The sequence below is a fragment of the Dendrobates tinctorius genome, unplaced genomic scaffold (assembly GCF_039654945.1).
Source record: "Dendrobates tinctorius isolate UK_male_01 unplaced genomic scaffold, ASM3965494v1 ptg000071l, whole genome shotgun sequence".
NCBI classification, from domain to species: Eukaryota; Metazoa; Chordata; class Amphibia; order Anura; family Dendrobatidae; genus Dendrobates; species Dendrobates tinctorius.
This window is the reverse complement of record NW_027361739.1, coordinates 43,313-331,670: the sequence shown is the minus strand read 5'-3', so window position 1 is coordinate 331,670 and position 288,358 is coordinate 43,313. Positions and strand designations below refer to the sequence as shown.

At 46.4% G+C, this 288,358-nt stretch overlaps 2 protein-coding genes across 3 annotated transcripts; both read left to right on the top strand.

The window, feature by feature from the left end:
- The first annotated feature begins 6,674 nt into the window (after nt 1-6,674).
- MAP3K14 (mitogen-activated protein kinase kinase kinase 14) lies at nt 6,675-51,025 on the top strand. 2 transcript variants are annotated; one of them, XM_073582308.1, is made up of 16 exons: nt 6,675-6,878; nt 20,857-21,095; nt 29,375-29,447; nt 29,965-30,157; nt 30,495-30,974; nt 32,582-32,719; nt 33,189-33,318; nt 37,545-37,676; nt 38,559-38,663; nt 39,798-39,961; nt 40,449-40,599; nt 41,211-41,450; nt 41,836-41,933; nt 42,051-42,180; nt 43,221-43,321; nt 49,935-51,025. In XM_073582308.1, exons 2-16 carry the CDS (start codon nt 20,873-20,875, stop codon nt 50,151-50,153), a joined length of 2,577 nt encoding a protein of 858 aa, XP_073438409.1. In that variant the 5' UTR covers nt 6,675-6,878; nt 20,857-20,872; the 3' UTR covers nt 50,154-51,025. The 2 variants fall into 2 exon arrangements, with proteins under 2 accessions (XP_073438409.1, XP_073438408.1); XM_073582307.1 differs by lacking the exon at nt 6,675-6,878 and adding an exon at nt 6,892-7,106.
- A 16,084-nt stretch (nt 51,026-67,109) lies between these two features.
- Nucleotides 67,110-244,936, top strand: EFCAB3 (EF-hand calcium binding domain 3). The gene is made up of 12 exons (XM_073582516.1): nt 67,110-67,208; nt 81,110-81,170; nt 109,122-109,701; nt 133,137-133,237; nt 133,542-133,846; nt 142,306-142,449; nt 160,866-160,937; nt 169,928-170,048; nt 242,972-243,126; nt 243,218-243,405; nt 244,175-244,294; nt 244,514-244,936. Exons 3-12 carry the CDS (start codon nt 109,216-109,218, stop codon nt 244,934-244,936), a joined length of 2,115 nt encoding a protein of 704 aa, XP_073438617.1. The 5' UTR covers nt 67,110-67,208; nt 81,110-81,170; nt 109,122-109,215.
- The last annotated feature ends 43,422 nt before the right edge of the window (nt 244,937-288,358 follow it).

Sequence of the window (288,358 nt, the reverse complement as noted above, 5' to 3'; positions counted from 1 at the left end):
GGTCGGTGGGGGAGGGGGAGCGCTGGTGTCAGAGATCATACTCACCCTCTCCCGACTCGTCTCTGCACCCCCTGCTCCTTCCATGTTCTTGCCGCCCCAGCTCTTTCCTGCGTTCAGCGGTCATGTGGTACCGCTCATTAAAGTTATGAATATGCGCATATTCATGACTTTACATTTCACCGCGCCCACTGGCATTGTTCCTTCAGGGCCTGTTGCGCCCCATCGTCACCGTTTCTTCAGTGCCTGTTGCGTCCCACCGTCACCGTTTCTTCAGGGCCTGTTGCGCCCCACCGGCATCGTTTCTTCAGGGCCTGTTGTGCCCCACCGGCATCGTTTCTTCAGGGCCTGTTGCGCCCCACCAGCATCGTTTCTTCAGGGCCTGTTGCGCCCCACTGGCATCGTTTCTTCAGGGCCTGTTGCGCCCAGCTTCATCCTGGAGTATCGAGGCGTCAAGGCAGCCGCATCAGCGACCTCTATGCGGCCACGCCTGTGAACCTGACAGACCCCTGGAAGGATAAGTTTATTATAGTAGATAAGGACCTCCAGTTTAGTCATATGTGGCCTATAGCACCCCGGGCAAACCGGGTTAGTCGCATCCATAATAAGAAAGTGTTGTTAGGTTTGTTGAGTCCCTGCGTGGACTGGTTATTGTTAACCCCTTTTGTTTGCTCAATATAGCCCCAGCGGCTACAGTATAAAAGTTGTTTCCACAAACCACACTCAGTCTCATGCCTCGTCACTGCATCCTGCGAACCTGCTGAACCCTACACAGGTCAGAGGCCGCGATGACGTAGTCAGTGCGTGCCCTCTGCTGAATGTCACTGCAGAGACCCGGGAGACAGAGCGGTGCGCGGCGATGGAATGGGGACCAGTAAATATCGCCAGTGCCGGGGGCCTGAGCAAGCGGCGACACCGGCACCTGGCCCACATAGCGCACCGGTGTCCCTGCCTGCTCAGGACACCAGCACCTGGCCCCCAGAGACGGAGAGGTGAGTGTGTCATTTATTTTTTTTATTACAGCAGCAATATATGGGGGGTATTTATCTATGGAGCATCTTCTTGGGCCACCATTAACCCTTGTGCAGCATTTTATGGGGGGTATTTATCTATGGAGCATCTTTTTGGACCACCATTAACCCTTGTGCAGCACCACCCTCGGCTTATACTCGAGTCAATACATTTTCCCAGTTTTTTGCGGCAAATTTAAGGGGTCTCGGCTTATACTCGAGTATATATGGTATTAAAATATGGAAGAAACTCAAGATGACTGTCAGTCTTCATCGGTCTGGGGCTCCAAGTATGGTCTTGCCTCGTGGGGTAAGGATGATTCTAAGAAAGGTCAGGAATCAGTCCTGAACTGCATGGGAGGAGGCGAAGCTTAACGGAGGAAGTACGCAGCCCTCCGCAAAGCCCCTGAACGATAATGTGGAACCAGCCTAAGAAGCATTTCAAGGTCCTTGTTGGCCTAGTCAGTCTTCAGACCTGAACCCAATAGAAAATCTTTGAAGGCAGCTGAAACTCAATGTTGCTCAGCGACAGCCCTAAAACCTGAAAGATTTGGATAAGATCTGTATGGAGGAGTGGGCCAAAATCCCTGCTGCAGTGTGGGCAAATTTGGTCAAGAACTACAGAAAACATCTGAGCTCTGTAATTGCAAACAAAGGTTTCTGTACCAAATATTAAGTTCTGTTTTTCTATTGTATCAGATACTTATTTCATACAATAAAATGCAAATTAATTATATAAAAATCATGCAGTCATTTTCTGGATTTTTAATATTTTATCTCTCACAGTTGATGTGTACCTGCGATAAAAATTACAGACCCTTCATTCTTTATGGGTGGGAAAACTTGCAAAATTGGCAGTGTATCAAATACTTTTTCCCCCACTGTATATATACTGCCTAAGGCAGCAACAACAAGATATCTGGAAGGAAGAGCAGGAACATGAAGTGCCATGGCAAGACAAGCCGCTGCATGGGATGTACCATCGACAGATAATGGAGGTGACTGACATGGAGAAATCCTACCAATGGCTGGAGAAAGCTGGACTTCGAGACAGCACAGAGGCACTAATCATAGCGGCACAAGAGCAAGCACTAAGTACCAGATCCATAGAAGCAGGAATCTACCACACAAGACAAGACCCAAGGTGCAGACTATGCAAAGAAACCTCAGAAACAGTCCGACATATAGTGGCAAGAAGCAAAATTATTATTATACATTTTTATAGCGCCAGTTATTCCATGACGCTTTACAGGAACAGCTTATACCAAACGCCACAACCAAGTAGCGGGAATTTTATGCAGAAACATCTGCACAACATATGGGCTAAGTCCCCCTAAATCCATGTGAGAGACCCCAGAAAAAGTGGTGGCGAATGAAAGGGCCAAAATTCTGTGGGACTTCAAGATCCAGACAGATAAGCAGGTGTTGGCTAACCCACCACACATTGTGATGGTAGACAAGGATCCGAAGACAGCAATGATAGTAGATGTGGCAGTGCCAAGTGACAGTGTAAAGCAGGTAAACGTATGCAGTAACGCAAAGGCGCAGAGCAAGGGTTAACAGGAGTGCGGTTTAATTAACAATAATGAACTCCTCACAGGGAGATAACAGGAAGGGGAAAGACAAGTTAAACAGTATAAATGTGGTTCAAAGCAACAGTCTCTCTATAAACTTTAACTTATCTTGACTCCTCTGTCTTTTAGTCAATGGTAGTCCAATAGATGATGTAATGCCAGCAGGGGCTGACTCTGTGTCTTCAAGCTTTCTTGCCCAACACACGGTCACGCCTCTAGCGGCAGCGGGCGGTATCTGGTTTTGCCCACTGAGCCCCTAGTCCATTGAACGGCAGAGCCTAATTGTGAAGCTCTGCACAAGTCTCTCCTCGGCGTGTGCTCCCTTGCGCACCCGCCAACAACTGGATGCACGCACCACAATGTCTCACTTGGCGCTCGTCCCTCGCTATACCCGTGCTGCTTTACCTGCCGCTTGTCTCGCTGTGCACCCAACGGTTCCTGGGCGTTCTCACTTAACTCGTCCTGGGTCTGCTCTGTGCTTCAACCCGCTCCGCAGTGCGCAGCCTATCCCTGCTCCTTCTCTTTTGGCTGGAACTTTCTGCCTTTTCCCGCGCTAAACCCTGCCGTCTCCCCCCGCTTACCACGCCCCCTCCTTTCAGGTCAAGGTTTCTGCCTCTTCTTTCCTTCCCCCATGCAGCACTGGACGCGACCTCGAAAGTTCTGGACCCAACGTCTCAGAGGTACCCACAGCCCGGTCCTCTTCCTTACAACAGCAACATCAGAAAGAAGGAATATGAGAAGCTGGAGAAATACCAGGACCTCAAAAGGAGAACTGAAGAAGGTGTGGAAGGTGAAGGAACAGTGATTCTAGTGGTGGTAGGAGCACTTAGAGCAGTGACCCCTAAGTTGGAAGAATGGTTACAACAGATCCCAGGAGCAACATCTGAGCACTCTGTCCAGAAAAGTGCATTGCTGGGAACAACTAAGATCCTGCGCAGAACCCTCTAACTACCACGCCTCTTGTAGAGGACCCGAGAATGAGAAAAGGAAAAAATAGACCACCCCCATTGGGGGGGAGAAGGAAGGTTTTTTATTCACTGTTCAGAGAAGTCTAGTCATAAGAGGTCTTCATGTAAGAATTTCTGCCAAAAAGGCATTCATTTGACATGGAAACAAAGACAAACGACTCAACTATGCAAAGTTGCTTCTGCTTGCAGCACAGTAGAGTGCACATTCCATGGTACCGATGCAGTCGTGCTGCTGAAGTGAACTGTCAATCATTAAGAACATACTGCCCCCTGGCACGCAGGAAGTTTGGAGACTGGTAGTCCTGAAGATAAGATTATGTGATAATTCCTTTAAGCCAGACATAACATTAACGTATTCATCTAGCATGCATGTCCACTAACCACTAACCATGTGCCAGACATCACTGTAATGACAACAGTCAATTAGTTGTCCCAGTCCCAATGGGAGAAGCACCAAGTATTATGGTGAATGGACTGATTGACCACATTTCCCTCTTTTTGTTATTCCCCATGTGTGGCAACATCTCCATACTTGTTCCCACTGCTCAGAGACTTTCTCCTTTTTAGGCTAAGTTCATGTTATCGAATAGGTAATGAACGATTTTTTGTCATCCGTGTGCAATCTGTATATCCTTTTTTATACGTGTTATACTTTACCAGCAAAATAAATGAGATTTCTGAAATCTTATGCACGCAATGTTTATTTTTCCTTGCAGATTTGAAGCTGCTTCAGATCTGCACAAAGCTATTAATTTCAGTGTCTTTACAGCGTTTTTCACCCTTACAATTAAATAGGTAAAAAATTAATTAAAAAAAAAAGTATTAATTAACGCATGCAAAAAAGTGGCAAGAAATGGGGGCTGTATTTTAGCAGTATTTTTCTTGTCCACATTCCAGTATTTGTAGCAGCTCTTTCGACCTCGGGATGTATGTGCTAAATCTGACGTTGGAGAGAGCAATGTGGCCACTGATAGCTAGGAGAGACAGTGCCGACAACGCAGGAACAGCGTTGGCACCAGAGGTGAGTATAAGTGCTGTTATTTTAAAAGGGGGGGGAACATACGGATTGAGAAGTGGTTATTCGAGTAGTGGACAACCCCTTTAACCCCTTAACGTCTGCCGATACTACTATGTTACTATGATACGCCTTTTAACGGTGTCAGTAAAGGGCACTTATTCCTCAGCGCTGCTCTTTACCGGCTCTGAGAAATAAAGGTATAGTGCCCCCCAGTGTCGGACAATCTCCGGGGTCTCAACTACCGGGGGGGTAGCTGAGACCCCGGAGAACATGATTTGAGTCGGTTTTTACCAGTCTCGTGATCGCCGTTAATCACTGAATAACGGCAATCACAAAAAAAGTCTGATTTTCCATCCATTTCTTTCTCCACTGATATGATCTAGCATACCAGAGGAGAGAGAAATGGGGTCCCCCAAGCTCCCCAGGGACCTACGCCATCGCAACACCCTCCTGCCCCATCCACCAGACCTCCCCGTCATCTTCCTGGAAGAAAATGGTGGGCGCATATGCAGTTCATGACCCTATCATAGTGATCAAAATAAAAAAAATAGTAAATCAAACCCTGCATTGTCAGAGTTGGAGCTAGATGGAGCTAGAACTAGGGTTGGAGTTGGGGTTAGGGTTGTGGCTAGGGTTAGGGTTGAGGCTAGGGTTAGGGTGGTGTTGGGGTTAGGATTATGTTGTGGTTACAGCACAGTTGTGGTGTTGGGGTAAGGGTTTCGTTGTTGGGGTTATGGTTGTGTTGGGGTTAGGGAAGTGTCGAGGTTAGGGTTGTGTTGGGGTTTGGGTTAGGGTTGGGATTAGGGGTGTGTTGGGGTTAGGGCTGGAGTTAGAATTGGGGAGTTTCCACTTTTTAGGCACATCAGGGGGTCTCCAAACGAAACATGGTGCCCGCCATCGATTCCAGCCAATTTTGCTTTCAAAAAGTCAGATGGTGCTCCCTCCCTTCTGATCTCTGCCATGCGCCCAAACAGTGGATTTCCCCACATACGGGGTATCGGCATACTCAGGAGAAATTGCACTACAAATTTTGTGGTCCAATTTCTCCTGATACCCTTGTGAAAATAAAGAAGTTTGGGTCTAAAATAATATTTTTTGTGAAAAAAGTTAAATGTTAATTTTTTCTTTCAACATTGCGTTAGTTCTCGTGAAGCACCTGAAGGATTAATAAACTTCTTGAATGTGGTTTTGCGCATATTGACCCCTTCAAAAATCACTTCAAATGTGATGTGGTCCCTATAAAATAGATTTTGTTGTAAAAATGAGAAATCGCTGGTCAACTTTTAACCCTTATAACGTCCTGACTAAAAAAAAAAAAATTATGTTTCCAAAATTGTGCTGATGTAAAGTAGACATGAGGGGGAAATGTTATTTATTAACTATTTTGCGTGACACCACTCTCTGATTTAAGTGCACAAAAATTAAACGTTTGAAAATTGCAAAATGTTCAAAATTTCATATCGAAGACATTTTACCACTAACATGAAGTACAATATGTCAAGAAAAAATAGTTTTAGAGTCAGTGGGATCCGTCGAAGCGTTCCAGAGCTATAAAATCATAAAGTGACAGTGGTCAGAATTGTAAAAATTGGCTCGGTCACTAAGGGGTTAATAAAGCCTGACTAAAATAACATAAATATTGATAGATACAAAAGAAAAACTAAGTTTTCCGCAGAGAAATTCTGTTTGTGGTTCCCCCAGAAAAAAATAAATCAAGTGTTCTAATAAATAAAAAGAATAAATTGATTTCTATAGCGCCAACATATTCTGCAGCACTTTACAATTAAGCAGGGAAGTGTACAGACAATAAATACAATACAAAGTAACACATGGTTCACCAGTTCCTGGAGGAGTGAGGGCCCTGCTCACAAGCTTACAGGCTATAAACACTTATTGCATCATGGAAAGCTGCACGCTTATCTTTCTGATTCTGTAGAAAAAGTTGTTGCCTCCTATTATAAACTTTTCGAACAAGAATTAAAGTGTTAAATTAACCACCAAAGTGCCGAGAGCCTATAGATTCATTGGCTACTGTCTTCTTCTCAGAAGCTTAGCCTTTGCCGGGAAATTCCATGAGTCTGTGGGCCAATCAGTGAGCAGGATAAGGCCTTGAGGGCAGGGGAGAGTGAGATCATCACACATGAGAAGAGGAGGAGGAGGAGGAGGAGGACTGAGCTGTGACTGAGGAAGGAGAAGAAGAAAAAACCTCAAACTGTGGTAGGGGGTGGGAAGTGGAGAGTATAGACTGGATGCATGCATACAGTGTGAAGAAGAGTCAAGTGTCAATCTCAAGGACATAAAAGACAAGCTGGTAAGAGCGGGTACAGGTCATGTATTGCCTAGGGGTGTGGAACCTGGGCAGAAGGTCTGGGTTTACGAGGAGACTTTGTACGGAGTAGGTGTGCGTGATTGAAAGCTCGGAAGAAAGTTTGTTCTAGTATGCGCCAACAAGCGAGAATGAAAGGAGTCCATTACAACGCTACGTACAGGATTGTCCGGAGTCTGTTACCGGAATAATGAGGCCGTTCTTACAGACTAGGTAATGCGCGACCTACGTGATCCGTGTGTTCACCCCGTAAAGATCACTTCTGCCTGTGCACGTCTAGGACTGGCGTGTGTATACCTGATCTCTACATACCAGTCACGTCTTTCCTACCCACATACAAGATCGATGGTTTTCTTGGCCACTTCTTGTTTTTCATGACTATGTTTTGTTTTCTTTTCCGATTTGTGCATGATACCCTTAGGCTATGTTCACACGTTGCGTTTTTGCTGTGTTTTTCTGCAGGCAATACCTGCCCTCTTGGCAGTAAAGAAACTGCTTACAAAAATCAGGTTTTGCTGCGTTTTTGTTGTCTCTTGTGCATGCTGATAAAAGTTTAGTGCCCCCCCCCCAAAAAAAATCATGAAGCAACTTCCTTAAGGTTTTTGCACCAAAAATGCTGCACAACCCGATACCTCTGTTTTTTTGCAGCAATATTGCACCTACTCCCTGTTTTCTATGGGTGAGAAAATGTTGCAAAAACGCTGAAAGAAGTGACATGCTGCGGTTTGCAAAAACGCAGCAGTTTTCCAAATCACTCAATAATAAAAAAAAAAATAATGTGCGTGCATGAGATTTCTGAAATCTCATCGTTTTTGCTAGTGCTGTAAAATGCAGCTCAAAATTTGCGTATAAAAAACACAGAGAAAAAAAACGCAACATGTGATCACAGCCTTATATGTGCAATTATACATGTAACAAAAAAACTGCATTTTTATATGGGCAAACTTACAACATTGGAACCTGCAGCAGAAGTAATATCTGAGGCTAGTAATGACAATGACGGATACATACGGCCATCAACATCAGCAGCTTCGTTTAGGGCAGAATGTATTATGACAGGAGGATACTGTAGCATCTTTGTTGTTCCTTTATGGCTTTAATGTATTTGATTAATGGATTGTATATTATAGGCTTACATGACGTACCCAATCCTTAAAGGGCTTCCTCGGGAAAAGAAAAAAATGGAAAATGTCATTATGGCTAAATTCCTAAATATCTTTAATTAGCATATCATATTTGTTTTGTGTCCGGAGGTAATCACTACAGTATATAAAAATGGCATACATTTACCTGCAACAGAAACCTGTTCTATAATGTTACTGGGCCTGGTGCCTGTGAGCATGTGCAGCCAGAATCACTGCTGCTGTGACCTGTACCAGGTACTTCCAGGTCACAGCAGTGAGGCCTAACGTGCACACGCTGTGGATTGGTCTGCGGATTGATCCGCGCGGATTTTGCAAAATCCGCAGGTAAATCCCAGGTCAAAAGACCTGCGGTTTATCTGCGGATTAGGATGCGGTTTTGCCCTGCGGTTTATCATCTCTACAATGGAGGAGATGGTAAACCGCAGCAGAATCCGCAGAAAGAATTGACATGTCATTTCTTTCTGCGGATTGAAAACCGCAGCAAAACCGCGTGGAAAAATCTGCACCGTCTGCACTGCGGTTTCCATTTCCTATAGGATATTATGGTACTGTACACCGCAGCAGAAAATGCTGCGGATCCGCAGGGCCAAAACCGCTGCGGATCTGCAGCAGAATCCGCAGCGTGTGCACACACCCTAATACTGCACATGCTTACAGATAACAGTCCTAACAGGTTGCCGTCTGTATACTGGTGACCAGAGACAGAAGAGGGCCCCTGTGCAAGAACATTATAAGGGCCCTTTGCTTCTCAATAGCTCACGTTAATGCATACTTCCACCTGCTTTAGAAGTGAAAGAGGGCCCCCTTACCTCTTGGGCCCCTGGTTGTACCAATGATATCTCCACTCCTGAGTCTGTGTAACAAGACATTGGCCACTTTAATATAATCCAGCGATTACCTCCCTAGACAAAACAAATGTGATTAGCTAATTAAGGATTTTTAGCAATTTCGTTATACTGACATTTTCTTTCTAACTTTTCCATAGAGAACCCTTAAAGTGATATCTGCTTCTGGCTTTTATATTCAGTAAATACCCCACAGTGGTTATCACCTTTCTCCTGTAGGGGTTATCACACTATAACCACATTAATAGGATAGGTGATAAGTTGCTGATTGCTGGCTGGGACCCTGAGAACATGGCTCTGAGTTCCCCATTTGAATGGAGGGTTGGTCCCCCATACACGCCACAGCTCCATTCATTGTATATGGTAGTAAAGCACCCAGCTGTCTTGTCAGTCTCATTGGCTGAAGCATTAAGGTGCATGCAGAACTGCTAAGGTACCGTCACATTTAGCGATGCACCAGCGATTCCGACATCGATACGACCCGGTCAGGATCGCTGGTGCATCGCTAAATGGTCGCTAGTGAGCTGCCAAACAAGCAGATCTCACCAGCGACATAGCAGCGGTCGGCAGTCGTTACTTACCTGTCAGACGCGGCGATGAAGACGTCTTCCCGCCCGCATCCACGCGTCGCTCGTCTGCGCCAGCAGGAAGGGGCCAGCGAGAAACGGCCAAGGACGTTCTCGTGCGATCAGCGATAATCAGCGGGGGAGCCGGTCAGAGGTAAGTATCACACACAGCGATATCCCTAGCAATATCGCTGCTGCGTCACAAAATCGGTGACGCTTTAGCAATATTGCTAGCTATCTCTCTTAGGCTAGTTTCACACTAGCTCTTTTGAGCGCAGCAACGGCCTGCGCACGGCCGCCGCTAAGCCCCGCCCCTGCCACGCCTCCGCCGGTAGCTCCGCCTACCGGCGCATGACGCTGCATGCGTCCTGCGTCCCCTATCTTTATCACTGGGGGCGCAGGCCGTGCGCAGTATGCGTTTGGCGGCGCATGCGCCTTTTTGACGGTGCGCCGACCTGTGCCAAACGCAACCTGCTGCAGTTTGGTTGCGCTCGGCGCACCATCAAAAAGGCGCATGCGCCGCCAAACGCATACTGCGCACGGCCTGCACCCCCAGTGATAAAGATAGGGGACGCAGGACGCATGCAGCGTCATGCGCCGGTAGGCGGAGCTACTGGCAGAGGCGTGGCAGGGGCGGGGCTTAGCGGCAGCCAAAAGCGCTAGTGTGAAACTAGCCTAAGTGTGACGGGGCCTTAAGTCCACTGAAACAAAGGACTTCAGAGCTCCCTTCTTGGAATCAGTGGCGATCCCAGAGGTCAGATCGGCAGCAATCGCCTGCCCTAATGAAGGCCCCGTCACACTAAGCAATATCACTAGCAATATCGCTAAAGCGTCACCGATTTTGTGACGCAGCAGCGATATTGCTAGCGATATCGCTATGTGTGATACTTACCTCCGACCGGCTCCCCCGCTGGTTATCGCTGATCGCGCGAGAACGTCCTGGGCCGTTTCTCGTCGGCCACTTCCTGCTGGCGCCGACGAGCGACGCATGGAAGCGGGCGGGAGGACGTCATCATCGCCGCGTCTGACAGGTAAGTAACGACCGCTGCTGCGTCACTACATCGCTGTGAGATCTGCCTGTGTGGCAGCTCACTAGCGACCACTTAGCGATGCGCCAGCGATCCTGACCGGGTCATATAGTTGTCGGGATCGCTGGTGCATCGCTTAGTGTGACGGGGCCTTAAAAAGTAGCAAGTTATGGTTTTCCAACTCATTAAAAAAATATAGATATATCCTGATCGGGATGGTAACTGTATTTCTGCATATTGAGGCAGATTTGTCCACAGAGACCAGTTGACATCTTACATTGGGCTGTAATGTTGGTCGTTTTGGTGGCCACCCAGTGTCCCTAGACATAGATGTAACTGAGACTGAATTCACATGATGTAGCCTTGTGGTAGGTAGCGATTCACAAGTCTCCCATCCGGCTGTTATGACCCGCTGTCGAGCCGTTCTGCCAATAGAATTGCTCATCTCTCCTCACATTCACCACTGAGCTGACCACATATCACCGATCCCATGGGCTCTTATAAATACTAACATTTGCTTCTTTGAGCAGACTACTTCCTTATTCTACTGTTTGTCTGTTTCTAAGGGTGTGTTCACATAAGGCAGGCTTATTGCTGACATTTTTGCGATTGATCCTTATATCTGAATGGGGAGTACATAAAGCCATACATCTGCTGCTGTAGTATCCCCGTTCACATGTATGAGACTAATAGCCATTATGTAACAAATCTGCTAAATGTGAACATACTCTTATATGGTGGAGCGTTTCCTTTTATTAGTAAGTGTGGATGGATCAGTTGTTTAATCCTGTAAAGTCACTGAACTTGTTTATTGACCGTTGTAAAAAAAGTTGCAATGGCACCTGCTTCCGTGTACATACCGCCAAACCAGACAAGCTATCAGCGATCATGATTACAGCAAACTGTAATTGTTCTTATCAAACAATGTTTCCAGAGAAGTCTGCAAAGTCTAAAGCTCTGTTCAAAATATCCTATATGCTATGTTAGTGGTACCTGTAGACGAGCCGTCATGAAAGCTACTAGGGTACACTTACAAAAAACAGGAGGCATAGAACTAGTACTATTACACATAGTGACCGATCAGAGTGCAGGTTTGAGTTTTCTTAAACTGGCTGATAAAGGAAAGTGGCAGAATGAGTGGCCGCAATAGATAAGAAATATGGGAAAATGTAAGAATCTAAGCGAGTTTGACAAGGACAAAAAAATTTGATAACTAGACAAATGGGTCATCGCCAAAACAACCGGCCTTGTGGGGTGTTTCCAGAACACAGTGGTTATATTAAAATAGTCCAAGGAAGGTTGTGTTCCCATTACCCAGTGGTCATTACCAGTGGGCTGGGAACAGGATCATGACTATCCAAGAATCATTCAGGCTCGTGGGAGCTAAGGCTGGTCCGATCCCAAAAAAGAAATACTACAGCACACATTTTTGTCAGTTGCTGTAAATGTTGGCATGGACGTCAAGGTGTTGATGCATTGCAGCTTACCTGCATACCTACAAAATGGTCAGAGTACTTATGTTGACCCCTGCCCACCACCGAAAACACAATATTCATGTGAGTCATCAGTACTGGATCATGGAGCAATGAAAGAGGGCAGTCTTTTTCACATATTGTGTATAGTCAGGAGCAAGTGCATCACAGATGGCACCAATATGAACTATAGAAAAAAGGAGGCTGAGACAGTGTGATGCTCAAGGGGATGCTCTGCTGAGAAATCTTGGGTCCTTCACGTGGATGGAATTTTGTACCACCTGCCTAAATGTTGCGGCATACCACTGCCCTACAGGAGTTTCCTAATGTCAGTGGCCTGTTTTAGCAGGATATTGACCTCTAACGCACTGCAAAAACTGTACAATAACGGTTTCTCGAAATATGACACAGATCTCAAGACGATGACTTGGCCTCCAAATTCATGAGATTTTAATTAAATTTAGTGTCTATGGTACGTGCTGGAAATTATAAGTCCCTGTAGGCCACAAATCAACACTTACAGGACTGAAAGGCTCTGCTTTGTGCCAGGTAACACATTTTCAGAGGTCTTGAGTGCATGGCGATTTTTTGGTAGCATGATAGGGACCTAGGCAATTTTAGGCAAGTGGTGCAAATGGTATGTCAGGTCAGTGTACATGTACAACATACAATAATAAGTTTCAGTGTATATACTAACCTGAAAAGCCTAGGAACCCAACATCACTGAGATTTATATTCTGGAGTCCTGTTACAGGGACATTACATTATTATTATGGCTTGCTTATATAGGGCCATCATATTCCTCAGCGTTTTACAGGCATTATTGGCACTGTCCCCAATGTGGCTCACAATCTAAATTCCCTATCAGTATGACTATGGAGTGTGTGAGGAAACCGGAGAACCTGGAGGAAATCCACACAACCACAGGGAGGACATACAAACTCTTTGTAGATGTTGTCCTTGGTAGGACTTGAATTCAGGACCCCAGCTCTGCAAAGCACCAGTGCTAACCACTGACCCACCATCCCATGGTTGCCATGCGGGTTTGGAGCGGTTTTCCTTGCGCTGCTATTGGACACACACGGACAAACTCAAGAGATGAAGGAGTTCAGGATACAATTATATTGAATGATTACAAGGTCAATGCATGTTGAAGTTATCCAACTTGTTCCTCAAGACATAACCATACCAAATGAAGAAGTTGTACAACTTCGACACACATTGACTCCTTCATCTCTTGAGTTCGTCCGCGTGTGTCCACCAACAGCGCAAGGAAATCTGCTCCAAATCTGGGCAGCATTCCTCTGGTCTGATGACCCGTGGTCTGCAGCAGCTGGTATGCGTAATGTTTCTTGAACTTGCATACTTTTTCATGCTTTTTGTGCAATCAGTTAAAACCCTATTTCTGCTCTCCTTCCTTCCCAGTCCTTTTCACCATCCCATGGTTATAAGACCATGCCTATAAGGACATCCAGTACCACATTTAATGGTCTATATTTTAGGTGAAAGAACTGTCAGTGGATTGCTTTGTAAAATATCAGAATACTGAGTGAAAGTTTGCAATTAACAGCCAGTATAATTTGCTTGTACAATCTTTCATATTATCAATGGTGTCCATAGCGGTGGTGACCTCAGTGATCAGACATTTAGCACCTAACTGGTGTCTTTCATGGAAAAATCCCTTTAATACCTACAGAATTTAATTAATACCTAACCTAAAGCAAATAGTATTTCTGTGGGAGGCAATGACCAGTCCACTCGTGATTACGTGAGGTCAAGGTGGCATTGGCCAATGTATCAAAGGACAACTTCATATGCATATTAGTCACCCCCCTCATCTTACATGGCACTGAGCATGACCCACAACCAACTCCTCTTGGCAACAACTAGTTGGATGGCAATGACTAATGTTCCAGAGGTGGTATATGATCTGTATGTGACAGGGTCACAATTCAAATTCAATTCAATCATCCATAATCATATTTCCTATACACCTACACATCCATCATCCATTTGTATTGCTTCAAAGGTATGGACATAATTAGTTAGAGGTAATTAATGTATGCAATCTAATTTGCATAAGAAACTCCTGGAGTTATCACTGCCCTCCTTGCAACTAGAGAAATCGTAAATGGAAGAAAATTCATACATGTAAAAAGGCGGTCGAGGACCATTAGGGCCGGCCCGAACGTATAGGCGAACTAGGCGGCCGCCTAGGGCGCCGACCCAAAGGAGGCGCCAGAGAAAAAATAGAAAAAATTATAAAAAATCTTTTCAAAAGGCAAAACGTTTTAGGGATGGAAAGAAAAGTGTACATAAATTTTTTTTACCATAAATTTAAAAGTTGTTGTGGTTTATTTTGCTCCTAAATTTATATCCCAAGTTTTCATCTACTGCCAGGAATAGTAGGGGCGCAACAAAATAGTTTCGCCTAGGGCGCCGTAATCTCTCGGGCCGGCCCTGAGGACCATGCAGAGGTCAGTCCCTGGCAGCTTCTCCTCTCCCTGCTCACATACAAAGCGAGAGACCTGTCAGTCAAGGGGAACAGGATGGGAGGAGTCACCTCAGGGACTAGTCACCCGGCCGGCTAAAATCTACTTGACTGAAATGGCGACGCCAGATTCTGATTCACGTGGATCAAACAGCATAAATTTGCTTTCAGGTTTACTTTGCTGTGGCTCACAGTAGAGACCCCTATCTATGATGTCCAGATACCCTACTATGGCCATGTGCCGATTTTGTCAAGATTTAACAACTAAGACATTTTTAGGTCTCTAAGGGCCCTAGTTCATCATTTAGGGGGACAAGGGGTGACTTTTCTTTTTTCTCTTGTCTGAAGTATTCGTTGCTGTTTTCTTGGGCCCAATTTTGTCAAGCTGGTTAGTGAATTTTACGCAGAGTCAAACATGCCTGTGTTTACGTTTTTAGTTCATTTTTAGAAGCAAATGCAGCCCTTAGAATGCATTAAAATGTCGCATGTTAGTCTTTAACCGAGCAGAAAGAAAATCAGACAGCTTTGGTACGGTAGTAGGGCACCGGAATTCAATTGCGCAAAAATTTTCAACATTTTCAAAAGCTGCAAATGATGAGACTAAAACACCTGGATATGAAAAAACACAACCATAATGTTGAACATGGAAAGAAACAGATGAAATCAAGTAACGTTACTTTAAAAAAGGCACAAATGAAGGCGCAAACATAAAAGTCACCACTAGAAGTGCGCAACTATAAGGATGAATTGGGGCATAAGGCCATGGTCACACTTTCAGTATTTGGTCAGTATTTTACCTCAGTATGTGTAAGCCAAAACCAGGAGAGGAACGTTCAGAGGAAAAGTACAATAGAAACACGTCACCTCTCCAGGTTTGGCCTTACAAATTCTGAGGTAAAACATTTACCAAATACTGATAGTGTGAACGGGGCCTAAGTCTCTAAAATGCTCCTATGACCCTTTTACTCAGTTTGTAAAGACGTACGAAATATTACACAATATCATGCTGTTACTTTTTCGATTTAATTTAACACTTCAAATGGCCATTAGAATAAAGGGTAGGGAATATGGGATCTGTTTTTCATTAAAAAGCCTCAATGAAAAAAAGACGGGTCAGTAAGGGGCCCAGGCATTCTGAGTTACTTACTCATATGAAACATATCCTGCTGTCTCGCTGACTAATCTCCGTACAACTTGGCAATGAGAAGAGATGGAGGAGGAGGGCTCCTGAATACAGTTACACCAGTACATGTACAGGGATACAAAACTAAATATCCAGCATTTTTTACCTGACACACAGCATTGGTTTAATATAGTTAGCTTGTGTCCATAGTTCCTCTACTGCAAAATCTGTCACCAAGTTTTTGCTACATAATCTGAGAGCAGCATGATGTAGGAGCAGAGATCACAATTCCGGCGATGTGTCACTTACTGGGCTGTTTAGTGTAGATTTGATCAAATCTGTTTTATCAGCAGGAGATTATTACTAGAGGATTGGAAAACCTGCTGCCATGAAGTACAAACAGACCCCCCCCTCCACTGATTGGCAACTTTCTGCCTATGCACATTGTACAAAGATATCTGCCAATCAGCATTGTTGGAGGGGTTATAGAGAGCTCTGCATTCAGAGAACTGCTAGATCTGAAGCAGAGAAAACAGTTATTAATCAAAACTGCAGCAACCAGTAAAGTGATGTGATGCTGGAATCAGGGTCTTTGCCCCTACAGATCTCAGATGAGGTATCACAAATTTGGTATAGAGTCCCTTTAAATGTAGCCCTTTGGGCGGTCCACTGTTAAGGGGAAATAGTTAGCATATGCAAATGTTGCCTAATTATGAGAATGCATGACTGTAATACTTGTAAGAGCAGGGTCCATCAGAGCATGAGTCACACTATGCTGAAGCTCTCCATCCTAACTGATGGGGCATATTTGCAGCTTATAGATCCAATCATCAGTGGTACAGTACCAACATCAAATTTACTGAGTTAGGCCGGTGTCACACTACGTTAAGGCAGTCCGTTTAACTGATTGCGTTACACCGTGGCATAACGCGATGTAACACAATCCGTTAACGCTGCCATTCACTCCCATTAGGAGCGCATCGCAAGCGTATGCCATAAATCGGCATGCGCTAGCGAGGTGCCATCGTTCTGCGACGGGCCCTCGGACGCGGGACGCAGCGTCCGGGGGTCCGTCACTGCTAGCGCAGATGAAGCATCTGAGCTAGCGGGCTCACATAATGTGAGTAGCGTTAATGCAGTCCGTCAATGCTATTCGTTGAATGGACTGCATTAACGCTATGTGAACCTAGCCTAAGAAAAATGGCGCCCTGATTCATCAAAGCAATTTTGCACAATTATGGGGTAATTTGCTTTGAAAAGTCACAAAATGTTGTCACAACTCTGAATTGCTCAAAAATGTGGCGACTTTTGGCATTTTCACTCTAGTTTCTCCCGGCTCCTCATACAAGGGGCGGAGCGGGGCACGGCATGGGCATGATGCTACAGCTTGTCTATTTCATGCTGAACTGTGGCGTGCCTTACGATAGAAATCTTACTCCAGTCGGGGACTTGAGAAAGATTTTTGGCGTAGAACATGGAGGCTCACGCCACTCGTCAGATGCCCCAGGTTCATGACTCCACCACGCCCCCTGATCCAGACCACTGAGAAAATCGCCGGCCTGAATGAATCGAGTCCAATAACTTCTCAATCTGGCTAAAAGTAGATACAGTTTCATGACGGTGTCTCCTGGGGTGAGAAAATCCGATTCAGGTGATGCCAGTGTACGCAGCGCTTCTCTGCCTCCTGCTTCCTGTTTATTACAGATACACTTTCCAGAATAGCTGAAAAACATTTTTTGTTCAAGAACTGCAGCTCTTAGCCTAGGAGGCAGAGAGAGGGGGCGGAAGGTAGTGAAAGGCGTAGTATATGCACGCACTTAACTTTTTCATGTCAACATTCCGGATGCTAAACCAAAACTGCATCTAGCTATATCTATCGCACTGTTCCGTTATTTAATCTGGACTTTTTGAAGCTTCAGATCTGATACCACTTTAAAAAATTAGGTTACAAAAACGGCAAAACAATGGATACTCCGTATAAAGAGGACACAATAGATACAAATATGGATTTTTGACTCTTTAGTCACGTCTTTAGCTTTTCCCGACACCAAGCAACCCTTCAATCCCACCTTGGACATACGAGCAAAACCCATCAATCATGCCGTGCAGGACCCCAACAATTCTGCCACAGACGGGTTCATGGCAATGCAGTGGTCTCCCTCAATGGCAGCATGCCATTAGTAATTTCATAATTTTCAGTCATCTTTCAGAGTTGCCCCTGTAGCCAAAGAAATGATTTCATAACCCAACGACACTTGTGGGATCTTTTACGTTCTTCACTTTAGCCTTTTCACTTTTTGTATGTAAATGGAGAAAATGTCAGACTTGCATTATAATATGCAAAAATACAGTATAATCTAAAAACAATTATGATAAGAAAAAAGCAGCAGAAGCAACTCAGCTAAATATAGGAGAACAGGATTGAGGGGTGGGAGCAAAAGGAGAGCCAGAAGAGTAAGGTGGGCTGAGGAGTAACAGGAAAAGAAGAGAGGTGCAGAAAAGGGGGGCTGGAGAGGAGGAGACAGGCCAGCATGGAAGAGGGAGGCCCTGTTACTGGCAGGCTTCAGTGACCCTCCTACAGAAACTGAAAGTACAGTAGTTGCTGTATAGTTCTTCAACTCTAGTTTCCAGCACATGGAATAAGCAGACAGCTGGGTGAGGAAGTGCATCTGTTCACATGTACTGTTAGTGGGCTTGGGACAGGTGTGGGTTTTTTTTTGTCGATAGGTGTTGATCCTAAACACTTATGAGAATCAGACGATAATATAGTTTCATGTTATATTGATACAATCAGAAAATGAAGTTATATAGCGAATAGGTTTGACCTCTGCAGCAGAGGGAAAAGGAGCACATAATATAATAATGTACATCCAACTTATTATGGGGTCTTCAGGAGATGGCATTATTATTTAAGCAGCCTGGTGTTGGAACAACCTTGGGGCACCTGCGACTGTAAGCACCTGAAGGTTCACGTTGTGCCAGGTACGTTGTAGGCAACAAAAACCTTCCCTGAAGTCCATGTCATGTGGACGGTCATCTATACGATAGACTCAATGGTAATAAAGAAAAATAATAAACCTTATGTGGCTGCTACCCACACACTAAATTGTTTAAATTGTTTAATCGTGATTCGTGAGCATTATCTACCTTTTTAAGATGCATGAGCGAAATGTATGTTGGGGTATAGAGAGCCTGTAGAGTTGGTTTTGTACATTTACTGATATATGCGCTTGTCTCTTTGTTGTTTTGTGGTTATATTCTCTATGCTTCGTGCATTTAGACAATGAGCAATTCATTATATTTATCCAATGCACTACGTTAACATTTCTGTCTCGTATGTTATTCCACCTTGATATGAGTTTGTTTTGTACAATTTTTTTATGAAGTTTCTTATCAAATTACTATTTTGTAGTGATCTAGTGTTCACAACTAGTGATGAGCGAACAGGTTTGGATAAGATGTTATCTGAGCATGCTCGTGTGCTAACCCAGTGACTTCGATGTGCTCGAAAAATATGTTTGAGTCCCCCTGGCTGCATGTCTCGCAGTTGTTAGACAGCCACAACACACGCAGGGGTTTCCTAACAAACAGGCAATCCCATACATGTGTTGTGGCTGTCGAACAGCCGCAAGACATGCAGACAGGGGGACTCTGACATATTTTTCGAGCACTCCGAAGATACTCGGTTAGCACCCGAGCATGCTCAGATAACACCTTATCCAAACATATTTGCTCATCACAATTCACAACGTCCAAACACAGACAGAAGGGGGCCCCCTTACTTTCTGGGCCCCTGTGCATCTGTACAGGCTGCACTAATGATATGTCCACGCCTAATGTATAGTATCTGTTCTTTCAGTGTAAAATATGAGACATTTTTGGGTTCTGTATCATTTACTACGAGACGCCAAGTTTTTCTTTGAAGGTTTTCCTATAACCTAACAAGCAGAACATTCTGTACATCGATGTATAAAATCTAAGCAGATCTACATCTGTGGGAAATTTTCTTCTGGACTGGAAAAAAATATATTTAAAGTATATGGCATCCTTTGAGATCTATGAGCTCATTTTGCACAGGGTTTGGCTTTTTCATCTGGAAAATGGTATACAAAATGTCCAAAGTGAAATGAGGGTTCCGACCAATGAATTTTGGCAAACCAGCAATGCAATTGTGGATACAAATGTGAGAATTTCCTATCAGGGTGGAATTGACTTTTAATCACAGGATACTTATGAATCATTCGTGAAAGAGGTGTAACGTAAGACGTGTAGAATCCATGATAAAATGAAATGCAGACCATCAGGGTGTTGCATTCAATTGAATGGTCATGTCAAGGCTTCCTGGGCAGAATCAAAGACCCCAAAAAATAAGAGATGCAACCAACTTGGTCTTTGCCCTCTCCTGGAGCGCCATAGCAGCCGCACTACTTGTCAAGCGACAAAATTATTTTTTAATATGAACTGAAGATTTAAAGAGGTAGAAAGGGCGTTCTTGACCCCAAAAGACATAATTCACTGTCATCCATGTCATGCAAGGAATAAGTCATACATTTATAGAAGCAGGGCCGGACTGGCCATCTGGCAAATGCCAGAAGGGCCTGTCTGATCGCGGGCCACCTTGTCTGCTACGTTAACAGAATCGGTGTTCTCAAGACACCCATACTGTTAAGAGTTGTGATGGAGGTATCATTAGAAATATTGATCTTCCTTTCCTCCATCCAGGGTAATATTAGTAATATATCCCATCTGGTGCTTGGGGATGGGAATAACATGGGCCTGTGTGATTTCTAATGCCAGGGCAGTCCATACATGATAGAATGGATCCTTGGTGACCTTGAAAGAAAGCTTTCCCATCCAAGTGAAGCAATATATGAGTTCTCTCCAGATTATGGGAATATTAGGATTAGTAAAAAGTATTTAAACTCTAAATGAGAAGAACTACACATTGAATCCTCCTTATGAATATGGAGAAGTGTGTCCTGCGCCACATGCTCCTTAATATCATGTTACAACAATAACATAAGGAAATGAAAATTAATTTTTGCAAAACCAGTCCATCCAGTTGTACCAGCTCCGGCCTGCCTTATTACTGGAAATATTTCCATTGCACCACAAGGGAGGAGCGTAAATCAGTTACCCATATGTGGAGCTGCTTTTAGCTTTTGGTACAGGTTTGCTTCAGGTTTATATGGCAACATAGTGAAAGAAAACAATGGATTCTAAACTGGAGACCAAAAATAAAGACATTTGTCCATATGAACACTGCATGTCTCATACTATCTTTTATCTTTAGTTTAAAGACAACAAACATGGCCATAGGTCAGCAACAGACGTCCACCAGGATCCCTGTGCACTCCCTCCAGGTTATGAAGCCTCTTGTGAGAGAAGTAAAAACAGAAGTAGAAGTAGGAATACCAAAATCTCATCTCCAGAATAATGATGGACACTGGGCCAAACTACTGCTGAAGGGAACCGCCACCGAGACGAAAGAGAGCTCTGCATTGGGAATCTCCATCATAGCACAACCTGAATGTGAGATATAGTCATATTATATGACAGATATTGCATCTACATTCACTTCATATCTTACATAACTTGTTCTTTTTTAATTCAAAGTCACAGCTTTATTTTTCAACTACTGTATCCATAACTATAGTATCCTAATTATTACTCCATATATCCTCCCTATATCTCCTCCTGTTACTGCATATAACCTCCCTATATCTCCCCCTATTACTCCATATAACCTCCCTATATCTCCCCCTATTACTCCATAGAACCTCCCTATATCTCCTCCTATTACTCCATATAACCTCCCTATATCTCCCCCTATTACTCCATATAACCTCCCTATATCTCCTCCTATTACTCTATATAACCTCCCTATATCTCCTCCTATTACTCCATATAATCTCCCTATATTTCCTCCTATTACTCCATATAACTTCCCCTGTATCTCCTCCTATTACTCCATATATCCTCCCTATATCTCCTATTACTCCATATAACCTCTCTATATCTCCTCCTATTACTCCATATAACCTACCTATACCTCCTCCTATTACTCCATATAGCCTCCCCTATATCTCCTTCTATTACTCCATATATCCTCCCTATATCTCCTATTACTCCATATAACCTCTCTATATCGCCTCCTATTACTCCATATAACCTCCCTATATCTCCTCCTATTACTCCATATATCCTCCCTATATCTCCTATTACTCCATATAACCTCTCTATATCGCCTCCTATTACTCCATATAACCTCCCTATATCTCCTCCTATTACTCCATATAACCTCCCTATATCTCCTCCTATTACTCCCTATATCCTCCCCTATATCTCCTCCTATTACTCCATATAACCTCCCCTATATCTCCTCCTATTACTCCATATAACCTCCCCTATGTCTCCTCCTATTACTCCATATAACCTCCCCTGTATCTCCTCCTATTACTCCATATATCCTCCCTATATCTCCCCCTATTACTCCATATAACCTCCCTATATCTCCTCCTATTACTCCATATATCCTCCCTATATCTCCTCCTATTAGTCCATATAACCTCCCTATATCTCCTCCTATTACTCCATATAACCTCCCTATATCTCCTCCTATTACTCCAAATAACCTCCCTATATCTCCTCCTATTACTCCATATAACCCCCTATATCTCCTCCTATTACTCCATATAACCTCCCCTATATCTCCTCCTATTACTCCATATAACCTCCCTATATCTCCTCCTATTACCCCATATAACCTCCCCTATATCTCCTCCTATTACTCCATATATCCTCCCTATATCTCCTATTACTCCATATAACCTCTCTATTTCTCCTCCTATTACTCCATATAACCTCCCTATATCTCCTCCTATTACTCCATATAATCTCCCCTATATCTCCTCCTATTACTCCATATAACCTCCCCTGTATCTCCTCCTATTACTCCATATATCCTCCCTATATCTCCCCCTATTACTCCATATAACCTCCCTATATCTCCTTCTATTACTCCATATAACCTCGCCTATATCTCCTCCTATTACTCCATATAACCTCCCTATATCTCCTCCTATTACTCCATATAACCTCCCTATATCTCCCCCTATTACTCCATATAACCTCCCTATATCTCCTATTACTCCCTATAACCTCCCTATATCTCCTCCTATTACTCCATATAACCTCCCTATATCTCCTCCTATTACTCCATATAACCTCCCTATATCTCCTCCTATTACTCCATATAACCTCCCTATATCTCCTCCTATTACTCCATATAACCTCCCCTGTATCTCCTCCTATTACTCCATATATCCTCCCTATATCTCCTCCTATTACTCCATATAACCCCCTATATCTCCTATTATTACTCCATATAACTTCCCTATATCTCCCCCTATTACTCTATATAACCTCCCTATATCTCCTCCTATTACTCCAAATAACCTCCCTATATCTCCTGCTATTACTCCATATAACCTCCCTATATCTTCTCCTATTGCTCCATATAACCTCCCTATATCTCCTCCTATTACTCCATATAACCTCCCTATATCTCCTCCTATTACTCCATATAACCTCCCTATATCTCCTCCTATTACTCCATATAACCTCCCCTGTATCTCCTCCTATTACTCCATATATCCTCCCTATATCTCCTCCTATTACTCCATATAACCCCCTATATCTCCTATTATTACTTCATATAACTTCCCTATATCTCCCCCTATTACTCTATATAACCTCCCTATATCTCCTCCTATTACTACAAATAACCTCCCTATATCTCCTGCTATTACTCCATATAACCTCCCTATATCTTCTCCTATTACTCCATATAACCTCCCTATATCTCCTGCTATTACTCCATATAACCTCCCCTATATCTCCTCCTATTACTCCATATAACCTCCCTATATCTCCTATTACTCCATATATCCTCCCTATATCTCCTCCTATTACTCCATATATTCTCCTCTATATCTCCTCCTATTGCTCCATATATCCTCCCTATATCTCCTCCTATTACTCCATATAACCTCCCTATATCTCCTCCTATTACTCCATATAACCTCCCTATATCGCCTCCTATTACTCCATATAACCTCCCCTATATCTCCTCCTATTACTCCATATATCCTCCCTATATCTCCTCCTATTACTCCATATAACCTCCCTATATCTCCTCCTATTACTCCATATAACCTCCCCTATATCTCCTCCTATTACTCCATATAACCTCCCTATATCTCCTCCTATTACTTCATGTAACCTCCCTATATCTCCTCCTATTACTCTATATAACCTCCCTATATCTCCTCCTATTACTCCATATAATCTCCCTATATTTCCTCCTATTACTCCATATAACTTCCCCTGTATCTCCTCCTATTACTCCATATATCCTCCCTATATCTCCTATTACTCCATATAACCTCTCTATATCTCCTCCTATTACTCCATATAACCTACCTATACCTCCTCCTATTACTCCATATAGCCTCCCCTATATCTCCTTCTATTACTCCATATATCCTCCCTATATCTCCTATTACTCCATATAACCTCTCTATATCGCCTCCTATTACTCCATATAACCTCCCTATATCTCCTCCTATTACTCCATATATCCTCCCTATATCTCCTATTACTCCATATAACCTCTCTATATCGCCTCCTATTACTCCATATAACCTCCCTATATCTCCTATTACTCCATATAACCTCCCTATATCTCCTCCTATTACTCCCTATATCCTCCCCTATATCTCCTCCTATTACTCCATATAACCTCCCCTATATCTCCTCCTATTACTCCATATAACCTCCCCTATGTCTCCTCCTATTACTCCATATAACCTCCCCTGTATCTCCTCCTATTACTCCATATATCCTCCCTATATCTCCCCCTATTACTCCATATAACCTCCCTATATCTCCTCCTATTACTCCATATATCCTCCCTATATCTCCTCCTATTAGTCCATATAACCTCCCTATATCTCCTCCTATTACTCCATATAACCTCCCTATATCTCCTCCTATTACTCCAAATAACCTCCCTATATCTCCTCCTATTACTCCATATAACCCCCTATATCTCCTCCTATTACTCCATATAACCTCCCCTATATCTCCTCCTATTACTCCATATAACCTCCCTATATCTCCTCCTATTACCCCATATAACCTCCCCTATATCTCCTCCTATTACTCCATATATCCTCCCTATATCTCCTATTACTCCATATAACCTCTCTATTTCTCCTCCTATTACTCCATATAACCTCCCTATATCTCCTCCTATTACTCCATATAATCTCCCCTATATCTCCTCCTATTACTCCATATAACCTCCCCTGTATCTCCTCCTATTACTCCATATATCCTCCCTATATCTCCCCCTATTACTCCATATAACCTCCCTATATCTCCTTCTATTACTCCATATAACCTCGCCTATATCTCCTCCTATTACTCCATATAACCTCCCTATATCTCCTCCTATTACTCCATATAACCTCCCTATATCTCCCCCTATTACTCCATATAACCTCCCTATATCTCCTATTACTCCCTATAACCTCCCTATATCTCCTCCTATTACTCCATATAACCTCCCTATATCTCCTCCTATTACTCCATATAACCTCCCTATATCTCCTCCTATTACTCCATATAACCTCCCTATATCTCCTCCTATTACTCCATATAACCTCCCCTGTATCTCCTCCTATTACTCCATATATCCTCCCTATATCTCCTCCTATTACTCCATATAACCCCCTATATCTCCTATTATTACTCCATATAACTTCCCTATATCTCCCCCTATTACTCTATATAACCTCCCTATATCTCCTCCTATTACTCCAAATAACCTCCCTATATCTTCTGCTATTACTCCATATAACCTCCCTATATCTTCTCCTATTGCTCCATATAACCTCCCTATATCTCCTCCTATTACTCCATATAACCTCCCTATATCTCCTCCTATTACTCCATATAACCTCCCTATATCTCCTCCTATTACTCCATATAACCTCCCCTGTATCTCCTCCTATTACTCCATATATCCTCCCTATATCTCCTCCTATTACTCCATATAACCCCCTATATCTCCTATTATTACTTCATATAACTTCCCTATATCTCCCCCTATTACTCTATATAACCTCCCTATATCTCCTCCTATTACTACAAATAACCTCCCTATATCTCCTGCTATTACTCCATATAACCTCCCTATATCTTCTCCTATTACTCCATATAACCTCCCTATATCTCCTGCTATTACTCGATATAACCTCCCCTATATCTCCTCCTATTACTCCATATAACCTCCCTATATCTCCTATTACTCCATATATCCTCCCTATATCTCCTCCTATTACTCCATATAACCTCCCTATATCTCCTCCTATTACTCCATATATTCTCCTCTATATCTCCTCCTATTACTCCATATATCCTCCCTATATCTCCTCCTATTACTCCATATAACCTCCCTATATCTCCTCCTATTACTCCATATAACCTCCCTATATCGCCTCCTATTACTCCATATAACCTCCCCTATATCTCCTCCTATTACTCCATATATCCTCCCTATATCTCCTCCTATTACTCCATATAACCTCCCTATATCTCCTCCTATTACTCCATATAACCTCCCCTATATCTCCTCCTATTACTCCATATAACCTCCCTATATCTCCTCCTATTACTTCATGTAACCTCCCTATATCTCCTCCTATTACTCCATATAACCTCCCTATATCTCCTCCTATTACTCCATATATCCTCCCCTATACCTCCTCCTATTACTCCATATAGCCTCCCTATATCTCCTCCTATTACTCCATATAACCTCCCTATATCTCCTCCTATTACTCCATATATCCTCCCTATATCTCCTCCTATTACTCCATATAACCCCCTATATCTCCTATTATTACTCCATATAACTTCCCTATATCTCCCCCTATTACTCTATATAACCTCCCTATATCTCCTCCTATTACTCCAAATAACCTCCCTATATCTCCTGCTATTACTCCATATAACCTCCCTATATCTTCTCCTATTACTCCATATAACCTCCCTATATCTCCTCCTATTACTCCATATAACCTCCCTATATCTCCTCCTATTACTCCATATAACCTCCCTATATCTCCTCCTATTACTCCATATAACCTCCCCTGTATCTCCTCCTATTACTCCATATATCCTCCCTATATCTCCTCCTATTACTCCATATAACCCCCTATATCTCCTATTATTACTCCATATAACTTCCCTATATCTCCCCCTATTACTCTATATAACCTCCCTATATCTCCTCCTATTACTACAAATAACCTCCCTATATCTCCTGCTATTACTCCATATAACCTCCCTATATCTTCTCCTATTACTCCATATAACCTCCCTATATCTCCTGCTATTACTCCATATAACCTCCCCTATATCTCCTCCTATTACTCCATATAACCTCCCTATATCTCCTATTACTCCATATATCCTCCCTATATCTCCTCCTATTACTCCATATAACCTCCCTATATCTCCTCCTATTACTCCATATATTCTCCTCTATATCTCCTCCTATTACTCCATATATCCTCCCTATATCTCCTCCTATTACTCCATATAACCTCCCTATATCTCCTCCTATTACTCCATATAACCTCCCTATATCGCCTCCTATTACTCCATATAACCTCCCCTATATCTCCTCCTATTACTCCATATATCCTCCCTATATCTCCTCCTATTACTCCATATAACCTCCCTATATCTCCTCCTATTACTCCATATAACCTCCCCTATATCTCCTCCTATTACTCCATATAACCTCCCTATATCTCCTCCTATTACTTCATGTAACCTCCCTATATCTCCTCCTATTACTCCATATAACCTCCCTATATCTCCTCCTATTACTCCATATATCCTCCCCTATACCTCCTCCTATTACTCCATATAGCCTCCCTATATCTCCTCCTATTACTCCATATAACCTCCCTATATCTCCTCCTATTACTCCATATAACCTCCCTATATCTCCTCCTATTACTCCATATATCCTCCCTATATCTCCTCCTATTACTCCATATAACCTCCCCTATATCTCCTCCTATTACTCCATATAACCTCCCTATATCTCCTCCTATTACTCCATATAACCTCCCTATATCTCCTCCTATTACTCCATATAACCTCCCCTATATCTCCTCCTATTACTCCATATAACCTCCCCTATATCTCCTCCTATTACTCCATATAACCTCCCTATATCTCCTCCTATTATTCCATATAACCTCCCTATATCTCCTATTACTCCATATAACCTCCCTATATCTCCTCCTATTACTCCATATATCCTCCCTATATCTCCTCCTATTACTCCATATAACCTCCCCTATATCTCCTCCTATTACTCCATATAACCTCCCCTATATCTCCTCCTATTACTCCATATAACCTCCCTATATCTCCTATTACTCCATATATCCTCCCTATATCTCCTCCTATTACTCCATATATCCTCCCTATATCTCCTCCTATTACTCCATATAACCTCCCTATATCTCCTCCTATTACTCCATATAACCTCCCTATATCTCCTCCTATTACTCCATATAACCTCCCCTATATCTCCTCCTATTACTCCATATAACCTCCCTATATCTCCTCCTATTACTCCATATAACCTCCCTATATCTCCTCCTATTACTCCATATATCCTCCCTATATCTCCTCCTATTATTCCATATAACCTCCCTATATCTCCTCCTATTACTCCATATAACCTCCCCTATATCTCCTCCTATTACTCCATATAATCTCCCTATATCTCCTCCTATTACTCCATATAACCTCCCTATATCTCCTCCTATTACTCCATATAACCTCCCTATATCTCCTCCTATTACTCCATATAACCTCCCTATATCTCCTCCTATTACTCCATATAACCTCCCCTATATCTCCTCCTATTACTCCATATAACCTCCCTATATCTCCTCCTATTACTCCATATAACCTCCCTATATCTCCTCCTATTACTCCATATAACCTCCCTATATCTCCTCCTATTACTCTATATAACCTCCCTATATCTCCTCCTATTACTCCATATAACCTCCCCATATCTCCTCCTATTACTCCATATAACCTCCCTGTATCTCCTCCTATTACTCCATATAACCTCCCTATATCTCCTCCTATTACTCCATATAACCTCCCTATATCTCTTCCTATTACTCCATATAACCTCCCTATATCTCTTCCTATTACTCCATATAACCTCCCCTATATCTCCTCCTATTACTCCATATAACCTCCCTATATCTCCTCCTATTACTCCATATAACCTCCCCTATATCTCCTCCTATTACTCCATATAACCTCCCTATATTTCCTCCTATTACTCCATATAACCTCCCTATATCTCCTCCTATTACTCCATATAACCTCCCTATATCTCCTCCTATTACTCCATATAACCTCCCCTATATCTCCTCCTATTACTCCATATAACCTCCTCTATATCTCCTCCTATTACTCCATATAACCTCCCTATATCTCCTCCTATTACTCCATATAACCTCCCTATATCTCCTCCTATTACTCCATATAACTTCCAAATACATTTCCTGGTGTTACTCCATTAAACCTCTTCCTAATAACTCTTCAATTACCCCATGTACGTTATCCCTGTGAGACCCTCCAGTCGTCCCCTCACTATATACAGCTTGTAAACAGAACTTTTCCGCATCACATTCCAGGTGAGAATAATCAGGAGATTTGCCCGACTTCACAGGAAGGTCCCTTGTACATCACCGAGTCCAAGCGCTACAGGTAATAAATGTGCATGTCCTCCTATTAATCAGAGAATGTTATAGTCTGATATTGTGTTTGACATTTTTTTTTTATTTCATCCTGATAATGGGAATAACGGATTTTTATTGCCTGAATGCTTTTTATTTCAAAGCACATCTTTTGTCCTTCTCCTGGATTCATCGGGCGTGTTCGGAAAGTGTGAATGACTATAAGGCCGGGATCACACTACCGTGTGTGATGCGAGAAACTCGCACGAGTCTCTTGCATCAGCACCTGGCGCTACCGCCGGCAGTCAGGTAAGACGAGAGAGACTTGTGTGAGTTTCTCGCATCACACACGGTAGTGTGATCCTGGCCTAAGGTCCAATATGGGCTAAAATCTGCGTGGCTTAGCCAGGCTACCAATCACTAAAGGGATGCCCAAACAGCAACCTACTTTTATCTAATCATATATATGGCTTGGTCACCTTTACTTTGTCCCTAAGATGATTACCGCTCGCGCTGACATTTTCACACTGCTCTTTATCATTTTGCAGCTTAGCAGAATGCAATGAGCATATTCCAAATAATGTGGTAAATGCAACGGAAGGCAAATTGGCAAAGCTACCTCCATTTCCAAAAATCAAGAAAAAGAAGCGGAAAAGAAGTGCTAAGAATAACAATGCCAAATCAGCCAGAAGAAGCCAGACCACTCCAGAACAGGAGACCCGAACACCCATACCCGTACAGGTAATGTCAGATGTTTAAGTCAGGTTTTAATTTATATTTATGATTTTTATTGTGAACTTAATTTTTTCAATAACAATTTGATATAAAAAAGACACACTAAGCAAATATTCCCATTGGCCACTAGGGCTATTCTTGAGTCATACTTCCTGTTCTTTCAGGAAATCCACAAATACAGTACATTAACAGCTATAGACTGACTTAGTCCCTATCTTTTGTATTGAAGCATCTAATGAGCGTGTGCAAAGGCCAACGTGACATAAAATGTCAAAAGTTTTGAAATTGAGAATGTTGAATTATTTTGCTAAATTTTAAATATTGTTTCTCTGGATTTCTGTAGGATGAAGATTCTCTGCATTCAAGTGATGTCCAGAATTACAACTCCATCCCTCAACCAGATAAAAACATTCAGTATCCCCCTGTGAACTCACAGCCCTTTGCTGATGACAATTATAAAGTGCGCCACAAGCTTATCAGTCCATCCCAGTGCATTTGCCACGTGGGTGCTGGAAAGCTTCAGCCACAAACCAATAATCTATTGGATGTGTCAGAGCAGCGAGATCGAGCATTAGACATCATTAGTGCATTGGGACATGACGATTATGAAGAAAAACATTTCTCGCAATATGGTTCCTCCAAGTTTACCAACTCCTGTATGGACTCAAAAACCCAATCTGTGGAAGAGGGGGTATTAATGGCTCTTAAGGATAGTGTGAGCTGTGGAGACGCCTACAACTTGTGCACATTAGCCAAATCCTGGAATAAACACGATGATCAGGATGAACTGGATGTGGACAATGAAGGGATCCTATTGAAAGAGGTATAACACACTGTTTATAAACACTGTCTTAAAGGGGTTGTCCAAATTTTGTTTTATAGTTAAAAGAGTCTCAACATTTTGAAAAAATGAATAAAGCGTTCTCAACTACCAATGCCCGCCATTCCTCTAATAATGGTACAAATGTCATTGACCGATAGCTTTGCTTCCTCAAGGATGTGCATGTTACCACTACAGTCAATCAATAGTTACAGAAGCAACCAATTGGTACCTACGTTGTGATCACATGCCTGTACAACCAAACATGGATGTACAAAGCTGGTCTCTGTAAATTCGATTCCCTAGATATCACTAAAAGCTTAAAGGGGTTGTCCACTACTTGGACAACCCTTCTCAATTACTATATTCCTCATGTAAAATAAAAACACCTTGTGCTATCATCTTTGGAACATCATTGAGTCTTCCAGGGCTCCCATAACATTATGTCACTTGAGCCCTGCAGCCAATCAGTGTGAGAGTGAAGAGTCCTATTAGCGGCTGCTGATTGGCTGCAAGGCTCTTGTGACATAACAATGTCCCAAAGTCAGCACCGTAGGTGAGTACAGTCTGTTTTTATTTTACATAGGGGAATATAGCCATTGAGAAGGGGTTGTCCAAGTATTGGACAACCTCTCTAAAGAGGTATTTTCATTTCCGTATACAATGGCATATCTCTAGAATATGCCATGATTTAATCATCACTGGAGGTCTGACATCTGGGATCTCCAAAGATCCCACTAATGAAGGGGGCATTGTTAAAGGGAATCTGTCACCCATATTTAGTGATATCATGTAAAGATATCACTAAATTGTGCATCCCATAAGGATTCTATTAGGGCTTTTGACTCCCCCTGACCCCGCACCTTTGAGTTATAAATACCTTTTTTAGCTTGTTGTGGATGCATGCAAATCGCCGCGGTCCGGTTTGATGGGCGTGGCTTAGGAGTCTTCTCCCCCCCACCTCCTCGGCTTGCTTCATGTAATCTTCGTCTGTAAATACCACAGACGCCGTTGGTTTCCGCGCTTGTGCAATGTGAAGGCCCCCGGCGCCTGCGCAGTATGCTTTGCCCAACTGTGGGCGAAGCATATAATCGCTACTGCGCAAGCGCCGGTATTTTCCAGCGCGGTCTATGCCCCGGAAGTCTTCACATGCAGGACACACTTCCGGGGCATAGACCGCGCTGGAAAATACCGGCGCTTGCGCAGTAGCGATTATATGTTTGCCCACAGTTGGGCAAAGCATACTCCACAGGCGCCGAGGCATTTACATTGCGCAAGCGCAGAAAACTACGGCGTCTGTGGTATTCACAGACGAAGATTACGTGAAGTAAGCCGAAGAGGTGGGGGGGGAGAAGACTCCTAAGCCACGCCCATCGGACCGGACCGCGGCGATTTGCATGCATCCACAACAAGCTAAAAAAGGTTTTTATGCCTCAAAGGTGCGGTATCGGGGGGGAGTCAAAAGCCCGAATAGAATCCTAATGGGACGCACAATTTAGTGATATCTTTACATGATATCACTAAATATGGGTGACAGATTCCCTTTAAGTATCCCATTCACACTACAGAAAGTCCTTCACTACATAACTTACATGATTTATTCTCTGTAGGAACTCAGAATGGAAGATTATGAGTACAGAACAAACATCCACTGGACAAAGAGCAAGGAAGTGCTGGCCAGTGGAAGTTTTGGAGATGTTTTCTTAGGAAAGGACAAGAAAACTGGATATCAATTTGCTGCTAAAATAGTAAGTATGATCTGCATATTAATTCTAAATGTTATATGCTTATAGAGCAGCGGCTGCAAAGAGCACTTTGGTGGACTCACAGCATCTCTTTATTAGGATAAGTTTCCATGATCAGTTTTTGGTGATGTATATTTTCATTGAGTAAAAAATGCAGAATTTTACAATTCCAGCAAAGTGGGTGGGATTTATAGAAATATCCTGCCCACTGTGCTTTTTCTTTTTTAAAGCTACCTAAACTGACTTGCGGTGCGTGTTTGAAATCTGCAGTATATCACTTTGTCTCGCCAAGTTTTGTGTGCTGATTCTCCATTTTTGCAATTCAAGATAAGCATGATTAGTCCATAGAGTACAATGTCCCACAGGCATATCACAAATCATAGACATAGTCATGTGGTCTGAACACTTGTCTTTGTGCTAATATGGAATAACAGGTTTCCATTTGTTTCACTTTCCATCTTCCTTTTTCCAGATTAATGTTAACAGTTTTCGACATGAGGAGCTGACATGCTGCCTGACTGTCAATTCTGAAAAAATAATCCCAGTGTATGGGGCAGTCCGAGAAGGACCCTGGATCACTGTGTTTCTGAAGCTTATGGATGGTAAGTTTCATTAAAGACAAACATCAATCTTCTTTATAAGCTAGACAAATGCCAAAATGCATAAGTCATTGCAGCAAATGTTGTCTGTTCTGGATGTTCCATAGCATGGAATAATGAAAAAAAAATACTTGTTTCAAGGGTTTTCTTCATCCATAGGCATGGCATATTGTATCTAGTAGAAAATGTGACCTTTACTAATAAGTAAGATGTAAAGCATACTGCCAGTAACAACTTCACAGTAGTCCTAAGGCCAGAACGTTTGAGAAGCCTTTTCGTGCAAAGTGATTTGTGCTGCTGACATCTCTTCCCCAGATTTACTAAAGATGTATCATTGTCTATCATGTTACAGATACAGAGGAGCTGCCACCCAGTCACAGCCAATATCTTGTTAACTTACATAACACTTAAACCTCCTGTTATATCCATGTCTGAAGATAGTATTGCAGATCCTGCCTTGATCACTAGGCGGCACTACACTAATATCACGGTTACAGCTGGATGTCCACAGTATGTGGCAGTTTAGGTTTTAGATTGCTTCGACTAGTTGTCGCTAGTGATGAGCGAGTGTACTCGTTGCTCAGGTGGTCTCCGAGCATTTTGGCGTGCTCGGAGATTTAGTTTTCGTCGTCTCAGCTGCACGATTTGCAGCTGCTGGCCAGGCTGAATACATGTGAGGAATGCCTGTTTGTTTGGCGTCTACGAACATTGAACCCTTAACAACTCCCCCCCCATTATTACACTCATACATCTTAATAGGAAGCTACCAAACAGTGCAGAACATTCAGCTTCTTTAAAGACAGACTAGAGACTTGAGATTGTAAACTGGATCACTGGATGTACACTCTAGTTCTTGGTTTAGACATATTGACCACAGCCGTTAAATGACCACTGATCGACCCCATGCAAGTAAATCAGTGGTCATTTACTGGTCTGCTTAGACAAGCTGACTGCACTCCCAAGCACTCTAAACAATGCTTAATATTTGATTATGGCCGCAAATCATCTGTTTACACAGGACTGAGTGCAACCGAAAATGATGATTCTTAAGCCAGCTTGAAGACATCGCCCCTGATGAATGAGCGTTTTGCTCATTTGTCAAGTGACTGCCGGTTTGTTTCAACAGGCCGATTATTCTCAGGAATGATCATTCACAATTATCGGTTTGTCTAAATGGGTCTCAAGCTTTAACGTTTGGCTCAGGAGTTTATGTACAGTAGAAGTAGATTACAAGACAGTACACAGGACTGTGAGTCAGGTTATTACTTCATACATGCATAGCTAAAATACTTGAGGATAGAATAAATATATACAGCATTTTAGTGACTGATCGCTCCCTATGATACAAAATACAATAAAAATTCATTAGGTACAGATAGAGCAATTTTGACATCCATGATTAAATATCAACAGTTTGTGACTAATAAATGGAGACAGCCCGATACACAATAATTTTTTTACTTTGGTAAAAAGAAGATGTGTGTGTGTGTGTGTATATATATATATATATATATATATATATATATATATATATATATATAAAATCTTTGTTCTGCCTGAATTGTAAAAAAAACCTGACTTCTTGTAGTGTCAGTTTCTCCTATGATCCAGACACAGATAAACACTTAGTAACTGGTTTATTATGTATTAACTGCTAGATAACAAAATGAGTCACTGGTGAAACCTACTGAGTCAGAAACCTTTATCAACTTTTATTAAAGGGACATTATCACAAAGAATCAGGTATATTTTCATGCAATAAGTGTTTCTTTTCATATTTATTAACTCTGTATCCTTGCAAAAAGAAATTATAAAATGGTGTTTTCACAAATGCTACCAGCATCTAGTGATTACAGGAATAGTATGACCACCACTCCATTGAATATTTCCATGCCTAAGGCGGTTTTAATTAAAGGGAATCTGTCAGTAGGATCAACTGTTGTAGGTCATAGGAAGCTGAATAACATGATACCTTGATATGTGCAATCTGATGTCTTATTCCAGAGAAATCAGTTTTTTTCTTATATTTGTAAATGAGCTCATCTATAGGCCGGACACTGACTTACATGAGAATCTGCCTCCAGAGATTATTATAAATGAAAGGAGGCGTTACCAGTATGAGACATGTAGATCATGAGAGCAGACTGACAGTCATTACATGTTTCACGCTGGTAACGCCATCTTTCATTTATTTAACTTCAAGATAATATCTAGCTGCAGTTTTTCTTTTTTTTCTTTGAAATTTTTTTTTTTTCAACACTGTAAAAAGGTTTGATGTTTGTATAGCAGGTGTATAGTACTGCCTAACCAAGACAGGTAGAAGGAGAAATGATCTGGCTCCCGGCATGCCGGATGTCAATAACACAAGTAAATTCTTTATTCTAATCGATTTAAAAGTAGGTAGGTATCCAGGAGATGTTCATAAGTGTAAACGCCATAATCCATAGTAGAGAAAAATGTGGCGCCCCTGAGGCTCAGTCGCCACAGAGGTACTGCACCTTCTCCTAAGGTGTAGTGCCCCACCACCTAGGTAAGTTGGGAACTCCTTTCCACACTCCAACACTCGCACCCCACACACAGGATAGTTCAGCACTGATCACATTGCGGCTCCATGCTTAAAGGATAGCAGAACACCTCTGGTGATTCCTTGCTTCGTAACACGAGATGTGCTGGGAGGTGGGTGGAGTTAGATATAAAAGAGTGGGAAAGCTTAGAATTAGAGGTCAGTCTGACAGAAGCTCAGAGGAGTAGGAAGTCACTCAGACAGGAGTGAGGATCCCTGGAAGAGGGATGGAGGAAGGAGTGCTGCAGCTGCCTCAGTGACCTGAGCCAGCTGGCAAGGGAAAGGAACAGAAGGAGAAAGACGTAGAACTGCAACCTAAGCTTCCATAAGAGAGAGAAGGAACAGCGCGGAATGAAGGAGTTGGAGAACAGAGAGGAGTTGTGGATTGGAAGAGGAATCCTGCCTATAGGTTCTCAGCGCAAGGCCGGGGCCCGGTCCCCGAGGTTGTATGGACACTTATGGTTCTGCAGCAGACACCGGTGGAGTAGTTGGCTGTAAATGCACTACTCCCATCTAAGACTTGGGACACAACAGCAACACGGATAGAGAGCCGGGATCCAGGAGGTCCCTGATCAGGCTACAGCTCTCTGTCATACAAGTAGTGTTGTTAGGAACATCTGACAGGAGGAACTTCAGAGTAACAACGGTACTGGAGCCCTTCACACTAAAAGGCGCAATAGAGGAGTCGTTCAGGAAAGGTACATGTTGGCGGAGTGTTGGAGAGGAGAAGCCTAACTTGCCCGGGAGGTTGATTGAGTCTCTGCCCCGGAGGACACGGCAAGGAAGCGGGCACCAGTGGTTGCCAAGAACTGTGAGTAAAGCGTTGAGACTACAAGCCCTGGTGTCTTCCAGTCATTGTGCGCCAACACCGTCAGCACCGCTACATCTGGGTATCATCCTTTACACTACCTGCGCCTACACACTGCCCTGGGGCTACAGCTTCACCTGTGGGGAGCTATACCATCTATGCTGCAACACACCATCAGCCCCAGAGGATCTGCACGCAGCGTTGGCTTAACATCTTGCTTGACAAACACCACAGGTGGCGTCACGAACTATTCTATTTCATTGACTACAAACCACCATTGACATTGGGCGCCCAGGGCCACGGACCGGGTCACTGCTGCTGTGACACATTCCTCTGACACCAGCCCGGTACCGAGTACCCCACAGCCCTGGGTGTGAGGGCGACCCAAAAAAGGTGTAACATGTGGAAATAATATAATCACCAGACGCGTTTTGATTAGCACATATTCTTAAAACTTGGTATGTTCGAAATGCGTCTGCTGATTATATTCTTTCCCCATCTTCCCCCTTTTTCTTCTACTATTGGTTATGGTGTATATACCTATAAACAGCTCCTGGATACCTACATACTTTAAAATTGATTGGAATAAGGAATTTACTTGTTTCATTGATATTCGGCTTGCCGGGAGCTGGATCATTTCTCCTTCTACCTTGTGTCGAGCGCCTACAGGAGCACTGGTCACGGACTCTCGGATTCTTCACAGCAGGTGGAAGGTGATCTGGTTTTCCTTCTATTTTCTAACCAAGGCAGGCAGTCTTCACTGTTGTCTAAGTTGTGGATTAGGTTAGTTTTGTATCGTGTGCTACAGTAAGATACTGAAAAACCTTGGAACAAATTTGTGTCAATGATGTTTTGTAGGTGGATCTTTGGGCCAGCTGATCAAAAGAAGTGGTTTCTTGGCAGAAGATTGGGCTCTATATTATGCGGGACAAGTACTGCAAGGCCTGAAACATCTTCATGCTTCCAATATACTCCATGGAGACATAAAAGGTCAGTACCTCATTTTAGTCTTGGTCCTTTGAAGTTTTTACGCTAATCTTTACTTTCCTCTGAGAGGTTAGAAGGCATTATTGTTGAGCTGAAATGTGTTGCTCCTTCAGCTAAAGGCCCCTTTACATTTAGCGATGCACCAGCGATCCGACCAGCGATCCACCCCGGTCAGGATCGCCGGTACATCGCTAAATGATCGCTAGTGAGCTGTCACACAGGCAGACCTCACAGCGATGCAGCAGCGACGCAGCGCACGATACTCACCTTTCACACTCAGCGATCCTAACGTCCTCCCACCAGCCTCCACGTGTCGCTCGTCGTCACAGCAGGAAGCCCAGCAGGAAGCTGACGACGAGAAATGGAGCCGGACATTCTCGCGCGATCAGCGATGGACAGCGGGGGAGCCGGTCGGAGGTAAGTATCACACATAGCGATATCGCTAGCAATATCGCTATAACGTCACAAAATCGGTGACGTTATAGCGATATCACTAGCGATATCGCTATGTGTAACGGGCCCTTTAAAAGGTGTCCAAACACAAGACATATTCAAGGAACTGTCTTCCGACTGCCTCTTAATCATACACAGCTTTCGAGGTTCATGTCTATACAATGGGGAGAGGGAAGAAAGCCACAGGCCACATTTCTCCCCCAATATCATCTGTCCCTGTACACATCAGAGAGATGACCGGTGTTATGGAAAACAGTGGTCACTTTGACCGACTTTACTCCAACTGTATTGGGGGCCCTTATACGATCTCCTGATGACAGTTCTCCGATGAAATGAATAGTGCTGTAGAGCACAGGTGAACTTGCAATTTTGCTCTGTCTTATATTCTCCTATTTCTGCCTAATTTCTTCTATCAAAACTTTCTATTTTCAGCGGACAATGTACTCCTGACTGATAATGGAAAAACAGCATATTTGTGTGACTTCGGGCACGCAGCACAATTGCCTCCTGGAGGTTGCAAGACACAGTTATTGACCGGTAGGTGACAGTGATAAAAGAAAATGGAAAATCACCAAATATAAAAAAAAATACTGAAACATGACGAGAAAACAAACCAGAAGAACCTCGCCAGTAAAAGAAAATGACGTAACTATTGAAATACGAGTTGACTACCATCCTTCCGACCTGCTAATAAACATGCATGCTTAGCCTGTACTATTACTTGAACAATTAAATGGAACCTGTCACTAGGTTTTAGCTACCCCATCAGAGAGCTGTGTGATATAGAGGCAGAGACCCTGATTTTAGTGGTGTCATTTAATGGACTGCTTGCCAGAGTTTTGATAAAACCACTGTTTTATCATCTACAGAGTTACCATTTCTCTGTATGCTGAGTTGTGTATAACCACGCCCACACCACTGATTCACAGCTCTGTGTATACTGTGCATAGGCAGAAAGCTGCCAATTGAAGGTGGTTGTTTTGGGTGAATATAGAGGACAACATGGCAGCGGGTTTACTGCTGATACAACAGTGATTTTACCAAAACTAGAGCAAACAATGGTCATGCTTGAGTGGCATAGAGCAGCTGTGGTCATGCTCGAGTGGCCTAGGGCGGCCGTGGTCATGCTTGAGTGGCATAGAGCGGCCGTGGTCATGCTTGAGTGGCATAGAGCGGCCGTGGTCATGCTTGAGTGGCATAGAGCGGCCGTGGTCATGCTCGGGTGGCATAGAGTGGCTATGGTCATGCTTGAGTGGCATAGAGCGGCCGTGGTCATGCTTGAGTGGCATAGAGTGGCCGTGGTCATGCTCGGGTGGCATAGAGTGGCTATGGTCATGCTTGATTGGCATAGAGCGGCCATGGTCATGTTTGAGTGCCAAAGAGGGTATGAGCACTGCTGTTCCATTCTAATCAAAATAAAGCTACTCGTGTCTGTTGATCGGTGGGGATCTCAGTAGGCGGACCCCCACCAATATACAAGTTATCACCTGTCTGGTAAATAGGCGTTAAGTTCTTTTCTGCTGCCAGATAAAATCTGATATCACATCACACAAGTATATGAAAATGGGCAGATTATTAGAAAGTACGGTATATTTTAATAGAGTAAAGAAACAATTATTACATGTTTGGCTAAATTAATTACATAATAATTGTACCTATTGTGTCCCATAGGTGACTATGTCCCAGGTACTGAAACACACATGGCCCCTGAACTTGTGCGTGGGGAACCTTGTGACACAAAAATGGATGTGTGGAGTACATGTTGCATGCTTCTTCACGTGTTGAATGGCTGGCATCCGTGGAGCCGTACCCACAAAGCACCCTTATGTCTGAAGGTAAGTACACGATATAAATATTGGACAATAAGTCATACTGAGCAATAAAGGCATTTTAACCATTTCATATTACAAAAAATCAAGTCTGAAAATAGACTGAATTACTTGCCTTGTGCAGATCCAGAATTACAGATTCTATTATACTCCAGAGCTACAATCACAATTCTGCGGGTTGTAATGGAATCCAGCTAACAAACTGACCCAACTCTAGCAGCTTAGCTGAACTTCTACATTGCAAAGGGACATTTTTGTAAATGATTTTATTTATAACTTATCCACATAATTGGTGAATGTGATAAATGTATAACTGATGGGCCTCTGCGACTTCCTGTGATCCCACAAGTGAGGGTCGGACCACCAGAGAACTTACACTTACCTTCTGTCCTGTGTATAGCTCATACATGTATTTAGGGGCACAAACCCTTTAAGGTAGATATATGTTTACACTGTTGTGTAAAGTAGCTCTCTATTCTTTCTCTGTCTTTAGATTGCTACGGAACCACCACCTTTACAAGAAATACCCCCAAGCTGTAACTATCTAACCCGCAGTCTCATAGTGGATGGACTACAGAAGGATCCTACTAACAGACCAGATGCGGTCGAACTCATCCAAAAAGTGGAAACTGCACTTCAAAAAAGTAAGCGCTGTACTAATGTTTCGTTGATATGAAAACAGGTAAACCATAGCATGAGACTACATGCTGTTAAATGGAATATGTCAGCAGATTTTAGCATGTAATCTGAGAGCAGCATGATGTAGGAGCAGAGACCCTGATTCCAGCGATGTGACACTTACTAGGCTGCGTGTTGCTGTTTCAATAAAATCAGTGTTGAAGATTATCACTACAGGACTAGGTGTCTTGTGCCTACTAGTCAACTGCTTTGTTTAACTCTACCCTAGCACTGATTAGCAGCTTTCTGCCTATACACAGTGTACACCTGCCAATCAGTGGTGTGGGTGGGATTATACAGAGCTCAGCATTCAGAGAACCGGTCGATCTACAATAGAGAAAATAGTGATTGTGTCAATGAAGCCCATTAAGTGATACATTCCTGGAATAAGAGTTTCAGCCCCAACATCACGCTGCTCTCAGATTACATCACAAAAACCTAGTGACAGATTCACTTTAATACGGATAAGTAACATTAATTATGCGAAATGAGTCTGTGTATTAAACATGCCACTGTCGTAAAGAATAAGACCTGCTTGCATAGACAACATACCAGACATAAGGCTTTTTTCTTCTAGTTGGAGGTCTGAAATCGTCATATAAAACAGAATACAAAGAACCTCGAATGTTCCCTCCTCACACCGTGACAGAGGTCCTGGAGGTCCCCACTTGTCAGCTCAAGACTTTTCATGAAGAAGCCATGACTGCTGAGAGCTACAGAACGCAGCAGATAACAGAAGATGCCTCCTTCACAAGTCACAAAAATCTGGAACAAGCCAGGATATCATGTGAATTGGAGATTGAGCGGCTAGAACTAGGTAACGCTCTGGACATGATGCTTTGCCCAAACTATGTCCCCTTCATTATTACTATTACACATGCTGTACTTGTAGTAGCATCCGTGCTTGGCATTGCTGTTTTGTCCCAAGTACCTCAATCGGATGAAGGCGAAATACCAAGATCTCCCACTACTCAAAGCTTAGCGTTTAGAGATCAGTATAAGCAATGTGGGGACGTAGCTGGTAAAGAGGGGGTGCAGAGAGTCAGACACCTATGATCTAATATTGATGGTCTGTTATGGGTATAGCTAGGGCACAACTTTTCTAAACTAAAAAAGGATATAAACACCAATATATACCTGTGTAACCATCAAAATGTTGCTGCTTGATGATGAACCCTATCACTTTATTCCTCTTTTCATAGATCTGTACATGGAGAACCTTTCTCAGCCTTACTCCCTTGAGGAACAAGAACACATGTTTCTGAGCGAGCCCAGCCTGGAGCCACTGCCCAGTCGCAAGGTACTTATTGAAAACTACTCTCTCGTAAATGTACAATTGACTACTGAGACACAGGCTTGAGATACAATCAAAAACGCTCATTAACCACCGATCATTATTTTTTCCTGATTATTGCAGGACTCACTGACAACTTTGGACACTAAAAGTTCTGGGATTCATTCATGGGACAGTCAGATCGAACCCTTGAGCTTACAAAGTGATTCACTCTTCAGCGGAGGAATCACAACTACTCCCAGCTGGTTCAATGGTAAGTTGAGAGATTTCTATTTCTGAGGGTAAAATGCATAAGGCCAGGGTCACACTGGCGAGGAATACGGCCGAGTGAGAGGTGCTAAAAGCACGCATTAGACACAGACCAATGATTCTCTATGGGGTCCCTCGCACCAGCCGTATATTTCTCATCCGTATTCTACGCTCCGTGCCAATCGCAGCATGCTGCGATTGTCAGCGTACTACGGCTGTAGTACGCCAATGCAAGTCTATGGGTGCGCAAAAAATACGGATTACACACGGACCACACATGTGACTTGCGAGAAATACGCACCAGGTGTCTTTTAGCAAAGCCGGCAATTCAGTGCGCTATACAGTAAACTCACACTGACAGTTTTAATAAAGAAACGAAAGAATAGATATAGACACATAGAATATATATATATCTATATATATATGCATTCTATGTGTCTATATCTATTCTTTGGTTTCTGTTAGAAACCCTGTCATAGGGCTCCATTATATGTCCATTTTGCAAGCCTGCGAGAAAATCTCGACATACGGATGCCATACGGATTACATACGGATGCTGACATGCTCAAAATACGCGACCACACCTTGATTACGGATGACATACGGAGCACTGTTTAGGGGCCATTCATCCGTATTACGCCTGTAAAATACTGACCGTATTTTGCGTCGGTTAGTGTGACCCCGGTCTTACACGAGGAGTTCAATGGACCCTAAAGAAGAGAATTTGTGGGCCATGCGCAGCCCCTGCATACAGTTGATGTATATTCTCATCTCAGATACTTGGCGATTTGTGGGACTTCATCTTTCACACATCCTCTGGATATGCTATAAATGTTCGAGAATATAGACATAAAATGATAATTTCTTGAGAAGGCAAAATGGCACTTACTGTACCACATTTATCCAAATGGCAATTTTGAGTTTTGGGCTCTAATAAATGCATGACAAAAAAACAATGGTGCTTTGACACTTGCACAAAACAAATGTTGCACTATTTTATTAATTTGGTACAGCCAAACTTAATAGTCCCATTTTATGTTTTAGGGACAAAAGTCCATCTGACAGTCTTCAATGGAGAGACACTTCATATCTGGGAGTCTGGGAGGACCAAATTGCGAGACCTGGCAGTTGGGATCAGCAGTCAGGTAAGCCATACAGTAGCATATGCCACCCACTGACCACCATGTTAAAAAAATCCACCCAGTATGCTGTTTTTGCCATAGTCCACTCTTTTGCCCTCGGTTGGGTAATTGGTGGAGTATGGATATGCTCTGTGCATGTTCTGGGAACATTCCTTGCGCAAGCACTGATGGTGTACACATAACCTGAACGGAGCTTAGTCTTGAAAGGGATAGATTGCTATGGAATAGTATTTTGTTTGGAAGGGTATGTTAACACATAGCAGAACTGCAGAGCAAAATTTCTGCAGCAATTTCGCAATAATCCACAGGGAAACTGCAGCTGAAAATTCCCACAAAAATATATGGATTTTGAGATGGAATTTGTTGCTGATTTCTTTGGAAAATTCCATAGAACTTGTAAGATAATAAAAAAAAATCTCTATACCTACCGTCCCTGGTGATTACATGACTTCCATGCATGGTCCCGTATTGGTCTTTATAATCCTATTATGAGACCTTATCCTAAATGACTGCTGCTGCTGATTATTGGTCACATGGGATGATACGTCATCTCAGGAGGCTGACCAGTACAGAGACCAGTGAGGGACCATAAAAGGGAGCCACGTAAGTGCCAGGTAGGGTAAGTATAGTGACTTGTTTTTAGACTTTGTGAAAACTGCACGTTTTTCAGGACTTGCAGATTTTGCTTCTGAGTGATGGGTAATCCACAGCATAATCTGCTATGTTGAATGGAAGGGGAAAAATCCCAACAAATCCACAGCGTTAATTCAATTGTCAAAAAGTTGGTTACCTTACATGCAAATCGTATGTATATGCTGCATGTGGATTAGACAGTGCCAAATCTCATAGCCTTTACAGCTGTTGTATTCCTCTACAAATTTTCTGCCCACAAATTTTGGTGAAAAATTCAAAGCATTTCCACTACAAGGGAAAATATAATGCACTATATACATATTCTGCAATTCCACTGAACTGGAGTACATTTTTTAACAAGTTCTTAAATTAATGAGGGGTTGTTCAGTTACAATATAATGAAGACCTATACTTAGGACAACAATATCAGAAAACTGGCACCTTCAATAATTAGCTGTTAGAGGCGCTGGTGGTGTGCAGGTCTTTGAATGTATAGTGGGTACGGAGAGTATTCAGACCCCTTTAAATTTTTCACTTTGTTTCATTGCAGCCATTTGGTAAATTCAAAAAGTTCATTTTTTTTCTCATTAATGTACACTCCGCACCCCATCTTGACTGAAAAAAATAGAAATGTAGAAATTTTGGCAAATGTATTAAAAATAAAAAACCGAAATATCACATGGTCATAAGTATTCAGACCCTTTGCTCAGTATTGAGTAGAAGCACCCTTTTGAGCTATAGTAAAGCCATGAGTCATCTTGAAGTCCACTCTGTCCGCATCTACTCTCCCTCCAACCTCCAAGTGGCCGTCATATACCGACCTCCAGGCCTGACCACTGCCTTCATTGACCAATTCTCTACCTGGCTTCTTCACTTTCTTTCAACTGACATCTCCACTGTCATCATGGGTGACTTCAACATCCCCACTGATACCCTTCAGTTAGCTGCCTCCAAACTCCTGTCCCTTACTTCATCCTTTGGACTTACTCAGTGGTCCTCCTTAGCCACCCACACAGACGGACACACATTAGACCTGGTCTTCACCCGCCTCTGCTCTCTTTCTAACTTCACCACCTCCCCTCTCCCTCTCTCTGACCACCATCTACTCACTTTCTCATCCCTTTCCTCCTCTCCTGGCACCCATGTCCAGCAACATGCGCACCCCCGCAGAAACCTTGCACACCTAGACACCCACGCGCTCTCTGACTCTATTCTACCACTGGCATCCATATCCTCACTCCAATACACAGACGGGGCCACTGCTTTCTACAATGGCAGTCTCGCATCAGCTATTGACACGGTCGCCCCTCTCGTTCATGGCAGAATGCGACGTACCAACAGACAACCCTGGCACAATAACACCACTAAAAAGCTCCGGCAAGTGTCCAGGGCTGCAGAGCGGCGTTGGAAGAAAACAAATTCACAAGATGACTTCACTGCATTCAAACAGGCAACACTCGCTTTCAAATCTGCCCTCACCTCTGCTAAACAGGCCTACTTCACAACCCTCATATCTTCCCTATCCTACAATCCCAAACAGTTATTCAAAACTTTCAACTCCCTCCTCCGCCCACCACTGCCCCCTCCAACCTCCCTCATCTCTGCTGAGGACTTTGCCACATACTTCAAATATAAGATCGACCAAACAAGGCAAATCTTCATTGTTCAACCACCACAACCCCTTTGTATACCAGACCAATGCCCAAACCCCATAACCTCCCTCTCCAACATCACTGAAGAGGAGCTTAATTGCCTCTTCTCCAAATCGTACCTCACAACCTGTGCACTTGACCACATCCCATCCCACCTCCTCCCCAACCTCACCACCACACTTATCCCATCCCTAACCCACCTCTTCAACCTATAGCTAATGTCCGGTACCTTCCCTTCTGCTTTTAAACATGCCACAATCACGCCTATCCTTAAAAAGCCAACCCTCGACCCAACGGCTATGTCCAGCTATCGCCCAATATCACTGCTCCCATTCACTTCCAAACTCCTGGAGCTGCACGTCCACGCTGAACTTTCCTCCCACCTCTCATCTAACTTGCTCTTTGACAATCTACAATCTGGTTTCCGCCCCCATCACTCCACTGAGACAGCCCTGACTAAAATTACTAACGACCTACTTACAGCCAAAGCAAACGGACAATACTCTATACTCTTGCTTCTAGACCTTTCCTCTGCATTCGACACAGTTGACCACTGCCTCCTACTACAGATCCTCTCTTCCTTTGGCATCACCCTCGCCCTATCCTGGATCTCCTCATACCTTTCAAACCGCACATTCAGCATCTCCCATTCCCACACCACCTCCTCATCCCACCCTCTCTGTTGGAGTCCCCCAAGGCTCTGTTCTAGGACCCCTACTCTTCTCATTTTATACCCTTGGCCTGGGTCAACTCATAAAGTTCCATGGATTCCAGTACCACGTTTATGCTGATGACACTCAGATCTACCTCTCTGGCCCAGACGTCACCTCTCTGCTGTCCAGAATTCCGGAGTGTCTATCAGCCATATCCTCCTTCTTCTCCTCCTCTTGCTTCCTCAAGCTCAATGTGGACAAATCTGAACTCATCATCTTTCCTCCATCTCACAGATCTTCCTTACCTGACCTATCTATCACAATTAATGACATCACGCTTTCCCCAGTACTGGAAGTCCACTGCCTCGGAGTAACCCTTGATTCTGCCCTGTCCTTCAAACCGCACATCCAAGCTCTTTCTACCTCCTGTCGCCTCCAGCTCAAAAATATTTCCAGAATCCGTCCTTTCCTCAACCCTCAATCTACTAAAATGCTTGTGCACGCCCTCATCATCTCCCACCTCGACTACTGCAACATCCTTTTCTGTGGTCTCCCTGCTAACACCCTCGCACCTCTCCAGTCCATCCTTAACTCTACTGCCAGACTAATTCATCTCTCTCCTCGCTACTCCTCCGCTTCTCCTCTCTGCAAATCTCTTCACTGGCTTCCATTCTCTCAGCGTATCCAGTTCAAATTACTAATACTGACCTACAAGGCCATCTATAACCTGTCTCCTCCATATGTCTCTGAACTAATCTCCCGATACCTTCCCTCACGTAATCTACCATCATCCCAAGACCTCCTTCTCTCCTCCACACTTATTCGCTCCTCACCCTACCGCCTCCAAGACTTCTCCCGAATAGCCCCCATCCTCTGGAATTCTTTGCCCCAACATGTCCGACTATCTACCACATTCGGATCCTTCAGACGGAACCTCAAAACCCACCTCTTCAAGAAAGCCTACAACCTGCAATAACCCCGCTACCTCCTCACCACTACTGGAGATATCACCTCAACCAATACCGTAACTGCTGCAACTTACCAGCCTACCGTCTCCTTCCCCACCATCCTGTAGCATGTAAGCCCAAAAGGGCAGGGTCCCCTCCCCTCTGTATCAGTCTGTCATTGTAAGTTTGGTAACTGTAAGTGATATCTGTAATTTGTATGTAACCCCTTCTTATGTACAGCACCATGGAATCAATGGTGCTATATAAATAACATAATAATAATAATAATAATAATAATAATAATAATCTTGGGAATGATGCAACAAGTTTTTCACACCTGGATTTGGAGATCTGCCATTCTTCCTTGCAGATCCTCCCCAGTGCCATCAGGATGGATGGTGAACGTTGAACGTTGGTGGACAGCCATTTTCAGGCCTCTCCACAGATGCTTAGTTGGGTTTAAGTCAGGGCTCTGGCTGGGCCTGTCAAGAATGGTCACAGAGTTGAAGCCACTCCTTTGTTATATTAGCTGTGTGCTTAGGGTCATTGTCTTGTTGGAAGGTGAACCTTCGGCCAAGTCTGAGGTCCAGAGCACTCGGGAAGAGGTTTTCATCCAGGATATCTCTGTACTTGGCCACATTCATGTTTCCAGTTGTCCTGTCCCTGCAGCTACACCCCCATAGCATGATGCTGCCACCACCATGTTTCACTGTTGGGATTGTATTAGGCAGGTGATGAGCAGTGCCTGGTTTTCTCCACACATAGCGCTTAGAATTATCACCAAAAAGTTCTATCTTCATCTCATCAGACCAGAGAATCTTATTTCTCATAGTCTAGGAGTCCTTCATGTGTTTTTTTAGCAAACTCTATGCAGGCTTTCATATGTCTTGCACTGAGGAGAGGTTTCCGTCGGGCCACTCTGCCATAAAGGTCCGACTGGTGGAGGGCTGCAGTGATAGTTGACTTTGTGGAACTTTGTCACATCTGTGGAGCTCAGCCACAGTGATCTTGGGATTCTTCTTTACCTCTCTCACCAAGGCTTTTCTCCCACGATTGCTCAGTTTGGCTGGACGGCCAGGTCTAGGAAGACTTCTGGTGGTCCCAAACTTCTTCCATTTAAGGATTATGAAGGCTACTGTGCTCTTAAGGCCCCATCACACACAGCGATCTCGCCAGCGAGATCGCTGTGTGTGACATGTATCAGCGACCGGCGCCCCCGCCGAGTGTTTCGCTGATCGCGCGCGAACGTCCTGGGCCATTTTTTGATTGTTGTTGGTCTCCCGCTGGCCAGCGCGCATCGCTGCGTGTGAGAGCGAGAGACCAACGATCAGCGACCCTGGGAGCTGGTTTCCAATGTAAACAGCGGGTATCTAAGAGCCGCGTGGCTCTTAGATACCCGCTGTTTACCTTGGATACCAGCTCGTTCGCTGGTCCTGATCACTGGTGGGTCTGTCTATGTGACAGCTCACCAGCGATCAGCTAACTATGTCCCAGCGATCCCATCCACGTCGGATTATTGGTGGGATCGCTGGGACATTGATGCGTGTAACGGGGCCTTTAGGAAGCTTGAGTACTGCAGAAATTCTTAAGTAATCTTGGCCAGATCTGTGCCACAATTCTGTCTCTGAGCTCCTTGGCCAGTTCCTTTCACCTCATGATTCTCATTTGGTCAGACATGCACTGTGAGGTCTTATATAGACAGGTGTGAGCCTTTACAAATCAAGTCCTATTAGTTTTATTAAACACAGCTGGACTCCAATGAAGGGGTAGAACCTTCTCAAGGAGGATCACAAGGAAATGGACAACATGTGACTTAAATATGAGTGTCTGAGCAAAGGGCTTGAATATTTATATACTGACCATGTGATATTTCAGTTTTTCTTTTTTAATAAATTTTCAAAAATTTCTACAGTTCTGATTTTTTTCAATCAAGATGGGGTGCAGAGTGTGCATTAATGAGAAAAAATGAACTTTTTTGAATTTACCAAATGGCTGCAATGAAACAGCGCTCATCCACAGCGACGGAGGTCGCACTCCACATATGCTGTTCTGCACACAGATCCCAGGACAACATCCAAGCATCTTGTCTCATTGAGGTGTCATTAAAGAAGGCGGAATATAGAACCGTTCTCTAAACCAGTTCTCATGAAGGTCCAATCTGGGACCGAAAATGTTTATCATAATTGTCACCTGGATGTTAATAAATGGAATCTTTTACTGCCAAAAAATTTTTTGAGTGCCAAGTTTTCTCTCTGCAGATAAGACGGGCTGGAAACCCTACTTGAGCACCAATACTTCATACTGTATGAGTGCCGTGTTTATCTATAGTGATCTGCAATGAAACAAAGAGTGAAAAATGTAAAGGGGTCTGAATAATTTCCGTACCCACTGTAGATGCACGGGACAGCTGCATAAAATGTGTACCGAGTACTGAAGAACTGCTCCAGCTGTCGGGTATTGCAAAACAGCACCTATCCCTTTGCATAAGAGCTGTTCTGCAGTACCTAGCAGCGGATACTACACATTGATCACAGCAGCACAATGCGATTTCATGCAATATTTACATCCAGCCACCAGTGGAGCCTTTAACAGATGATTCGAGATCTGACACTGCATAAGAATAGGTCATCAATATCTTGTGACTGGACAACCCCTTTAATATTACTTTCATTGAGAAGTCCTTGTTTAATACCTGTTACTAACACATCTATAACTTCTATCTATTCTACAGATTCTTATGAAATCCTTCACAATAGTGGACGCAAAGGGGACGCCAATCCCTTGGGACACAGATATCGCAGACTGTGGAACTGAACTACAGTGTTCTCTAACTCATGATCGGGGAAGCTGGTTGTGGCGAGTGAACAAAGGAAAGATAGAAGAAGGGCATACGCGGGAGGTATATACAGGCGGAGGGACGGATATCCTAACTTCTCCAACCCCAGAGTGAATCCATTGACTGAGGCGAAACCAAACTCCTTTCTGTCACCAACACATGTGCCTTATTAATTGTCCGGGGTCCTAGATCATGTACAGAATACACAAGATGATGTCACAAAATGTAGTAACTGAATTATCAAGAAGAAAGTGTATTTTCTTGTACAGTCATCCAGTGAAGCAACCAAGCAATCAACACATCAACTGGTTCTTCATGATGTTGGGAGGTCTGGTTATCATGTGGTAGCCCATGGATAGCACTTTTGTGGGGTTTGTACAGGCATTAATAGCACAATGCAGAACCCTCCCATTCAGAGTGCATTAATTCAAGTTTAATATTCATTCATTCTTCTCAGGGTGAGACCTTATCCCTGCACAAGACACTTTCTCTATGTGGCGAAGAGGGAAAGTGACATAGTGAGGTTACATTCAAAATAATGTTTTCCAGGTAGCCTAGTGTTATTGCCAGGTACTTTAAGAGAAGATACTTAGCTGTGGTCTTCTGGACGCCTTCATATTATGTACAAATGATTTGTGCCTTGTAAGATGTTGGTTATTTTCTTCATTGACACCATAGTGGTGTAAATAAAGTAGAGGGGCCCATATCAAAGATCAAACAGGCCTAACAAGACAAACATTGTATCTAGAGCACCAACTTTACGGTACTCAAACTCCACATCGGGAACTTCTACAAAGATAGACCTGGCTCTCATCTGGTTGAGTTTGCAGGATTGTTCCGTCAAAATCAGGACGGTTGGCAATTTTGAGAAAGGCTAGAAAATATCTGTAAGGTATATAAAGTGGATGAAATGGCAATGACTGGATGAATTATTGTAACTATATCTCTGTAAACCCTATGCTAAATAAAAATCACTCTGACCACTACTTTGCGTCTGACTTTTATGCATGCTAAAACATATTTGTTGTGTATTATTTAATATAAAGTATTTCATAGAAGGGGCAGAGAAGAGAAATAAAATGCAAGGAAACTCCTGCATTTTGGGTTTTGTTCACATGGTGCTGCTTTGATAAACCTTAGAGCTTGTGCAGATTTATATACCAACACCAATAAGAACCAGTGTAACAAGTCCAATGTAAAAATAAAATCACAATCTTTATTATAAACAGATGAGGCACAATACAGCTAAAAAGTGACACTACAGAAATGGCAATGTATAGTGAGCCACAAATGTATAAATAGTATATATATAGATAAAGTAACACGTTGGTATTGTGAACACCAGTGTTGCAAAGGCAAAGATAATATATGAAAATGCCATCAGAATGAAGGGAAAAAATCCCTGGCTAAACAATCAGGAGTGGAAATACTGCCTAAACATAAGTGGTAGAATCACATACCTAATGAGGAATGCAGCACAGTATACACAGCTTGTGCAGATTGTAGTGCAAAACTGCGTTCTGCTCAAGCCCTAAAGGTTATTGCCCCCAAATAATCAAATTATCCCCTATCCAATTGAATTCAGGGCTCCCGAACCCCAAAAACGGGTGCTGTGTGAGTACGCTTTAGAAGATGAAGAGGAAAGTACTTTACCATCTCCTCTGAACTGGAACTGGAGTATAAGTTGTGTAAGGCAATACTTACTGCATGTGTTGGGGGTCGCTCGCTTGGCAACGGGATGAAGGCACACAGGTACGTTTTTTTCTCACAAAACAGTCCATGTGGTTTATTATGCACTCATAAACCACTTGAGGCCATGTTATATATCACAGGCTTAACCCATAGTCCACAGCACTTCATAATTCACGACTTTAAGTCGAAGTCACTAAACACGCCGGACTTCTCCTTGTACAGTTGCCGTGGGCAACCGCATGCCGTACCAATGTCTCTCACAACTTTACTCCATGCCACATGACATTCGATTGCAGTCTCTAAACATGCTGGACCTCACCTCGTCCAGTTACCGTGGGTGACCACACAGTTCATAAACATTCATGGAACACAACAAGCACCAACAGTCTGTTCCAATGGTAGATACTCGTCTGCCCATAACCCCCTTGTCTGGAGTTACGTTACAGGAGCTCCTGCTCCACATGCTGACTCCTCATCAGTCCTCTTTCCCGGGGAAACTGCCTTACTGGGATCACTGTCTCATCAGATGCCTTGGGACAAGGGCACTCCTGACAGTTCAGACCTTCAGAAGGTCTGTAGCTTCCCCAACGCAGAGCCATCACAGACTGCACACACATGATTTCACCATGTGCTCTTCAGGAATCCCAGTCCCCTCGTGGGACCTTCCACACAGCGACCATCCCAGTCCACGGTCTCTCCATGTGCTATTCAGGAAGTCCGTCCACTCATAGGACCTTCCAACACACAGGCCTTCTGGTCCATGGCCTCACTATGTGCTCTTCAGGAATCCAGTCCACTCATAGGACCTTCCAACACAGGCCATCCAGGACCTTACACACTGACCATGTGACCCAAACCATGGTCACATTATGTAGCTGTAAGCACCCCCATAGGTGGGAGGTGTGTGTGGTTAGCCAGTCTCACCCAGCTCTCTGGGTAACCCTGTAAGCCCCACTTTATAAACAAAGCTCATAGAACTACAAGTCTCAGAGCAACATTACTGGCTTACAGAGCAGAGGACCTCCCCTCTGCGACACATACCAGCCATTTACCACAATGCCGGTCACTGTCTCACAGTTGGTATGCATGCAAAATGCAAAAAAGCCATCCCACCTGCTCGACCAGGGGCGGGACTACCGCGGTCGCAGCTGCGACGGGGTTCGGCGTCCTCAGGGCCCCGATCGCGGAGCTGCAGCCGCTCATTGGCTGTGCAGCTCTGTTCTTTGATTGGCTGCAACTGGCTGCTCTGTGCGCACAGGACCTGCAATGAGGTCACAGGAGGGGAGGAGTCGGGTCACATGATCAGGGGCCTCTGTTTGAGGCCCCTGATCATGTAACCACCTGACTCCTCCCCTCCTGTGACCTCATCACAGGTCCTGTGCACACAGCCCTCAGTATATGCAGGACTCGGCTGTGCTGGTTGTCATGGTGCACTGCTGGATGAGAGCAAGTGTATGTGTGGGGTGAGGGGTTTACAGGGTGGATGTAGCAGAGCCGTGTGTGCATGAGGTGTGGGGAGCCGTATGTGAACGAAGTGTATGGAGAGGAGCCATGTGTATGAAGTGTATGGAGCACAGCGGTGTGTGTACGAGGTGTACGGAGTGGAGCCGTGTGTACGAGGTGAGCAGAGCCGTGTGTGTACGAGGCATACAGAGCGGAGTCGTGTGTGTACAGAGAGCAGCCGTGTGTGTACGAAGTGTACGGAGCGGAGCCGTGTGTGTATGAGGTGTACGGAGCGCAGCCGTGTGTGTACGAGGTGAGCGGAGCGTGTACAAGGTGTACAGAGCGGAGATGTGCGTGTATTTTGGCATTGGGGGGGCCATTTGAAAGTTCGCACCGGGGCCCATAACTTTGTAGTTATGCCACTGTGCTCGACCCTTATTTACATTGATGTCACTTTCACACATGGTAAAGTTTTAATACTAGGAGGTTAGGACCATCCCGATTTGGATACACCTTGATGCTGGTGGGATGGATTTTACGCTTTTTTTTAAATCAAAAACTGTGTTTACTAATTACCCTGTTTTATTTATATGCACTATTGCTTTTACTTATTTCAATAAGCAAATATTGGTGGGATTGTCCAACTTTACTTAAACAAATGGTGTTGGGGGATATAAGGATTGGGCAGTTTGATTTTAAATTCCAAACCATTTTGCTATCGGGATGATAAGATGATGTCATAGGTGTTTGGAAGCAACTTTCTCTGCACTCTTCAATGAAAACACATGAACGTTTGGCTGAACTGAACACTCATGTTTATGTAGGAGTTGGAATGATAGCTGCCTGCAGAACACATGAATGTGATCGGTTTAAAGCCATCTACTTCATAAGTACCATGGGTGGACCATAATAACTACACAACAGGGTATGAGATGGAAGATGCATGAAAATCAGAGGGTGTATACCGTATATTCATGTGCATCAGGCATTATAGTCTTTTCTTTATACTTTATTATGCCATCAAACTTTTGTACACCACTAATGTCAAATTTACCGGACAGTACAGTAGTTACACGCACCCAATTTTTTATTCTGGCTACGTGCAGTCGCTGAGTTTTTCCAGGCAAAGCCACTTCAGTAAAACACCATCGGCTTATTCGGGGGTGTTGCTGTTATTCTTGCTGTGTGTGACGCTGCTTCACTTCTTATGGCCAAGCTGTGTGACGAGATAGCCAAGGAGTCTGAGGTCGAAAGCCAGGAGGGTACATCATAAACAGAAGTAAGAGAAAAAGGTGTGGTCAGGTAATGTTCCGAGGTCAGAATACCATGAGGATTGTGGATCAGAGCAGTAGGGATTAAACAGATGGATGTTCAGAATGAGGTCCAAGGTCAGGCAACGAAAGATCTACAATCAGAACACAAGGCACAGAGAGACAAACCACACATTAGCTGAGTGTACATCTGGCAGAGGTCTGGTAGTAACAGTTCAGCTAAGTAGCCTGGGGATCACCTGGGACAATGAACACTTGGTGACAGCCAGTGCCTCCCAGTCTCAGATTGGACACCCCTACACCACACTGGATGACTGAGCTGTCAGTCAAAGTACTGACAGCTTCAGCACACCTCTGTACCAGATTGGACAGCTGAACTGTCAGTAACTACATCCCAGTCAAACTGAGGGGTAAAACCGTGACAGTAACCCCTGTTCTATGGGGGCACCGAATCCCTAGGCTTCCCAGGAAATTTTACATGTAAAGCCCTGACTAACCAATCAGCTTTCACATCTCGAGCTGGGGTGGAACCGTGACACTGTGGCTCTGTCGCCAGTATTTTTTACTCTACACTATGAGCATGTCACTTTTCTAACCGCCTCTGGCTTTCCAAAGCGATGAAAAGAAGCGACATAGGACAGAAAATGTGCACAGTAATGTCGGGGCAGAATCCACCTGAAAAAGATGCAGTGTACACATAGCCTCAGCCATTCTCCAATCTTATCCCACAGTTCTTGTTACAAAAGTCTAAGGCTATGTTTACATTGATACTTGTGTACTTGTGAGGGGTTTTTTTAAGGCTATGTGCACACGCTGCGGATTCACCAGGAGATTTTTCCTGCAGATTGGCCAGCGGTTTTCCCCTGCAGTTTGACACCTGGACAATGGAATAGGTGGCAAACCGCAGCAGAATCCGCAGAAAGAATTGTCATGTCAATTCTTTCTGCGGATTTAAAATCGCAGCTTTTCCGCAGTGAAAAAAATGCAGCATGTGCACTGCGGATTGTAAATCCCATAGACTTACATGGTACTGTACACTGATGCGGAACTGCGGCGGATCCGCTGCAATGAACGCTTCAGGAAAAACTGTTCCAAAATCACTTCATTAAAAGTAAACCCTCACAAAAAAAGTATCCTTTCTTGAAGCAGTTTATGTTTGAAAAACTTGTGTTTTTTGACCACCTAGAAACAGGCAGTTACCCTAAGAAGATGAGATACAAGTGGTCTGAAAATTACTAAGCTGATCTTCCTCAATGCAAGTGGATGAATACCATCTGGCCCATGGGCTTTGTCAGTACTGACACCTACCCTAACCCCTCAAAACTGCCACCATGTATGTATAGCAATGTTTCACTGCATTCTAACAAGGCTTTTTGTGTAGTTTAGTGACTCCTGAATTAATATTACATGTGCTTGCGCTATGCAAATAAATGGTTGAGTAGTTGAGGAGGTGGTGATTATCCGGACTCATTACCCGGACTGACTACCAGGCTTATAATGAAGTATAATATGGGCTACGCCTTACAGCTACACTTTCCCCATGCCACCATTCACAGTGCTCAGTGAGAGTGATGACAGGAGGTGCAGGGATACGGCGAAAGCTGAGCAGAGGTACGGGATGAGATGAGGTTTGGTGGTGGTGATCAGCAGCTTAATACCATGATACAATTCCATGCTGCTGATTACCACTCAAAGCCGCAGTCACCGCAGTGACCAGAGAACGGCAGTGTAACAATCACACTGACTCAGCCATATACAGTGGAGAAAAAAGTATTTAGTCAGCCACCAATTGTGCACGTTCTACTTAAAAAGATGAAAGAGGCCTGTAACCGACATCATAGGTAGAGCACAACTGTGAGAGTCAAAAGGAGAAAACAAATGAAGAAAAATCACCTTGTCTGATTTGGCAAGATTTATTGAAACATAAAGTAGACTTAGCAGAAAGTCAGAAAATAGTTTTCAATAGACTGTATGCTCTTCTACGCCCAGAATCATTCACAATCTATCAGGTCACATTGAAGTTGGGTTAAAGGAGTTTTCCTGTAATTTTAATGATTTCATTCCTCTGGACCTTGTGTGATTGATCCCTTATCTGCTTGTGTTTTCTTTCCAGCTTATCCCAGCACAAAGGAGGAGCGAGAACAGCAACTTCTGATCTACTGCACCAGATTTCTGCTGTCACCCATCTTCAAGATGGTGGTCACTGATCATACCACATATTATGTCGTCCATGTTCTGTCCATACATGTAAAGGAACATCTCATTAGACAACTGACTGAATCTCTTCTTACCTTAGCGTCTCATGCCGACCAACCGAGAAGCTCAGAAGAAATATCTGCCATTTCCTTTGGATGAAGAAAAACTGAAGCCGAAATCAATGACGCCAGAGGAGCCAAAAGAAGAGGAGATGGAGATGCCCAGGTCAGGAGACAATGAAATATCGGGAGGTAAAAGAGATTGAAGACGATGAGGCAGAAGACACTGAGGAGGAAGAAGATGAGAAGGCATCAGAAGAGAAAAAAAGTTGTGCAGAAGAACAGCAAGTTGACAAAAATAGTTCAGAAGCAGCCGACACGAAGACAGAAGATCCGCCAGCAGTCCATCCTCCATTATGTGAACACCAGCCTCAGAGGAAGGAGGAATATCATCTGGACCATCCTCAAAGCAATGAGACGCTGATGGACGTCTGAAGCATCTACAGCTTCAAACATAATACTAATAAAAAGCATAGCCATAAAATAGTAATAATTCTATTAAAAAATATTAAACATGTAGTAAAAACATGATAAAACATTCTTGATATTACTAGGAGTAATAATATAGTGTATGTAATTTTAATAAGAGCAGTAACTATAGTATTAATCTAATATATAAAGCTCAATAAGATAAGATAATCCTTTAATCGTCCCACCATGGGGAAATTCAGAGCATTACAGCAGCAAGGCAGGAACAAGTACAGATACAGATGCATAAAGGCATTACATTGACAGTAGGTAGGTACATATACGGAAAAAAAAAATACATACACACAATGTGTGTGTGCATGTATGTGTGTATGTCTGGGATTGGCATCTGCACCGTCGTAGCTACAGCCACAAAATTTTGCACAGTCACACGTCTGGACCCCGAGAGCGTCATAGGCTATGTTGTGAGGCGAAATTTTAACCCCGCGCGTTCCAATTCACCAAACAATTTTGCCCCTATCTACATAATGGGGAAAAAGTGAAAGGTAAAGTGTTGGAGGCAAATTGACAGCTGCCAGATGTGAACAAGGGGGACTTAAAGAATGAGACCGATGGCGCCAAAGAGTATATACCCTACAGTTGCTAAGGTGGGGCACTGACATGGAATACTCACCACACACGGGGATATGAACACACACACAAAATGCGCCACACACTACCACGTGCTTCAACACATATACCACCCTCAGCACACATTTCACCACACATACACCAACCTCACCACATAAAAGTCAAAACACAAAAGTCGCCACGCTGTCCCAGAGCTGTTTAAAAGATGAAAAATGAGCTGTGATTGGTTGCTCTCAGCAACAGTTTTCTTTGTAGACAGTTGTGGTAACTGAGGCCTATTATTCTTATCATTTCTATGGTGTTATCGTCCTTCTGTAAAGCTGGAAATAACACAATTTATTACCGTGCCAACACAGACCACCCTCTGACACAGACTGCAGGGGGAGCCCAGTATCACACAGGATAGGATTAGATACACGGCTCAGCAGTCAGTATCACACAGGATAGGAATAGATACACTGCTCAGCAGTCAGTATCACACAGGATAGGATTAGATACACAGCTCAGCAGTCAGTATCACACAGGAGAGGATTAGACACATGGCTCAGCAGTCAGTATCACACAGGATAGGATTAGATTCATGGGTCAGCAGTCAGTATCACACAGAATAGGATTAGATTCATGGGTCAGCAGTCAGTATCACACAGAATAGGATTAGATACATAGCTCAGCAGTCAGTATCACACAGGAGAGGATTAGACACATGGCTCAGCAGTCAGTATCACACGGGAGGATTAGGTACACGGCTCAGCAGTCAGTATCACACGGGAGGAATAGGTACACGGCTCAGCAGTCAGTATCACACAGGATAGTATTAGATACACGGCTCAGCAGTCAGTATCACACAGAATAGGATTAGATACATATAGCTCAGCAGTCAGTATCACACAGGAGAGGATTAGACACATGGCTCAGCAGTCAGTATAACACAGGATAGGAATAGATACATGGCTCAGCAGACAGTATCACACAGGATAGGATTAGATACACAGCTCAGCACACAGTATCACACAGAATAGTATTAGCTACACGGCTCAGCAGACAGTATCACACAGAATAGGATTAGATACACGGCTCAGCAGTCAGTATCACACAGGATAGGATTAGATACACGGCTGAGCAGTCAGTAACACACATGATAGGATTAGGTACACGGCTCAGCAGTCAGTATCACACAGGAGAGGATTAGATACACGGCTCAGCAGTCAGTATCACACAGGATAGGGTTAGATACACGGCTCAGCAGACGGTATCACACAGGATAGGATTAGATACACGGCTGAGCAGTCAGTAACACACGATAGGATTAGATACACAGCTCAGCAGAAAGTATCACAGGAGAGGATTAGGTACACAGCTCAGCAGACATCACACAGGATAGGGTTAGATACACAGCTCAGAAACAGGATGTGCCAAAGGAGAGGACATTTTCATTCCAAGAACTCCACTCATTCCATCTGATTTGTGATTTGATTTTAAACGCCTCCAGTTTCCAGTGCAACTGCTATTTATTAACAATGTCCATTAACAATGCTCAGGGACAGTCCTTGAAAGTAGTAGGGATCGATTTGCAATCTCCATGCTTTTCTCATGGTCAACTTTACGTGATCTGTTCAAGAGTTGGAACTGCCAAAAATCTGTTCATCTTTGCACCAAAAGGAAAAACCAAACATGTTGTTTATCAAAAGGCTCTTGAATGAGTTGAAAATAAAATACTATCAATACTTGGGTAATCGTTTAGTTAATTTGTATTGCAAATCTGTAGTGTTGAATATATGAAGGGAAATGTTTTTATGTGCCATATAATCATTATAATTTGTTATAACTAACCACAGTTGGTTACTATGCCCGGGCAACGCCGGGCTCTTCAGCTAGTTGTATAATAATGATAGGAACATACAAATTACAGGTTTGATCCAGGGTTCTAGGAATGATCGCCTTTTCCCGGGGTCAAGAAGGAATTTTTCCCCTGAGTCACCAATTGGCTGAATGTGTCCAGGGGTTTTTGCCTTCTTCTGGATCAACACCTTTAGGAATAAGGACCTAGGTATTAGTAAGATTATAGTAGAATTAACACTAATGGAACAGTAATATAATATACACTGCTCCAAAAAATAAAGGGAACACTTAAACAACAGAATATAACTCTAAGTAAATCAAACTTCTGTGAAATCAAACTGTCCACTTAGGAAGCCACACTGATAGACAATCAATTTCACATGCTGTTGTGCAAATGGAATAGACAACAGATGGAAATGATTGGCAATTATCAAGACACCCTCAATAAAGGAGTGATCCTGCAGGTGGGGACCACAGACCACATCTCAGTACCAATGCTTTCTGGCTGATGTTTTGGTCACTTTTGAATGTTGGTTGTGCTTTCACACTTGTGGTAGCATGAGACAGACTGTTAGGCGTCAGGTTCCTGCAGCTGCACAGCAGGAAAACAGAGCCTTGCATTCAGCAGTCTCCCATTTTCCACCAACCACTCAGGAGCCTGCACAGCAATCCCGGCGTCTCAGACGCTCTGCTCAGACCAGCTCTGTGGGTCTCGCTGTTGCTGCCACCTCTGGGCCAGCAATAGCAGCGCAGGCTGCTCAGCAACGAGCCACTCCAGAGGCTAAGTCCTCCAGTCCCTGTACTGGGCATACTCACGAGACGATCTCCCATTGGAGATCGGGAGTCACATGCCCAGGTCCTTCTCATGATCTGATTGATCCATCTCAGGGATCTGGAAGCTTCCGGAAGGTCCTGGCTATAAAAGGTTTGCATGGCCGCTCGGCCATGCGCTAGTATAGTCTCTAGTTGCCTACTGTGTGAATGATGATGATGCATGAACCTGTGAATGACTCATTAAGATCCCCTCCCTCTGATATTACGAGCGTGTACAGGGACTTAGGCTTAGAGTCAGTGGCAAGCCACAGCAGCATCAACAGTGCTAGCGTCCGTCATTGCACCTGCTACCGGGCATTGTCGATTAGCGGTAGTCTGCAGCTCCCCTTGGCGTCCGCAGTAGGGACGCCGCACGCACGGTAGGTCTAGACAGACGCTGACCCTCTGCCTAGGGTTCAGCTCCTGTGACCAGATACCAGATACAGTGCACTTCTCTGAGACCTGTGGCATTAACAGACTCAGCCTTTTGTGTTTAACACATAGGCGTCTCTGTGAATTAACAGAGATCACTCAGCGCACCCGGGAGACGTTCAACCCGCGTGTGTCATACCGCAATATTGTATGTCCACCATTATCTAGCATCAGTGGTAACACCTTCTACACGGTGGACCCCAGGCGGCAAACGCACTTTACGTTATTTTCTATTTTGTGTATTCCGCCGTCCCTAACACGGACTCTACAACATACACAAGTGGCTCAGGTAGTGCAGCTCATCCAGGATGGCACATCAATGCGAGCTGTGGCAAGAAGGCTTGCTGTGTTTCTGTCAGCGTAGTGTCCAGAGGCTGGAGGCGCTATCAGGAGACAGGCCATTACACCAGGAGACATGGAGGGGGCCCTAGGAGGGCAACAACCCAGCAGCAGGACCGCTACCACAGCCTTTGTGCAAGGAGAAACAGGAGCAGGAGGAGCACTGCCAGAGCCCTGCAAAATTACCTCCAGCAGGCCACAAATGTGCATGTGTCTGCACAGACGGTTAGAAACCGTCTCCATGAGGATTGTCTGAGTGCCTGACATCCACAGAGCCTGCTCTGCTAATACATTAAGCCCCAGCTGGGACTTCTATTCCCTTTGTTCTGGTCTACTTCTTGCTCATCTCAGCTACTCCTCTTTTTACCTAAGTGAGGTTTGATAAAGACCTGTGTTCGGGTCGAAATGTTACCTTATTATATCGTCATGCCTTTCTGTGGTGAATTTAATAAATGTGTTCACTTACATTCAAGAAAATCCGTTTGAGTGCGGCTGTTTTTCTCTTATGACTATTTTCTGGACTAGTTCCAGGTTCAGCCAGAACCTTCCCTAATAGGCAGAGTGCGCGTCATTTCTTAAAATTTACCTGACACATGCCGTCATGTAACCATTGAATAAAATATATTACTGGTGGCCAATCAATCAGTAATTTTGAGCTATGGAAATGAATAATGAAATTGCACTCAATTGCATAAATTCTTATGGGCAGAGGGAAGCAGAGTACATTTATTACGGCTAATAGTGTCTGACCGTGTATCAGCTGTATGCAAACCAATTGGCGGATATTTAATAGCCTCTTTATACCAGCTGACCATCACACTTCCATGCGCACAGTATAGAGGTGATGGGACTAGTTTAGCAGGACCCGGTCCATCAGTCTTGTCAGCAGTCTCTGGCTAGAAGTACAGAAGTCCTGAGAACTGCCTTATAACTCTCGGAATATGCTGCTCTACTTCTGTTCCGCTAGCCAAGTACAACGTCATTGTTGCGGCGTGATGTACATATGACTTTGTGCCAAAATGGCAAATCAAAAGAAGAGCTGCAGATGGCGGGATGTAGATAGTGGTTTCTAGGGCTCCTGTCTGATGGCTGCAGAGTGCTGATTGGACTGTGTCCTGTAAAATCGATTTGCACTAATTTTCTCACTGAACAATCAATAGAGATGGGTGAAACTGAACAGTAAAATATGGGATCTGTACCGAACACCTACTGTTCGGGCACGGACACTGAACACGGACTTCACCAGTGAAGCCCGCAGCTGTGATCGGAGGTATAAAGTTTACCTCTGGTCACTGGTGTCGGGCTGATGGGACTACAGCTCCCATCAGTCGACACCTGCTGCAGCTAATAACAGCAATCGCAGGCTCAGCTGATGTGAGTATTCATTAAAAGGTGCCTGCGCTGTAACTAATTAAAAATAAACCCATTGTAGGTTCCCCTGTATTTTTGGTAACCAGCCAGGCAAAACTCACAGTTGGGAGCTGCAACTCTCAGCTGCCAGCTTCAGCAAGGCTGGTTATCCAGAATAAAGGGGTCCCCACTCTGATTTTTTTATTTATTTCAATAATTTAAAAAAAAACCATGTCTGACAACCAGCCAAGCTAAAACAGACAGCTAGGAGCTGGTATTCTCAGGCTAGTAAGGGACCATGGATATTGGCCAGTCCCAGCCTAAAAACAGCAGCCCGCAGCTGCCCAGAAAAGGTGCATCTATTAGATGCGCCGATTCTGGCGCTTTGCCCAGCATGTTCCACTTGCTGTCTAGCCGTGGAAAGCGGAGTTCATATTTTTGGGGTTGATGTCACCTTTGTATTGTTCAGTGACATCAAGTTCACAGATTAATAATGGAGAGGTATCTATAAGTCCTTTGTTCGAAATAAAACAAAACACACGTTTACTTTACTTAGAAATAAAAATCACAGTTATACTCACCTAACACCCGTTCCATTGAATCCCTCGTCTCCTGGAATAAAACAAAATTAAACAAAAAATATCCCTCACCTGTCTGTCGTTCTGTCCCACGCAATAATCCACGTCTGGGGGACAAACAGTTTTCAACCTGGATGGTGCCAAGATGCAACCGTCCAGGCTGAGAACCACTGGTCATGAGACTGCGTTCCCAGCCGGGTCAATTAACCGCGGTGAGTTAAAAGTATCTCACACAATCCTTATTGAAAAAATGACTAAGTATGGAATGGACAAGGCAACTGTTAGGTGGATTCATAACTGGCTTAGTGATTGGACCCAAAGAGTGGTCGCAAATGGCTGCACATCCAGTTGGAAGAATGTCTCAAGTGGGGTACCACAGGGATCTGTCCTGGGCCCTGTATTGCTCAACTTCTTTATGAATGATTTAGATGAAGGAATTGAGGGTAAACTGATTAAATTTGCTGATGACACAAAGCTAGGAGGGATAGCTAATACTAGAGAAGAGAGAGAGAGGATTCAAAAAGATATAAATAAATTGGAGCAGTGGGCAGCAACTAACAGAATTGTTTTTAACAGGGAAAAATGCAAAGTACTACATCTGGGCAATAAAAGCGAAAAAAGCATATACAGAATGGGAGGAATAGGGCTAAGCAACAGCACCTGTGAAAAAGACTTGGGTATACTAATAGATCACAGACTGAATATGAGTCAACAGTGTGATGCAGCAGCAAAAAAGGCAAATGCAATTCTAGGATGTACTAACAGAAGCATACAGTCTAGATCACGTGAAGTCATTATTGCCCTCTACTCCTCTTTGGTCAGACCTCATCTGGAATACTGTGTCCAGTTTTGGGTGCCACATTTTAAAAAAGACATCAACAAACTGGAGCAAATTCAGAAAAGAGCGACCAGAATGGTGACCGGTCTGCAAATCCTGTCTTATGAGGAAAGGTTGCAGGATTTGGGAATGTTTAGCTTGCAAAAGAGAAGACTGAGAGGAGACTTAATAGCTGTCTACAAATATCTCAAGGGCTGTCACATTGTAGAGGGATCATCTTTATTCACATTTGCACAAGGAAAGACTAGAAGCAATGGGATGAAACTGAATGGGAGGAGACACAGATTAGATATTAGAAAAAACTTTTTGACAGTTAGAGTGATCAATGAGTGGAACAGGCTGCCACGAGAGGTGGTGAGTTCTCCTTCAATAGAAGTCTTCAAACAGAGGCTGGACAGACATCTGTCTGGGATGATTTACCGAATCCTGCTTTGAGCAGGGGGTTGGACTAGATGGCCCAGGAGGTCCCTTCCAACGCTACGATTCTATGGTTCTATGACCTTGGTGAGATTACCGCTAGCACAGTGAGAAAAAGTCTCACAGTGCAGAGGTGAGTTCACAGCAGTTCAAATTCACGGCAGTGAAATTCTCCCGGTGAACTCGCTTCTTCACTGTGAGACTTTCTCATTGTGCTAGTGGTAATTTCACCGAGATCACCGCATTTCAGTGGCCTGGCTGGGAATGCAGTCTCAGTGACCAGCGGTAGCCTTGATGTCGTCACCGCTAGTCAATGATGCTGCAATTGCTCATTCATCAGTGGTTCTCAGCTTGGACAGTCGAATCTTGTCACAATCCAGGTTGAAAACTGTTTGCGCCGGACATGGATTACGGCGTGAGACAGAGCGACGGACAGGTGAGGGATATTGTTGGGGTTTTTTTGTTTTATTAAAGAAGACGAGGGATTCAATGGAATGGGCGTTGACGTGCGTATGGTTTAATTTACAATCATTAAAGAAGTCTGTGTCATTCTTTCAATTAAAAGACTTTATTCTGGCTGTGTTTATTTACAATATAACTATAGGATTAGTATATATACACTTCTCCAATAATAATCCATGAGCTGTTCATTTCCCAGGCTGGGAACGCAGCTTCAGTGACCTGCAGGAACCTCGATGATGTCACAGCTCATGCCCCAGTGATTCTCAGCCTGGGCAGTTGCATCTTGGAACAGTCGAGGTTGAAAATGGTTTATCCCCAGACATGGATTACGGCATGGGACAGAACGACTGACAGGTGAGTGATATTGCTATATTTTATTTTCCTTTCATTACAGGAGACGAGGGATTCAATGAAATGGGTGCTAGGTGAGTATAACGGGGTTTGTTATTTTTAAATAAAAAAAAGTGTATTTTGTTTTATTTCAAATAAAATACTTTATACTGGCTGTGTATTTACTATAGGATTAGTAATGGATAGGTGATTTATAGATGCCTCGCCATTACTAATCTGTGGGCTTGATGTCACCATACAATATAAAGGTGACATCAACCCCACAAATTTGAACCCCACTTGCCACCACTACAGGGCAAGTGGGAAGAGCTGGGCAAAGTGCCGGAACTGTCACATCCAAAAAATGCGCCTTTTCTGGTTGGCTGCAAGCTGCTATTCTTAGGGTGGGTGGGGGGCAATATCCCTGGCCCCTTACTAACCTGAGAATACCAGCCTCCAACTGTATGCTTTAGCCAGGCTGGTTGTCAAAAATGGGGGGGAGCCCAAATCGTTTTTTAACCCCTTTCTGACATTGGACGTAATGATCTGTCCATGTGCCCTGAGCCTATTTGACCAGGGACGGATCATTACGTGACGCAGGGTCTAGATCGTTGCCATGTGACACGGGGTCTCGATCATTGCCATAGTGACCGGATGTCGTCATGATGATATTCGGGTCACCAGACCTAGGAAACTTGCATGATCAACTCTCCCTGTCATTGCAGAGCTGACAGTTTCTATAGCATGGGGATGCTGCTTCATCTCCATGCTACGCAAGCGATCAGCCTGCAAAAAATGGTAGTCCCATAGTGGGACAAAGTAAACAAGTTAGAAAAAAGAAAAAAAAATGTTTTAAATTACTGTAAAAATATTTTAAAAATAATAAAAAAATCTAAATATATTCTAGCTCTAAATAAACATTTGAAAAAAAATCTAAAAAAAATAAAAGTACACATATTTGGTATTGCTGCGTCCGCAACGACCCGACCTATAAAAATGTCCCACTAGATAAACCCTTTAGTGAACACCATAACAAAAAAATAACAAGGCAAAAAACAATGCTTTATCATTATACCGCCGAACAAAAAGTGGAATAAAACGCGATCAAAAAGACAGATATAAATCAACATGGTACCGCTGAAAACGTCATCTTGTCCCGCAAAAAATGAGCCGCCATACAGCTCCAGCGGAAAAATAAAGTTATAGCTCTCAAAATAAAGCGATGCAAAAATAATTATTTTTGTCTACAAAATAGTTTTTATTGTACAAACGCAAAACATATGAACTTAAATTTACCATTACCATAAATTACGATGTATCACGAAAAAACATTTTCAAAATCACTGGGACATAATCATTCCAGAGTTATACCTACATAAAATGACAAGATTTTTTTTTTTTTTTAAAATGTCCCGGTCACTAAGGGGTTAAAAGCACAAAAAACCCTGTGGAACAAGCCCTGTGCTACATTCATGCTGGGAATTAACCTAGATGACATCCAGAAGGTATCCACCGCCTCTATTCGTCTGTACATTTACAAAAGAGCCCTTTGGGCATATGCTGGGCTAGCATGCCTTGGGGAGACATTTTTCTCTTGTCCTTGATAGTCACACTCCCCAATACAAAGGGGCACTGTACTGTGTATGTGTTCATATGGCAGCCACCTAATGCATGGCAGCACAGGCCAGGCTATGGCTGGTACTTATAAGGTAACTAGTCAGCTTGGTGGCAGTGGCTGGCATGCCGGGTCACTGAGCGCTGGACGCTGCTGTGTTATCAGTATTGTACCCAGAGTAGCGGCGCTGCCTGATGACGTCACACGGCTCGCTGTAGCCGCGGCGGGGACAATGTCACGTGATCAGGAAGTACGCCGTCTCCTGCCGTACGCCATCTCCTGCCAGCAGGGGCGCTGTGAGCTGCTGAAATTATAAGGCAGCGCGATACAGTGAGTCGTTCTGTCATCCGTTGCTGGGCAACAAGCGTGTCAGGCCGCAGAACTCCCCGGACTCCACCACACAACAGCGGGGATAAAACTGGCAGCAGCGGCTCAGGTGTGACACATGCGGCCCATAGTTCCCTCTAATTTGTGCATGTTTCATTAGGTAGAATTTTTCATCTCTGTCCCAAAATTGTTTATGTTCACAGGACACAATTTTCAGTCAGATTTTGGGGCTGAAATCCTCGTATAAAACTGATTCCAATTATTTTTAACAAAATTCTGTAGCTTTCAATTTTTTTATAAAATCAAATTGCATAAAAAAAAGTGACGTTGCTCGAAGGTGCAGTTTGCTCTCACATTCCTTGTAGGCGGCCCGAAGTGAATCAGCTCCATGGCCAAACTGTAGGTCTGATGCAGACAAGGGTCATCTTCATGTGTCTGCTGCCATGGAGAACGCACTTTCACCACTGTTACTGTCACGCCCTCCCAGTAAGGCCCCCGTTCCTCCAGAAGCCCCTGCTCTCCCAGTAACACCTCCGTCCGCCCTCGCTCTCCCAGTAACACCTCCGTCCGCCCTCGCTCTCCCAGTAACACCTCCGTCCGCCCTCGCTCTCCCAGTAACACCTCCGTCCGCCCTCGCTCTCCCAGTAACACCTCCGTCCGCCCTCGCTCTCCCAGTAACACCTCCGTCCGCCCTCGCTCTCCCAGTAACACCTCCGTCCGCCGTCGCTCTCCCAGTAACACCTCCGTCCGCCCTCGCTCTCCCAGTAACACCTCCGTCCGCCCTCGCTCTCCCAGTAACACCTCCGTCCGCCCTCGCTCTCCCAGTAACGCCTCCATCCGCCCTCGCTCTCCCAGTAACACCTCCGTCCGCTCTCGCTCTCCCAGTAACACCTCCTTCTGCCCTCGCTCTCCCAGTAACACTTCCGTCCGCCCTCGCTCTCCCAGTAACACTTCCGTCCGCCCTCGCTCTCCCAGTAACACCTCCGTCCGCCCTCACTCTCCCAGTAAAACCTCCGTCCACACTCACTCTCCCAGTAACACCTCCATCCGCCCTCGTTCTCCCAGTAACGCCTCCATCCGCCCTCGTTCTCCCAGTAACGCCTCCATCCGCCCTCGCTCTCCCAGTAACACCTCCGTCTGCTCTCACTCTACCAGTAACACCTCCTTCTGCCCTCGCTCTACCAGTAGCACCTCCGTCCGCCCTCGCTCTCCCAGTAACACCTCTGTCTACCCTCGCTCTTCCAGTAACACCTCCATCCGCCCTCGCTCTCCCAGTAACACCTCCGTCCGCCCTCGCTCTCCCAGTAACACCTCCGTCCGCCCTCGCTCTCCCAGTAACACCTCCGTCCGCCCTCGCTCTCCCAGTAACACCTCCGTCCGCCCTCGCTCTCCCAGTAACACCTCCGTTCGCCCTCGCTCTCTCAGTAACATCTTCGTCCTCGCTCTCTCAGTAAGGCCTCCATCCACACTCCCCGTTCTTCCAGAAGCCCCTGCTCTCCCAGTAACACCTCCGTCCGCCCTCGCTCTCCCAGTAACACCTCCGTCCGCCCTCGCTCTCCCAGTAACACCTCCGTCCGCCCTCGCTCTCCCAGTAACACCTCCGTCCGCCCTCGCTCTCCCAGTAACACCTCCGTCCGCCCTCGCTCTCCCAGTAACACCTCCGTCCGCCGTCGCTCTCCCAGTAACACCTCCGTCCGCCCGCGCTCTCCCAGTAACACCTCCGTCCGCCCTCGCTCTCCCAGTAACGCCTCCGTCCGCCCTCGCTCTCCCAGTAACGCCTCCGTCCGCCCTCGCTCTCCCAGTAACGCCTCCATCCGCCCTCGCTCTCCCAGTAACACTTCCGTCCGCCCTCGCTCTCCCAGTAACACCTCCGTCCGCCCTCGCTCTCCCAGTAAAACCTCCTTCCACCCTCACTCTCCCAGTAACACCTCCATCCGCCCTCACTCTCCCAGTAACATCTCCGTCCTCGCTCTCTCAGTAAGGCCTCCATCCACAATCCCCGTTCTTCCAGAAGCCCCTGCTCTTCCAGTACACCTCTGTCCGCCCTCTCTCTTCCAGTAACACCTCCGTCCGCCCTCGCTCTCCCAGTAACACCTCCATCCGCCCTTGCTCTCCCAGTAACGTGTCCGTCCGCCCTCGCTCTCCCAGTAACACCTCCGTCCGCTCTCACTCTACCAGTAAAACCTCCTTCTGCCCTCGCTCTCCCAGTAACACCTCCGTCCGCCCTCGCTCTTCCAATAACACCTCCATCCGCCCTCGCACTCCCAGTAACACCTCCGTCCGCCCTCGCTCTCCCAGTAACACCTCCATCCACCCTCGCTCTCTCAGTAACACCTTCATCGGCCCTCGCTCTCCCAGTAACACCTCCGTCCACCCTCACTCTCCCAGTAACACCTTCATCGGCCCTCGCTCTCCCAGTAACACCTCCGTCCACCCTCACTCTCCCAGTAACACCTTCATCGGCCCTCGCTCTCCCAGTAACACCTCCGTCCACCCTCACTCTCCCAGTAACACCTTCATCGGCCCTCACTCTCCCAGTAACACCTACATCCGCCCTCGCTCTCCCAGTAACACCTCCGTCCGCCCTCGCTCTCTCAGTAACACCTCCGTCCACCCTCGCTTTCCCAGTAACACCTCCGTCCGCCCTCGCTCTTCCAGTAACACCTCCATCCGCCCTCGCACTCCCAGTAACACCTCCATCCGCCCTCGCTCTCCCAGTAAAACCTCCATCCGCCCTCGCTCTCCCAGTAACACCTTCATCGGCCCTCGCTCTCCCAGTAACACCTCCATCCGCCCTCGCTCTCCCAGTAACACCTCCGTCCACCCTCACTTTCCCAGTAACACCTCCGTCCACCCTCACTTTCCCAGTAACACTTCTGTCTGCCCTCGTTCTTCCAGTAACACCTCCATCCGCCCTCGCTCTCCCAGTAACGCCTCCGTCCGTCCTCGCTCTCCCAGTAACACCTCCGTCCGCTCTCGCTCTACCAGTAACACCTCCTTCTGCCCTCGCTTTTCCAGTAGCGCCTCCGTCCTCACTCGCTCTCCCGGTAAGGCCTCCATCCACAATCCCCGTTCTTCCAGAAGCCCCTGCTCTCCCAGTAACACCTCCGTCCGGCCTCGCTATCCCAGTAACACCTCCGTCCGCCCTCGCTCTCCCAGTAACGCCTCCGTCCGCCTTCACTCTCCCAGTAACACTTCCGTCCGCCTTCGCTCTTCCAGTAACACCTCCGTCCGCCCTCGCTCTCCCAGTAACACCTCCATCAACCCTCGCTCTCCCAGTAAACCTCCGTCCGCCCTCGCTCTCCCAGTAACACCTCCGTCCACCCTCGCTCTCCCAGTAACACCTTCATCGTCCCTCGTTCTCCCAGTAACACCTCCATCCGCCCTCGCTCTCCCAGTAGCACCTCCATCAGTCCTCACTTTCCCAGTAACATTTCCATCCACCCTCGCCCTTCCAGTAACAATTTCGTCCACCCTCGCTGTCTCAGTAACACCTTCGTCCACCCTCGCTCTCCCAGTAACACATCCATCCACCTTCACTCTCCCAGTAACACCTCCGTCCACCCTCGCTCTCCCAGTAATGTTAGGAACGGTGGAACGCACTAAATAAAAATATAAATAAAGTGCGATCGCCGCTCGGGGTCCACCGTGCAGTAGGTGAAATAACCGCTGCTAAGTGGTGGCAGGAGCAATATGGCGGAATTGCACACGGGGTTAAACTCCACCCAGGTGTGCAGAGCAATCTCAGTTAAACTCACGGAGATGCCAAAACTACAAACACAAATAACTGAACCTGTTGTAGTCACAGAACTCAGTAAAAAACGCACACAAGGTATACGGGCACAGGAGTAGCCCAAGACGGCAGCACTACGTCCGTCTAGACCTACCGTGTGCGCGGCGTTGCAACTGCAAACGCAAAGGAGGCTGCTACTGCAGAGCGGCATGAACACTGCCGCCAAACGACAAAGGCAAGGCGCAAGCGCAATGTCAGATGCTAGCAGCTGTGCGAGTTGAAGCAGAGGAGCGCTGGCGCTGAAATTAACTCAGTCCCTATTCACATGTGTAATAGAGGGAAGGGGTTTCAAATGAGTCAGTCACCAGAATCATGCATCCGTCCTCATACACACAGCAGCAAGTATGACTATACTAAAGCATGGCCGAACGGTCATGCGCGCTTTTTATAGCCGTGCAGGACCTTCCAGATCTCAGAGATGGACCAATGAGATCTGGAACAGGACCTGGGCACATGACTCCCGATTATTATTATTATTATTATTATTATTAATAGCTATTTATATAGCGCCATTGATTCCATGGTGCTGTACATGAGAAGGGGTTACATACAAATTACAGATATCACTTACAGTAAACAAACTAACAATCACAGACTGATATAGAGGGGAGAGAGGACCCTGCCCTTTCGGGCTTACATTCTACAGGATGGTGGAGAAGGAGACAGTAGGTTGGGGGGTTGCAGCAGCTCCAGTAGTGGTGAGGAGGTAGCGGGGTCATTGCAGGCTGTAGGCTTTCTTGAAGAGATGGGTTTTCAGGTTCCGTCTGAAGGGTCCGAGTGGGATCTCCAATGGGAGATCGTCTCATGAGCATGCCCAGTAGAAGCACAGAGGGACTTAGTCTCTGGAGTGGTCTGCTGCAAAGTAATCTCCTCTGCAGTAGAAAGTCAGCAGGAGACCGCAGAATGTGAGGCTCTGGATTCCTGCAGAGCAGAAGCAAAAACCTGACGCCTAACAAGTAACACCTTCATCGGCCCTCACTCTCCCAGTAACACCTCCATCCGCCCTCGCTCTCCCAGTAACACCTCCGTCCACCCTCACTTTCCCAGTAACACTTCCGTCCGCCGTCGCTCTTCCAGTAACACCTCCGTCTGCCCTCGCTCTCCCAGTAACACCTCCGTCCACCCTCACTTTCCCAGTAACACTTCTGTCCGCCCTCGTTCTCCCAGTAACACCTCCGTCCGCCCTCGCTCTCCCAGTAACAGCTCCGTCTTCGCTCGCTCTCCCAGTAAGGCCTCCATCCACAATCCCTGTTCCTCCAGAAGCCCCTGCTCTTCCAGTAACACCTCCGTCCGCCCTTGCTCTCCCAGTAACACCTCCATCCACCCTTACTCTCCCAGTAACAACTTCATCGGCCCTCGCTCTCCCGGTAACACCTCCATCCTCCCTCGCTCTCCCAGTAACACCTCTATCCGCCCTCACTTTCTGTTAAAGATGGCGGAACGCACCAAATTATAAAATAATAGTAGGTGCATTCGCAGCCCGGGGTCCACCGTGCAGAGGTGGTACACTGCTGCTAAGTAAAGGCGGAAGTATTAATCAGTGTGGGAAGGTCACACATGGGTTAACGTCACCCAGTGTGAACAGCAGCGACTCTGTTAACTCACAGAGCCGCACGACCACTGAACATAAACAGCGGAACCTGTTTAACTCACAGAGCCCGGCCAAGGAGCGCACAGAAAGCGGTCACAGAACCCTGCCCCAAGGACACGGGGTCAGAGTCCCTCTAGACCTTTTGAGCGCGCGGCGTCGCAACTGCGGATGCCGGTATAGACGCTGACTTCAGTGTGTAGAGCACGTGCACTGTGGCGTGCTGAGCCACTGGTGGAGACCAATGCCTGTCACTGACTCTGACCTACCTACACCTAAGCCTGGGTGCTTAACAGGCTAGGCTGCACAACACATGCATACCAAGGGTTAGGGGTTCTTAATGAGTCATTCACCAGAGACATTCATACATGCATACGACACACACTCTTGATAGTCAGCTAATGCAGTCTATACTAGCGCATGGCCAAGCGGCCATGTGAACCTTTTATAGCCGCATGCTTCCGGTACCTTCCTGGCCTTTTGGATGGACCAATCCTAGCTGGAGAAGGACCTGAGCACGTGACATGCTCAGTGGACTACAAGGAGGACTTAGTCCCTGGAGATACTCACTGCTGGCCAGCCTGCGTTGCTAAAGGTGGACCAGAGGTGGCAGCAGCAAGCAAGCCCACAGTGCTGGTCTGAGCAGAGCGCTGGGAACGACGAGTCTGCTGAGCAGGCTCCTCTGCGGCTGAAGGAGAATGGGAGACCACTGAGTGCAAGGCTCGGGACTCCTGCTGTGCAGCTGCAGAAACCCGATGCCTAACATTACCCCCCCTCCTAGGGCCCCCTCCCCTCTGAGCCTTGCTACGCTCAAATGTCGCAATAAGGAGTGGAGTGTTATGATTGAGTCACCGAGGAGGAAAAAACAAAAATTCAAGCTCAGCCCAGAAAATCAGAGAGGTTGGAAACTAGCGGATTGCAGACCCCTAATCCTATCACACAATTAGCAGTAGCCGTGGAGTGTTCCTACAGTGATCCTAGACACCTCGTCACAGCGGGAGATCTAAAAAAGCCTAAAGAGAGAAAAGGGAAAAACTGACTGCCCCAGAGCAGACCCCAAAGCAATAGGCAGCCCCCAACATATAATGACGGTGAAGCAAGATGAAAACACTAACACAGATAGAAAGATAGGATGAGCAAACGATGGGGCCCAAGCTAACTAAAAAGGACAGGACAGAAAAGCTGCTGTCTGCAATCCGAGAAAACCCTGCTAAAAATATTACCAACACAACTGATAAGCAAAAAGGACCCTGATGTCACTAGACTTCAAACCCTATATCAGCACTCAGAATATTCTGAAAGCAGAGCAAAAGAGAACACTGATCAAGGAATAAGAATCCAGCACACCCCCAGCCGGGGATGGCTGAACTCCAAAACAAGGTAAACAAAACCAAAACTAATAAGTTCAATAGCAGAGCAAAAACTTATCTTTGGGAAGCAGGAATCAGACTGGTCTCCAAGAATCCAGCAGAGAAATCACCAGCCACTCAGAAGGGCGTCGGCTGCCTTATGTCCAGTCTGAAGTTCCTGTTACCCAGTCACAATCCACCTGATCAGGTGTTTGGTTTCTTTCATCCAAAACAGCCTCACTACCTTCCTTCACCAGATGAGGGAGCTCCTCGGACACAAAAGGTGAATGAACAGCTGAGCTCACAACAGTACCTCCCCCTTGAGGAGGGGTCACCGAACCCTCATCCAAGCCACCAGGCCGATCAGGATGAGCCCGATGAAAAGCACGAACCAATCTTTCGGCATGAATATCAGAGGCAGAGACCCAGGAATTATCCTCCTGACCATAACCCTTCCACTTAACCAAATACTGGAGTCTCCGTCTAGCCAGACGGGAATCCAGTATCTTCTCTACCTCATATTCCATGTTACCTTCAACCAACACAGGGTCAGGAGGTGCCGCCATAGGAACCACTGGTTCAACAAACCTCTTCAACAAGGAGTTATGAAACACATTATGAATCTTAAATGTGACAGGAAGAGCCAACCGAAAAGTGACCGGATTAATAATCTCCAAAATCTTGTAAGGTCCAATAAATCTAGGTTTAAACTTTGGAGAAGCCACCTTCATAGAGATATTCTTTGATGACAACCAGACCATATCACCCACCTTAAACCGGGGACCAATGGTCCTATGCCGGTTAGAATACCGCTGGGCCTTTTCCTGGGAAAGAGACAACTTATCCACCACTTGGTCCCAAATCTGCTGCATTCTTTCCACCACAGTGTCAACCCCTGGACAGGCAGAAGACTCCACCTGCCCTGAAGAAAATCGAGGATGAAACCCAAAGGTACAGAAAAAGGGTGACATCAAAGTGGCAGAACTAGCTCTATTATTTAAAGCAAATTCGGCCAAGGGTAAAAATGAGACCCAATCATCCTGATCAGCAGATATAAAACATCTCAAATAAGCCTCCAAAGTCTTTTTTGTTCTCTCCGTCTGCCCATTGGTCTGAGGGTGAAATGCAAAGGAGAAGGACAACTGAATTCCCCACTTGGAACAAAAGGTCCTCCAGAATCTAGAGACAAACTGAACTCCTCTGTCTGATACAGTGTTCTCAGGAATCCCGTGCAAGCGAACCACCTGTTGCAAAAACAAGGGCACCAACTCTGAGGAAGATGGCAACTTAGGGAGTGGTACAAGATGGCCCATCTTAGAGAATCTATCACAAATCACCCAGGTAACAGTCATCCTCTGAGAGACAGGCAGATCAGAAATAAAATCCAGCACACCCCCAGCTGGGGATGGCTGAACTCCAAAACAAGGTAAACAAAACCAAAACTAATAAGTTCAATAGCAGAGCAAAAACTTATCTTTGGGAAGCAGGAATCAGACTGGTCTCCAAGAATCCAGCAGAGAAATCACCAGCCACTCAGAAGGGCGTCGGCTGCCTTATATCCAGTCTGAAGTTCCTGTTACCCAGTCACAATCCACCTGATCAGGTGTTTGGTTTCTTTCATCCAAATCAGCCTCACTACCTTCCTTCACCAGAAGAGGGAGATCCTCGGACACAAAAGGTGAATGAACAGATGAGCTCACAACAGTGGAGGGTGGATGTTCTCCACTGGCTCCCAGGTCCGAGCCTCTGGACCATGACCCTTCCAGTCCACCAAATAAAACTTTTTACCACGCACCACCCTGCGTCCTGTTGTGAGTTCATTCTCTGGTTCACCAGTTGTGAGTTCTCCTTCCAGACTCCCTCTGGTGGTGACAGGAGGTAGTGAGGCTGATTTGATCGGTGGAGATCTGCCACCTGAGAATGAGGATGATGATTGGACCTCAGGAGTCTCAGATTGGATTTAAGACAGCCGACGCCCTATTCAGTTGCTGGTGATTCCTTCTGGCTTGTCAGCTCTTGGTTTTCAGCTCTGGTCCAGTCATCTAAAGCTAAGTTTTTCTGCTAATGTTCACACTTGATTTTGTTGGTCTATTCAGTTTTTTGTGTGGTCAGCCAGCCCCGGCTGGGGACTGTGCTGAATTTCCACTCTTATTTATCACTATTTTGCCAATTTGCTTTTTGTCCCTTACTAGTTTGGTCTCTTTTTGCTCTGTCTCAGAATATTTCAGAGTGCTGATATTGTGGGAGAAGTCTAGTGATTTCCGGGTTAATTTTGCTATCAGAAGTGTTGGACATTATTTTTGTAGGGTTTTTTGCAAGTTGCAGACAGTGTCTTTCCTTTCCTTTCTAGTTAGTTTGGGCCCCATCGTTTGCTCAGCCTATTTTCCTGCCTGTGTTTGTGCCTTCATCATGTTTCACCGTCAATACATGTGTGGGGGCTATCTATTCCTTTGGGGTCTGCTCTGGGGCAGTTACTTTTCCCCTTTTCATGCTTCAGGCTTATTTAGTCCTCCGGCTGTGACGAAGCGTCTAGGAACATCGTAGGTACGCTCCACGGCTGCTGCTAGTTGTGTGGTAGGATCAGGGATCTGCAATCTGCATAGTTACCAACCTCTCTGGTTTTCTGTGACTTAGCTTGTTTTGCTTTTTTCTCCTCGGTGACCCATTCATAACAGCGTCCCACAATGGCATTGACCTCAAACTCGTCGGAAGACAGGTCTGATGTCCCGGCAGATGACTCGGAGAACCGGGACATGTGAACAGGTTTAAGGAGGGACACGTGGAAGGCGTCAGAGATAGCCAAGTGCAGTGGAAGGGCCAGACGATAGACCACAGAGCTGATCCGCTCGAGGACTTTAAAGGGCCCAATGTAGCGAGGAGCAAACTTAGTGGACTCTACTCTACTGATGTTACGGGCGGAGAGCCACACTAAGTCGCCAGGAGAGAAGGTTGGAGCAGGACGCCGATGTGCATCCGCGGAGGACCTCATTCTCTCCTTAGAGGCCCGAATGGCATCCTGGATGCGGTCCCAAATATCACGCGCCTCCACCGCCCAGTCTGCCACCCTAGAGTCGGACGACACGGGCATGGGCACAGGGACACGAGGATGTTGGCCGTAGTTAAGGAGGAATGGAGTCTGGCCGGTGGAATCGGCCACAGTGTTATTCAAGGCGAACTGCCCACGGCAACAAAGATGCCCAGTCATCTTGCCTGGCCGAGACAGTAACACCTCCGTCCGCCCTCGCTCTCTCAGTAACACCTCCGTCCACCCTCGCTCTCCCAGTAACACCTCCGTCCACCCTCGCTCTCCCAGTAACACCTCCGTCCACCCTCGCTCTCCCAGTAACACCTCCGTCCACCCTCGCTCTCCCAGTAACACCTCCGTCCACCCTCGCTCTCCCAGTAACACCTCCGTCCACCCTCGCTCTCCCAGTAACACCTCCGTCCACCCTTACTCTCCCAGTAACACCTTCATCGTCCCTCACTCTCCCAGTAACACCTACATCCGCCCTCGCTGTCCCAGTAACACCTTCATCCACCTTCACTTTCCCAGTAACACTTCCGTCCGCCCTTGCTCTTCCAGTAACACCGCCGTCTGCCCTCGCTCTCCCAGTAACACCTCCGTCCACCCTCACTTTCCCAGTAACACTTCTGTCCGCCCTTGCTCTTCCAGTAGCACCTTCGTCCGCCCTTGCTCTCCCAGTAACACCTCCTTCCGCCCTCGCTCTCCCAGTAACGACTCCGTCTGCCCTCGCTCTCCCAGTAACACCTCCGTCCGCTCTCACTCTACCAGTAACACCTCCTTCTGCCCTCGCTCTACCAGTAGCACCTCCATTCTCCCTCGCTCTCCCAGTAACTCCTCCATCCGCCCTCGCTCTTCCAGTAACACTTCCGTCTGCCCTCGCACTCCCAGTAACACCTCCGTCTGCTCTCGCTCTACCAGTAACACCTCCTTCTGCCCTCGCTCTACCAGTAGCACCTCCATCCACCCTCGCTCTCCCAGTAAAACCTCAATCCACCCTCGCTTTCATAGTAACACCTCCGTCCGCCCTCGCTTTCCCAGTAAAATCTCCGTCCTCGCTCACTCTCCCAGTAAGGCCTCCATCCACAATCCCCGTTCCTCCAGAAGCCCCTGCTCTCGCAGTAACACCTTCGTCCACCCTCGCTCTCCCAGTAACACCTCCATCTGCCCTCGCTCTCCCAGTAACACCTCCATCTGCCCTCGCTCTCTCAGTAACACCTCCGTCCACCCTCGCTCTCCCAGTAACACCTCCGTCCACCCTCGCTCTCCCAGTAACACCTACATCCGCCCTCGCTCTCCCAGTAACACCTCCATCCACCCTCACTTTCCCAGTAACACTTCCGTCTGCCCTCGCTCTTCCAGTAACACCTCCATCCGGGATCAGGGATCTGCAATCTGCAAAGTTACCAACCTCCGTCCGCCCTCGCTTTCCCAGTAAAATCTCCGTCCTCGCTCACTCTCCCAGTAAGGCCTCCATCCACAATCCCCGTTCCTCCAGAAGCCCCTGCTCTCCCAGTAACACCTTCATCCACCCTTGCTCTCCCAGTAACACCTCCATCTGCCCTCGCTCTCTCAGTAACACCTCCGTCCACCCTCGCTCTCCCAGTAACACCTCCGTCCACCCTCGCTCTCCCAGTAACACCTCCATCCACCCTCGCTCTCGCAGTAACACCTTCATCTGCCCTCACTCTCCCAGTAACACCTACATCCGCCCTCGCTCTCCCAGTAACACCTCCATCCACCCTCACTTTCCCAGTAACACTTCCGTCTGCCCTCGCTCTTCCAGTAACACCTACATCCGCCCTCGCTCTCCTAGTAACACCTCCGTCCACCCTCGCTTTCCCAGTAACACCTCCGTCCGCTCTTGCTGTACCAGTAACACCTCCGTCCGCCCTCGCTCTAACAGTAGCACCGCCGTCTGCCCTTGCTCTTCCAGTAACACCTCCGTCCGCCCTCGCTCTTCCAGGAACACCTCCGTCCACCCTTGCACTCCCAGTAACACCTCCGTCTGCCCTCGCTCTCCCAATAAAACCCATCCGCCCTCGCTCTCCCAGTAACACCTCCGTCCGCCCTCACTCTCCCAGTAACACCTCCGTCCACCGTCGCTCTCCCAGTAACACCTTCATCAGCCCTCGCTCTCCCAGTAACACATTCATTGGCCCTCGCTCTCCCAGTAACACCTCCATCCGCCCTCGCTCTCCCAGTAACACCTCCATCTGCCCTCGCTCTCCCAGTAACACCTCCATCCACCCTCGCTCTCCCAGTAGCACCTCCATCCGCCCTCGCTCTCCCAGTAACACCTCCATCCGCCCTCACTTTCCCAGTAACACTTCCATCCGCCCTCGCTCTCCCAGTAACACCTCCGTCCGCCCTCACTCTCCCAGTAACACCTCCGTCCACCCTCGCTGTCCCAGTAACACCTTCATCAGCCCTCGCTCTCCCAGTAACACATTCATTGGCCCTCGCTCTCCCAGTAACACCTCCATCCGCCCTCGCTCTCCCAGTAACACCTCCATCTGCCCTCGCTCTCCCAGTAACACCTCCATCCACCCTCGCTCTCCCAGTAGCACCTCCATCCGCCCTCGCTCTCCCAGTAACACCTCCATCCGCCCTCACTTTCCCAGTAACACTTCCGTCCGCCCTCGCTCTCTCAGTAACACCTCTGTCCACCCTCGCTCTCCCAGTAACACCTCCGTCCACCCTCACTCTCCCAGTAACACCTTCATCGGCCCTCACACTCCCAGTAACACCTACATCCGCCCTCGCTCTTCCAGTAACACCTCCGTCCGCCCTCGCTCTCTCAGTAACACCTCCGTCCACCCTTGCACTCCCAGTAACACCTCCATCCGCCCTCTCTTTCCCAGTAACACTTCCATCCGCCCTCGCTCTTCCAGTAACACATCCGTCCGCCCTCGCTCTCTCAGTAACACCTGTGTCCACGCTTGCTCTCCCAGTAACACCTCTGTCCACCCTTGCTCTCCCAGTAACACCTCCGTCCACCCTCACTCTCCCAGTAACACCTTCATCGGCCCTCACTCTCCCAGTAACACCTACATCCGCCCTCGCTCTCCCATTAACACCTCCATCCGCCCTCACTTTCCCAGTAACACTTCCATCCGCCCTCGCTCTTCCAGTAACACCTCCGTCCGCCCTCGCTCTCCCAGTAACACCTCCGTCCACCCTCGCTCTCCCAGTAACACCTCCGTCCACCCTCGCTCTCCCAGTAACACCTCTGTCCACCCTCACTCTCCCAGTAACACCTTCATCGTCCCTCACTCTCCCGGTAACACCTCCATCCGCTCTCGCTCTCCCAGTAACACCTCCATTCACCCTCACTTTCCCAGTAACACTTCCGTCCGCCCTCACTCTCCCAGTAACACCTCCTTCCACCCTCACTTTCCCAGTAACACTTGCATTCGCCCTCGCTCTTCCAGTAACACCTCCGTCCGCACTTGCTCTCCTAGCAACACCTCCATCCGCCCTCGCTCTCCCAGTAGCACCTCCGTCCACCCTCGCTCTCCCAGTAACACCTTAATCGGCCCTCGCTCTCCCAGTAACACCTCCATCCGCCCTCACTCTCCCAGTAATGCCGCCGTCCGCCCTTGCTCTACCAGTAACAGCTCCGTCTGCCCTCGCTCTACCAGTAACACCTCCATCCGCTCTCGCTCTCCCAGTAACACCTCCGTCCGCCCTCACTCTCCCAGTAACACCTCCGTCCGCCCTCACTCTCCCAGTAACACCTCCATCTGCCCTTGCTCTACCAGTAACACCTCCGTCTGCCCTCGCTCTACCAGTAACACCTCTGTCCGCCCTCGCTCTCCCAGTAACACCTCCCTTGTAAAGGAATTACAGAAACCATTCAGTAATCGAAGTCTTCAGCCAAGTCCTACTAAGCAAAACCCCTTTCATTGAACCAGGGGTCAATATGAATTACCGTCATCGTATCCTAAAAAGTTGTGTAAAGATTCTCATCACTTACATCATTTCTTGTTAACCCAGCCTATTCAGAAAGTATAAATACACACTTGTGCCGTTATCAGAAGTCACATAACCTATGAATATGCAAAGAAACCAGGGTACCCATAGAAAAACCTTGTTATAGCAGGGAAACCCTACAGCTCAATCAATGTAGATTGTATTTTGTTAGCTTTGAATCTGGGACCCTGGCTCTTCAAGGCAACAATCAATTGTGATTGAAGGATAGAGGGTCCAAGAAATGAACTGGGTTTTCCTGTGTAACCTGTATGTTTCCTTTCAGGTATCTGAAAACATCTAAATTCCTGTAACTTTATCTTGGATAAAAAGAACTTTCCAGAAGAGTAAGTAGTAGTATGTTTAGAGTTATAGTCACATGCAATATTTAGTAAAACAGTATGATTTGCATATCACTCATAGAGCACAGTATGTTGGAGTATATCATTTCTCCACAAAACACAGCAGTATTATCGCTCTCATGGTAGACATTAGAAAAAATCAACTGTACTTATCTTATATGCCATACTCCTTTACAGCATTTTCTTGTGATACGCTCATAGCGGAAGGAATACAAGGTTTAGCATAGTTGTATGCCCAGAAGAGTAGCCCTGTTCCCCACATCTGTCACCCAACGCGTTTCATCTAATATAGAATCATCAGGGGTGTCCTGACATTTTGTCCTGAGGCGTAGTAGTCAATACAGTATGAGTATTTATTGGTACATACTGTATAAGGAGAATTAAGTGTTTTCAGTGGTTATTATTAGAGTTGAGCGACTTTTGGTTTTTTATGGTCGAGTTTCGTTTCGTGAAACCCGACTTTTCCAAAAGTCGGGTCGAGCAAGATCTGCCGATTATAGGGAAAAGTCGGGGTCGTCCCGAAACACGAAACCCAATGTAAGTCAATGGGGAATAAAAGTCGGCAGTGAGAGGAGGACAGGAAACACACCTACAGTGCTCATTTGAATGCCAAAAGCATCAATTCTTCTTACTTAAGCTGGTCAACCTTAATTAACTTCATAATACAAGTTACGCCCTGAAAAATGGGGGTTATTTGGCTAAAGTTGTGGGGGGTAGGGCTGGCTCCAGGTTTTCATGTGCCCTGGGCGAAAGAGCGCCCCTTTAACACATACCACAACTCATCATTCTCCGATACGGCAGAGAAATAGCAGTATAGTACAATGAAAAATACTTCACTTTTTACATCTCATGACGAGGCCCATCTATTTCTCCATACAGAATCATTGGTCCCATATAATGTTTGAAACAGTATATGATGCGCTCCACATAATGCTACAGTATATGTTGGTCCCCATGGATGAAGCTCCACTGTCTTATGGGCCCAAATAATGCTCCAAACATAATGGGCCCCATTTCTAATGCTCTAGTGTATAATGGGCCCTGTAAATGCTGCTCCAGTGTCTGATGTCCACCTTTGGAATGTTCCAGTGTATGGTGGGCCCCATCTATCATTCTCCAGAGTATAGTGCTCCCCAAAAATTGCTGTCCCAACATTGAAAACAATCAAATAAGTCTCCTCGCTAGGGAATCCCTGTACTAGTCTGGACTCCTCGTCGTCCCCATCTTCCATCTCACTGCACAGTATTTCAACCTTGCAAGTGCTGTGATCCTGAGCAAGCAGGGGGGCCCACTCGTTGGCGACGGCACTGGCACAGGGCCCCTGATAGTACGGTGGTGTGTCTGATGGGGGGTGGGCCGAACCTGCACTTTCATCTGCAGCTTCCTCTTTGTCACCGTGTAAGATGGAACTGTATATGGGAAGGGTAACCTGAGTTTCATCAGGGTCAGATTCAGGCCGGGTAGCGTGAGAGGGGAATGTAGTGGTCTGGGTCAATGTACCAGCAGATTCATCGAGCAGTGGCTGGGCATCAGTGCACTTGTGTCGCCCCCAGGAGTACGGTCGCCACAGTGGCATTACCTTCCTCCTAGGGAGTGTGATGTCATGCTTGGAAGCAACGAAGGATCTCTCTAGCAGGTTAACTGATTGGGCGGCGTTATTCCCACGAGTCATGACCCTCCAAACAGCGTTCATGAAGGCAAAGTGTTTGTTTTACGTGGGCAGTATGGTTGCAAAGCTGAACCTTAAAGGAATGTCCAGAAGGGCACCACCAGGAGTGGAGCCTACGGCGTAATTTGACTCAACACGGGCAACCTCAACCATGCCAGCTACAGAACAGATGCACACATTGCAAGCTTAATTCCGTTAACGAACGAGACTCCGTCATGCCCCGCGGTCCGAGTCCGGCTTACTAGAGGGACACGTGAGGCTCTGGCACATGAGATTGGCCAATAACTGGTGTGTCATGCCCTTACATGTCCGTGGCTGCATGTGCGCTACACTGAAAAGGCCAGCGTTTGTCGCTTACAGGTGCAGATAACCCGCTGAACAACGTTAGTGATGGGGATCACTGATTACAATTATTACTCGCGAACGATGATTTCCCAGTAAGTGCAGGTCAACCGCAGTTCCGGAATTAGGCCTAACCGTCATTCCTGAAAAAATGAAAAACTTAGGCCTCTTTCACACATCAGGTTTTCGCCGTCAGGCGCGATCCGGCGCTTTTGACAGAAACCGGATCCGGCGAAATGCAATGCCGGATCCGGTTTCCCCCCCATTGACTTGCATTTGCGCCGGATCGCGCCGGATGGCCATGCTTTTCATCCGGATCCGGTTTTTTTGGTCTGAGCATGCTCAGTAGCTCTGCCCACAAGACATATATAAAAGCAAGACAGTGGGACCCACAGCCACACCCAACATGCCACCCAAGAAAGCAACCAAGCGCAGCAGGAGAAGGCAGGAGACCACTGCAGCACCATCAGCACCACCACCACCCCAAATGGAGCAGCAAATGGAACATGCTGAGGAGGGGAGGCCAGCAGCAGATGAGAGACGGTAATTATCAAATCCCCCATTCCTCCAAACTAGGGCTATTGAATATCAAGATATTCATTGGCCCTTTGTTTCTCTTTATTCAACAGCCGCCCAATAGATGCAGCAGCAGCAGCAATGGCAGCAGGTGGAACACCACCCACAGGCATGGAGTGTGGCCACCAGGAAGACAGCACATCATCTTCTGGGAGCCCTCCCTCGCATCGTCAGCGTTTGACGGTAAGTTTTTATTTCCAAAATCCATCATCTCTGTAATATATGTCTATTCATTGCCTTTTATTTCAAAACAGGATTCACAAGATGAAGAGGAGCTCCCAGAAGAAGAAGGAAGGGGTGGACAGACACTTGGAGTGGGCTCACAATTGGTAAGTTTTTTGCATCAAACGCAGAAACACAACATCACACTACACACAACACATAGAAAACAATGTTCTGCAGACCACACACAGCAAACAAATGCCTACATCCAAAGACATAACATTTTTTGTTTTCTTCTCTAGTCTTCCCAATCTGGTGCTCGGCCAAGAGGTCCTCGCAGTGCCTCCCAGGGTCGTCGGCGACAGCAACGCGTCGGTCACCAGCGTGTAAGTATAAATATTTTTGCTTTGTTTTTTTGCACTTTTTTTTTCATTTCTTTTGTGGAGGCTAATTATGTTATTTTTGTCTTTTTCTTTAACAGCCTTCACAGCGTGCTCCCGACTCTGACGGTGAGGATGGAGGACTCGATGGGGACCACCTCATCGATCTCGTCAGAGAAAGGGAGCCGCTCTGGAATATGGCTGACCGCCGCCACGCTGACCTTATCGTTACCCGACGACTCTGGGAGGAAATCTGTTCGCTCCTTGTGGGCCGCTGGGAGGACCTCGATGTTCGGGCCCAGATTAAAGAGCGCAAGTATATACAGTACCGGTTGCTTGATGTAAACCAGTGTTTCCCGAACTCCAGTCCTCGTGGTCCCCACGGATCATGTGTTCAGGATTTCTATTTACTATGGAAATCCTGAAAACATGACCCCTGGGGACCATGAGGACTGGAGTTTGGGAAACACTGATGTTGTATACTAACCACTTTGTACTTTCTCGTTTCAGTGAACAGAATTGTGAATCGGTGGCGGTCTGTGAGGGATCGTTTCAAGAAGGAGTTCAATAAAGAGATGCGGGCCCCGAGTGGATCTGGAGGACGCAGGAGCAAGTACAAGTACGCAGAAGCCCTGTCGTTCCTCCGGGAAACAATGGTCACTAGAAGGTAAATATTACACACCACATGTGAAAAAAAATGTTAGATGTAAATTTTTTTTTTCAGCCAGGGCCATACCATGTCAGTATTTTAATTGTTTTTTTTTCTCTTTATTCCACAGCACGGTGAGCAGCACTCGGGAGCCTGCACGATTGGACCCTTCTGAGGCGATCCCTGAGGAGACCGGCACCGAGGGACACTTCGACCGCCCCGGTACATCTGCACCTTCCCAGCCTTCCCACACATTCGACCCATCTGTCCCATCCACCAGCACAGGAGCATCGTGGCCGCCTACATTACATGAAGCTGCTGGTGAGGAGATCGCTTTCCCTTTACCCCACCCTTCTGCTCCTGCCACCTCTAGTACACCTGCGGGTACTGGGCGGCAGCGGCAGAGGGGTCAGGAAAAGACTTATGCGCCAGAGTTCTTGCATCTGAATGCATCTTTCCAGAACTGTCTAAAAGTCTTGTCAGAGCAAATCTCTGCAGGCTATCAGCAGATCAACTCCAGCATTCTGGAGGTGAAGACACTTCTGCAAACCATGCATTCAGAAGCAAGAGCTTCGCCAAACCACACCTTTTTCAGGTCTGTTGTGGAGCGCATGGAAACGCTCTCTCCTGCCCAGCAGATGCATGTAATGCATTCATGCCACGCTGCTCTCCAGCAAGTTACCTCCCAACCTCCTCCTCCCACCACAGTAGTTCCTCCACCTGCACCCCCTCCAGCCACTTTCCATCCTCCCCCTCCTATTACATCTACACCCCCTCCAGCCACTTTCCATCCTCCCCCTCCTATTACATACCATCCACCTCCCCAGCACCATCCACCTCCCCAGCACCATCAACCTCCCCAGCACCATCAACCTCCCCAGCACCATCAACCTCCACAGCACCATCAACCTCCACAGCACCATCAACCTCCACAGCACCAGCAACCTCCACAGCACCAGCAACCTCCCCAGTACCAGCAACCTCCCCAGTACCAGCAACCTCCCAGTACCTGCAAACTCCCCAGTACCAGCAACCTCCCCAGTACCAGACATCTCCCCACTTCCAGCAACCTGCCCCGTACCAGACATCTCCCCACTTCCAGCAACCTGCCCCGTACCAGACATCTCCCCACTTCCAGCAACCTGCCCCGTACCAGACATCTCCCCACTTCCAGCAACCTGCCCCGTACCAAACTCCTTCCCCATACAACTTGCCATCAACATCATCTGCTCCTACAGTCCCTGCCCAACCCTCCACTCCACCACCCACCACCTCTTCTGCTTCCCACATGTCCACCCATTCTGTAGTTTTTTCCACACCTTCACCTCTAACTGTTCCTTCCCCACCACGATCCCAGTCCTCTCTCCACACTCCCAGTGTCGAAGTGTCCCGCAGCCCCTCCAGCAGTATTTCCACCACACACTACACTGATTTATAATGTGTGTATTTAAATAAAAATGACCAGTTTCATGGTTTCAAAGCTTTATTAAACAAGTTTATTAAAATTTTAAAAAAGTTTACTAAAAAAAACATTTTTCAATAAAAGTTAAATTATTTTACACTGGTTGTCTGTCATTTCTTTCTGCGGCGAAAAAGGTTAAATACAGGGTATTTAAAAGGTGAAATGGTATTCAAAACTAGGTATATAACTGTGGGTAAATTTTAGCTTTTTGCCACAGTTGTGTTCCTGGTTGTGTTTGAAGCAAAGTATTTCACCTAAAAAGTTGTGTTTATTGTTGGTGATTTCCTAACAATGTACATAACTTTTGTTAAAAGGTGAAATACTTTGCATAAAACACAACCAGGTACACACCTGTGGCCTAAAGCTAAAAATAGTAAGACCATGACAAGATAGCCAACTTTGGTTGGCAAAGGTATATACTGTTGGTCCAGAAGGTACACAAGTTTGGTTAGGGCACAAATCTTTCACACTCTGTCATCCTGCCAGTGTACTCTGCCTTGAGGTGACATAAAGTATATTGCAAAATTGTCCCTCATTACTGAAACCGTCACAGAACTTCTAGTGGTAATGTCATGGTAATCTTGCAAGGTGGTTTCTTCAGAGGTGTCCTCAATGGAAATGGGTTCCTTGCAGATAACAAAATTGTGGAGTACCACGCACGCTTTGATCACCTCGTCCACAGTTTCTGTCTTGAGGTTGATCGCAGTCAATAGGACCCGCCATTTGGCTGTCAGAATACCAAAGGTACATTCAACCATTCTTCTTGCTCTTGTGAGGCGGTAATTAAAAATGCGTTTTGGTCTTGTCAATCCTCTGCTAGAGTACGGTTTCAAAAGGTGTTCTGACAGCTGGAAGGCTTCATCCCCTACACAGACAAATGGCATAGGTGGACCAGATGTTTGCGGCAGCGGTTTAGGTGATGGGAACTGGAAGGTGTTTCCATACAGTTTACGCCCCATGGCAGACAGTTTGAAAACTTGAGAGTCATTGGAGCGGCCATAGGTCCCAATATCAACCGCAATAAATTTGTATTCCGCGTCAGCGATGGCCATGAGGACAATTGAAAAATATTTCTTGTAATTGAAATATTCCGATCCCGATCCAGCTGGCTTTACAATGCGGATATGTTTCCCGTCCACAGCGCCCAAGCAGTTTGGAAACTGACATATCTGTTGAAACTTGTCAGCAATTTCAATCCACCTCTCTGTTGTGGGCTCTGGTAAAAACTCTTCAGCTAAGGAGTCCCACAGTGCACGGCATGTGTACTTCACAATTCCAGATATGGTGGAAATCCCGAGTCTGTACTGGAAATGCAGTGACGAAAGGGATTCTCCAGTTGCAAGAAATCTGTGGGGAATTAAAAAACAATAAATTAGTTTTAAATCACAGCATTACATACCAAAACTGACCTATAACACTTGGAGATACAAACTACCACCAACAAGATTGCAGTGAAAGTGTGCTCTGATACGAGCATATCCAATAAATGTGGCTTACCTTAAAGTCACCATCAGACGCTCTGCGGGTGAAACAGAGAAGCGGCAATAGGTGTCCGCTTTTCTTATGAGGTGTGCAATGCGCTCCACCAAGTAATCAAAATTCTCCATTTTCATCCTAACATATCCAAAAAATGTATCCGGGTTTCGTCGAAGGTCCATGCAGAGTGTAGAATAGACCCCATGCGTCATTCTCTTGGCTGTGATGGGGTGGATCCACAAACGTCGTCTACGATGCCTGATGCGCTGCTGTCTCGCTCTCTCCTTCTCCAGAACAATCACCCTCAAACGATTCGCCTCCGCTATAAAATCCGCCAAATTCTTCAAAATATTTCCAATGACAACATCCATCTTCGCCAGTAACTTGCTCTTCTCTCCAACCTGCACTTTCTCCTCTACAACCTGTCAAAGAAGGGCTGTAGGAACATGCTATATATAGTTTTCCAGTAGCCAATCCCGTTCGGAAGGCCACAAGGGTCAATTTTAAAAACCGGATCCGGCGTAATCCGTCGAAAAACGGATAGAAAAACGGATGAACCGGATGAGACGGATCCGGTTTTGTCTGTCAAGAAAAAGACGGATCCGGCAGAAAACCGGATCCGTCACATCCGGTTTTACGAAACATTTGCCGGATCCGGCGTTCCGGCACGACGCCGGATCGCGCCTGACGCCGAAAACCTGATGTGTGAAAGTAGCCTTACGTGTGCAAACCACAGGTGCTGTAGCTTGCTTAACAGCTCGCCAGCCGTTCTCACGCCCAGTATGGATTACACGTGATTGCACAAAGGTGAGAAAGGGTACCGTATCCCCAGATAACATGTATGGATAGCGTACACATTCAAAAGATATGTCTATACATCAGGAGGCAGGCTCAGACGGTGTTAGGCCCAGTATGGCTTGCAAGTGATTGCACAAAGGTGAGAAAGGGTACCGTATCCCCGGATAACATGTATGGATAGCGTACACATTCAAAAGATATGTCTATACATCAGGAGGCAGGCTCAGACAGTGTAAGGCCCAGTATGGCTTGCAAGTGATTGCACAAAGGTGAGAAAGGGTACTGTATCCCCGGATAACATGTATGGATAGCGTACACATTCAAAAGATATGTCTATACATCAGGAGGCAGGCTCAGACGGTGTTAGGCCCAGTATGGCTTGCAAGTGATTGCACAAAGGTGAGAAAGGGTACCGTATCCCCGGATAACATGTATGGATAGCGTACACATTCAAAAGATATGTCTATACATCAGGAGGCAGGCTCAGACGGTGTCAGGCACAGTATGGATTTGACGGCCCAGACTACACAGCGGAGGAGCAGGGAGAGGTAAAGATTGCAAATGCTGGGGCCCTGCCCAAGCAAGGGGGGCCCACTCGTGGGCGTCAGTACTGGCACTGGGCCCCTCATAGTACGGCGGTGTGTCTGACGGCGGGTGTGCACCACCACCGTCAGAGACACTTGATTGCACTATGAGGGACCCTGTGCCAGTGCCCGCGCCCAAGAGTCAGCCTACCTACTTGTCCAGGGCAACGGCACTCGCACGGTGTCGTGCGCTAGGTGGTGACCCCGGCCATGGGGGGGGGGGGGGGGAGGCAGCACAGTTGGGAGTTTTAGAAAGTGGCATATGTTGATGTTGGACATTCAGCTGATGCAAAAGGCGAAATAGGTCAAGTCCCAGGAAGAGGTGGACCAAAGCAAGCCATTTTTCTGTCACCCTATGTGTCATCAGGGGAAGGTGGGACAAAATCCTTGGAAACCCATGCATGGTTCATTTTAATGAAGGTTAGATCATCCACATTTTGGGTTGACAGACGGGTCCTTTTTTCTGTCAGGATTGATCCAGCTGCACTGAAGACTCTTTCCGATAGCACACTTGCAGCTGGGCAAGCGAGCTCCTGTAAGGCATATTGTGCCAATTCAGGCCAGGTGTCCAGTTTAGCGGCCCAATAGTCAAAGGGGAATGACCTGTGTGGGAGAACATCGATATGGGAGGAAAAGTAGTTTGTAACCATAGTTGACAACTGCTGTCTCCTGTCACTTTCCATCGATGCTGTATTACCAGTTGTGTGAGCGGTACTTGAAAAATCAGTCCACAACATTGTCATAAAACCCCTGTCTCCAACGCCACTTCTGCTGTGTGCACCATGAACACCTCTGCCAAGCTGCCCCCGGCCCGTACGGCTCGTGTGAGAACCATCACCGCTGCTGTGTGCTGGGAATGCCTAAAGCAACCGATTTACCAGAGTTGCTTGTTTATTAGCCAATATTAGGTCAAGGTTCTCCTGAGGCATGATGTTTTGTAATTTGCCTTTATAGCGTGGATCCAGGATGCTGGCCAACCAGTAGTCGTCATAGTTCATCATTTTGGCAATGCGGGGGTCCCTTTTTAGGATCCGCAAGGCATAATCTGACATGTGGGCCAATGTTCCCGGTGTCAATGATGCACTGCGAGTGCTGGTTGGAGGAGCACTTTCTGGCAAATCCACATCCCTCCAGTCACGCACAAACCCTGTACCAGACCTTGCCACGCCAACATTTTCACTTGCCCCACGAGATGCATCCTCCTCCCCTAAGTAATCATCCCCATCATCATCCTCCTCCTCCTCTTCTTCCTCCAACTCGTCCAGGAGAGGTCCCTGAGCAGACAAAGGCTGAATGTCATCAAGGATTCCCTCCACCTCTTCCTCCTCGTCAACATTGGCTGCAGACGCCTGCTCCTTAAGGTGCGTCAAAGTTTGCATGAGCAGACGCATAAGTGGGATGCTCATGCTTAGGATGGCGTCGTCTGCGCTTACCAGCCGTGTGCATTCCTCAAAACACTGAAGGACTTTACAGAGGTCTTTCGGCTTCGACCACTGCACACCTGTCAACTCCATGTCTGCTCTCAAAGTGCCTGGCCGTGTATCCTCCCACAAATGCATTATGGCCTGCCTCTGCTCGCACAGCCGCTCCACCATGTGCAGGGTGGAGTTCCACCTTGTTGCAATGTCGATAATGAGGCGGTGGTTGGGAAGGTGGAGCAATCGCTGCAGCTTCTGCATACGAACGGAGTGTACAGGCGACCGGCGGATGTGCGCGCACAGTCTTCGCACCTTATGGAGCAGGGCTGTTAACGCCGGATAATTTTTGAGGAAGCACTGCACCACCAGGTTCAAGGTGTGAGCCAAGCAAGGTATGTGGCTGAGTTTTGAAAGGGCTATGGCTGCCACAAAATTACGGCCGTTATCACTAACTACCTTGCCTGCCTCAAGATGTACACTGCCCAGCCATGACTCAGTTTGTCGCTTCAAGTACTCGGCCAGCACCTCGGCGGTGTGTCTGTCGCCCAAACACATCATCTGCAACACAGCCTGCTGATGCTTTCCACTAGCTGCTCGATAGGGGGACACCTCATGTGCAACAGTGGCAGCTGCAGATGGAGTGCTCGTACGACTGCGCTCTGTGGACGAGCTTTCGCTTCTGGAGGAGGAGGAGGGTGGAACGCCTACAGCCAACTGTTTCCTATACCGTGGGCTAGGCAGCACTGTCCCACCACCGCTGTCCCCTGTGGACCCTGCATCCACCACATTAAACCAGTGCGCAGTGATGGACACGTAACGGCCCTGGCCATGCCGACTGGACCATGCATCAGTTGTGAGGTGCACCTTTCCACTCACTGACTGCTTGAGTGCATGGACAATGCGGTCTTTCACATGATGGTGGAGGGCTGGGATGGCTTTGCGAGAGAAGAAGTGGCGACTGGGTAGGTCATAGCATGGTACTGCATAGGCCATGAGTTCGCGGAAAGCTGCGCTTTCCACCAACCGATAGGGCATCATCTCAAACGAGATTAGTTTGGCAATGTGGGCGTTCAGACCCAGTGTACGCGGATGAGAGACTGAGTACTTTCTTGACCTACTCATAGTGTCTGGGAGGGTGAGCTGGACTTGAGAGCTGCATATGGTGGAAGTAGCGGTGGACAGGGCGGACTGAGAGAGGGTTGATGATGGTGATGGAGTTGGTGTTCTTTCTGATGGCCTAGATTCAGTATTTCATTGATATAACAGTGGGATTCCCTGACTGCTGTGGCCTTGCAACGACACCTCAACATTTGCTGCTGTGCTAACCGGTGGGCTTACAGTGGGGGAAACAATGTAGCGTTGCTGACTACCTTCTTTGTGATCAGTTGCACATGTGGCACTTGAGGTTTGGTGTTGTGTCCACGCTTGCAAGTGCATGCTGGTTAAATGTCTAAGCATGCAACTGGTGTTCAAATTTTTCAGATTTTTCCCTCGGCTAAAGGTCTTTGTGCACTTCTTACAGATAACCTTGGCCTGATCATGAGGATTTTGTTCAAAAAAGTGCCACACTGCACTCTTCCTACTTTGGCAGACATTTTGCGGCCTAGCACGCTGTGATGTTTTGACCCTCTGGACAAGCTGTCCAGCAACTCTTTTGATTTTTGGAACCTGTCTTTGGAGTGCTCCGGGCCTGCCAGATAACAGCTGTTGCGATGTTGATGTCTGCTGTGGATGATCCTCATCTGAGCTATTGAAAGCAGCACCCTCTTCCCCCAATGGATGCCAATCTGGGTCAACAACTGGGTCATCCATCACCTCCTCTTCAATGTCATGTGCACCTTCCTCTGTGTCACCGTGTATGGTGGTATAGTGTGCGGGAAGGGGCACCTGAGTCTCATCAGGGTCAGAATCTGGCTCTGTACACTGCGAGGACAATGTAGTGCTCTGAGTGAATGTACCAGCAGAATCATCTATCAGCGGCTGTGCATCAGTGCACTCCATGTCAGATTCATCTTGGCCTGGGTAATTCACCATTTCACTTGATAATCCAGGCATGGTATGTGAAAACAGCTCCATGGAGTAATCAGTAGTATGGCCTGCGTCATCCTTCAATCTTGGTTGGGGTGAAGGACACAAGGAAAGGTGTGGTTCATGAACATGAGCCTCCAATGACGACTCAGTGCTTTTACTTTTTACAACTTCAGAAGAGGAGGCGATAGAGCTGGAGGCTGAGTCAGCAATGTAAGACAAAACTTTTTCCTGATGCTCTGGCGTTAAAAGCGGTTTGCCAACTCCTAGAAAACTAAGCCTTCGAAGCCTTATGGAGCCAGACGATGACGCAGGCTCAACACCTCCTGCATTCGGTCCTATTTTGCTTTTGCCACTACCATCAGATCCACCACCAACACCATCATTACCAGCTGCCAACCCCCGCCCAATTCCACGGCCTCTTCCACTAGCGTTCCTCATTTTTGGTAGAAATGTAGACAAAATCCTACAAACTATATAGTAATGTAAAACAAGGTACAAGGTGTCTATAGGACAGGGGAGATTTAGATTTTCTGCAGACACTTGTGGACACTGGACACTTGGATTGTGTGAGGCCCACTGAATATCACAGCGCTATGTCACAGGCTCGATGGCACAGGTGTGAAAAAAGTGACTACAGGATAAGGGAGATTTTGAAGTTCTGCAGACACTTGTGGACACTGGACACTTGGATTGTGTGATGCCCACTGAATATCAGAGCGCTATGTCACAGGCTCAATGCAGCAGGTGTGAAAAAAGTGACTACAGGATAAGGGAGATTTTGAATTTCTGCAGACACTTGTGGACACTGGACACTTGGATTGTGTGAGGCCCACTGTATATCACAGCGCTATGTCACAGGCTCGATGGCACAGGTGTGAAAAAAGTGACTACAGGATAAGGGAGATTTTGAATTTCTGCAGACACTTGTGGACACTGGACACTTGGATTGTGTGAAGCCCACTGAATATCAGAGCGCTATGTCACAGGCTCGATGGCACAGGTGTGAAAAAAGTGACTACAGGATAAGGGAGATTTTGAATTTCTGCAGACACTTGTGGACACTGGACACTTTTGGATTGTGTGAGGCCCACTGAATATCAGAGCGCTATGTCACAGGCTCGATGGCACAGGTGTGAAAAAAGTGACTACAGGATAATGGAGATTTTGAATTTCTGTAGACACTTGTGAACACTGGACACTTTTGGATTGTGTGAGGCCCACTGAATATCAGAGCGCTATGTCACAGGCTCGAGGGCACAGGTGTGAAAAAAGTGACTACAGGATAAGGGAGATTTTGAATTTCTGCAGACACTTGTGGACACTGGACACTTTTGGATTGTGTGAGGCCCACTGAATATCACAGCGCTATGTCACAGGCTCGATGGCACAGGTGTGAAAAAAGTGACTACAGGATAAGGGAGATTTTGAATTTCTGCAGACACTTGTGAACACTGGACACTTTTGGATTGTGTGAGGCCCACTGAATATCAGAGCGCTATGTCACAGGCTCAATGGCACAGGTGTGAAAAAAGTGAATTGTAGAATTGGGCAGAATAGGAATCTCCCTAGAGTGTAGGTCTGTAAGAACGGAACAAGTCCTCCACTTATCCTTCCACAGTGACACACAGATAGCAGTGAAGCTGTGATAACAGCCGTTACACGGTACTGTGTGAGGAGCGTACACCGCTGTATGGTGTGAATAAATGCACGCTCAGTACCTTAGCAGGACAAAAAAAAAAAAATTGGGATTGCTTTTAAAAAAGCAGTTTGCAGAGCAGTGGGTAAACAGCAATGCAGCTGTCAGGAAGCCTTAGAAGGCAGCCTAACAACCAACACCGCTGATCCACCACAATATAGCCTCCCCTTGCACTGCACACACAGTGACTGGTGTGTTGCACAGGCAAAATCGCTAGCAGCAGAAGCAGTTTTTTTGTCTTCTTCCCTGCCTAACGCTCTCCCTACAGAATCAGCAACCTCTCCCTATGCTAAGATCGGCAGAAGTAAGATGGCGGTCGGCGTGCACGCCCTTTTATGACCCCTGTGACGCCCACCAAAGCAAGCCAATCACTTGCATGCCCTTCTGAAAGATGGTGGTGACCCCTGCCTATGTCATCACGTTGCCCACAGTGTCCGTGGATCCTGATTGGCTGAAAAAGAGCGCTAAACAAACTTTTGAAACGCGACTTTGGCGCGTAAGTCGCCGACCTCGTGGCCGACCTCATCCTAGGGTCGGGTTTCATGAAACCTGACTTTGCCAAAAGTCGTCGACTTTTGAAATTGTTCGACCCGTTTCGCTCAACTCTAGTTATTATATTTACTGTACGATATATTACAGCCTGTTCTTACCCTTCATCATAAACAAGAGTTATTGTGCAAAGAAATAAAGCGGTTGACTTCTATTTTCATTCCTACGACTGGACGGGCACGGCATGGCCATGTTTATGTTGTATATATGTGACCAACACTTTTGGACATGACTGTGTGTGTTTATATGACTATATTGTAGAGGTTTGCACTCACTCAGCTGTGGTTGAAGTAGGCACAGGAAACAGTTTTGTTAAAATGTCCAGGCAGGTTTATTAAGACTGCATAAACCGCTAAGGAAACCAAACAAAAGAACAGCCTTTTCTGACACAAAGTGAAAACACAAATTGAAAAGTCCATACAATATTGCAGGTTCGCCCGCTCAGGATAGTGTCCAGGGCCGGACCGAGAGATTACGGCGCCCTAGGCGAAACTATTTTGTTGCGCCCCTACTATTCTTGGCAGTAGATGAAAACTTGGGATATAAATTTAGGAGCAAAATAAACCACAACAACAATGATTAATTAACTCTCTCCTAACTCTTTAATCTTCTGAGAAGTTGTATAGGACAAATATATACAAAGTAATCAATAACACAAAACAAAAACGACCATAGGTAATTAAAATTTTTGTTTCCTTGCCTTCTTTTTTGAAAAGTCTGACACTAAGTCACCGAGATTAATTTGTTTAGCAACTACAGATTCTATCGAAATTGTTGCCAACCCAACCAACCTCTCTTGCGTCATATTTGCCCTTAAATATGTACACTTTTCTTTCCATCCCTAAAACTTTTTGCCTTTTGAAAAGATTTTTTATAATTTTTTCTATTTTTTCTCTGGCGCCCCCTTTGGGTCGGTGCCCTAGGCGGCCGCCTAGTTCGCCTATACGTTCGGGCCGGCCCTGATAGTGTCCAGTTCTTAAGGTCTTAACACAGACCAAGACACATGAGATCCACACATCTCCAGACACTGAATGAGACACTTGGCCTCAATTTTATCTGCCAAGTCATGCAACCAGGGTGGGGATATGTGAGCAGTCATTCCTGCCCATCTCTTTTGACTGCTCATAAAACCTGGCCCTAAAATGCTGTATTAACTCTCTCAGCACTATGCAAACTGGAGCATGCTTTTCCGAGCTTACATCACCGAAGCTACCAACCTCGATGCAATCAAGAAAGGAATATCCCACTAACAAAGGACTAAAGAAAATCTCGGAGTAACATAGCTTCTGATTAAAAATTGCCTTTATTTATGTGGCTGGCAAATAGTAGTACAAGATTTAAAAACAAGTGCCTGTGCTCGGGAAAAAAAAAAAATATATAAATATAAATGAATTAAATACTATAGTTAATATATGAATATATATATATATATATATATATATATATATATATATATATATGTGACGGACCAATAGAGATAAATGATAATCAATTCATGATATTATATAATCTAGGTAAAATATCCAAGTAAAAAATCAAAGTAAAAAAATCCCAATTGAATCAAGGGTGAATTAAAAAATATAAGCACAATAATTTATAACAGTGAAAAAAATTATATTGATTGCATATATAAGTGCAGTTATTGAAAAAAATCCCATCAACATGGAGAAAACAGTTTAAAGTGTCTTAGTGCAAATAGAAAACATAAAGTGACACTGTGCAAAAAGGGACGAAGGAAGTAATTCCTAAACGTGCGTCGGGCAGTGCGCTGTGCCGGCCATTAGACGGACTTTAAAGATATACCACTGTAATTTACCGCACCATTGAATCCCTTTTTGCACAGTGTCACTTTGCAAAGTCCAGATAAACCACATTAGCCGCATTACCAATATTCAGATATGCACATACCTATTCATAGAAGCCCAATATGTTAGTTAGACATGACTTATTCTTCACGAATCCACGCTGGTTGGCAGTTATATTATTATCTACAATATATAGTCATTGCCCCCTAAACCTAATAACTGGTTGAGTCACGCATAGCAGCAACAACTTCCATTAAGCGTTTGCGTTAACTGGCAATAAGTCTTTTACAGTGCTCTGTAGGAATTTTGTCCCACTCATCTGTGCAGAATTGTTGTAATTCAGCCACAGTGGAGGGTTTCCGAGCATGAACCGCCTTTATAAGTTCATGCCACAGCATGTTAGTTATAATAATAACTTTTATTTCTATAGCGCCGACATAGTCCGCAGCACTTTACATTTCAGAGGGGACTTGTACAGACGATAGACATTACAGCATAACAATAATCACATAGATCATAACAGATACCAAGAGGAATAAGGGCCCTGCTCGCAAGCTTACAATCTATGAGGAAAAAGGTAGACACGAAAGGTGGGTGGTAACAATTGCCCTGATTGTTTGGACCAGCCATAATGTTAAGTGTGTAACAGTACGGACACAGAGGGCTAATAGATGCATAAAGCATGTGGGAACATGATGCGGGGAGCCTGGTTATGGTAAAACTTTTGACTGTGCCACACAGGGATAGATTAGGTTAATGTGTTGAGGCGGTAGGCCAGTCTGAATAAATGCGTTTTCAGGGCACGCTTAAAATTGTAGGGATTGAGGACTAATCGTATTGACCTGGGAAGTGCATTCCAAAGAATTGGCGCAGCACATGTATATTCTTGGAGACGGGAGTGGGAGGTTCTGATTATTGAGGATGCTAACCTCAGGTCATCAGCAGAACGGAGGGCGCGGGTAGGGTGGATCAGTTGGATCAAGGTCAGGAATTTGACTAGGCCACTCCAAAGTCTTAATTTTGTTTTTTTTGAACCATTCAGAGGTGGACTTTCTGGTGTGTTTTGAATCATTGACCTGCTGCATAACCAAAGTGCTCTTCAGCTTGAGGTTATGACCAGATGGATGGACATTTTCCTTCAGGATTTTTTGGTTGACAGGAGAATTCATGGTTTCATTTTCCACAGCAAGTCTTGCAATTCCTGAAGCAGAAAAACAGCTTTAGACAATCACACTACCACCACCATATTTTACTGTTGGTATGATGTTCCTTTTCTGAAATGCAATCTTAATTCTATGCCAGATGTAATGGCACATACACCTTCCAAAAAGTTCAACTTTTGTCTTGTCAGTCCACAGAGTATTCTCCCAAAAGTCTTGCTGATCACCAAGATGTTTTCTGGCAAAACTGAAACGAGCCTTTATGTTCTTATTGCTCAGGAGTGGTTTTTGTTTTGGAACTCTGCCATGCAGGCCATTTTTGCCTAGTCTCTTTCTTATAGTGAAGTCACTGATCTTAACTGAAGCAAGTGAAGCCTATGGTTCTTTAGATGTTGTTGTGGGGTCTTTTGTGACCTCTTGGATGAGTCGTCGCAGTGCTCTTGGGGTAAATTTAGTCGACTTGCAACTCCTTGGAAGGTTCACTACTGTTCCATGTTTTCTCCATTTGTTTATAATGGCTCTCACTGTGGTTCGCTGGAGTCCCAAAGCTTTAGAAATGGCTTTATTATATTTTCCAGACTGATAGATCTTAATTAGTTTGTTTCTCATTTATTCGAGAATTTCTTTGAATCGTAGCATGATGTCTAGCTTTTCAGGAAATTTTGGTCTACTTCTCCTTGTCAAGCAGGTCCTAGTTAAGTGATTTCTTGATTGAGAACAGGTGTGGCAGTAATCAGGCCTGGGTGTGTCTAGGGAATTTGAACGCAGCTTCCCAAAGATGTGATCAACCACAGTTAATTTATCAGGAAGAGGGGCAAATACTTTTTAATAAGCTATTATCCTAAATGTTTAATTATCTGTTTGAACACAATTTAAATGTATGTCTCAGCTGATGAGGTGGATTCTCAAGAAGTCTGGCTTCTTGAAGATCGGTGGCTGTAGAGGTGGGACAACGACGATAGGAATATTGAGGACAAGATAATGGGCTCCACACAACTCATCAATAAAAGAAGTAAAGACCTTAGTGTATAATAAGGGACATTAAATTCGAGCAGAACAACTCAAATTCAAATTTTCCAGGAAAAATGAACAAACAATCGATTTCAAATTTTGCCTGATGCACTCACCATTATTGGTAATCAATGCATGGTCTAAGGTGTCCATATTTTTTATATTAAAAAAGAATATTGCCCCTGCCCATGAATTAGATTTTTGGATGAAGCTCCTCTCCATATTTTCCTTGATATAAGGTGACAAGGCTTCAATTTCTGGAAAAGACAAAGGATACACTCTTCCATAGGAAGTTTTAGATCCTGGTAAAAGAGGAATACTTCAATCGAATGGCTGATGAGGAGAAAAGGTCTTTTCATTTCTAAAACAAATTTGTAACGTTATGGTATAGAAGTGGTATATTATATTCCAAAGAAGCAAAGCAGAAATGCATTGCAGATTAGATATATTTTTTGATGAAATGCAGAAAATTAGGACTCCATTGGGTAATCTAGTTTGTGGATCATACAAAAATAATAAAATGCTAAATGTCCTCCAAATGAAAAATTCCAACTTGGAGTATCATCTTCTCAGTGTAGAAACAAACTTAGCCAAAAGCAAGATTTACAGTGATGATCCTCAGTGGTGATTTAAGAAGATGTAAAAGAATAATCGGCTGTCTAGCCAAGGAATAATGAAGAAAATTTTCTGCAGCTGAATAATTAGAAGGGAAGACCAAAACATTTATCAATGATGTAGGGACAAAGAAGTGAGCCCCAGATGCACAGGTTCAGTGACTTGCTACATAAGTGAAGGCTTGATAGACGCTCTTGGTAGCCCGTGATTCTGGTCCTTCTCTTTCCATCCCTCTTAGAAGCAAAGATCCACACAAGAAACAGAAGTCACCAGATTCTCAAAGGAAGTAGACAGATTACTACTGGCCAGTTCATCAATAATCTAGCTTGAGAGTCTGGCATAGAAGACTTCTGATAAAGCTTCATCATTCGAAACAAGTTCAGAGGCAGGAATCTTAAATTTAATGGCATATTGTCCTACCGAATAATTCCATGTCTAAAGCAAAGAAGTGCATCAGCCACTGATAAACCTGATTAGGTTCATTGAACACTTTACAAAAAACTGAAAGGAAGGATACAAGTAAGAACATCATATGATAGCCCCGTACGTATGTTGCCTATCGCCAGAAAGCAAAGCGAATATAAAGGCTTCTTTTGTTTTATCAGTGACACATATGGACAAAGTTCAAAGTGCACATTTTAGATTGCTAAATCCCTGGCAGGCCTTCGAATTCCCATTGACTCCTGCTGGTATTGATAAATGTAGGAAAGGTTGTATACTGTAGGTGAAGATACTATTGGCTGTACTCTGGCATCCATCAAAATGGAGAGAACAGGCACTACTTGGACTAAGTCCTATTGACATATATTGGCCCAAATTACTTGTCAAGCAAATTTCTCAAATCTGACAAAGATGTTGTTTCCACTTCACCTTTGGGATCCTTTGGCTTGTAGGGTTTTAACAGAGCTATGTTTTTCAGGAGACTTAGCTTAGTGAGTGTAACAGAGTCCAGCAGTTGTAGCATAGCTGGATTTCTCAGGAGACTCACAGGATGAATATAGCAGAGTCCAATGAAGCAGTGTTGGGTCTATCGGGACACTCATTTAAAAGACCTTAGTAAGACCTTAGACCGTAACATCGGAGGTGTGTGCCAGATTAACAAAGAAACCTAAAGCACACAGGAGCAGAGGGTACACAGCAAGACGATGATGAAGAGCACAACGCTGGAGGTAGGATTTTTTAGTTAAATTTCAGTTATAATAGTTGACTTTAAGAATAAAAGCTCCTGTTGTGAGTTCATTTTCTGGTCCACCAGTTGTGAGTTCTCCTGCCAGGCTCCCTCTGGTGGTAACAGGAGGTAGTGAGGCTGATTTAATCAGTAGAGATCTGCCACCTGATAATGAGGATGATGATTGGACCTCAGGAATCTCAGACTGGATTTAAGACAGCCGACTCCCTATTCTGGTGCTGGTGATTCCTTCTGGCTTGTCAGGTCTTGGTTTTCAGCTCTGTTCCAGTCATCTAAAGCTAAGTTTTTCTGCTAATGTTCACACTTGATTTTGTTGGTCTATTCAGTTTTTTGTGTGGTCAGCCAGCCCCGGCTGGGGCTGTGCTGAATTTCCACTCTTATTTACCTGTATTTGCCAATTTGCTTTTTGTCCCTTATTAGATTGGCCTCTTTTTGCGTCTAGGATTATCGTAGGTACGCTCCACGGCTGCTGCTAGTTGTGTGGTTAGGATCAGGGATCTGCAATCTGCATAGTTAACAACCTCTCTGGTTTTCTGTGACTTAGCTTGTTTTGTTTTTTTCTCCTCGGTGACCCATTCATAACAGAATCACCAGCCATACCGCAGATTCTAGGGTACTCAAAAGCAGGAAAAAGTTGTTAAAAAAAAAAAAAGTGTCAGAATTTTTTTAATATATTTTTTCCTCTTTTTCTCTGGGGCCGTAGGAGGATTTTTTTTTTCCTAATGGAGATTAAGCAATTGTCTGATCGTGTGGAGCAACTTGCTACTGAAGTACAGGGAATTTCCACCTACCTCATTCAGTCACATGCTGTTCAACCTAAGATCCCTACTCCTGATGTGTTTTCTGGGGATCGGTCTAAATTTCTGAATTTTAAGAATAATTGTAAATTATTTCTTGCCTTGAAACCTAACTCATCGGGGAGCTCTGTGCAGCAGGTTAAAATTGTCATCTCCTTGCTCCGCGGCGATCCCCAGGATTGGGCTTTTTCTCTGACACCTGAAAATCCTATTCTGACTAATGTGAAAGCATTTTTTCAAGCCTTGGGGTTGTTGTATGATGAACCTAATGCTGTTGATCAAGCTGAGAGAACCCTGTTGGCATTAAACCAGGGTCAGGATTCTGCAGTTATACTGTCAAAAATTCCAAAAGTGGGCGGTCCTTACTACTTGGAATGATAGTTCATTGGCAGCTCTCTTTCGGAAGGGTTTATCAGAGACTGTAAAAGATGTTATGGTGGGATTTCCTGTTCCCTCTGGTCTGGATGATTCTATGTCATTAGCCATTCAAATTGATCGGCGTTTACGTGAACGTGAAACTACACGGGAGGCGCTGCCACCTTTTGAACAAACGTCTGAACCTATGCAATGTGATGGGGTTTTGTCTAGGGCGCAACGTCAGGAGTTTAGAAGGCATAATAAGCTGTGTTTTTTCTGTGGAGACGCCTCTCATACTATTTCTGTCTGCCCTAAACGAGAGAAACGTTTTGCACACACATTTGCTGTGGGCAGTATACAGCCTATGTTTCTTTTGGCAATTACACTGATCTGCTCCTTATCCTCGTTTTCCACGAAGGCTTTTGTGGATTCAGGAGCAGCGTTGAATCTGACGGATATGGACTTTGCTAAAACGTTGTGGTTTTTCCATGACGCCTCTGCGGACGCCTATTCCTTTGAGGGGTATTGATGCTACTCCTTTGGCGGAGAATAAACCTCAGTTTTGGACCCAGGTGACAATGCGAGTTGCCCCAGACCACCAAGAAAATTGTAAATTTTTGGTGCTGCATAATTTGCATGATACTATTGTTCTGGGTTTTCCTTGGTTGCAAACTCATAATCCAGTTTTGGATTGGAAATCTGGGTCTGTGGTGAGTTGGGGTTGTCAGTGTGTTCTTAGGGACGCTCCTGTTTTCTCCACCTCTCCTCAGTCTCATGATATTCCTGATTATCTAGCCGATTTTTCTAATGTATTTAGTGAGAGCAAGTCTGCGTCTTTGCCTCCTCATAGGAGTTATGACTGTGTAATTGAGTTGATGCCTGAGTGTAAATTTCCCAAGGGTCGGCTTTTCAACTTATCAGTACCCGAACATGATGCTATGCGATCCTAGATTAAGGAGTCATTGGAGAAGGGTCATATTAGACCATCCTCGTCACCTTTAGGTGCTGGGTTTTTTTGTGGCCAAGAAAGATGGTTAATTAAGACCGTGTATTGATTATCGTTCCCTTAACAAGATGACGGTTAAATATCAGTACCCGTTACCTCTGATGTCTTATTTATTCTCCAGAGTTAAGAGTGCCTGCTGGTTTACTAAACTTGACCTCAGGGGGGCGTATAATCTTATTCGCATCAATCACGGGGATGAATGGAAGACGGCGTTTAATACTCTGGAGGGACATTTTGAGTACCTGGTGATGCCTTTTGGGCTCACTAATGCTCCTTCTGTCTTCCAGTCCTTTATGAATGATATTTTCCGTGACTTTGTGGATAAGTTTTTGATCATCTATCTGGATGATATTTTGATCTTTTCTAGTGATTGGGATTCTCATGTGGAACACGTCCGGACTGTGTTCCGGATTTTGAGGGAGAATTCCCTGTTTGTTAAGGGATCGAAATGCCTCTTTGGTGTACAGAGGATTTCATTTTTGGGATTTAACTTGTCTCCATCGACTATTGAAATGGATCCGGCCAAGGTACAGGCCTTTTATGATTGGGTTCAGCCTACCTCTATGAAGGCCCTCCAGAAGTTTTTGGTTTTGCTAATTTCTATCGTAAATTTATAGGTAATTTTTCTGGTATTGTCAAACCACTGACTGATCTGACCAAGAAGGGCGCTGATGTGCTGAATTGGTCTCCTGAGGCTGTCTCAGCATTTCAGGAGCTTAAGCAGAGATTTACTTCAGCTCCAGTTTTACGGCAACCTGATGTCTCACTTCCATTTCAGGTGGAGGTAGATGCTTCTGAGATTGGTGCAGGAGCTGTTTTGTCCCAAAAAGACCCTGTGACTTCTAAGATGAATCCCTGTGCCTTCTTTTCTCGAAAGTTCTCCCCATCTGAACGCAACTATGACGTGGGGAATCGGGAATTGTTGGCCATGAAATGGGCATTTGAGGAGTGGAGACATTGTTTGGAGGGAGCTACACATCAAGTTGTGGTCCTCACCGATCACAAGAATTTGATTTATCTGGAATCGGCCAAACGCTTGAATCCTAGACAGGCTAGATGGGACTTGTTTTACACGCGTTTTAATTTTGTGGTCTCTTTTCTTCCAGGCACTAAGAATGTTAAGGCAGACGCCCTTTCTAGGAGTTTCTTTGCCGATTCCCTTAGTGTGACCGAACCTACTACCATCCTAGGTGAGGGGGTAGTTCTTTCTGCCATTTCGCCCGATTTGAGACGCGCCCTGGAGGAATTTCAGGAGGATAAACCTGAGCGTTGCCCTATGGGAAAATTGTATGTTCCTGACCAGTGGAGAAAGAGAGTGATGTCTGAAATTCATTGCTCCGCATTGGCTGGTTATCCAGGTATTTTTGGTACCAGAGATTTGGTGAGTCGGTCTTTTTGGTGGCCTGCCTTATCTCGTGACGTCAGGAATTTTGTACAGTCCTGTGGGACTTGTTCTCGGTCTAAACCCTGTTCTCGTTCTAGTGGGTTGCTGATGCCCCTGCCGGTGCCCAAGAGGCCATGGACCCATATCTCAATGGATTTTATTTCTGATCTTCCTGTCTCTCAGAGGATGACTGTTATCTGGGTGATTTGTGATAGATTTTCAAAGATGGTCCATCTTGTACCACTCCCAAAGTTGCCATCTTCCGCTGAGTTGATGCCCTTGTTTTTACAACAGGTGGTTCGGTTACATGGGATTCTTGACAACATTGTGTCCGACAGAGGAGTCCAGTTTGTTTCCAGATTCTGGAAAGCCTTTTGTTCCAATCTAGGAATTCAGTTATCCTTCTCCCCTGCGTTTCATCCCCAGACCAATGGACAGACTGAGAGAACAAACCAGACCTTGGAGTGTCATTTGAGATGTTTTATATCTGCTGATCAGGGTGATTGAGTCTCATTTTTGCCCTTGGCCGAATTCGCACTGAACAATAGAGCTAGTTCTGCCACTTTGATGTCACCCTTTTTCAATAATTTTGGGTTTCATTCTCGATTCTCTTCAGGGCAAGTGGAATCTTCATCCTGCCCAGGTGTGGACACTGTGGTTGAGAGAATGCAGCAGATATGGGACCAAGTGGTGGATGAGTTGTCACTCTCTCAGTAAAAGGCCCAGCGATTTTCCAACCGGCATAGGACCATTGGTCCCCGATTTAAAGTGGGTGATATGGTTTGGTTGTCGACTAAGAATATTCCTATGAAGGTTGCATCTCCAAAACTTAAGCCAAGATTTATTGGATCATATAAGATTTTGGAGATTCTTAATCCTGTTTCTTTTCGATTGGCTTTTCCAGTTACGTTCAAGATCCATAACGTATTTCACAAATCTCTGTTGAAGAGGTTTGTTGAGCCAGTGGTGCCTATGGCAGCACCTCCTGACCCTGTGTTGGTTGAAGGCAATGTGGAATATGAGGTGGAGAAAATATTAGATTCTCGTTTGGTTAGACAGAGACTCCAGTATTTGGTCAAATGGAAGGGTTATAGCCAGGAGGATAATTCTTGGGTCTCTGCCTCTGATATTCATGCCAATAGATTGGTTCGTGCTTTTCACCGGGCCCATCCTGATCGGCCTGGTGGCGTGGATGAGGGTTCGGTAACCCCTCCTCAAGGGGGGGTACTGTTGTGAGTTCATTTTCTGGTCCACCAGTTGTGAGTTCTCCTGCCAGGCTCCCTGTGGTGGTAACAGGAGGTAGTGAGGCTGATTTAATCAGTAGAGATCTGCCACCTGATAATGAGGATGACGATTGGACCTCAGGAATCTCAGACTGGATTTAAGACAGCCGACTCCCTATTCTGGTGCTGGTGATTCCTTCTGGCTTGTCAGGTCTTGGTTTTCAGCTCTGTTCCAGTCATCTAAAGCTAAGTTTTTCTGCTAATGTTCACACTTGATTTTGCTGGTCTATTCAGTTTTTTGTGTGGTCAGCCAGCCCCGGCTGGGGATGTGCTGAATTTCCACTCTTATTTACCTGTGTTTGCCAATTTGCTTTTTGTCCCTTATTAGATTGGCCTCTTTTTGCTCTGTCTCAGAATATTTCAGAGTGCTGATATAGTGGGAGAAGTCTAGTGACTTCAGGGTTAATTTTGCTATCAGAAGTGTTGGACATTATTTTTGTAGGGTTTTTTGCAGATTGCAGACAGTGTCTTTCCTTTCCTATCCTTTCTAGTTAGTTTGGGCCCCATCGTTTGCTCAGCCTATTTTCTTGCCTGTGTTTGTGCTTTCATCTTGTTTCACCGTCAATACATGTGTGGGGGCTGTCTTTCCATTTGGGTCTGCTCTGGGGCAGTTAGTTTTCCCCTTTTCTTGCTTCAGGCTTATGTAGTTCTCCGGCTGTGACGAAGCATCTAGGTTCATCGTAGGTATGCTCCACGGCTGCTGCTAGTTGTGTGGTTAGGATCAGGGATCTGCAATCTGCATAGTTACCAACCTCTCTGGTTTTCTGTGACTTAGCTTGTTTTGTTTTTTTCTCATCGGTGACCCATTCATAACAAGCTCCACTGTTAGGTAACAAAACATGATTTTTAGGTTTGTAATTCTGTGCCGATTATTTTTTTAATATCGAACAAATTCAGTAAAATAAATTGCATTTATGAAATACAGTAGAGCCAATTTAGATTTAAGAATAGAACCCTGGGTAGTCCTTTAGTGAAATCAAATAGCTATCACTTCACCACTAAAATCTATTAATGCATCTGACCAAATCAGTTTCAGGCCTTCTTAAAGGGAATCTGTCACCCCTTTTTTGAGATATCATATAATGATATCATTCAATTGTGTGTCACATAAGGATTCTCTTAGTACTTTTGCTTCCCCCTGACCCCGCATCTTTCATGCATAAATACCTTTTATATATCGGTCCAGATGTATGTAAACTGCCGCTGTCTGGTCCGCTGGGCGGGGCTTATTCAACTGCTCCCCCCCCGTCTTGCTCTACGCATTTCTTCTTGTGTAGAGCAAGACAGGGAGGGGGGAGCAGTTGAATAAGCCCCGCCCATTGGACCGGACCGTGGCAGGTTACATACATCTGAACCGCTATAAAAAAGGTATGTAAACTGCCACGGTCCGGTCCAATGGGTGGGGCTTATTCAACTGCTCCCCCCCTCCCTGTCTTGCTCTACACAAGAAGAAATGCGTAGAGCAAGACGGGGGGGGAGCAGTTGAATAAGCCCCGCCCAGCGGACCAGATAGCGGCAGTTTACATACATCTGGACCGATATATAAAAGGTATTTATGCATGAAAGATGCGGGGTCAGGGGGAAGCAAAAGTACTAAGAGAATCCTTATGTGACACACAATTGAATGATATCATTATATGATATCTCAAAAAAGGGGTGACAGATTCCCTTTATCACATCTGTATCAAGTAAGTACGTGAAAAACCGGTACTGGTGTCTTCATTGTTTTCCATCAGTGTGTCATCTGAGTGTCCGTGTTTATTATCAGTGTGTCATCATTGTTTTTCTGGTATGGCTAAAGGAAGAAGTAAATTGCAAAACTTTTCCTATATTTTGCAATGTTAAACAAGGATGGCACATGGATGCCATCCATGTGCAGTATGTGTTTTACATGAACCCATAGCCTGGTATTGGCCCCTGTTATACATGCTGCTGGAAAAATATGGACATGTCTGCGTGTGTTTTAGGCTAGTTTCACATTAGCGTTTACGGCCGCAGCGTCAGGCTGCGCACGGCCGCTGCTAAGCCCCGCCCCCTGTCGCGCCTCCGCCGGTAGCTCCGCCTATGGACGCATGACGCTGCATGCGTCCCCTATCTTTAGCACTGGGGACGCAAGCCGTTCGCAGTATGCGTTTGGCAGCGCATGCGTCCTTTTGACGCTGCGCCGACCAGCGCCAAACGCAACAGGTTGCAATTTGGTGCGCTCGGCGCAGCGTCAAAAGGACGCATGCACCGCCAAACGCATACTGCGCACGGCCTGCGTCCCCAGTGCTAAAGATAGGGGACGCAGGACGCATGCAGACATGTGCATAGCACGATAGGTTATAATAGTTACGTGTGGTATCCATGAAAAAAAACGGAAAGCACACGTACTGGAAACACGAAGGTGTGAAGGAGGCCTCAGTTTGAGAAGTTACAATCCCAATCTCACAATTTAGATGCAAATAAATTAAAACCAAAAGTTCTCCTCAAAGTTGTTTTCCAAGACTTTTCAAAAGATGCAATAGAGTAGGGAATGTGATAAATAGCCATTACTAACCCCTTGACTCCCCTACTGCTCCAGAGCTGCTGTCCTAGCAATACCTTGCAGTTCTAGAAGTAAGGACTTACCATGCTTCAGTCACATGATCATTGAACATAAAATCTGACCATACTGCCGAGGCAAGTGATTGGTTGCAGCAGTCACTTTCGGTCTACTAAGATCTCCAGAGCATCTTGCCATAGATCTCACGGTTGCTATTGCCCAGAGTATGTAAGGCCTCTTTCACACTTCAGTTTTTTGTGTCAGTTAAAATCCGCCAAAAAGGCGGATCCGTACCTAACAGATGTGAACGGATGCCACAGGATACGATATTTGACGGATCCGCCGAATGAAGAATTTTAAAGGAACCGCTGGCCGGGAAAAAAGAGAGAGAGATTTCAGGGTTAAATTTCTGCCTGACTTCCTTTCTTCGGGCATGCGCACTGTAAAATGCGGATCCTACAGCAAAAAAAGTTTCAGGGTCCGTCCAGGCATGCCGGCGGACGCAAAAAATTTGGCGGATCCGCAAAAAAACAGATCCAACAGATAGCCATCCGTCAAGAGTCTCCAGTAATGCAACTCAATAGGTTAAAAAACGGATCCGCCAAAAAAAATGGCGGATCCGTTTTTTCACAAACTGGCGGATTTTGACTGATGGTCAAAAACGGAAGTGTGAAAGAGGCCTAAGCAGTTTAGATTGGAGACCAACTTTTTGAAAAAACTGATCTGTGTCTGATGCCCAAAGCTGTTTGTTAACCACAGCCTAAACATTGGGTGTCTACAGCGCAAGGAACTACAATCTTCTTTTGGATCAAAGCCATCAAAAGACAGTTCATGAAAAGATGTCCCTTAAATGAGAAGCTTTAAAAGCATGAAAATTGTTAAGAAGTAAAAAAGTATTTAAAAATGAGTATATTGGCTTTCTCTTTATCTGTTTTGTAGTATATTAAAGTATATTAACTCTTATCCTTATTTCGTAGTCAATGCAGATTGATTGATTGCTTTTGGTTACACAGGTATTCATCATTTATACATCTCAAGCAGCTAGGACCACGTGTGGAAAACAAGAACAAATAAGATTGAAAAAAAAGTAATTCAGCAAAGCAAAAAATGAGCAAAATAATACAGTGCTGCTATAGAATTTGTAACAGAAAGAAAGCTAAATCATCAAAAGAGGCTCTACATATTGAGAGCAAAAAAGACAACTCAGTGCAGCTACATCACGATGAGAAGACCAGAAAAGCTTTGTCAGGAGGAGCACTAGAGGAATATAAGGAGGCTGTAGAGGACACCACAGCTGAGATCATAGATACACCTATATTGAAACATGAAACAGTGAAAACTATAATCGTGGACAAGAAACAAGTCGTATATTTCCACGATAGAAAAAGTGAGCTGGAAGCTACGGAAGATAAGTTAATAGGAATCTTAAAATGCAAAGTCCAACCTGCAGATGTAAAGCCACCATTATTGATTGCCCAAGAACAAGCTGTGGAAATAAAGCACAAGCCAACAGAATCACAGAATGAACAGATTTCACGTGATAACTTACTACTAAAGACTGTAGGCCAAGACGCAGAGACACAACTTCACCAGGTATTATCTCAAATAGATTTTTGACTAATACACAATTTAGAGTAAAAGCATAACACTTAAAGCGAATCTGTCATCTGTTTTGGCTCTATAAGATGCGGCCACTGCCTTTCGGGGGCTATCTACAACATTCTATAATGCTGTAGGTAAGCCCCCGATCCGACCTGCAAGAGAAGAAAAATAAGTTTTATTATACTCACCCGGGGGGCGGTCCGGTGCGGTCCGGTTGGATGGGTGTCGCTGGTCCGGGTCCGGCGCCTTGCATCTTCTTGTGATCATGCCCTCCTGTTGCTTCATCGCTCCCCGGCATTGCGTTCCTGCGCAGGCGTACTTATCTGCCATGTTGAGGACAGAGTAAAGTACTGCAGTGCGCAGGTGCAGGGCCTCTCTGACCTTTCCCAATCTATGCAAGTCAGAAGAACTTAACATACTTTATAACATTCTGTATTACAAAGAGATTGCATCAAAGAGAGATTTTGAAATCTCACAAAGTGAATGCAACGTATCATACAGAATCATCAGGTCTATGCAAAAGCCAGTGCAGTACTGAGCAATATTGAAAAATATAAACTACAAGCCATAACATGAATGTTCTGAAAAAGTATTTAATGGGTTATTCCAGTGATCCAGTCAGCAGGTTTTTGCTATGTAATCCGAAGACAGCATGAGTTAGGGGTTAAAACACAGAATTCAACTATGTGTCACATGTCAAGCTGCGTGCTGTTATTTACTTACACTGAAGGTTTTACCACCTGGTGAGTATCATTGCTGTCACCAGTTGATGCGCAGGCGCTCGTCTGACTCTTCTCCCCCTTGTGATAAGCACCTCACTGTCAAAAGACAATATACATACAGAGCCCGGTATAGGTTGGGTTAGCTTTCTGTGCTCTACTGCATTGCTAAATCTAAAAAATCTGATTATGTCAGCACAGCTGCATCCAGTAAACTAGGTGATACATTGTTGGATTCAAGGTTTCTTTGACTACATAACACTGCCGTCAGATTAGGTATCACAAACCTTTGGGCTGTGTGCCCACGATGCGATTTTTCAGCGCGAAAACGCTGCGAAAAAGTTTTAAAAACTCGTACAGAACGCCCCCCATGCATTCCTATGGCATTCCGCACATGCTGTGCTAATGCTGCGCTTTTTTCCGTGGCGGAATCGCATCGCGGAAAAAAACGCAGCATGCTAATTCTTTTTGCGGAATCGCAAAGAATTGCCTCGATTCCGCACCCATAGGAATGCATGAGAACCGCTTACTTCCCGCACGTGGCTATGAGGAGAGGTGTGGAGGAGAGGAGACTGTCCTCCAGGCCCTGGGTACCATACCCCTGTAAAAAAAAAATAAATAAATAAAAAATCGGGGTATATTTACCTTCCAGCGTCACGTGCAGCCTTCCCGGGCCTCAGCGTTCCCAGTAATGCCTTGCGGCAAGGACCTGTGATGACGTAGTCTCGCGTTACTCTAGCGATCTCGTGAGATCGCTATAGCAACGTGAGACCAACGTCATCACAGGTCTCGCAAGGCATCGCTGGGAACGGGAGCGTCGCTGAAGCTGCGCGGGACGTCGGAAGGTAAATATACCCCGATTTTTTATTTTTTTATCATTTTTACCATTCTATCTTTTACTATTGATGCCGCATAGGCAGCCTCAATAGTAAAAAGCTGGTCACACTTGTCAAACACTATGTTTGATGAGTGTGACCAACCTGTCAATCACTTTCCAAGCGATGCTTCAAATCGCTTGGAAAGTGCTTGAATTCCGCACGCGAAAATCGCTGCAAAAACGCGAACATAATCGCGGTAAAATCGCGCAGAATAAAAACGCGCGTTTTCTGGGAAGGAGTCCGGTTTAAAATGCTACGTGGGCACATAGCCCTAACCTCATCGTGACCACCCACATTAGATATACGTCGGCACTAGCTGGGCTTTGTGCAGCGCCGACGTTTGTCTACGGTCATTGGTCTCGCAGCGCTCAGGACCCCCAGGGTCCTTCCTGCACACGTTGCGAGTCATGTGTAGAGCTGTTGCTCTGACAGGTGACATTAGATCAGGTCACAATGATGTTAACCCTTTGCTATCTTCTAGATACCACAATCGCGGCATTTAGAAGACAGCAGGAGGAGACCCCTGCTATACTCACCTCTCCGACGCCCCCCGTGATGAGATCAGCATTGTCCCGGCAGTCGGAGGTCATGTGATGTCCTCCGAATCTGTCAGCTACGGTGGCTTGTTAGGCTTGCAGCTGAGTCTAACAAGCGATCTGCCTGTGCAACACTGACAGGTCTCTTGCAATGCAATACATATGTATTTCATTGTAAGAGATCAGTGATCCGACAAATAAAAATTGAAGTCCTATACAGGGACTAAGTAAAAAAAAATAAAAAAAAAAATGTTTTAAAACTAAAAAAAAAAAAAAAAATTACAAAATAAATAAAAAGAAAAAATATTAAACCAATAAAAACATATATATGTTTTTAAAAACAAAAAAAGTGCACATATTTGGTATTGCCGTGTCCGGAACAAGCCAGCCTATGAAACGGTCACACTTGTTCACTCATTCGGTGCACATCGTAAAAAGAAAAAAAAAAAGGAGGAAAAACCTTTGCTTTTCCATCATGTCGCCACACAAAAAGTAGAATACAACACGATCAAAAAGTGATATCAAAATAAAAATGGTAACAATGAAAACATCATCTTGTCCCGCAAAAACCAAGCTGCCATACAGCTCCAATTGTGGAAAAGTAAAAAAGTTATAGCTTTCAGAATAAAGCGCTGCAAAAACAATTATTTTTTCTATAAAATAGTTTTTATTGTGAAAAAGTGGCAAAACATAAAAAAAAAATAATAGAAATGTAGTATCACGCTAATCATACTGACCTGAAGAATAGAGCTGCTTGCTGCTTATTAATTTTACTACACACAGAATGTCATTAAAAAAAAAAAAAAAAAAAATTAAAAACAATTCCTGGTGTTTGATCATTCTGTCTCCCAAAAATTGGAATAGAAAGCGATCAAAAATTTTCATGTGCCCAAAAATTGTACCAATAAAAACGTCAGCTCGTCCCGCAAAAAACAAGCTGTAACATGACTCTGTCGGCCGAAATATGGAAAAATTATAGCTCTCAAAATATAGTGATGCAAAATCTTGTTTTTGCAATAAAAAGCATCATTTAGTGTGTGACAGCTGCCAAACATAAAAACCCGATATAAATCTGGTATTGCTGTAATCGCAACGACTTGAAGAATAAAGTCACCTAATTACTTATACCGCAAGAGAAATGGCGTAAAAAATAAATAAACCAATTCTACACATGCTGTTGGTTTTTCCATTCTGCCTCCCAAAGATCACAGTAAGGATTGGCGCACATTTATCCTGCGCTCTGTGCTGAGCGCTTACACCAGGGTTTCTTTGTAAATCTCTGAAATAGGTGATTGAGACGGAACCCCTGGCGGAAGATTCCCTATAATGAGGCAGATGGAGACACTGTGGACGCCATAAGACCTGTGATCCAGTGGTGTCAGTCTTTTTAGTCATACAAAAAGGCGCAGTCAGACAGTTTTGTGCACCTCTGATAAGAAGGACACCGCTGAACAGAGGCCAGATGGAGTCTAGAGTAACTTTGCTGCCTCATTATAGTGAATGGATCGGGGGTTTCATTTGTCACGTCACTCAGAGATTTAGATAGAAACCCCAAAGTAAGTGCTCAGCGTAGAGCGCCGGATAAATGTGATCCCAAACGTTATGTAAAATGTTCCCAATAAAAGCTTCAACTCATTCCACAAAAAAAGCAAGTCCTCACTCAGGTCCATCAACTGAAATATAGGGGGCTTCCACACTAATGGTAGCACAAAGGCTCTGGAAAAGCTAAATGGCTTCTCCCCTGCCAAAAGAAATTCTGCCCTGACAAATTCAAATGCCCCCTTCCCTTCTGAGCCCCACAGTGTACCTAAACCACATTTATCATCCACGTTATGGGTGCATATATCCAGAAGCACGGGCTGGGCATAACATACTGGTGACTGCAACGTATTGGTCACTACAACAGCAGTTTGCATTTTTACTCCGCAACATCCACTGCTGCTGGTTTCTGGAAAACATTTATGGAGTCAAAATCATCACTACACTTGTAGATAAATTCCTAAAGGGGTGTAATTTCCAAACTGGGGTCACTTGAGGGGGAATTCTGCTTTTCTGGCATTTAGGGGCGCTTTATATAGTCTGAAAACTAATTTGTTCTCCAAGAGTCAAATAGTGCTCCGCCCCTCCAGAGTCTTGCTGTATGGCTAAGCAGTACTGTACAGCCACATATGGGGTATTGCCAAGATCAGAAGAATTGTGTAACACATTTTGGCACCATTTTAACCCATTTCCCAATGCAAAAATGTAAAATCTGGGGCTAAAACAATTTTTTTGTGGTAAAAATGTAATTATTTTTTTCTTCACTGCCCAATGGTATCAAATTCTGTGACACACTTGTGGTTTCAATATGATCACTGCACCCCTTTGATCACTTACAGGGGTTTCTGCTGTTCTGGCAACTCAGGGGCTCTGCCAATGTGACATGGCACCTTCAAACCAATGCAGCAAAACCTGCAGTGTAATATGGAGCTCTATCCCTTTCATGGCCTGCCATGCTCCCAGACAGTAGTTTTCCACCACATACTGGTTATTGGCATACTCAGGAGAAATTCCACAACAAATTTTGGGGTCCATTTTTCTTGCTACCTTTATGAAAATAAAATAGTGGGGGCTAAAATAGCATTTTTGTGGTAAAAATGTTTTTTTTTTATTTTGACAGCTCAATATTATAAAATTCTTTGAAGTCCCTGGAGGTTCAAGGTGCTCACCAGACATCTAGATAAATTCCTTGAGGGGTCTAGTTTCCAAAATGGGGTCATTTGTTGGGGGTTTCCACTGTTTAGGCACGTTAGGGGCTCTCCAAACGCAACATGGCGTCCACTATTGATTCCAGCCAATTTTGCATTCAAAAAGTCAAATGACGCTCCTTCCCTTGCGAGCCTTGCCATGCGCCCAAACAGTAGTACTCCCCCACATATGGGGTATCGGCGTGCTCAGGAGAAATTGCACATCAAATTGTATGGAGCAATTTCACCTTTTACGCTTATGAAAATGCAAAATATGGAGCTAAAAAGATTTATTTGGGAAAAACGTTATTTTTTTTTATTTCTATGGCTCTACGCTATAAACTTCTGTGAAGCACCTGTGGATTCAAGTTGTTCAATACACATCTAGTTAAGTTCCCAAAGGGGTCTAGTTTCCAAAATGGTGTCACTTGTTGGGGGTTTCCACTGTTTAGGCACATCAGGGGCTCTCCAAGCGCAACATGGCGTCCGCTAATTATTCCAGCATATTTTACATTCAAAAAGTCAAATGGCGCTGCTTCCCTTCCGAGCCCTGCTGTGTGCCCAAACAGTAGTATTCCCCCACATATGGGGTATCGGCGTGCTCAGGAGAAATTGCACAACAAATTGTATGGAGCAATTTCACCTTTTACCCTTATGAAAATGCAAAATATAGAGCTAAAAAGATTTATTTGGGAAAAACGTTTTTTTTTTTTTATTTCGACGGCTCTACGCTATAAACTTCTGTGAAGCACCTGTGGATTCAAGGTGCTCAATACACATCCAGATAAGTTCCCTAAGGGGCCTACTTTCCAAAATGGTGTCACTTGTGGGGGATTTCCAGTATTTAGGCACATCAGGGGCTCTCCAAACGCAACATGGCGTCCGCTAATTATTCCAGCATATTTTACATTCAGAAAGTCAAATGGCGCTCCTTTCCTTCCGAGCCCTGCCGTGTGCCCAAACAGTAGATTTCCCCCACATATGGGGTATTGGCATGTTCGAGAGTAATTGCAAAACAAAATGTATTGTCCATTTTCTCCTGTTACCTTTGCAAAAGTAAAAAAAATAGGTCTAAAGGAAATGTTTTGTGAAAGTAAAGTAAATGTTTATTTTTTCCTTCCACATTCCATTAATTCCTGTGAAGCATCTGAAGGGTTAATAAACTTCTTGAATGTGGTTTTGAGCACCTTGAGGGGTGCAGTTTTTTTTTTTAGAATGGTGTCACTTTTGGATATTTTCTGTCATATTGACCCCTCAAAGTGACTTCAAATGTGATGTAGTCCCTAAAAAAATGGTTTTGTAAATTTTGTTGGAAAAATGAGAAATCACTGGTCAGCTTTAAACCCTTATAACTTCCTAACAAAAAAAAGTTTCCAAAATTGTGCAGATGTAATATAGACATGTGGGAAATGTTACTTATTAACTATTTTGTGCGATATGACTCTCTGATTTTAAAAATTATAAGTATGAAAATTGCGAAATTTTCAAAATTTTCGCCAAATTTCCATTTTTTTAACAAATAAACGCAAGTCATACGGAAGAAATTTCACAACTATCATGAAGTACAATATGTCACGATAAAACTGTCTCAGAATCACCAAGATCCGTTGAAGCGTTCTAGAGTTATGACCTCAAAGTGACACTGGTGAGAATTGAAAAAATTGGCCTGGTCACGAAGGCAAAATCAGGCTCTGGCCCGAAAGGGTTAAGGTGCATCTGTCAGCGAATTTTGCTCAGTAATCTAAAAGCAGCGTAATGTAGTGACAGAAATCCTGATTCCAGCTATGCGTCACCTAATGGGGTCTGCAAGCTGTCAGTTTGATCTGTTTTCTCTGCTGCAGATTGAGCTCTGAATGCTGAGCGATGTATAACCCCACCCACACCACTGATTGGCAGTTTTCTGTGTACACTGGATACTGACAGAACTGATAATCAGTGTTGGGGATGGGATTACACAGAGCATTCAACTAGAAGGCCTGTAGTGATAATCTTTTAATACACTGATTTATTTTTATTATTTTATTGAAACAGCAAAACAAAGCCTAGTAAGTAACACATCACTGGAATCAGGATGTTTCAGCCCCTACATCATCATGCTACACTCAATTACATAAAAAATTTGCTGAGATATTCCCTTTGATGAGTTAACACCTAGCCAAAGGATAGGTGATAACTAGCAGTTTAGTGGGAGATTGACCGTTGGTACCCCAATAATCCTGAGAATTAGGCTCTGAAATGCAAGCATTCATGCTATTGTTCCATTCATTCTTTATGAGACTGCCAGAGATATCTAAGTGCTATGCTCAACTATCTCGAAAGTATCATAGAAAATGAATGCGAGGATGGCGCATTAGCAGCCACCACTTTTTTTCATCAGGGCACTTCAGAGCCCACTCACTGAATTGGTGGGGGCCCAAGTAGTTACATTGCCACTAATCTGCAAGTTATCACCTATCATTGGTGATAAAGTGATAACTTTTTATGATGGGGTTAACTTTGCAAGCCTGAGATTGCCCATCTTTAACCCCTTCATGACATCCACTGTACATGCAGTGGGAGATGCGTTTTCACAAACTGCTATATATACCGTATACAGCGCGATGAGTGTGTGTCAGCGCTATATGAAAGCTGACACCCTGTGGCAACGTCCAAAATCAGTCCTAGTGCCTCTGTTTAACCAATTCACAACGATGAAAAAAATCGGTCCGTTTTTGACGGACCTCAATCGCACAAATGTTTCATGAACAGTGATCCGTATGTCATCCGATCTTCATGCGAGGATGCGATTTTGTGGCATCTAAGCATCCGTTTGACATCTGTCTGCCGAGATTTTGTCGTCGGCTTGCAAAATGGACATATAATGGAGCTCAATGTAAGGTTAAAACACAAACGAAAGAGGAGATATATACACTTAGAATACATATATTATATATATATATATATATATATATATATATATACACATGTGATTGAGACATATATATATATATATATATTGTGAGAATCATGTGGGATTAGTGGATGAGGGCAGGTATATCCAGTGGCGGATCTTAATAGGGGCGGATGGGGCGGTCGCCCTGGGCCCAAGGTTTTTTGGGGGCCCAGGGCAGGGGCCAATCCGGTCGGCATCTGTGTGAGCCGCCGCCGCCCAGTGGCGTAGGAAGGGGGTTGCGGGGGGGGGCGGGCCGCCCCAGGCGGCACGTGTGTGGGGGCGGCGCAGCAAGGCAGGAGCAGAAATTCCTCCTCTCTGTGCTGTGGGACTCGGGAGAGAAGCGTGGAGACGGCCGGCCGAGGCACAGTGAGGAGAGAAGAGGACTGAGTATTAGCAGGAGATTTTGGCAGCGGCTAGCGCAGGTGGGTCACAGGTCACTCACCATTTGGGAGGAGGATGCTCTGCCTCTCCCCAGCCTCCCTCCATGCTCAGTCAGCTGCTGAGCTCTCCCTGCGGGCGGCTTCCTTCCTCAGTGTCACACAGAGTCACTCACACTCACACACACAGCAGCCAGGCAGTCGCAGGCAGCCTGTGTAAGGCTGTGTGCACACACTGCGGATTTTGCTGCGGTTCCGCAGCGGTTTTTGACATGTCAATTCTTTCTGCGGATTCTCCTGCGGTTTGCCATCTCCTCTATTGAGGAGATGAAAAACCGCAGGGCAAAACCGCAGAGCAATCCGCAGGTAAAACCGCAGGTATTTTGACCTGCGGTTTCACCTGCGGATTTTACAAAATCCACGCGGATGAATCCGCACCTAATCCGTAGCGTGTGCACACAGCCTAAGTGTAACTTATATGTTAACACAAAAAAATGGAGTGAAAGTCCAAAATATTTTAGAAACGTAAGAAATTTATTTGAGGAACAACCCCGTTATCCCGTGCTAAAGTGCTTACCCATCATGTGCTCCAGGACAAGTGCAGCGCCGCCACCAGCGCAAGTGCAGCGTGGCGGTGCTGCACTTGTCCTGGAGGCTGGAGCACATGATGGGTAAGCACTTTAGCATGGGATAACGGGGTTGTTCCTCAGGGTGCGCACCTGGGTTCTTCCCTACACTTTGTGTCCCGGTTTTATGGCCCATCATTACAAGAAGCACTTGGCTCCTTTTCACTTAATATTATATGGACAGGACAATTAGCAGCTGATATTACCCGATTCCTTCATTGTAGATGTTGTTTATAATTGTCAGTACGATTTTTATGTATAATAAATTTCTTACGTTTCTAAAATATTTTGGACTTTCACTCCATTTTTTTGTGTTAACATGTTATGTGGGAGTGTCCATTATCGATCCCCTTTGAGTCATAATTTTACAAATGGTGACTCGCCTGGGGTACATTGCGAATTGTTCCATTTGGTATTGTTTTATATATATATACACTCACTGGCCACTTTATTAGGTACACCTGTCCAACTGTGTGTTAAGACTTAATTTCTAATCAGCCAATCACATGGCGGCAACTCAGTGCATTTAGGCATGTAGACATGGTCAAGACAATCTCCTGCAGTTCAAACTGAGCATCAGTATGGGGAAGAAAGGTGATTTGAGTGCCTTTGAACGTGGCATGATTGTTGGTGCCAGAAGGGCTGGTCTGAGTATTTCAGAAACTGCTGATCTACTGGGATTTTCACGCACAACCATCTCTAGGGTTTACAGAGAATGGTCCGAAAAAGAAAAAAAATCCAGTGAGCGGCAGTTCTGTGGCCGGAAATGCCTTGTTGATGCCAGAGGTCAGAGGAGAATGGGCATACTGGTTCGAGCTGATAGAAAGGCAACAGTGACTCAAATTGCCACCCGTTACAACCAAGGTAGGCAGAAGAGCATCTCTGAACGCACAGTGCGTCGAACTTTGAGGCAGATGGGCTACAGCAGCAGAAGACCACACTGGGTACCACTCCTCTCAGCTAAGAACAGGCATCTGATGGCTACTTTCAGCAGGATAATGCGCCATGTCATAAAGCTCGAATCATCTCAGATTGGTTTCTTGAACATGACAATGAGTTCACTGTACTCAAATGGCCTCCTCAGTCACCAGATCTCAATCCAATAGAGCATCTTTGGGATGTGGTGGAACGGGAGATTCGCATCAGGGATGTGCAGCCGACAAATCTGCGCCAACTGTGTGATGCCATCATGTCAATATGGTCCAAAATCTCTGAGGAATGCTTCCAGCACCTTGTTGAATCTCTGCCACGAAGAATTGAGGCAGTTCTGAAGGCAAAAGGGGGTCCAACCCGTTACTAGCATGGTGTACCTAATAAAGTGGCCAGTGAGTGTATATATAAGTGTAACTTATACTGTGGCCAGGGGCAGAGGAGGCGGAGCTGAGCCTGCACATTACTGTCTGTGCTGCCTGGGAGCACTGTCGCAGGCAGTGTGTCAGAAATGAATGTCTGTATGTGACTGTGTGATTAATCATTAACATCCCTAACCAGTAGCCGGCCAGGCCGGTACCCCCTCCAGCGCGGCCATTTTATTCCTTTCCAGACCCCGCATCCGAGCAGGCCATTCACCGCCCGGGGGGGGCGCCAAATTCGGGAACAGCCGATTTAATATTATTTATATTGTTTGACCATACAATACAATTTCTTGTGAGAAAAAAGTAATTTTTCTTTGTTTTTATGGTCTAATAAATGTTACAATTTGTATACCTAAAAATCAGCATATGCAGTGTTTTTGTGAGAAGAGCCACAAAATTTTGACAGAAAATGTTTTCCTGGGAAGTGGGGTACAGGGGCCCAGGTTTTATGAACAGCCCCGGGCCCATAGTCCACTTAATCCGCCACTGGGTATATCTCGCCCAGATTCCTTTCCTATGTGGCCTAGTCTGGTCAGTATATCACCTGGTTACTAATGAATAATGGGAGGCGGATATAAAAGGATGCCAGGTGGTTGTGTGAGTGTCTCAGCCTGGGGACACAGAGAGCCTGTCTGTGTGAGAGGCACACGTGAGTGAAAGCAGTGCCCACTGTAACTGTGGTTTGGCTGGATGGGAGAAGCCCACCAGTTGGTAGTTAGGTCGGATCTTGTTTAGTTAGTGCCGGACAGGCAAGGATTTGTTTTATGTTTTATTTCCTTTATGCATTGCTCTCATCTTTAATAAACCTGACCCAGTGTCAGTTATACCCGGACCCTGGCTTGTGCGCCTGAGTTTCATGCTAAACGCATTTGACCTTTGACCCCAGCAAAGGCGATCCCGGAGTGTTTTATCACAATATATATATATTTCATATAGTTCTACGTAGCAGAATAGCTGCTAATTGAATTGCCGGCTTCTGTCAAATCATTCCAAAACCCGACATGAAATGACACATGGTTTACATACAGTAAACCATTTCATTTCATGTATTTTTTATATGTCCCTGACTAATAATTAGATGAGGGTTTGTGTGCAAAATTTGGGACATGTAGGTGTTAAATTAAGGGGTTAATTCGTTGAAAAAAATTGCGTGGGATCCCGCTGCAATTTCTCACCAAGAGAGGTAAAGCCAATGAGTGAAGGCAGATTTTAATAGCCTTGAGAAGGACCATTGTTTTTGCCCCCCGGCTACAAAAATCTGCCCCCAGACACCCCAGAAAAGGCGCATCTATAAGATGTGCCTTTTCTGGCACTTATCCTCTCTCACCCCACTCCCGTGTAGTGGTGGGATATGGGGTAATAAAGGGTTAATGTCACCTTGCAATTGGAAGGTGACATTAAGCTGGATTAATAATGGAGAGGTGTCAATAAGACACCGATCCATTATTAACCTTAGACTAATAAAGGGTTAAAAAACACACACAGACATTAATTAAAAAATCTTTTAATGAAATACACTCACTGGCCACTTTATTAGGTACACCTGTCCAACTGTGTGTTAAGACTTAATTTCTAATCAGCCAATCACATGGCGGCAACTCAGTGCATTTAGGCATGTAGACATGGTCAAGACAATCTCCTGCAGTTCAAACCGAGCATCAGTATGGGGAAGAAAGGTGATTTGAGTGCCTTTGAACGTGGCATGATTGTTGGTGCCAGAAGGGCTGGTCTGAGTATTTCAGAAACTGCTGATCTACTGGGATTTCCACGCACAACCATCTCTAGGGTTTACAGAGAATGGTCCGAAAAAGAAAAAAAATCCAGTGAGCGGCAGTTCTGTGGCCGGAAATGCCTTGTTGATGCCAGAGGTCAGAGGAGAATGGGCAGACTGGTTCGAGCTGATAGAAAGGCAACAGTGACTCAAATTGCCACCCGTTACAACCAAGGTAGGCAGAAGAGCATCTCTGAACGCACAGTGCGTCGAACTTTGAGGCAGATGGGCTACAGCAGCAGAAGACCACACTGGGTACCACTCCTCTCAGCTAAGAACAGGAAACTGAGGCTACAATTTGCACAAGCTCATCGAAATTGGACAGTAGAAGATTGGAAAAACATTGCCTGGTCTGATGAGTCTCGATTTCTGCTGCGACATTCGGATGGTAGGGTCAGAATTTGGCGTAAACAACATGAAAGCATGGATCCATCCTGCCTTGTATCAACGGTTCAGGCTGGTGGTGGTGGTGTCATGGTGTGGGGAATTTTTTCTTGGCACTCTTTGGGCCCCTTGGTACCAATTGAGCATCGTTGCAACGCCACAGCCTACCTGAGTATTGTTGCTGACCATGTCCATCCCTTTATGACCACAATGTACCCAACATCTGATGGCTACTTTCAGCAGGATAATGCGGCATGTCATAAAGCTCGAATCATCTCAGATTGGTTTCTTGAACATGACAATGAGTTCACTGTACTCAAATGGCCTCCTCAGTCACCAGATCTCAATCCAATAGAGCATCTTTGGGATGTGGTGGAACGGGAGATTCGCATCAGGGATGTGCAGCCGACAAATCTGCGCCAACTGTGTGATGCCATCATGTCAATATGGTCCAAAATCTCTGAGGAATGCTTCCAGCACCTTGTTGAATCTCTGCCACGAAGAATTGAGGCAGTTCTGAAGGCAAAAGGGGGTCCAACCCCTTACTAGCATGGTGTACCTAATAAAGTGGCCAGTGACTGTAAAGACACCAAGTTTTTAACAAGATTTATTCCTCTGCTAATCCAAAAAAAAACCCTGCTGGCATCACTGCATGGCCTCCCATCCCCCGCACACCAACTTACTTTCTGCTTCAAGCCATGCTGTGAAATCTGTCTGTTGCCAGTCCTGTGCTCCGTGCTTCTGCTCTCCATGTTTCCGGACTGTGTGTATAGGGGGGCGGTGCCAGAACACTCTGGTTCTTATGCAGTCAGGGTGCACCTGCCTAATCTGTCCCTGACCAATCACCTAGAGCCCTTGACTATTTAGTTCCGCCATACCCACTGAAACATTGCCTGTGCAATGTCTAAACTCAGCTCCTTGCTGCTGAGCTAGCCAGGCCCTGTCCTATGTCTTGCCTTCTCTGAAGGCTCTTATTGCGTATTCCTGTGTCTTGGTACCTTGCCTAGTACTTCTCTGTCCGCCTGCCAGGAGGCAGAATATCCTGGTCCTTGTGTCTTTGTCTCTGTGTCTCTGTCTGAATTCAGTCTTACCTCTGGCTGTCAGTCTCCTTGTCTGTCGTTCCTTCTCTGCTGTGTCTTTCCTTGTGTCCTCCCTATCTGAGGCTCTGCTCCCTTGCCGCTCTGCCTGCTCGGCTCCCTAGCCTCTTTGCCTGCTCGGCTCCCTAGCCGCTCTGCCTGCTCCGCACTCCTGCGGCTCCGCCTACTCCGCACTCCTGCGGCTCTATTCCTAACCTGTTCCAACATATTCAACTCCTTCCTGCCTGTATCCATATCTGCACCTCCTGTGTGAACAGGTCCAAACCTGTTCCTTCATATTTCACTCCTTCCTGCCTGTATCCATATCTGCACCTCCTATGTGAACAGGTCCAAACCTGTTCCTTCATACACCACACCTGCTTGCCCTGTGTCTCCAAGCCGTGCCTGCTTGCCCTGTGTCTCCAAGCCGTGCCTGCTTGCCCTGTGTCTCCAAGCCGTGCCTGCTTGCTCTGTGTCTCAGCCGTGCCTGCTTGCCCTGTGTCTCAGCCTGCCTGTTAGTCACACCTGTCCAAGTGACTTGTCCCCGAGTGGGATCAGCAGCCACAGCCAGACACCACCCTGGAGTGGCACCCGACAGCTACCTGCTGCACAAGCCTGACCTCACCATCAGAGGCTCCAGTGAAGACCGAGGTAGCTGTCGTAGTCACGCACCTTCCAGGGTAGTCTGGTTTGTGGCACAGTGGGGCCACAACCCCCCGGCTCGCGCCATTCAGCCATGAGCGTGACAGTTTGCACAGGCCATGGTCCCTGCTGAGTCCCATGTCCTTCCGCTCACAGAGCATGATGAACTTTCTCCCTGCAAGTGTGAGCCACCGGAAGAGTTTGTTCCGCCTTGCGTGGTTTCAATTGTTGAGACTTCTGAACCACTCATAGTCTCCAAGGCCATCTATGAGCAGCTCCTGGCCTATGAAGAGCACGACCCATCAGACCCGCCTAGGTTCTATGGGGACCCCAAAGAGTGCCAAGGGTTCCTGAAAAAGTGCCTGCACTACATCCTGCAGAATGCAGCTTGTTTCCCCTCTGACCAGGTCAAGGTGGGATACATCATGTCCTACCTAGCTGGTGATGCCTTGATGTGGATCTGTCCCCTTTGGGAAGCAGGGGACCCTGTCGTCTTGAGCCTGGGGGCCTTCCTGGTGGCCTTTCGTAAAGTGTTCGACATGCCTCGTCCCGCTGCTCCTGAAAAGTCTTCCCCTCCAAGCTTCCAGAGACAGACTAGACAAGAGGAACCTGTGGGTGAAACATCTCAACCACCTATGACCGTCCAGCCATCACCTGTTCCACAGTCTGCCGATGCTGCCTCCCGTGCAAGATCCAAGAGGTCAAAAAAGAAGAAGCGGGCCAAGTTGCAGCCGGAATCTGGCCTCTGCCCTGTGAAGTCTGTACTCCAGAACCCTGGGCCAGTAGGAGAGGCTGCCCCTGGCAAGAGTACTCCCTCTCCATTAAACTCTTTGACTGTTTCTCTGCCTTCAGGGAGCTTTGGTGTGTTTAAGTCGCCAGTCATACAGAGTCAGTGTGTGGTCTCTGTCATACAGCTCCCGAAGCCGGCGTGGGCGTTGTCTCGAGGTGGCCGAGCACTACTTGAGAACAGTCTAGTCCTGCATGGACAACTACAGCTCCAGGTCGGAGCCTTTTACATGAGGAAGTTCATCTTCCACTTGCTGACTGGTATGCCCATGGGTCACTCTGTTCCAGAGATTCTAGTACCCGTTTATGTCTGGAAACCTAGCAGGGCACCACGCTTGAAACAATCTAGTGACAAGAGGTGTCGGTTCCCTTGCGTCAGAGTCGGTCAGCAAGGTCGCCTTCTTCATCTGGTCTGCTAGTCGAGTCAAGGGGTGATGACATCTCCGAAGAAGGGGAAGCGGTGTCAGTCTCCTCACATGTCTCCAGCGACTATACCAGTGATCTGCTCCCATGAGCATCCCTGTCTCTTGATTGTCCTCTCCTGGATTACGGGCTGAAGATGGGTCCTAAGTATTTGCCCTCAACCCCCGTGTGGCCAGTGAGTGAAGATACTGAGACAGAGATTTTCTGACCCTCTAACCTGGAAGAGGAGGACCAGTTTTTTCAGGGTAACAGGCTGAAGTGGCTCCCTGTATGTATGCCTCCAGCTTCCATTTGGCAGGTGGGTGAAGAGGTTGGAACAGTGACCTACGTTTCTCCGTTTCTCACCAACCGGGAGGAGGAGGTCCAATTTTTCTGGCATGTCGGGCTGAAGTCGGACTCAGTGAAGGTGTCTTCTGTTTCTAGCTGGCCGGCTGATGTAGGGGTCAAGTCTGAAGCTTCCAGGTCCCTGCCTTCTGCCAATCAGGAGGAAGAAGTCCTTGTACCTTCTGTGTTGGAAGCTGTTGGGCACCAAGAAACTTGGCACTCGGTGATTCCGGATGGCACACCTACTTCGTCTCATCAGAAGGATGCCCTGTCAGCCTGGATTGTATGTGGTCCCGTACTCCTTCTTTTGGTCATTCTGGCAGGCTTGAGGAAGAGGCCATGCTGTGAAATCTGTCTGTTGCCAGTCCTGTGCTCCGTGCTTCTGCTCTCCATGTTTCCTGTGTGTATAGGGGGGCGGCGCCAGAACTCTCTGGTTCTTATGCAGTCAGGGTGCACCTGCCTAATCTGTCCCTGACCAATCACCTAGAGCCCTTGACTATTTAGTTCCGCCACACCCACTGAAATATTGCCTGTGCAATGTCTAAACTCAGCTCCTTGCTGCTGAGCTAGCCAGGCCCTGTCCTATGTCTTGCCTTCTCTGAAGGCTCTTATTGCGTATTCCTGTGTCTTGGTACCTTGCCTAGTACTTCTCTGTCCGCCTGCCAGGAGGCACAATATCCTGGTCCTTGTGTCTTTGTCCCTGTGTCTCTGTCTGAACTCAGTCTTACCTCTGTCTGTCAGTCTCCTTGTCTGTGGTTCCTTCTCTGCTGTGTCTTTCCTTGTGTCCTCCCTATCTGAGGCTCTGCACCCTTGCCACTCTGCCTGCTCGGCTCCCTAGCCGCTCTGCTTGCTCGGCTCCCTAGCCGCCCAGCCTACGCTGCACTCCTGCGGCTCCGCCTACTCCGCACTCCTGCGGCTCAGTTCCTAACCTGTTCCAACATATTCCACTTCTTCCTGCCTGTATCCATATCTGCACCTCCTGTGTGAACAGGTCCAAACCTGTTCCTTCATATTTCACTCCTTCCTGCCTGTATCCATACCTGCACCTCCTGTGTGAACAGGTCCAAACCTGTTCCTTCATACACCACACCTGCTTGCCCTGTGTCTCCAAGCCGTGCCTGCTTGCCTTGTGTCTCCAAGCCGTGCCTGCTTGCCCTGTGTCTCCAAGCCGTGCCTGCTTGCCCTGTGTCTCCAAGCCGTGCCTGCTTTCCCTGTGTCTCCAAGCCGTGCCTGCTTGCCCTGTGTCTCTAAGCCGTGCCTGCTTGCCCTGTGTCTCAGCCATGCCTGCTTGCCCAGTGTCTCAGCCTGCCTGTTAGTCACACCTGTCCAAGTGACTTGTCCCCGAGTGGGATCAGCAGCCACAGCCAGACACCACACTGGAGTGGCACCCGACAGCTACCTGCTGCATAAGCCTGACCTCACCATCAGAGGCTCCAGTGAAGACCGAGGTAGCTGTCGTAGTCACGCCCCTTCCAGGGTAGTCTGGTTTGTGGCACAGAGGGGCCACAACCCCCCGGCTCGCGCCATTCAGCCAAGGCGCGAGCGTGACACATATCTTTACCTCTCCGCTGCTCAGTCATGTCCCCTGCTGCAATCCATCAGAAGGGGTTAAGTGGTTTAGATCGGGACGGGTGCTAATGCGACCAGCCCACTCTAAAGCACTGCCAGACTGAATTAGTTTCTCTCTGCGCAGCCTCCCTGGCTGCCCGAAGATGAACTAATGAGCGTGGGAAAGTTTCTGCATTTTTTCCCATGCTGTCAGTTCACCTCCGGTTAGCCAGGGGACTCCACGCAGCCTCACTGACGTCACTGGCTGACCTGAGGTGAACTTATGAGCGTGGGAAAGTTTGTGCATTTTTTCCCACGCATTTTTTTCACAAATAAACCCAAGTCATGTTTAACAAATTTTGCCACTATCATGAACTACAATATGTCACAAAAAATAATCTCAGAATAAGTGAGATCCATTGAAGAGTTTCAGAGTTACTCCTATAAATTAACCATGGTCAGAATTGTAAAATTTGGCCTGGTCAGAGAGGTGAAAACAGGCTTGGGAGGTAAAGGGATTAACCTCTCTGAAGCCACTGTCAATGGTAATAGTGACATCAATTGTGTTGCAGAGGGAGGAATCGCCCTCTCTGCCTCAATCAGCAGAACATGATTACGATTGTGTTGTGCCGATGGTCTCCACGGTGACCCTGTGCCAAAAGATGGAGTCACCCAGTTATTGTGGCCTGTAAGTTCCTGCTCAGAGCAGGAGCTGACACACCTCCTCCATGTGTGCCATGCGCTGTGCTAATCCCCTGCAATGCAAAAGATTAGGAAAAGTTGAAGTCCCATACTTGGGACAAGGTAAAAAGTAAAAAAAAAAAATAGTAAAAATATTAAGAAATAAAATTACAAAATAAAGACAAAAAAGCAAAATATTAATCCAATAAATTCATTTATTTATGTAAAACATAAATAAAGTACACATATTTGGTATCGCTGCATCCAAAACAACCAGACCTACAAAAATTTTCAAATTAGTTAATCCCTTCAGTAAGCACCGTAAAAAAATGAAAATAAAAATTGAGGCAAATAATTATGCTTTTTTAATCATGCTGCCTAACAAAAAGTGGAATAAATCACAATCAAAAATTCAAATGTAAATAAAAATGGTATAGTTGAAAATGTCATCTTGTCCTGCAAAAAACAAGTCACCATACACTCCATCAGCAGAAAAATAAAAAAAGCTATAGTTCTAAGTATAGCGATGCAAAAACAATTCATTTTTTCTAAAATTGTTTTTATTGTGCAAAAGCGGCAAAACATAAAAAAAGATGTAATTGTGGTATCAGTGTAATCATACTGACCCAAAGACTAAAGTTGAGTAATCGCTTTTCCCACATGGTGAATGGCATATAAAGGCCTTCCCCCCCAAAGAATAACTCCTGAATTGCTGATTTTTGTTAATTTTGCCAAAAATCGCAATAGAAAGCTATCAAAAAAATTTATTTGATCAAACTGGTACCAATTTGCCATATGACTCTGTTGGCAGAAGTCTAGTAAATGTATAGTTCTCAAAATATGGTAATGCAAATAGTTTGATTTGCAAATACAAGCATTTTTTTTTAGTGTGTGATGCTAGTCAAACGTAAAAAAAGCAATATAAATCTGGTATTGCTGTAATTGCCAGGGCTGTGGAGTCAGTAAGCCAAATAGACTCCTCAATTTCCGACTCCATGACTCTGACTCCACGACCTCGACTCCACAGCACTGACTCACTACTGAGCATGTACACAAATGTTCAGCACAGATTAATTCCAACTAAAAGCCTAGATCCTTGGATCAAAAATAAAACAGACATTTACCGTATTTTTAGCTTTATAAGACGCACCTGATTATAAGACGCACCCCCAAATTTGGTGAAGAAAAAGAGAAAAAAATGTTTTTTTTTATGTTAAATGGAGGTGTGTCTTATAATGCCAGTGTCCATCTTACAAATCATATATATGTCCCTCATCCTGGTATCTATATAACCCCCATCCTGGCACATGGCCCCATTGTGCTGGCATATAGCCCCCCCATCCTATCTTGGATATGGCCCCCCCGGTCACTATATGCTAAAATAATAAACAGTTAACTCACCTACTGATGATCGCTCCTGTTCCCAGCTCCCCCGTGGCTTACCTGTGTCTGTGCTGAGTCTGCTGTCATCCTCCTCCTGCAGGGCGCACACAGCTGCTGCTCATTCAGGCAGCTCACTGTAGCTACAGGACCATCCATGATGTGACCAATAGGAGCTGCTCAGCTGCAGTCATGTGACTCGCAGTGCACACTGGGAGTCATGTGACCGCAGGTCCTATTGGTCACATCATGCAAAGTCCTGAAGCGATGAGCTGCCTGAATGAGCTGCTGCTGCCGCTCGCCCTGCAGGAAGAGGATGATAGCAGACTCGACACAGGAAAGCCACGGGGGAGCTGGGAGCAGGAGTGATCATCAGTAGGTGTCTATAGTGACTGGGGGTGTGTGCAGGCACATGTAATATGCACCGCTCCCCTGTCTACCAACTCGGCGCTGTTTCAGCACCAAGGTGATGGACAGCGGGTGCAGTGAATATTACATGAGCCTAATGAGCGGGAGCACAGGACCTCCCACTGTCTCTGCAGCCCCCATCCAGCCCCCTGACTCCATGCCAGAGCCGCCCCCCACTCTATAGCAGAGCAGCACACAGATTTGCTTTATAAGACACACCCCCCACTTTCCCCCAAAATTTGGGGGAACAAAAGTGCGTCTTATAAGGCAAAAAATACGGTATATGACATTTCATAACTTTCCCAAATTCTTATGAAAAATTTTACAGCACATACTGCATTAAACTACTGTTCCCTACGTATTATATGTTTTAAGTGTATGATAAAGTCATCTATTCACTGCACGAGGAACTTTGTAAAAAATAAATAAAAACAATTCTTGACCGCTGTTGATTTGTTCATTCTACCTCACAGAGAGCGCAGCTCATATTTATTCTGTGCTCTACGTTGAGCGCTTACAAGCGGGTTTCAGAGTAAATCTCTGAAATACATGATCCAGATGGAACCCCTGCCAGAAGATTTCCTATAATGAGGCAGATGAACACACTTTGAACTTTATGTTAGGGCCTGCGGAACACACCAAATAATATAAAAGGAGATATGAGGTGCATTCGCAGCCCGGGGTCCACCGTGCAGAGATGGAGCCTGCTGCTGAGTAATGGCGGAACTAGATGGTGGGTGAATGCTTGCTCACACGTGGGTTAACTTCACCAAGTGTGAATGGAAGCGAACTCTGTTGCTCCACAGAGCCGTTAAAACAAACGTCGGAGCCTGTTGAACTCACAGAGCTCGGCTGAGTGAGCGCTAATTAGAGGTCACAGAGCCAGTCCCAGTGGCACAGGACTAGAGCTCCTCTAGACCGTCAGCACTCGGCGCCGCGGCTGTGGTGCCAACCAAAGGAGAAGATATATATAATCGCGCCAAGTGCACACAGTACCGCTTCGGCGGACGCCACTAACCACCCGGGGTGGGGAGGAAAGCGCTAGAGGTGCGCACGACGTTGCACTGGCGGTTACTGCTACCTGGCACGGTACGACAATGCCCTGAGCAGGGAGGCACAGTCGGACGCTAGATAGTGCAGAGGACTAGGATGCACTGTGGCGTATAGCTTAGCCACTGACAGGCGCTGACTCTAACCACTAAGCCCTAACAACAGTCACAACCAAGGGTAGGGGTTTCATAATGAGTCATTCACATTCACAAACATCCGCCACCATACACACAATAAACCACAAGAGTCTATACTAGCGCATGGCCTAGCGGCCATGTGACTCTTTATAGCGGCGTCCTTCCGGGACCTTCCCAGTAGTGGACCAATCAGAGTAGTAACGGGACTTGTGCATGTGACCTCCGACCTCCAATGAGAAGTCATCCCACGGGTATGCTCAGTAGGCAAAATACAGGACTTAGTCCCTGGAGCATCTGCTTGCTGCAGATTTAAGTATGGTGTTACAGCAGAGCCTGAAGGAGCAACCAGACGCCTAGCATTAGCCTGGGCAAGATGCCTGGACCGACATCTCTGCTGAGCAGGAATCTCTGCGGCCGCAGAGGACATGGCTTGAGATTCCCCCTGTGCAGTGGGGGAAACTCGATGCCTAACACTCTGTCTGGCTTATAATCTGGTGGTGTCCTTTTTTTAAACATGCATAAAAGCGCGGTCAGCAACAGTTTTGTGCACCTCTAAAAAGTACACAGCTGAACAGAGGTCAAAAGGAGTCCAGGGTGACTCTGCAGCCTCATAATGAATTGATCCCTTGGGGGTTTCATCTGAATCGTGTCATGTCATGAGCTTTAGATAGAAACCTCGATGAAAGTGCTCAGAGAAGAGCACAGGATAAATGTGATCCACAATTTTTTGTAAAATGTTCCCAATAAAATCTTCAACAGAATCCACACAAAAAGCAAGTCCCAACTCTGGTCCATCATCCGTCAATGGAAATATAGGGGGCTTCCATGTTACTGGTAACACAAAGGCTCTGGAAACACAAGGACTCTGGAAAAGCGCTATGGTTCCTCATCCCCCAAAACAAAAACAGCAAATTCTGTGCTTACAAATATCCCCTTCCCTTCTGAACCCCACGGTGTGCCTAAATCACAGTTAGGCATCTCTGTAGTGATGAAAGCCTGCTTAGCTTATTGGGTACATGTCTCCAGAAACACAAGCTGGGCACAATGGGTACTACAGTGGCAGATTTGTAATTTTCACTCCGCAACATTCACTGCTGCTTGTTTCTGGCAAAATGTCCCTGAAGTCAAAATCGTCACCACACATGTAGGAGAGGGGGATTTTGCTCTTGTGGCACTTGGGGATCTATATATGGATTCCGCAGCTATTCAAGTATTATTTTTTTCTCCAAGAGTCAAATAGCACTCCTTCCGTTCTGAGTCTCACTAAGTGACTTAGCAGTAAATGTTTAGTTTCCAAAATGGGGTCACTTGTGGGGATTTCTACTGTTTTAGCATGTGGGGCTCTTTATTTGTGGCATGGCATTCACAATCTCTTCCAGCCAAAATTCAAATGCCGCTCCTTCCCTTCTGAGACCTGCCGTAAAACAGTAGTTTTCCACAACATATGGGGCATTGATGGACTCAGGACAGATTACACAACAAATTGTATGGTCCGTTTTCTCCTGTTACTCTTGTGAAAATGAAACTTTTGAGCAGAAGAACAATTTTTGCAGGAAAAATCTGTGAGTTCAAGGTGCTCACTACACATTGAGTAAAGTTATTTGAGGAATGTAGTTTCCAAAATGGGGTCACTTGTGGGGGTTTTCCACTGTTTAGGTACATCCGGAGCTCTCACATTGGACCCCTCAAAACCACTTCAAACGTGATGTGGTCCCTAAAAGGAATGGTGTTATTAATTTTGTTGGAAAAATGATAAACCGCTGATCTACTTTTAAATTTTCTAACTTCCTAACTAAAAAAATTATGTTTAAAAAATTACGCTGATGTAAAGCAGAAATATGGGAAATGTTATATATAAATTATTTGCTCAGTATGACTAACTGGTTTAAGGATATAAAAATTGAAAAGTTTAAAATTGCGAAATTTTCAAAATGTTCACTAAAAGTCTGATATTTTCACAAACAAAAAATTTTTCAACCTAAATTTACTACTAACATAAGGTACATTGAGTCACAAAAAAACTGTCTCAAAATCATTGGGATTCGATGAAGCATTCCAGAGTGACAACCTCATAAAGTGACACTGATCAGAATCGTAAAATAGGCTTGGGTGAAGGGGTTAAACCAGAGTCCTTACAGTTTCAGGTGGACGGCTGCAATTTAGTATGAAGTATTAGTGGCCTAAACGGGTTTTCCCAATAAGTATATTTATAGTCTGTACACAGATTAGGTTATAAATGTATAATCGATTCCCCGTGGGTTTTAATTTTGGAAGCCCCTATGTGAATGAATCAACAGTGCAATTCACTTCTATTGGACTGATGTAGATAGCCATTCTAGCAGTTTTTTAGTAGCGATTGTGCATGCTCACTTTAGCTACATTCACACAGGGGACTGATAAACCCCTACTCGTGAATTCCTGTGATCATTTTCTTTGTATATTCTTATTGTCTCCAAATCTCCTTTCACTGTTCTGAAGCTTGTTCTTTCAAAACTCAACATTGAATATGACACATAAGACATTTAATTGTATAAAAACTTGGTTATTTTTTTATACATTTCTGCATTTGTTATTAGTAGTATTTTCTATTTTGGTGAAGAGAACATGTATTATAAATGTAATTTTGTACACTTTTATTATGACATGGTTAATGACATCATTATGAAGACTGGAAAAATTGCTTCAGTGATATCAACAAACAGCACACAAGACCCTGACAACCTTTTAGGAGAAAAAGAAAGGACACCAGTGGAGCAAATAAAAGCAATGTAAGTTATAAGAAAAAAAGTATTTTCAAGCTGATTATAAAAAGCATAACTTAAAAATCTAAGAATTAATGCACCCGATCATACTACGGATCTGTGCTGTGTAGATTCTGGTATACTGTGCCCATGCATTGTGGATTCACACTATAGCTCTCCAATGCAAAATTGGCAATATGGACCTCTACCTACTAAGGAGCATTAATAGTATTGGCATCTTAGGCAGCAGGGCTTTAGCTGTGATACAGCAGCAGATTATCTATAGCACTTAAAATCTTGCTCCAATTTTCAATACCATTATTTTTTCCAGGAAAACCACATCATCCAAGTCTCCTGATAACACCCTTTCAGAACAAAGAATTTGTTACAGAAAGGCTTCAGCCAAACGTGGCTTTTTGAATAATTCAACTAGAGAGGGGAAGTGGTGGGGAGAGTCAGAGGCGAAAAACTACAGGTTTACAGGCCACAAAGTGCCAGGAGAACAAATCATTCTTGTACAGTCACCCCCTGAATTGTTACAGATAACGAAAAACATACAGCATGATGTGTCACCGGAGATGCTGAATTTCAGCGAGATAGTTCCAGACGTATACCTTAATTCTCACTTACTAGAAGGTAAACATTTTGCTTTCATAGTGGTAGGACTACCAATTAAGAATTATGTTATGCTCTTTGTTTATATGAAGCCATTGCTAGAGTAAGCTAACTACAAATGCATACATTAAAGGAGTTGTCCACTACTAGGCCAACCCCTGCTTTAACTGAATGTTCAACCCTGATAAAATAATAAAGCCTGTACTCACCTCCTGCTGTATTGGCACTCGCTTTTCCGGGGATGTGATGCAGTGTTGTGACACGTGACGCCGGTGCCCAATCAGCGCTGTCATCACTGTCCCCGCCTTCGGACAAACTGAACATGAAGAGGAAGTCCGGGCTACAGCTAATCCTTGGCTTCCTCTGAATGTTCTGTTCATACAACGGCAGAGACAGTGATGCCAGCACTGATTGGGTGGCGCCGGCACTGGAGGCGAGTATAGGCTTTATTTTTTTATTGGGGCCAAACATTAGTTTAAGAAGTGGTTGTTCTAGTAGTGGACAACCCCTTTAACTTTACAACTGAATTAAACTGGGAACCTTAAAAAATTGTAAGCTGGGGTCGATACCTAGTGGCAGTTGCATTTTACCACTATGACCATGTCAACAGAATCACGGTTTTTGAAAGCTATTAAAAAGGGTTTTGTGATGCTCAAAAGAGGTCCAGAGTCAGATATCAAGAGAACTCATTTTAAAATAAGGAGAAAGACAGAAGTGTAGTCAGGTTATATTCTGAGATCAGAATTCCAGGAAGGTAGCATATCAAAACATAGGGTCTAGGAAAATGGATGGTCAAAGGCAAATCCAAGGGTAACAAAGATCAGAATACAATAACTAAGAGCACAGAGCAAACACACACCACTTGAGCTCAGATACAACTGGACATAATTGGAGGTAGAGAGCCAGCTAAATAGCCAGGTAATCACTTTGAACAGGAGACACATCTAGGAAACCCCACACGCCCCAGCACTGATCAGGCAGCTGGACTGGCACTCAAAACTAGGGCCGGACTGGACATTTGGCAATTCTGGCAAATGCCAAAAGGGCCTGTTTGGTCTTGGGCTGCTTTGGCTGCTACCTTGTTAACAGAATTGGTGTTCTCAAGAGATCCATACTGTTAAGAGTTGTGATGGAGCACAAAGTCACAAAAAATCCATCATTTATCCCAGCAGATCACGGGAATCATTAATAATATTGGTAATGCAGTAAATCTTGCTTTACTTCATCCAAGGTAATATTAATAATATATTTAATCTGGTGCCTGGGTATGGAAATAACATTGGCCTGTGTAATTTCAAATGCCAGGGCTGAATTTCAGTCCCAGTCTGTACCTGCTCAAAACACTGACAACTCAGCACGTCCAGCCTTCGATTAGATGCCTATGCTGTCCATTACCATATTGACACCTCCGCATGCTCCGTCCCTAGATTGGATGGCAGATCTGTCACTCTTTGTGGTTCATTTTTCATTATGTTGACCAGCTTTGTAACATAGTAACATAGGTATTAAGGTTGAAGGAAGACTTTAAGTCCATCTAGTTCAACCCATATCCTATCCTAACCTGCCCTAACATGTTGATCCAGAGGAAGACAAAAAAAACTATGTTTCAAACAGTAAGCTTCACATTGGGGAAAAAAATTCCTTCCTGACTCCACATACGGCAATCACACTAGCTCCTTGGATCAACGCAATATCAAGGAAACTAGTGTATATACCCTGTAATATTATACTTTTCAAGAAAGTTATCCAGGCTTAAACCTTCTTTCCTCCAGATGTAGAGGATGCCCTCTTGTCCCCATCACAGGTCTAAGAGTAAAAAGATCATTAGAAAGGTCTTTGTACTGTCCCATTGTGCTCTACTTGATGCTGACAGTGCCTGTAGTCGGTTGGATTACCATTTATTACAAGGAGTAACGTACAGTAGTGCAGGGTTCCCCAACTCCAGTTTCAAGGCCCATCAACAGATCATGTTTTCAGGATTTCCTTAGTATTGCTCAAGTGATAATTGCTTCACCTGTGCAATACAAAGGAAATCCTGGAAACATGATCTGTAGGTGGGCCTTGAGGACTGGAGTTAGGGAACCCTGGTGTAGTGCTATAATTACTGTCTTCACTCAACAGAAATCATCTAGAAATCCTGCACTAGATCCCACTGGAGACAGGGAGGAGTGACATCAGGGAGCATGTGATGCACAGAGAGGGAGACAGGGGAGAAACCCACATGTTCAGATTGTCTGACCTCACATAAATAGGCCATAAACCTCAGGGATACGATCATGCACCTTTTCCTGACGCTGGTTTACAGATGCATTTTTTCTATGGACATTACATAGGCTGAAATCTTACAGATTGTAAACGGATTGCACATCATTTTTAAGAATTCTTTTAGTGTTGCAACCTCCACCATAGGTTCTTTAGCAGTTGTATGCCCTACATTTATTGTACATCCCCAATTCCAAAAAAGTTGGAGTGCTGTGTAAAATGTAAAGAAAACAAGAATGCAAAGATTTAAAAATCTCTTATAACCATATTTTTCTCATCTCCAAAAAAATTGGAAGAGGTTTAGTGAAAGGCTGGCAAAGTAAGTGGTACTAAGGAAGAACAGCTGGTGGCTTAATTTTCAAGTCATCAGACTGTATATAAAAAGCATGTTAAAGAGACAGAGTCTTAGGCTGGAGTCACACACAACGTTTTAAAAATCGGTCCGATTTTAACGGTACGAAATGGCACAAAGGTTTCTTGTCCAGGGATCCGTCTGTCATCCCATTTTCCGGTGATGAACCGATTTTATTCGCATCTAAGCATCAAATTGACATCCAATGCCAATGCCTGATGCTCTTTCCTGTTGACCTGGAGAAGTCTTGCAATTTAATGTGGTGCGTTTTCAATGCGATTTTTAATCGCATCCATAGACTTGCATTGGCGAATCCGATCCGAAAATCGGTGACAATCGCAGCATCCTGCGATTGTCTCGGTCCGAGGAACGGATCCGATAAAAAAACGCATGATGGGAGCAGCACCATTGAATAACATTGGGACGAATTCAATGCGATTTTTCATCGCATTGCATTCGTCCGATTTAATCGCTAGTGTGACCCCGGCCTTAGAAGAAAAGTTGGTTGGACATTCACCACTGTGAACAACTACATTACCTGAAACGCAGTGTCGTACATCACGATGAACGCTGACAATTGTGCGTCTGACGTCGCCGGCATATGACGTCACTGTCATTCGCCGCCTGAGATGACCGTAGTCATGTTAGCTGCCGGCCTATGCTAGGTTTGCGGCCATTTTAACACGAGCACGCCAGATCTATAGGAGGATGCCGCACGGTGTCGGGAGCACAGGCATCTAAGTGTAATCTTTTTTTTTCCTTTCTCTTCTGTGGATGCAGCATGGTATGGAAGCCAGGATGGATATATTAGGAGGGGACCAGGATGAAAATATGGGGAGGGCCAGAATGCACATATGGGAGCCAGAATGGATGGATATATGGGGAGGCAGTATAAACATATGGCGGACAGGATGGATATATGGAGAGGGGGCAGGATGGAAGTATGGGGGCCATGAAAAGAGACATATGGGGGCCAGGATGGAAATATGGAGACCAGTACAAGGGACATATGAAGGCCAGGTCAAAAGATATATACGGTTTGTGGTTTGGTCACGGTGTGGCAGTATTTACCCCTTGTATGTGGTATTATTTGATCACTATGTGGTCCGGTCATTGTGATTGTATTCCTCCTTTGTACAGTATGTGGTATTATTTTGTCACTATGTGTTGGAATATGTAGTCTAGTAATGGTGTGGAGGTATTTCTCCCTTGCATATGGTATTATTTTGTTGCTCTAGGCTGGTAATATGGCCTGGCCATGGTGTGGTGGTATTTGTTCCTTGTATGTGGTATTATTCAGTCAGTATGTGATGGTAATATGTGATCTGGTCATGGTGTGATGGTATTTATCCCATGTATGTGGTATTATTTGGTCACTATGTGGTGGTAATATGTGGTATGAGGAAGGTGTTGCAGTACTTGTTCCTTTATGAGGTATTATTCGGTCACTTTGTGGTGGTAATGTGGTCTGGTCATGGTGTTGTGCTATTTGTTCCTTGTATGTTGTATTATTTGGTCACTATGAGATGGTAATATGCGATCTGGTCAGGGTGTGATGGTATTTATCCCCTGTATGTGGTATTATTTGGTCACTTTGTGGTGGTAATATGTGGTTGCTAGTTGCTTTAAATATGTGGTTTGATCATGGTGTGGTGTTTGTCCCTTGTATGTGGTATTATTGGTCTTGGTATAGTGGATTGTGTTGTGTATGCCAGTTATTTGTTCTCTCTGATATAAATTAGGAGAAGATTCTTTGTTTCCATGAGAGATTATATACTTGGAACACAGCAGCAGAGATGCACTTATAGGGGTTCTCAGGTGGAAAAAAGTAATCACCTCTCTACAGGACAAGTGATAACTAGTTATGTGTAAAACCCTGAATTTTCGGGTCCGACGAGAGTTCAGCCGAACAGTTAAAAAAAGTTCAGTTCGGGTACGAGAACAGTACCCGGACCCCAATCACATGAACATCCAGTGTTTGCCACCCACTGGCATAACTGCCTCTGATCGGTGGTAAGATTAATACAGCCGATAAGAGATCCGCGGCTGTCACACTGTCAGATGACAGCATGAGCCCCCAGCAGTGACCGGAGATAAATAGTTTACCACCGATCACAGGCGTCGACTGATGGGACTAATACTCCCATGAGGCTACTAATAACAGTGAGAGCAGGAGATGGCTGATGGGAGTATTCATCAGCTGGTGCCTGCAAAATAAATAAATAAATAACATGGGTTCCCCTGTATTTTTGATAAACAGCGAGGCAAAATTGACAGCTGCGGGCTGCAACACTCAGCTGTCAGCTTTAGCATGGCGGGTTATCAAGAATAGAGGGGTCCCCATGCATTTTTTTAAAAAGTATTTAAATAAATAATTTAAAAAGACGGTGTAGGGTCCACCCCATTTTTGACAACCGGCTAAAGCAAACAACTGGTGGCTGGTATTCTCAGGCTGGTAAGGGCCATGAATATTGGTCCCCCCAGCTTAAAAATAGCAGCCCAACCGCCCCAGAAAATGTGCATCTATTAGATGCGCCAATTCTGGCATTTTTCCCGGCTCTTCCCACTTGCCCTTTAGTGGTGGCAAGTGTGGTTCATATTTGTGTGGTTTATATCACCTTTGTATTGTCCGTTGACATCAAGTCCACGGCTTAGTAATGGAGAAGTGGCAATAAGACGCCCATCCATTAGTAATCCTATAGCTACCAGTGTGGCAGCCGCAGCGCTCTGACTGGTGGTAATGATCTTAATGCTGATCAGAGCTGCCTGTGTTTCTTGTGCTGTCATGCAGATGACTGCGTGGTAAACACCTGGTGTTCGGGGGGCCGAACCCGAATAGTAACACGGACTTCCTGGTGAAGTCCGTGTTCAGGGTTCCTGCTCGAACAGCAGGTGTTCAGTACAGACCCCAAACTTTACTGTTCAGGCTATCCCATCTCTAGTGATCACATATTGATTGGTGGGGGTCTGACTGCTATGACTGCTAGCAGCTCAATCACCAGTGGTTCTCATCCTGGACTTTTGCATCTTGGCACTTGAAAACTGTTTATTCCCCAGACATGGATTACGGCATGGGACAGAACGACGAAGAGGTGAGGGATATTGTTGTTTTTTATTTTAGTTTTATTACAGGAGAACAAGAGCTTCGGTGGAATTAGGTAAGTATAAATGTGTTTGTTATTTTTAAATAAAAATGGAAAGTGTGTTTTGTTTAATTTCTAATAAAAGACTTTATTCTGGCTGTGTCTTTATTTACCATACAACTATAGGATTAGCAATGGATAGGTGTCTTATAGATGCTTCTGCATTACTAAGCCATGGGCTTCATGTCACGTGACAATACAAAGGTGACATCTACCCAACAAATATGAACCCCACTTGCCACCGCTACAAGGCAAGTGGGAAGAGCTGGACAAGGTGTCAGAATTGGCGCATCTAATAGATGCGCCATTTCTGGGCAGCTGCAGGCTGCTATTTTTAGGCTGGGGGGGCAATATCCATGGCCCCTTACCAGCCTGAGAATATCAGCCCCCAGCTGTCTGCTTTAGCAAGCCTGATTGTCAAAAATGGGTGGACACCACGCTGTTTTGTTAAATTATTTATTTGCAGCCTCCAGCTGTGAGTTTTGCCTGGCTGGTTATCAAAAATACAAGAGAAAATACAGTGCAAAGAGGCCTTTGCAAGTGCTCTGGTGCTGCATTACCCCAATCCCCACAAGCAGTTTCTCTTTGAGGTAGATGCCTCATCTATCGGTGCTGGTGCAGTGCTCCTACATAGAAATTATTCTGAATTCTTCTGAGAAGTTTGTCTCATGCTTTTTTTTCCAAACTGTTTTTGCCAGCTGAATGAAATTATACTTTTCGGGATCGTGAACTTCTGGCTTTCAAGATGGCACTTGACGAATGGCGACATTGACTGGATGGTGCCAGCTGTCTGGTAATAATATACACGGACCATAAAAATGTGACCTTCCTGCAGTCCACCCAGCGGTTGAATCTTCTTCAAGCCAGGTGGGCACTCTTCTTTGCTCGTTTTAATTTCAAATTACACTTATGTCCTGCAGATACTATTTCTCAATCCTTTGAGGTGACCGATTTCCTGGAGGAGCCTCAGCACATCATTGACCCGGCCAGGCTTATTGAAGTAGCCCCAGTCCTTTTAAGAGACATTCCTCCTGGCAAGCTTTTGTCCCTATTGCTTTGAGGAGGAGAATTATGTCTTGGGATTACAATTCCAAGTTGGCTGGCTGTATAGACATACGCAAGTCTACTGAGCTGATTGCTCACTGATCCTGGAGGCCCTCACTGGTAAATGATACCCTGAACTTTGTAACCGCCTGCACACAGCGGACCAGGAACAAGTCCTCAAGCGACAAGCATGTTGGTCGTCTTCTGCCATTGCCGGTTCCTTCCACTTCCTGGCAACACATAGCCATGGATTTCTTCACAGACCTGCATCTCTCTGAGGGTTGCAACACCATTGGGTCATGATGGTTTTGCAAAATGGCTAATTTTATTCCTCTAGCGGTCTTCCTTCGCTCCTAAGTTTGCCACACAGGTCTTCCAGCATGTTTTTTTTATCTCCATGGCCTTCCTCTCCACATAGTCTCAAATCGTGGCGTTCAGTTCACTTCTAAATACGGGAGAGCTCTTTGCAAGTTGCTGAATATACAGCTGGATTTTTCCTCTTTATACCATCTGTTGACCAGTGTTAAACTGGAACGGGTAAATCAGATTCTCCAGAATCACCTTTGCCACTTCATCGCTGCCTGTCATGATGACTGGGTGCAACTACTCCTCTAGGCTGAGTTTTCCTACAACAGTAACGTTGGGGAGTCTTCCGGAGCAGACTTTTGTAAAATGAAGAAGGGATGCTTTATAATGGTAAACATGGCCCTGTCCCAAATTTGTTCACGTGTTGCTGCCATCGATTTCTAAATAAGCTACTTTTCATCTCGTGATCTGTGTTCTGTTCTCTGTTCTGAATATAATACAACTATAAGAGATTTACACAGTGTCCATACTATTTTGTAATTGGGGTTATAATACATCAATTGGGCTGTGGCCACCTCTAATTCTCCACTTATTATTTTTTATAAAAACACCCTCATCAAAACAACCAATCAAGTAACATTAATGGATTAATGGAAAGTAGAATAAAAAGTACTGGAAATAGCAACTTGTATATATTTGGTGAAACAATGGGAAGGAATTGTTATCTCATGTTACATCAGTTTTTTGCATATTTACTCTAGAATGAATAGTTTTCAAACTGAGCCCCTAATTCATAAAGGTATGTAACACAACGGTTCAAGTAGGACCAGTTGCTGCCATATTCAACCTGTATGTGCTATGTAGAGGCACATAATGTATACCCCACATTACGAGTCTACGCTACAATTTTTGTATGGAGTTCTACCAACTGGCCCAGATGATGTTGGGGTATACAAGGATGTGGCATGTTGAGCATTCCTATGCATTGGGGAGTCAGGAGGCATAGCTGTCAGCCGAACAATCGCTCAGCCGAAATTTACATAATGTTTATGGCCTGCTTTAATAATGTTGATCTGCCCTAGTGACCAACTTGCTAAGAAACATTACATTACATAAATCAAAGGACCTGATGTCATTCAGGTCTTCAAGAAAATGTAAGAAAAAGCCAACATAGCCATGACACGAGTAGACAGTTGATCCAATATCACAACTTGTAGGTCTCTTGACAGTTTGGGTTATGTGACTTTCCTATTGTTTGGCACACTGAATACGATACGTCATCTCTGTTTTTTCATTTGTAAATTGTTGCGCCATGCAAGAAAGATCACCAGTCCCTGTTGTAGTTTTTTTATTTCTTATCTTGCCATTTATAGCTTTCCAAGATGCCTTTCAGTTTTTTCGTAAGGATAAAACTAACCGTGCGGATTTGAATGACCTGCAATTCTCATTAAGCACTATGGGGCTTTATTTAACTCATCAAGATGCTTTTGAGGCCTTGAAAAGTGCTGATATTGATGGTAAGTACGTACTCACACTGGTATTCTATATGCCATCTCATTTGTAGAAAACTTAGTAATACAGTAACAGCAGAATAGAGCTGGATAAATGAATTTTACACATTGATTAAATGATTGAAACTAATAATAAATGAACCTGTTAGTGCATTTTTACATATAGAAATAGCATTATGGCTGTGTAGGAGCTTGCCCCCAATAAAAACTACGGTATACCTTTTTTTGTAGATATGCATTGTGCCAGTCATGAGAAATATAGTTTAGAATTGTGTCAATGCTCCCAGAGCACTTACAGCCTGATTTGCACATATAATTTTTACTCTAGATATCTCATGACTGGCACATCAGATGTCTACAAAAAAGCATATCTTTTATTGCAGGACAAGCATCTATGCAGCCATATAACTTTTTTTGTTTGTTTCCCACAAATGGACATACCGGTATGTCATAGGGATCGTGCGAGTATAGGAGCTGTGCCCGCATGATCCCTGCCTGGAGTTCGGGTTAAGTGATAGCAGCCCCCCATATTCCATAATCCCCGTGCACTGTATTTGGCAGAATAAAAAGATTTTTTTACTTCACTCAAGTTTTGATGCTGTCCTTATATTCTACTGATGAATAATTTATCCAAGTGAGCTCCTTGTAGATTGGGATGCTGCATCTGTATGGGTATGATTACCTGGTTCCTAGACGTCGTTATAGAGTGTTGCGGTTAACTTTCTACGTTCAGCTGATCCTTGGCTGTCACAGCTAGGCCATTTAACCACCTAAATGTCGCAATCAATAGCAATTGCAGCATTTAGAAGGCTGGGAGAGGGAGGGGCTCCCTCTCCCTTCAGATCGGCACCCCCACGACGTACTGTAAACGCAAACCTCCGGGTCTGCCAGCTATGGTATCATTTTTAGACCATGCCAAGTGCACGTGTAAGAAGCTTCTGTCAGTCTAACAATGTCGGGTATAATGCAGTGCTGATGCATTTCACTGCATCATACCAGTGATCAGAGTAATAAAAGATAAAGTCTCATAGAAGGACTACGGTAAAATAAAAAAAAGTGTTTAAAAATTGTAAAAATATAAAATAACAAAATAAAGAACAAAAAAAAATGAAAAAATAATATACTAAAAAAACAAATATGTGTAAAAAAAAACAAACAAACAAAAGTACACATATTTGCTATCACCATGTCTGGAACGACCCAATCTATAAAACTGGTCACACTGTTTAACCCCTTCAGTGCATACTGTAAAAAAAAGAAGTGTGAAAAAATAAGCTTTTTCATCATACTACAAAAAAGTGTAATAAAATGTGGTCAAAAAGGTAAATGTAAATAAAAATGGTATAGCTGAATATATTATTTTGTCTCACTGTAATCTTACTGACCCGAAGAATAAAGCTGAGTTATCACTTTTACCAGACTGTGAAAGTCATAAAAAAAACAATTTCTGAATTTTTGCTCATTCTGCCTCCCGAAAATCAGAATTGAAAGCTATCAAAAAATGTTATGTGCCAGAAAATGGTACCAATAAAAACATCAACTTGTCCCACAAAATACAAGCTCTCATTTGACTCTCTCCGCAGAAACATGGAAAAATGACAGCTCTCAAAATGTGTCAAAGAAAAAACTTTTTTTTGCAACAAAAAAGTTTTTTTAATGTGTGATAGTAGCCAAACATAAAAACCGTATATGAACCTGGTATTGCTGTAATTGCACAGACCCAAAGTACTGCACTAGGAACGGCGTAAAGAATAAATAAAACTAATTTACAACTTGCTGTTGATTTGTTTATTCTGGCGAGTAAGGCTTGGCTCACATATGTCCTGTGATCTACGATGAGCACCCACACCCAGGTTGCCTTTTAAATATCTGAAATACGAGATTCAAACGGAACTCCTGGAGGATGATTGCCTATAATGAGGCAGATGGAGACACTGTGAAAGCTGTATGGACTATGATCCTTCAGTGTGCCACGGAGTGACTGACCAGTGCGACACGACCTAACGATTGGTCGGTCACCAAACAGCAAAACAAACAAAGGAACACCAGGGACACAATTACAACGGTGTGCCCTGCGATAGGGAATGGGGAATGGACACCTCCTGCACTCTCCTAAGGATCTGCCCTGATCTCCCTGACATCCCTATACAGGTCTTTTCAACCTGTCGCCGAGCAGGATACCTTGGCCCTCGCTTGCCCTGCATCTATCCCTAAGTAGGGAATTGGCAAGTGAGGACACTGGTCCCATCGCTGCATTAATACAACACAAGGTAAGGATAGACAGACAGCAAAAGGAAAAGGGTTACAACACTTAGCTTTCTGCTGTAAAGCACAGCAGGATCACAACAGCAGATACACCATCAACAGCTGAGGCACTACTGCTCCCAGCAAGCTCCTTCCTCCAGTAAGGTCACTGTAGCATGTACTCTAACACCGCCGGTCAGCTGATGCCTCATGTGACCTTTTAAAGGACGGTGGAAGTGGTCACCACCTGCATCAGCAAACTCAGCATGTAATTACACCAGCGGTCACCGGGGGGGGGGGGGAAACAGACATTAACCTCCGATGGCCTGAAAAGAAAAAAGTTTATATGTGAGAATCCAGATCTGCCACATATCCAAAAATGGATCGTGACAGTACATCTCCCTCAATGAGGGGCCTCTGAACCCTCAACACCGGACCTCACCTGAAAGCAACCTACGGTGAGGACACCTTGATCCACCAGAGTTGTTCACCTTGGCAATCACCTGACTCTCAGGTTTATGGCAAACACGGACTGATGGTAGTGACAGTAACGTATGCTCCGGAGGTGCCACAAATCTCCAGAGCGCCGACCTGGGGAATGAGTTGTGTACGGGCATTACTGGGGGTAACTCCAGCTGGTAAGTCCCCGGGCCTGGTCGACACCCTATACGGCCCGATCACCTGAGAACTCCAGGCCCCAGCAGCACACTTCCACTGGATGTTTTTGGTGGACACCCATACATACTCGTTCACACACAGGTCCGGACCTGAACGTTTATTGCCACGCACACGTTTGCGACAAGATTGTGAACTCTTTACAGAACCGACAACAAAGGCGTCCCCCTGTGTCGTCACACTCACACCCCCACAATGCTCAGAAGGAACCACCACCCTCCTCCGACCCCTCCTCCTAAGAGACTTGCCCACCGTGACGGACTCATCTCCTGCTGAGCCGATTTTTTGAGTGGACCCTCTGGGTCGAGGCACCCACCCACCGAGGGCGAGTGTCATGGAATGCCTAGGTTACTTTAGGCAAAAACCCCGGGACCCCTGTGATGTCCCTCAGACTAGGGGAACCCTGTCTGTCCCTCTACCCAGGGTTTACACTGAAGGTGTGCCTGCCTGAGCCTCCACCCTGTCCCTGTCTCCTGTCCAGCCCTAAGCTGAACCCACCTCCCTCCACCCAGTGAGGGGACCAGACACCAGACCCCACAAATACGTATGGACAGGGGTAAAAGAAAACACCACACAGTAAATACACAAGGGAATACAATAATGTGCAAGGGCAACCAAATATATATATAACAGATTGGAGAAAGAACCACTGAGGGATATACTGCACCAGATATCAGACGCTCCAACACCACCACTGCTGACCGGTATTGCTAGCACTAGGCTAAAGCTATAGTCGGCGACGCCCATAGTCAGGACGAACTATTTAAAGACCTAGGGCGTGGCCCAGCCCTCAGCCAGCATGACAACCTGGTTAACCCTATCCCGACTGGAACAGAATACCCAACAGGGTATTACCGCTGTCTGCCGGACACCCTGGTGTGAACAGTGTCCGACATGACAGTACCCCGCCTTCTACGAGGGACCTCCGGAACCTCACCATGTCGAGGACCTGGCTTGTCCGGATGGCGACGATGGAACATAGTAACCAGTCGATCAGCATGAATGTCAGAGGCCGGCACCCATGTCCTCTCCTCAGGACCATAGCCACGCCAGTGGACCAGGTACTGTAGAGTGCGACGCACAACCCTAGAGTCCACCACTTTGGACACCTCAAATTCCAACGCGCCATCCACCAAGACGGGAGGTGGTGGCCCGGGGGAACCATCCACCAAACCCACGACCTTCTTTAGCAATGCTTTGTGAAATACATTATGAATCTTATACACAGCCGGCAACTCCAAACGAAATGCCACGGGGTTGATCACTGCGGAGATTCTAAATGGGCCAATGAACCTGGGACCCAACTTAAGTGACGGTATCTTGAGCTTAATGTTCCTAGTAGATAACCACACCCAATCACCCACACACAGGTCCGGACCTGGCACACGTCTGCAGTCAGCCACCCGTTTGTACCTGGAACCCACCTTCAACAAGCGCTGCTTGACTCTCCTCCAAACAGACGACAATTGAGCTCCCAACTGGTCCTCCTCAGGGACGCCAACTGAGCACCCCTGACGCAAGGTGCAAAATTGAGGATGTTGACCATACACACAAAAAAAAGGAGATTCCCCAGGCGATTCCTGGCAATGGTTGTTTATTGCGAATTCTGCCAGAGGAAGAAACGCTGACCACTCTTCCTGATTGTCGGAAATAAAGCAGCGCAAGTATTGCTCCAGGTTTTGGTTCATCCGCTCAGTCTGTCCATTCGACTGAGGGTGGAAAGCCGATGAATGAGATAATTTGATTCCAAGGCGAGAACAAAAAGCTCTCCAAAACTTTGCCACAAACTGCGTACCTCGATCAGACACAATGTCAGACGGGACACCATGAAGTCTGACCACCTCGCGATTAAATATCTGAGCAAGAGTCTTAGCATTGGGCAAAGACGGTAAAGCAACGAAATGTGACATTTTGGAGAACCTATCAACAATTACCAAAATGACCGAGTTCCCTGCAGAGGCGGGCAAGTCAGTAATAAAATCCATGGAAATCTCAGTCCATGGCTTACTGGGCACCCCGAGAGGCTGCAAGCTACCAGCGGGACGGGAACGAGGAGTCTTGGCCCGTGCGCACGTGTTACAGGCAGCCACATATGAGGCCACATCCTGCCGGATTTTAGGCCACCAAAAACGACGCGATACCAGTTCCAGAGTGCTCTTAACCCCTGGATGACCTGCCAGTACCGTGTCGTGATGTTCGCCCAACACTCTAGAGCGTAGATGTAGCGGCACAAAAGATTTATTAGCAGGCAACCCCGGCGGTACCACCTCCTGAGCCTCCGCAATCTCTGCCTCAATCTCTGTCGTGATGGCAGATACCACCACACCCTTTTGGAGAATAGGCACCGGCTCTTCACATAACTCTCCACCAGGAAAACACCTGGATAAAGCGTCTGCCTTAACAATTCTTCGACCCAGGGCGATAGGTAACAATGAAGTTGAACCGGGTGAAGAATAATGCCCAGCGAGCCTGTCTGGAGGACAGGCGCTTAGCAGATTCTAAATAAAGCAAATTCTTATGGTCGGTTATCACAGTAATCTGATGAACAGCCCCCTCCAAGAAGTGTCGCCACTCCTCAAATGCCAATTTGATGGCCAATAGTTCCCTGTTGCCAATATCATAATTACGCTCCGCAGGCGACAGCTTCTTGGAGAAGAAGGCACACGGATGCAACTTGGCCCAAGAAGGGCCCTGAGACAGTACAGCCCCCACTCCAACCTCCGACGCATCCACCTCCACGACAAACGGTAAGGAGACATCGGGCTGCACCAGAATGGGCGCTGAGGCAAAACTATTCTTGAGGAATTCAAACGCCTGTACCGCAGGCTCAGACCAGTCAGAAAAGTCGGTACCCTTCTTAGTCATGTCAGTCAGTGGTTTGGCAATCATAGAGAAGTTCTTAATAAATTTCCTATAGTAATTGGAGAAGCCAAGAAATCGCTGAAGCGCCTTAAGATTATCAGGCCGATCCCAATGTAGTACCGCCTGCACCTTTGCGGTGTCCATCTTAAAACCTGAGGCGGAGATTATATAACCCAAGAACGGTAGCTCCTGTACGAAAAACACACATTTTTCAAGCTTGACATAGAGCCTGTTCTCTCTGAGCAACTGCAGAACCTGTCTAACATGCTCTATATGTGTATCATGGTCGCGTGAGAAAATGAGGATGTCGTCAAGATAAATTATAACGAACCTCCCCAACAACTGAGAGAAGACATCAATAATGAAGTGTTGAAAGACCGCCGGTGCCATAGTCAACCCAAACGGCATTACCAAACTCTCAAAGTGACCCTCAGGGGTATTGAACGCTGTCTTCCACTCATCCCCCTGACGGACTCTTATAAGATTGTACGCCCCCCTGAGGTCCAGTTTGGAGAACCACCTGGCACCAACCACTTGGTTGAATAAATCGGGTATAAGTGGCATAGGGTAAGGATGACGGACCGTAATCTGGTTGAATTCTCTGAAATCCAGACACGGGCGTAAACCGCCATCCTTCTTTTTAACAAAGAAGAAGCCAGCAGCCAGAGGAGAAGAGGAAGGTCTAATATGACCCTTGCTCAGGCTATCCGCAATGTATTCCTTGAGAGCTAGCCTCTCGGGACCTGAGATATTAAACATTCTAGCTTTAGGTAACTTGGCCCCTGGTTTCAACCTAATAGCACAGTCATAGGGGCGATGCGGTGGTAGTTCCGAACAACCCTTCTCAGAAAATACATCCGCATAATCCAGCAACGGCTCCGGGATACTGGGGGTCAAAGTGGAAATACATGTAGCCAGGCACCTCTCCTGACACTCCCTGCTCCACTGAATTATGTCCTGGGTCTTCCAATCAATAACAGGATTATGCATTGACAACCATGGAAAGCCCAGAACCATCTGAGCCGGTAAGTTACTAAGCACCTTACAAGTTACCCGCTCTGAGTGTAATACTCCGATGTGGAGTTGTATATCCAACACACACTCTGTGATCTCCCCTTGAGACAACGGGGAAGCATTGATGGTAACCACCCGGATGGGGTTCGGCAATTTCTCCACCGGAAATCCCGCTGTATGCGCGAACCTCTCGTCAATGAGATTGGCAGCTGAGCCACTATCAATAAATACTGTAATAGAGAGCATTTTCCCCCCAAGTACCACCCTAGCAGGGAGCATACACTGGGAAACCATGACGGAGGATACACAAAAGCTCAGACTAGACTCCTCCAAACCCTCTGAGCCTATCAGTTTTCCGCCGGCGCGCGGAAAAGGGGGCAAGCGTTAATAAAATGTCCTCCTTTGCCACAAAAAAAAACAGAGCCCCTGCCTTCTGTGCCAAGGACGTTTAGGCTTGTTACTCGGTGACTGTGCTATACCAGCGATCTGCATGGGTTCCACGGATTCACCCGCGGCAACCTCACCGACCACTCCCCCACCTCCCGGAGGCAACGAAACCAGCGCCCCCTGACGGAGACGTCGGTCTATGCGTACTACAAGTGCCATCGCAGCCTCCAGAGAGGCGGGAGTCTCGTACATTAGGAGAGTCTGTTTAACCCTTCCAGAAACCCCATGCAAAAATTGACTTCTAAGCGCAGGGTCATTCCACTGCGTGTCCACCGCCCAGCGCCGGAATTCCGTGCAGTAATCCTCAGCTGGTCGATCACCCTGTAGCAGTGAGCGTATCTTAGACTCTGCTAAGTTTAATCTATCTGGATCGTCATAGATCAAACCCAGAGCAGAGAAAAAAAAATCTACAGATTCAAATGCCGGTGAGTCTGAAGGGAGTGAAAAGGCCCAGGCCTGTGGGTCACCACTCAGCAAAGAAATCACCAAGCCCACGCGTTGAGCCTCATTACCTGAGGAATGTGGACGCATACGGAAATACAATTTGCATGATTCACAAAACACCGTGAACTTACCACGATCACCAGCAAATCGTTCAGGAAGGGGAAACTTGGGCTCAGCTGCCCTGGCTGCAGCCTCAGCAGGTACTGCAGGAGCTGACAGGCCTTGTTGCTGGACCGCCCCCCTGAGTTCAGTGACCTGTATGGATAGAGCCTCCAGCTGCTTGGTTAGGGAAAGTATAGGATCCATAGTAAGTAACCCCTATATTCCCCTTTTTTTTTTTTTTTTCACTTTATTATTTGGGCCGACTATAATGTCATGGAATGCCTAGGTTACTTTAGGCAAAAACCCCGGGACCCCTGTGATGTCCCTCAGACTAGGGGAACCCTGTCTGTCCCTCTACCCAGCGTTTACACTGAAGGTGTGCCTGCCTGAGCCTCCACCCTGTCCCTGTCTCCTGTCCAGCCCTAAGCTGAACCCACCTCCCTCCACCCAGTGAGGGGACCAGACACCAGACCCCACAAATACGTATGGACAGGGGTAAAAGAAAACACCACACAGTAAATACACAAGGGAATACAATAATGTGCAAGGGCAACCAAATATATATATATAACAGATTGGAGAAAGAACCACTGAGGGATATACTGCACCAGATATCAGACGCTCCAACACCACCACTGCTGACCGGTATTGCTAGCACTAGGCTAAAGCTATAGTCGGCGACGCCCATAGTCAGGACGAACTATTTAAAGACCTAGGGCGTGGCCCAGCCCTCAGCCAGCATGACAACCTGGTTAACCCTATCCCGACTGGAACAGAATACCCAACAGGGTATTACCGCTGTCTGCCGGACACCCTGGTGTGAACAGTGTCCGACATGACAGCGAGCTTACCTTGTGAGAAACCACCCCCTATACAGGGAGCGTCAGGGGCAAGACCAAGGGGGTGAGCCACCACGACTGCTGGGACCAGACGGCCAGCTCAGGGGAACACTATGTGCAAGTGTCTGACGACAAGGACGAGCAGGAAGCAAGACAAGAGGTAAGTTCAAGGTATCTTCATTAAGAACTTCAGGATAACATTCAGTGCGAACGTGAAAACAAGCAGCACAGCAGGGTGCATGCGTGGGCACGCCAAGGTCCATAGCATGGTACGGGCCAGGAGGCACGCCTGGGTACAGGTAAAGGCACAATGGCAACGGACTCTGGACAGCTGGCAATGATCGACACGATCAGGGCATCTGGCTGCGGACATCAGCTCCGGACATCAGGCCGCAGTCATCAGGCCTACGATCTCTGGCAGCAATTGGCAGATTCCGGGCATCCGGCAGGCAAACCAGGATTCAGGCAAGGAGGCATGACAGATCTCCAAGCATGGTGCGTGTTAGGGAACACGCCGAGGTCCAAGGCAGGATTCCAGGCAGGATGCGTGCTAGGGGCACACCAGGGTTCAGGGTAAGGTGCAAGGCTAGGTGCGTGTAGGGGACACGCCAGGGTACAAAGCAAGGTGCAAGTCAAAGTGCGTGTGTAGGGGACACGCTAGGGTTCAAGGCTTAACAAAAGAGACAGGGCGCATGTGTAGAGACACGCCAAGGCACAAGGTACAAGACAGAAGGGTTCAAACAAACAAGACAGGGTGCATGTGTAGAGACACGCCAAAGTACAAGAAACAAAGTAGGATCCTGCGTGTGCAAAGAGACACGCCAGGGTCAGGGTTTAAGGGAGAGTCCTGTGCGTGCAGAGGGCATGCCAGGGTTAGGGTTCAAGGCAGAGTGCGTGCTAGGAGCCACGCCAGGGTTCAAGGCAGGGTGCGTGCTAGGAGCCACACCAGGGTTCAAGGCAGGGTGCGTGCTAGGAGCCACGCCAGGGTTCAAGGCAGGGTGCGTGCTAGGAGCCACGCCAAGGTTCAAGGCAGGGTGCGTGCTAGGAGCCACGCCAGGGTTCAAGGCAGGGTGCATGCTAGGAGCCACACCAAGGTTCAAGGCAGGGTGCGTGCTAGGAGCCACGCCAGGGTTCAAGGCAGGGTGCGTGCTAGGAGCCACGCCAGGGTTCAAGGCAGGGTGCGTGCTAGGAGCCACGCCAAGGGTCAAGGCAGGGTGCATGCTAGGAGCCACGCCAGGGTTCAAGGCAGGGTCCATACTAGGAACCATGCCAAGGTTCAAGGCAGGGTGCGTGCTAGGAGCCACACCAGGGTTCAAGGCAGGGTGCGTGCTAGGAGCCACGCCAGGGTTCAAGGCAGGGTGCGTGCTATTAGCCACGCAGGAGGCACACCTCACTGGCCAGTGCACATGGCTGTACATAAACACGAGGCACGACCAAGGCACAGGAGGTGGAGGGGGAACCCACGCCGGGGTTCAGGGAAGGCAAGACAGGGAGCAAGGCAAGGCAAGGCAGGGAGCAGAACACGGAGAGGAACATAGACAGAAACACAGATTCAGATCAGAGAGAGAACAGAGCTAGCAGCGGAGCGTAGGCCGAAGCCCAGAGCCGGGCCAAGGCAGAGCCTTGGGACTAGCGTGGAAATGTGCAAGAGAGCACGATAGGACAGAGCCTAGCAGTGGAGCGTAGGCCGAAGCCCAGAGCCGGGGCAAGGCAGAGCATTGGGACTAGCGTGGAAATGTGCAAGAGAGCACGATAGGACAGAGTCTAGCAGCGGAGCGTAGGCCGAAGCACAGAGCCGGGCCAAGGCAGAGCAGAGGACAAAGAAGCGAAACGCGCGTTGGGGCGACAGGGAAGCCAGTGCCACACACTTTAACTATGTAAGTGCCTTTTTGGAAACATCCTTTTATTTACTAAACTTTATTTGGGTTCATACTGTAATGCTATATGGTCGAGGTACTTAGTAATAGCTGAGTAGTACAAGATGTATACCTAGAATCCATTTGAACTTGTTGATTGGTTATGCCTGTTTCCACTGTGGAAAGTTCTTTTCAGTTCAGATGCATTTTTATGGATGTAACCTTTGTTTAGCATATGTATGATGTCTTCATGCACTTATTCAACTAGTACATACTGTTTTGGGCAATTGTGCAATATAGGCTCCCTATTTGGATAGCAGTGTCCTTATTTTATCTATGTTCTTTATTGAGTAATGTATATTATGCTATTGCATTTAATAAAATTTGTACAGTTGGCAATTTAGACTCATGTCTTGTGGTGTATGAATTGAATTTTGAGTTTTTGCCTTAATTATATTTATTGGGTTTTGTTGGTTATCATGCAGAGATGTTTGCAGAACCAGACAGTACTGGAACCTAGGAAAGTTCACATGATCAGGGGTTCCAGACATGCAGAGATGATTGCAGAACCAGACAGCGCTGGAGCCTAGGAAAGATCACATGATCAGGGGTTCCAGACATGCAGAGATGATTGCAGAATCAGACAGCGCTGGAGCCTAGGAAGGACACATGATCAGGGGTTCTTGGAACACAGAGATGATCACAGAAGGCAGAGCAGAAACGCAGGCATCTTGCAGCACAACAGTCATGAGGTGAGTGTGCACACTGCTCTAGGGAACATGCAGGATAGCAGACATGAGCTGCGCGTGCACACCGCTCCAGGGGTCATGAAGCAAAACAGACATGGAGGACGTGGCGGACTTGACAGTATCCCCCTCCTTAGGCCCCCTCTTACCGGGGCTGGAAAGAAGAAAAAAAAATTAATTATTCGGCAGAAACCAGAGTTTAGCACAAACACTCCAAACAACGTTGATCCGGCATCTGAAACGAGCACCTGCACCGGTCAAGATACAGGAGCCGCAGACGAGACATGGAGATCCAGTGGAGGAGGACTGTGGGTAGACAGGAAAGTCTTCTTACTCTGGCTGCCATCATTTCCAAACGAGTTCAGAGGACAAGGGCCGGGTCTGATTCACATCAGAAGAGTGGCCAGGGTACCGCCATTTTCTAAGCGAGTTCAGAGGACATGGGCCGGGTCTGATTCACATCAGAAGAGTGGCCGGGGTACCGCCATTTTCCAAGCGAGTTCAGAGGACATAGACCAGGTCAGATTCTTCATCAGAAGAATAGCCGAGGTACCAGCGGAGTCCATGGCCTGATTAACTGTGACGGACTCAGCTTCTGCTGAGCCGATTTTTTGAGTGGACCCTTTGGGTCGAGGCACCCACCCACCGAGGGCTAGCTTACCTTGTGAGAAACCACCCCCTATACAGGGAGCGTCAGTTGCAAGACCAAGAGAGTGAGCCATCACGACTGCTGGGACCAGACGGCCAGCTCAGGGGAACACTATGTGCAAGTGTCTGATGACAAGGACGAGCAGGAAGCAAGACAAGACAAGAGGTAAGTTCAAGGTATCTTCATTAAGAACTTCAGGATAACATTCAGTGCGAATGTGAAAAGAAGCAGCACGGCAGGGTGCATGCGTGGGCACACCAAGGTCCACAGCGTAGTACGGGCCAGGAGGCATGCCTGGGTACAGGTAAAGGCACAATGACATCAGACTCAGGACAGCTGGCAACTATCGACACGATCAGGGCATCAGGCTGTGGACATCAGCTTCGGACATCAGGCCGCAGTCATCAGGCCTACGATCTCTGGCAGCAATCGGCAGGTTCCGGGCATCCGGCAGGCAAACCAGGGTTCAGGCAAGGAGGCATGACAGATCTCCAGGCATGGTGCGTGTTAGGGAACACGCCGAGGTCCAAGGCAGGATTCCAGGCAGGATGCGTGCTAGGGGCACACCAGGGTCCAGGGTAAGGTGCAAGGCTAGGTGCGTGTGTAGGGGACACGCCAGGGTACAAAACAAGGTGCAAGGCAAGGCGCGTGTGTAGGGGACACGCCAGGGTTCAATGCTTAACAAACGAGACAGGGCGCATGTGTGGAGACATGCCAAGGCACAAGGTAGAAGACAGAAGGGTTCAAAGTACAACAAACAAGACAGGGTGCATGTGTAGAGACACGCCAAAGTACAAGAAACAAAGTAGGATCCTACGTGTGCAAAGAGACACGCCAGGGTCAGGGTTCAAGGGAGAGTCCTGTGCGTGCAGAGGGCACGCCAGGGTTAGGGTTCAAGGCAGGGTGCGTGCTAGGAGCCACGCCAGGGTTCAAGGCAGGGTGCGTGCTAGGAGCCACACCAGGGTTCAAGGCAGGGTGCGTGCTAGGAGCCACGCCAAGGTTCAAGGCAGGGTGCGTGCTAGGAGCCACGCCAGGGTTCAAGGCAGGGTGCATGCTAGGAGCCACGCCAGGGTTCAAGGCAGGGTGTGTGCTAGGAGCCACGCAGGAGGCACGCCTCACTGGCCAGTGCACATGGCTGTACACAAACACGAGGCATGACCAAGGCACAGGAGGCGGCGGGGGAACCCACGCCGGGGTTCAGGGAAGGCAAGACAGGGAGCAAGGCAAGGCAGGGAGCAGAACACGGAGAGGAACAGAGACAGAAACACAGAGTGAGATCAGAGAGAGAACAGAGCTAGCAGCGGAGCGTAGGCCGAAGCCCAGAGCCGGGCCAAGGCAGAGCCTTGGGACTAGCGTGGAAATGTGCAAGAGAGCACAATAGGACAGAGTCTAGCAGCGGAGGGTAGGCTGAAGCCCAGAGCCGGGCCAAGGCAGAGCCTTGGGACTAGACAGGAAATGAGACATAGAACTAGCAGCGGAGCGTAGGCTGAAGCCCAGAGCCGGGCCGAGGCAGAGCCTTGGGACTAGCGTGGAAATGTGCAAGAGAGCACGATAGGACAGACAGAGTCTAGCAGCGGAGCGTAGGCCGAAGCCCAGAGCCGCTCCAAGGCAGAGCCTTGGGACTAGACATAGAAATGTGCAAGAGAGCACCAATGGGCAGAGTGCGGAAAACCAGGCAGAGACAAAGAACGTGGAAGTACTACAAGACTCAGAATAGCAAAGACCAGACATGGCGAACCAGGCAAGGCAGAGAACAGAGGAAGGACTACAAGTTAAAGAATAGCTAAGGCGAGACATAGCAAAACAGGCTAAGGCAGAGAACAGCGGAAGTACTACAAGGCAAAGAAAGGCAAGGACAAACACGGCACGAGAGACAACACAAGACATGGCACGAGTCAAGAAGCAGAGTACAAGCACAGAGCGTGTGCAGAGACGCACGACAGGGCAGAGTGCAGGGGCACAGAATACAGGGAGCGACCGACCAGACCAAGCAGCCATGCAGGGAAGCAAAACAATAATCAGGCCCTGACCATAGGGAGGGGCGGCCTGATATAGCACCATAGCACCAGTACTTCTGGGTCAAGACCAGGGGAGAACTTCCAGTTCAAATCCTCCAGGATCACAGAGCAGTCACATGACCAGGGATTCCAGACATGCAGAGATGATTGCTGAACCAGACAGTACTGGAACCTAGGAAAGTTCACATGATCAGGGGTTCCAGACATGCAGAGATGATTGCAGAACCAGACAGCGCTGGAGCCTAGGAAGGACACATGATCAGGGGTTCTTGGAACACAGAGATGATCACAGAAGGCAGAGCAGAAACACAGGCATCTTGCAGCCCAACAGTCATGAGGTGAGTGTGCACACTGCTCTAGGGAACATGCAGGATAGCAAACATGAGCTGCGCGTGCACATCGCTCCAGGGGTCATGAGGCAAAACAGACATGGAGGACGTGGCGGACGTGACACCCCTATTCCCTGTCAGCACCTCTGCTGCCCCCACTGGAGAAGAAGGGGAAAATTGTAGAAAGGTGGCAGAGACAGTAGCCCCCGTGAGTAGCCCTCACATGACTGATCCCAGCTGACTACTTCCCTGGACCGCCAATCTATGACCGGTTTGTGTCTTTTCAACCAAGGGAGGCCTAAAACGATAGGTGATGGCATTCCTCCCAAAACGTAGCACGACAGGGACTTTCATGATGAGTCCCTATACGCACATATATAATATCCACGACTTGGATTAACCTCCCCTGACTAAGTGGGACAGAGTCAATGGCCTGGACGCTTAGGGGTGTGGCTAGCGTCCTACACCTCAGGCCATGGGTCTGGACAAAGTGAGCATCCACCAGACTGACACCTGCTCCACTGTCCACAAGCAGTGGTATACCCTCAGTTACCCCGCCAACCACCAACTCAGCAGACAAGGTACACTGAGGGGAAAAAATGGAGGGAATATACACTCCCTGGTCGCCTCCCTCCACACGACCAGGGGGACGCGGCTTCTTAGATGGTACAGATAATTTGTGGTGCGCTGGGCAGTCCCCGATAAAATGCCCTGTCTGCCCACAGTAAAAACATGCCCCCACACCATGACGAACCGCAGGCAACACCGTTTGAGAACCTACTCCCACCTGCATGGGCTCGTCCGTCTGCATCGGTGTGTCCTCCTCCCTAACAAGGACCAGGTGTACAGTATGTCCCTCCCTCAAGTGTCTATCCACCCGGATGGCAAGGGACATGGCAGCTTCCAACGACCTGGGGGCGACATACTGCACCAGAGTATCCTGCAACCTTGGAGACAGACCCTGCATAAAATGACTCCTAAGGACAGGGTCATTCCACCGCATGTCAGTGGCCCACCTCCTGAATTCTGAGCAGTACTCCTCAGCCGGCCCACCTGCTTGATCTTACAGAGTAGAGATTCTGCCAGGGAGACGCCATCAAGATCTCCAAGCGCCAAAGCTGCGAAAAACTAGTCCACTGACCGTAGAGATGGTGAATCGGCCGGCAGGGAGAAGGCCCAGGATTGGGGATCACCCTTTAGAAGGGAGACTATAATCCCCACATGCTGTTCCTCACTCCCTGATGAACAAGGATGGAGCCTGAAGTATAATTTGCAGGCCTCCTTAAATACCAAAACTGTATCTCTCCCTCCAGAGAACCTGTCAGGGAAAGATATCTTGGGAAATATTACCTCACAGCTCAAGAACATAATAGGTTAAGCCTACAGCCCGCGGCCAGCATGACGGTGTGGTGTGTGGAACAACCCCACGCATATCGCCACTAAAAAGCGTGGCTTCCTCAGGGGAAAGTGGCTTTTTTAACTGTTTTTATTGCTGTTTGTTCAAACTAGTGTGTTGTCTTTGTAAAATAAAATTTGTATTTGGTACATATTGCCATTATTTGTTTGTTATTTCTGGTTGATCATGACTTCCATACACACTGCTTTTTTCCTTATTTGATCCTTGTTCCCACTGTGTGTTGTCATAGATCCCCTCAACTTATTCTGGAGTGCCCTCTGACCTCCCTTTTTCCAGGGAAAGGGGAATGGACACCTCCTGCACTCTCCTAAGAATCTGCCCTGATCTCCCTGACGTCCCTATATGGGTTTTTTCAACCTGTCGCCGAGCAGGATACCTTAGCCCTCGCTTGCCCTGCACCTATCCCTAAGTAGGGAATTGGCAAGTGAGGACACTGGTCCCACCGCTGCACTAATACAACACAAGGTAAGGATAGACAGACAGCAAAAGGAAAAGGGTAACAAAAATACCACACTTAGCTTTCTGCTGTAAAGCACATCAACAGCTGAGGCACCACTGTGCCCTGCAAGCTTCTTCCTCCAGTAAGGTCACTGTAGCATGAACTCTAACACCGACGGTCAGCTGATGCATCAGGTGACCTTTTAAAGGATGGTGGGAGTGGTCACCACCTGCATCTGCAAACTCCGCAGCAATGTAATTACACCAGCGGCCACCAGGGGGGAAAAACAGGCATTAACCCCTGATGGCCTGAAAGGAAAAAAAGTTTATATGTGAGAATCCAGATCTGCCACAGATCCAAAAATGGATCTTGACACAGTGTCCGTCTTTTTAAGTGTGCATAAGAGTGCGGTCAGCCCCAGGTTTGTGCACTTCTGATAAGAAGGACATCACTGAATAGAGCCCAGATGGAGTCCAGAGTAACTCTGCTGCCTCATTATAGTGAATGTATCCCTCTGGGATTTCATCTGAATCACGTCAGCTAGCAGTATAGATGGAAACCCCAATGTAAGTGCTCAGAGTAAAATGCAGGATAAATGTGATCCTAAATGTTGTGTAAAATCTTCCCGATAAAAGCGGTAACTCAATCTACAAAAACAAGTCCCCACTCAGGTCCGTTATTTGTCAATGGAAATATAGGGGGCTTCTATGTCACTGGTAGCACAAAGGCTCTGGAAAAGTGATGTGATTGATTTTTTGGTTTTTATTCTTAAATTCTGTCTCTCACAGCTGAAGTGTACCTATGATACAAATTACAGACCTTTACATTCTTTGTAGGTGGGAAAACTTGCAAAATCGTCAGTGTATCAAATACTTATTTTCCCCACTGTATTTTGGGTATTGACGCACTCAGGAGAAATTGCACAATAAACTGTGAAGTCCATTTTTTTCTTATTAGCTTTTATAAAAATTAAAAATTTGGGGCAAAAACATTTTAGTGGTACAAATGTAATTATTCTTTCTTCACCACTCAATGGTATAAAATTCTGTGAGGCACATGTGTCAACATGCTGACTGCACCCCTGGATGATTTAATTGGGGGAAGTAGTTTGTAATATAGTTTCACTAATAAGGGGTTTCCACTGTTCTAGCACCTCAGGGGCTCTGCCAATGTGACATTGAACCCTCAAAACTATTCCAACAAAGTGTGAACTCCAATATGGCGCTTATTCTTTTCTGAGATTTGTACTGTGCCACATATGGGGTTTTGGCACCCTCAGAGAAATTTTGTAACAAATTATACCATTCATTTTCTTCTATTATCCCTCTTGAAAACTGAAAACTTGGGGCCAAAGCAACATTTTAGTAGAAAAAATTGTAATTTTCCATTTACTCAGCCCAATGTTATACAATTCTGTGAATTGCCTGAGGGTTAAAAGTGCTCACTACACCCCTATATGAATTCTTCAAGAGGTGTAGTTTCCAAAATGGGGTCGCTTGTTGGGTTTTCTGCTGTTTTGGCATGTCAGAGGCTCTTCAAATGTGACATGACATCCGCAATCTATTTCAGCCAAAATTGCTCTCCAGAATTCAATTGACATTCCTTCCCTTCCAAGTCGTGCTGTGTGCCCAAACAGTAGTTTTCCTTCTCATATGGGGTATCAGTGTACTCAGAAGAAATTGCATGGTCAAACTGTATGGTCCATTTTCTTCTGTTAACCTTGTGAAAATTAAAAATTTGGGGGCTGAAGAAACATTTTTGGAGGAAAAATGTATTTTCTCATTTTCGCATCTCAACATTATAAAATTCTGTGAAGCACCTGGGGGATTCAAGCTGCTCACCACATATCTAGATAAGTTCCTTGAGGGGTGTAGTTTCCAAAATGGGGTCACTTGTTGGGGGTTTCCACTGCTTAGGCACATCAGGGGCTCTGCAAACACAACATGGCGTCTGCTATCTATTCCAGCCAATGTTGGGCTCCAAAAGTCAAATAATGCTCCTTCCCTTGCAAACACTTCCGCTCAACACTAATGATGACATATTCAATCTGACGACCTATTGTTATCAAATTCTGTGTTGTACATGTGGGTTCAAAATACTCACTATACCCCCTGAGGAGTGTAGCTTCCAAAATGGGGTAACTTGTTGGGGGCTTTCGCTGGTATTTAATATTTCTGAACTATTTTGAGCCAGACTACAATTATTTTTTCTGTTAAAAAGAAAACCTCCACTTACCGCCAGATAATTTTCATTAGATTTTTTTAAGCCTGAACTATAAGACGCTGCCTAATGTGCCAGGAACGGATAATCAAATTTGATAGAATTTTATGTTTCCATTTAGGTGATGGGAAAGTGAGTTTTTCTGATTTCCTTGCAGTTTTGACAGACAACCAGCGATTTTTGATAACTATTGGTAAGTTCAGTTTTATACAGTATGTGTGAATAAGACAAAATAAGGAATATATGGGTCCTGTTAAATCCAGTAATGAGACTGAGTAAACAATATAATTTATTTTGGGCATTGAATTTCAACACAAAACTAGATGTGTATTTCCTGAAGGAAGTATAGATAGTGCTTTGAAATGGTGCCCGGGCTGCCCCTTTAAGAGAGACTTGCCTGCTGCCCCTGCAAGACTTTCAACTCAGGATCCGTTTTAACTGTGGGTGCCTCTCAGGGGCCACTTTGGCCTGTGGGGCCCCTCAGGGTCCGATTTGGTGGGCGGGGCCCCTCAGGGTCCAATTTGGTGGATGGGGCCCCTCAGGGTCCGATTTGGTGGGCGGGCCACTCTGTGTCCGATTTGGTGGGCGGGGCCACTCTGGGTCCGATTTGGAGGCCAGGGTGGCTCAGCCTCCGATTTGTAGGCCAAGGTCGATCAGCCTCCGATTTGGAGACTGGGGTCACTCAGCTTTCGATTTGGCGCGCCAGCCCTTTAAGGGTGTGTGCACACGCTGTGGATTTCGCCGCTGCGGAACCGCAGCAGTTTTTGCTGCGGTGTACAGCACCATAATATCCTATTGATATTGAAATCCGCAGTGCAGACGGTGCAGATTTTTCCGCGCAGTTTTCCTGCGGTTTCTAAACCGCAGAAAGAATTGACATGTCAATTCTTTCTGCGGATTCCGCTGCGGTTTGCCATCTCCTCCATTGTGGAGATGAAAAACCGCAGGCTAATCTGCAGGTAAAATCACAGGTCTTTTACCTGCAGATTTACCTGCGGATTTTACAAGATCCGCGTGGCCAAATCCGCACCCCAATCCGCAGCGTGTGCACATACACTAAGACTCATTTTGGTGTGCCGGCCCTTTAAGAATCACAGGCGCGTCGGCCGTTTAAGAGCCAGTTTGGCTCACTGGGCTTCTAAATCCACTTTGGCGCACATTCTCTCTCAGGAGCATGCGTCATGTGATGAAGCTAGATTTGCATTTGTGCTGTGGGTTTCGCTTTAAGAGCTGATATTATCTGCCAGAAACTCTGACCTGGGGGGGGTCATGAAAAGTTTGTAGGCGTTGGCATAGTAACTGGGTGTGCCTGCGCATATCAATGAGTTTAACTGCCATTTGAATCGCCTCAGGGCATGTTTTCCCTATGGCAACATTTTCCCATTGAAATGCATAGAGGAAAATGTTTTTTCAAACGCAAATTGCGCAAAAACTACAAATCCGATCGACACGAAAATTACTTAGCACACCAATCGTGGACGCTGGCTTCAAAACGACACCTTAACGGAGTCTGTGCGTGTAGCGGTTCGGGCCGCATTAATTGCGGAAAATCAACTGAATAATAATAATAAAACTAGTTGTGTATTTCCTGAAGGAAGTACAGATAGTGGTTTGAAATGGAGACCGGGCTGCCCCTTTAAGAGAGACTTGCCTGCTGCCCCTGCAAGACTCTCAACTCAGGATCCGTATTAAATGTGGGTGCCTCTCAGGGGCCACTTTGGCCTGTGGGGCCCCTCAGGGTCTGATTTGGTGGGCGGGGCCCCTCAGGGTCCGATTTGGTGGGTGGGGCCCCTCAGGGTTCGATTTGGTGAGCGGGGCCCCTCAGGGTCCGATTTGATGGGTTGGGCCCCTCAGGGTCCAATTTGGTGGATGGGGCCCCTCAGGGTCCGATTTGGAGGCTGGGGCCACTCTGGGTCCGAATTGGTGGGCTGAGCCTCTCAGAGTCTGATTTGGTGGGCGGGGCCCTTCAGGGTCCGATTTGGTGAGCAGGGCCACTCTGGGTCCGATTTGGTGGGCGGGGCCCCTCGGGGTCCGATTCAGCGGCCTGGGCTCCGCAGGGTTTGAATTGCTGGGCGGGGCCCCTCAGGGTCCGATTTGGTGGGTGGGCCGCTCTGGGTCTAATTTGGTGGGCGGGGCCCTTGAGGGTCTGATTTGGTGGGCGGGGCCACTCTAGGTCTGTTCCTCTGGGTCCAATTTGGTGGGCGGGGCCCTTCAGGGTCCGATTTGGTGGGCGGGGCCCCTCAGGGTCTGATTTGGTGGGCGGGGCCCCTCAGGGTCCGATTTGGTGGGCTGGGCCTCTCAGGGTCTGATTTGGTGGGCGGGGCCCCTCAGGGTTCAATTTGGTGGGCGGGGCCACTCTGGGTTCGATTTTGTGGGCGAGGCCCCTCAAGGTCTGATTTGGTGAGTTGGGCCCCTCAGGGTGCGATTTGGTGGGCGGGGCACCTCAGGGTCCGATTTGGTGGGCGGGGCCACTCTGGGTCCGATTTTGAGGGTGGGGCCACTCATGGTCCGATTTTGTTGGAGGGGCCCCTCAGGGTCCGATTTTGTGGCCGGGGCCCCTCAGGGTCCGATTTTGTGGCCGGGCCCCTCAGGGTCTGATTTGGTGGGTGGGGCCCCTCAGGGTCCGATTTGGTGGGCGGGGCCCCTCAGGGTCTGATTTGGAGAGCGGGGCCACTCTGGGTCCGAATTGGTGGGCTGAGCCTCTCAGGGTCCGATTTGGTGGGCGGGGCCCTTCAAGGGTCCGATTTGGTGGGCGGGGCCACTCTGGGTCCGATTTGGTGGGCGGGGCCCCTCATGGTCCGATTCAGCGGCCTGGGCTCCTCAGGGTTTGAATTGCTGGGCGGGGCCCCTCAAAGTCTGATTTGGTTGGTGGGCCGCTCTGGGTGTAATTTGGTGGGTGGGGCCCTTGAGGGTCTGATTTGGTGGGCGGGGCCACTCTAGGTCTGATTTGGTGGGCGGGGCCCCTCAGGGTCCGACTTGGTGGGCGGGGCCACTCTGGGTCCGATTTGGTGGGCGGGGCCCCTCAGGGTCCGATTTGGTGGGCAGGGCCCCTCAGGGTCTGATTTGGTGGGCGGGGCCTCTCAGGGTCTGATTTGGTGGGCGGGGCCCCTCAGGGTTCAATTTGGTGGCGGGTCCACTCTGGGTTTGATTTTGTGGGCGAGGCCCCTCAAGGTCTGATTTGGTGAGTGGGGCCCCTCAGGGTGCGATTTGGTGGGCGGGGCACCTCAGGGTCTGATTTGGTGGGCGGGGCCACTCTGGGTCCGATTTGGTGGGCGGGGCCCCTCAGGGTCCGATTTGGTGGGCAGGGCCCCTCAGGGTCCGATTTGGTGGGCTGGGCCTCTCAGGGTCTGATTTGGTGGGCGGGGCCCCTCAGGGTTCAATTTGGTGGCGGGGCCACTCTGGGTTTGATTTTGTGGGCGAGGCCCCTCAAGGTCTGATTTGGTGAGTGGGGCCCCTCAGGGTGCGATTTGGTGGGCGGGGCCACTCTGGGTTTGATTTTGTGGGCGAGGCCCTTCAAGGTCTGATTTGGTGAGTGGGGCCCCTCAGGGTGCGATTTGGTGGGCGGGGCACCTCAGGGTCTGATTTGGTGGGCGGGGCCCCTCAGGGTCCGACTTGGTGGGCGGGGCCACTCTGGGTCCGATTTGGTGGGCGGGGCCCCTCAGGGTTCGATTTGGTGGGCAGGGCCCCTCAGGGTCCGATTTGGTGGGCGGGGCACCTCAGGGTCTGATTTGGTGGGCGGGGCCCCTCAGGGTCCGACTTGGTGGGCGGGGCCACTCTGGGTCCGATTTGGTGGGCGGGGCCCCTCAGGGTCCGATTTGGTGGGCAGGGCCCCTCAGGGTCCGATTTGGTGGGCTGGGCCTCTCAGGGTCTGATTTGGTGGGCGGGGCCCCTCAGGGTTCAATTTGGTGGCGGGGCCACTCTGGGTTTGATTTTGTGGGCGAGGCCCCTCAAGGTCTGATTTGGTGAGTGGGGCCACTCTGGGTCCGATTTTGAGGTTGGGGCCCCTCATGGTCCGATTTTGTTGGAGGGGCCCCTCAGGGTCCGATTTTGTGGCCGGGGCCCCTCAGGATCCGATTTTGTGGCCGGGGCCCCTCAGGGTCCGATTTTGTGGCTGGGGCCCCTCAGGGTCCGATTTTGTGGCCGGGCCCCTCAGGGTCTGATTTGGTGGGTGGGGCCCCTCAGGGTCCGATTTGGTGGGCGGGGCCTCTCGGTCTGATTTGCTGGGAGGGGCCCCTCAGGGTCCTATTTGGTGGGCGGGGCCCCTCAGGGTCGGATTTGATGGGCGGGACCCCTCAGGGTCCGATTTGGTGGGCGGGGCCCCTCAGGGGTCGATTTGGAGGCCAGGATGGCTCAGCCCCTGATTTGTAGGCCAGAGTCGATCAGCCTCCGATTTGGAGCCTGGGGTCACTCAACTTTCGATTTGGTGCGCCAGCCCTTTAAGACTCATGTCGGTGCGCCAGCCCTTTAAGAATCACTTTGGCGCGCCGGCCCTTTAAGAGCTAGCTTTGCCCACTGGGCTTCTAAATCCACTTTGGCGCACATTTTCTCTCAGGGGCATGCGTCATGTGATGAAGCTAGATTTGCATTTGTGCTTTGGTTTTAAGAGCTGATATTATCTGCTAGAAACCGTGTCCTGGAGAGGTCACGTGACGTTCATAGGCGTTGGCATAGTAACTGGGTCTGCCTGAGCATATCAATGAGCATAGCTGCCATTTCAATCGCCTTAGGGCATGTTTTAACTGTAGCAACATTTTCCCATTGAAACATTTTCAAACGCAAATTGCGCAAAAACTACAAATCCAATTGACACGAAAAATACTTAGCACACCACTCATGGACGCTGGCTTCGAAACGACACCTCAGCGGAGTCTGTGCGTGTAGCGGTTCGGGCCGCATTAATTGCGGAACTCAACTGAATAATAGAAGAATAAGTTAGCAGCGTTCGGATTATAATAAAGTGTTTTTTTCAAACCACTATAACTAGATGTGTATTTCCTGAAGGAAGTACAGATAGTGCTTTGAAATGGTGCCCGGGCTGCCCCTTTAAGAGAGACTTGCCTGCTGCCCCTGCAAGACTTTCAACTCAGGATCCGTTTTAACTGTGGGTGCCTCTCAGGGGCCACTTTGGCCTCAGGGTCTGATTTGGTGGGCGGGGCCCCTCAGGGTCCGATTTGATGGGCGGGGCCACACAGGGTCCGATTTTGTGGGCGGGGCCCCTCAGGGTCCGATTTGGTGGGCGTGGCCCCTCAGGGTTCAATTTGATGGGTGGGGCCCCTCAGGGTCCAATTTGGTGGGCGGGGCCCCTCTGGGTCTGATTTGGTGGGCGGAGCCCCTCAGGGGTCGATTTGGAGGCCAGGGTGGCTCAGCCTCTGATTTGTAGGCCTGGGTCGATCATCCTCCGATTTGGAGGCCGTGGTGGCTCAGCCTCCGATTTGGAGCCTGGGGTCACTCAGCTTTCGATGTGGCGCGCCGGCCCTTTAAGACTCATTTTGGTGCGCCAGCCCTTTAAGAATCATTTTGGCGTGCCGGCCCTTTAAGAATCACTTTGGCGCGTCTGCCCTTTAAGAGCTAGTTTTGCCCACTGGGCTTCTAAATCCACTTTGGCGCACATTCTCAGGGGCATGCGTCATGTGATGAAGCTAGATTTGCATTTGTGCTGTGGGTTTCGCTTTAAGAGCTGATATTATCAGCTAGAAACTGTGTCCTGGAGAGGTCATGTGACGTTAGTAGGTGTTGGCATAGTAACTGGGTGTGCCTGCGCATATCAATGAGCTTAACTGCCATTTCAATCGCCTCAGGGCATGTTTTGACTGTGGCAACATTTTCCCATTGAAAGCATTGAGACAGTGCATTCCAATGATGGGAAAAAAAAGTTCAAACGCAAATTGCGCAAAAACTACAAATCCGATCGACACGAAAAATACTTAGCACACCACTCATGGACGCTGGATTCGAAACGACACCTCAACGGAGTCTGTGCGTGTAGCGGTTCGGGCCGCATTAATTGCGGAAATCAACTGAATAATAATAAGAAGAAGTTAGCAGCGTTCAGATTACAATATAGTGTTTTTTTCAAACCACTATAACTAGATGTGTATTTCCTGAAGGAAGTACAGATAGTGCTTTGAAATGGTGCCCGGGCTGCCCCTTTAAGAGAGGCTTGCCTGCTGCCCCTGCAAGACTTTCAACTCAGGATCCGTTTTAACTGTGGGTGCCTCTCAGGGACCACTTTGGCCTCAGGGTCTGATTTGGTGGGTGGGGCCCCTCAGGATCCGATTCGGTTGCCGAGGCTCCTCAGGGCTTGAATTGGTGGCCAGGGTCCCTCAGGGTCTGATTTTGTGGGTGTGGCCCCTCAGGGTCTGATTTTGTGGGTGGGGCCCCTCAGGGTCCGATTTTGTGGGTGGGGCCACCTAGGGTCCGATTTTGTGGCCGGGGTCCCTCAGGGTCCGATTTTGTGTTATTTTGTGGGTGGGGCCCCTCAGAGTCCGATTTTGTGGCCGAGGCGCCTCAGGGTCCGATTTTGTGGGTGGGGCCCCTCAGGGTCTGATTTTGTGGCCGGGGCCCCTCAGGGTCCAATTTTGTGGTTGGGGCCCCTCAGGGTCCGATTTTGTGGGTGGGGCCCCTCAGGGTCCGATTATGTGGGTGGGACCCCTCAGGGTCTGATTTTGTGGCCGGGGCCCCTCAGGGTCCGATTTTGTGGCCAGGGCCCCTCAGGGTCCGTTTTTGTGGCCAGGGCCCCTCGGTCCGATTTGGTGGCCGGGGCCCCTCAGCATCCGATTTTGTGGCCGGGGCCCCTCAGGATCTGTTTTGGTGGGCGGGGCCCCTCAGGGTCCGATTTGGTGGCCAGGGTCTATCAGCCTTCGATTTGGAGCCTGGGCTCACTCAGCTTTCGATTTGGCGCGCCGGCCCTTTAAGACTCATTTCGGTGCGCTGGCCCTTTTAGAATCACTTTGGCGCGTCGGCCCTTCAAGAGCCAGTTTGGCTCACTGGGCTTCTAAATCCACTTTGGCGCACATTCTCTCTCAGGGGCATGCGTCATGTGCTGTGGGTTTCGCTTTAAGAGCTGAAATTATCTGACAGAAACTGTGTCCTGGGGGTGTCATGTGAAGTTCGTAGGCGTTGGCATAGTAACTGGGTGTGCCTGCGCATATCAATGAGCTTAACTGCCATTTGAATCGCCTCAGGGCATGTTTTCCCTATGGCAACATTTTCCCATTGAAATGCATTGAGACAGTGCATTCCAATGACGGGAAAAACATTTTCAAATGCAAATTGCGCAAAAACTACAAATCCGATTGACACGAAAAATACTTAGCACACCTCTCGTGGACGCTGCCTTCGAAACGACACCTCAACGGAGTCTGTGCGTGTAGCGGTTCGGGCCGCATTAATTGCGGAAATCAACTGAATAATAATAAGAAGAAGAAGTTAGCAGCGTTCGGATTACATATAGTGTTTTTTTCAAACCACTATAATAAGAAGAAGAAGCAGAAGAAGAATAAGTTAGCAGCGTTCGGATTACAAGATAGTGCTTTCTTCAAGCACTATAATTACTGTTTTCATCAGTATATTGATGGGATGAGGGATCCGTCCCATCCGTCCTGACATCACGCCAGCCTTTCTAGAAAACACCGGCGATTGTCTAAACGCTGTGTCTAACATCATGTCCTCACTATATCTGAAACTGAACCTGTCAAAGACGGAACTCCTTGTGTTTCCTCCCTCAACTAATGCACCTATACCCGACACTGCCATTTCCGTGTGTGGTTCCACTATTACTCCCCATCAACATGCCCGCTGTCTTGGGGTCATACTTGACTCCGAGCTTTCAGTCACCCCCCACATCCAATCACTGGCTTGCTCTTGTTATCTGCATCTCAAAAACATTTCTAGAATTCGACCTTTTCTTACCTTTGACTCTGCAAAAATTCTTACTGTTTCTCTCATTCATTCTCGTCTGGACTACTGTAACTCTCTTCGAATCGGTCTCCCTCTGACCAAACTTTCCTCCCTCCAATCTGTCTTGAATGCTGCAGCCAGGATCATATTCCTCGCCAATCGTTACACCGATGCCTCTACCTTGTGCCAGTCCTTACACTGGCTACCCATCCACTCCAGAATCCAGTACAAACTTATTGCCCTCACCCACAAAGCTCTCCATGGCTCGGCACCACCCTACATCTCCTCCCTTGTTTCAGTCTACCACCCTACCCATGCCCTCCGTTCTGCTGATGACGTGAGGCTAGCATCCTCGATAATCAGAACCTCCTACTCCCGTCTCCAAGACTATACACGTGCTGCGCCAATTCTTTGGAATGCACTTCCCAGGTCAATACGAGTAGTCCCCAATCCCTACAATTTTAAGTGTGCCCTGAAAAGTCATTTATTCAGACTGGCCTACTGCCTCAACACATTAACCTAATCTATCCCTGTGTGGCACAGTGAAACGTTTTACCATAACCAGGTTCCCCGTATCATGTTCCCACATGCTTTTTGCATCCATTAGCCCTCTGTGTCTGTACTGTTACCCACTTAACATTATGGCTGGTCCAAACAATCAGGGCAATTGTTACCACCCACCTTTTGTGTGTCCCCTTTTTCCCTCATAGATTGTAAGCTTGCGAGCAGGGCCCTCATTCCTCTTGGTATCTGTTATAATCTATGTGATTACTGTTATGCTGTAATGTCTATCGTCAGTACAAGTCCCCTCTGAAATGTAAAGTGCTGCGGAATATGTCGGCGCTATAGAAATAAAATTTATTATTATTATTATTATGAGGGGGAAGCATTCAGTGCTGAATGATATTTTCACATCTTCACGATCTTAACTTTATCCCCAAGTAAAGGGCAGTGCATATTTGTACTATTTATTTGTATTGTGTGCAGAGGTAAGTTTGAGGATTTCCTTTTGATACAGGATTTGATACAGGATTTCCTTTTAGCATTAATTTTATTTCCTATTGTTTACAGACAATATCTAGAGATTTTCTGCACCAAAAATGCCTCATATGCTACAAAACCCTTACTGTCTATGAGATTAAAAAAGAGCTATTATCACAGGTGGGAATATGTGACCATGCTTAGAACCACATATTACCCTGCAGTTCACACTTGTTTCTGTGAATAGTTTAGTATTTGTTGTTTTTTTTTCCATATTCCATGATTCTATGGCTTGTGTTGCAGAGAGAAAACTGCTTTTGCCAGTATTTGAACAGGAGTATTTGGATACGGTTTTATTTGATGCCATCTCCAGAATGTTACAAAAATCTTGTCTTCCTGCAAGATCCACAGCTGAAATAGCAAAGTGAGTAGAAATTTGACTTTTAGCAATTGTAGATTTCATTTAAAAACTAGATGTGTATTTCCTGAAGGAAGTACAGATAGTGCTTTGAAATGGTGCCCGGGCTGCCCCTGCAAGACTTTCAACTCAGGATCCGTTTTAACTGTGGGTGCCTCTCAGGGGCCACTTTAGCCTGTGGGGCCCCTCAGGGTCCGATTTGGTGGGCGGGGCCCCTCAGAGTCCGATTTGGTGGGCGGGGCCCCTCAGGGTCTGATTTGGTGGGTGGGGCCCCTCAGGGTTCGATTTGGTGGGCGGGGCCCCTCAGGGTCCGATTTGGTGGCCGGGGCCACTCTGTGTCCGATTTGGAGGCCAGGGTGGCTCAGCCTCTGATTTGTAGGCCAGGGTCGATCAGCCTCCGATTTGGAGCCTGGGGTCACTCAGCTTTCGATTTGGCGCGCCGGCTCTTTAAGCCTCATTTTGCTGCGCCGGCACTTTAAGAATCACTTAGGCGCGTCGGCCGTTTAATAGCCAGTTTGGCTCACTGGGCTTCTAAATCCACTTTGGCGCACATTCTCTCTCAGGGGCATGCGTCATGTGATGAAGCTGGATTTGCATTTGTGCTGTGGGTTTCGCTTTAAGAGCTGATATTATCTGCCAGAAACTCTGTCCTGGAGGGGTCATGAAAAGTTCATAGGTGTTGGCATAGTAACTGGGTGTGCCTGCGCATATCAATGAGCTTAACTGCCATTTGAATCGCCTCAGGGCATGTTTTCCCTATGGCAAAATTTTCCCTTTGAAATGCATTGAGGAAAATGTTTTTTCAGACGCAAATTGCGCAAAAACTACAAATCCGATCGACACAAAAATTACTTAGCACACCCCTCGTGGACGCTGGCTTCGAAACGACACCTCAACGGAGTCTGTGCGTGTAGCGGTTCGGGCCGCATTAATTGCGGAAAATCAACTGAATAATAACTAGATGTGTATTTCCTGAAGGAAGTACAGATAGTGGTTTGAAATGGTGCCCGGGCTGCCCCTTTAAGAGAGACTTGCCTGCTGCCCCTGCAAGACTTTCAACTCAGGATCAGTTTTAACTGTGGGTGCCTCTCAGGGGCCACTTTGGCCTCAGGGTCAGATTTTGTGGGTGGGGCCCCTCAGGGCCCGATTTTGTGGGTGGGGCCCCTCAGGGTCCGATTTTGTGGCCGGGGCACCTCAGGGTCCGATTTGGTAGGTGGGGCCCCTCAGGGTCCGATTTGGTGGCCAGGGCCCCTCAGGGGCTGATTTGGTGGGTGGGGCCCCTCAGGGTCCGATTTTGTGGCCGGGGCCCCTCAGGGTCCGATTTGGTGGTTGGGGCCCCTCAGGGTCCGATTTTGTGGGTGGGGCCCCTCAGGGTCCGATTTTGTGGCCGGGGCCCCTCAGGGTCCGATTTGGTGGGTGGGGCCCCTCAGGGTCCGATTTTGTGGCCGGGGACCCTCAGGGTCTGATTTTGTGGGTGGGGCCCCTCAGGGTCCGATTTTGTGGCCGGGGCCCCTCAGGGTCCAATTTTGTGGTCGGGGCCCCTCAGGGTCCGATTTGGTGGCCGGAGCCCCTCAGGGTCCGATTTTGTGGGTGGGACCCCCTGGGTCTGATTTGGTGGGCGGGGCCACTCTGGGTCCAATTTGGTGGGGGGCCCCTCAGGGTCCGATTTGGTGGGCGGGGCCCCTCAGGGTACGATTTGGTGGGCGGGGCCCCTTAAGGTCCGATTTGGTGGGTGGGGCCCCTCAGGGTCCGATTTGGTGGGCGGGGCCACTCAGAATCCGATTTTGTGGGTGGGGCCCCTCAGGGTCCGATTTGGTGGGCTGGGCCACTCTGGGTTTGATTTTGTGGTTGGGGCCCCTCGGGGTCTCATTTTATGGGTGGGGCCCCTTAGGGTCCGATTTGGTGGCCGGAGCCCCTCAGGGTCCGATTTTGTGGGTGGGACCCCCTGGGTCTGATTTGGTGGGCGGGGCCACTCTGGGTCCAATTTGGTGGGGGGCCCCTCAGGGTCCGATTTGGTGGGTGGGGCCACTCAGAATCCGTTTTTGTGGGTGGGGCCCCTCAGGGTCCGATTTGGTGGGCTGGGCCACTCTGGGTTTGATTTTGTGTCCGGGGCCCCTCAGGGTCCGATTTTGTGGTTGGGGCCTTTCAGAATCCGATTTGGTGGGCGGGGCCGCTCAGGGTCCGATTTGGTGAGCGGGGCCCCTCAGAGTTCAATTTGGTGAGCAGGGCCCCTCAGGGTCCGATTTGGTGAGCGGGCCCCCTCAGGGTCCGATTTGGTGGGCGGGGCCCCTCAGGGTCTGATTTGGTGGGCGGGATCTCTCAGAGTCCGATTTGGTGGGCGGGGCCCCACAGGGTCTGATTTGGCGGGCGGGGCCCCTCAGGGTCCAATTTTGTGGTCGGGGCCCCTCAGGGTCCGATTTGGTGGCCGGAGCCCCTCAGGGTCCGATTTTGTGGGTGGGACCCCCTGGGTCTGATTTGGTGGGCGGGGCCACTCTGGGTCCAATTTGGTGGGGGGCCCCTCAGGGTCCGATTTGGTGGGCGGGGCCCCTCAGGGTACGATTTGGTGGGCGGGGCCCCTTAGGGTCCGATTTGGTGGGTGGGGCCCCTCAGGGTCCGATTTGGTGGCCGGGGCCACTCAGAATCCGATTTTGTGGGTGGGGCCCCTCAGGGTCCGATTTGGTGGGCTGGGCCACTCTGGGTTTGATTTTGTGGTTGGGGCCCCTCGGGGTCCGATTTTATGGGTGGGGCCCCTTAGGGTCCGATTTTGTGTCCGGGGCCCCTCAGGGTCCGATTTTATGGTTGGGGCCTTTCAGAATCTGATTTGGTGGGCGGGGCCGCTCAGGGTCCGATTTGGTGAGCGGGGCCCCTCAGAGTTCAATTTGGTGAGCAGGGCCCCTCAGGGTCCGATTTGGTGAGCGGGGCCCCTCAGGGTCCGATTTGGTGGGCGGGGCCCCTCAGGGTCTGATTTGGTGGGCGGGATCTCTCAGAGTCCGATTTGGTGGGCGGGGCCCCACAGGGTCCGATTTGGCGGGCGGGGCCCCTCAGGGTCCGATTTCGCAGGCGGGGCCCTCAGGGTCCAATTTGGTGGGCGGGGCCCCTCAGGGTCTGATTTGGTGGACGGGGCACCTCGGGGTCCGATTTGGTGGGCGGAATCCCTCAGGGTCCGATTTGGTGGGCGGAATCTTTCAGGGGTTGATTTGGTGGACGGGGCCCCTCAGGGTCCGATTTGGTGGGCAGGGACCCTCAGGGTCTGATTTGGTGGGCGGGGCCCATTAGGGCCCAATTTGGTGGGCGGGGCCCCTCAGGGTCCGATTTGGTGGGTGGGGCCCATCAGCGTCCGATTTGGTGGGTGGGGCCCCTCAGGGTCCAATTTGGTGGGCGGGGCCCCTCAGGGTCCGATTTGCTGGGCGGGGTCCCTCAGGGTCCTATTTGGTGGTGGGGCCCCTCAGGATCCGATTTGGTGGGCGGGGCCCCTCAGGATCTGATTTGCTGGGTGGGGCCACTCAGGGTCCTATTTGGTGGGCGGGGCCCCTCAGGGTCGGATTTGGTGGGCAGGGCCCGTCAGGGTCCGATTTGGTGGGCGGGACCCCTTAGGGTCCGATTTGGTGGTTGGGGCCTTTCAGAATCCGATTTGGTGGGCGAGGCCCCTTAGGGTCCGATTTGGTGAGCGGGGCCCCTCAGAGTTCAATTTGGTGAGCAGGGCCCCTCAGGGTCCGATTTGGTGGGCGGGATCTCTCAGAGTCCGATTTGGTGGGCGGGGTCCCTCAGGGTCCGATTTGGTGGGCGGGGCCCCTCAGGGTCCGATTTGGTGGGCGCGGCCCCTCAGGGTCCGATTTGGTGGGCGGGGGCGCACTTTGGCGCACATTCTCTCTCAGGGGCATGCGTCATGTGATGAAGCTAGATTTGCATTTGTGCTGTGGGTTTCGCTTTAAGAGCTGATATTATGTGGCAGAAGCTCTGTCCTGGGGGTGTCATGTGACGTTCGTAGGCGTTGGCATAGTAACTGGGTGTGCCTGCGCATATCAATGAGCTTTACTGCCATTTCAATCGCCTCAGGGCACGTTTTAAGTTTCCCATTCAAATGCATTGAGACAGTGCATTCCAATGACGGGAAAAAAAATTTTCAAACGCAAATTGCGCAAAAACTACAAATCCGATCAACACGAAAAATACTTAGCACACCTCTCATGGACGCTGGCTTCGAAACGACACCTCAACGGAGTCTGTGCGTGTAGCGGTTCGGGCCGTATTAATTGTGGAAATCACCTTAATAATAATAAGAACTAGATGTGTATTTCCTGAAGGAAGTACAGATAGTGGTTTGAAATGGTGCCCGGGCTGCCCCTTTAAGAGAGACTTACCTGCTGCCTCTGCAAGACTTTCAACTCAGGATTCGTTTTAACTGTGGGTGCCTCTCAGGGGCCACTTTGGCCTCAGGGTCTGATTTGGAGGGTGGGGCCCCTCAGGATCTGATTCAATGGCCTGGGCTCCTCAGGGCTTGAATTGCTGGCCGGGATCCCTCAGGGTCCGATTTTGTGGGTGGGGCCCCTCAGGGTCCGATTTTGTGGCCGGGGTCCCTCAGGGTCCGATTTTGTGACCGGGGCCCCTCAGGGTCCGATTTTTTTTGGTGAGGCCCCTCAGGATCCGATTTTGTGGCCGGGGCCCCTCAGGGTCCGATTTTCTGAGTGGGGCCCCTCAGGATCCGATTTTGTGGCCGGGGCCCCTCAGGGTCCAATTTTGTGGGTGTGCCCCTCGGTCCGATTTTGTGGCCGGGGCCCCTCAGGGTCCGATTTTGTGGCCGGGGCTCCTCAGCGTCCGATTTTGTGGGTGGGCCCCTCAGGGTCCGATTTTGTGGCCGGGGCCCCTCGGGGTCCGATTTTGTGGGTGGGTCACCTCAGGGTCTGATTTTGTGGGTGGGTCCCCTCAGGGTCCGATTTTGCGGGTGGGGCCTCTCAGGGTCCGATTTTGTGGGTGGGGCCCCTCAGGGTCTGATTTTGTGGCCGGGGCCCCTCAGGGTCCGATTTTGTGGTTGGGGCCCCTCAGGGTCCAATTTTGTGGGTGGGGCCCCTCAGGGTCCGATTTTGTGGGTGGGGCCCCTCAGGGTCCGATTTTGTGGCCGGGGCTCCTCAGGGTCCGATTTTGTGGCGGGGCCCCTTAGGGTCTGATTTTGTGGGCGCAGCCCCTCTGTGTCCAATTTGGTGGGCGGGGTCACTGTGGGTCCGATTTGGTGGACGGGGCCACTCTGGGTCCGATTTGGAGGCCAGGGTGGCTCAGCCTCCTTTTTGTAGGCCAGGGTCGATCAGCCTCCGATTTGGAGCCTGGGGTCACGCAGCTTTCGATTTGGCGCGCAGGCCCTTTAAGACTCCGTTTGGTGCGCCGGCCCTTTAAGAATCACTTAGGCGCATGGGCCCTTTAAGACCTAGTTTGGCTCACTGGGCTTCTAAATCCACTTTGGCGCACATTCTCTCTCAGGGGCATGCGTCATGTGATGAAGCTAGATTTGCATTTGTGCTGTGGGTTTCGCTTTAAGAGCTGATATTATGTGCCAGAAACTGTGTCCTGGGGGCGTCATGTGACGTTCGTAGGCGATGGCATAGTAACTGGGTGTGCCTGCGCTTATCAATGAGCTTAACTGCCATTTGAATCGCCTCAGGGCATGTTTTACCTTCCTATTGAAAAGCATTGAGACAGTACATTCCAATGACGGGAAAAAAAATTTTCAAGCGCAAATTGCACAAAAACTAAAAATCCGATTGACATGAAAAATACTTAGCACACCTCTCGTGGACGCTGGCTTCGAAACGACACCTCATCGGAGTCTGTGCGTGTAGCGGTTCGGGCCGCATTAATTGCGGAAATCAACTGAATAATAATAAGAAGAAAAAGAATAAGTTAGCAGCGTTCGGATTACAATATAGTGTTTTTTTCAAACCACTATAATAAGAAGAAGAATAAGTTAGCAGCGTTCGGATTACAATATAGTGCTTTTTTCAAAAGCACTATAATTAGCAGGATTCTGGCCCATCAGCCATGTTGATAGTTCACAGATCTGAACAGGCGATGAGCACTAACGGGCAGATATCCCATGGGCCACTGTCACAATTGACCACCTGGCTGATTTCTGTGTAGCCCCGCCACACTACGTTGAGAAGCTGGCAGGACACATAAGGTGCAGCGTTTGGAAGCTTAAATATTTATGTTTCGAGAAGCTTCAATAATGATGTTGTGTCTACCTGATAGAAAATATAATTATTGTGTCCAGCAGGAAGCATGTGTAGTGCAAAAAAGTCCCCAAGCCACCTTGATATAGAGGAGAAAAGCATTTAGTGCTTATAATAGCATGTATATAGTTTATATAAGTGTGTATGTAGTATAGTTAGGGCTGGCTCCAGGTTTTCGTGTGCCCCGGGCGAAAGAGTGTCAGTGGGCCCCTTTAACACATACCACAATTCATGATGCTCCGATACGGCAGAGAAATATTGGTATAGTGCAAGGACAGATACTTCACTTCTTACATTACATGACTGATATCTATTTTAAATTCTACAATAGCTCAAAAACCGGACAGTATATTCCTCCATACAGTATTATGGCCACCACATAGTGCGCCATACAGAATAATGAGTCCCATATATTTCTCCATACAGAATAATTGGTCCCATATAATGTTCCATACAGTATATGATGAGCGCCACATAATGCTACAGTATATGATGGTCCCCATATAATGTGCCATACAGTATAGGACGGTCCCCATAGAGTAGAATGAGCCCTACATGTTGCTCCATACAGTATGAGTCGCATATAAAGCTCCATACAGTATATGATGGGCCCCATATATTGCTCCATAGAGATTGGGCTCCATATAATGCTCCATACAGAATAGGCCCTATATGTGCTCCATATAATGCTCCATACCCTATATGATGCCCCATAAATAATGAACCCCATCTGATGCTCCAGTATATGATGGGTCCCATGGATGATGCTCCATTGTATGATGGGCCTATATAATGCTCCATATATAATGGGCCCCATATGATGTTCTAGTATATGATGGGCCCCATGGATGATGCTTCATTGTATGATGGGCCTATATAATGCTCCTTATATAATGGGCCCCTAATGATGCTCTGGTATATGATGGGCCCCACTTGATGCTCCAGTATATGATGGGCCCCATGGATGATGCTCCAGTGTATGATGGGCCTATACACTGTGTGCAGAATTATAAGGCAAATGAGTATTTTGATCACATCATCCTTTTTATACATGTTGTCCTACTCCAAGCTGCATGGGCTTGAAAGCCAACTGCCAATTATGTAAATCAGGTGATTTGCATCTCTGTAATGAGGAGGGGTGTGGTCTAATGACATCAACACCCTATATAAGGTGTGTTTAATTATTAGGTAACTTCCTTTCCTTTGGCAAAATGGGTCAGAAGAGAGATTTGACGGACTTTGAAAAGTCAAAAATTGTGAGAAGTCTTGCAGAGGGATGCAGTAGTCTTGAAATTGCCAAATTTTTGAAGCGTGATCAATAAACAATCAAGCGGTTTATGGCAAATAGCCGACAGGGTCGCAAGAAAAGTGTTGCTAAATAAAGCCTCAAAATAACTGCCCATGAATTGAGGAAAATCAAGTGTGAAGCTGCCAAGATGCCATTTGCAACCAGTTTTGCCATATTTCAGAGCTGCAACGTTACTGGAGTATCAAAAAGAACAAGGTGTGCCATACTCGGGGACATGGCGAAGGTAAGGAAGGCTGAAAAATGACCATCTTTGAACAAGAAACATAAGATAAAACGTCAAGACTGGGCCAAGAAATATCTTAAGACCGATTTTTCTAAGGTTTTATGGACTGATGAAATAAGAGTGACTCTTGATGGGCCAGATGGATGGGCCCGAGGCTGGATCAGTAAAGGCCAGAGAGCTCCACTCTGACTCAGACACCAGCAAGGTGGAGGTGGGGTACTGGTATGGGCTGGTATCATCAAAGATGAACTTGTGGGACCTTTCCGGGTTGAGGATGGAGTGAAGCTCAACTCCCAGACCTAGTGCCAGTTTCTGGAAGACACCTTCTTCAAGCAGTGGTACAGGAAGAAGTTGGTATTGTTCAAGAAAAACATGATTTTCATGCAGGACAATGCTCCATCACATGCATCCAAATACTCCACAGCGTGGCTGCCCAGTAAAGGTCTAAAAGAAAAAAAATAATGATATGGCCCCCTTGTTCACCTGATCATAGAGAACCTGTGGTCCCTCATAAAATGTGAGATCTACAGGTAGTGAAAACATTACACCTCTCGGAACAGTGTCAGGGAGGCTTTGGTGGCTGCTGCACGCAATGTTGATCGCAAACAGATCAAGCAACTGACAATGTATGGATGGAAGGCTTTTGAGTGTCATCGTAAAGAAAGGTGGCTATGCTGGTCCTTTTTTTTTTGTTTGGAATCTCAGAAATGTTTATTTCTACATTTTGTGTTGTTATATTGGTTTACCTGGTGAAAATAAACAAGTGAGATGCATATATATTTGGTTTTTATTAAGTTGCCTGATAATTCTGCAGAGTAATAGTTATCTCCACAAACAGAAATCCTCCTAAGATAGCCAAATCGAAAAAAAACCCACTCCAACTTCCAAAAATTTTAAGCTTTGATATTTATGAGTCTTTTCGGTTGATTGAGAACATATTTGTTGTTCAATAATAAGAAGAATCCTCTCAAATACAACTTGCCTAATAATAATTATGCAAACAGTGCATAATGCTCCATATATAATGTGCCCCATTTATAATGCTCCAGTGTATAATGAGCCCCGTATATGATGCTCCAGTGTATGATGGGCCCCATTTATAATGCTCCAGTGTATGATGGGCCCATATAATGCTCCATATAAAATGGTCCCCATATGATGCTCCAGTGTATAATGGGCCCTGTCTATGATGCTCAAGTGTATGATGGGCCCCATATATAATTCTCCAGTGTATAATGCTCCCCATATGTTGCTCCAATCATTATAAAAAATGAAATACCTCTCCTCGCTGGGCACTTCTCCACTCTAGACTCCTCAGCGTCACCATATTCAAGCTCTCTGCACTTGGACTGTTCAGGCAGAGGGCATACAGACGTGACGTCAGCGCACTCTCTGGCCTGAATGTCACTGTCAGGAAACGCGGAAGAGGTCACAGCGGTGGAGCTGGGAGAGATAAGTATTGCAAGTGCTGGTGCCCTGAGCAAGCAGGGGGGCCCACTCGTGGGCGACAGCACTGGCACAGGGTCCCTCATAGTATGACGGTGTCTGTGACGGTGAGTGGGCCTCCCCACCATCAGAGACACCTGGTACAGTGAGGGGCCCTGTGCCAGTGCCGTTGCCCACGAGTGGGCCCCCCCACCTGCTCAGGGCCCCGGCACTTGCCCGGGTGCGCCAGGTGCTGACGCCGGCCCTGATTATAGTGTATATAGTAGCATGTATATAGTGTATGTAGTATATATATAAGTGTCTAAGTAATGTAGTATATAATGCATAGAATGGCATGTATATAGTGTACAGTCATGTCCGAAAGGGTGGGCACCCTTGAAATTGCAGAAAATGAAGTATTTCTCCCAGAAAATGATTGAAATTATAAGCTTTGTTATACACATGTTTATTACTTTGTGTGTAATGGAACAAAAAAAAGAGGAAAAAAAGACAAACTGGACATAATTTCACACAAAGCCCAAAGCATGGGCTGTACAAAATTGTTGACACATTTCCACAATTGTGGGCAAACAACTTTGTTTCAAGCATGTGATGCTCTTTCAAACTGACCCATGGCAAGTAACAGGTGTCAGCAATATGAAAATCACACCTGAAAACAGATAAAAAGGGGAGAATTGACTCAATCAATGGAGAACAGAAAGAAGAGACGAGAACTGTCTAAGGGTGTGTGCACACGCTGCGGATTCTGCTGCAGATCCGCAGCGGATTTGGCCCTGCGGCTCCGCAGCAGTTTCTGCTGCGTTGTACAGTACCTTTATTTTCAATGCAAAATGAAAACCGCAGTGCAGATGCTGAGGAATTTTCCGCGCGGTTTTGCTGCGGTTTCAAAACCGCAGAAAGAATTGACATGTCAATTCTTTCTGCGGATTCCACTGCGGTTTACCATCTGCTCCATTGTAGAGATGATAAACCGCAGGGCAAAACTGCAGGGTAATCCGCAGATAAACCGCAGGTCTTCTGACCTGCAGATTTGCCTGCGGATTTTACTAAATCCGCGCGGACAAATCCGCAGAGCATTCCGCAGCGTGTGCACACACCCTCAGGACATGAGAACCAAAATTGTTAAGAAATATCAACAGTCTTAAGGTGTAAGAAACTTGTTGATGGTTATAGGAAGCGATTGATTGCAGTTATTTATTCCAAAGGACGTGCAACCAAATATTAAGTTGAGGATGCCAACAATTTTGTGAGGCCCATTTTTGGGGTTTTGTGTGATATGTCCAATTTGCCTCTTTTTTCTGTTTATTTTGTTTTGTTCCAATACACAACAAAGGAAATACATGTGTATACAGTGGGGCAAAAAAGTATTTCGTCAGTCAGCAATAGTGCAAGTTCCACCACTTAAAAAGATGAGAGGCGTCTGTAATTTACATCATAGGTAGACCTCAACTATGGGAGACAAACTGAGAAAAAAAAATCCAGAAAATCACATTGTCTGTTTTTTTTTCATTTTATTTGCATATTATGGTGGAAAATAAGTATTTGGTCAGAAACAAAATTTCATCTCAATACTTTGTGATATATCCTTTGTTGGCAATGACAGAGGTCAAATGTTTTCTGTAAGTCTTCACAAGGTTGCCACACACTGTTGTTGGTATGTTGGCCCATTCCTCCATGCAGATCTCCTCTAGAGCAGTGATGTTTTTGGCTTTTCGCTTGGCAACACGGACTTTCAACTCCCTCCAAAGGTTTTCTATAGGGTTGAGATCTGGAGACTGGCTAGGCCACTCCAGGACCTTGAAATGCTTCTTACGAAGCCACTCCTTCGTTGCCCTGGCGGTGTGCTTTGGATCATTGTCATGTTGAAAGACCCAGCCACGTTTCATCTTCAATGCCCTTGCTGATGGAAGGAGGTTTGCACTCAAAATCTCACGATACATGGCCCCATTCATTCTTTCATGTACCCGGATCAGTCGTCCTGGCCCCTTTGCAGAGAAACAGCCCCAAAGCATGATGTTTCCACCACCATGCTTTACAGTAGGTATGGTGTTTGATGGATGCAACTCAGTATTCTTTTTCCTCCAAACACGACAAGTTGTGTTTCTACCAAACAGTTCCAGTTTGGTTTCATCAGACCATAGGACATTCTCCCAAAACTCCTCTGGATCATCCAAATGCTCTCTAGCAAACTTCAGACGGGCCCGGACATGTACAGGCTTAAGCAGTGGGACACGTCTGGCACTGCAGGATCTGAGTCCATGGTGGCGTAGTGTGTTACTTATGGTAGGCCTTGTTACATTGGTCCCAGCTCTCTGCAGTTCATTCACTAGGTCCCCCCGCGTGGTTCTGGGATTTTTGCTCACCGTTCTTGTGATCATTCTGACCCCACGGGGTGGGATTTTGCGTGGAGCACCAGATCGAGGGAGATTATCAGTGGTCTTGTATGTCTTCCATTTTCTAATTATTGCTCCCACAGTTGATTTCTTCACTCCAAGCTGGTTGGCTATTGCAGATTCAGTCTTCCAAGCCTGGTGCAGGGCTACAATTTTGTTTCTGGTGTCCTTTGACAGCTCTTTGGTCTTCACCATAGTGGAGTTTGGAGTCAGACTGTTTGAGGGTGTGCACAGGTGTCTTTTTATACTGATAACAAGTTTAAACAGGTGCCATTACTACAGGTAATGAGTGGAGGAAAGAGGAGACTCTTAAAGAAGAAGTTACAGGTCTGTGAGAGCCAGAAATCTTGATTGCTTGTTTCTGACCAAATACTTATTTTCCACCATAATATGCAAATAAAATGAAAAAAAAACAGACAATGTGATTTTCTGGATTTTTTTTTCTCAGTTTGTCTCCCATAGTTGAGGTCTACCTATGATGTAAATTACAGACGCCTCTCATCTTTTTAAGTGGTGGAACTTGCACTATTGCTGACTGACTAAATACTTTTTTGCCCCACTGTACCAAAACATGTGAAATTGCAATAATTTTCTGGGAGAAATCCTTCATTTTCTGGAACAATTTCAAGGGTGCCACCTCAGTCGGCCATGACTGTATATAAGTGTTTATGTAGAATATAGTGTATATATTGTATATCATAGAATCATAGAATCGTAGAGTTAGTAGGGACCTCCTGCGCCTTCTGGTCCAACCCCCTGCTCAAAGCAGGATTCGCTAAATAATCCCAGACAGATGTCTGTCCAGCCTCTGTTTGAAGACTTCTATTGAAGGAGAACTCACCACCTCTTGTGGCAGCCTGTTCCACTCATTGATCACTCTAACTGTCAAAAAGTTTTTCTAATATCTAATCTATGTCTCCTCCTATTCAGTTTCATCCCATTGCTTCTAGTCTTTCCTTGTGCAGATGAGAATAAAGATGATCCTTCTACAATGTGAGAGCCCTTGAGATATTTGTAGACAGCTATTAAGTCTCCTCTCAGTCTTCTCTTCTGCAAGCTAAACATTCCCAAATCCTGCAACCTTTCCTCATAAGACAGGGTTTGCAGACCGGTCACCATTCTGGTCGCTTTTTTCTGAACTTGCTCCAGTTTGTTGATGTCTTTTTTAAAATGTGGTGCCCAAAACTGGACACAATATTCCAGATGAGGTCTGACCAAAGAGGAGTAGAGGGAAATAATGACTTCACGTGATCTAGACTGTATGCTTCTGTTAATACATCCTAGAATTGCATTTGCCTTTTTTGCTGCTGCATCACACTGTTGACTCATATTCAGTCTGTGATCTATTAGTATACCCAAGTCTTTTTCACATGTGCTGTCACTTAGCCCTATTCCTCCCATTCTGTATATGCTTTTTTCATTTTTATTGCCCAGATGTAGTACTTTGCATTTTTCCCTGTTAAAAACCATTCTGTTAGTTGCTGCCGACTGCTCCAGTTTATTTATAACTTTTTGAATCCTCTCTCTCTCTTCTCTAGTATTAGCTATCCCTCCAAGTTTTGTGTCATCAGCAAATTTAATCAGTTTACCCTCAATTCCTTCATCTAAATCGTTGATAAAGATGTTGAACAATACAGGGCCCAGGACAGAGCCCTGTGGTACCCCACTTGAGACATTCTTCCAACTGGATGTGCAGCCATTTACGACCACTCTTTGGGTCCGATCACTAAGCCAGTTATGAATCCACCTAACAGTTGCCTTGTCCATTCCATACTTAGCCATTTGTTCAATAAGGATTGTATGAGATACTTTGTCAAATGCTTTGCTGAAGTCAAGATATACTATATCTACAGCATTTCCCTAATCCACCCAATCAGTGATTCTGTCATAGAAGGAAATTAAGTTAGACTGACATGACTTATTAGCTACAAACCCATGCTGACTCTGTTTAATCACTTAATTCTTATCCAGGTACTTACATACATGTTGTTTAATAATTTGTTCAAAGATCTTTCCTGGTATAGAAGTCAGACTCACCGGCCTATAGTTGCCTGGGTCCACCTTCTTCCCCTTTTTGAAGATAGAAACAACATTTGCTCTTCTCCAGTCTTCTGGGACTTCTCCTGTTCTCCAAGAATTTTCAAAGATTATGGAGAGGAGTTCAAAAATTTCTTCTGCTATCTCCTTCAGTACTCTGGGGTGTAATTCATCTGGACCTGGAGACTTGAATTCATTTAGGTTAGCTAAGTGTTTCCTCACTATCTTTCTGTTTATAGATATCCTGGATTCTTCTATTCCCTTAATAGGACTGTGAAGAACAGTTGATGTTACATTTCCTTTCTGAGAGAAAACAGATTCAAAATAGGAATTTAAAAGTTCGGCCTTCTCAACATCCTGTCTTACCATTTCATCATTTTCATCCTGTAAAAATCCTATAGCATCTTTGACTTTTCTTTTACTTTTGACATATCCCCAAAATCCTTTATTATTGCTTTTGATGTGTCTTGCAAGCCTCAATTCATTGTCAGCTTAAGATAATCTGATTTGTGCCCTGCAAGTTCTGCAGACAGCATTATATTCTTCTTTAGATATGCCTTCCTCTTTCCATTTTATAAACATTTCTTTCTTCCTTTTTAGCATGTGCTTAAGTTCTGTGTTCATCCATCCTGGTTTCCTTAAATGCTTCCTATTCTTCCCTCTTTTCGGAATTGTTAACAATTGTGCTTTGAGAATTTGATTTTTCAAGATTTCCCATCCTTCCTGGACATTTATGTCCTTAAGGATGTCCAGCCATTAGATCCCTCCAATTCTCTTTCTGAATCCCTTAAAATCTGCTTTTCTGAAATCTAACCTTGATGTCTGAGTCTTCACAGGTCTTCCTCCTCTAGTTATCCAAAATTCTAAAATAGCATGGTCGCTACCTCCTAAGGTCCCAGCCACTTTTACCTCCTCAACCATTTCCTCCCTGTTTATAAGGATTAGAACCAAGGTAGCAGATCCCCTTGTTTTCTCCCCTACCTTTTAGAAGATAAAGTTGTCAGCAGGGGAGGATAAGAATTTCCTTGACCTGTTAGTTTTGCCTCAGAGAGATTCCCAACAAATGTCAGGGTAGTTGAAATCTCCCATGACAACTATGTCATATTTTTTGGAGAACTTGGCCATTTGATGCATAAAGAGTTCATCCATATCTTCAGCTTGCACGGGCGGCCTGTAGTAAATGTCTACAATGGTGTCCTTTCCATTGTTCTGTCCTTGTATTCTTACCCAAACAGTTTCCACAGAACTCCCAGTCTCTGAAGCTTCAATCTCTGTGCAGATATACGTGTTTCTAACATACAATGCAACACCTCCTCCTCGTTTATCAAGTCTGTTTCTAGCAAATAAGTTGTATCCTTCTAGCCTTGTATTCCAATCATGTGTATTGTCCCACCAAGTTTCAGTGATTCCAATGACATCATATTTCTTTTCCTGCGTTAGTAGTTCCAATTCTCCTTGTTTGTTGCCCATGCTTTGTGCATTAGTATAGAAACATTTTAGATTGTGATTGGTTTCTCTTTCTCCAATATTTTTATTACTTAGATTCTTTTGTCTTTGTTCTTACTTTCCACTTCTAATAGCAGAGTTCTTAATAGCATATGTCAGGTGTATGGCTTCTCCTGGCCTTTTGCTTCCCTTCCCACATTGTTCTAGTTCATAGCTCTCCTGATGAGTGTAGCAAATCGACTTCCAAATATACATGTTTTCCAGTCTTCGTAAGGTGCACCCCATCTCTAGCAAGTAGTCCATCGTATAGGTAATTCACTCCATGATCCAGAAATCCAAATCCTTGCTAACTGCACCATCGGCGTAGCCAGTTGTTCACCTGCAGAATCTTATTCCACCTCCTTGCTCCATGGCCATCCACTGGGAGGATGGAAGAGAAGACCACCTGCACTCCCAGTTCTTTCACTTTCTTGCCTAAGTTTTCAAAGTCACTGCAGATGGTTTCCAGGTAATTTCTTACTCTGTCATTTGTCCCCACATGTATTAGCAGGAATGGGTAGTCATCTGTAGGTTTGAAGAGTCCTGATATCCTGTCAGACACATCTTTAATTTTTGAACCTGGAAGACAGCACATTTCTCTTGAGGTTATATCCGGTCTGCAGATAGCGGCCTCTGTTCCTCTCAACAGGGAATCCCCCATGACCACCACTCTCCGTTTCTTCCTCACAACATTTTTCTTTCTCCATCCAGGAGGATTCTGAAGGTGTACAAGGTTGCTATTTGTGGGCAAAGTCTTATCCTGATGTATTTCTTCATCGTTCTCCTGCGTGAGAGCCTGGTACTGGTTCCTTAGCAGTATGGGCGCTGACTGCCTCCCGATCCTCCTGCTTCTCTGGGTCACATTCTTCCATTCCTCTGTTTCTTCAGGTTCACTTCGAATTTCTTCTCTTTCTGTAACATTAAGAGATAATTCTGCTCTGTCTAAGAACTCTTCACCTTCCTTAATGATCTTCAACGTAGCTAACCTCTCATCGAGATTTTGCAACTTTTCCTCCAGCAGGGACACAAGCTTGCATTTGTGGCATGTGAAGTTTGGCTTTTCCACTGGTAAGTCTGTGAACATGTAGCAAGAAATGCAGCTCACCAAATTGCTCCTGGCCTCTTCCATATTGTTATTGTCAAAGAGATTTCAAAGTGATGAATAATGAGCCAAAATTGAGCTCGTGGAGACTCTTCACTTATCCCAGAAGGCACTGGGAATATGCAAATTCTCTCCTCAGGGCTCTTCCCCTGGTTTACCGATTTCCTCTTTTCAGCTGCAACGGCCAAAATCCAGTGATCGTTGAGCTCGCGGATATAAGTATATATGTAATGTTGTATGGCTTTGTCATTAAGGTCAAAATTGTCTTGGTCACTAAAGGGTTAAGATTCTGTCGCAGAGCTCATACTCACATGCTAGAAACTCGGACAAGTCTCTCACGTCAATACCCGGCACTACCGCCGGCACTCGGATTAGAGTGTGCGGCTGCATGTATTTCTATGCAGCCGAGAGCGCCGCTCCGAGTTTCAGCAGCAGTGCCGGGTATTGACGTGCGAGACTCGTCAGAGTTTCTCGCATGTGAGTATGAGCCCCCACAGTTGTGTTGTTCCTACGATAAAAATTACAGACCTCTCCATTTTTTGTGGGTTAGGAAAACTTGCAAAATCAGCAGTGTATCAAAAACTTAATTTCCCCACTGTAATAGCATGTATATAGTGTATATGTCTGTATGTAATATATAGTAGCATGTATATAGTGTGTATGGGCACTGCTAACCACGGGCCAGCCTCTTTGGACAAGCAGCTCCCTGGACTGGACGGATTATTACGCGGTTTCTCTCCTAGTATGCCCACAATGGACGGGTCCATCTAACCAATGACCGCCATCTTGTTGTTGGTGCTCAGCGCCTTCTTTGTTTTCACTGTATCTTTCCCTTCATCTGTCAAGTTTTCTTCGTGCATGGATCAATCCTGCCAACTACGCCAAATGTTCAGTGTCTGAGACTGGTAGTCGCGACTGGGTTACTGTCCAGTTGTGCCTTGGCACGTTACAGACAAGTGGTATCCCAGTCCCAATGTGCTATAGAGTGTGGGGTACATCACACTCACTTGTAGGCTTGCGGCCTCCGCTGCCTCCTGACTTCCATCTTCGGGAGCCACCGCACACAATGCATGGGACACCAAGTTCTTTGTAAGGCCGGGGTCACACTTGCGAGTGGAATGCGAGAAACTCACGCAAGTCTCTCGCATCAATACCCGGCACTGCCGCTGGCACTCAGGTACGGAGTGTGCGGCTGCATGTCTTTATATGCAGCTGAACTTTCCAGTCCGAACCGCCGGCGGCAGTGCCGGGTATTGAGGCGAGTTTCTCGCGCGAGTTTCTCGCATTGCAGTTGTAAGTGTGACCACGGCCTAACAGTCAAACTATGACTAAACAGTCCAAGTTCATCAAGTGGGCACAAGTGTGATAGGGTACAGCAATTCGCATTTCCTTCATCCTTAGTACGCCTCTTCTGTCTTGCCACCTGTTCATTCTGTAATACTCCCTAGCCCGCTGTCTTCATCAGCCTCAGGGATTTGTTGTCCACTCCAGCAGTGCACCCAGGACCGACCACCTGCCCCCACGTAATTCCACGTCCACCGACCTCATGATGTCAAAAGACCAGGCCCTCTCCAAGGTACCTGGCTCAAGCCCTAGGCTCCAGACACTGTTGGAATGTCCATCAGGGAACTCCATTTCACCTCCCACTGCCTTGAACGGTTGGCCCATGCTACCACTAGCAAGCCACCCACCTGAACTTGGCCTTCACTAACTGACACTGATCTCCCTCTAACCAGGAGGTGGCCCCCTTTTTATCTGCACTAGTTCCCACCCACTGGGCTAATCCTAACCTTAACCATTTCCTACCTTACATGCTAACCTATTATCCTTATGCTATATCCTATGCTGTCCTAAGCTTATGGGTCGCCCTCCCAGGGCCGTGGGGTACTCGGTACCGGGCCGGTATCAGTGGGATGTGTCACAGCAGCGGTGACCAGGACCGTGGCCCTGGGCGCCCAAGTAATAGGAAGATGTGAATGGTGGAATGTGGTTAATGGAATAGTTTGTGACGCCACCTGCGGTGTTCGGCAAGGGAGGTGTTAAGCCGACGCTGCATACAGATCCTCCGGGACAGATGGTGTGGTGCAGCAATGATGTTATAGCCATCCACAGGCAGGGCTGTTGTCCCAGGGCAGGATAGGTGAAGAGACACTTAGATGGTGTAGTGTTTGGCGCAGGGGATGTAGCAGTGCCAGGCGGATGGACGCAGGAAGGAATGGAGGACACCAGGGCATGTAGTTCCAAAGCTTTACTCACAGTCTGTAGTGCCCGCTTCTGTGCCGTGTCCTCCGGGTCAGGGACTCAGTCAACCTCCAGGCAAGATGAATGCTCCCTTCCAACACTCCGCCAACTTATGTGCCTTTTCTAAACGTCTCCTCTATAGCGCCTTTAAGTGTGAAGCTCTCCTAGTACTGAGTTACACTGGAGTTCCTCCTGACAGATGTTCCCAAAAACTCTACTTGTACGGCAGACAGCTGTAGCCTGCTTCGGGGACTCTCTACTCCTGAGTCCCGGCTCTCTATCCAAATTGCTGTTGTGCCTCCCCCACTACTCCACCGGTGTCTGCTGCAGAACCATTAGTGTCCATACAACCTCGGGGACCGGGCCCCGGACTTGCGCTTAGAACTTCTAGGCAGGGTTCTTCCTCTAACCCACGTCCTCTATGCTCCCTTTCACTCCTATGTTCCGTACTTGTCTTTCCCTCCTATGGAAGCTCAGGCTTCGGTTCAATGTCTTTCTCCTTCTTTCCTTTCCCGTGCCAGCTGGCTCAGATCACTGAGGCAGCTGCAGCACTCCTTCCTCCATCCCTCTTCCAGGGATCCCCACTCCTCTCCGAGTGGCTTCCTCTCTTAGACTCCCCGTCTGACTGACTGACCTCTATCCTAAAACCTTCCCGCTCTTTTATGTGTATTCTCAACTCCACCCACCTCCCAGCACATTTAGTGTTCCAAGCAGGGAACCACCAAAGGTGCTCTGCTTCTCTCTAAGCAAGGAGCCGCAATGTGGTTTTGCTGAAGTACTCTATTGTGTGGGGTGAGTGTTGGAGCATGGTCAGGAGCCTCCAACTTACCTGGATGGTGGGGAACCACACCTTAGGAGAAGGTGCAGTACCTCTGTGGCGACTGAGCCTCAGAGGTGCCACATACCCCCCCATTAAACACAGCACGCCCGCGGGCTGCAAGGTAAACAAATTTGACAATACAGGAACTTACAAATTTTTTTGTAATGCTGAATAAACATTTCTTATACTAAGCTTCCCAATGTGAGAGGCACTCATTCTTGAACGTTGCAAACAATTCTTAATTAACTATCTAAAATCCTAAGTCAAAAGTGCAATTTTCTATACAATACTTAATTCAAAGTGCTATTGTCTGTTACTCACTACCACTTCAGTATTCTTCATCAACACATTTCTTTTCTCTTAACTCTGAGTGACAACCGTGGTGCCTGGTTCATCATCTACATTTTCAATTCTTTATAATTCTCTATCCAAATCTCTTATCTCTTTTTTTAAACATTCTATATATAAAAGCCATTTACTCTCATAAGACACATCATTATCAAATACTTCACATTAAACTTTTCAATAATTCTTGTTAGTGCTGGACACTGCTCCCTGCCGGGATCTCTTGCAGTGTCCTTTGATTGGAGTCATGCTCCAAATGAGGTAGACTGTTGTGAGTTCATTCTCTGGTTCACCAGTTGTGAGTTCTCCTTCCAGACTCCCTCTGGTGGTAACAGGAGGTAGTGAGGCTGATTTGATCGGTGGAGATCTGCCACCTGAGAATGAGGATGACGATTGGACATCAGGAGTCTCAGATTGGATTTAAGACAGCCGACGCCCTATTCAGTTGCTGGTGATTCCCTCTGGCTTGTCAGCTCTTGGTTTTCAGCTCTGTTCCAGTCATCTAAAGCTAAGTTTTTCTGCTAATGTTCACACTTGATTTTGTTGGTCTCTTCAGTTTTTTGTGTAGTCAGCCAGCCCCGACTGGGGCTGTGCTGAGTTTCCACTCTTATTTATCAGTATTTTGCCAATTTGCTTTTTGTCCCTTACTAGTTTGGTCTCTTTTTGCTCTGTCTCAGAATATTTCAGAGTGCTGATATAGTGGGAGAAGTCTAGTGACTTCAGGGTTAATTTTGCTATCAGAAGTGTGGGACATTATTTTTGTAGGGTTTTCTGCAGGTTGCAGACAGTGTCTTTCCTTTCCTCTCTAGTTAGTTTGGGCCCCATCGTTTGCTCAGCCTATTTTCCTGCCTGTGTGTGCCTTCATCTTGTTTCACCGTCAATACATGTGTGGGGGCTATCTATTCCTTTGGGTTCTGCTCTGGCGCCGTAGGAGGATTTTTTTTTCTTTTTCGTAATGGAGATTAAGCAATTGTCTGATCGTGTGGATGCATTTTTTCAAGCCCTGGGGTTGTTGTATGATGAACCTAATGCTGTTGTGACTTCATTTTCCCCTTCACCATTGAGGTCTGATGAACTCCCTCTTCTGGTGAAGGAAGGTAGTGAGGCTGATTACTAAGCACCTGAGCAGGATGATGATGACTGGGTGACTGGAACTGCTGACTGGATATAAGGCAGCCGACGCCCTTCTGCCTTACTGGTGATCTCTCTGAGGGCTTCTAGGAGACCAGTCTGATTCCTGCTCCTCAAAAGCTAAGTTTTCTGCTCTGCTTTTTGCATTTGTGTTTTGGTTTTGTTTTGCCTTGTTTTTCTGGATTTCTGCCATTCCCTGCTGGGGTGAGCTGAATTCCTTTTTGCTCTGTCTTCAGAAAATACCTGAGTACTGATATAGTCTTTTTGAAGCCTAGCGTCTTCAGGGCTTTTTTCCCTATCAGTCTGTTGGCTCTTGTTTTGATAGGGTTTTGGCGGATTGCAGAGAGCAGCTTTTCTGTCCTTTCCTATTTAGTTAGCTTGGGCCCCATCATTTGCTCAGCCTATCTTTCTATCTGTGTGAGTGTTTTTCATCTTGCTTCACCGTCATGATATGTTGGGGGCTGCTTATTGCTTTGGGGTCTGCTCTGGGGCAGTTTAGATTTCCCTTTCTGTCTTTAGGCTATTTAGAAAGATAGCGTGCACTCGAGTCTTAGTAATGAGGTGCAGGTGTAATGGACCAATAGGTCCTATTACCAATAATAATATAGATTCACCGCACACTCAGAGGAATATAATGCCAACAAGTGTTCATTTTATTATGTACAAAACATGTGGGAGCCAAAAAAGAAAATAGAGCACTAGATGGAAGCGATATACATATAACGACGTTTCGGCTCAACCCGAGCCTTTATCAGTTTATCGCTGAATCCGGTTTCAGATCTTTGAATAGATAGGAAGAGAAGTCCCAAGAGAATAGCCCAAGTAAAACGGCTGTAGCTGTAGTGCTGTAAAGCGGCGCTCCCGCGCCTGGCTGCAATGGCGTCCATTGCAGCCAGGCGCGGGAGCGCCGCTTTACAGCACTACAGCTACAGCCGTTTTACTTGGGCTATTCTCTTGGGAGTTCTCTTCCTATCTATTCAAAGATCTGAAACCGGATTCAGCGATAAACTGATAAAGGCTCGGGCTGAGCCGAAACGTCGTTATATGTATATCGCTTCCATCTAGTGCTCTATATTCTTTTTTGGCTCCCACATGTTTTGTACATAATAAAATGAACACTTGTTGGCATTATATTCCTCTGAGTGTGCGGTGAATCTATATTATTTTAGGCTATTTAGTTCTCCGTCTGTGATCGAGGGGTCTAGGGCACCGTAGGAACCCCCCACGGCTACTGCTAGTTGTTGTTGATAGGTTCAGGGGTCTGCAATCCGATAGCTGCCAACTTCTCTGGTTTTCTGGACTTAGCTAGTATTTCTGTTTTTGCCTCCTACGGTGACTCATTCATAACATAATGCTGTTGATCAAGCTGAGAGAACCCTGTTGGCATTAAACCAGGGTCAGGATTCTGCAGAGTTATACTGTCAAAAACTCCGAAAGTGGGCGGTCCTTACTACATGGAATGATAGTGCATTGGCAGCTCTCTTTCGGAAGGGTTTATCAGAGACCGTAAAAGATGTTATGGTGGGATTTCCTGTTCCCTCTGGTCTGGATGATTCTTTGTCATTAGCCATTCAAGTTGATCGGCGTTTACGTGAACGTAAAACTACACGGGAGGCGCTGCCACCTTTTGAACAAACGTCTGAACCTATGCAATGTGATGGGGTTTTGTCTAGGGTGCAACGTCAGGAGCCATACCGCAGATCCTAGGGTACTCAATAGCAGGAAAGAATTGTAAAAAAAAAAGTGTGTATATTCTTTCCTCTATATCTCTGAGGCCGTGCGGGGAATTTTTTTTTCTCTCAATGGAGATAAAGCAATTGTCTGATCGTGTGGAGCAGCTCGCTGCGGAAGTGCGGGGAATTTCCGCCTACCTTGCTCATTCACATGCTGCTGAACCAAAGATCCCTACTCCTGATGTGTTTTTTGGGGATCGGTCTAAATTTTTGAATTTCAAAAATAATTGTAAATTATTTTTTGCCTTGAAGCCTAACTCGTCAGGGAGCTCCGCGCTGCAGGTTAAAATTGTCATCTCTTTGCTGCGTGGCGATCCCCAGGATTGGGCGTTTTCTTTGAAACCAGATGATCCTATTCTGACTAATGTGAACACATTTTTTCAAGCCTTGGGGTTGTATGACGAACCTAATGCTATTGATCAGGCTGAAAAGACCCTGTTGGCATTGAGCCAGGGTCGAGATTCTGCAGAATTGTACTGTCAAAAATTCCGAAAGTGGGCGGTCCTTACTACCTGGAATGATAATGCCTTGGCAGCTCTCTTTCGGAAGGGTTTGTCAGAAGCCATAAAAGATACTATGGTGGGATTTCCTGTTCCCTCTGGTCTTGACGATTCTATGTCATTAGCCATTCAGGTTGATCGGCGTTTACGTGAACGCAGGACTGCACGAGAGGTGTTGCCACCTGTTGAACAAGTGTCTGAACCTATGCAATGTGATAGAGTTTTGTCCAGGGAGCAACGTCAGGAGTTCAGAAGGCGTAATAAGCTGTGTTTTTTTTGTGGAGATGCCTCTCATATTATTTCTGTCTGTCCTAAACGAGAGAAACGTTTTGCACACACGTTTTCTGTGGGTGGTGTTCAACCTAAGTTTCTTCTGGCAATTACTCTGATCTGCTCCCTGTCCACATTTTCCGCCAAGGCTTTTGTGGATTCGGGAGCAGCCCTGAACCTAATGGACTTGGATTTTGCTAAACGTGGATTTCCGATGACACCTCTGCGGACGCCTATCCCGTTGAGGGGGATTGATGCTACTCCTTTGGCGAAAAATAAACCTCAGTTTTGGACCCAGGTGGTAATGCGGGTCGCCCCAGACCATCAAGAAAATTGTAGATTTTTGGTGTTGCATAATTTGCATGATACCATTGTTCTGGGGTTTCCCTGGTTGCAAATTCATAATCCAGTTTTGGATTGGAAATCTGTGTCTGTGGTGAGTTGGGGTTGTCGGTGTGCCCTTAGTGAGGCTCCGTTTTTTTCCACCTCTCTTCAGTCGCATGATGTTCCTGACTATTTGGCGGACTTTTATGATGTATTTAGTGAGAATGAGTCTGCGTCTTTGCCTCCTCATAGGAGTTATGACTGTGCAATTGAACTGAGCCCGGGGTGTAAATTTCCCAAGGGTCGGCTCTTCAATTTGTCTGTACCCGAGCACGAGGCTAAGCGATCCTATATTAAGGAGGCGTTGGAGAAGGGTCATATTAGACCATCCTCTTCACCCTTAGGTGCCGGTTTTTCTTTTAGTGGCCAAAAAGATGGTTCATTAAGGCCTTGTATTGATTATCGTGCCCTGAACAAAATTACTATTAAATATCAGTATCCGTTACCCCTGATTTCGGATCTATTCTCCAGAGTTAAAGGTGCTTGCTGGTTTACTAAGCTTGACCTCAGGGGGGCGTATAATCTTATCCGCATTAAGCATGGGGATGAATGGAAGATGGCGTTTAATACTCCGGAGGGACATTTTGAGTACCTGGTGATGCCTTTTGGGCTCAGTAATGCCCCTTCTGTCTTCCAGTGCTTCATGAACGACATTTTCCGAAACTTTGTGGATAAATTTTTGATTATCTATCTGGATGATATTTTGATCTTCTCCAAGGATTGGGATTCTCATGTGGAACATGTTCGGACTGTGTTCAGGATCTTGAGGGAGAATTCCCTGTATGTCAAAGGATCGAAATGCCTTTTTGGGGTACAGAGGATTTCATTTTTGGGATTTATTTTGTCTCCGTCAACTATTGAAATGGACCCGGCCAAGGTACAGGCCATTTATGATTGGGTTCAGCCCACTTCTTTGAAGGCCCTCCAGAAGTTTTTGGGTTTTGCTAATTTTTATCGGAAATTTATAGCAAAATTTTCTAGTATTGCCAAGCCATTGACTGATCTGACTAAGAAGGGTGCTGATGTGTTGAATTGGTCTCCGGAGGCTGTTTCTTCCTTTCAGGAGCTGAAGCGAAGATTCACTTCTGCCCCGGTTTTGCGGCAACCTGATGTCTCACTCTCGTTCCAGGTAGAGGTGGACGCTTCTGAGATTGGTGCAGGAGCTGTTTTGTCCCAAAAGGATCCTGTAACATCTAAAATGAATCCCTGTGCTTTCTTTTCCCGAAAGTTCTCTCCATCTGAACGTAACTATGATGTGGGGAATCGGGAACTGTAAGCCATGAAATGGGCATTTGAGGAGTGGAGACATTGGTTGGAAGGAGCTAAACATCAAGTCGTGGTCCTCACTGACCACAAGAATTTGATTTACCTGGAGTCGGCCAAACGCTTGAACCCTAGACAGGCTAGGTGGGCCTTGTTTTTTACACGTTTTGATATTGTGGTCTCTTTTCTTCCTGGCACTAAGAATGTCAAGGCTGACGCTCTCTCTAGGAGCTTCTTTGCAGATTCTCCTGTGGTGACCAAGCCTGCTACCATCTTAGGCGAAGGGGTAGTTCTTTCTGCCATCTCGCCCAATTTGAGACATGCTCTGGAAGAGTTCCAGGAGGACAAACCTGAGCGTTGTCCCAGTGGAAAGTTGTATGTTCCTGACCAGTGGAAGAAGAGAGTGATGTCTGAAGTTCATTGCTCTGCATTGGCTGGTCATCCAGGTATTTTTGGTACTAGAGATCTGTTGAGTCGGTCTTTTTGGTGGCCCGCCTTGTCTCGTGATGTCAGGAATTTTGTGCAGTCCTGTGGGACTTGCTCCCGGTCTAAACCTTGTTCTCACTCTAGTGGGTTGTTGATGCCTTTGCCGGTCCCCAGGAGGCCATGGACCCATATTTCAATGGATTTCATCTCTGATATGCCCGTCTCTCAGAGAATGACTGTTATTTGGGTGATTTGTGATAGGTTCTCTAAGATGGTTCATCTTGTACCACTCCCTAAGTTGCCATCTTCCTCTGAGTTGGTGCCCCTGTTTTTGCAACAGGTGGTTCGCTTGCACGGGATTCCTGAGAACACTGTATCTGACAGGAGTTCACTTTGTGTCTAGATTTTGGAGGATTTTCTGTTCCAAGCTGGGAATTCAGTTGTCCTTCTCCTCTGCTTTTCACCCTCAGACCAATGGGCAGACGGAGAGAACAAACCAGACCTTGGAGTCGTATTTGAGATGTTTTATTTCCGCTGATCAGGATGATTGGGTTTCATTTTTGCCCTTGGCTGAACTTGCTTTAAATAATAGAGCTAGTTCTGCCACTTTGATGTCACCTTTTTTTGTAACTTTGGGTTTCATCCTCGATTTTCTTCAGGGCAGGTGGAGCCTTCGGCCTGCCCAGGTGTTGACACTGTGGTGGAGAGAATGCACAAGATCTGGGACCAAGTGGTGGATAAGTTATCTCTCTCCCAGGAAAAGGCCCAGCGGTTTTCCAACCGACATAGGACCATTGGTCCCCAGTTTAAGGTTGGTGATATGGTTTGGTTATCATCAAAAAATATCGCTATGAAGGTGGCTTCTCCTAAGTTTAAGCCTAGATTTATTGGACCTTACAAGATTTTGGAGATTATTAATCCGGTCTCTTTTCGTTTGGCTCTTCCTGTCACATTTAAAATCCATAATGTGTTTCATAAGTCCTTGTTGAAGAGGTTTGTTGAACCAGTTGTTCCTGGGGTGGCACCTCCGGACCCTGTATTGGTTGAAGGTAACATGGAATATGAGGTAGAGAAGATACTGGATTCCCGTCTGGCTAGATGGAGACTCCAGTATTTGGTTAAGTGGAAGGGTTATGGTCAGGAGGATAATTCCTGGGTCTCTGCCTCTGATATTCATGCCAAAAGATTGGTGCGTGCCTTTCATCGGGCTCACCCTGATCGCCCTGGTGGCGTGGATGAGGGTTCGGTGACCCCTCCTCAAGGGGGAGGTACTGTTGTGAGTTCATTTTCCCCTTCACCATTGAGGTCTGATGCACTCCCTCTTCTGGTGAAGGAAGGTAGTGAGGCTGATTACCAAGCACCTGAGCAGGATGATGATGACTGGGTGACTGGAATTGCTGACTGGATATAAGGCAGCCGACGCCCTTCTGCCTTGCTGGTGATCCCTCTGAGCGATTCTAGGAGACCAGTCTGATTCCTGCTCCTCAAAAGCTAAGTTTTCTGCTCTGCTTTTTGCATTTGTGTTTTGGTTTTGTTTTGCCTTGTTTTTCTGGATTTCTGCCATTCCCTGCTGGGGTGAGCTGAATTCCTTTTTGCTCTGTCTTCAGAAAATACCTGAGTACTGATATAGTCTTTTTGAAGCCTAGCGTCTTCAGGGCTTTTTTCCCTATCAGTCTGTTGGCTCTTGTTTTGATAGGGTTTTGGCGGATTGCAGAGAGCAGCTTTTCTGTCCTTTCCTATTTAGTTAGCTTGGGCCCCATCATTTGCTCAGCCTATCTTTCTATCTGTGTGAGTGTTTTTCATCTTGCTTCACCGTCATGATATGTTGGGGGCTGCTTATTGCTTTGGGGTCTGCTCTGGGGCAGTTTAGATTTCCCTTTCTGTCTTTAGGCTATTTAGTTCTCCGGCTGTGATCGAGGGGTCTAGGGCACCGTAGGAACCCCCCACGGCTACTGCTAGTTGTTGTTGATAGGTTCAGGGGTCTGCAATCCGATAGCTGCCAACTTCTCTGGTTTTCTGGACTTAGCTAGTATTTCTGTTTTTGCCTCCTACGGTGACTCATTCATAACATAATGCTGTTGATCAAGCTGAGAGAACCCTGTTGGCATTAAACAAGGGTCAGGATTCTGCAGAGTTATACTGTCAAAAACTCCGAAAGTGGGCGGTCCTTACTACATGGAATGATAGTGCATTGGCAGCTCTCTTTCGGAAGGGTTTATCAGAGACCGTAAAAGATGTTATGGTGGGATTTCCTGTTCCCTCTGGTCTGGATGATTCTTTGTCATTAGCCATTCAAGTTGATCGGCGTTTACTTGAACGTAAAACTACACGGGAGGCGCTGCCACCTTTTGAACAAACGTCTGAACCTATGCAATGTGATGGGGTTTTGTCTAGGGCGCAACATCAGGAGTTTAGAAGGCATAATAAGCTGTGTTTTTTCTGTGTCGATGTCTCTCATACTATTTCTGTCTGCCCAAAACGAGAGAAACGTTTTGCACACACATTTGCTGTGGGCAGTATACAACCTAAGTTTCTTTTAGCAATTACTCTGATCTGCTCCTTATCCACGTTTTCCACGAAGGCTTTTGTGGATTCAGGAGCAGCATTGAATCTGATGCATTTGGACTTTGCTAAATGTTGTGGTTTTTCCATGACGCCTCTGCGGACACCTATTCCTTTGAGGGGTATTGATGCTACTCTTTTGGCGGAGAATAAACCTCAGGTTTGGACCCAGGTAACAATGCGAGTTGCCCCAGACCACAAAGAAAATTGTAAATTTTTGGTGCTGCATAATTTGCATGATACTATTGTTCTGGGTTTTCCTTGGTTGCAAACTTATAATCCAGTTTTGGATTGGAAATCTGGGTCTGTGGTGAGTTGGGGTTGTCAGTGTGTTCTTAGGGACGCTTCTGTTTTCTCCACCTCTCCTCAGTCTCATGATATTCCTGATTATCTAGCCAATTTTTCTGATGTATTTAGTGAGAGCAAGTCTGCGTCTTTGCCTCTTCATAGGAGTTATGACTGTGCAATTGAATTGATACCTGGGTGTAAATTTCCCAAGGGTCGGCTTTTCAACTTATCAGTACCCAAACATGATGCTATGCGATCCTATATTAAGGAGTCATTGGAGAAGGGTCATATTAGACCGTCCTCGTCACCTTTAGGTGCTGGGGTTTTTTTGTGGCCAAGACAGATGTTTCATTAAGACCGTGTATTGATTATCGTTCCCTTAACAAGATGACGGTTAAATATCAGTACCCGTTACCTCTAATGTCTTATTTATTCTCCAGAGTTAAGAGTGCCTGCTGGTTTACTAAGCTTGACCTCAGGGGGGCGTATAATCTTATTCGCATCAAGCACGGGGATGAATGGAAGATGGCGTTTAATACTCCGGAGGGACATTTTGAGTACCTGGAGATGCCTTTTGGGCTCACTAATGCCCCTTCTGTCTTCCAGTCCTTTATGAATGATATTTTCCGTGACCTTGTGGATAAGTTTTTGATCATCTATCTGGATGATATTTTGATCTTTTCTAGTGATTGGGATTCTCATGTGGAACACGTCCGGACTGTGTTCTGGATTTTGAGGGAGAATTCCCTGTTTGTTAAGGGATCGAAATGCCTCTTTGGTGTACAGAGGATTTCATTTTTGGGATTTATCTTATCTCCATCGATTATTGAAATGGACCCGGCCAAGGTACAGGCCATTTATGATTGGGTTCAGCCTACTTCTTTGAAGGCCCTCCATAAGTTTTTGGGTTTTGCTAATTTCTATCATAAATTTATAGGTAATTTTTCTAGTATTGTCAAACCACTGACTGATCTGACCAAGAAGGGCGATGATGTGCTGAATTGGTCTCCTGAGGCTATCTCAGCATTTCAGGAGCTTAAGCAGAGATTTACTTCAGCTCCAGTTTTACGGCAACCTGATGTCTCACTTCCATTTCAGGTGGAGGTAGATGCTTCTGAGATTGGTGCAGGAGCTGTTTTGTCCCAAAAAGACCCTGTGACTTCTAAGATGAATCCCTGTGCCTTCTTTTCTCGAAAGTTCTCCCCATCTGAACGCAACTATGATGTGGGAAATCGGGAATTGCTGGCCATGAAGTGGGCATTTAAGGAGTGGAGACATTGGTTGGAGGGAGCTAGACATCAAGTTGTGGTCCTCACCGATCACAAGAATTTGATTTATCTGGAGTCGGCCAAACACTTGAATCCTAGACAGGCTAGATGGGCCTTGTTTTTCACGCATTTTAATTTTGTGGTCTCTTTTCTTCCGGGCACTAAGAATGTTAAGGCAGACACCCTTTCTAGTAGTTTCTTTGCAGATTCTCTTAGTGTGACCGAGCCTACTACCATCCTAGGTGAGGGGGTAGTTCTTTCTGCCATTTCACCCGATTTGAGACGCGCCCTGGAGGAATTTCAGGAGGATAAACCTGAGAGTTGCCTTATGGGAAAATTGTATGTTCCTGACCAGTGGAGAAAGAGAGTGATGTCTGAAATTCATTGCTCCGCATTGGCTGGTCATCCAGGTATGTTTGGTACCAGAGATTTGGTGAGTCAGTCTTTTTGGTGGCCTGCCTTATCTCGTGACGTCAGGAATTTTGTACAGTCCTGTGGGACTTGTTCTCGGTCTAAACCCTGTTCTCGTTCTAGTGGGTTGCTGATGCCCTTGCCGGTGCCCAAGAGGCCATGGACCCATATCTCAATGGATTTTATTTCTGATCTTCCTGTCTCTCAGAGAATGACTGTTATCTGGGTGATTTGTGATAGATTTTCAAAGATGGTCCATCTTGTACCACTCCCAAAGTTGCCATCTTCCGCTGAGTTGGTGCCCTTGTTTTTACAACAGGTGGTTCGGTTACATGGGATTCCTGAGAACATTGTGTCCGACAGGGGAGTCCAGTTTGTTTCCAGATTCTGGAAAGCCTTTTGTTCCAATCTGGGAATTCAGTTATCCTTCTCCTCCGCGTTTCATCCCCAGACCAATGGACAGACTGAGAGAACAAACCAGACCATGGAGTCTTATTTGAGATGTTTTATATCTGCTGATCAGGATGATTGGGTCTGATTTTTGCCCTTGGCCGAATTCGCACTGAACAATAGAGCTAGTTCTGCCACTTTGATGTCACCCTTTTTCTGTAATTTTGGGTTTCATCCTCGATTCTCTTCAGGGCAAGTGGAATCTTCGTCCTGCCCAGGTGTGGACACTCTGGTTAAGAGAATGCAGCAGATATGGGACCAAGTGGTGGATAAGTTGTCACTCTCTCAGGAAAAGGCCCAGCGATTTTCCAACCGGCATAGGACCATTGGTCCCCGGTTTAAAGTGGGTGATATCGTTTGGTTGTCGTCTAAGAATATTCCTATGAAGGTTGCATCTCCTAAATTTAAGCCAAGATTTATTGGTCCTTATAAGATTTTGGAAATTCTTAATCCTGTTTCGTTTCGATTGGCTCTTCCAGTTACGTTCAAGATCCATAACGTATTTCACAAATCTCTGTTGAAGAGGTTTGTTGAGCCAGTGGTTCCTATGGCAGCACCTCCTGACCCTGTGTTGGTTGAAGGCAATGTGGAATATGAGGTAGAGAAAATATTGGATTCTCGTTTGGTTAGATGAAGACTCCAGTATTTGGTCAAATGGAAGGGTTATGGTCAGGAGGATAATTCTTGGGTCTCTGCCTCCGATATTCATGCCAATAGATTGGTTCGTGCTTTTCACCGGGCCCATCCTGATCGGCCTGGTGGCGTGGATGAGGGTTCGGTGACCCCTCCTCAAGGTGGGGTACTGTTGTGAGTTCATTCTCTGGTTCACCAGTTGTGAGTTCTCCTTCCAGACTCCCTCTGGTGGTAACAGGAGGTAGTGAGGCTGATTTGATCGGTGGAGATCTGCCACCTGAGAATGAGGATGATGATTGGACCTCAGGAGTCTCAGATTGGATTTAAGACAGCCAACGCCCTATTCAGTTGCTGGTGATTCCTTCTGGCTTGTCAGCTCTTGGTTTTCAGCTCCGTTCCAGTCATCTAAAGCTAAGTTTTTCTGCTAATGTTCACACTTGATTTTGTTGGTCTCTTCAGTTTTTTGTGTGGTCAGCCAGACCCGGCTTGGGCTGTACTGAGTTTCCACTCTTATTTATCAGTATTTTGCCAATTTGCTTTTTGTCCCTTACTAGTTTGGTCTCTTTTTGCTCTGTCTCAGAATATTTCAGAGTGCTGATATAGTGGGAGAAGTCTAGTGACTTCAGGGTTAATTTTGCTATCAGAAGTATTGGACATTATTTTTGTAGGGTTTTTTGCAGGTTGCAGACAGTGTCTTTCCTTTCCTTTCCTCTCTAGTTAGTTTGGGCCCCATCGTTTGCTCAGCCTATTTTCCTGCCTGTGTTTGTGCCTTCATCTTGTTTCACCGTCAATACATGTGTGGGGGCTATCTATTCCTTTGGGGTTTGCTCTGGGGCAGTTAGTTTTCCCCTTTTCATGCTTCAGACTTATTTAGTCCTCCGGCTGTGACGAAGCATCTAGGAACATCGTAGGTACGCTCCACGGCTGCTGCTAGTTGTGTGGTAGGATCAGGGATCTGCAATCTGCATAGTTACCAACCTCTCTGGTTTTCCGTGACTTAGCTTGTTTTGCTTTTTTCTCCTCGGTGACCCATTCATAACAGTAGACGTTATCTTCGCAAAGTGTTCTATGTAAAACCAAGAGAGGGCACCTAAAGAGGTGCAACTATTTACAACTGCAGTTCTGGACCATTCAGCGTTCATGATCTCCTTAGTTCAATGGAAAGGCTGCCAACAAAAAAGGGCAACACTGGAAAAATAAACTAGGGCATGATAACCAAAAATTTGGGTGTCTTCATCCTGTTGCTGGTTGCTTGCTAGTTCCGGTGCTCTGGTGCGTGGCCTAGCACCGAGGGATGCCGCAGCTTGTTGGCGCTGATAGGCGACTACATGGGGACTCGGCAGCCAAGGGATCCCGAGGTCACTATCCCAAAGCGACCTAGACTCCTCCAATCCCCGAAGATGCCGAATCATGTGCGCCTGTTCCAGCCGTACCCTTCTCAGTAGGGACCTCTTCCACCTCCCCATTTCCGACAGTCTAGTGCCCCCAGCTGACTCTTCCAACTGCCCCATTTCGAGTTCCCGCAAACCAGCCTCTGACAATGTAAAGTCGGGGGTGCGGTCTCTGCTCCGGTGCAGGCGTAGTGGCAGTGGGCGCTGCCCGGTGGGACACCGGGGACGGCGGTGGAGCTAACGGCGGCTCCGGGTCCGCGGGGATCTCTGTAGGGACCTGCGCAGCCGCGTCAGATCCGGACGGGGGCTTCTCTTCCCCCGCTTCAGCTCCCTGTGCTGTGTACAACTCCTCCGGTAGTAGCAGCAGAGAGGGAACAAGGTACGCTGCCGGTGGCATGGCAGCAGTTTCAGGCTCCACAGGGTCTGCCTGGAAGAGGTCCGGTGCAGCAGCGGCGGGTACCGGTTGCAGGCGGCGCGTCAGCTGGGCAATTTCGGCCTCCAGCTGCTGGCGGTTCATCTCAATTACTGGGTTGGAGCCTTCAACCATGGCGCCAGGGAGATTCAGCATAATCTCCTTGCGCTCCACAGGCCTCCTCCCGTCTCTCTCCAAGATGGCGTTCTGGCGTTCTTCTCCCTCCTCTCTCGGCCCCTTTCCCGCCACTGGCTTCTGCCCCTCCTTCTTGGGGCGGCGTCTTCTTCCAGTGCCTCCATACCAAGCCAGTATACGAACCCCTCGGGGGGGTGGGCCATGTTGCTGTCACACAGTAATTCAGGCAGGGGAGGCCCAAGACTGTTCGCGGTCTTTTCCTAGGACCTCTGTTGTGAGTTCATTTTCCCCTCCGTCACTGAGGCCTGATGAACTCCCTATTCTAGTGAAGGAAGGTAGTGAGCCTGATTATCAAGCACCTGGGACTAATGAAGACGATTGGCTGAGTGGAGTCACTGACTGGATTTAAGGCAGCCTACGCCCTTTCTGCCCTGCGGGTGATTTCTCTGTGGACTTTTGGACACCAGTCTGATTCCTGCTCTCCTAAAGCTAAGTTTTCTGTTTTGCCTTTTTGCATTTAAGATTTGTTTTTGTTTTTCTTGCTTTTTGGATTCTGCCACTCCCTGCTGGAGTGTGCAGTGTTCCGTTAGCTCTGTCTTCAGAAAGTACCTGAGTGCTGATTTAGTTTTTGAAGCTTAGTTGCTTCAGGGCCATTTTTATATCAGCTTGTTGGCTTTTGTCTCTGATAGGGTTTTGGCAGATTGCAGACAGCAGCCTTCCTATCCGTTCCTATCTAGGTAGTTTTTGGGCCCCGTCTTTGCTCAGTCTGTCTTTCTGTCTGTGTAAGTGTTTTCATCTTGCTTCACCGTCATTATATGTGGGGGGCTGCCTATTGCTTTGGGGTCTGCTCTTGGGCAGTTAGATTTCCCCTTTCCTTCTTTAGGCCTATGTATCTCTCCGGCTGTGATCGAGGGGTCTAGGTCATCGTAGGAACCCCCCACGGCTACTGCTAGTTGTGTTGATAGGTTCAGGGGTCTGCAATCTGATAGTTGCCAATTTCTCTGGTTTTCTGGACTTAGCTAGCATTTCTGTTTTTGCCTCCTACGGTGACTCAATCATAACAGACCTCCCATCTCGTCACGCCCTTCTTCTCCACGCCAACGGCCTTTTTTAATGTTCATTTTACAGTCTATTAAATTGGGTCTTCTGCAGACATATCCTCCGGGACAGATGGTGTGGTGCAGCAATGATGTTATAGCCATCCACAGGCAGGGCTGTTGTCCCAGGGCAGGATAGGTGAAGAGACACTTAGATGGTGTAGTGTTTGGCGCAGGGGATGTAGCAGTGCCAGGCGGACGGACGCAGGAAGGAATGGAGGACACCAGGGCATGTAGTTCAAAAGCTTTACTCACAGTCTGTAGTGCCCGCTTCTGTGCCGTGTCCTCCGGGTCAGGGACTCAGTCATCCTCCAGGCAGGATGGAATGCTCCCTTCCAACACTCCGCCATCTTATGTGCCTTTTCTAAACGTCTCCTCTATAGCACCTTTAAGTGTGAAGATCTCCTAGTACTGAGTTACACTGGAGTGCCTCCTGACAGATGTTCCCAAAAACTCTACTTGTACGGCAGACAGCTGTAGCCTGCTTCGGGGACTCTCTACTCCTGAGTCCCGGCTCTCTATCCAATTTGCTGTTGTGCCCCCAAGCCTTAGATGGGAGTAGTGCATTTACAGGCCACTACTCCACCGGTGTCTGCTGCAGAACCATTAGTGTCCATACAACCTCGGGGACCGGGCCTCGGCCTTGCACTTCTAGGCAGGGTTCTTCCTCTTACCCACGTCCTCTGTGTTCCCTTTCACTCCTACGTTCCGTACTTGTCTTTCCCTCCTATGGAAGCTCAGGCTTCGGTTCAATGTCTTTCTCCTTCTTTCCTTTCCCGTGCCAGCTGGCTCAGATCACTGAGGCAGCTGCAGCACTTCTTCCTCCATCCCTCTTCCAGGGATCCCCACTCCTCTCCGAGTGGCTTCCTCTCTCAGACTCCCCGTCTGACTGACTGACCTCTATCCTAAAACCTTCCCGCTCTTTTATGTGTATTCTCAACTCCACCCACCTCCCAGCACATTTAGTGTTCCAAGCAGGGAACCACCAAAGGTGCTCTGCTTCTCTCTAAGCAAGGAGCCACAATGTGGTTTTGCTGAAGTACTCTATTGTGTGGGGTGCGAGTGTTGGAGTGTGGTCAGGAGCCTCCAACTTACCTGGATGGTGGGGCACCACACCTTAGGAGAAGGTGCAGTACCTCTGTGGCGACTGAGCCTCAGGGGAGGGGCGCCACACTTATCCTATGCTATACTCACATTATGCATTAACACCTTATATTGAACATCACCATAATACATTACATTACATTACATTAGACACATGTCCTCTGCAGCGTGTCCACATCGGACATTACCTGTCTGAATCCTGCTCATATAGGTACTATACACATGACCAGGTTTTTAAATACATCAGTTAGGGACTGCTCTGATATGGGTTACCTTGATGTTTGGTAGAGCGGCTTAGTATACATTTTTTGCAAAAAAAAGTATCAACAAAATACCCTGTTTTTTTTCATCCTTTTACTAGCACTTGCTGTTTACTGTTACTTCTTTACAACAGAGTATTTTTATACGTTTGTTTTACTGTGCTTTTCTATGTTTCAGTCTTTTGGTGGTTTGAACTGTCCTACAGACTTGTTCACTGTGTGCATGGCCCATGTGTTTGTATTTAATTGGTTTCTTGTTTTTGCAAGATTAGACAGGTTTTCCACCCCTCCCTTGTGGGCCATGCACATAAAGACCGTCCTGTGCAGCGTGTCCACATCGGACATTACCTTTCTGAATCCTGCTCATATAGGTACTATACACATGACCAGGTTTTTAAATACATCAGTTAGAGACTGCTCTGATACGGGTTACCTTGACGTTTGGTAGAGCGGCTTAGGATACACTTTGTGCCGAATTATTAGGCAAATGAGTGTTTTGATCACATCATCCTTTTTATATATGTTGTCCTACTCAGAGCTGTATAGGCTTGAAAGCCAACTGCCAATTATGTAAATCAGGTGATTTGCATCTCTGTAATGAGGAGGGGTGTGGTCTAATGACATCAACACCCTGTATAGGGTGTGCTTAATTATTAGGCAACTTCCTTTCCTTTGGCAAAATGGGTCTGAAGAAAGATTTGACGGACTCTGAAAAGTCAAAAATCGTGAGATGTCTTGCAGAGGGATGCAGCAGTCTTGAAATTGCCAAACTTTTGAAGCGTGATCACCGAACAATCAAGCGTTTCATGGCAAATAGCCAGCAGGGTCGCAAGAAGTGTGTTGATAAAAAAAGGCGCAAAATAACTGCCCATGAATTGAGGAAAATCAAGCGTCAAGCTGCCAAGATGCCATTTGCCACCAGTTTTGCCATATTTCAGAGCTGCAACGTTACTGGAGTATCAAAAAGCACAAGGTGTGCCATACTCATGGACATAGCCAATGTAAGGAAGGTTGAAAAATGACCACCTTTGAACAAGAAACATAAGATAAAACGTCAAGACTGGGCCAAGAAATATCTTAAGACTGATTTTTCTAAGGTTTTATGGACTGATGAAATGAGAGCGACTGTTGATGGGCCAGATGGATGGGCTCGAGGCTGGATCAGTAAAGGAAGCAAACAAAAGGAAAAAGGGGGGAAAATACAGCAACTAAACAGATTATTCTCTCAGACCAAGTGGTATATGTTCAGTCGAGATCCCCACAGACTATATAATACTTCTTTAGGACAGTCAAAAAACTGAACAAAGCATACCACAAAAAACATCTGACCATAAGTCCTATTATGAAATTGTATATTTTATTAATAATTAATAAAAACAAAGTTTTTATAAAAAGCAAAGCTGCAATGTCAACATAATGTTATAATCGCTACATAAACAGAGGGGGCAGTGCTGTCCACTAATAATGGACAATGCCTAATACAATGAACACTTTGCTGGAAATAAAGTGCAACACAGGTGTGTATAATATTAAGAGTGAAAAAAATTAAATAATTATTGCCACAAAAAATATTTGCCACATATATACAAAAAAGATTATTTACTTATAAAAAAGTTAAAAATCTGAGCTGATAAAGTGCAATTATAAGTGCAGTAATCATCAAAGACCAGCAGGTGTCTCAGTATGGGGTATATCAATGAAACTACCCGCAAACAGCAATCCGTATACATGTATAGGCAGGACCTATCTGGGCTCAGGATTAGTATAAAAACCCACAGCATAAAATTCAGAGCATCATTAATATATAGAGTTATAACTTACAGGTTGTAAAACTCCTGGACGCCTGGGATAGCTGCCCCGGCAAATATAAGTGGCAAATATTTTTTGTGGCAATAATTATTTAATTTTTTTCACTCTTAATATTATACACACCTGTGTTGCACTTTATTTCCAGCAAAGTGTTCATTGTATTAGGCATGGTCCATTATTATTATTATTATTATACATTGCTTTTTATAAAAACTTTGTTTTTATTAATTATTAATAAAATATACAATTTCATAATAGGACTTGGGCCGGGGTCACACTGGCGAGGAATACGGCCGAGTGAGAGGTGCTAAAAGCACGCATTAGACACGGACCAATGATTCTCTATGGGGTCCCTCGCACCAGGCATATATTTCTCATCCGTATTCTACGCTCCGTGCCAATCGCAGTATGCTGCGATTGTCAGCGTACTACGCCCGTAATACGCCAATGCAAGTCTATGGGTGCGCAAAAAATACGCATTACACACGGACCACACATGTGACTTGCGAGAAATACGCACCAGGTGTCTTTTAGCAAAGCCGGCAATTCAGTGCGCTATACAGTAAACTCACACTGACAGTTTTAATAAACGAAAGAATAGATATATACACATAGAATACATATAAATATATATATATATATCTATATATATGCATTCTATGTGTCTATATCTATTCTTTGGTTTCTGTTTAGAAACCCTGTCATAGGGCTCCATTATATGTCCATTTTGCAAGCCTGCGAGAAAATCTCTCCATACGGATTACATACGGATGCTTACATGCGCAAAATACGCGACCACACCTTGATTACGGATGACATACGGATCACTGTTTAGGGGCCATTCATCCGTATTACGCATGTAAAATACTGACCGTATTTTGCGTCGGTTAGTGTGACCCCGGCCTTATGGTCATATGTTTTTTGTGGTATGCTTTGGATCAGTAAAGGGCAGAGAGCTCCACTCCGACTCAGACGCCAGCAAGGTGGAGGTGGGGTACTGGTATGGGCTGGTATCATCAAAGATGAACTTGTGGGACCTTTCCGGGTTGAGGATGGAGTGAAGCTCAACTCCCAGACCTAGTGCCAGTTTCTGGAAGACACCTTCAAGCAGTGGTACAGGAAGAAGTCGGTATCGTTCAAGAAAAACATGATTTTCATGCAGGACATTGCTCCATCACATGCATCCAAATACTCCACAGCGTGGCTGGCCAGTAAAGGTCTAAAAGAAAAAATAATGACATGGCCCCCTTGTTCACCTGATCTGAACCCCATAGAGAACCAGTGGTCCCTCATAAAATGTGAGCTCTACAAGGAAGTGTGGCGCCCCTGAGGCTCATTCGCCACAGAGGTACAGCACCTTCTCCTAAGGTGTAGTGCCCCACCATCCAGGTAAGGTGGGAACTCCTTTCCACGCTCCAACACTCGCACCCCACACAACAGGGTAGTTCTGCACAACCACATTGCGGCTCAGTGCTTGGAGAGTAGCAGAGCACCTCTGGTGGTTCCCTGCTTGGAACACTGGATGTGCTGGGAGGTGGGTGGAGTTGAGATATATAAAAGAGTGGGAAAGTGTAGGATTACAGGTTCAGTCTGGCAGAAGGTCAGGCGGGTAAGAAGTCACTCAGACAGGAGTGAGGATCCCTGGAAGAAGGGATGGAGGAAGGAGTGCTGCAGCTGCCTCAGTGATCTGAGCCAGTTGGCACGGGAAAGGGAAAGGAGAAAGATGTAGAACTGCAACCTAAGCTTCCATAAGAGAGAGATCAGTACGGAACGAAGGAGTAAGGAGAACAGAGACGACGTGGGTTGGAAGAGGAACCCTGCCTATAAGTTCTCAGCGCAAGGCCGGGGCCCAGTCCCCGAGGTTGTATGGACACTTATGGTTCTGCAGCAGACACCGGTGGAGTAGTAGGCTGTAAATGCCCTACTCCCATCTAAGACTTGGGGCAAACAGCAACTGATTAGAGAGCCGGCACTCAGGAGAAGGGAGTCCCCGAAGTAGGCTACAGCTGTCTGCCATACGAGTAGAGTTCTTGGGAACATCTAACAGGAGAAACTCCAAGGTACCACGGTACTGGAGATCTTCACACTTTAAGGCGCAATAGAGGAGTCGTTCAGGAAAGGTACATGTTGGCGGAGTTTTCGAGAGGAGCTTTCCATCTGGCCTGGAGGTTGGCTGAGTCTCTGACCCGGAGGACACGGCCCGGAGGCAGGCACCCTTGTGTACCGCAGACTATGAGTAAAGCTTTGGAGCTGCAAGCCTCGGTGTCCTCCATTCATTCTTGCGCCAACCCACTCAGCACCGCTACATCTGGGTACCATCCTTTACACTGCCTGCGCCTTTCCACAACCAATACAACTACACTGCCCTGGGACATCAGCCCTGCCTGTGGAGGGCTATACTATCACTGCTGCATCATACCATCAGTCCCAGTGGATCTGTCTGCAGCGTCGGCTTAACATCTCCCTTGCCGAGCACCACAGGTGGCGTCACGAACTATTCCATTCCATTAACTACCTTCCCCCATTACTTGGGCGCCCAGGGCCACGGACCGGGTCACCGCTACTGTGACACATTCCCCCTGACACCGGCCCGGTACCGAGTACCCCACAGCCCTGGGAGGGCGACCCAGAAGGAAAACAGTACACCTCTCGGAACAGTGTCTGGGAGGCTGTGGTGGCTGCTGCACACAATGTTGATCGTAAACAGATCAAGCAACTGACAGAATCTATGGATGGAAGGCTTTTGAGTGTCATCGTAAAGAAAGGTGGCTATATTGGTCACTGATTTTTTGTAGTTGTTTTTGAATGTCAGAAATGTTTATTTCTAAATTTTGTGTTGTTATATTGGTTTACCTGGTGAAAATAAACAAGTGAGATGGGTATATATTTGGTTTTTATTAAGTTGCCTAATAATTCTGCGCAGTAATAGTTCCCCTTTAAAAACAGATATCCTCCTAAGATAGCCAAATCTAAAAAAACCCCACTTCAACTTCCAAAAATATTAAGCTTTGATATTTATGAGTCTTTTGGGTTGATTGAGAACATATTTGTTGTTCAGTAATAAAAAGAATCCTCTCAAATACAACTTTCCTAATAATTTTGCACGCAATGTACATTTTTTGTAAAAAATGTATCAACCAAATACCGTTTTTTTATCATCTTTTTTACTAGCACTTGCTGTTTTCTGTTACTTCTTTACAACTGAGCATTTTTATACGTTTGTTTTACTGTGCTTTTCTATGTTTCAGTCTTTTGGTGGTATGAACACTCTCCTACAGACTTGTTCACTGTGTGCATGGCCCATGTGTTTGTATTATATTACATTAGAAACACGTTACTTTTACATATAAAACCGCACTACGGTATTCACATAGCGCATTTGTTGTCTTCGGGGCAGTAACAGGGTAAGAGAGTCCACATCCCTATACATACATGAATGAAACGTTAGGACCAGTGTATCACCTGTCATGTTCCCTGTAAACCTTTGTAAGGTTTAGCTATATTTTTTTTTTTTCACATTTTGCCATAGACCTCCTTAAAAGACTTAAAGGGGTTTTCTACTAATATGATATTGATGACCTATCATGAAGGTATTATTACTATTATCAGAGAATTGGCGCTGACATTTTTGGCAATGACCACTACATAGTGTACATAGTTGCGCACAGAGCTGTGTGCTCTCAGCTTTGCACACTTTTACATCTGGCTACCTGTCACCCAACTTAATAACAACTGTTCGGACTTGGCAAATGTTGGGCCCTAACTAATATCATATTGATGATCTATCCTAGGGATATTCATGTATTAAATACATGGATAATCACTTTAAAATACTTGAAAACAAAATACTTGCAGTGAAGTAACTATTATAAAGGGCACTCATTATTCAGTAGCTTTGCATTGATATTTATATTATGTATAATCATTCTAATAATGAGAAACTAGTCCACACACGTATTTACAATATAAGGTTTCATGATGAGTCTATATCCACTTATTCATAAACACTTGACGTGTCTTTATAGCTTAGGCCTGTTTCACACTTTTTCCTGTGCGTTGGCAGCCGCTAAAATGGCGGATAACGGATCCGTGGGCGATGAAACACCAACGGGAGCCACCGGACCGTTAGTGCGCCGGGATCCACCGAAATGTGAATTTTAAAGGAACCGCGTGTGGAAAAAAAAATTAATACAGGCGATGTAGCGGTATCCGGGAGCCGGCATCTCACGGGGATTAGAGGAGAGATCCCGTGGCGACTGGGCATTGGCGCGGGAATTGGAGGAAGTCGCGGGGAGAGATCTGTCGCGGGAAATGGAGGAAGTCGCGGGGACAGATCGCGGGAATTGGAGGATGACGCGGGGAGAGAATATGTCGCGGGAAGAGATCATGCGGGGACTGGGTGATGTCGCGAGGAGAGATGTCGTTGTCGGGTAATGTCGTGGGAGATTTGTGGCTGCGGTAAGGAGAGAGAGAGAGAGAGATTTTTTCCAGCAGCCGGACAGGATTTAGGGTTAAATATGTAGCGATCCAGCAACAAAAAAACGTTGCATTGTCTGTCCGGTGATGCCAGCGGACGCAACAATTTTGGCGGATCCGCAAAAATACGGATGCAACAGACGACCATCAGTCAAAATCCGCCGATAATGCAAGTCAATGGGGAAAAAACGGATCCGCCAAGAAAAATGGCGGATCCGTTTTTTTTGCAAAACGGCGGATTTTGACTGATGGTGAAAAACGGATGTGTGAAACGGGCCTTAGGCCTGTTTCACACATCCGTTTTTCTGCTTAGTCTAAATACGCTAAAATGGTGGAAAACGGATCCGCAGGCGGATTGAAAGAAACGGGTGGCACCGGACGAGAGAGAGAGTTTAGGGTTAAATTTCTGCCAATGGTAATTCTTCCAGCCATGCGCAGTGAAAAATGTGGATCCGGCCACGCTAAAAAACGTTTCATGGTCCGTCCAGTCATGTCAGCGGACGCTAAAATTTTGGCGGATCCCTAAAAAACCGGTTCCAACGGATGACCATCCGTCAAGATCCGCCGATAATGCAAGTCAATGGGTAAAAAAACTGAATGGAACTAGATTAGATGGACATGACATTCAACTAGTGCATCCTAAAAATTTCTTGTGCAAACACTATTAGATGATATATGAAGCAAATAATATCCATGAAAGTGCATGTAGTATATACAGTTGTGGCCAAAAGTATTGACACCACTGCAATTCTGTCAGATAATACTCAGTTTCTTCCTGAAAATGATTGCAAACACAAATTCTTTGGTATTATTATCTTCATTTAATTTGTCTTAAATGAAAAAACACAAAAGAGAATGAAGCAAAAAGCAAAACATTGATCATTTCACACAAAACTCCAAAAATGGGCCAGACAAAAGTATTGGCACCCTCAGCCTAATACTTGGTTGCACAACTTTAGCCAAAATAACTGCGACCAACCGCTTCCGGTAACCATCAATGAGTTTCTTACAATGCTCTGCTGGAATTTTAGACCATTCTTCTTTGGCAAACTGCTCCAGGTCCCTGATATTTGAAGGGTGCCTTCTCCAAACTGCCATTTTTAGATCTCTCCACAGGTGTTCTATGGGATTCAGGTCTGGACTCATTGCTGGCCACCTTAGAAGTCTCCAATGCTTTCTCTCAAACCATTTTCTAGTGCTTTTTGAAGTGTGTTTTGGGTCATTGTCCTGCTGGAAGACCCATGACCTCTGAGGGAGACCCAGCTTTCTCACACTGGGCCCTACATTATGCAAAATTTGTTGGTAGTCTTCAGATTTCATAATGCCATGCACACGGTCAAGCAGTCCAGTGCCAGAGGCAGCAAAGCAACCCCAAAACATCAGGGAACCTCCGCCATGTTTGACTGTAGGGACCGTGTTCTTTTCTTTGAATGCCTCTTTTTTTCTCCTGTAAACTCTATGTTGATGCCTTTGCCCAAAAAGCTCTACTTTTGTCTCATCTGACCAGAGAACATTCTTCCAAAACGTTTTAGGCTTTATCAGGTAAGTTTTGGCAAACTCCAGCTGGCTTTTTTATGTCTCAGGGTAAGAAGTGGGGACTTCCTGGGTTTCCTACCATACAGTCCCTTTTCATTCAGACGCCAACGGATAGTATGGGTTGACACTGTTGTACCCTCGGACTGCAGGGCAGCTTGAACTTGTTTGGATGTTAGTCGAGGTTCTTTATCCAACATCCGCACAATCTTGCATTGAAATCTCTTGTCAATTTTTCTTTTCCGTCCACATCTAGGGAGGTTAGCCACAGTGCCATGGGCTTTAAACTTCTTGATGACACTGTACACGGTAGACACAGGAACATTCAGGTCTTTGGAGATGGACTTGTAGCCTTGAGATTGCTCATGCTTCCTCACAATTTGGTTTCTCAAGTCCTCAGACAGTTCTTTGGTCTTCTTTCTTTTCTCCATGCTCAATGTGGTACACACAAGGACACAGGACAGGTTGAGTCAACTTTAATCCATGTCAACTGGCTGCAAGTGTGATTTAGTTATTGCCAACACCTGTTAGGTGCCACAGGTAAGTTACAGGTGCTGTTAATTACACAAATTAGAGAAGCATCACATGATTTTTCGAACAGTGCCAATACTTTTGTCCACCCTCTTTTTTTATGTTTGGTGTGGAATTATATCCAATTTGGCTTTAGGACAATTCTTTTTGTGTTTTTTCATTTAAGACAAATTAAATGAAGATAATAATACCAAAGAATTTGTGTTTGCAATCATTTTCAGAAAGAAACTGAGTATTATCTGACAGAATTGCAGGGGTGTCAATACTTCTGGCCACAACTGTACACTGTGGGCCATTTATATGGATACACCTAAATGAAATGGGAATCGTTGGTGATATCAACTTCCTGTTTGTGGCACATTAGTATATGGGAGGGGGGAAACTTTTCAAGAAGGGTGGTGACCATGGCGGCCATTTTGAAGTTGGCCGTTTTGGATCCAACTTTATTTTTTCCAATGGGAAGAGGGTCATGTGACACATCAAACTTATTGAGAATTTCACAAGAAAACAATGGTGTGCTTGGTTTTAATGTAACTTTATAATTTCATGAGTTATTTACAAGTTTATGACCACTTATAAAATGTGTTCAAAGTGCTGCCCATTGTGTTGGATTGTCGATGCAACCCTCTTCTTCCACTCTTGACACACTGATAGCAACACCGCAGAAGAAATTCTAGTCTAAGGGGGTCACATTCCTTGTAGGAATGCTCGGACCTGATACCGATAATGTGGTGGTGTACCATCTTGCTTGAAAAGCTAAGGGGATGTGCCATCTTCAGTGCATTAAGAGGGCAACATATCATCATAATAACACCAGAGAAAAAGGAGTCCACCGTGGAACGAGAATTTATCAAGTTTTTAAATTTTATTATAAGTACAAAAATACATGTAAAGAGTATCGCAAAATCAAGTGACAATAGTGCACCAAGGAACATGCAGGCAAAAAGGACTACACCTCTGACAACAAAACCTCCCATATAATAGTAAGCGCGCTGTCAGGAACACCGCACTGCACTTGCTCGCTGTGCCAGTGCGGGTGTCCTGAGTACAAAGACAGTACTCACAGATACCTGTGGAGCAGGGCAGCAGCGGTGACGATGCGTGCTTCAGCGTATCAGGACCTGAAGCACATGACTGCTGGGGGCGTGGCCTAAGCTCCACAGATCTAGGAGCTGCAGGGAAACTCCTAGAAAGGTAACTACGGGGCAATGTTACCAAGGGGCATAGACAGAGACAGAAACCAGACAAAGCCAGGGTCAAAGCACCAGATAGCAATACAGTACCACGGGGTTTAGACAGAAAGGATAGTCAGGACGTAGCAATAGGTCAGAAAACCAGAACGGGCAATAGACGGTACAATAGGGACAAACTGTAACGGAGTAACGATAGCCAAGCCAGGAGGTCAGAACCGGAGAAGACAGTAGTACCAAAGCGAGAGACGGAGTACAGAGTGAGGGAACATGCCGGGTCATACACGGGAAGCAAACAAGCAACGCAGCATACACGCACACCAGGGGTCAGACACACCAGAACAACAGTATAGCTGACAGAGAGCCCTGGTAAAGAGTGAGTATAAATACCCCTCCCAGATCCAGAAAGAGGCCACGAACACTTAACCCTGTGAGTGCAGGGCAAGAACCCTGTTCAAACCATGACAGTACCCCCCTCTTAATGGGGGGCCACTGGACCCCCAGGCTTGTCTGGGTATCTGGCGTGGAAAGCCCGCACCAGACGATCGGCATGCACCGAACTGGCCGGAACCCATGACCGATCCTCCAGAGAGTACCCCTTCCAGTGTATCAGATACTAGAGTCTCCGGCGCACCCACCGGGAGTCAACAATGCGCCCTACTTCATACTCCAGCTGCCCCTCTACCAGCACTGGTGGAGCATTTGATGAGGGATCCTCTCTCACTGTCCCCACAGGCTTTAACAGGGACCTGTGGAAGACATTAGAAATTTTAAAGGAGGTGGGCAGCTGCAGTCGGTAGGCTACTGGGTTAACAACCTCCACAACTTTGTATGGGCCAATAAACTTGGGGCCCAGCTTTATAGAAGGTATCTTAAGCTTGATATTGCGGGTGGATAGCCACACCTTCTCCCCTACTGCAAATGCTGGACCTGGCCCCCTCCTCCTGTCAGCAAACCGCTTATAGTTTTCCTGGGCCTTGGAAATATTCCTCTGAACCTCCCTCCAAAGAATTCTAAGACGTTGTGTCACATCCTCAGCACCAGGACAACCTGAATCCATACGGGAAAACTCTCCAAAATGTGGGTTAAAGCCATAGTTGACCTGAAAAGGAGACTTCCCAGTAGACTGACTCACACGACCGTTGAATGCAAACTCTGCCATGGGCAATACCTCACACCAGTCCTCCTGCCTGGAAGAGGCCAAGCATCTCAGAATCTGCTCCAACGATTGGTTCGTGCGCTCCGTCTGTCCATTAGACTCTAAGTGGTAGGCAGAGGAGAAGGACAACGAAATCCCCAGCTTTTTGCAAAAAGCCCTCCAGAACCTGGCTACAAACTGTACCCCTCTGTCTGATACCACATTCATAGGCACTCCATGTAACCTAATTATATGCTGCATAAATAAGCGGGCCAGGGTTTCGGCAGATGGTAAAGCGGGGAGAGGTACAAAGTGAGCTTGTTTTGAAAACCTATCCACCACCACCCATATCACCGAGTTGCCCCTGGAAGGAGGAAGATTTGTGATAAAATCCATGGACAAATGTGTCCATGGTCTATCCGGAATTGGCAAAGGCACCAATTCCCCGGCCGGCCGGACCTGAGAACTTTTAGAATGAGCGCACCCCCACATGCAGTCACAAACTTTTTAATATCTGTTACCATAGAGGGCCACCAGAAATCCCTTGCAATTGCCCCCCGGGTAGCTGCAATCCCAGGATGAGCACTCAACACAGAATCATGAAATTCCTGCATAAGTCCGAGACGGAAACGTTCCGGTACAAACAAATTACCCGGGGGTTTACCACCAGGAGCCCGAGCCTGGGCCTCCAAAATCCCTCTCTGTAACTCAGATGAGATTTCGGCCACCACTACTCCTGGCTGAAGAATGGAGGAGGGAGGTTCTGGAGGGGACACCGAATCAAAGCTTCGGGATAAGGCATCAGCCTTGATGTTTTTAGATCCCGGGCGGAATGTGATGGTAAACTGAAAACGAGAAAAAAAAAAGCGCCCACCGAGCCTGTCTGGGGGTCAATCTCTTGGCAGACTCGATATAGGCCAAATTTTTGTGATCAGTGATGACTGTAATGGGATGAACAGACCCCTCCAGGAAATGCCTCCATTCTTCAAAAGCCAACTTTACCGCCAACAACTCTCTATTGCCAACATCGTAATTTCTCTCGGCAGAGGAAAATTTTTTAGAGAAGAAGGCGCAAGGCCTCAGGTTAGTAAGGGTAGGAGGGCCCTGAGACAAAACTGCCCCCACCCCCACTTCCGAGGCGTCAACCTCCACGACAAAAGGTCTTGACGGGTCGGGTTGTACCAATACAGGGGCTGAAGAAAAGCACTTTTTTAATGTCATGAAAGAGTTTTTTGCAGCTACAGACCAATTTTTTACATCAGCTCCCTTGAGAGTGAGGTCTGTTAGAGTCTTTACCACCTGCGAAAAGCCCTTAATAAATTTCCTATAAAAGTTGGCAAAACCCAAAAATCGTTGCAACCCTTTCAAGTCATGAGGTTGCACCCACTCCGTAACAGCCTGGACTTTCTTAGGATCCATGCGGAACCCCTCCCCTGACACAATCAACCCCAGAAAGGATACTTCTTGCATGAAAAATGAGCATTTTTCCAGCTTGGCATACAAATGATTCTCCCTCAGTCTCATGAGAACCATCCGCAAATGGTGCAAGTGAGATTGACTGTCCACCGAGTACACCAGAATGTCATCCAAATAGATAACCACAAAACGACCGATTAAATCAGAGAAAATTACATTAATAAAATTCTGAAAAACAGCAGGAGCGTTGGTGAGACCAAAGGGCATAACCAAGTTTTCGAACAGCCCTTCAGTCGTCAGGAATGCTGTTTTCCATTCGTCCCCTTCACGGACTCTTATAAGGTTATATGCCCCACGTAAATCCAGTTTAAAGAACCACTTGGCCCCGGTGAGTTGGTTACATAGATCAGGAATTAGGGGGAGAGGGTATGTATTTTTCACAGTAATTTTGTTTAATTCCCAAAAGTCGAGACACGGCCGCAAACCACCATCATTTTTCTTAACAAAAAAGAAGCCCGCTGCCACAGGTGAAACAGAAGGCCTAATATGCCCTTTGCGGAGACTCTCAGTAATGTACTCCTTCATGGCTAGACGTTCGGGCCCGGACAAATTGAACAGGCGAGCCTTGGGTAACTTGGCTCCAGGGACTAGATTAATGGCACAATCAAAGGGTCTATGTGGTGGTAGCGCCTCAGCCTCACTTTCAGAAAATACGTCTTCAAAATCTTTCAGGCACTCCGGAATACCTTCCAGATCGACAGACGACACTGACACAGATTTTACTGGGGTGACAAGAGTTGTCAAGTTACAACATAGACCGTTAGCCATACAACCCCACTGAATGATCTCCCCTGTGACCCAGTCAATAGTAGGATTGTGACGTTGAAGCCAAGGCATACCCAGTATCAGTCCAGCCGGCAGATTATTTATGACAAAACATCTTAATTTTTCCACGTGAGTGGAACCCACTTTCAGGGAAAAGGTATCAGTCATGAAACAAATTCCCTCCTGGGTGATAGGAGAAGAATCAATTGCCACGATTTTAACAGGATCTTTTAACCTGACTGTCCCTATCTTATGAAAAGTCACAACTTTGGCATCGATCAGATTAATAGAAGAACCACAGTCAACAAAGGCGGTAGTCCCAACCGGACCGCCTGTAAGTTCCAGTTCCACCGGAAGCAGAATTTTAGTAAGCGAGTAAAAGGGTACCTGGGAGTCTGGGCAACCTCCTCGATTGTTACCCAGACTCAGTCGTTTTCCTGACGGCTTCACTGAAGAAGGGCAAGAAGGACAGTTCCTTCTCCAATGTCCAGCGGATCCACAGTAAAAGCACAATTGGTTGTTTCTTCGGTGTCGCCTCTCTTTTTCCTCCAATGATGTGGCACCAACCTCCATGGGCTCAGGACTAGATGCAGAGTCTCTCAGATTGGAGAATAAAGGGGTCTCCTGCAGCATGACCCCTCTTGCCCGCAGCCTACGGTCCATGCGGACAGCCTGGATCATAGCATCCTCCAAAGAATCCGGTGGAGGATGAAGGGCTAGGGCATCTTTCAAACGTTCTGACAGGCCTCTGCAGAACAAACCCCGGAGGGCAGCGTCATCCCAGGAGACTTCCGCTGCCCAGCGTCTGAACTCAGAGCAGAACCATTCAGCAGAGTTCCTTCCCTGTGTCACATTCATCACCATATCCTCTGCCAGACGCACTCTATCAGGCTCATCATAAATGTGCCCCAGAGCCTCAAAGAACAAATTCACAGACATGCGTTCAGGAGCAGAGGAAGAGAGAGAGAAAGCCCATGCCTGTGGAGCCCCCCGAAGTAGGGAAATGACGACCCCCACCCTCTGGAACTCATCCCCGGAAGAGCGGGGTCTCAGAGAAAAAAAAAGCTTGCATCCTTCTCTGAACGACCTGAACTCCTTTTTATCGCCTGAGAAAAGGTCTGGCAATTTGACCGGAGATTCTGGGAATGCCAATGACACATCTCTATCCCCAGCACAAGAATCCCCTGTAGCGGCAGCCCCCTGTACTGTATCCACCAACTGTTGCTGGGTCTGGGCCATCGTGCGCTGTTCCACATTAAGTTTGTGGAACATTTGGGTCAGGTGCTTGACCTGATCAGCCAAAGCTTGTATGGGATCCATGAGGATAACACACTTTTTTTTTTTTTTCCTCAGAGGGGGAAAAAAAAACCGAAAAGGTCAGCTATAATGTCAGGAACACCGCACTGCACTTGCTCACTGTGCCAGTGCGGGTGTCCTGAGTACAAAGACAGTACTCACAGATACCTGTGGAGCAGGGCAGCAGCGGTGACGATGCGTGCTTCAGAGTATCAGGACCTGAAGCACATGACTGCTGGGGGCGTGGCCTAAGCTCCACAGATCTAGGAGCTGCAGGGAAACTCCTAGAAAGGTAACTACGGGGCAATGTTACCAAGGGGCATAGACAGAGACAGAAACCAGACAAAGCCAGGGTCAAAGCACCAGATAGCAATACAGTACCACGGGGTTTAGACAGAAAGGATAGTCAGGACGTAGCAATAGGTCAGAAAACCAGAACGGGCAATAGACGGTACAATAGGGACAAACTGTAATGGAGTAACGATAGCCAAGCCAGGAGGTCAGAACCGGAGAAGACAGTAGTACCAAAGCGAGAGACGGAGTACAGAGTGAGGGAACAGGCCGGGTCATACACGGGAAGCAAACAAGCAACGCAGCATACACGCACACCAGGGGTCAGATACACCAGAACAACAGTATAGCTGACAGAGAGCCCTGGTAAAGAGTGAGTATAAATACCCCTCCCAGGTCCAGAAAGAGGCCACGAACACTTAACCCTGTGAGTGCAGGGCAAGAACCCTGTTCAAACCATGACAGGCGCTAGTCAAGTGACTCAAAAGGATAAAGTATGTTAAACTGCCCGGTGGGAAATATATACACCAATATCGACAGCTGAGCTTACCGGGAAGAGATGAATGCCAGAGAGGTGCCCCACAGCCAGACGTCCACCACCGACGTGCGTTTCGCAGGCACTGATGCCGCTTTCTCAAGGGGATAGTAAGTAGTGAGGAATAGGACCTTAAAATAGCCCATGTGATGTGTCACGTGGGGCTCAGGAACCAATAGGAGCGGTTCATAACGGCGCATGCGCGGTGTGCGCGCCAGGTCCTCCACATCGCCCGGGCGTCATGTCATCATGTCCACAAACAGGATAGAAAATCCCGGTGTGCACAGAGACATAGAGGCGCCCCGCAGCCAGAGAACTCAGGCGCACAACACCGCGGACGCGCACATCCGCCATGGTTCATCCATAATATCACAAAGGAACGTTATTGTGACATCGGCGGCCGTGCCCGCCGATGCCCCTTCAGCGGCGGTGCCCGCCGCACCTTCCTCTCACCTGCGTCCCCCTGTCCGCGCGCTCTTCCGCGCTGCTCACCGCTCTGCTACGGGTAACCGCGCCGGCCTTAGGCCGCGCACGCGCGTTCCCCCGGCCTCTTCTGTTGGTAGGGGGCGTCGCTAAGGGGAGGGTCTGTAGGGCGCACTTCCGGTCTCCGCATATATCAGGCGTCCGCTCTATTCTGAGGGCGCCTGGTGATTGTTTGTGACTTTCAGCACCCATCGGCCATACCTTTTCTAGTGTACCCTGCCTATCCTTGCTGTTCTCATTGTCTGCCCTTTTCCTGGTCCATTTCCGTCTGTCTGTCTCCTCCCCGTGGTCCCCGCTGAACCTTTCCTGTAGTCTCCTAGCCATTACCTTCCGCCTTTCCACCCCGCTATTCCTGCTCTGTCTGCCTGTCCTCCGAGTCGTCCCTGCTGGCTCCGGCTGTCGCGGTTCCGCCCCCTGCGGTCCTGCCCCTAACGATCCCTGTACAGGGGTCGGTCTTCACCAGGTGCGCTCGGCCCAGGGGCTCCGGATCCGCGACCCAGAGGGTCCACTCTTGGACGTATTAGCCAGAGGCGTCACAGTATCACCAGGCCATGGATCCCGCCGGTGCCGCAGCCGCCACACAAAAGGAATTGCTTTTTCTTCGTGAAAATCAGACCCGGATAATGTCCTTTATGAAGTCTATGGACACCCGGTTGTCCGCCCTGCAGACCTCTGACCCCGGGCACGCTCCCCTCTTAGTCAGCCTCCAGCAGGAGCTCGCGCAGCAGCGCGACGCTCAATCCCACATCTTAGGTTACATGGCATCCGTGGATGATCGATTGCTTGCTCTGCAATCCTCTGCTGCCGCTGCAACTTCCTCCCCGGACGTAGTCTCTACTCCGGCTCCCCGTCTGGGTAAACCCCCCAGGTACAGCGGAGACCCCAAGTTATGCCGGGGTTTTCTAAATCAATGCAGGCTACATTTTGAGCTTGCCCCCCTTCAGTACCCCACTGACCGCGCCAAGGTGGCGTTCATTGTGTCCCATCTCGAGGGTGAGGCCCTGTCCTGGGTGAACCCCTTGTGGGAGAGAGATGACCCCGTAGTGTTAAGTATACAGACCTTCTTGGAAACCTTTCGCAAGGTATTCGATGAACCGGGTCGCTTAGCATCCTCCACAGAGGCCCTTTTTAACCTCCGCCAGGGTTCCCTCACAGTGGGGCAATACGCCATCCGCTTCCGGACCCTCTCTTCAGAGTTGGGGTGGAACAATGAGGCTCTTGTGGGAGCCTTTTGGAGAAGCCTCTCCAGTAAGATCAAGGATGAGCTTGCCGGGCGAGACACCCCCACCACTCTGGAGGACCTTATTTCGCTGGCCACTCGCATTGATCTACGCTTTCAGGAGCGCGCTCGAGAGGCAGTCGGAGAGAGAAGGTCCTTTAGGCTGTATCAGGCTCCTGTCCCCCGTTTCCCTGTATCTCCTGTTAGTACCGCTCCTGAGCCTATGCAGATTGATCGTGTCAGACTGTCCGAGCAACGCCGCAGGGAGAGGATGACCAAGGGTCTCTGCCTGTACTGTGGAGGTGCCAACCATTTTGTGCGTTCTTGTCCGGAGAAGCCAGAGAGGTCGGGAAATGCCTCCACCTAGGTCAGGTAAGAGAGGACCCCCTAGGTGATCAAAATTCCTCTCTTCCCCTTACCCTTTCAGCTTTGCTAATTACAGGTCGGGAGCGTGGATCTGTGGAGGCGTATGTGGACTCGGGTGCTGCCGGTAATTTCATCCGCCAGGAGGAGGTTGACAAACTCCAGATTCCGGTGTTGGTATTGAAGAACCCTCGCGCTATTTCCTCCGTTGATGGTAAACCTTTACCCGGACTCATCACCATGGTTACCGTCGAAGTAGACCTCCAAATCGGAGCTCTCCACCTCGAAAAGATAGCCTTTTATGTCCTGCCACAACTAGCCCATGCTGTTCTTCTAGGGCTACCCTGGCTCAGACGGCACGAGCCGGTGATTGACTGGTGCTCTGGGGAAGTTCTCCGTTGGGGGCACTCCTGCCAGGAGCACTGCCTACGGGCTCTCACTCGTCCCCGTCCATGCTCGAAGCCTGCCGACCTTCCGGGCCTACCCGCACCCTATCACACGTTTGCCGATGTGTTCAGCAAAAAGGAGGCGGACTCCTTACCCCCTCATCGCTCCTATGACTGCCCTATCGACCTGGTTCCCGGAGCCACTCCTCCCAGAGGGAGAACTTATCCTTTGTCCCCAGCAGAGACCTCGGCTATGTCGGAATATATACAGGAGAATCTGGCCAAGGGGTTCATCCGGAAGTCCTCGTCCCCTGCGGGCGCAGGTTTCTTCTTCGTCCGGAAGAAAGATGGGTCCCTGCGACCCTGTATTGATTACCGGGGCCTGAACAACATCACTGTTAAAAACCGGTACCCGCTCCCGCTGATTCCTGAACTCTTCGACCGGCTGAGGGGGGCCAGAATCTTCACGAAGTTGGATCTGCGGGGAGCTTACAACTTAATCCGAATCCGAGCGGGGGACGAGTGGAAGACGGCCTTCAATACCCGGGACGGCCATTATGAATACTTGGTCATGCCGTTCGGTCTCTGCAATGCTCCAGCGGTGTTTCAGGAATTCGTAAATGAGGTGTTCCGGGACCTACTCTATTCCTGCGTGGTGGTGTATTTGGATGATATCCTCGTTTTCTCGACCGACCTCTCCTCCCATCGGAGAAGTGTACGCATGGTCCTGCAGCGCCTTCGAGAAAATCGTCTTTACGCCAAGATCGAGAAGTGCCTCTTCGAGCAAACAGCGTTGCCCTTCTTGGGGTATATCATCACGGATTCCGGTCTTAAGATGGATCCGGAGAAGCTGTCCGCGGTACTCCAGTGGCCTCGTCCAGTTGGCATAAAGGCCATCCAGCGTTTCCTCGGCTTCGCTAACTATTACCGACAGTTTGTACCCCACTTCTCTACAGTCACCAAGCCCATCACGGTCCTGACCCGTAAGGGGACGAAGTCTAACGTCTGGTCTTCCGAAGCCGAGGACGCCTTTCTTGCCCTGAAACGCTCGTTTGCCTCTGCTCCGATCTTACACCGTCCAGTGGCTAGTAGGCCCTTCATCCTGGAAGTTGATGCCTCCTCCACTGGAGCTGGGGCGGTTCTCTCCCAACAGGCTCCATCTGGACGTCTAGTCCCCTGCGGGTTCTTCTCCAAATCCTTTTCTCCGGCAGAGTGCAACTACTCCATTGGGGACCGGGAATTATTGGCCATTAAGATGGCGCTGGAGGAATGGCGATATCTGCTCGAGGGGGCAGTGCATCCCTTTACTATCTTTACGGACCACAAGAACCTGGCCTACCTGCAATCTGCCCAAAGACTCAACTCCAGACAAGCCAGGTGGGCTCTGTATTTTTCCCGTTTTGAGTTTAAGCTCCACTTCCGGCCCGGCAGTAAGAACATCAAAGCTGATGCGCTTTCCAGGTCTTTGCAGCCACCGGAGAAGGAGGAGGATCCATCATATATTATCGAGCCGGCTAAAGTTATCTCCGTGGCCCCCGTGAGATTCTCTACCCTCCCGCCTGGCAAGACCTTCGTCCCTTCAAACAAACGTCTGGAAGTACTGCGCTGGGGACATTCTTCCAAGGTTGCTGGGCACGTTGGGATTAAGAAGACTCTTTTGCTTCTTTCCCGGTATTACTGGTGGCCCTCTCTCCACCAGGATGCTAAGGACTTTGTAGCCTCCTGCAGGACTTGTGCTCAGAACAAGGTTCCAAGGACTCTGCCCTCCGGTCTCCTTCATCCGTTGCCTGTGCCAGAGGCCCCTTGGCAGCAAATCGCCATGGATTTCGTGACTGATCTGCCTCGCTCTGCTGGATGTACTACCACCTTAGTCGTCGCAGACCGCTTTTCCAAGATGGCCCACTTTATTCCCTTGGTCGGACTGCCATCTGCTCCAAAGTTGGCCGAGATCTTTATCCACCACGTGTTCAGGCTACATGGTCTTCCTCTGCGAATCGTGACCGATCGAGGGGTCCAGTTTACTTCCCGATTCTGGAGGGCCCTCTGTCGGCTCCTGGGCACGTCTCTCGACTTCTCCTCAGCGTATCATCCTCAAACCAACGGCCAAGTGGAACGGATTAACCAAATTCTGACCACCTACTTACGCCACTTTTCTAACGCCCATCAGGATAATTGGGTCTCTCTTCTACCTTGGGCGGAATTCGCTCATAATAATCATTCCAGCGAATCAACGTCCAAGACACCGTTCTTTGTGGTAACTGGGCTAAATCCTGGGGTTCCATTGCCCTTTTCCGCATCGTCTGGAGTTCCTGCAGCAGACACTCTCGCCAAGGAGTTTTCGCAAATTTGGAAGGAGACCAGAGAGGCGCTCGAGCTAGCCAACATCCGAATTAAGAAACACGCGGACAAGAGACGAAGGGATCTACCCCCGTACCATCCCGGGGACAAAGTCTGGCTTTCTACCAAACATATCCGCCTGAAAGTCCCTGCTTACAAATTAAGTCCTCGGTACATCGGGCCTTTTGAAGTACTTGGGCGCATTAACAAGGTAGCCTACAAATTGAGGTTGCCGGCATCACTCCGGGTCCCTAACGCCTTCCATATCTCGCTCCTTAAACCTGTGGTCTTGAATCGGTTCCAACCAACCTCCATGTCCCCTCCCTCGCCAATTTGTTCTAACAATGTCTTTGAAGTAAAGGACATTCTGGCTATGAAAAGGGTCAAGGGTAAGACTCTTTTTCTTATCGACTGGAAGGGTTTTGGCCCAGAGGAGAGGTCCTGGGAGCCCCGAGAGAATGTCGATGCCCCCCTTATCATGAAAAGATTTCTGACCAACCTCAGAAGGAGAGGACATATGGGAGGGGGTACTGTGACATCGGCGGCCGTGCCCGCCGATGCCCCTTCAGCGGCGGTGCCCGCCGCACCTTCCTCTCACCTGCGTCCCCCTGTCCGCGCGCTCTTCCGCGCTGCTCACCGCTCTGCTACGGGTAACCGCGCCGGCCTTAGGCCGCGCACGCGCGTTCCCCCGGCCTCTTCTGTTGGTAGGGGGCGTCGCTAAGGGGAGGGTCTGTAGGGCGCACTTCCGGTCTCCGCATATATCAGGCGTCCGCTCTATTCTGAGGGCGCCTGGTGATTGTTTGTGACTTTCAGCACCCATCGGCCATACCTTTTCTAGTGTACCCTGCCTATCCTTGCTGTTCTCATTGTCTGCCCTTTTCCTCGTCCATTTCCATCTGTCTGTCTCCTCCCCGTGGTCCCCGCTGAACCTTTCCTGTAGTCTCCTAGCCATTACCTTCCGCCTTTCCACCCCGCTATTCCTGCTCTGTCTGCCTGTCCTCCGAGTCGTCCCTGCTGGCTCCGGCTGTCGCGGTTCCGCCCCCTGCGGTCCTGCCCCTAACGATCCCTGTACAGGGGTCGGTCTTCACCAGGTGCGCTCGGCCCAGGGGCTCCGGATCCGCGACCCAGAGGGTCCACTCTTGGACGTATTAGCCAGAGGCGTCACAGTTATAATGGATACAGAGAGCCCTAAAGTGCATGGTGCATATTCACAGTACTACCTAAAAAGTTTTCCTACAATAACAATGTATAAAAATAAGGGAGGTATAATAGTGAAACTTGATGTAGCACAAAAGGCAAATAGATTGGCAAGGATATAATAATATGTCAAAGTAACCATAACCTATATGATAAGCGGGTATAGTAGAAATAGCCCCCACAATGACAACATAACAATAGGTGAAACAAATTTACAAGTCACAAATAATCACAGTAGACACATGATACAAAAACGGAGATATAAATAATCAATTCAGACCACAGAAATCAGAATATAAACAAATAGTACGTCCCAGTAGATCCGTCGTCAAGACCTTTTTCTGAATTTCTGCGGCCATTTCGGATATAAGGACCCTAGTACATCAGAAGAAAATGGCCTATAACCACACAAAAAAATGAAAAAAGTAAGAAAAGAAAAAATTAAAAACATAAAATAATTTTTTTTTTTATTAAAAACAAGGACATCTGCTGGTAATGGAACCAACCAAAAAACAACAAGCCAATAAGATATCAAGGACTACATCTCACAATAAAGGGGCAAAGCTAAGATGTTCATGTAGGCCTCTAGGGGCCATGGTGTCAAGTAAAACAATCCAACGGGTCTCCATCTGGGTCAGGATCTTCTTATTATTGCCCCCTCTGATACCAAGATGGAGGATATCGATACCATGTATTTTAAGTGATCCAGCGTCACAATTGTGATGGGTTTTAAAATGCCGAGGGATTGTTTTAAGTTCCAAAGGGTCCAGAACTGCTTTAGCAGCGGCAATGTCACGGACGTGTTCGCGCACCCGTATACGAAGTTCTCTGGTGGTCAAGCCAACGTATATCCTGGGGCAGCCGCAGGTAGCATAATAAACGACATTAGTGCTGCCACAGGATATATGCTGGCGGATATCAAAGGTGCGCAAGCCATCCGAAGCAGTAAAATTGGTACTCCGCTGGACATTGGCGCATGCAAGGCAGTGTCCACAGGGCACAAAACCAGGGGTTGGACCACGAGAACCAAAGACATTGCGGATGGTAGGGACATAATGACTTTTGACCAGTAGGTCTCCCAAATTTTTAGAACGTCGAGACGTCATGGCAGGAAGGTCACCCAAAGTAGATTCCAAAACAGGATCGGCCTTCAAAATACCCCAATGTTTAATAAGGATCTGACGCATATTCGTCCACTGGTGGTTAAAGGTGGTAATAAAACGAATAGGACTGTCAGATTCAATATCTCGTTTGCCCTTCTTGCTATGCAGTAAGGTGTTACGCGGGGTTCTCCTTGCTCGATCATACCCATGTCTGATGCTCCTACCACTGTAACCCCGGGCCCGAAAACGTTGTTTAAGGTCAGTGGCCTGGGCCTCAAATAGAGCATCAGAGGAGCAGATGCGTCTCATTCTAAGGAACTGTCCGACCGGGACAGCCCTAATGGTGGCCGGATGATGTGCAGATTCCGCATGAATCAACGAATTAACAGAAGTGGGCTTCCTAAATACATCCGTTCTAACCCGACGTAGGGAGTCAACCTCCAGGGAAACATCCAGGAAGTCCACTTTAGTATCACTATAGTGATAAGTTAGCCGAATGTTTAAAGGATTAAGGTTAAGTTGATTCATGAAAACCTCGAGCTGATGCACCATCCCGTCCCACAACACTAGGATGTCATCAATATAACGAAGCCAGCACAGCACATGGGAGGTGGCCGGCGCGCCCATGTCGCCAAAAATGGATCTCTCCCTGGAACCCAGGAAGAGATTGGCGTACGCGGGTGCACAGGCCGCGCCCATGGCCGTGCCTCGCCTCTGAAGATGAAAAGTATCTTTGAACACAAAGAAGTTGTGGGACAAGACAGTGCAGCAGCTCGAGGATTAGCTCACACAGAGGGCCATCCAGGCCGAAGGCTCCCAAGAAGAGGCGCACTGCATCCAAACCATGGGCATGATCGATGCAAGTGTAAAGAGATTCCACATCTGCAACTACAAACATGGCCTCCTGTTCCACAAGGATACCGTCAACCCGCGCCAGTACATCCATCGTGTCCCGGACAAAGGATGGCAGGGTCTCTACAATGGGTTTCAAATAAAAGTCAATAAACTTACAAACTACGTCCCACAAGCCACCGATCCCTGACACGATAGGGCGCCCTGGGGGGGTTGAGGGCATCCTTGTTGATTTTGGGTAAGAGGTAAAACGTTGACACCTTAGGGCAAAGAGTAACCAGGCCATCAAGGACCTTTTTTGAAATAATATTAGATTCATAAGCCCTATGTAGAATATTTTGAAATTCGATCGAGAAGGAAGCCATAGGATTTGATGTTAATTTGGTGTAGGTATTCGAATCTCTGAGCTGCCGAAGGGCTTCTCGTTCGTACATTTCACATGGCCAGATAACAATGTTCCCTCCCTTGTCTGCTGATTTAAAAACAATGTCAGGGAAAGCCTGCAATTGCTGGATTGCCTGACGTTGTTTCTAAGTTAGATTGTTAAATCTCTTTTTAGTGGATAATTTCTTGACGAGTTTGGTGAAAATCTCTATAGCTGGACTCAGAGACAAGGGAGGGAACTTGGCTGATCTGGGCAATATTGCTACAGGGAACCTACTTGTCTGAGGTGCTGCCTGTTCCTCAAGTAGATCTTCAAGGTTATGCAAGGCTTCCATCTCGAGTTCGCTTAAAGGTGTCAACACTTGACCACGATGTTGTAATTTTCTAAGCAAGAGTTTTCGGGAAAACAATTGTAAATCTTTCAAAACTGTAAAAAAATTATATTGATTAGTTGATGAAAATGAAAGACCTCTGCTGAGTACATCAACCTGTGCCTCAGTCAGGACATGTTAGGAGAGGTTCAATACCTGTAAATTACTATGGTATCCAGTTTGGGTAGACCTTCCGCCCGACGTCTTGTTCTTTGTAGATTGACGTGTGGCAATGCGATGGTTTGGGAGGTCACTAATTGATGATCCCTCATTAGAAGCAGGTTTAGATGAAGATTCACCCTCAAACGATTTATTTGAGCGCATAGAGGTGGACCTAAATCTAGAAAAAGACGTATTCCTATATCTTGATCTTGAGTGTTCACTTCCATTATGCCAGTGGTAAACTCGAAACAACTGTTTATCCAAGACGTCACGTTTAAATTTCTTAGATTTAGTTGTTTGTATATCATGGGCCCACTTCTGCAATTCAGTGTCAACATCCTCATTTAATTTTTTGAGAGAGTCACTTTACACTTGCATCGATCATGCCCATGGTTTGGATGCAGTGCGCCTCTTCTTGGGAGCATCCGGCCTGAATGGCCCTCTGTGTGAGCTAATCCTCGAGCTGCTGCACTATGTCTTGTCCCACAACTTCTTTGTGTTCAAAGATACTTTTTATCTTCAGAAGCGGGGCACGGCCATGGGCGCGCGGCCTGTGCACCCACGTACGCCAATCTCTTCCTGGGTCCTGGGAGAGATCCATTTTTGGCGACGCGGGCACGCTAGCCGCCTCCCATGTGCTCTGCTGGCTTCGTTATATTGATGACATCCTAGTGTTGTGGGACGGGACGGTGCATCAGCTCGAGGATTTCATTAATCAACTTAACCTTAATCCTTTAAACATTCGGCTAACTTATCACTATAGTGATACTTAAGTGGACTTCCTGGATGTTTCCCTGGAGGTTGACTCCCTACGTCGGGTTAGAATGGATGTATTTAGGAAGCCCACTTCTGTTAATTCGTTGATTCATGCGGAATCTGCACATCATCCGGCCACCATTAGGGCTGTCCCGGTCGGACAGTTCCTTAGAATGAGACGCATCTGCTCCTCTGATGCTCTATTTGAGGCCCAGGCCACTGACCTTAAACAACGTTTTCGGGCCCGGGGTTACAGTGGTAGGAGCATCAGACATGGGTATGATCGAGCAAGGAGAACCCCGCGTAACACTTTACTGCATAGCAAGAAGGGCAAACGAGATATTGAATCTGACGGTCCTAATCGTTTTATTACCACCTTTAACCACCAGTGGACGAATGTTATGATGAGTCACCGAAGGAGGAAAAAACAAAATACCAGCTAAGTCCAGAAAAACCAGAGAGGTTGGCAGCTATCGGATTGCAGACCCCTGAACCTATCCACAACTAGCAGTAGCCGTGGGGGGTTCCTACGGTGCCCTTGACCCCTCGATCACAGCCGGAGAACTATATAGCCTAAAGACAGAAAGGGGAAAAACTAAACTGCCCCAGAGCAGACCCCAAAGCAATAGGCAGCCCCCAACATATAATGACGGTGAAGCAAGATGAAAACACTAACACAGATAGAAAGATAGGTTGAGCAAATGATGGGGCCCAAGCTAACTACATAGGACAGGATAGGAAAGCTGCTGTCTGCCATCCGCAAAAACCCTATCAAAATGAGCCAACCGACTGATAGGAAAACAGGCCCTGAAGTCGCTAGGCTTCAAAAGACTATATCAGCACTCAGGTATATTCTGAAGACAGAGCAAAATATCAACAGATCAGAGACAAAAATGAAATTCAGCTCACCCCTGGCCGGGGATGGCAGAACTCCCAAAAAACAAGGCAAAACAAAAACAAAACTGAAGAGTACAAAGCAGAGCAGAAAAACTTAGCTTTGAGATGCAGGAATCAGACTGGTCTCCAAGAATCCAGCAGGAAAATCACCAGCCAGGAAGAAGGGCGTCAGCAGCCTTATATCCAGTCCTCAATTCCAGCCACCCAGTCATCATCTAGCTGCCCAGGTGTTTGGCAATCAGTCTCACTACCTTCCTTCACTAGAGGAGGGAGTTCATCAGACCTCAATGGTGAAGGGAAAAATGAACTCACAACAGTACCTCCCCCTTGAGGAGGGGTCACCGAACCCTCATCCATGCCACCAGGGCGATCCGGGTGAGCCCGATGAAAGGCACGCACCAATCTTTCGGCATGAATATCAGAGGCAGAGACCCAGGAATTATCCTCCTGACCATAACCCTTCCACTTAACCAAATACTGGAGTCTCCGTCTAGCCAGACGGGAATCCAGTATCTTCTCTACCTCATATTCCATGTTACCTTCAACCAATATAGGGTCAGGAGGTGCCACCACAGGAACTACTGGTTCAACAAACCTCTTCAACAAGGACTTATGAAACACATTATGAATTTTAAATGTGACAGGAAGAGCCAACCGAAAAGAGACCGGATTAATAATCTCCAAAATCTTGTAAGGTCCAATAAATCTAGGCTTAAACTTAGGAGAAGCCACCTTCATAGCGATATTTTTTGATGACAACCAAACCATATCACCCACCTTAAACTGGGGACCAACGGTCCTACGCCGGTTGGAAAACCACTGGGCCTTTTCCTGGGAGAGAGACAACTTATCCACCACTTGGTCCCAGATCTGGTGCAGTCTCTCCACGACAGTGTCAACACCTGGGCAGGCAGAAGGCTCCACCTGTCCTGAAGAAAATCGAGGGTGAAAACCAAAGTTACAAAAAAAAGGTGACATCAAAGTGGCAGAACTAGCTCTATTATTTAAAGCAAATTCGGCCAAGGACAAAAATGAAACCCAATCATCCTGATCGGCAGAAATAAAACATCTCAAATACGACTCCAAAGTCTGGTTTGTTCTCTCCGTCTGCCCATTGGTCTGAGGGTGAAACGCAGAGGATAAGGACAACTGAATTCCCAGCTTGGAACAGAAAGTCCTCCAAAATCTAGACACAAACTGAACTCCTCTGTCAGATACAATGTTCTCAGGAATCCCGTGCAAGCGAACCACCTGTTGCAAAAACAAGGGCACCATCTCAGAGGAAGATGGCAACTTAGGGAGTGGTACAAGATGGACCATCTTAGAGAACCTATCACAAATCACCCAAATAACAGTCATTCTCTGAGAGACAGGCATATCAGAGATAAAATCCATTGAAATATGGGTCCATGGCCTCCTGGGCACAGGCAAAGGCATCAACAAGCCACTAGAGTGAGAACAAGGTTTAGACCGGGAGCAAGTCCCACAGGACTGCACAAAATTCCTGACATCACGAGACAAGGCGGGCCACCAAAAAGATCAACTCACCAGATCTCTAGTACCAAAAATACCTGGATGACCAGCCAATGTAGAGCACAATGAACTTCAGACATCACTCTCTTCCTCCACTGGTCAGGAACATACAACTTTCCACTGGGACAACACTCAGGTTTGTCCTCCTGAAACTCTTCCAGAGCACTTCTCAAATCGGGCGAGATGGCAGAAAGAACTACCCCCTCGCCTAAGATGGTAGCAGGCTTAGCCACAACAGGAGAATCAGCAAGGAAACTCCTAGAGAGGGCGTCTGCCTTGACATTCTTAGTGCCCGGAAGAAAAGAGACCACAAAATTAAAACGTGTGAAAAACAAGGCCCACCTAGCCTGTCTAGGATTCAAGCGCTTGGCAGACTCCAGGTAAATCAAATTCTTGTGGTCAGTAAGGACCACGACTTGGTGTTTGGCTCCCTCCAACCAATGTCTCCACTCCTCAAATGCCCATTTCATGACCAACAGTTCCCGATTCCCCACATCATAGTTACGTTTGGATGGGGAGAACTTTCAGGAAAAGAAAGCACAAGGATTAATTTTAGATGTCACAGGATCTTTTTGGGACAACACCGCTCCTGCACCAATCTCAGAAGCGTCCACCTCCACCTGAAACGGGAGTGAGACATCAGGTTGCCGCAAAACCGGAGCAGAAGTGAATCTTCGCTTCAGCTCCTGAAAGGAAGAAACAGCCTCCGGAGACCAATTCAGCACATCAGCACCCTTCCTAGTCAAATCCGTCAATGGCTTGGCAATACCAGAAAAATTAGCTATAAATTTCCGATAAAAATTAGCAAAACCCAAAAACTTCTGGAGGGCCTTCAAAGAAGTGGGCTGAACCCAATCATAAATGGCCTGTACCTTGGCCGGGTCCATTTCAATAGTTGACGGAGACAAAATAAATCCCAAAAATGAAATCCTCTGTACCCCAAAAAGGCATTTCGATCCCTTGACATACAGGGAATTCTCCCTCAAAATCCGGAACACAGTCCGAACATGTTCCACATGAGAGTCCCAATTCTTGGAGAAGATCAAAATATCATCCAGATAGATAATCAAAAATGTATCCACAAAGTCTCGGAATATATCGTTCATGAAGCACTGGAAGACAGAAGGGGCATTAGTGAGCCCAAAAGGCATCACCAGGTACTCAAAATGTCCCTCCGGAGTATTAAACGCCATCTTCCATTCATCCCCATGCTTAATGCGAATAAGATTATACGCCCCCCTGAGGTCAAGCTTGGTAAACCAGCAAGCACCTTTAACTCTGGAGAATAGATCAGAAATCAGGGGTAACGGATACTGATATTTAACAGTAATTTTGTTGAGGGCACGATAGTAAATACAAGGCCTTAATGGACCATCCTTTGTAGCCACGAAAAAAAACCCAGCACCTAAGGGTGAAGAGGATGGTCTAATATGACCCTTCTCCAACGACTCCTTAATATAGGATCGCATAGCCTCGTGCTCGGGTACAGATAAATTGAAAAGCCGACCCTTGGGGAATTTACACCCCGGGTTCAGCTCAATAGCACAGTCATAACTCCTATGAGGAGGCAAAGGCGCAGACTCATTCTCACTAAATACATCATAAAAGTCAGCCAAATAGTCAGGAACATCATGTGACTGGGGAGAGGTGGAGAAAACAGGAGCATCACTAAGGGCACACCGACAACCCCAACTCACCACAGACAAAGATTTCCAATCCAGAACTGGATTATGGATTTGCAACCAGGGAAACCCCAGAACAATGGTATCATGCAAATTATGCAACACCAAAAATCTGCAATTTTCTTGATGGTCTGGGGCGACCCGCATTACCACCTGGGTTCAAAACTGAGGTTTATTCTTCGCCAAAGGAGTAGCATCAATACCCCTCAAAGGGATAGGCGTCCGCAGAGGTGTCATAGGAAATCCACAACGTTTTGCAAAATCCAAGTCCATCAGGTTCAGAGCTGCTCCTGAATCCACAAAAGCCTTGGCGGAAAATGTGGACAGGGAGCAGATCAGAGTAATTGCCAGAAGAAACTTAGGTTGAACACCACCCACAGAAAACGTGTGTTCACAACGTTTCTCTCGTTTAGGGCAGACAGAAATAATATGCGAGGCATCTCCACAAAAAAAACACAGCTTATTACGCCTTCTGAACTCCTGACGTTGCGTCCTAGACAAAACTCTATCACATTGCATAGGTTCAGACATTTGTTCAACAGGTGGTAACATCTCTCGTGTAGTTTTGCGTTCACGTAAACGCCGATCTACCTGAATGGCTAATGACATAGAATCGTCAAGACCAGAGGGAACAGTAAATCCCACCATAGTATCTTTTACAGTTTCTGACAAACCCTTCCGAAAGAGGGCTGCCAAGGCACCATCATTCCAGGTAGTAAGGACCGCCCACTTTCGGAATTTTTGACAGTACAACTCTGCCGAATCCCGACCCTGGCTTAATGCCAACAGGGTCTTTTCAGCCTGATCAATAGCATTAGGTTCATGATACAACAACCCCAAGGCTTGAAAAAATGCGTTCACATTATTCAGAATAGGATCATCAGGTTTCAAAGAAAACGCCCAATCCTGGGGATTGCCGCGCAGCAAAGAGATGACAATTTTAACCTGCTGCGCGGAGTTCCCCGACGAGTTAGGCTTCAAGGCAAAAAATAATTTACAATTATTCTTGAAATTCAAGAATTTAGACCGATCCCCCAAAAATACATCAGGAGTAGGAATCTTTGGTTCAGCAGCATGTGAATGAGCAAGATAGGTGGAAATTCCCCGCACTTCAGCAGCGAGCTGCTCCATACGAACAGACAATTGCTTCATCTCCATGAGAGAAAAATTCCCCCTACGGCCTCAGAGATATAGAGGAAAAAATATGCACACAAAAAAAAAAAATTCTGACACCTTTTTTTTTTTTTTTTCTTACAATTCTCTCCTGCTATTGAGTACCCTAGGATCTGCGGTATGGCTGGTAATTCTGTTATGATGAGTCACCGAAGGAGGAAAAAACAAAATACCAGCTAAGTCCAGAAAAACCAGAGAGGTTGGCAGCTATCGGATTGCAGACCCCTGAACCTATCCACAACTAGCAGTAGCTGTGGGGGGTTCCTACGGTTCCCTAGACCCCTCGATCACAGCCAGAGAACTATATAGCCTAAAGACAGAAAGGGGAAAAACTAAACTGCCCCAGAGCAGACCCAAAACAATAGGCAGCCCACAACATATAATGACGGTGAAGCAAGATGAAAACACTAACACAGATAGAAAGATAGGTTGAGCAAATGATGGGACCCAAGCTAACTACATAGGACAGGATAGGAAAGCTGCTGTCTGCCATCCGCAAAAACCCTATCAAAATGAGCCAACCGACTGATAGGAAAAACAGGCCCTGAAGTCGCTAGGCTTCAAAAGACTATATCAGCACTCAGTTATATTCTGAAGACAGAGCAAAATATCAACAGATCAGAGACAAAAATGAAATTCAGCTCACCCCCGGCCGGGGATGGCAGAACTCCCAAAAAACAAGGCAAAACAAAAACAAAACTGAAGAGTACAAAGCAGAACAGAAAAACTTAGCTTTGAGATGCAGGAATCAGACTGGTCTCCAAGAATCCAGCAGGAAAATCACCAGCCAGGAAGAAGGGCGTCGGCAGCCTTATATCCAGTCCTCAATTCCAGCCACCCAGTCATCATCTAGCTGCCCAGGTGTTTGGCAATCAGTCTCACTACCTTCCTTCACTAGAGGAGGGAGTTCATCAGACCTCAATGGTGAAGGGAAAAATGAACTCACAACAGACGAATATGCATCAGATCCTTATTAAATATTGGGGTATTTTGAAGGCCGATCCTGTTTTGGAATCTACTTTGGGTGACCTTCCTGCCATGACGTCTCGACGTTCTAAAAATTTGGGAGACCTACTGGTCAAAAGTCACTATGTCCCTACCATCCGCAATGTCTTTGGTTCTCGTGGTCCAACCCCTGGTTTTGTGCCCTGTGGACACTGCCTCGCATGCGCCAATGTCCAGCGGAGTACCAATTTTACTGCTTCAGATGGCTTGCGCACCTTTGATATCCACCAGCGTATATCCTGTGGCAGCACTAATGTCGTTTATTATGCTACCTGCAGCAGCCCCAGGATATACGTTGGCTTGACCACCAGAGAACTCCGTATACGGGTGCGCGAACACGTCTGTGACATTGCCGCTGCTAAAGCAGTTCTGGACCCTTTGGAACTTAAAACAATCCCTCGGCATTTTTAAACCCATCACAATTGTGACGCTGGATCACTTAAAATACGTGGTATCGATATCCTCCATCTTGGTATCAGAGGGGTCAATAATAAGAAGATCCTGGCCCAGATGGAGACCCGTTGGATTGTTTTACTTGACACCATGGCCCCTAGAGGCCTAAATGAACATCTTAGCTTTGCCCCTTGAGATGTAGTCCTTGATATCTTATTGGCTTGTTGTTTTTTGGTTGGTTCCATTACCAGCAGATGTCCTTGTTTTTAACTAAAAAAAAAAATTATTTTATGTTTTTAATTTTTTCTTACTTTTTTCATTTTTTGTGCGGTTATAGGACATTTTCTTTCTTCTGATGTACTAGGGTCCTTATATCCGAAATGGCCGCAGAAATTCAGAAAAAGGTCTTGACGACGGATCTTCTGGACGTACTATTTGTTTGTATTCTGATTTCTGTGGTCTGAATTGATTATTTATATCTCCGTTTTTGTATCATGTGTCTATTGTGATTATTTGTGACTTGTAAATTTGTTTCACCTATTGTTATGTTGTCATTGTGGGGGCTATTTCTACTATACCCGCTTATCATATAGGTTATGGTTACTTAGACATATTATTATATCCTTGCCAATCTATTTGGCTTTTGTGCTACATCAAGTTTCACTATTATACCTCCCTTATTTTATACATTGTTATTGTAGGAAAACTTTTTAGGTAGTACTGTGAATATGCACCATGTACTTTAGGGCTATCTGTATCCATTATAACGTTCCATTGTGATATTATGGGTGAACCATGGCGGATGTGCACGTCCGCGTTGTTGTGTGCCTGAGATCTCTGGCTGCGGGGCGTCTCTATGTCTCTGTGCACACCGGGATTTTCTATCCTGTTTGTGGACATGATGACATGACGCCCGGGCGATGTGGAGGACCTGGCGCGCACACCGCTATGAACTGCTCCTGTTGGTTCCTGAGCCCCACGTGACACATCACATGGGCTATTTTAAGGTCCTATTCCTCACTACTTACTATCCCCTTGAGAAAGCGGCATCAGTGCCTGCGAAACGTGCGTCGGGGGTGGACGTCTGGCTGTGGGGCACCTCTCTGGCATTCATCTCTTCCCGATAAGCTCAGCTGTCGATATTGGTGTATATATTTCCCTCCGGGCAGTTTAACATACTTTATCCTTTTGAGTCATTTGACTAGAGCACTTACTATTATTTGGGAGGTTTTGTTGTCAGAGGTGTAGTCCTTTTTGCCTGCATGTTCCTTGGTGCACTATTGTCACTTGATTTTGCGATACTCTTTACATGTATTTTTGTACTTATAATAAAATTTAAAAACTTGATAAATTCTCTTTCCACCGTGGACTCCTTTTTCTCTGTTGTTATTACAATGTAATTGGAGTTGGTGTAGTCTTGTTGCAGGGAGGCTTGCCAGGTGGCGATGTTCTCCCGTGCTTAATTATGCAGCTGGTTCTGTTCCCAACACATCATCATGTAGCAATTTCAGATATCCAGTGGCATTGCGGTTTCCATTGATGAAGAATGGCCCCACTATCTTTGTACCCCATATACAGGGGTGGAATAAGGGTAGCCAGGGCCCCGGGCTGTTCAGACTCTGTGGGCCCCCCGGTCATGTGACGGGGTCGGGAAGTCACTAGTTTTCATGACGCATGCAGTGCGTCAAGGGGCGGGAAGGGGTTAAATACTGAGGTAAAAAGACTCTGCAAATACGCAACGTGTGCACGAGGCCTCACAAATACTGAGGTAAAAAACACCAAATGCTCAATGTGTCCATGAGGCTTTACAAATACTGAGTGAAAAACTCACCAAATACTCAGCGTGTGCACGAGGCCTTATAAATACTGAGGTAAAACTCACCAAATACTCAGCGTGTGCACGAGGCCTTACAAATACTGGAAGGCTTCAACCCAACATCTACTCCTGACTCACCTGTTCCTAACATCGAAACCAGCTAATAGTCTGAAATCACCTGCTGACCTGGACCCATGACCTGTCAGACAAGTTACTTTACATGAGTCACACAGAGGCTTCTGCTTCATGAACTTCCCCAGATAGAAGAAGCAGCCTCCAATGTGCAGCCTGTGGCCAGATACACAGGAAGAGACGCTCCTCGTCACAGGCCGTGCCCAACATGTCAGCAGAGGGGTTAACGCCAGAGACAAGTTGCCATCTCCTCACACACTGGACACAACTCTGCATGTGGCGACGAACAAGCACACATTGCGCAATGTTAGTCATGTCCCAGATGTTCAGCATGTGGAGGACCAAGGGGGGACCAAAAAAGACCCTAGGATTGGAATAGGAGCATGGGAAAGTGGACGGCGGTCGGAGGGGCAGGGTTTATATAGGGGTTGGAGTAAGAAAATCTATATATTAACTTTCAACTGGTCAAAACATTTCTCTCAGTAGGCCAAGAAAGAAATGTGGCAGGAACAAAGTACACCTCATAGGTACTTATGTGTGAGGCAGAGGTGACAAGACCTGCCATCTCATGCCCACCTTACTAGAAGTGCCCACTGCCTACATATAACAAAGTTGATGGAAACAGATGACTTCCACTATGATGATTGGTTATCGGCCGCCCGACCACACCCATTTCACAACTAGTCACACCCATGTCCACACCCCAGCCACACCCATTTAGCACTGCTGATCACAATGACTGGTACTGAGGGCACAGTGGCTGGTACTGTGGACACACTGACTGGTACTGAGGAAAAGAAAGAAAGAACAGAGAAAAAGAAAGAAGGGACAGAAAAAAAGAACAGAGAAAAAAAGAAAGAGGGGAAAGAAAGAATGAAAGAACAGAGAGGGAGAGAGAAAGAAAGAGGGGAAAGAAAGAACAGAGAGCGAAAAAAGACAGGAAGGGGAAGGAAAGAAAGAAAGAACAGAGAGGGAGAGAGAAAGAGAGGGGAAAAAAGGAACAAAGAGAGATAGAAAGAGAAAGAAAGAAAGAGGTGAAAGAAAGAACAGAGATGAAGAGAGAAAAAAAGAAAGTGTCATGGTCCAGTCCGGAGTTTATTTTCTGCTGTCTTCACTCCGGACTGGTCATTCGGGAGTTAATCTCAGCCTCGTTCTGGAGCTAGCTGGGCTATTTCAGTCTCTCGCAGCCTGCTGACCATTGTTAGTATTAGCTCAAGCTTCCAGTTTAGAGCCTCTGACCCTTGTACCTTGGTGATCCTCCTGACTTTGACTGATATTCATGTGTATGACCAGACTGATTTCTGACCCCGTCTCTTGGTATTCGTCTCTGCTGTTACGTTCCCTCTCTGGCATCTGACTCCCCGGCTTGTACCCCGACCACGTATTTCGTCTCACGTTTTGTACCCCGTGCTCATGTTCTGGCTTTCTGACTCGGCTTGGTATTTTGACTACGTGTATTGCTGCTCCTTCTGGTACGTCTGCTCCTGCTAGTTTCTGACTTGGTTCTCTCTCGTTACCTGTGGCACCTGTGCTGTTGCTCAGGGTTGCTGCTCTTAGTGTGTAACCTCTCTTCCCTCACCAGCTCCCCCTGGTGGAGGTTTCACTACAGAAAGAAAGGTGAAAGAAAGAACAGAGATGGAGAGAGAAAGAAAGAGGGGAAAGAAAGAACAGAAAGTGAAAGAAAGAAAGAACAGAGAAAGAAAGAAAGAAAGAAAGACAAGGAAAGAGGGGAAAGAAAGAAAGATTCTATAAAGATACTATACCAGCCCGGCTCACATTGTAGTGCCCACCTGAGCCTCCTAGTGCAGGACATATCATGATCCACTCACATGGCGGACATCCCCGAGTCCAAGGCGATCCCGCTGTCCGTGCTGTCGGAGGAGGACATGGTGATGATCTGAAGCATTCCCTGAAGTGCCTCCATGGTTCTGTCACAATCTCCTCCGGTCAGCTTTCAGCACGTCACTTCCGATGGAATGTCACGTGCGCGTTTTCAATTGCTCCTCTGGGCTCCACCATATACTCCTGTGTTCGCAGGAAAAGTAAGCTCCTGGTCGGGGCAGTGGGGCAGACTCTCAAAATCTGGGACGGTTGGGAGGTATGAATGCTCCACATCATACACCTTGTACACGCATGGTTCCGCACACCTTATACACACACGGTTCCGCTTTTTATGCCTCGTACACACGGCTTCGCTCCGTACACCTCACACACACACGGATCCACTCAGTACACACATTGCTCCACTCCGTAAACCTCGTACACATGCAGCTCTGCTCCGTACACCTTGCACACACGCAGCCATGCTCTGTACACCTTGTACACACATGGCTCTGCTCCGTAAACCTTGTACGGCTTTGCTCCATACACCTCGTACACACTCAGCTCTGCTTCGTAAACCCACGGCTCAGTTCTGTACACACAGGGCTCCGTTCCGTATACCTCGTACACACGCGGCTCCGCTCCGTACACCACGTACACACACGTGGCTTCTCTCCGTACACCTCATACACACATGCGGCTTCGCTCCGTACACCTCGTACACACATGCAGCTTCGCTCCATACATCTCACACGCGCGCAGCTCCGCTACATAAACACACGGCTCAGCTCTGTACACTTTGTACACAGAGGGCTCCGTTCCGTACACCTCGTACACATGCGGCTCCACTCCGTACACCTCGTACACACACGTGGCTTCGCTCCGTACACACACACGGCTTCGCTCCGTACACCTCGTACACCCACACGGCTCCGCTCCGTACACGCGTGGCTCCGCTCCTTACACCTCGCACGAGCCCAGCTCCGCTCACCTCGCACGCGCGCAGTTCCACTCCGTACACCTCGCCCATTCGCGGCTCTGCTCCATACACCTTGCACATTTGCAGCTCTGCTCCGTACACCTCACACGTTCGCGGCTCTGCTCCGTACACCTCGCACACGCGGCTCTGCTGTGTAGACCTCGCACACACACGCAGCTACATCCACCCTGTAAACCCCTCCTGACCCCACACATAATTCCCTTATCCAGTACCATGACAACCAGCACAGCAGAGTCCCGCATACAATACATTGAGGGCTGTGTGCACAGGACCTGTGATGAGGTCACAGGAGGGGAGGAGTCAGGTGTCATATGATCAGGGGCCTCCGACTGAAGCCCATGATCATGTAACCCCTGACTCCTCCCTGTCCTGTGCGCACAGAGCAGGGATATATCAGTGAGGGGCTGGCGCCGCGGTGGTCGGTGGGTCTAGGAGGGGTAGGAAGGGGTCAGTACATGGAGGGGCATGGTGCTATGGTGGCGGATTATAATGGGGCAATTTTCCTTGGGCTGGTGGGCCCCCCCCACACCACTGGGCCCTGGGCTACCACCCAGATTGACCTCATTATAATCCGCCACTGCCCATATACCACACCATACCATCAATTATGGGTGTCAGGTCTGATGATTCCTACATGAACAGTTTCCTGGAAAGTGGATTGGTCCTCGTGGGCCAGTTGAATGACCACCAAGGTCTCTGGATCTGACCCCCTTAGACTTTTATCTTTGGGGTCATCTGAAAGCAATTGTCTATGCTGTGAAGATACGAGATGTGCAGCATCTGAAACAACGGATACTGGAAGCCTATGCTTCTTTAAAGTGCTAAATCCTGCTGACAGGTTCTCTCAAAACTGCTGGAGCTACACAGTATTGTAGTTATTACATACAACAGAACAACAGTGCTCATACAGGATTCGATACAATGGACCACCAGCACAATACCACAAAGGATTAGGTATATGGGGACACTCAACTTCACAGAAAAGTTGACAAGATGAAAGAGGAGTAAAAAGGGTCAATCCTGATAAAACGGTGGAAATTCAGCATTCAACCTCTACTTTGGTCAGCCACGCTGCATGTATATTTGTACAGCTAATGCTAACAAGGAGAGCTGTAAAAATGTGTATGTTATGAGTTCCCCCTAGTGGTGACTGCAGGCAACTGATGTGTAAAGGGAAGTCAATCAGTGCTGAACACTATTGCAGCGGATGGGCCTGATTGTATGGAAGCTACAACATTGAGGTTAACTTCATTTAAAACCCTTCAAATGGTGGAGTGTGAGCCCAGATCCTAACCCATTTCTCTTAGATCATGCAAGGTGAGGACCCCAAGAACCTCAGCTTCCTGAAAACTGATGAGTGGGATATTGGGGTAATTCTGTCATTTTAAGCTAGATTTTAATGAATACTACTGTAGATTGTTCTGTGCAAAGACTCTGACTCACAAAAAAACTCTGGTCTACATCCTTACGATTTACTTTAACAGATACTACCAGGAAAAATTTGAAGCCATTCCACAATTCTCCAAGAAAAAGAGGTCAAAATCCCATGTAAAAGTGAACTTAGCCAGAGACGCACGCATCATGGGCATGACAGACAAACAACTAGTACACTACCTTAAGGAGATCAAGACAAATAAAGGTCAGTACATGGAGAAATGCAGGTAGCATGATGTATGTATAATTTTAGGTGTGCAGATGAACTACCTAATATTCTACGGTTTCATGTATAGGTTCATGTGCTAGTAGTCCCTATGGTGTGATACCAGTTGTTCCCCTGAGCTCAAGGAAGGAAAAGAAACTATCTGGACCCCCACAACTCCACAGGCTGATGCAGAAAACCATCTATAAAAGACATAAAGAAATCTCAGACGTGGACATGCAGACTGATGTCAGGGGTAGAAAGCACCGTGGAATTCAGGTTTGTCACCTTAAGGCTTGATGCTGATTTTGGCAAAGTCAGCTTTTGTTACATGGAAAGGTTAAAACACATTGATCTATTCCACCTATTATTTCCATGTAATTCTTTTTGTAAAAAGCACAAAAAAAGATCCTGGTCTGTAGATACAAATTTGTAATTATGTAAAGTAAAGTGTCCTTTCAGACTTCAGAATAAAACTAGAGTTGAGCAAAAAGATTTGCAGGACCCTGGTCCATCAATCACGCTGGTAGTCCATGACAGTTGGACCAGATCCCTGGAAACCTCCCCTTACCTGCTAACATTCCCAGCTCCTTTTCTGATTAGTAAGCCTAGCTCGATATCGTCTTCACAGTGAGTATGACTTTGCACGAGACCTACTAATCAGAAGAGGCACCGGGAATGATGGCAGGTCGGAGGAAATTCGCAGGGTTTTTCTGATCCGGCAGCTATTGATTACTGACATGGTCAGTGGACCATGGTTTTGCAAATCTTTTTGATTAGCCTTAAATAAAACCCTTGATTTTCTTTACAGAAGCAGGACCACACTTGTCCATTGGTTTTGTCTGTAGTTCAAGCCTAGTGACTTGTCAGTTGGTGACTTTCTATGTCAGACATAGTCTATTTGTAAGAGTAAAACTGTTTCTGGGAAAAAAAATAAAAGGCCTTTTATTTTTTTATTTATTAGAAAATCACCGACAAACTTTTAAAAACACTGGATAATACGAAGAATATGAATGATTGATGTCTTTTCATCTTCATCCCTTTTTAGGTTGACATCTATATTCCAGGATGTAAGCATAAAACAAATCTCATTCCAATTGATCGGAGATTACCTACAAATAAGATACAAAAGCTGGACATGAGTGACCATGACTTGGACCGACACCAGGTGAGTCTCATCTGTGCATGTGACTGGCATTGCATCTCAACCATATTCAGGTGAATGAGACTGAGGTGTAACACCAGACAGAGCCCTGGGCATCATTATGGCACAACAGATATACCAATATATCGTCTTTATTTTCACTATTTGTCATATTTTAGCTCAGGTCGATCTAAAGTCACTATTGTTTGCCATACCCGATAATCTTTCCTTGATTGAGTGTAGGTGGACCTGGGAAAAAAATGTTTCTTGGAAAGAGCTGTTCGAAGAAAGCAATCCACTACTCTCCATTTATGGGACAGGATTCAGGGAGAACAGATTGAACAGGAAACCAGAAACCCAATGTTCTCTACCTACTCTTGGTCTTGGGATACCCACCATGAGCTTTTAGAAAGGAAGAAACTGTATCAGAGGAAGACAAAGAAACAGTGGGAGACAGCCTCCGCACCCCTTGGCCCTGGCATACCACAGAGCCACATGGACACGAATGCTGAGCATCGAATATGGGAGAAGAGTGATGAGCGGCGCACAGACATCCTTAGTAAATTGTCCCCGGACTTTCTCGAGAATCTAAATGTGATTGAGAAGCCTGAAAAAAAAAGACGTACAAGAATGAACAAACCACCGTCATGTGTGCCCACAGCTTAAATTCAATAAAGAGTGTGTCCAGCATCCTAAACTTTGGTTGAGGTTTGTTCTGCAGTGAGATGCTAGAAGAAACTTATGAAAAACTAATTATTACTGCAAGTTCAGAAACCAATACATGCAAAGTGCACCGTGGCTGTACAGAGGTGCTCTGAGTCCCGTATGACTTCGTACTACAGGGCCGCAGTGACTATGTGCCATCATGTTATTGTCTACTGGGTGTCGAATGTACAAAGCTATTCTTTGCTAAAAGCAATACACCATATCCAATGGATTGAACAAAAAAAAAAAAACACAACAGAAAATACAGCCTGAAACCTATCAAAACACATGCAAAAGAATGATGAACATAATATAGATGTCTATAAAAAAAAAACCCCTACATTGCTGTGCACGAGTTCAATCTTTTGTTGCTTCTTTTATTCGCTTCAGTGTTCGGAAACTCTGGAGTGGTTCAAAGAAGTATCTTGTTCATTTTTCGAGTGACTTCTGGAAAGAAACCATCTGCTCTGCTCTTTAAATAGAATGTATAGTAAAAAAGCTGCCGGCAGTGAAGACTGCAGCAAAACCTCCAGCGGATCTGCCTCAGGAAGAAGCCACCAGGTTTTTCCTGAAGCAACTTTGTAAAATTGCGGCAGCTGCGACCGACATCTATAAAACGCAATGTGCATATAGCCCATGTATGTGTCATGATCTGACAGTTTTAAATTGCCCTGGGTGAAGTTTTTTTACTTTGGAAAGTTCCAAGGTGTTTTGACTGTCCCCGGTGGTGGTTAGTGGTATTGCACTTTAGGTTTTTTGTGCACGTAATCATGTATCAGGTGTGACACCCTATAAAGGTGTGCTAGGGGTGTGCAATCACTGCCTGTGATATTGTGAGATTGTGTTCACTCTGAGTTTGAGAGCCTGGTGGAAGGATGGAGCTGGAGAGGAGTCCTGCGCAGCTTAGCCAGGGGGGACGTGTTGCAGCTATGGTGTCTGGACAAAGGCCTGGCGTGGTGGGGTCGCAATGATGGTGTCGGCGGGAAGTGTCTGCATGGACTGGTGGAGTGGCGACTATGGAGAGTGGCACTCACCATGTGGGACTTGGCTGCTGAGCTGGACTCAAGCATGCTTGACTTCATGACAGAAGCTGAACTCATCCTTGGGACTCTGTTACTAAGCAGCAGCAACTGGTGGTGGACTCTGCTCCAAGGCTGCACTATAAGGATCCTGTTATGGTGATGGATCCGGGTGGAGGAGAAGACGCACGCAGGTGGAGGGCTCTGTTGCAGGAGCAGAAGCACAGAGCATAAAGCTAAGTGGTGTTTCCCCTGTATTGTCTTCTTTCCTCATGTGTGTTGTTAGTGCAGTGGTGGGATTAGTCTCCGCACCGACCTATTCCCTAGTGAGGGTTTAGGGTCAGGGTGAGCAAGGGTTTTAAGGTACGCGTGCAGCGACAGGTGCGGAGCCTGGATAGGGAACGTAAGGAGTGCAGGGACACTGGCTCAGGGGAGCTTAGGAGGTCTCCACGTCCCCCATTCCCTATCGCAGGGCCCACCATTGTTAAAGTTTCCCAGGTTCCCCCTTTATTATTTAAATTCGCCTTACTGGAGGCGGGGTTTCCAGAACTATTGTATAACGTGTAATACCTAAATTCGCCAGGTGGAGGCGGCGTATCCACCTGCACGTTTTATTATTTAAATGCGCCCCACTGGAGGCGGTGTATCCAGGGTCACGTGTGTTATGGGTTCACCTTGCGGTAACCGCTGTGTGCCCAGAGACACGTGACCATGACATTATCACAGGCCCTACAGTTTTTTGGTTTTTTTTCTGGTGAGCCTTGGCCATGTGGAGACCTATGGTATTTGCTGCCGGGCCTCACTGAGGTGTGGGGAGCGGCAAGGTGTGTTAGTGCCGCTGCAGCAGCAGTTATCAGGGTCTGGGGCCTCTGCTCAGCTAACCAGAAAATCAAAAAAAAAATGGCGGCTGCGGTCTGGCTAAAAGCCCCTAGAGTCGCTGCTGGGGAGCGGGACTGGTTCATGCATGCGGGCGCACCCAGGCAGGTGGGAGGAATGGTGCCCCACGGAGCTGCCTGGTATTCCCCGAGGTGAAGGGGTACGCCCCTGTGGTGAGCTGACTGGTGTGATAGTCCGCGGGGTTTACGCCAAATCTTCAATACCACCGAGGAAGCCGCCCCTCCTGGTCATGTGGAGGCGACCAGTGAGTGTATATTTCCTCCATATCCGGTCCCTCTCCTCCTGGTGTGAGCAGCAGGTGTGCTGCGGGGGAGTAGGGACAAATCTCAACCCTCGCCATTAACCAACCCTGGGAGGCGCAGACCTCATGGTGAAGAGGGTTGGAGGGTGGTGTCCCTTGGTGAATGGTGGGGGTGTGAGTGTGGTGACACAGGAGGACGCCCTTGTTGTCAAGTCCAGAATGAGTTCACTAATTATGACAAACGAATGTGTGCAATAAACGTTCAGGTCCGGACCTGTGTGTGAACGAGCGTGTATGGGTGGCCACCAAAAAACATCTTGTGGAAGTGTGTTGTGGAGTCTGATCAGCTCTTAGCAAACATACACATACATTAACTCGTTCCCCAGGTCGGCGCTGTGGAGATGAGTGGTGCCTCCAAAATGAACTTTATTGCCAATACCAGCGGTGTGTTTGTCATAAACCTGAAGTGTCAGGTAATGGTGGGGTGAACTCAGGGTCTGGGCGTCCCCGCTGTAGGTGTTTCCCTAATGAGGGGTGGTCTTGAGGGTCCAGAGGCCCCTCATTAAGGAGGGGGTACTGTCATGATCTGACAGTTTTAAATTGCACTGGGTGAACTTTTTTTACTTTGGAAAGTTCCAAGGTGTTTTGACTGTCCCCGGTGGTGGTTAGTGGTATTGCACTTTAGGTTTTTTGTGCACGTAATCATGTATCAGGTGTGACACCCTATAAAGGTGTGCTAGGGGTGTGCAATCACTGCCTGTGATATTGTGAGATTGTGTTCACTCTGAGTTTGAGAGCCTGGTGGAAGGATGGAGCTGGAGAGGAGTCCTGCACAGCTTAGCCAGGGGGGACGTGTTGCAGCTATGGTGTCTGGACAAAGGGCTGGCATGGCGTGGTGGGGTCGCAGTGATGGTGTCGGCGGGAAGTGTCTGCATGGACTGGTGGAGTGGCGACTATGGAGAGTGGCACTCACCATGTGGGACTTGGCTGCTGAGCTGGACTCAAGCATGCTTGACTTCGTGGCAGAAGCTGGACTCATCTTGGGGACTCTGTTACTAAGCAGCAGCAACTGGTGGTGGACTCTGCTCCAAGGCTGCACTAAGGTGAAGGATCCTGTTATGGTGATGGATCCAGGTGGAGGAGAAGATGCACGCAGGTGGTGGGCTCTGTTGCTAGGAGCGTACGCAACAGAGCAAAGCTAAGTGGTGTTTCCCCTGTATTGTCTTCTTTCCTCATGTGTGTTGTTAGTGCAGTGGTGGGATTAGTCTCCGCACCGACCTATTCCCTAGTGAGGGTTTAGGGTCAGGGTGAGCAAGGGTTTTAAGGTACGCGTGCGGCGACAGGTGCGGAGCCTGGATAGGGAACGTAAGGAGTGCAGGGACACTGGCTCAGGGGAGCTTAGGAGGTCTCCACGTCCCCCATTCCCTATCGCAGGGCCCACTATTGTTAAAGTTTCCCAGGTTCCCCCTTTATTATTTAAATTCGCCTTACTGGAGGCGGGGTTTCCAGAATTATTGTATAACGTGTAATACCTAAATTCGCCAGGTGGAGGCGGCGTATCCACCTGCACGTTTTATTATTTAAATGCGCCCCACTGGAGGCGGTGTATCCAGGGTCACGTGTGTTATGGGTTCACCTTGCGGTAACCGCTGTGTGCCCAGAGACACGTGACCATGACAGTATGGTTCCATAATAAATTGGAAGCACACAGTTGCACATTAAGACCACATGCACTTGTATGTACACAAATGTATACAGCCGTGCGCATAAAAGCTTAGGGGTAGTGATATAGAATCAAGGAATCGTAGAGTTGGAAGGGACCTCCATATACCGATGCCTCTACCTTGTGCCAGTCATTACACTGGCTACCCATCCACTCCCGAATTCAGTATAAACTTATTACCCTCACCCACAAAGCCCTCCATGGCTCAGAACCACCCTACATCTCCTCCCTTGTTTCAGTATTCCACCCTACCCGCTCCCTCCATTCTGCTGATGACCTGAGGTTAGCATCCTCAATAATCAGAACCTCCCACTCCCGTCTCCAAGACTTTACACATGCTGTGCCAATTCTTTGGAATGCACTTCCCAGGTCAATACGATTAGTCCCCATCCCCACAATTTTAAGCGTGCCCTGAAAATGCATTTATTCAGACTGGCCTATCGCCTCAACACATTAACCTAATCTATCACTGTGTGGCACAGCCAAAAGTTTTACAATAGCCAGGCTCTCCGCATCATGTTCCCACATGCTTTATGCATCCATTAGCCCTCTGCGTCTGTACTGTTACACACTTAACATTATGGCTGGTCCATACAATCAGGGCAACTGTTACCACCCACTGTGACATCGGCGGCCGTGCCCGCTGATGCCCCTTCTGCGTCGGCGCCCGCCGCGGTCGCCCCTCACCTGCGCGCCCCCGTCCGTCCACGCTTCCGTCCTGTGGTCCCTCCGGCTGCTGGCACCCACGCCGGTCTTAGGTCGTGGGCGCGTGCCCGCCCCTTCTCTTCGTCTGTCCGTGGGCGTCACTGAGGGGCAGGGATGGGGACGCACTTCCTGCTCCTAAGGTATTTCAGGCGTCTTCCCTATGAGGAAGACGCCTGGTGATCGTGTGGTATTCCGCTCTACTCTGGCCTGCATTCCTAGCGCTACTATCCGGCGTCTCCCTGTCCCTGTGCTGTGTCCTGCCCTTCCAGTCTGCCTCCGTCCCTCCTGTCTGTACATTCCCCTCCGTACTCTGCTAGCCTGCTGTCTGCCTTTCGTACCCCTGTTTCCTGCCTTCTTGGTTCCTCTGTCTTATGCCCATATACATCTGTACATATCTCTCCCTGGGGTCTCCCGTCTGCACTCCCTCGGCTTCTGTACCTTTCCCTGCCGTCCCTACGGGTATAGCTGCCTGGTTCCTTCCCTCTCGGATATCCTCTGTTCAGGTACCCTAGCTTCTGTTCGTTATCCTGGTTCTGTCTCTTGCCTTACTTGTCCTTCGAGCCGTCCCTCCTGGTACCGGCTGTCGCGGCCCTGACCTCTGTGGTCTTGCCCCTAACGATCCCTGTATAGGGGTCGGTCATCACCTGGTGCGCTCGGCCCGGGGGCTCCAGAGCCGCGACCCAGAGGGTCCACTCTCGGGCGTAGTCAGCTCCTGAGCATCACAATATCACCAGGCCGCTACGCAGAAGGAACTACTTTTTTTACGAGAGAATCAGACCCGAATCATGTCCTTCATGAAATTTATGGACACCCGGCTTTCCGCCCTGCAGACCTCTGACCCAGGACATGCTTCCCTCTTAGCCAGCCTCCAGCAGGAACTCGCGCAGCAGCGCGATGCTCAGTCCCACATCTTGGGTTACATGGCGTCCGTGGATGATCGACTGCTTGCTCTGCAGTCCTCTGCGGCCGCCTCAACCCAACCTCGGGACGCAGTTCCGACCCCGCCTCCTCGTCTGGGAAAGCCGCCCAGATATGGCGGGGATCCTAAGTTATAAAGGGGTTTTTTAAATCAGTGCAGATTGCACTTTGAGCTTGCACCCCAGCAGTACCCCACTGACCATGCCAAGGTGGCGTTCATAGTATCCCACCTTGAGGGCGAGGCGCTGGCCTGGGTGAATCCTTTGTGGGAGAGGGACGACCCCGTAGTCTTTAGTATCCAGAATTTTCTGGAGGTATTCCGCAGGGTGTTTGATGAGCCCGGGCGCTTAGCGTCCACTACGGAGGCCCTTTTTAACCTCCGCCAGGGTTCCCTTACTGTGGGTCAATACGCCATCCGCTTTCGGACCCTGTCTTCAGAGCTGGGATGGAACAACGAGGCACTTGTGGGTGCTTTTTGGAGGGGTCTCTCAAGTAAAATCAAGGACGAGCTTGCCGGGCGAGACACTCCCACCAGCCTTGAAGATCTCATTTCCCTGGCCACTCGTATAGATCTGCGTTTTTTGGAACGCGCTCGAGAGTCGGCTAGGGAGAGAAGGTCCTTTAGGCTGTATCAAGCTCCCATTCCGCGTTCCTCTGCTTCCCCAAGTAGCACTGTTCCCGAGCCCATGCAAATAGATTGTATCCGGCTGTTCGAGCAGCGGCGCAGGGAGAGGATGACAAATGGACTCTGTCTGTACTGCGGTGGGGCCAACCACTTTGTGCGCAACTGCCCTGAGAAATTGGGAAACGCCTCCACCTAGGGCAGGTAAGAGAGGACCCCCTAGGTGATCATAATTCCTCTCTGCACCTCATCCTTTCAGCTTTAATTATTGCAGGTCGGGAGCGTGGATCTGTGGAGGCGTATGTGGACTCAGGTGCGGCTGGTAATTTCATTCGCCAAGAAGAGGTTGATAAACTCCAGATTCCGGTGGTCATCCTAAGAAACCCGTGTGCGATTTCCTCCGTCGATGGCAAACCACTACCCGAGCTCATCACCACAGTCACTGCCGAAGTAGACCTCCAAAGTGGAGCTCTCCACCTTGAAAGGATAGCCTTTTACGTCCTGCCTCAATTGTCCCATGCTGTTCTCCTAGGATTGCCCTGGCTCAGGCTGCACGAGCCGGTTGTCGACTGGCGCTCTGGGGAGATTCTGCGTTGGGGTCACTCCTGCCATGAACGCTGTCTGCGGCCCCTCGTTCGGCCTCGTTCTCTGCCTAGGCCAGTTGATCTTCCGGGCCTTCCTGCGCCGTATCACGCATATGCTGATGTTTTCAGCAAGAAGGAAGTGGACTCTCTACCACCGCATCGGTCTTATGACTGCCCTATCGATCTGATCCCTGGAGCCACCCCTCCCAGAGGGAGAACGTATCCTCTATCCCCAGCAGAGACCACGGCAATGACAGAATACATACAGGAGAACCTGGCCAAGGGGTTCATTCGGAAATCCTCATCCCCGGCGGGCGTGGGTTTCTTCTTTGTTAGGAAGAAAGATGGATCACTGCGGCCATGTATTGACTACCGGGGCCTGAACAACATCACCGTTAAGAATCGGTACCCGCTTCCGCTGATTCCAGAACTCTTCGACCGGCTGAGGGGGGCCAGGATCTTCACGAAGTTGGATCTGCGGGGAACTTACAATCTAATCCGGATCCGTACAGGAGATGAGTGGAAGATGGCCTTCAATACCCGTGATGGTCATTATGAATATTTAGTCATTCCGTTTGGTCTCTGCAATGCTCCAGCTGTGTTTCAGGAGTTCGTTAACAAGGTATTTCGGGATCTCCTCTACTCCTGCGTGGTGGTGTACTTAGATGATATTCTCATCTTCTCTCCCGATCTGTCCTCTCATCGGAGAAGCGTACGCATGGACCTGCATCGCCTGCGAGAAAATCATCTCTACGCCAAAATTGAGAAATGCCTCTTTGAGCAAACATCATTACCCTTCTTGGGATATATCATCACAGATTCCGGTCTGAAGATGGATCCAGAGAAACTTTCTGCGGTACTCAAGTGGCCCCGTCCCGTTGGTGTAAAAGCCATCCAACGCTTCCTCGGATTCGCTAACTACTACCGACAATTTGTGCCTCTTTTTCCACTGTTACCAAGCCCATCACGGCCCTGACCCAGAAAGGAACTAAGTCAAACAGCTGGTCTCCCGAAGCTGAAGACTCCTTCCTCTCTCTGAAACACTCTTTTGCCTCTGCTCCGATCTTACATCGCCCGGTGGTCAGTAGGCCCTTTGTCTTAGAGGTGGATGCCTCCTCCACCGGAGCCGGGGCGGTTCTTTCCCAGCAAGCCCCATCCGGACGTCTGGTTCCCTGCGGCTTTTTCTCCAAATCTTTCTCGCCTGCGGAGTGCAATTACTCCATTGGGGACCAGGAATTGCTGGCCATTAAGATGGCCCTGGAGGAGTGGCGATACCTGCTCGAAGGGGCAGTACACCCCTTTACTATCTTCACGGACCACAAGAATTTGGCCTATCTGCAATCCGCTCAAAGACTCAATTCCAGACAGGTCAGATGGGCCCTGTATTTTTCTCGTTTTGATTTTAAGCTCCACTTCCAACCTGGCAGTAAGAACATCAAAGCGGATGCCCTTTCCAGGTCTTTGAAGTCGCCTGAGGGGGAGGAGGATCCATCGTATATTATAGAGCCTGCTAAGGTGATTACAGTAGCTCCTGTAAATTTCTCTACTCCTCCGCCAGGCAAAACCTTCGTTCCTCAGAACAAGCGTTCAGAGGTGCTGCGCTGGGGGCATTCCTCCAAGGTTGCAGGGCACGTTGGGATTAAGAAAACCCTCTTGCTTCTCTCCCGTTACTATTGGTGGCCCTCCCTTCGCCGAGAAGTGGTGGACTATGTAGCCTCTTGCACGATCTGTGCTCAGAACAAGGTTTCGCGGACCCTGCCCTGCCTGTTCCGGAGGTTCCTTGGCAGCAAATCGCAATGGATTTCGTGACTAATCTGCCCTGCTCAGCTGGATGTACTACTATCTTGGTCGTAGCCGATCGCTTCTCCAAGATGGCCCACTTCATCCCCTTGCCTGGACTGCCGTCGGCTCCGAGGTTGGCTGAGATCTTCATCCACCAGATCTTCAGGCTGCATGGCCTTCCTCAGCGGATTGTGTCTGATCGGGGGGTGCAGTTTACCTCTCGATTCTGGAGGGCTTTCTGTCGGCTTATGGGCACATCTCTCGACTTCTCTTCTGCTTATCACCCGCAGACCAACGGTCAAGTGGAACGGATTAATCAAGTTCTGACAACCTACTTACGTCACTTTTCCAACGCTCATCAGGACAATTGGGTCTCTCTCCTACCCTGGGCAGAATTTGCTCATAATAATCATCCCAGCGAATCAACCGCCAAGTCGCCGTTCCTTGTGGTAACAGGTCTGAATCCCGGTGTTCCCCTGCTCTTTTCCACTTCGTCCGGAGTTACCGCAGCAGATACTCTCGCCAAGGATTTTTCGCAGGTCTGGAGACCAGGGAAGCGCTCGAGAGGGCCAATGCCCGAATTAAAAAACACGTGGACAAGACGGAAGGATCCACCCCCGTACCATCCTGGTGACAAAGTCTGGCTTTCGACCAGGCATATCCGCCTGAAAGTTCCTTCTTACAAATTAAGTCCCCGATACATCGGGCCTTTTGAAGTGCTTGGGTGCATTAATGAGGTGGCGTACAAACTGAGGTTGCCGGCTTCACTCCGAGTCCCTAACGCCTTTGATGTCTCGCTCCTGAAACCTGTGGTTCTTAATCGATTCCAACCAGCTGCCATTTCCCCTCCTTCACCAATTGGCTCGGGTGACGTCTTTGAAGTAAAAGACATTTTGGCCATGAAAAGAGCTAAGGGGAAGACTCTTTTTCTTATTGATTGGAAGGGATTTGGTCCCGAGGAGAGGTCGTGGGAGCCTCCAGAGAATGTTAATGCCCCTCTTATCCTGAAAAAGTTTCTGGCCAATGTCAGAAGGGGAGGATGTAAGGAGGGGGGTACTGTGACATCGGCGGCCGTGCCCGCCGATGCCCCTTCTGCGGCGGCGCCCGCCGCGGTCGCCCCTCACCTGCACGCCCCCGTCCGTCCACGCTTCCGTCCTGTGGTCCCTCCGGCTGCTGGCACCCGTGCCGGTCTTAGGTCGCGGGCGCGCGCCTGCCCCTTCTCTTCGTCTGTCCGTGGGCGTCACTGAGGGGCAGGGCTGGGGACGCACTTCCTGCTCCTAAGGTATTTCAGGCGTCTTCCCTATGAGGAAGACGCCTGGTTATCGTGTGGTATCCCGCACTACTCTGGCCTGCATTCCTAGCGCTACTATCCGGCGTCTCCCTGTCCCTGTGCTGTTTCCTGCCCTTCCAGTCTGCCTCCGTCCCTCCTGTCTGTACATTCCCCTCCGTACTCCGCTAGCCTGCTGTCTGCGTTTCGTACCCGTTTCCTGCACTCCCTCGGCTTCTGTACCTTTCCCTGCCGTCCCTACGGGTATAGCTGCCTGGTTCCTTCCCTCTCGGATATCCTCTGTTCAGGTACCCTTGCTTCTGTTCGTTATCCTGGCTCTGTCTCTTGCCTTACTCGTCCTTCGAGCCGTCCCTCCTGGTACCGGCTGTCGCGGCCCTGACCTCTGTGGTCTTGCCCCTAACAATCCCTGTATAGGGGTCGGTCATCACCTGGTGCGCTCGGCCCGGGGGCTCCAGAGCCGCGACCCAGAGGGTCCATTCTCGGGCGTTGTCAGCTCCTGAGCATCACACCCACCTTTCGTGTCTACCTCTTTCCTCATAGACTAAGCTTGCGAGCAGGGCCCTCATTCCTCTTGGTATTTCTTATAATCTATCTGATTATTGTTATGCTGTAATGTCTATTGTCTGTACAAATCCCCTCTGAAATGTAAAGTGCTGCGGAATATGTCGGCACTATAGAAATAAAATTTATTATATATATCCATATAATTACAGTTTCATTAAAGGGAACCTGTCACCCCCCCCTGGCGCTTTTAACTAAAAGAGCCACCTTCAGCAGCACTAAGGCTGCATTCTGTGAAGGTGGCTCTTCTGTTTCTGACCCCCATGAACGCCAAGATATAGAATTTTATAAATCGTTCCTCATACCTGCATTCTGTCACAGAGGTATGGAGTGTCGCCACCTCCCAGCTATCCATCAACCCCCCTCTACAGCGTCCCTGCACCGCCTCCTTCTTTTGTATTTGCCGCCGTTACATGCGCTGTGACAACAGTTCTCGGGCATGCGCAGTGCGTGTTTCTGTGTCCCAAGATTCCCAGCCCCGCAGTGTGAATTCTTCATAACACATAATGTGGACCTAGCCTAACGAGTGCAGCAATTGTTGGGAAAAATAAAACACTTTTTTTTTCCTACACCCATACACTGACATAGGGAAAGACAGAACAGAAGCCTATCTTTAGCAAGTTAATATCCCATTTGCACACATTTACCCTAAGGCTAAGTGCACACGTTGCAGAAAATTTCTGCTCAAAAACCTGAATCCCTTCCCAGAAACTGCACCTATTTTTCCGCAGCGTTTTTTGCGCGGTTTTGATGTGTTTTTGATGCGTTTTTTTCCGCAGCGTTTTCTAAAAGCATGGGAGAAGCCTAAACCGCGGAAAAATCCGCAAAATTAATGTGCATGTTGCATTTTTTACCGCGATGCGTTTTTTTCGCGGTAAAAAACGCATCAATGTGCACAAAAAGTGCAAAATGCATAGAAATTACTGTGCAGCTTATTTTTAGCGGTTTTATAGCAGTTTTATAGTAAAAACCACTAAAAAAACGCTGTGTGTGAACACAGCCTAAAGGATATAAACAACTTCCAAGCAGTTTTAATTTATGCAAGTTATTTTTGGCTAAAAATAATTTTTAAATGGGATTCATTATAAATATTGGACTGTTTGGCTTTTACAGCATCTGTGTATCATAGTACATAACATACTGCAGAATTAGTTAATAGTCAAATCTGTCAGGTCTCCTTAGAGCAGAGCCTGCAATGTTAACCTTCTCTTCTCATGAACCACTGTCGAAGCTGATTTATGGCCAGTTAAGAGTTGATCTTTGATGCTGTCATAAATAAGCTTAGAAGATGGCTCAGGAGAAGAGAGAGAATTATTGATCCTAGTGCCACATTAAGCATTCTGGTAACTTATTTTACAGTCTGTTACTTGCAAAACTGAAAACTGGCCACAGTAGGAAGGGGTCAAAGATCCTGATTGCTAGCAAATAGAAAACTGTTCAATAGGTTCACATAGAAATCTGATGTCTGGTTTTACTCCTTTGTTCACTTAATAAGCATTTTTTTATATTGCAATTCCCCTTTTCAGTGGCTAACTTGAGTTTTATGGGGCCAGTGCAGTATTTGGTCCTGGGCCCCCACTAGCATGTTGGGTAAATGTACGGGTCCATGTGATTATGTCTCCCATCCTGGCCCCTATCCTGTAATAATGACCCTAGTCCTGGCCCCTGTTCTGTAATAATGTCCTCTTTCCTGGTCCTGTCATGTAATAATGTCCAACATCCTAACCCCTTCCTGTAATAATGTCCTTTGATCTAATCCTTTCCTGTAATAATGTCACCTGTCTTGGGCACCCGTTATATAATAATGTCCCATGTCCTGCACCCACATTCTGTAATAATGTACACCTTAGGCTATGTGCACACGCTGTGTTTTTTCTGCGGTTCCGCTGCGGTTTTGGCCGCAGCAGTTCTGCAGACAGTGTACAGTAGCATGTTATCCTATGGGATTTACATTCTGCTGTGCACATGCTGCGGTTTTTTAACTGCGGAAAAGCTGCGGTTTTGAATCCGCAGAAAGAAATGGCATGTCAATTGTTTCTGCGGATTCTGCTGCGGTTTGCCATCTATTCCATTGTCCAGGTGATCAACCGCAGGCAAAACCGCAGGCCAATCCACAGGTCATTTTACCTGCGGTTCCGCAGATAAGATTCCGCAGACCAATCCGCAGTGTGTGCACATAGCCTTCCTGGGCACCCCATTCTATAATAATGTAGCCATTCCTGGGCACCCCATTCTGTAATAAGTCCTCTGTTCTAGCCCTTTCCTGTAATAATGTATCTGTCCAGTGCACCCATTCTGTAAAATTGTCTCCCATCCTGGTGCTCTCATCCAACACATTTTAGGGAAAAAAAAAAAAAAGATTTTTCTCATCTTACTCCACTCCCACAGCAAGCAGTGTCCTCTTCCTGCTCCATAGCTGGTGAAGGGGAACAGACAGCGCATTACAGTGACATCATGTACAGCCAGCAATGGCCACACCAGCGTCAGCTGTCAGCACCTGGTTAGCCGGTGGCATATATAGCTATTGCGGTGACCACCCCCGGGTTAGCCCCCCCTTAGTGAGAATTTGGGTAAAAAATGACTACATTTGTTAGATCTTTGTTAGATCCGGTTTGATCAACCAAAACTAACGTTAGATCACCCCTACAAAATGAGATATTTACGATCTTTTCCAGGGGGGGCTAACCCGTAGCTAGCCCCCCCAACTATGAAATTTGCCGTTTTTTGGATGGATTCTGATAGATATTCGTTAGATCCGGTTTGATCAGCAAAAATTAGCGTTAGATCTCCTTTCGTTTCCGAGATATTGGGGGGGGGGCGGTGGGGGGTTAGCCCCCCCTAATTTGAAATTTGCCATTTTTTGGATGGATTCTGATAGATATTCGTTAGATCCGGTTTGATCAGCAAAAATTAACGTTAGATCTCCTTTCGTTCCCGAGATATTGGGGGTGTCAGGTGGGGGGTTAGGTACGGGTTAGCCCCCCCTAATTTGAAATTTGCCGTTTTTTGGATGGATTCTGATAGATATTCGTTAGATCCGGTTTGATCAGCAAAAATTAACGTTAGATCTCCTTTCGTTCCCGACATATTGGGGGTGTCAGGTGTGGGGTTAGGTACGGGTTAGCCCCCCCTAATTTGAAATTTGCCGTTTTTTGGATGGATTCTGATAGATATTCGTTAGATCCGGTTTGATCAGCAAAAATTAACGTTAGATCTCCTTTCGTTCCCGAGATATTGGGGGTGTCAGGTGGGGGGTTAGGTACGGGTTAGCCCCCCCTAATTTGAAATTTGCCGTTTTTTGGATGGATTCTGATAGATATTCGTTAGATCCGGTTTGATCAGCAAAAATTAACGTTAGATCTCCTTTCGTTCCCGAGATATTGGGGGTGTCAGGTGGGGGGTTAGGTACGGGTTAGCCCCCCCTAATTTGAAATTTGCCGTTTTTTGGATGGATTCTGATAGATATTCGTTAGATCCGGTTTGATCAGCAAAAATTAACGTTAGATCTCCTTTCGTTCCCGAGATATTGGGGGTGTCAGGTGGGGGGTTAGGTACGGGTTAGCCCCCCCTAATTTGAAATTTGCCGTTTTTTGGATGGATTCTGATAGATATTCGTTAGATCCGGTTTGATCAGCAAAAATTAACGTTAGATCTCCTTTCGTTCCCGAGATATTGGGGGTGTCAGGTGGGGGGTTAGGTACGGGTTAGCCCCCCCTAATTTGAAATTTGCCGTTTTTTGGATGGATTCTGATAGATATTCGTTAGATCCGGTTTGATCAGCAAAAATTAACGTTAGATCTCCTTTCGTTCCCGAGATATTGGGGGTGTCAGGTGGGGGGTTAGGTACGGGTTAGCCCCCCCTAATTTGAAATTTGCCGTTTTTTGGATGGATTCTGATAGATATTCGTTAGATCCGGTTTGATCAGCAAAAATTAACGTTAGATCTCCTTTCGTTCCCGAGATATTGGGGGTGTCAGGTGGGGGGTTAGGTACGGGTTAGCCCCCCCTAATTTGAAATTTGCCGTTTTTTGGATGGATTCTGATAGATATTCGTTAGATCCGGTTTGATCAGCAAAAATTAACGTTAGATCTCCTTTCGTTCCCGAGATATTGGGGGTGTCAGGTGGGGGGTTAGGTACGGGTTAGCCCCCCCTAATTTGAAATTTGCCGTTTTTTGGATGGATTCTGATAGATATTCGTTAGATCCGGTTTGATCAGCAAAAATTAACGTTAGATCTCCTTTCGTTCCCGAGATATTGGGGGTGTCAGGTGGGGGGTTAGGTACGGGTTAGCCCCCCCAATTTGAAATTTGCCGTTTTTTGGATGGATTCTGATAGATATTCGTTAGATCCGGTTTGATCAGCAAAAATTAACGTTAGATCTCCTTTCGTTCCCGAGATATTGGGGGTGTCAGGTGGGGGGTTAGGTACGGGTTAGCCCCCCCTAATTTGAAATTTGCCGTTTTTTGGATGGATTCTGATAGATATTCGTTAGATCCAGTTTGATCAGCAAAAATTAACGTTAGATCTCCTTTCGTTCCCGAGATATTGGGGGTGTCAGGTGGGGGGTTAGGTACGGGTTAGCCCCCCCTAATTTGAAATTTGCCGTTTTTTGGATGGATTCTGATAGATATTCGTTAGATCCGGTTTGATCAGCAAAAATTAACGTTAGATCTCCTTTCGTTCCCGAGATATTGGGGGTGTCAGGTGGGGGGTTAGGTACGGCTTAGCCCCCCCTAATTTGAAATTTGCCGTTTTTTGGATGGATTCTGATAGATATTCGTTAGATCCGGTTTGATCAGCAAAAATTAACGTTAGATCTCCTTTCGTTCCCGAGATATTGGGGGTGTCAGGTGGGGGGTTAGGTACGGGTTAGCCCCCCTAATTTGAAATTTGCCGTTTTTTGGATGGATTCTGATAGATATTCGTTAGATCCGGTTTGATCAGCAAAAATTAACGTTAGATCTCCTTTCATTCCCGAGATATTGGGGGTGTCAGGTGGGGGGTTAGGTACGGGTTAGCCCCCCCTAATTTGAAATTTGCCGTTTTTTGGATGGATTCTGATAGATATTCGTTAGATCCGGTTTGATCAGCAAAAATTAACGTTAGATCTCCTTTCGTTCCCGAGATATTGGGGGTGTCAGGTGGGGGGTTAGGTACGGGTTAGCCCCCCCTAATTTGAAATTTGCCGTTTTTTGGATGGATTCTGATAGATATTCGTTAGATCCGGTTTGATCAGCAAAAATTAACGTTAGATCTCCATTCGTTCCCGAGATATTGGGGGTGTCAGGTGGGGGGTTAGGTACGGGTTAGCCCCCCCTAATTTGAAATTTGCTGTTTTTTGGATGGATTCTGATAGATATTCGTTAGATCCGGTTTGATCAGCAAAAATTAACGTTAGATCTCCTTTCGTTCCCGAGATATTGAGGGTGTCAGGTGGGGGGTTAGGTACGGGTTAGCCCCCCTAATTTGAAATTTGCCGTTTTTTGGATGGATTCTGATAGATATTCGTTAGATCCGGTTTGATCAGCAAAAATTAACGTTAGATCTCCTTTCGTTCCCGAGATATTGGGGTGTCAGGTGGGGGGTTAGGTACGGGTTAGCCCCCCTAATTTGAAATTTGCCGTTTTTGAATGGATTATGATAGATATTCATTAGATCCGGTTTGATCAGCAAAAATTAACGTTAGATCTCCTTTCGTTCCCGGGATATTGGGGTGTCAGGTGGGGGGTTAGGTACGGGTTAGCCCCTCCCCAATTTGAAATTTGCAGTTTTTTGGATGGATTCTGATAGATATTCGTTAGATCTGGTTCAGCAGCGGTCCCGAGGTGTAGATGGAGAAGAGGAGGGGTCCAATTGGGGGAGACCAACAGAGAGAGAGTGAAGTGAGGAGGTGGTGAGTGAGTGGGACAATCTGAAAGTTCGGTCAGTGAGTCATTTTCGTCCCCCATGATGCCTACAGGCCGCCTCTTCACAATCATCGCAGCACACTCCCCCCCCCTTCCTCGCCGCGACACATCGCCAGTGAAGTCCTGATGCTGCCCACAACTGGCCCCCGCCGAAGTCGCCGCTGCTCAAACGGATCTAACGAATATCTATCAGAATCCATTTAAAAAACGGCAAAGTACAGGGGGGCCTGTTTTTTGCATAGCTAGCAAGTTGTATTTTTCCTTGGCACCACTTTGGAGTGCATATAATGTTTTGTATAACTTTTATTTATTTTTTAGGATGGAGAAAATTTTAAAAAAATTAATTGCGCTAATGTTTTTTGAGTTTTATTTTTAGTTAGTTTCCTGTGCGGTAAAAATAGCAGAATAACTTTGTTCTCCGTGTCAGGTCAGACACACCGAAACCAAATTTATGTAATTTTTTTTTTTTTTTACTACTTTTAAAAAGTAAAACGTTTTTTTTTTAAATAATGAGAGAGGATTTGGTCTCACCGCATGCGCAGCCCCGTAGAGCTTTTATTTGTCTGACTACGGAGCTGTGGGATGCCTCATTTTTTGCGGGAAGAGTTGTAGCTTTTATTCGGACCATTTTGGGGTATATCCGATTTTTTTAATTACGTTTTATGCCTTTTTTTGTGACTCAAACAGTGAAAAAAATAGAAATTATGGCTTTTTTTTATTTTTTATGGCGTTTACCGTGTGGAATAAATATTAAAATATTTAATTTTTGGGGGTTAGGATCCCAGCTGACGGTAGGACAGCTGGGTTCCTGCGATTGCCGACGGGGCAAGCTGGGGCTGCCATTCCCCGCCCGACGTGAAAACTCTATGGCGGAGGAATAAGGCCCGGCTGGCCCCGTCGGCAAAAGTCAATGGGCGGTCGTCAAGGGGTTAAAAAAGCCTGTACATAGACTAAACAAAAACTCCTCATGTGGTCTCATTTTTAATCAATTTAATTATCAAACAAATACAGTGGGGGAAAAAAAGTATTCAGTCAGTCAGCAATAGTGCAAGTTCCACCACTTAAAAAGATGAGAGGCGTCTGTAATTTACATCATTGGTAGACCTCAACTATGGGAGACAAACTGAGAAAAAAAAATCCAGAAAATCACATTGTCTGGTTTTTTTTTCATTTTATTTGCATATTATGGTGGAAAATAAGTATTTGGTCAGAAACAAAATTTCATCTCAATACTTTGTGATATATCCTTTGTTGGCAATGACAGAGGTCAAACGTTTTCTGTAAGTCTTCACAAGGTTGCCACACACTGTTGTTGGTATGTTGGCCCATTCCTCCATGCAGATCTCCTCTAGAGCAGTGATGTTTTTGGCTTTTCGCTTGGCAACACGGACTTTCAACTCCCTCCAAAGGTTTTCTATAGGGTTGAGATCTGGAGACTGGCTAGGCCACTCCAGGACCTTGAAATGCTTCTTACGAAGCCACTCCTTCGTTGCCCTGGCGGTGTGCTTCGGATCATTGTCATGTTGAAAGACCCAGCCACGTTTCATCTTCAATGCCCTTGCTGATGGAAGGAGGTTTGCACTCAAAATCTCACGATACATGGCCCCATTCATTCTTTCATGTACCCGGATCAGTCGTCCTGGCCCCTTTGCAGATAAACAGCCCCAAAGCATGATGTTTCCACCACCATGCTTTACAGTAGGTATGGTGTTTGATGGATGCAACTCAGTATTCTTTTTCCTCCAAACACGACAAGTTGTGTTTCTACCAAACAGTTCCAGTTTGGTTTCATCAGACCATAGGACATTCTCCCAAAACTCCTCTGGATCATCCAAATGCTCACTAGCAAACTTCAGACGGGCCCGGACATGTACAGGGTTAAGCAGTGGGACACGTCTGGCACTGCAGGATCTGAGTCCATGGTGGCGTAGTGTGTTACTTATGGTAGGCCTTGTTACATTGGTCCCAGCTCTCTGCAGTTCATTCACTAGGTCCCCCCGCGTGGTTCTGGGATTTTTGCTCACCGTTCTTGTGATCATTCTGACCCCACGGGGTGGGATTTTGCGTGGAGCACCAGATCGAGGGAGATTATCAGTGGTCTTGTATGTCTTCCATTTTCTAATTATTGCTCCCACAGTTGATTTCTTCACTCCAAGCTGGTTGGCTATTGCAGATTCAGTCTTCCCAGCCTGGTGCAGGGCTACAATTTTGTTTCTGGTGTCCTTTGACAGCTCTTTGGTCTTCACCATAGTGGAGTTTGGAGTCAGACTGTTTGAGGGTGTGCACAGGTGTCTTTTTATACTGATAACAAGTTTAAACAGGTGCCATTACTACAGGTAATGAGTGGAGGAAAGAGGAGACTCTTAAAGAAGAAGTTACAGGTCTGTGAGAGCCAGAAATCTTGATTGCTTGTTTCTGACCAAATACTTATTTTCCACCATAATATGCAAATAAAATGAAAAAAAAAACAGACAATGTGATTTTCTGGATTTTTTTTTCTCAGTTTGTCTCCCATAGTTGAGGTCTACCTATGATGTAAATTACAGACGCCTCTCATCTTTTTAAGTGGTGGAACTTGCACTATTGCTGACTGACTAAATACTTTTTTTCCCCACTGTAAATCTTATTAGTACAGTGAAAAACACAAGTAAAAGTAATACCTTACAGAAATAGATATTTAACAGTGAAAACCTGAAAGTTTAGGACTGCAAATCCCTGTAATATAAATAGAACACCTACATTTTAACATCTAGACGGAGTTCCTGAGTTATCGGTGTTTGACTTACACAAAAAACAAAGAAAATTACTAATGTGACTCGATATAAATTTATTGAAATGTTTAATCTCATAGAATACCAATAATAATTTACAATAAATATTCATGAAAGATGTAGGCTGTATCTGAAGAAGAGAAGGACTGGAAATTCCCATGAGTGCAAAGTAACTCAAACAAAACAAAGAAGAACACCAACACCCCAACACCGGGGCATTCCTGTTCTTCTTCTTCTTTCCTTTGAGTTACTTTGCACTCATGGGAATTTTCAGTCCTTCTATTCTTCAGATACAGCCTACATCTTTCGTGAATATTTATTGTAAATTATTATTGGTATTCTATGAGATTAAACATTTCAATAAATTTATCTCCATTTCCCTTTTAGTTTTTCTTCACTCATACAAAAACCCTACTTCGGAATGGAGGAACCGTCTTTGGATAGAAAGAAGTGTGTGGCGGTCGGGGCGCTCCTCCGAGGCCGGCTTAGCTCCTAGTAGAGGCTGTAGCTGTGCTCAGCCTGTGAGGAGCTTGGCAAGCGCTGCTGTGTGTCACTGCCTCCTAAGCGTCCTGACCCAGCCTGCAGATGTCGGATCAGCTCAGACAGCAGCAGCCCTCGTGTAGGTGAGCGGGATGATGAGCTCCATGCAGCCACTTGCTCCTGCTGCCATGTAAGCCATATTGCTGTGCAGCAGGTGGTGAGGAGTGGGACTAGGGACACACAGGAGAGCAAAGCGAAGGCAACATTACTGACTTTGGGGGCATTATTGCTTAAGATGGGGGTATGTGAGGGTTGTTACTTGTATTACATGTATTGTCTGTAAACATTACTGCATGTAACATGGAAAGTGATCCTACTTAATCGCCAATACACCATGGACATCTCAGTGTTTTGGTTGGAATTTCATTTGTAAAGTTGAACTGTCATCAAAAAATAGATTTTGTTTAAAGGGTACCGCAACGTTTTTTTTATTTATTTATTTTTAATTCTGTCATGCTGTGGCTGCTGGCCACAGCATGACAGTAAGTTATGTGCGGCAGTGCGGCGGGACATCTGTCCACCAATGCCGCTGCACCGGTCGGGGGACCCCCTACCCCCGCCGAATCTGGTGAGTGGAAACCTTCAATGACCTGGTGATGAACCAGGTCATTAGGCATAACGCCCACCGCCGCTGAAGCCCGCCCACCCACAGCCATTGAATGGGCCAAGAGTCGACGTCACGTGACGCAGCAGACTGCTGCATCATGTGATGTTGCAGGGGGTGTGGCCTTCATTCCAGGAAGTGGCCGCATCGCAGCCACTCCTGGCCTGCCCCCGGCGCGAGGACCTTGACTCATTTAGCATTTTGCCAGATCAGTCAAGCGATTTCTGGCTCTGGCGGTGGGAGGAGGGCTGCAGGAGGTCAGGAGCACAGCTGCAGCTGCACACAGTTTTCTGTCATGCTGTGGGCATCAGCCACAGCATGACAGAATGCAGAGTAAAGGTTCAGGTACTCTTTAAGGCTTTGTCCATGCTCACAATTTTTCCCCATCAATGACTGCCATCATGGCAGGAAAGAAAAAAAGGTGAGGTGATAGTCCGATTCAAAGTGAATGGGACCATCATTACAATTTTTTGTCTCCCCACTACTTCACCGTCCCGTCATGTCATCATAAGACTGGGTGGGAAAGTAGTGGGGAGAAAATGCTGCTAGCAGCCTTATTCTTGCCGTCATTCACTGACGGTCAGAGCCCTGCCTGTCGTCTGCCCCTCAGAGAATTAATAATTTTCAATGCAGTTTCAGGCCGCCAACTCTCATTTCTCTGGCACCTCCTCTGGTTCATGAGCTGGAGGTGGTCGGATCGCTGACGTCTGGCACACTCTCGTGTACTTGCAATCTGCACATCAGCCTGCATGGAAGTGAACAGTGCCAGCAGGGGAGTTCCTCAAGTATACTGGATGATGTCCGCCATCTGAACACAGAAGCTGGAGGAGGAGACAGATAAGATAATTAGCTGCCTCAGACGGCATGCCTCTGCACACCCATCAGGCTGGGAATGCCTCTTTAGTGGGTATCATGCTTCTTTCTCTTTTGGATTTATATATGTTGGTGTGCTTAAAGGGAATCTTCCACCTAATGCTGCCCTATGCAGCTGGCAGCAGGCCTGTATTGTCCTGCAGACACACAGAATAATGACACCAGTGGCGCTCCACTCCGAGGTGCCGTCTGGGTGCTGCAGCGCCCAGAACTAGGCGCATGCCAGCTATCTAATAGCACGACTAGGCCGGTCATGTGGTCACTAGCCCAGCTCTGCTGCCAGTTCTCAGCATTTCAGTGAAGCATTCTACACTCGTGTGAATGACTAATATCCTATATATGAATAAATTGGCCAACACAAATAACGTAATGGGGAGGCTTGAAGTAAAGGACGGGTTTGCAGCTACTTGGCACATTTTCCTATTGTGCACTTATGTGCTTAAAGTGGGATTAAATTTCCTAACACACAGCTATGTACATCCATTCTCCTGCCGCCATCCATATCTGCACACACTGACCAGCAGATCCATACACACACTCATGCACGGATTACACACAGCAGATCAGACCTTCCTGCATAGAAATATGCCATACATAGGAAATCAATACCAACCTTCACATTTAGTGATCACACTTATACGAGGATGTGTTTCTCTGCCTGCTCTTATGACTAAAGTGAAGCTGAACATCCAAAGAAAAGGGTCACACACAGGGTCAAACAGAGGGCGGGATCAAAATCACTCAAAAGTGGAGACATGGTGTTGATAAAACTACATGCAAATGTAAAAGGAGCTAAGTGGGTTTTCAAGCCATTGCCCCACCTGGTTTTTCCACATGTGGTTTTCAATGGCATCATGCAGTGCTTAGGGAGCGGATGAGCATGTGATCGGCTCCATCATGCTGCACTCCTCTGTTCCACCGCTATGCCACCTGTTGCATTTCCTGCCCTGTATTTAGCTTTCAGGTAACTTTTGATAAGTCATAGAGGCATATCAACGTTTATCTGCTGACGTAGGCTAAGTTCACACTGCTTAAATATGACACCTGTTTTGTCTGAGCCGAAATTAAACTCTGAATGTGGTACTGCAGGGGTTCCTTGGTGTCTCCTGCTGGCGGGGTGACATCGCCCCTCCAGTGTCCTATGCCGGGGAAATGCCAGGGAACCACAGGCAAGCCCTGCAGTACAAGACCCACAGGTAGCCGACAGCAAGGGAGGCCATGAGTACCCGTGCCGCTGCAGCGGAGCACTGCTCACAGGCGTCCCTCTGTTGTGGCACTGTAAGGATTCCCTGAGCTTTCCCGCTGGCAGGGTGACGTCACCCCACCAGCGTTCTGCAGCCTGGGAAAATCCCGGGGAACCCCTTCAGCACCAAACATCACATGCTCACATTGGATTACAGATCAGCTACTACCAGGGGTCAAGTTCTGGGAAAAAAATGTGGGAACTCACCCAAGATTTCCTACTTGCCCCCACTCTGATGAGAGTTACACCAACGTAGTAATGAAATAATACTGCCATACTGTGACTGAATAAAACACCATGCAAAGACCAATATTACTCCTATACAGTGACCATAGATAGGCAGAAACTAGCTACACAGGCGCTCTGCAGACCGCACTAGTGGTTATGTTACTTTTAGGCTTCTTTCACATGATCATATGCGTATTGCGCGCGTTAAAAATGCAGCGTTGTCACTGCACATTTCCCGTCATATTTCACGCAGCCCAGTGATTTGTATTAATGGGCTAATCGTGTAATATGCTACAGAATAGAACATCCTGTAATTGTTTTGGGTTTTTTTACACACATTTGCGTATGCGTGAAAATAACGCATATGAGAATAAACGCATCGGTTTCAATGGGTACATTTCATCGTGAAATACACATGCGTGAAAAACAGCGTATTACACGACAAAACTAAGATCATGTGAAAGAGGCCTTATATCCAGTGGTCACATGCGACGTTTGCTGTTACTGGGGTCATTTGCTTTGCCTATTTCTAGTCCAGACCGCCACAATGAATTTTCCAAGCCGCTACTTGTCTCTGTAGGATTTTGCATTCAGACAGCTACGGGTTAGCCCCCCCCCCCCCAGAAAAAGATCGGAACTATCTCGGGAACAACAGGAGATCTAACGTTAATTTTTGCTGATCAAACCGGATCTAACGAATATCTATCAGAATCCATCCAAAAAACTGCAAATTTCAAATTAGGGGGGGCTAACCCCCCACCGCCCCCCCCCCAATATCTCGGGAACGAAAGGAGATCTAACGTTAATTTTTGCTGATCAAACCTGATCTAACGAATATCTATCAGAATCCATCCAAAAAACAGCAAATTTCAAAGTTGGGGGGGCTAACCCGTACCTAACCCCCCACCTGACACCCCCAATATCTCGGGAACAAAAGGAGATGTAACGTTAATTTTTGCTGATCAAACCGGATCTAACGAATATCTATCAGAATCCATCCAAAAAATGGCAAATTTCAAATTAGGGGGGGCTAACCCGTACCTAACCCCCCACCTGACACCCCCAATATGTCGGGAACGAAAGGAGATCTAACGTTAATTTTTGCTGATCAAACCGGATCTAACGAATATCTATCAGAATCCATCCAAAAAACAGCAAATTTCAAAGTTGGGGGGGCTAACCCGTACCTAACCCCCCACCTGACACCCCCAATATCTCGGGAACGAAAGGAGATCTAACGTTAATTTTTGCTGATCAAACCGGATCTAACGAATATCTATCAGAATCCATCCAAAAAACTGCAAATTTCAAATTAGGGGGGCTAACCCCCCACCGCCCCCCCCCAATATCTCGGGAACGAAAGGAGATCTAACGTTAATTTTTGCTGATCAAACCGGATCTAACGAATATCTATCAGAATCCATCCAAAAAACAGCAAATTTCAAAGTTGGGGGGGCTAACCCGTACCTAACCCCCCACCTGACACCCCCAATATCTCGGGAACAAAAGGAGATCTAACGTTAATTTTTGCTGATCAAACCGGATCTAACGAATATCTATCAGAATCCATGCAAAAAACGGCAAATTTCAAATTAGGGGGGGCTAACCCGTACCTAACCCCCCACCTGACACCCCCAATATCTCGGGAACAAAAGGAGATCTAACGTTAATTTTTGCTGATCAAACCGGATCTAACGAATATCTATCAGAATCCATCCAAAAAATGGCAAATTTCAAATTAGGGGGGGCTAACCCGTACCTAACCCCCACCTGACACCCCCAATATCTCGGGAAAGAAAGGAGATCTAACGTTAATTTTTGCTGATCAAACCGGATCTAACGAATATCTATCAGAATCCATCCAAAAAACAGCAAATTTCAAAGTTGGGGGGGCTAACCCGTACCTAACCCCCCACCTGACACCCCCAATATCTCGGGAACGAAAGGAGATCTAACGTTAATTTTTGCTGATCAAACCGGATCTAACGAATATCTATCAGAATCCATCCAAAAAACTGCAAATTTCAAATTAGGGGGGGCTAACCCCCACCGCCCCCCCCCAATATCTCGGGAACGAAAGGAGATCTAACGTTAATTTTTGCTGATCAAACCGGATCTAACGAATATCTATCAGAATCCATCCAAAAAACTGCAAATTTCAAATTAGGGGGGGCTAACCCCCCACCGCCCCCCCCCCCAATATCTCGGGAACGAAAGGAGATCTAACGTTAATTTTTGCTGATCAAACCGGATCTAACGAATATCTATCAGAATCCATCCAAAAAACAGCAAATTTCAAAGTTGGGGGGGCTAACCCGTACCTAACCCCCCACCTGACACCCCCAATATCTCGGGAGCAAAAGGAGATCTAACGTTAATTTTTGCTGATCAAACCGGATCTAACGAATATCTATCAGAATCCATGCAAAAAACGGCAAATTTCAAATTAGGGGGGGCTAACCCGTACCTAACCCCCCACCTGACACCCCCAATATCTCGGGAACAAAAGGAGATCTAACGTTAATTTTTGCTGATCAAACCGGATCTAACGAATATCTATCAGAATCCATCCAAAAAATGGCAAATTTCAAATTAGGGGGGGCTAACCCGTACCTAACCCCCCACCTGACACCCCCAATATCTCGGGAACGAAAGGAGATCTAACGTTAATTTTTGCTGATCAAACCGGATCTAACGAATATCTATCAGAATCCATCCAAAAAACGGCAAATTTCATAGTTGGGGGGGCTAGCTACGGGTTAGCCCCCCCTGGAAAAGATCGTAAATATCTCATTTTGTAGGGGTGATCTAACGTTAGTTTTGGTTGATCAAACCGGATCTAACAAAGATCTAACGAATGTAGTCATTTTTTACCCAAATTCTCACTAAGGGGGGGCTAACCCGGGGGTGGTATTGCGGTGCAGGGCGCTGGTGGCTCTGCACCGCAATACCTTAATCTTGGGACACACATTCATCTGAAGAAGGCACTGGTGTCAGCAGGTTCCCTCACTCCACAAGTACGTTTGTGTTCACACCCTCTGCGACTGCGATCACTACCCTTCCTCTTTCTATTACTACAGTGATGTGCTGCAGGGTTAAAGCCAGGGGGCATCCTTATTCCACAGGCAGCGTGAATGAACCACAAGGTATTCAGCTTTTATAATCAAAAAGAATATGGGAGTAGAACTCCATAGAAGTCTATGGTCAGTGTAATATGGTTCTGTGCAACACAGAAGTTGTCTGAAAAGTTCTTGAATGGATCTATATGCAACAGTGGGTTTTGAATAAGGTTGAAGTCACACATTAATGAAACACGGTGGGAGTACGGACTGTGATTGACTGCTGGTCTCCTGACCCCCAACACGTCAGTCTAAGGGTGTGTGCACACGCTGCGGATTCTTCTGCGGATTTGTCCGTGCGGATTTAGCAAAATCTGCAGGTAAATTTCAGGTCAAAAGACCTGCGGTTTATCTGCGGTTTTGCTCTGCGGTTTATCACCTCTACAGTGGAGGAGATGGTAAACCGCAGCGGAATCCGCAGAAATAATTGACATGTCAATTCTTTCTGCGGTTTAGAAACCGCAGCAAATCCGCACCATCTGCACTGCGGTTTCCATTTCCCATAGGATATTATGGTACTGTACAACGCAGCAGAAACTGCTGTGGATCCGCAGCATGTGCACACACGTTAATAAGCCATGTGTCACACATGTCTGAATTGGACCTAAATCTCCTTCACAGCCTATAGTGTAAATTAACTGATGCGGTGGATTTGCCATTATATTGCAGATATTTTTCAGTATATCTGCAACGGAATACAGAGTAAAATTTAATGCAGATGTTGCCACTGCGTAAATTCTGTAGTAAATATGTTCCAGACCTTAATGTTATGTCACATGTGGTATTTTTGCAGCGTTTTTCGTTTATGCAGCATATTTTCTGCGCAAATTACAGTACGCAGCGTTTCACAGTACCAGCATAATCAATGCGATTTCTGAAATCTCGTGCACATGCTGAGCTTGTTTTCCTTTTGAGCTCTACTGCATTCTTGCACCATTCCAATTCTTTCAGCCTTTCTGCAGTGCTTTTTCCACTTGAATTGGGGGGAAAAAATGCATGTAAAAATGCGCGTATTGTACACAGTGTTTATCCATCCACCACTCACATTTTTACTGCACAAAAAAATGCAACATGTGAACATACCCTAGGCTTTGTGCCCACAATGAATTTTGGCGGAGCTTTTGAGGCTGCATATTTTTGCTGCATCAAAAACGAGGCATCTTAACAGATCGAGCAAAGTGGATGGGATTTGTAGAAATCTCATGCCCACTGTGCTTTTTTTTTTTTTAACTCATTGTAAACTGGCCGGTGGTGCAAGTTTCAAATCCACATGACTATTTCTCTTATGGGTACGCTGAGTTTCATATGCAGATTTCTCCAATAGACTTGCATTCGATGCGGAATGTCTGCAGGTAAATTACGCACGTGTTAGGGTGGTTTCACATTAGCGCTTTTTAAGCGCACGCACGGCCGGGGGTAGCTCCGCCCCCGAGCCGGCTCTCTGCCCGGCGTGCCCGCCCCTTGCTTGTAGCGCCGCCTCCTAGCGCACAGCGGCGCCTGCGATCGGCGCACCCTATCTTTAGCATAGGGTGCGCAGATCGTGCGCAGGCCGTGCGCTAGTTGCGCTTTGACCTGCGCTGCGCACTTTTGACGGTGCGCCGTGCGCGCCAAAATCCGAAAAGTTTGATTTTGGCGCGCACGGCGCACCGTCAAAAGTGCGCAGCGCAGGTCAAAGCGCAACTAGCGCACGGCCTGCGCACGATCTGCGCACCCTATGCTAAAGATAGGGTGCGCCGATCGCAGGCGCCGCTGTGCGCTAGGAGGCGGCGCTACAAGCAAGGGGCGGGCACGCCGGGCAGAGAGCCGGCTCGGGGCGGAGCTACCCCCGGCCGTGCGTGCGCTTAAAAAGCGCTAATGTGAAACCACCCTTATTAGTGCTTTTCTGCGTAATTTCCCTTGGCGAGTTTAGTTACACATTGATACAACACTACATACACACATTTATTTAAAAAATACTCATAGGAGGACTGCTTTAAGGCCACGTTCACACTTTCAGTAATTTGGTGAGTTTTTTACCTCAGTATTTGTAGGCCAAAACCAGGAGTGGAACAATCAGGCTGCGTTCACACCGTCAGTATTTTACCTCAGTATTTGTAAGCCAAAACCAGGAGTGGAACAGTCAGGCTGCGTTCACACAGTCAGTATTTTACCTCAGTATTTGGTCAGTATTTTACCTCAGTATGTGTAAGCCAAAACCAGGAGTGGAACATTCGGAGGAAAAGAATAATAGAAACCAGTCACCACTTCTGGATTCATCACCCTCTCCTGGTTTTGCCCTACAAATACTGAGGTAAAATACTGACCAAATGCTGAGGTAAAATACTGACCAAATACTAACAGTGTGAACGAGGCCTCATATGAATTTTTTATTCAGATTAAATTTATTTCCTGTGGATTGAAAAATCCACAAAACAAATATAACACAAAATATATGTACATTGTTTGGGTTTTTTTTTTTAGCTATCACATTGCAGAAAATTGTATGTGTAAAATTAACTTAAATGTGGTATTTCGCAATTTAGGCGTAAAGCATTAAAGAAAATTTTTGAACCCAAATAAAATTTATATATATTGCTATAGAGGAAGATGGAATTTTGGAATGAAAATAAATAATATAGATTGATGCCTGCAGGACAGCATTAGAGGTTATAATAACGGGTGGTATCGCATTGCACCTTATCACATCACAGGAGCGGAGATAACCATCTGACATGGCACTCCTCACTGCTGCAAGTTTAGGTATTTAGGCTCTGTTTAGGGTTAAGATCCCCACCTTCCAACGACAGGTGTGCAATAAATACCAAAGATACCATGCAGGAGCTGTCGCTATATGGTAGGAGAGAGGTGAGCATGTCTGTCATAGGAATAGAATCAAAAGCAATTCATGAATGTTCCCATTATCTCCGTTTCTAGTGTTCTTCCATTAGATTTATGCCAATAAGGCGCTTTTCCACTTGCCGTGTTTTTGTGGCCCCAATAGATTTCTACGGGGCTGCAAAAACGGCCCGCAAAAATAAATCGGAGCGGTGTGTGCCATATGGCCGTGAGGGCTGTATATATGGCCGTGAAGAAATGTCGAGCTTGTTTGATATTTATCACGGCACACGGATACAGCCTCCATTTAAAACAATGTTACAGGAAAAACGGTAGCTTGTTTTTGCGGATCGACATTTTTTTCCCTGCAATTTGTTACAACAGGGAAAAATGGCGATCCGAGAAGGTTTTTTGCGGCCCGTCTTTGCGGGAGACTGCAAAAAAACACGGCAATACTGCCCATAAAAATGGGCCGCAAAAAACCCGGCATATGTAAAAGTAACCTTAGTCTCTGTGTGCACATAGCCTTTCTGATGAGTTTTAGGAACAAGAAACTTAGCTAATTAGGTTTCTAAATTACTTTTTTTTTTTTTTATTGTGGCTTTTAGCACGTTTTGCATTTACCTGTGTTTTTTAGCACATTTTTTTACACTGCTTGTATTTCGTCTTTTTTTTTTTTTATTTTTGGTTTGTCAATTCCTAAATAAAACTACTCCTTGTTTTGGAAACTTTCCATGCTGCGTTAATTAGCTTGGATAAAACTTTATCAATAAGTCTATGTGCGGATTACATGCATTTCCAGTCTCAAAATGTTCTAAGAACGCATATGCAAACAAAATTCATATTAAGGGGTCGTTCATATGTCCGTTTCTCTTGTACATACAAAGGTCAATAGAGCTGTTCACATGGCTGTGATTTTTTTTTTTTTGATTGAAGGTCTGTGCAAAATGGCAGAGACATGGCTGATCTTGAGCAGATTGACGTATCAAAATTGCACATCTGTGGTGGGTTAGCATGCTGTCCATATTAAAAATGGATGAGAGAGGTGTGACTGTAGCCTCTGATAACATGTAGAGGCTTTTCTTGGATTACATATGTACAAGGATAATGTCTAAGCAATTCATCTTTGTGCGTAGAAAGCCGTATGGCTTCAAATGGCGGTTATGTAATTCAGTACTTAGGAGCCATATGACTTCATACAGGCTGAGGGAAGAGTCAGATGGCCGTATAACTTGGGCGTGGATCGCAACGCTCCGACTAGCCGGATCAACTGCGTAGAAATACATGCTGTGACGCTTGGGAGAGCGACTGCCATTCTGCGTTCCGAGTTGTTGTTCAGCCACCTGACTCTTAGCTAGGCGCACCATTTTTATCTCTTGCTGGACCTCAAATAGGTTTTAAAAAGTGATATTTCTTCAGTTGTTGTGCAACTACAACCCTCAGCGTTCGCCGACATTGAATCATCACAAGTAACCCATGCCGATGTGTTTGGTGTTATCTTTATGCCATCCGCGCTCTGATGATCAATGAAGCCTAATTATAAAAGGCATCAGCCTGAAAAAACAAATATACTCCAAATCCACTGAGGGCTCTGACAGGTGACTACACCTGCACAGAATAACAAACCCAGCCCCTGCTTTATGTATAGGCATGACCCTGGCCTGTGGGCATGATATACTGCTGATATCACTTACTCCTACACATGGAGACACAATGTGTGATTTGTGCTATGGATCTGAGGTAACCTGAGCAGTACTGCTGTGTCTGTACTAATGACTTTATGGTAGCAACTAATCAAATGAGGAGTCCTCTCAGAGCACCCATGATTTCCAGAATGTTAGGGCTCTATAGAAGGCACAGACCAGTAAAAAAAAGTCCAAATTTCCTCAGTATTTTGGATCAAATTTTATTCACATTGGTCCGTGTTAGTTTTATCAATCAGATTTAGACCTCCTTCACCCATTTATATAACATAGATGAGAAAAACTGGTACCTGTGTCATAAGTGTTTTCACCATCACAGTGTGATTTTGTTTTATTTTTCTGGTGTGGATAAAAGAAATTTATTACAAAGCTTGTCTTACTTTGTGATGTTAAACGAGTACAGCACACGGACTGTACGAAGACCTCATCCATGTGTTGTAGGTGCTTTTCACTGACCCATTAACTTGAATTGGCCCTTGTCCTCCGTGCTGCTGGGAAAAAAACGGACATGGTTTGCATAGACATACAGATATTTGTGTGTGTGAAGAGTAAGGTACCACGTGAATGTGTGATGGAGGTCTCAGGGTGCCTGTAGACAAGTATATGAAAAATCATCTGGGTTTCATCCAGAAAACTCAGATTTACTATGAAGCTTCTTCTTTGAGGACAAACTCTTTAAAAATGAACATGTCACTTCTTTTAAACACTAGGCATCTTTGAAAGACTGAAGTGTGTGTAGATAGATGGATAGATATGGGATGGATAGAGATCATTCAAAACGCCTGCACAAGATCAAGTCATTTTCTCATACCAGTTGATAAGACCATTGTTGTGTTCATTTTGTTAACGATCTTTCTGTCTTTTTTTTTTTTTTTAGGTTCGCTACACACAAATTCAAGTTTTTACCTGTTTTTTACAATTATTGGTAACTTTTTGAAAGTTTGGCAGGGCTTAGCAGTATAATATTAGGTGCCTATTTTCGGCTAATATATTTATTACTTTTGTAAGAAATGTGACCTTTTGATGCAGACAAGTCTGAGATTAATTTTTTGTCACATTGATGGACAAAAGTGCGCAAAAGTTAAAGAAGGTGCATCCTAGGCCAGGTACACATAGCGCTAACAGCAGTCCATTCAACGCATAGCGCTGACGGACTGCATTAAGGCTACTCCCATAATGTGATCGCGTTATGTCCTCCCGCTAGGGCAGATGCTTCATCTGCGCTAGCAGTGACTGCGCCTCAGACGCTGCAGCCTGCGTCCGAGGCTCCGTCACAAAATGACGGCATATCGCGAACGCATGCCGATTATGACATGCGTTAGCGATGCGCTCGTCTATAGCTGTAGATGGGTGCGTTAACGCATCTGTTACATAGCGTTAATGCCTCTATGCACCAGATGCGTTAATGGCAGCCCACTAACGCTATGTGAACCCAGCCTTTCTCCAGTCAGTTTGATTTAATTGCTTGATGCTCAAAAATGCCAGTCTTAAAATCTCATTGGTCTCTCCAAAAAATGATGGAAAAAATGCAATGCAACCACTGTGTGTGGATGTGCCCAGACAGGTTGTGGACATGACTGACTAATTTTGTTTAAAAGGGTAGCCAACGGCCCACTCGCCACCCCAACCATCATTCATCTGGGATGCCTGTTTGTCTCTTTTTGCCTCATAATGCTGTTTGATAATTTATTTTAAGTTTGACAACCCCGCTTGTATATTATTTCTGCTGAAACCCTATGTGCAAATTGCCTCTTCAGAGAGGAAGATGACTTGATGGACTCTATAGCGCCATCTGTTGGAAGCAGCAATCCTACAAGTGACTGTTGACCTTTTATCCAGCCTTAAAAATGTGACTTGGAAAAAAGCCAAACCAGAATCTCCAATTTGTAGATATGGGGTTTCAGGGAATTGCCCCTCATCAGCGCAAAGTATGAGAACTGATTTGGCTAGGTGAGAGGATTTTGAAGCCCTAGTACTCCAAACAGAGATGGTGCACTAGTAGGGATCCAGCCCTTGTATACTATAAATCCAAAGATGTAGGAAATGTATTTGCAATCCAATATTGAGTATACGTTTGTCATTTGATTCTGAACTGACCTTCATCAGGTACACAGATAGTATTTGCAGAAAGCAAGTTTGTGTTATTGGTGATAAACGCGTTGTGGCCGCTTCATATAATGCCCCACACTGACATTCTGAGATACGTGCACTCTGCACAAGCAAAATCCCTGTTTTTTTTTTTTTTGTTTGTTTGTTTTTTTTTGTTTTGTTTTATGTTTTTATAGAACTTGCTTTCTAGTCATATTATGTTTGATATTGAATGAGTCACAAGAGAATTTACAAAAATATACAAATCACCAGACAGGTGCTACATGGTGCCAAAAGATGTCCTTGTACCAAATCTGTCCTCTATGCCCCAGTATAGTTGAGATATTCATGCACATGCCTGAATCGTGTCCTGAAAGCCACAAGTAATTAACAACTGTTAGCTTAAACCTGTGTAACGCTCAGATGCGTGTGTCTCTGGATAAGCCTAATATTCCATGTATGACCTGCAACACAAGGTCTTTACATCCTACTCACGGTGCGAGTTACGGTATATAAGGCACCACAAATCCTGTACAAAGGAATTAAAAACCGTATTGGCTGTTTCAGTAATTGTATGTATTCCTGCTGGAGCATCAGTTTCTAGCAATGCACTGTGTATTATGTTGTCTGTTAGTCTTCTTGGAATTGTATAAATACACTGACTACTAAGAATATTATTCCTTTTGTCGACGGGACTTCAAAGTGCAGATCCTGACTCTATGCAATAGTTCAACATTTTTTATTCACCTACAATCCCTTGTAGCAAAAACCTGATATTTGTGCAAATCTCACCAAATAAGTCACAGAATGCGTAAAGGTGTGCCTCTGAAGGCAACAGTGGTGCGGTGAATAGTGTCGTGAGGTTTTACAGTTCACGCTACACATAACACCTATGTCCTGTGGTTTCTTGGTGTATATTGTGTAGTACCGGGGCAGACACTGACAACTTGGGGCCCCTGCGCAAGAAATGTGTCTCTGCCCCCCTTCCTTTATGGCGACAAACCTACAGGTTATACAGCCAAACACATATCTTCCATAGTCTCCTTTATTATCTATAACTAGAGACAGCACTATACATAAGTGAGTACACTATACACTAAAGGACTGTGCTATATATAATAAGCCTACATTTCTCTGTGTGCAGTGTCGGTGTGTTGCGAGCTTTTACAGTTGCGAGCTTTTACACTTTTACAGACGTATTGAGCATGTCCTACTCTGATCAGAACGGGGCATTCTCTGACCCTCACAGATCTCATTTTCAGATCCATGATTTTCACGGATTTGTGAATGGACCTATAAAGCTTTCCGAGTTTGTGAGCCACCTGATTAAAAAAAAAAAAAAAAAAAAAAAATCTGGCAGCTCTTGGACATTTCACACAAATTTGAGAATGTGAACTAAGGGATTTTATAGATAACATTATCACTCCACCTCACACAGAAAAGATACAGAATAATATTTACATCCAGGTACTTGCTGCTGTCTCATGATTAGTCCTATATTTTTTTTTTTTTTTTTTTTTTGTTCTCCATCTGGTCAGACACTCATGTCGACATCTTCCAGTCACGGCTCGTTTTGTTACGATTGTTGCAGGCCTAAGAATAACAAGCTCTCATACGTTGCATGCATACATATGTCGCCCCTGCATGCCCCACCATTAATATACTATTAGCCATGTACCAATCAAAATATAAAGTGCTAAGCAGCCCCCCCCATTAACTATAATCCCTGACTCCCTATAATAGTGGTCCCCAACCTTTCTGACCTTGAAAGCCACATTCAGCTTAGAGAGAGGGTCGTGAGCCACATTCAGTTCCCACCCCCTTCAATGTAGTGTCAACCAAAGCCGTCATTACCGGTATAATGATAACCAAAACTTTTCCACAGAAATCACTCCAAAGCAGTACACTGAGATCCAGGGGTTCCACAACACCCCCATTCAGTATTCTTCCATCAAGGACACCCAACGCACTGTCACATCCAGCTTTGAGCATCTCTAACAGGTAGTATCATACTCCAGCGTACCATACCTAAACCATCTCTATACCCCTAAGACCAGTGTATGTGCATCCAGATCTGCTCTTCTGTGCAGGGCTAATCACAAAATTCACCATTTTGAGATGTGTTCCTGGGTCGCCCTCCCAGGGCTGTGGGGTACTTGGTACCGGGCCGGTGTCAGGGGGATGTGTCACAGCAGCGGTGACCCAGACCGTGGCCCTGGGCGCCCAAGTCAATGGCGGAATGTATATGTAGTGAATGTAATGGAATAGTTCGTGACGCCACCTGTGGTGCTCGGCAAGGGAGGTATTAAGCCGACGCTGCAGACAGATCCTCTGGAACAGATGGTAGGATGCATCAGTGATGGTATAGCCCTCCACAGGCAGGGCTGATGTCCCAGGGCAGTGTAGTTGTAATGGTTGTGGAAAGGCGCAGGCAGTGTAAAGAATGGTACCCAGATGTAGCGGTGCTGAGCAGGTTGGCGCAGGAATGAATGGAGGACACTGAGGCTTGCAGTTCCAAAGCTTTACTCACAGTCTGCGGTACACAAGGGTGCCTGCCTCTGGGCCGTGTCCTCCGGGTCAGAGACTCAGCCAACCTCCAGGCCAGATGGGAAGCTTCTCTTCAACACTCCGCCAACATGTACCTTTCCTGAACGACTCCTCTATTGCGCCTTAAAGTGTGAAGATCTCCAATACCGTTGTACTCTGAAGTTCCTCCTGTCAGATGTTCCTAACAATTCTACTCGTATGGCAGACAGCTGTAGCCTCTCTGGGATCCCTTTCTCCGGAGTCCTGGCTCTCTATTCAATTGCTGTTGTGCCCCAAGTCTTAGTTAGGAGTAGTGCATTTACAGCCAACTAGTCCACTGGTGTCTGCTGCAGAACCATAAGTGTCCATACAACCTCGGGGACCGGGCCCCGGCCTTGCGCTGAGAACCTATAGGCAGGGTTCCTCTTCCAACCCACGTCTCCTCTCTGTTCTCCTACGCCTCGTTCCGTACTGATCCTTCTCTCTCTTATGGAAGCTTAGGTTGCAGTTCTACGTCTTTCTCCTTCTGTTCCTTTCCTGTGCCAGCTGGCTCAGATCACTGAGGCAGCTGCAGCACTCCTTCCTCCATCCCTTCTTCCAGGGATCCCCACTCCTCCCGAGTGGCCACCTTCCTCACTGACCTTCTGTCAGACTGAACCTCCAGACTGAACCTCTAATCCTACACTTTCCCACTCTTTTATATATCTATAAACTCCACCCACCTCCCAGCACATCCAGTGTTCAATGCAGGGAACCACCAGAGGTGCTCTGCTACTCTGTAAGGACTGAGCCACAATGTGGTTGTGCAGAACTACCCTGGTGTGTTGGAGTGTGGAAAGGAGTTCCCACCTTACCTGGATGGTGGGGCACTACACCTTAGGAGAAGGTGCAGTACCTCTGTGGCGACTGAGCCTCAGGGGCGCCACATTCCTCATACGTGTTTGCTAGACCTGGACCTAGTGCACCAAGCTGGCAGACAGTCGTGAGTCACAATTCATAGGACCGCAAGGCACGTGTGCCTCCCGAGCTACAGGTTGGGGACCCCTGCCCTATAATATAAACTATTCAGTCTGTGACTCTCCCCAATTACCTATAAGACTATGTGCGCATGGAAAATATGCAAGGTTGTACAGTACAAGTGAAGTGAATGAGATCCCTGAAGTCTCATGCACACTCTGCTTATTTTTTATTTTCTTGAAGATTTGCAGCAGATTCAAATCTGCATAATGTCAATTCTTGCAGCATATATCACCCATACTAATGGGGGCAAATGTGAAACAAGCAAGGCAAAAATGAAGGAAAAAATTAATGTATTTTATGCAGTGTTCTTCCTGCCAACACATAAGGATATGCAGAATTTATCTCCTGCAAAACCTGATCGTGTGCACATAGCCTTAGTCCCTGTCCTGTGTTCCTCAATTCATTAGAAGTCCATGATTGCATCCTAATGAATTTGGGGGTGAGAGAAGACATTATCAGGTACTAAACATCCTCCACCACCTACCAATTCATTACAAGTCCCTGATAGCGCCTTCTCCCACCTTACAACTCATTATAATGAGTCCTATGCACCTTGCCCCCTCCTCTCCCAGTCCCCCATAAATTTTAAATCCCTGATGGTGTCCTCCCCATCTTACAATTCATTATGACACGATCAGGGACCTGGCACCCTCCACCACACAATCAATTTATTTTACATCCATATCTAACGTCTTCCTTCTCCTCCTCCCCCTGTTCATAAGTCCATCATAAGCCCTCCTTACTCCCTTCCCTATTCCTCACCACCCTCATTGTCCTCTCCTCCACCCATTGTTGTTCGCCGGCAGCTTTTTCTCTGACACAGGCTCGCTCTGCTTGCTGATGTCATCAAGCCGGACGCACCTTTGTCAGGAAAAAAGCGCTGGACAGGACGCAGAGGACGGATCCCTGCAGCTCCGCTGCCATTTTCTCCTGTAGGTAGCGGAGCCCTCCGCACATGAGGGCAATCTGGCCATGTTGCCACAGAGCCTTTAAGTTCTGAGAAACTGGCAAGATTGCTTTCAGTACTAGCTGCCCTGCAGTGGCATCGGGGGCCCCCCCCCCCCTGTACCTCGAGACCTGGTGCAGCTGCACCGGCGGTATGTCCGCCTCTGGTGTAGTAAGTGATACAATGTGAATTGCCATGTATTATGGTAATGCATAGTGAAGGGTAAGCAAAGGATAAGACGGTGTAATATGCTTAGTGCATACTGTTAGAAGATGGTAACTGTAGTTGAGTAGTGATATTAGAATGTAGGTGAAAGGTTAAGTCTACCAAGCAACAGACCGCATGACAGATAGTTAATATTTGGGAGTCGCCTATAGAGAGAGGGTGCTGGTAAAGAAGATTACTTCCTGATAATAGATCAGATAGCGATAGTGAGTTTTAGTGACAGTTACAAAGTGAAGTGCAAGGGACTGAAGTAATGACTATTACATATTGTTCAGGCAATATGAGGGCTTACAAGACTCCCTGCATACATTCCTGCAACGTCCGGAGTGTATGTCTTCATACAGGTGCTATAGAGCACACCATAACTCCTTCTGTACAGCAGAAGTTGGACATGGAACCATGTGAGGGAAAGGTAACGGATCTCTGATATATTGTGGTACTGAACGGGAATACCTGGGGCTGACAAAAGCAGTGGATGTAGGGATAGTTCAGGAAGAATGAAAAGTAAAGCTGGGTATGTACTGTATTACTGAAATAAGAAATGTAGGGTGTTGTGCACAGAGTAATACAATCTGATGTACTTGAACTGTCCAGTAAACTTTTGTGTTGAAACTAATTGGGTGTCCCCTGAGTTGCGTGCGGCTGTTCCTGAATGTGGAGAATTGAAGACAATGGAGGCCTGGGGCTTACAAGTAAGTGTAATGCACCCTACATGAGACTGCACACTGAGACTGGGACACCATTTTCCTGTAAAGTGCCAGGATCTTATGGAGTAGCAGCTCAACCATGGCTAAAGCCCTCTGGCACCTTACAAATGTACTTAGGTTTTTTTGCAAGTCTTGCTCAGATAAATAGGACATTAACAAATTTCTTCAAGTCTGCTACATGTGACTATCAATAAAAGGGTTTCCCACAAGTGATCTCTATAACCTATCCAAAATGTCTGATTGTTGGAAGAAGACTGAGAACCAAGGGCATGGCTATTTTTGTAAGCTCCTTAGCCTGGGTTCACGTAGCTTTTGCTATTAGTCAGTGACTCCATAACTGTTTACATCACAACCACCGCATATGTGCCGACAGGACCATTGACTGATGATGGAGCCACTGTGTTGTTTCATGCATAATATTTGGCTGAATACACCTGTAGGGGAAGTGGACTGACCTATGGACGTGTCTGCAGCAGGAAGGTACTGTAACTGTACAATGTGCTTGACGTGGACTGCTGTATGTGAATGTGGGAGACAGCTGGAGATAGTAAGGGATGGTGGAGTACTAAGTTTGGCCACTAGGGGGAGACCAGGGACAGCAGAAACAGAAGGTGTAGTACTGTAGTTTGGCCACAAGATGGCAGCAGAGCAGTGAGGAAAGGGCTTATCAGCTTAAGGCTATGAAACCGCAGAGTCATGGGGGGGGCGGTGTTACAGGAGCTCTAGAAGGGAATTCCCAGAGAGAGGGATATAAGAAGGGGTAGAGAATGCCAGAAGGGAGCCAGTCCAGGGAGAGGAGCTTAGGAGAAGAGACTGAAAGGAGGAGGCGGACAGAGAAGAAGCTCCAGCAGGGACTGAGGAGGAAGATGGGGGGGGGGGGGGGGGGGGGGAATGGCCCTGACAGAAGAGCCACAGGACAGAGAAGGTCCGGGGGTACCGGACGGACTCGGACGGGTGAAGCGCTGTGGTGGTAGGCCTAGGGAAGCCACAGTGAAAGAGCCGCGAGGGATGTCAATTAGGAAAAGGAAGAAAATGAAGGTACCCGAGCCTGTGTGCGAAAGTTGTCGTTCAGCTGCTGTGTGGTTCTGCAGTCGAGAGGACGGCCAATAAAGAGGACCTGTTGAACGCACATCGGTGTCTGTCTCAAGTCTGTTCGCGGCGGGAAAAAGGACCACCCCCCCCTAGTTGGTTCACATACCTACACACCTACTGGAGACTGGCAGCAAGATGTAATAAACTACATTTTTCTGCCCACCTCATCTAGGCATATATGGCTGAAAACTGAGGCTGGGAGCAATACTTGTCTACCCCGTGCTGCCTACCTGCCTCCGATAGGCGTAAATGGCTGAAAATGATGCATGGCAGATCATATTATGTTTGTCTGCATAATCGCAGTCAATGGCCCATCGTCGTATACACTAATTCCCGTTTTGTGGGGATTCGGACTTAAGCCCTGATGCAGCCATTGAGTGTAGTGGCAAAAGCTATGCGAGTCCGATCTTAGACACTGAATGGAGCAGCAGTCATCATCTATAACCATGCTGCTCCATTCAATTGTAATTACAGTTGGGAAGGATTGGGACCTGGGACACCTTTCTAGTGATCACTGCAGACTAGGGCCATCTATCGGAAAACATAATTTCCAGTAGCAGCAAACACAAAAAGTGAATATAAATGTATCTGTGCAGCAATGTAGAGAGCAGTTGATCACGTCCAGTCTGCCATGAGTGCCACTCTAGAAACGCCAACCATGGCTGCGTGTCTCTGCTGGTCTCTTCCAGGCTCCCTGTGTAAGTCATAGTGGTTTAATAGAAAAAGTGTAGCCCATATAAATAAAATATGGCCAAGGCTTTATTCATGAACCTTTTAAAATCCAAACCAACTGAGGCAGCACCCATTAACGCTTTTTAGTCACATGTAGTGCACATAGTCCTAATGAAGCAAATCGATGTGCACTTACGTGGGGGTTATAAGCCGCCAATAAGCAATCTACATGGCAAAAATACAATAATACCCAAAACTCATTGAAACCCCTTGCATGTGTGGTAGGTGCAGTCTGAGCAGAATCTTGGAAGTAATCTGGAGATCTTCATTAGTTATGTGGTTCAGAGATGGCTGTCCAAGAGCTACATGTGCATCCTATGTGTGTATTGTCATTGTTAACACAGCCATAGAAGTGCCACCAGAAAATAATTACACCCCTACCTCTATACTATGGCCAAGGAAATAATATGAATGTCCACTGAGGGATTGCTGTAGGTGTTTTTGGTGTGTGGGGGCAGGAGAGACATTGTCCCTCCTGCCAGAGCTTCTCTTTTGAGGTATTTTAAAGGCCTTTGGGCAGACTGGTATTTGATTCTTTTAATGACTACAGTTAAAGGGGATGTAGCTGTTATCACTGTGACAATAGCTACTGTGGAATTTCCTTTTTTTTGCTTCCCTACCGTATAAAAGTCACTGCTACTGAATATATAGTAATGCACCATTCTTCAGTCATTGCGAGAAGTCGGGGGGGCTTCCGACCCTTAGTTTGGTTTACTTAATAACAGTCCACCCTTTGTCCAAGACTATGGTCACATAACCAGCACTGTGGCTCAGTGATTAGAACTGTTGCTTTGCAGTTCTGGGTTCAAATCCCACCAAAGACAACATCTGCAGGGAGTTTGTATGTTCTCCCCACGTTTGCGTAGGTTTCCTCCGGGTACTTCGGTTTCGTCCCACACTCCAAAGACATACTGATCGGGAATTTAGCCTCAATAAGGACAGTGTTAAATGCTGCAGAATTAATGGTGCTATATACAGTGAGTATGGAAAGTATTCAGACCCCTTTAAACTTTTCACTCTTTTTTGAATTTACCAAATGGCTGCAATTAAACAAAGTTCATTTTTCTCATTAATGTACACTCTGCACCCCATCTTGACTGAAAAAAAAACAAATGTTGAAATTTTTGCAAATTTTATTTAAAAAGAAAAACTGAAATTTCACATGGTCATAAGTATTCAGACCCTTTGTTCAGACACTCATTTAAGTCACATTCTGTCAATTTCCTTGTGATCCTCCTTAAGATGGTTGTACTCCTTCATTCGAGTCCAGCTGTGTTTTAATTAAACTGATAGGACTTGATTTGTAAAGGCACACACCTGTCTATGTAAGACCTCTAGGTCCCTTATGATATGGGTGGACCAGTTAGAGAAACAGCTGTGAGATGAGGTACCCAGAAACAAGGTACTGGAGTCCATTCCCTTGGTACAGAGGGCAGCTGCTTTCTTAGCTGATTCTTCGGCTGACTCACAGGGTAACATCCAAGTCTGCAGCTCTCTAATGCAGCTCATAGAGCACTTGGGCTGCAAATCTCCCAGCCAGCATTTGAGCCAAAGTTAAAACTATGTTCAATCCCATGTGAAGGAGCGTTTTTGTTTGAGGGGAACATTAGACGACATCCCTCTTTAGAAGGCAGGGGATAAGCAAGAAGGTTCCCTAACCTGGCCACCCCCACAATTAAACAGGTGTTTTAGAGTAGAAAATTCTTCTGTAGAAGGCCCCCAAGGGAGCAGAGTAGTGAGGGGGAAGAGGAAAGACAAGCGTTTCCTCTTCGGAAATTTCTCTCATGATAGGAAATCCTCAAAGTGACAGTTTTTTTTTTTTTTTTTTCCTGGTTGGGGGGTAGAGAGACTATCCCAGTTCCTTCTGGCCTGGGACAAGGTCTCAAAACAACCCCTCAATAATTAATCTGGTAGGGAAGGGCCTTCAGATAGACTTCCATTCCCTCCCTCCCCAGAACTTTATCGTGACTCCCTTTTGTTCCTCTCCAGAGGAACAAGAGTCACAGGAATGCAAAGTTTTGAACCTGGCAAGCAGAGCAGTTCTTCCTCCCCTGCCCCAATAAAGGAGTTTCTGATGAACAAGCTAGATGCATCTTACTGGACGATCATAAACTTGCAGAAACTGAACTGCTATGTATGGACTCAAAAATTCAAGATGAAGTCAACAGTCGTCCGTCAAAATACTGTTTCCAAATTGTTTTATGACATTCCTGGATCTCAGTGATGCTTACTACCATGTCCCGATTCACAAAGACTCTGAGGTTCCTCAGATTAGCGGTCTCCATAAAAGGAAGATAAGGTATTGCTAATACAAAGCCCTTCCCTTCAGGTAATCAATAACCCCTCGAGTATTTACCAAATTAGTGGCGGAGGCAATGGCGCACCTGAGAGAACAGGACATTTTGATAGTCCCTTATTTGGATGACTTTTTGATAACTGGCAACTTGGCTCAACTCTGCAGAGAGCAGCTAAACAGAGTGATGACTACCCTAGTAAACCTGGGCTGGCTCCTAAACCTGAAGGTCAAGGCTCGAGCCAACCATGGTGCAGGAGTTCCTAGGGTTAATATTAGACTCTCGGAAGCAGGAATGCCATCTCCTGTGGAGAAAAAGGGAAAGCCTCACAGAACCCTTCCATGACTTTGGGGAAGGCCATGTCCCGGATGGGTTACCTTTCTGCTTGTTTACCAGCAGTTCAGTGGGCACAGCTACACACCAGGGACCTCCAGTGGGACATTCTAAAAAAAAAAAAAAAAAAAATGGAGCACTTCCAGAATCGGTTTTGTTAGGCTGGTTTCACATTTGCGTTTTTTTTCGCGGTAATTTAGCGCTAAATAGCGCATGCGTTTTTTTTCCTATACTTTGCATGGGATGCGCTTATGTGCGCATACACATGCGTTTGTACGCGTTTTACCGCGCATGCGTTTTTTTGCGGTATGCGCTCGGGCGCACAAAATGCAACTTGTTGCATTTTTTGTGCGTCCGATTTGCCTCAAAAAAACGCATACGCGCGCAATGCGTTTTTTTTACAGCAAGACACCCATTATAAGTCTATGGTGAGCATATGTGCGCATTGGCATGCTTATGTATGCGTTTTTTTGCACATGCGTTTTTTTTTTTACCATTAGTTTAGACAATGGAATTTATGGGTTTGGGTAAAGTTAGGGTTAGTTAAGGGGGTTTAGGGTTAGGGTCAGGGTTAGGGTTAAGTATGGTTTGGTTAAGGGTTAGGGTCAGGGTTAGGGTTTGGGTTAGGGTTAAGTATGGTTTGGTTAAGGGTTAGGGTCAGGGTTAGGGTTAGTAAAGTCATGGTTTGGGTTAGTGTGAGGGGCCACCTAATGTTGGAAAAAAACGCAAACGCGGTAAAAACGCACTAAAAACGCATACAAACGCTGCGTTTTTTTCATGCATGCTCATAAAAATGCTTGAAAAAAACGCAGCAGTTGTATGCTTTTGTATGCGTTTTTCAATGCGTTTTTTTGCGGGAAAAACGCGCTGCAAAAAAAAGCAAGTGTGAAACAGGCCTTAAACAATCACTTTCAGGTATGGGAAAACCCTTCTTAACTCATGCGAGCGAGCCCTTGCAATACGAGAAAACATCATATTGCACTCTGACCGATGTTTTACAATGATTCAGTGCTCATCTGAAAATATTTTATTTTTTTTTTTTTTCTCCGCTCGAATTGGACAGAGAAAAAAGTATCATGCTGCGATTGTATGCAAGAATCAGATTGCACTGGCTAATGGAAGTGAATTGGTGTGAGAGAAATTGCACGGCACACAGACCATGCGTATGCCTCCCGATAAACACATCTCAAAGGAAACCGACATTAAGGCTGTGTGCCCATGGTGCGTTTTGTTAAGCGTTTCCGCAGCGTTTGAGCCGGATCAGACGCTGCAGAAAT

What these genes read in the sequence shown, in the direction of transcription:
- MAP3K14 (XM_073582307.1), top strand. Translation starts at nt 7,084, where the DNA reads ATGAGGCCGTTCTTACAGACTAG. An exon ending in ACCGAGTCCAAGCGCTACAG is followed by an intron (nt 29,448 to 29,964) that starts GTAATAAATGTG and finishes ATCATTTTGCAG; the next exon opens with CTTAGCAGAATGCAATGAGC. An exon ending in GAACACCCATACCCGTACAG is followed by an intron (nt 30,158 to 30,494) that starts GTAATGTCAGAT and finishes GGATTTCTGTAG; the next exon opens with GATGAAGATTCTCTGCATTC.
- EFCAB3 (XM_073582516.1), top strand. Translation starts at nt 109,216, where the DNA reads ATGAGCAAAATAATACAGTGCTGCTATAGAATTTGTAACAGAAAGAAA. An exon ending in GGAGATCAAGACAAATAAAG is followed by an intron (nt 243,127 to 243,217) that starts GTCAGTACATGG and finishes TTTCATGTATAG; the next exon opens with GTTCATGTGCTAGTAGTCCC. An exon ending in ATGACTTGGACCGACACCAG is followed by an intron (nt 244,295 to 244,513) that starts GTGAGTCTCATC and finishes GATTGAGTGTAG; the next exon opens with GTGGACCTGGGAAAAAAATG.